Source organism: Bufo gargarizans, chromosome 4 (genome assembly GCF_014858855.1).
Source record: "Bufo gargarizans isolate SCDJY-AF-19 chromosome 4, ASM1485885v1, whole genome shotgun sequence".
Lineage (NCBI taxonomy): Eukaryota > Metazoa > Chordata > Amphibia > Anura > Bufonidae > Bufo > Bufo gargarizans.
This window is the reverse complement of record NC_058083.1, coordinates 302746304-303021230: the sequence shown is the minus strand read 5'-3', so window position 1 is coordinate 303021230 and position 274927 is coordinate 302746304. Positions and strand designations below refer to the sequence as shown.

The following is a 274927-nucleotide window of genomic DNA, read 5'->3' as shown; positions in this document are numbered from 1 at the left end:
TAAAGTAGTAGTAGTGTAAGGGCCGCTTCACACGAGCGGATGCCGTGCGTGGCATCCGCTCCGTGAAAGAGTGCCAAGACCCGCTGCAGACTGCAGAGGCACGGAGCGGTAACATGACTGTTAATGCTCCGTGCCTCTCTGTGATCTCTTTACTACGAAATCACAGTTGTCACTGTGATTTCGTAGTAAAGAGATCACAGAGAGGCACGGAGCATTAACAGTCATGTTACCGCTCCGTGCCTCTGCAGTCTGCAGCGGGTCTTGGCACTCTTTCACGGAGCGGATGCCACGCACGGCATCCGCTCGTGTGAAGCGGCCCTAAATAAAATAGAAAACCAGTAATTCTTCTTTCCTAGCCCCGTTCCCCTGATGATCACATCCTGCTCTCCCCAGCAGGCTAAATCCTGTCACTTCATCATGCCTGCTGAGTAGGAGAGCGCTGTAGGCTGGGGACAAGCTGAGGATTGAGCCTTGACCCATGCTCCCTTCTACTCACTTGTGCATGTTGAGAAGAACACAAGCCTGGAATAAGGCCCGGGCTCTAATGGATGTCTGTCATAATTACTGTGGTACACCAGTTTTGGTATCCTCCATGCTGCGGGAGGATGCCCTTCATTTATGACTTAAAAAATGGAACTTCAGGCAACCATATTGGAGTCACACATTTATTTCCTACGTTGTCTGTATAGACCAGCAGCTTGGCTGACAAATGACAGCAGCCCATACATGTATTTGAAAATTACATACACACGACTAAGCAGATTTTTATCAGTAACACATTTAAATCAAAAGGTGTAGCCCATGCATACAGTAATATACTGCATGCGGTAATATTATGTTTGATTGAGTTTACATATATTTTGTGATAAATGACATAGCTAGAAAGGTCAACTATTAGGGTGTACTCGCATGCTGGGAATATTTGTTGCAGAAATTTCTGTGACTGAAAATCAGTTCCTTTCACCTGAGTGGATCTTGCTAAAATCCATGTGCTCCCTGCTCCAGTCAAATGAATGGAACTGATTTTCAGTTGCAGAACTTTCTGCCTAAAATATCTGCAGCATGTGAAGACACCCTTAGGAATAACATAAACCAGCTTAAACAAATATACTGTATGTAAAAATTAAACAATATTATCATTTGCTAAGCATCTGTGATTTATGAGATTTTTCTTCGTTTCCATGTGCCTTTTTAATATGAACAAATAAAAGTCATGAGAAACGAGAACTAAACATTTGAATAATTTACAGTAATGGTGGGGAAGGAAGTGCAGTATTACATGATCACAGATATCACCGTATCAGTTAGCTAATGCAGAGGTAGCACATTATAATTAAATATGTGGAAATGTTATATTCAAATTATTGCTACATATATTTGGTGATAAATGACATAGCTAGGAAGTTCCACTGTCAGGGATAATAGTCACAAGCTTAGGCCAAGTGCACACAGCTGTTGCCCAGCCGTGGTCTGTATTGCAGCCCACAAACAGCAGCTTTGCAACATGCGGGCATCGGCTGTGTGCTCACAGCATCACGGATGCAATGAGGGTCCGCAATCTAGAAGGTGCGGTGTGGAGTGAAGGCATGGAAGCACTACAGAGTGCTTCCGTGGGGTTTCTCTCTGTTCTATTTTTTCGAGGTGTGGCCTGATTACGGACCTATTTAAGTTGAATTGGTCTTGATCCGTTGCAGCAGCAATTTGTGGTCCCCAATGCATGGAAGGGCCGGCCAATGGCCGTGTGCAAGAGGCCTTAAACAAATGTATGTAATAAAGTTCAACTATATTATCTTTTAGAAAGCATCTGTGATTTATGACATTTTTCTTCCTTTCCATGTCCCTTTTTCAATAATCAGAGCCACAAGATGCAGAAGAACAAATCATTCATGAGAATTGAGAACTAACCATGTAAATAATTTACAGTAATAACGGGGAAGTAAGTACAGTATTACAAGATTCCAGACATTTAGTGTTAGCTAGGTAATGCAGACATCTTTAGAAATTCGGTTTGTGTACATACAGAGTATTGCATCAAATTTTCAGTATATTGATTTCATTCACATTGAAAATGTTACAGTCACAAGCCTTATTGCACTTGGGCATAATTTGTTTCAGGGTGTTACAATTTGTTCTTTTCATATGATGAAGAGAGTAGTGGGTTTTTGAAAGGTATAATCAGTAATAAAACAACACTTTACAACTGTTCAGGATGGATGACGCAATGACGTAGGGAGGAGCTGCGTCGCGCTACCCCCTTTCCTCCTACCTCGCTATGGTGAACTTCGCTGTCCGCATGTAACGGATCGCTCTGGATATTGGCAGTACCGCCGTGCTGCCTGCATTAGCGGAGGTTCTCTCCCTCTGAGTCTGCGCTCCCTGAACTTAGGAGGCCTCTGGCTCTTTCTGTCTCTCTCCGTCTCCTCCACCCCAATCCCGACAGAATCGGAAGGTTTTGTGCCTGTCTCTTTTGTCTCTATCTCCTTCCACCTGCTTCAATGCTTCCTCCTGGCTTCTGCCTCCGTGAATAAGTCACCTCCTCCCTCCATGAATATGCCACCTCTTCTATGAGTTTTGAATGTGCCTCCCAGACCCCTCTGCCGTTTATCAGGTATATATATATATATATATATATATATATATATACAGTACAGACCAAAAGTTTGGACACACCTTCTCATTCTAAGAGTTTTCTTTATTTTCATGACTATGAAAATTGTAGATTCACACTGAAGGCATCAAAACTATGAATTAACACATGTGGAATTATATAAATAACAAAAAAGTGTGAAACAACTGAAAATATGTCATATTCTAGGTTCTTCAAAGTAGCCACCTTTTGCTTTGATTACTGCTTTGCACACTCTTGGCATTCTCTTGATGAGCTTCAAGAGGTAGTCACCTGAAATGGTTTTCACTTCACAGGTGTGCCCTGTCAGGTTTAATAAGTGGGATTTCTTGCCTTATAAATAGGGTTGGGACCATCAGTTGCATTGAGGAGAAGTCAGGTGGATACACAGCTGATAGTCCTACTGAATAGACTGTTAGAATTTGTATTATGGCAAGAAAAAAGCAGCTAAGTAAAGAAAAATGAGTGGCCATCATTACTTTAAGAAATGAAGGTCAGTCAGTCCGAAAAATTGGGAAAACATTGAAAGTGTCCCCAAGTGCAGTCATAAAAACCATCAAGCGCTACAAAGAAACTGGCTCACATGCGGACCGCCCCAGGAAAGGAAGACCAAGAGTCACCTCTGCTGCGGAGGATAAGTTCATCTGAGTTACCAGCCTCAGAAATCACAGGTTAACAGCAGCTCAGATTAGAGACCAGGTCAATGCCACACAGAGTTCTAGCAGCAGACACATCTCTAGAACAACTGTTAAGAGGAGACTGTGTGAATCAGGCCTTCATGGTAGAATATCTGCTAGGAAACCACTGCTAAGGTCAGGCAACAAGCAGAAGAGACTTTTTTGGGCTAAAGAACACAAGGAATGGACATTAGACCAGTGGAAATCTGTGCTTTGGTCTGATGAGTCCAAATTTGAGATCTTTGGTTCCAACCACCGTGTCTTTGTGCGACGCAGAAAAGGAGAAAAGGGGGGGGGAAATAAAGAGAAAAAAGGGGGGAAGAGGAAGAAAATAAAATAAAGAAGGGGGAGAAAGGGAGAAAAAAATGAAAAAAATAAAAGAGAGGAAGAAGAAAGGGGGAAGGAGATGGCCCTAATCAAAATAGGCATTCAGCGGAACTTTCATCTAAAAAAATGTGGCAGAAAATACTAGAATCGGCAAAAAAAGACCATTTTTTTAAGTCCCCAAATGTTATTACAAGAGCAGGACAAAAGGGATGGCTGATTTGAATGGGAAAAAAAATGTCGGTTCAAAGTAATGGAGGAGGATCTTCAGAATGAAAAGGTGAGGAGGGAAGAGTTAAGCGATTCATCTATTGTGGAGCCTGCCCCATTAAAAGAAATCCTAGCTGAGGCAAAAAAAAATTGAGATTTAATACAGAATATCTCAACGCAGCTCGGAGTAATTCAGACAGATGTGGTCCTGATAAGGGACAATGTTACAAAGATTTGGGACAGAGTTACAACTATAGAAAAAACAATGGGGGTTCTGGAGAATGAAGCTAAAATATCTAAATCTGAAATTTCCACATTGAGAATGGAGGTTAACAATCTTAAAAAGAAGGTGGTGGATCTGGAGGACAGGTCTAGGAGTTGTAGTTTGAGAATTTTTGGGTCTACCTGAAGTCTCTGAAGAAAAAAATCTTGCTGAAATTATACAGACCTTAATTCAGGAAAAGTTTGGGATGCACCATTTTTCGCGTCTGTTTATGGTGGAAAGGGCACACCGGGTGCGAGGGGGTAAATCTATTTTTTGGGAGGCAGTCACGGATACTCTTGGCGAAGATGCTGACGTCACGACATAGAGATATGGTTTTTAGAAGGGCAAGAGAGTGTCCTCCTATAGTATATAATGGAAGTAAACTGCTTTTCTTTCCGGACTTCTCTAAAGAGATCCAGGAAAAGAGACAAAGTTTTATGGCGGCTAAAAAACGTCTAAAGGAAAAGGACATTAGCTGGATAGACAAATTAATATTTAAACTGCAAATAATATTCAATGGTGAAACTAATTTGTGTTATACCTCGGACTCTGCTATAGACTGGCTGGATCAGAATAATATTTAAGCACTTTTTTCATGATCAACTTTTTTTTGTCCTTTTTCTGCTTTAGATGGTGATGGGAGAGCGGAAAGGGTGGTCTTAAGTGAAAGATCTGTGCAGTGATGTGGCAGATCAGAAAGTGTGTGTGTGGGGGGGGGTGCTGTGGGATGGGTTGCAATGTGTCTCCTAAGATGGTGGGGTTGGGGGCAGGGATTTTGAATATATCTATATTATGGGAATCTGTTGGCTGGTTTGATGGCAGTTAGAATTTTCACTTGGAATGTACGAGGTCTTGGGGATAAGATTAAAAGACATGCGGTTTTTGACCAGGCCCAGAGACATGCTACTGAGGAGTCGGTTTTGCGGATCGGTAGGGGATGGGCTGCATAGACTTATCATTCTACCTTTACTAGCTACTCCAGAGGTGTTACAGTCCTGATTCATAGGGGGTTGATTCTGTCTGTGAGGCATCCTCTACCGATAAGCAAGGGGTATTTGTTTTTCTCTATGGGAAACTTTCTGGAAGATTGTGTATTTTGGCTTTTGTTTATATTCTACCCCCCTTCTCTTTATATGTACTTAATTGCTTATTAACCTTTGTGGATCAGTGGCCTGAATGCCCCTTGCCAGTTATTGGAGACTTTAACCGTGTCATGAATCCAGAAATAGATAGGATCTTTTTGGGTGGTCCCCCATGACATGTTTTTGTCTGGAAGCAGGTTATGTGGATGTATGGGGATGGGTTGAAAAGGGGAAAAGTAAATCTGGAAATTCCATGTCTAGGATAGACTTGGCCTTGATAAATAAAAACCATCTCAGATTTACTAAAATTGATGAATAATGAGGCCAGGTCGTTATCGGACCATGTACCCCTATCTCTTGAATTAATCGTGGGGGGCAATGATTGCAAAGTAAGACCTCTATTTAGATTGAAACCCCCATTGGATTTCTATAATGGATAATGACACAGCTAGAGTTCAACTAGTAAGGAACGCATTTAAGGCCTTTTTGAGTGGAATCTTTGTTAGTAATATTTCAAATCTAAAAAAGAGATACGGTAAGAAGCAGCATTAGTTGCTATGAATGAGTTTTCTAGGAATAAAACTGGAAAAAGGGAAAACATGCAGAATGCAAGCCAGGCGTATGCTGACTTTCTCTTGGAAAAGGCACAGAAGAGACTCTTTTTTTTTAAAGGACCAAAATATTTTTCTGAAGCAGGGAGACCAGGGAAACTTTTAGCGAGGGTGATCTCTAATTAAGAACAAAAAAAAGAGATAGTCAGTATTCGGTTATCGAAAGGTATAATTATTGAAGAACAAGAGTGTATAAAGGGAACCTTTTTGAAGCATTTTTCTGAATTATATAATTGAGATAAGGTTGTATCAGACGAAGAGATGAATTCATATTTGGACTCTATTTCTCTTCCAGTTCTTACCGATACTCAGAGGGAGTTTCTGGACTTAGGGCTCTTTCACACTTGCGTTCTTTTCTTCCGGCATAGAGTTCCGTCGTCGGGGCTCTATGCCGGAAGAATCCTGATCAGTTTTATCCTAATGCATTCTGAATGGAGAGAAATCCGTTCAGGATGCATCAGGATGTCTTCAGTTCAGGACCGGAACGTTTTTTGGCCGGAGAAAATACCGCAGCATGCTGCGCTTTTTGCTCCGGCCAAAAATCCTGAACACTTGCCGCAAGGCCGGATCCGGAATTAATGCCCATTGAAAGGCATTAATCCGGATCCAGCCTTAAGCTAAACGTCGTTTCGGCGCATTGCCGGATCCGACGTTTAACTTTTTCTGAATGGTTACCATGGCTGCCGGGACGCTAAAGTCCTGGCAGCCATGGTAAAGTGTAGTGGGGAGCAGTATACTTTCCATCCGTGCGGCTCCCGGGGCGCTCCAGAGTGACGTCAGGGCGCCCCACGCTCATGGATGACGTGATGCTCTGACGTCATTCTGGAGCGCCCCGGGAGCCGCATGGACTGTAAGTATTCTGCTCCCCCGCTCCCCACTACTACTACGGCAACCAGGACTTTAATAGCGTCCTGGCTGCCATAGTAACACTGAACGCATTTTGAAGACGGATCCCTCTTCAAAAGCTTTCAGTTCACTTGCGTTTTTCCGGATCCGGCGTGTAATTCCGGCAAATGGAGTACACACCGGATCCGGACAACGCAAGTGTGAAAGATCCCTTAGATCTCTCTTTAGAGGAGCTAGAAGTTGCACTAATAGCATGTTCTGGAAATTCTTCCACTGGGTCAGATGGACTCTCATATGAATTATATCGTAAAGATGGGGAGATTACCCTCCCTAGTTTATTGAGGGTGTTTATAGAATCAATTGAGGAGGGTACCCTTCCAGAATCAATGACAGAGGCTGTAATAACATTAATATTGAAAAAAAGAAAGGACCCCCTAGTTATGGGTTCATATAGGCCTATTTCTTTATTAAATACGGATATGAAGCTTCTCTCAAGAATTCTGGCTACAAGGTTATTACATCAATTATACACCGTGATCAAAATGGGCTCATTCCTAATAAGTGTACTCATTATAATTTGCATTGTTTGTTTGTTAATATGCAGTCCTCCGGGGGGGGGGGGGGAAGGGTCTCTCGTTCCATTCTGTTTTTAGACACCTCTAAGGCGTTTGACAGTGTGGACTAGGGACTCTGGGATTGAGGGGTTTGGGATATTAGGAGCATGTGTTGTTTTTTTATAAATCTTACTAAAACCTCACTTCCTGAACTTATTCAAATAGTTAACACCTTAGGTGCAGTCTCGGACTTTGACATTAATTGGTCAATGACAACACTTATGCCTGTGGATAGACCTAAATAGCCTATTGAGGGGCCCTTGAGTTTGGGAATGATTATATTCCGTAAAGTTGAAGATTTTTTATATCTAAATCTGATTCCAGGATAAGTAAGTTGAAGTCAAAAGTGATGGTATGGCTTTGACTTCCTTTATCTAGAACTGACAGTATGTGCTTGGTAAAGATAGTGATATTGCCCCAACTCCTCTATATTCTTAGGAATTCGCCAGTTTGGATTGAGGATACATTTTTTTAAAATTAATTTAGAGAATTATTCATAATCTGCTGTGGGGAAGAAAGCGGGTGAGGCTCAAATTGGAATACCTTTCTAAGCCGATGGAACATGAAGGGTTGAACCTTCCCTATTTCATAGTTTCACAGCTATGGCTTTAAATTATAACCACTGAGAAGAAAGTCCATTATGTAGGATTTTGTTGAGTCGATTTACATATGATAATATGTTTACATTATTAGAGTCTGGGTCACTATCCAGAGTCCAAAAGGATTATAGGTTATCTAGGAAGTTATTTATTAAGACGTGGAGCACTATTAGAGGTGGCTTGGGAATAAAGGGATCTCTCCTTTGTACGACCCTTTGGCATAATTACTATTTACAGAAGTTGGATGATCTAGCTGAAGATAAATACTGGCAAAAAAAACAACAATATTCTGTATGTTGCACAAGTGGTGAGCAATGGAGATATACTTCCTTTTCTGGAGTTGACACAAAGAAAGCATATAATAAATGTGTCTTGGTTTAGATATTTACAGTTACGTTCAGCACTTTGTGGTGAAAAGGATAATTTTTGTTTCAGATAGATACTTCTACACCTTTGAATTATTTGATGGGAAATTTGGCGCAGAAGTTTAAAATCTCTCAACTTTATAAATTGCTTCTTGAAGCACTATTTAATGGTATACGTTCCCACGGACAAAATGCTTGGGGATCTGTTTTAAGGATTCTACCAGATGATTGGGGGAAAATAATGACTAACTTAAAGGGAGTCTTTTACCTAAAATCACCATTATAGAACACTAACATCAGGATCTCCATTACATTCCCCATATTAGAATGCTACCTTCCATATTGCTGTCCATCGCCGATTTTCTCAGAAAAAAAACTTTTATGCAATATGTTAATTAGCTTCTGAAGGTGCCCAGGTGTGGTGTTCATGCGGCCGTGGCCCAGACCCCTCAGGGCTTTTCATACGAAACCACTTCCCTTTCACCACTTGGCCTGCCCTAGGTTCTTCTGATTACGTCCTCCTCTTAGTAAGAAATCCAGTGCCAGCGGCGTTCAACAGATTCACCGCGCCTGCGCACTTCATTCCCCATTATGGGCAAAGGCACAAGAGCATTTAATGCCTATGTGCCGGCCTGTACATCCCAATTTAGCCAGCCTTGTGCCTCTGCCCATAATGGGGAATGAAGTGCGCAGGTGCGGCAAATCTGTTAAACGGCGCTGGATTTCCCACTAAGAGGAGGACGTAATCAGAAGAACCTAGGGCAGACTAGAGGGGTGAAAGGGGAGGGGTTTCTTATGAAAAGCGCCGAGGGGCCTGGGCAGCGGCCGCATGAACACTGCGTCCCTGGGCACCTTCAGAAGCTAATTAACATATTGAATAAAAGTGTTTTTCTGAGAAAATTGGCGATGGACAGCAATATGGAAGGTAGCATTCTAATATGCGGAATGTAATGGAGATCCTGATGTTAGTGTTCAATAATGGGGATTTTAGGTGAAACACTGCCTTCAAGATTAGTGTCACGTAATTTTAATCATGTTTTGGTTTAATTTATTGTCATACATAGAGTATATGTTACACCAGTTTGGCTTAATAAATGTGTATTGAGAAGTACGTCTAATTGTCCAGGGTGCTGATTATTTACACTTATTTTGGTTTTGTACACAACTTACAGAATATTGGGAGGCAATAGCTAAACTTATCACCCAGAAACTGAGAATAGTGATTCCATACATGGTGGAATGTTGGATCCTGGAGGAGTTTTCCAAAGTCAATTGTGATAAGTATAAAAAAAAAATTATCCTGATTAAAATACTATTCCTGGTGAGACTTAATTACACGAGGATGGTTTTCACGAAATACTCCTAGTGTGTAGAGTACAGACCAAAAGTTTGGACGCATCTTCTCATTCAAAGAGTTTTCTTTATTTTCATGACTATGAAAATTGTAGATTCACACTAAAGGCATCAAAACTATGAATTAACACATGTGGAATTATATACATAACAAAAAACTGTGAAACTGAAAATATGTCATATTCTAGGTTCTTCAAAGTAGCCACCTTTTGCTTTTATTACTGCTTTGCACACTCTTGGCATTCTCTTGGTGGTCACCTGAAATGGTTTTCACTTCACAGGTGTGCCCTGTCAGGTTTAATAAGTGGGATTTCTTGCCTTATAAATGGGGTTGGGACCATCAGTTGCGTTGTGGAGAAGTCAGGTGGATACACAGCTGATAGTCCTACTGAATAGACTGTTAGAATTTGTATTATGGCAAGAAAAAAGCAGCTAAGTAAAGAAAAACGAGTGGCCATCATTACTTTAATAAATGAAGGTCAGTCAGTCCGAAAAATTGGGAAAACTTTGAAAGTGTCCCCAAGTGCAGTCACAAAAACCATCAAGCACTACAAAGAAACTGGCTCACATGCGGACCGCCCCAGGAAAGGAAGACCAAGAGTCACCTCTGCTGCGGAGGATAAGTTCATCCGAGTCGCCAGCCTCAGAAATCACAGGTTAACAGCAGCTCAGATTAGAGACCAGGTCAATGCCACACAGAGTTCTAGCAGCAGACACATCTCTAGAACAACTGTTAAGAGGAGACTATGTGAATCAGGCCTTCATGGTAGAATATCTGCTTGGAAACCACTGCTAAGGACAGGAAACAAGCAGAAGAGACTTGTTTGGTCTAAAGAACACAAGGAATGGACATTAGACCAGTGGAAATCTGTGCTTTGGTCTGATGAGTCCAAATTTGGTTCCAACCACCGTGTCTTTGTGCAATGCAGAAAAGGTGAACGGGTGGACTCTACATGCCTGGTTCCCACCGAGAAGCATGGAGGAGGAGGTGTGATGGTGTGGGGGTGCTTTGCTGGTGACACTGTTGGGGATTTATTCAAAATTGAAGGTATACTGAACCAGCATGGCTACCACAGCATCTTGCAGAGGCATGCTATTCCATCCGGTTTGCGTTTAGTTGGACCATCATTTATTTTTCAACAGGACAATGACCCCAAACACACCTCCAGACTGTGTAAGGGCTATTTGACCATAAAGGAGAGTGATGGGGTGCTGCGCCAGATGACCTGGCCTCCACAGTCACCGGACCTGAACCCAATCGAGATGGTTTGGGGTGAGCTGGACTGCAGAAGGAAGGCAAAAGGGCCAACAAGTGCTAAGCATCTCTGGGAACTCCTTCAAGACTGTTAGAAGACCATTTCAGGTGACTACCTCTTGAAGCTCATCAAGATAATGCCAAGAGTGTGCAAAGCAGTAATCAAAGCAAAAGGTGGCTACTTTGAAGAACCTAGAATATGACATATGGTCAGGGCTAGGAAAACGTCGGCGTACGCAGAGAAACCTGCCCTGAACATAGTGGCTGAATTGTGTCGGGAGCTACGGGCACGGGTACACCAAGAAAAAGGGGGCATACCTAATGGAAGCTGAAAAAAGGGGCGGGAGGGAGGGGCGTGAGACTCGGGCACCTGGCTGAGCGATAGCTGGGGGAATAAGTAGCCAGACGCCCCTCCCATAATTGCAGGCTGATAACAGCCTTAACTATTTATGGTCAGGGCTAGGAAAATGTCGGCGTACGCAGAGAAACCTGCTCTGAACATAGTGGCTGAATTGTGGCGGGAGCCACGGGGGTGGGTACACCAAGAAAAAGGGGGCAAAAAACAATAGTTAGGTACAACTCTTTATTATAAGAATTAGAAAGCCAGGGAACGAAAGGCACAAGATATCTCTACTTGAGGATTGGGTATATATCTGGTAAAACAGGAGGACCGCCACCGCCCCATGGACCGAATGACATGGGCTGGCACCTGATGCCGTGAGGCAGCGGAGGCCGCCCCTATGCGGAATGAATGCCCCGAAATTACTTTGGGGTCATAAACTAGACCCTGGGCAAGGGCACGGATGTAGGATATGAACTGAGAGGCGTTGAGAGGCTTGCCTGCGTGCGGCAGGCGCGGGCTGTCTGGCAGTGAATCTTGGATATGTGTTAGCAATTGATGCAGCACTTGAACCGAACACCAATTGTTCGAGGTCGGGTAGAATTTGACCTCCGCGGGGGGACCCGTCTGATTGGTTTTGGTGGAAGGTAGCAGGAGAGTGTAATGGCCCAGGCCCCATGACAAATGTTGCTTCAAAGGATGGCTTTGACAATTTGGGCCGGCCAGAACCTCCCCGGGCCTATGGAACCCATAAAAGGAAAGATACATGGCGGCTTTCAGAATCAGGCTAGTGGAGGGCCCAAAAGGATTACCATCCAATGACGAGGAGAGATCTCTAAACAACTTGCTAGACACTGGTTGCCTGTGGCTCACGGACCCCTTACCCTCCTTTTGAATACCCCGAAGGGTGGCTTTAATAGCCTGAATGGAATAAAAGGACCTGCGATGAGTAGTGGCCAGCATAGCGTGATGTTGTAGTCTGACTAAATAAAGTCTGATGGTACTATACGACAGAGATAGATGTGAGTGACAATAGGCCAAGAAGGCCATGATGTAGGAGGTTTTGGAGCGTTGACCCCTCGGATGACTATCCGTAACAAAATTCACAGAAGTGTTAGACCAATGGTGACCCCAAACCTGGGCTGCCGCCACGACGGGATACAGTTCCAGAAGGGGGGAGGATTTGAGAGCTGCTGAGTCTGAGGCTAATTCTGGCGGCCATCCGGCAGTCCACCAAAGTCTGACTATCCGTAACAAAAGTCACATAAGTGTTAGACCAATGGTGACCCCAAACCTGGGCTGCCGCCACGATGGGATACAGTTCCAGAAGGGGGGAGGATTTGAGAGCTGCTGAGTCTGAGGCTAATTCTGGCGGCCATCCGGCAGCCAGCCAATGATACCTGAAAATGTCCGCGAACCCGAAGGAACCAGCGGCGTCGGAAAAAACCATGGGTGAAGAAGAATCCCACTGCGGAATGAACAAAGAAATGCCATTCCAGTCAGAGAGAAAACTGTTCCACATGACAAGGTCTGCAATGGCCTGGCTGTCCAGATGGACGACGGAATCCTGCTCTGGGGCAGAGGGCAGGAGACATAACAACCTGGAAAGGTAGGCCCTACCTTGAGGCATAATTCTAGTGGCGAAGTTAAGCATCCCCAGCAAGGATTGCAGCTCCACCTTGGTCAGAGAGTGAGACTGAACCGCCTGGGAAATAGCTGAGCGGATCCTCAGCAACTTCTAGCTGGGGAGGCTAGCCTCCATTTTGACGGTATCTAATATGATGCCCAGGAAGGTGACCTTGGTGGCCGGACCCTCAGTCTTGGCCGTAGCCACAGGGACCTGAAGACGGGAAAAAATGTCCAGGAGTGTATGGGGAATGGAAGGTACCTGACTGGGCCTTTCAATGAGAAGAAAGTCGTCCAAGTAGTGGACGACCAGGGATAACCCGCCGTGATGCATGAGAATCCAATGCAGGGCTTTGGCAAGTTGTTCAAAAAGCCAAGGGCTGCTCTTAGACCCAAAAGTGAGCCGGTTGGCAAAGTAGAATTTATCTGCCCACTTGATGCCATAGTACTTCCAAAGCTGCAGATGGATTGGAAGCAACTTAAAGGCATCGGCGATATCTACCTTGGCCAGCCAAGCCCCGACACCTGCTTGTATAATATACTGAATGGCCTCATCAACTGAAGAATATTGCATAGAATATTCCTCAGAGGGGATGAGCGAGTTGAGGCTGGGGATGGAGGACATATGAGGCGCGGAGAGGTCATAGATGAGTCGCTTTTTATTGGAAGATTGTTTTCTAACAAGGCCAATAGGATTGATACGCCATGACTGGAATGGAATCTCTAGAAAGGGACCAATGACTAACCCCTTGTCGACTTCCGCTTGAATGAGGGTGGTCACTGCCTCAGGGTCACTGGAAGCGGATAGCAGATTGGGGCCCAGCCAGCAGCCCTGGGGGAGCGTGACAAGACCAGTGTGGAACCCCTCTTTGCACCCATCCAACAAGAAGGCGACGAAGGGACGGTCGGGGTGGCCCCACAGAAGTGCAGCCAGTAACTCCAAATTGAGGTCGGCTAGTCAGAAGTCCCTGGACGGGGGTGGGCCCGAAAACAAAGAGAGCAAATGTGAAGTGCTCGGCACGCATTGAAGGCACAGCCCTTGGCATTTAAATTATTACACACCTGGCTACTACCGAGGTACACAATTGGCCTGCCTCCATGAAGACCTGGAGGACCCGGAAGGACCTGGCGTGGGCGCTGACTGCGGATCTTGCACCGGATTAGGGCACCATTCAGTGGAATGGAAAATGGACTGGCAGATGGCACACAGAGTAGCCTTCAGACCCGCAAAGTGTCAGCAGAACAACTCCATGTCCAAGTCTGCCCAGTTTGATACGAACTGAAATTGGTTCAGGGCAGCGGCGGCTTTGGCAGAAAACGAACAATGGTAGTCGTAAAATCCGGTACAAATAGGTGTCCAACTCTTCCCTGCGATTAGGCTGAGCGGAGCACACCACGTCCCTGTAGAGGCTGAAGGCCAGAACGAACTCTGAAACAGACAACTTCCTATTTAGCCGAGCATCCTTGGCCTTCAAAACCACAGAAACCTCTCCGCAGTTAATGACTCGGTTCTCGGAAATATCCTGGGAGGCAATAAGAATAGACGCCAAATTAACGTCCTTGCCTGCCAGGATATCCTTCTTGATATGCTCCGGAACAAAATGGGAAGGAGCAATTTGAGGGGAGGCAGAAGGCCTACCTGCAACGTCCTGAGGAATAGCAGGAATGACTGCCGAACCTGGATATTGCGGCAAGGCAGCTGGCCTGGTTTCCAAGACCGCTACCCTAGACTGAATGTCCGTGACCAAGCTAGCGAGTCAGACGATGGAAGACTGGATCTGAGCTAGCGCCAGCTGGATGGAGTCGATATTGGACTGTTCAGCTGTCGGACCCGGAGTGGTCATTATGAGACGATATAACTCGGCCTTGCGGGCAGACGCGGGATGCCGAATCCCCCTGCGATTGAGCTCGGCAATCAACTTTGGCACTGTCCAATTTCTTAAGGATGAGCTGCTGTTGAGCCCCGAGATGGAAGTTCCTGGCAGGGAGATGTTATCATCCATATCGGACATGTGAGACATGTTTGACCTGAGAAAAAAAGGTGAATTATGGCTACCTATAATAACGGAAAAAGAGGCACAGACGAATGCGGAGAGAGCGGCCGGGGGAAGGTGAGAGACTGAAGGCGTGTGAAAGTGACCAACGGATGAACCTACCTGACGGGATAGGAACGGATTTGGAAGCACGGCTCCAAAACCTCAATCATTTATGTTGGAACTAATGAGAAAGAACGGACCTGAGTATCGGAACTGACGGTTGACCCCGCCCCAGTAACCATCTCTAAACCGACTTACCTGGGAGCGCCTCGGAATTCCTAGACGAAACGAAGGAGAAGAAGAAAAAATAACTACTGCCCAATCTAAAGAAAGGAACAAAACGACATCAGAACAGATGTAATAACCCAGGATAAACAAAGACAGACACCCTGGGCGATCCAGGAACACTGACAACCTGGGCGATCCAGGAAACATTGACAACCTGGGCGATCCAGTAACATTGACAACCTGGGCGATCCAGGAACATTGACAACCTGGGCGATCCAGGAACATTGACAACCTGGGCGATCCAGGAAACATTGACAACCTGGGCGATCCAGGAACATTGACAACCTGGGCGATCCAGGAACATTGACAACCTGGGCGATCCAGGAACATTGACAACCTGGGCGATCCAGGAACATTGACAACCTGGGCGATCCAGGAACACTGACAACCTGATCGATTCAGGAACATTGACAACCTGGGCGATCCAGGAACACTGAGAACCTGGGCGATCCAGGAGGCACGAGACCCCGGGTGATCCAGAGGACCTTGAAAATGCGAGAAGACCCGGTGACGGAAGCAGAGTGAGACAGAACACAGAAACCGCTGGTTAAGCAGTAAAGTGAAATCACCAACTACACATGAACCGCAAATTCTGGTATTATTAAGCAATGGCTAACAGTTGATGAGCATACGGAAAAAGTCCCTTATACTAAGAGATGCCCTTTTCGTCCCAATTCATGCGTGCGGATCATGCTGGGGGAGAGCGGCCTCTAACTTGAACCACCAGGGGGCTAGAGACCAGGTGTGAGGCACAGCTAGAGCGGAGCCAGCTGTGCCCCGATTACCTGGAAGACTGGCGAGCGGCAGTCCGGACGTCGGCGGCGCGTGTGTATATAATTCCACATGTGTTAATTCATAGTTTTAATGCCTTCAGTGTGAATCTACAATTTTCATAGTCATGAAAATAAAGAAAACTCTTTGAATGAGAAGGTGTGTCCAAACTTTTGGTCTGTACTGTATATATGGTTAAATCTTGTAAATAAGATGAAATATGAAAAAAATCATATATAAACAAAGAAATGTTGAGGAGAAATGGAATAAGATATGGGGAATTTGGAATTCTTAAGTCTTCCTGCTTTGACCCCACTGTCATCCATTTCTGTCGTAGTGATGGAGGGGATAGGAGGCGCATCACAAGTAAAGAGGAGGGTGGGGGGGAGAGTTTTGGGGTAGGGTTAATGTGGTAAAAATGAGAAACTTAATAATGTTCAAGATCAAGTTGTATGGAAAATAATTTTGTATTCCTTTCTGTCAATAAATAGATAAAAAAATAAAATAAAAAAAGAGCCACAAAATGCAGAAGAACAAATCAGTCATGAGAATTGAGAACTAAACATGTAAATATTTTACAGTAATGACGGGGAAGTACGGTAAGTACAGTATTACAAGATTCCAGACATTTAGTGTTAGCTAGTTAATGCAGAGATCTTTAGTAATTCGGTTTGTGTACATACAGAGTATTGCATCAAATTTTCTGTATATTTATTCCATTCACATTGAAAATGTTACAGTCACAAGCCTTATTGCACTTGGGTGTGATTTGTTTCTGGGTGTTACTATTTGCTATTTTCATACGATGAAGAGAGTAGTGGGTTCTTGAAAGGTATAATCAGTAATAAAACAACACTTTAGTTGTTCACATTAGTTCAAAATAATTTATTTTCCCAGTGATTTCTTCTGATCCACCTGGTGCCAGTGATTCATCCATTCTTCAGCCGTCACCCGAAGAGATACTGCTTTGGTTTCTTGTTTATATGCCTACAATAGTGTTGTGTCTACAGTGGTGGAATTTGCCACCATGCAAACCAAGCTTGGGGCCCCATACCAAGCTTGGGGCCCCACAAGTGGCTTCCTGAAAAAAATATATATACTATTTGTGCACCTGGTTCAGCTGCATCAGGGCTTAGGAGGAAGGGGCCCTTCCCAGCTGTAGAGCAGTATCAGAAGTGCCTAAGCCACACCACAAAGCAGAGAGTGAGGCTTAGTAGACCAATGTGTGCAGAGCTTAGAAGAATGATGGGATATATTTAGCGGTGGAGCTTAGTTTTTTTATCTGGCACAGTTTAGCTGTGCGACAGGGACCCCAGGCATAACTTTGCTTGGGGCCCAAAAAATGACAACTCCACCCGTTTATCACAGCACAAAAAAATCAAGTGAGCCTCTCTCCTAAGGGGACAGGAAAGGAGGTCCATACCTTAGTTGAACATACTATACTAATTCATTGGAGCATCACACTTCTTTTTTGTTCCCACAGACCTGTTGTTAGGCTCTGCTCCTAGTTTGCTCAAATTATTCACTATGAAACATTAGGTAGGTGTGGACTGAGGGTAGCTGGACAAACGTGTTTTGCAGAGCTTTAATTATCCAGGGTATATGTATGAATATGAACTTTTATTCTGTCAGGTTCTGCTTCTGCAAGTGCCCTGTAGGTAGTCATTCACTCTGAAGAGTTCCTTGGTCTCTGTATTGAGCTGCTTCATAGTCCCTCAGCTCTGTGCTGAGTGACAGGTGTAGTGGTAGCATTTTACTATGAATCACCAGCTTCAGGGATTTTGCAGAAGCAGAACCTGGCAGAATAAAAATTCATAATTAAATACTCCTCATTAGAGATGAATGAACCAGTCGAGATTCGTTTTGGGTCCGGGTCGACAAATTCTTTAAAAAGTTTGGTCTGGACCCAAATTGAATCTGGCCGAAATGAAGTTGCTTCAACTGCCCTGAAAGTTGGTAAATAACCCACCCTAGCCATCTTGCCATTTTTAGGAAAATGGAATAGCGAATATTAATTGTGAATATCGGCAATTCGAGAATTCGCGAATATTTAGAATATAGTGATATATATTTGTAATTTTGAATATTCTAGATTTCTTTTTCATCTGTAACCACCTGCTTCTTGCTTGTGGGCCAATGAGAAGGCTGCAACGTCTTTGTCTGAGCTTAGCAACATCCCTAGCAACCAATAGAAAAGTTGCCTACCCCTTACTATATAAGAACCTCCCCAGCAGCCCTTGTATGCAGTATTTTGCAGATCTGAGAGAGACAGCAGTGTCATTGCTGTGCTCTGTGCCTTCCTGAGTCATTACATTAGATAATTAGATAGCTTATATATAATACAGATAGTCAGTGTAGGTTAGATAGTGATATAGTGTAGCTGTCCATACATACATACATACATACGTAGTGCTGTGATGTCGCAAGTTCACAAAATACTGAGTGCACCAATCGCTAATAAGTAGTCAGACCTGTTAAAATGTGAAGTTGTACGTATTGCGCCAAAATATTTGCATCACTAGTGCTGATTTCGCAATCGCGAATATATTGGAGCACTCTATCTGCATATAAAGCTATTGTAATGTTCTGCCGTGCCAAATATTTTCTCCAGTCTCAGGAAACTTGTAGCAGCTTGAAAAATGTAGCTATAGTGACCCACACCTGTATTTTGCACGCATTACATGAATATTACATTGCCGATTTTTCTAGATCAAGAAAATAATCTTGAATTTGCGAATATATGACGAATATTCTACCAAATATTTGCGAAATATTGCAAATTTGAATATTTCCCCTGCCGCTCATCACTAGTACTGACATACAAAGCTATGGGTAAACGCACCTTTGACGGTGTTATTATACAGCCTGTTTAAAAACACACCGTGCAGGCACATGTCTCATGCTTTTTCTTATTCCAAAGCTTCCAAAAATTGTCCCTGATCGGGGAAGATGATGTTTAAACGCACAAAGTGTCATGAGCAGCAGCCTACAGAAAGTGATGGTAAAATGGCATAAGTGGCATTATGCAGACCGCAGCAGTCGTACAGAACGTGATGGTAATTAGGCAGACAGACAGCAACAGTGGCAAGATGGGGCATCGGCAGCAAGGAGAGGTCTATTGATTGCATTCAGCCTGCCTGGAAAGTGAGCACACGGAAACTGACTTTCAGGCATTAGTGGCATGATGTGGGCCCCAGAATTGCCTTGACTATGAGAAAATGTGGATATTGAGTCAGTAATCACATACATTTGTGCTGCGCCTTAAAGAAATTTAACAACCCCCTATCCCCAAAATGTATTTATTAATTTATTTTTTGATCTGTAGGCAATGTGGAAACTAAATACATGTAAACTGACAATTGAGAGGCATTGGTATCACGATGTAGGCCGCATCAACAGCCATACAGAACGTAATAATTAGAGATGAGCGAATCGAAGTGGAATTCGATCCGAATTTCCACAAAAATTTGATTTGCTCCGAATTTCCTCGCGCTTCGTGGTAATGAATCGCATTTTTCCTAAAATGGCTGCTGCACGTGTTAGCACATGGAGAAGGAACTCTGGGAACGAGGAATCACCCACAATGCCATGCATGCAGCCAATCAGCAGCCAGCTCTGTGATGTCACAGCCCTATAAATAGCCTCAGCCATCTTGGATTCAGCCATTTTCCTGTGTACTAAGTGCAGGGAGAGACGTCAGCAGGGGCTAGGGACAATGTTAGAAAATACTTTAAAACTTTTATTGTGCTGAAAATAGGTTCAGGGAAAGGATAGGGAGGAATCATTCCACAGTATTGAAGCAGAACAGGGTTCAGTAGGGGAGGTTACAGCCTGGCTAATAGGAACAATCCTATTACACCTTGCTGCACTGACTGCGGATCAAAGTTGCCATTATACAGCTCTGTAATTCCAGCAAACTGTTCTTGTTATTGGGGTGCAACTGCTGTTTGATACAGCCAGGGTTTATTACAAGAAAATATTTATACGTCTTATTTTTCCTTGTGCGGTGCAGTTATATGTTCTAAAGCATTTTTTGGCTTGTATTAGTGTGTAAAAAAAGGGGCTTATTAGCCGTTGTGTGGTGAAGTAAGAAAATTACAGCCCTTTTTGGCATGTATTAGTGGCCAAAAAATATATATTATTTGCCATTCAGCGGTGCAGTTATATGTTCTAAAGCCTTCTTTGGCGTGTATTAAAGGGGTTATTAGCCGGTGTGGGTGTGTTTTAATTACCTTTTTTTTTTTTTTTTTTTTACTCTCTTTATTAAGGAAATCATATAATACAATACACATATACGTTATAAATCCAACAAACTTGAAACGCAGGATGAAAATAAAACAATTTGTCCTGCTGTCCTGTTGGTTTTTACAAAGTCGCTAAAACAATGAATACTATTTTTTCACTTTGGCAATTGAAGCTGGACTTTTTCAAGTTTGTTGCATTTGTGATTGCCAGCACTTTCGAGGGGCTGCGTCCGTGCTCATTGCAAAGGAACAAAGGTGAGAGCTGTTTATAAATCTGTTTTTACATATACGTTATATTGTCAATATAATATTATAAAGAATGCCTTATAGAGTAACACGTCATTTACATACAATTTTACCTTTTATTTCAGAATATTCCCCTCCCTCCCTTTCCCCTACCCTACCCTACCGTAACCCAACTTTCCCTTAACCCTGTACTCCAAACTGCCAGACCAGAGCTGACTCCATCTAAGAATGTTATGTTAACTAAGGAATGTTCAGATTTCCAATTTTCCCTCTCAATTTGGTTTGTACAAAGGGGGAGATAAATTCCCGTGTCTCTGTCACTGATAGAACAGCCTCAATTAATTTCCTCCATTTTTTTAATGAATTTGTGTGTTGTCTTGTCTTTATTTTTTTCTACTTCTAGTCTTTCCATATATAACACCTGTTTTATAAATCCCGCAACTTCTTCCCAGGTTGGGACTGATGGCAGCAGTCAATGCCTCAATATGCATTTTTTGACTGCCATAAGTACCACATGCACACCTCCTTTTGCCACTGTCGCTCCGGTGGTGTCATCTTGGTTTCTTGGAATATATAGAAATAAACATTGTTGTTGAACGAGGAGAACTCTTATATCCCATATTTTTTGTATATTATGTATCATTTGTTTCCAATAGTGATTTCAGATTCGGACAGTCCCATAATCCATGCCAAAGACCTGCCTTTGGAAGAGTGCATTTAGGACATTGCCTTAGATAATGAGCAGGCGCGTCTTTATAGGAAAGATCAAATGCGTATTTGGCCTTGTGCATAAGTCTCAACTGTGTTTCTCGCCATTGTTCACGGCTGACTGCCCGTCTTATATGTTCCAGGCCTTCCCTCATCATACAGGCCAGATCGTCATCTTTTAGTTCTTTTTCCCATTTTACAAACGCTCCTTTGACTAAACCTATGGAGGATATATTTTGGATCCTGTGGTACAAGTCAGATAAGGATGACATCAACTTGTCTTTACTCACTAAGGCTTCGAACCAAGTAAGCCTGTCTGTATTCTCCAGGGATGCTGACTGTTTCATACAATATGATTTAATCTGATGAAAAGGTAGGTAGTGTGAAGTCATCAATTGATATTTATTTCTAAAATCCTCCCAACTCAACAATTTTTGGCCTGGGGTGTCTAACAAATTTTGTAGTCTATAGATCCCTTTCCTCTTCCATTCATTGTACATTTTATTTTGTTGCCCCTGGGGATACGCGGGTAAAGAACATAGTGGCATTTTTGGCAATAAATATATTGGGAGTCTATATATTTTTCTTATTGCCTTCTAGGCCATACTCATATCTCTAAGAAGCATAGATCTTTTAATTTGGGGAGGTATATCTTTCAGTCTAGTATGTAACAGAGCCGTTAGTTCCCAGGGCTGTGTTAATTCTTGTTCTACCCGACCCGCCGAAAAATACGAAGTGCCCCACACCCGTGTTTTTGATATGTCTTAATAAGGCTGCTAAATTATAAAGTTGTATGTTTGGCAGCTGTAACCCTCCTTCCCACTTTAGCATACATAGCTTTTTTATAGGCTATGCAGGGTCTCTTTTTTTTCCAAAGGAATTAGACAAATGCTTTTTGTAAACGCATAATATCTGTTTGTTTCAGTAGCAGGGGGATTGTTTGCAGGGGATATAATAATCTAGAAAAGCTTACCATTTTGAAAAGATGGGCCCTCCCGCATAGAGATAGAGGTAATTCTTTCCATTTGTCGAGTTCGTATTCGATTTTGCGTATCAATGGGGGATAATTTAAGGCATAAAGCGAGGATGGGGTTCTACCTATCTTTATCCCCAGTATATCATATGGTCCTTTCGTACCTCTATCTCTAACCGTGGAGTGTTATTTTCACTATGAGATCGCAGAAAAAGCAACTGACTTTTTGTCACATTCACTTTGTATCCCGTAACTTTCTTATAATACTTAAAGGTGTCTAGTATTGGTTTCATATGTAATTCCGGGGTCTTAACGTACATCAAAAAGTCATCCACTAAACATGTCAGTTTTAACTGTCTTACCTACTGTTATCCTCTCATATAGGTCCGATTGTATAAATAGTTGTGCAAGTGGTTCCAGTGCCATATCGAAAAGTAAAGGAGACAACGGGCACCCTTGCCTAGTACCCTTTTTTAGTATGATGATACTTGATAAATGCCCTAGCATATATACTCTGGATTGCGGAGTCTCATAGAGCACCTTTAAATAAGAACAATAAGGTCCTTTCAGTCCTACTGTATCCAACACCTCACCAAGCCACTCCCAGTTGACATTGTCAAATGCCTTTCGGCATCAATTGCTAGGAGTGCTGGATTGGCCATCTTATCCATCCCATGTTGGCCATCTTGAGCCAATAACACCTTCCTAATGTTGGCAACTGCTGATCTCCATTTTATGAAACCTACCTGGTGAGTTCCTACCAAATCTGGTGGGAAATTGGTCAATCTATTTGCCAATATTTTAGACATCAGTTTTATGTCTTGATTAATGAGTGAAATGGGCCAAAAAGACTCGGGACATGTTAAATCTTTACATTGTTTTGGCAGAACCTGGATGTAAGCCATGTTACCTGATGGTGGTTGCCTTCCCACTTGCAAAATAGAATTGTAAAGCGAAGTGAGCGGAGATGCCAATTCCTCTCCTAATGTATTATAGAATTCCGCCGGATACCCTATCAGGACCCAGGGCTTTCCCATTTTGTAGAGTTTTTATCGTAGATTTTAAATCTTCCACAGAGATGTCAGCATTAAGGACATTTAGTGAATCCTGCGACAGCTGTGGGAGTTTGACCCTTGCTCGTTCTCTTGCTCGGGTTCTATCAAACGAATTCTGTGTGTATAAAGCCGCAAAGTATTTACCTAGTATATCTATTACCTTTTTCAGGTGGGTTTGTATTGTTCCTGAATCATCTTTCAACAGGTAGATTTGTAATTGCCTAGTGTAAGGACATGTTAAGTGTGCCAGCATCTTGCCCGCTTTATTCCCATATTTAAATAATTCTGCCTGCTTGTGGTTTGCCGTCCACTTAACTTTGCCCTTTTGATAATAATCGAAGGTATGTTTAGTGGTTACGCATTTTACTTTAAATGACTCCAATGGATCATTTATGTAATTGGTATAGGCTTCTCGCGTACCGATTTTACTGCCTTATCGCATTTCTCAGACTAATTCAGGATTTTGCATATGCTCTGCATTATCCTGAGAATATTCCCACCACCATCCCCTAAGTTTATCTGAGAAATCCTCATCCAGCAAAAGGTGAGTTGGTAATCTCCAAATTAAATATGCACCTCTTGGAATAGTATCAGCGATATCTACCCATACTGGGGCATGGTCAGAAATGACTAAATCTGCAGCGGCCGATCTCTGGGTTTTCAAGATTAAATCAGAGGACAAACGCAAATAATCTAATCTCGACCAGGATTGCTGCGCATATGAGTAGAGTGTGTATTCCCTCTTTATTGGATGATGTTGTCTCTATACATCTATCAGATTAGTGGCAGACAAAAAAGGGGATAATGTGTGATTGCCTTGTGGGTTATGCTGGGGTTTTGTTCCCTGATGGAGTCTATCTTCTAAAGTGTTTTGCACTCTATTAAAGTCTCCCGCCACAACCATTGAGGATGTTCCATCTTGTATTATTGAAGATTCCAGTTTTTTTAAAGAACCTTCTCTGGGACGTGTTGGGTGAGTATACATTATATATACATATATATATATAAAAATTAAATCTACTGGTGAATCTAGTTCTACCCTCAGCAACCTTCCCTCTTCATCCGGTGTCACTGACTTTAAAGTGTATTTCAAGCTCTTATGCAAGAGAATGATCACTCCTGCCTTTCTCCCTTTGAAGGAGATCCCAATACTCGTCCCACCTATAATTTCTGGAGTCTCCAGAAGTCGCCCTCTTCTAAATGTGTTTCCTGTAACAGGGCCACATCTGCTTTTAATTTACTAAGGTTTCTTAATGCATTAAACTCTTGTGTTGTGAACGCACGCCTTTTACATTCCAGGTGACAACCTTCATGTTATGCCCAGAAAATTAGAAGCTATAAGCAGCACATCCCCACAAGTAGATTTCCTACCCCGCGTTAGCAGCCCATCTAAGGCCCTATCAATTTGGAGCATTAACTTAACCCCCAAACCCCCCCTTTCTCCCTCTCACCCTCCCTAACTTAACTTCCCCAGTGATCCGAACCAACAATAATATATACACTGTTGACTTCTCTTTTTTCGTACATTCCTGATTGCAGTTGTCGTCCCCTGCCCACCCAGGATCTCTTCCTTTCATTACTAAACTTACTGAATCTGCCTCGGATCCCTTCAGCCCTACATGACAATATACGTGTCGCTCATCTATAAAAAATACTTTCCAGCTCTGTTTTTATCTTAGCTGCCCTGTTCGTCTCCCCTTAAGATTACATTTTCTTATAAACATTTTTATTTAAACAACCTTATAACATTTTCCGGGCAATTAAGTCACATGGTAATAACTATAACCCCCTCATCGCATACCCCTCCCCAGCACGCATGAATCAGCTGACAAACAGGTGGTAACTTGCTTGAGGCTTAGCAGACTTTTGCATAACTTTTCTCTAGTAACATCACTTTAGTCCTGCGAGATTGCTCAGAAGTCTGAGGAAGTAGATGATCTGTGCGGCCCGCGCCTCTCTGGCATTCTGTCATGTATCCCTCTACCCGCGAATCCTCCTCTTGTAGTATTGCTTCTATGATGTGGTGAGAGTTCCTTTTCCAGATCCAAGGCATCCATGGCTTCATTTGGGAAGAGATAGGTTTCGTGCAGCCATCCGATCAGAATACCCTCAGCATCGCAGGATATATTAAAACAAATTAGATTCTTTTTTGAACCAGGGCGGAACATACTTTTGAATAGGCTCTTCTTCTCTTTGCAACCTCGGCTGAATAGTCGCCAAAGATAGGTATTTTGTGGTCTTGTACTAATAGCGGTTGCGAGTTTCCCCTGTATTTAGTTAGTATTGCCTCTTTGGCTGCATAATTGAGGTACTTTACTATGGTGGGTCTTGGTCTGCTTTTGCTCAAGTCCGGATCCGATACTCTCGCTGGCCCGATCCTGTGCGTCCTTTCCACTGTAAAAATCCCTTGAAGCCCTAAAGCTTGCGGTAGATCCACAGCACAAATTTGTGACAACTGATTTGGGGGAATCAACTCCGGGAGATCCACTATTCTCAGGTTACTCCTTCTGGAGCGATTCTCCAAGTCCTCTACTTTGTCTTTGAGGGCTCTATTATTGCTAGGGGCTTCTCTAAAGCCTCATGCACACGTCCGTGGAACATGGACCGTGAGATACCGGCCTGGATTCCTGCTGAGTGCAGGAGCACACGGCGTCATTGGTTGCTATGACGCCGTGCGCCTGCTGCTGTACAGTAATACACTCTGCAGCGCTTCAGCAAATCCAGAGGGAAGTATCCCAACACTCCACTCAGATTGCAGGTTTGGAGCAAAGGGTTAACTTGGTGGAGGAAGAGCTGGAAAAGGCTCACACTCAGGTTAAGCCTCATGCATCTTGCCACGCAGCTGCCTGTCGTCTCTCTGTGAGAGCGAATGAGTCGCGTCGGAGGAGCCGTGTTTCTGCAGGTATATCTCCATATAGCACCCCGGCGACTTTAGGGGCGTAATCGAAGGGGTTATTCAGCCCCTGTGACCGGCTTGTAACAGATTTAAGGGCTGTGTGTCCCGGAGTGCTCTCTTCCTTCACCTCCTCATGTACACGACGAGAAAGGCTTCTGTCTAGAGCCGAAACGTTGCGCATGTCCCACTGGGGTAAATAAAGACTTTTTGTATTTTTTTACTTTCTGGAGTGCTGCCCATTTTTTCTATTACACACATATATATATATATATACAAATATATATTTCTAATAGCAGGAACAGCCACAGGTCTTGTCTCCTCTTTTCCTGTCTGTCAGCTGCCCTTGGATTGGTCCAAACTGATTTGCTCATTGTTACTCCTGATAACAAAAGCTCCACAAACCTTTTTGTTGTCACACTCTCTACAGCTTCTAGTGGTCCGAATTGTTGACAGACTTTCTTTAAAGGGAATTTCTTGCCAGTTTTATGGTGTCCTAACTAAGGGCAACATAAACTAGTGCTAGTTCCCCTTTGCAAAATTCTGGGTCACTTTCATTAATTGACTATTGGCCAATAATTGGCCATTTTGCTAAATTTTTGTATTGATCAGCTCCAGTGCATAGCGATGAGTCCTGATATTCATAATTTGCTTATTTTCTTAGCCTCTCTTGCTGCTAATTCAGTTGGAGAAAGCCAGAAGCTCATGAATATCAGGACTCATTGGCATACTCTGGAGCTAGAACCTAGCAGCATAAAACTGGTGACAGAAGACAGAGACAGGCACTGCAAGGAGAACAAATCACCTCACTGAGTATCCCTGGGAATTGCCACTACTTGCTGGAAGTTAGAAAAACCAGACCTACAGTGATCAGATGGCGCTTCCATCAATGAAAGGGTTGTCTAGGTGGCAGAAGTTTCTTCTACTTTCTAATTGACTGCTCTCTTGTGCTAATGTGCCCTTTCTTGGCAGTTTGGTCTTAAATACCACTGTTCTCTACCCTTTATGTGTAAAATAGAGTGCATACTCATGCAGTAGAAGAAACCAATAGAATTGTAAATGCGCATTCATTAATTTTCCCAAAGCAATGAAAAAAATATCTTCTCGTTATTAGAACTGTCAGTATGACATTTTCTACTGGGGTACACAGGTACATTAACAAGTCTAGATGGAAATAAATTGATATAAGCTAAAGCATGGTTCTGAGTTATAAAAGAACAAAACAAGAAACAGCCAATTTCTGGATTCATTACCATTTCTTCACTGCTGATCATCAACTAGGCAATGTCAAACTAGTACAGGTTACATCTGTTGCATGGCAACAAATTCATGCATGAAATCACTCCTCATTGCATCAGAGCCTGGGGACGCAAGAAAATATAGCTCCTTAGCAAGTGCCTGCTTGTTTATCATGCTAGAACTGCCTTACGTGGTTTAGTATTTCTTACATGGACAACAGCTTAGGCCAACTATGGTTTCTCCACCAGCATGACCTGTCCATTTCTTTAATATATTACCCTAGTATTGATAAATGCTCAAAAGATAGCTTTCATCTTGTCATACAGGGGGAGGTTTATCAAGACTAGTGGTTTCTGCACTGGTCTTCTTGATATCTCCTGCTGCCAGAGGATGGACTTACGGTAATTTATAATGTGTCATAAAGTAGGCCCATCCTCCAGCAGTCCGTATGCTGAAACAGAAATCTATAACAGCTCAAAGATGTCGGAGGTTTCTAGCTAGATTTGCTTCAGAAAACTGGCATAAATGATGATAAATTTGTCTAGGCTGTTGGCCACCTTGCCTTTCCTGCCCTTGCCATGCTCCTTTTCAGAAAAGTGCAGAGGGTGGTGTAAAAAGAGGCACTTGTAACTATTTTTGTAAAGTCACAAACTTTTTGAAGCCACTTTTCTGGTGCAAGGGAGATGATAAAGCTTCGCTTATATGTTTTCAGGAGCTAGCAGAATATGCCAATGTGTAATAATAATAATAATTAGCAAAAAGAGACGAGAAACAGATCTGATTTGTCATGAATTTCACAAAAAAATCATCCAAACGAGTCTGAAATTTTGGAAATTCGCTTCAGATGAATTACACAAAACAGTACCCGTCAATTTACTTTTAAAATTCAGTACACTAACAAAGAAAACGTGGCAGAGAAGATAAAGATGGAGGGCTTTCCCACAATGCTTTTCAGTCAGCCTAACGACCAATCAGGAGGGAGGATATTGGTTTGTTTATCAGGCTGTATGTTAGCTATGAAGCACAGATGCCACTGAAGTGACAGACAGGAATTAGACACACAAGCCGGCCATTTTGTAATGTCCTATTATTGTCCGCATTACAGACAAGGATATTACTGTTCTATTAGGGGCCAGCTGTTTCGTTCCACAAAATTGCGCACTGCGAAATAAACACAGTCGTGTGCATGAGGCCTATGGCTGTGTAAAAGAAGGCAGGTGATGTGCAGCTCTGTTACAGATATAATTGGAGCTGGATGGATGCTTAGAAAATGCTTAGAAAACAGCTATATCCATTCAATTAGTTAGTATGGTTATTTCCAAAATCCTCTGACTGTTAAGAGATGAAGGTTTCTACAAAATATAAGCATATAAGTGAGTGTAAAGGTTGTTCTGGTGTATATGTGTGTATTGTGAAGCAGATTGTCCACTAGATGGCGGTATTTCTTTATAGTTTTCACTCTATCCAACTTCCGTTGTGCAATATTTTGTAACTTCTGTCTCAATAACTTTGTGTACCTTTAAATATCAATGGCATGTCCCCAGGACACACTCTAAGGGCTCATGCACATGGTCGTAGTTTCGGTACGCAGCCAATCTGCTTTTTTTGTGGACCCATTCAAAGATGTGGACAGCACATCATATTCTATCTATATCCACACATAGGTTCCACAGCCCTGCAAAAAATAAATATATATAGAACAAGCCCTAATTCTGGGCGTTTGTGGACAAGAATTTCACAATTTGCGAACTACAAAACCCTTACGGCTGTGTGCATGAAGCCTAAATGTCAGATCGGTGGACGTGGCCACAGATAGCCTAAACGCTCCAAATGTTATGCAGTGGAATTGCATGCAGAAAACCTACGGCATTTGCAGTAGCAGCAAAGTGGATGAGGTTTTCACAAATCTTATCCACAGACATTGTGATTATTTTCTGCCAGAAAATACACACATAGCTTGACATGCACCATGTTAATTGTGATCAGGTTCGGACTGGCCCACAGAGAAACAAGTGAAGCCCCCAGTGGGCCCCTAGTCTGCTGCTGCTGTATGAGCAGTTAGTGTTTGCATGTAGCTGAACAGGTTCCCAAAATTAATGTTCTGGTGGGCCCCAGGCACCCCAGTCCAACACTTATTGTGATTGATCTCTGCAGTGGATTTCAACTTTTCCAATGCAGAGGGTTAAATCTGCAGCAAATACACAGCATTTCTGCACCTCAATCTGCAGTAAAATGTGTCAGATACACTGTAGACCAGGGATCAGCAACCTTTGGCATCCAGCTCCTGTGAAATTACAGCTCTCAGCATGCAAACTAGCTTGGCTGGTCCTTTAACTCCCACAGAAGTAAATTAAGTATTCTGGGAGCAGTGGCGTACTGCCAATATAGGCAGCTGCTATGGCGCCTGTGGCAGGGGGGGGCCCGGAGTACATAGAAGGCCCCGCCTCCTGCAGACTTATGATCGCTAGTACGCTACACTACTAGCTAATATCGGGCTACTAGTTACTATCATTGATGAGGATTACTTGTATTCCGTTTCGGGCCCTTCCCCTCTGCTCAGGGCCCACCTCCTCTATTGTTTGCTCAGCACGCTCCGATGTCCCTCCCTCCCTGCTGCTGCTGCTCTCTCTTCTGTCTGCTGGACTTTGCTGCACACCGGCCAATCAGCATTTAGCAGTGCAAAGCTCCTGATGCTGATTGGCCAGTGTATCACTCGCAGCAGGAGCAGCGCAGCAGGTTCAGCAGCTGTGCAGGCGGCTCGGCAGTTGTATACCGCAGTCACGTGCTGCCTGCTCAGTCAGGCACCCACTGGACCGGAGAACGGACTGAACACAGCCCAGGCCCCTAGCTTTACCGCCACTGGCCCAACAATACTGACTTTCCCCTGTTGTGTTCCACTGCCACCTGTCCACAGCCACTCAGAGCAGTGAACAGTAAGTGACTGTAAAAAAAGTTAATGGTGGGATTCTTGGTGGGAAGAAGACAGTGGGCAGCAGCAAGCAGAGTTCCTGAGGGGTGGGGGACACTGTTATGTATATGGCTCATAGAGGACTTCTAGGACAGTTTACTCCAGACCCTCCCCCCATGAACTCTGCTTGCTGTTGAATTGCTCATATAGAGGACAGTGTGCCCAGCAGCCTATGCGGCAACTTCAACTTCTTTAAGTCAGGGATGTCCAAACTTCGGCCCTCCAGTTGGTGCAAAACAAACTTGCAAAACACTTGAATGCCCTGTCTTGTAGTATGCTGGTTGGACATTCCTGCTTTAATTTGGTTTCGTTTTTACATTTTCATTTTTCTTACCTATCTTCCTTGAGCCATTGGGGTGTGGCAGGGGAGGAGCCAGGGCAGGTAGTGGGATGGACCAGCGGTGAGTAGTGGGCGGAGTTAGGGGGCCCAATTCAGATTCTTGCTATAGGGCCCAATGATTTCTATGTACGCCCCTGTCTGGGAGTTGTAGTTTCTGGAGTGCCAGAGGTTGCTGATTTCTGCTGTAGACTTTTCACTGCAGCCAATCCACAGAAGACCCGCTGCATGTGGCTTTACAATTGACCTAACTGTGGCTGGGCTGTAATTCCACATACATACACACATACAGATGAGGGTTGCTCTGTGTGGTGTTGACCTTCCGTGCCATCATGTTACTGGTTGCCTCTGAATGGTGCTGCTTACAATACTTATGTATTCTGTACTAGTAAGGGTAGAACAAAAAAGTACCCTTTATTTTGAGCATTTGTTATACTCATTTTGCATCCCTTTTAGACATTGCTGAGATCCATTATTTTAGACAGAAGAAAAATCCTTTGTGGAGGACTTTTTCTTCTGTATAAAATAACAAATCAGAAGATAGGAAAATGAAAACTGTGATGTGAATCTACCCCAAAGTGTTATTTTTTGTTGACTCAGATTACACTTTGATGACCCATCTGCAACACCCCAGACCAAGGATTATCTGTAATTGTTTTATAGTTCTGTATTGTTATGTATTTTACTGTATTGGGCGTGCATTCCAGCTACGGAAGGTATTCTTAGGTTGGTAGGAATAGACCTAAACACCCTATTCCCTCACCCCCCTACCTTGGGGGAGTGGGCTCTTCCTACGTCCTGCCAGGAGTGAGAGTTCCAGTTCAGTCAAAGAAGGGAGAGGAAGCACGTGTCACTGCTCCTACTCCTAGGAGCCAGATCAATTTCTCCTGTTAGACCATAGGAATTTAGAACACAGCTTTACAAAAGTATCAGTGTGTCAAGACAAAAGAGTGATCAGTGAAATTACAGCCATCGCTTAGGTCAGATTAAGATCAAGCCTGAGTCTCACAATGGCCACCTATATCCACAAGTGCCTTCTAGTGTCAATCAATTGCCACACAATCAGCTACCATCCCTCCTCATCTGGTGCTAAAATCTGCACTTTGTATTTAATACTGTTGGATGTGCCACAAGTTATATTCTGCACTAGTATACTTCTACTGGTATACTTCTACTTCTTGCCTTATTTTTCAATATAACCTTTCTACCTCACCGATCCCCAGGGAGCAACGGCTTGAGAGAGTACACAATGACATAACACCTCAACAGGGCCACTACCTCTCTTATCCTCTGCACCCAGGCTCGGACTGACCCACCGGGGAGCCAGGGAAATCCTTGGTGGGCCCCTGCTTAGTTGAAGTCCTGCCCCTCACAGACATCTCTCTCACCAAGAGCAGCTCCAGAGACTGGACTACACACTACTTTGTGGTTACAGGACCTGTGGTGATGTCACAGTCATGTGTGTGGGAGGAGTTAGGGGAAAACAGGCTGTGCTGGTGGAGAATGCAGAGATACTTTATTTATGGAAGGTGTGTATAAAGCAGGGCTATCTCAGTGTAACCACTCTATTGTACAGTTTTCTGTGTGTAATGTGCACACAGTAGTCCTATCTGTGTAATGAACATGTAGCAGAGCTTTGTGTGCAATGTGCATATAGTAAACTATCTGTGTAATGGGCATGTGGTAGAGCTGTGTATGTAATATGTACACTGCCTGTCCCCCAAAAAATTTGCCACCAAAAAAGGTCACACACTCTAATATTTCGTTGGACCGCCTTTAGCTTTGATTACGGCACGCATTCGCTGTGGCATTGTTTTGATAAGCTTCTGCAATGTCACAAGATTTATTTCCATCCAGTGTTGCATTAATTTTTCACCAAGATCTTGCATTGATGATGGTAGAGTCTGACTGCTGCGCAAAGCCTTCTCCAGCACATCCCAAAGATTCTCAATGGGGTTAAGGTCTGGACTCTGTGGTGGCCAATCCATGTGTGAAAATTATGTCTCATGCTCCCTGAACCACTCTTTCACAATTTGAGCCCGATGAATCCTGGCATTGTCATCTTGGAATATGCCCGTGCCATCAGGGACGAAAAAATCCATTCATGGAATAACCTGGTCATTCAGTATGTTCAGGTAGTCAGCTGACCTCATTCTTGGAGCACATACTGTTGCTGAACCTAGACCTGACCAACTGCAGCAACCCCAGATCATAGCACTGCCCCCACAGGATTGTACAGTAGGCACTAGGCATGATGGGTGCATCACTTCATCTGCCTCTCTTCTTACCCTGATGCGCCCATCACTCTGGAACAGGGTAAACCTGGACTCATCAGACCACATGACCTTATTCCATTGCTCCAGAGTCCAATCTTTATGCTCCTTAGCAAATTGAAGCTTTTTTTCTGGTTTGCCTCACTGATTAGTGCTTTTCTTACGGCTACACAGCTGTTTAGTCCCAATCCCTTGAGTTCCCATCACATTGTGTGTGTGGAAATGCTCTTACTTTCACTATTAAACATAGCCCTGAGTTCTACTGTTGTTTTTCTTCGATTTTATTTCAAAAAACATTTAAGTGATCGCCGATCAGGATCATTCAGGACTTTTTCCCCGCCACATTTCTTCCTCAAATACGATGGGTCCCCACTATCCTTCCAGTTTTGAATAATGCATTGGACAGTTCTTAACTGAATTTTAGTAGTTTCTGCAATTTCCTTAGACGTTTTCTCTGCTTGATGCATGCCAATGATTTGACCCTTCTCAAACAGACTAACATCTTTTCCACGACCACGAGATGTCTTTCGACATGGTTGTTTAAGAAATGAGAAGCAACTGATTGCACCAGTTGGGGTTAAATAACGTACTGCCAGCTGAAAGATAATCGCCCGTGCAGTTATTATCCAATAGGAGGCTCATAACTATTTGCTTAGTTAAATCCAGGTGGCGACTTTTTATTGGGGCAGGCAGTGTATATAGTATTGTCAGGTGGGCGCTGTGTATGGCAGCATCAAGTGGGCGCAGTGTATGGCAGCATCAGGTGGGAACAGTGTATAGCAGCGATAGCTGGGCCGCTGTGTATGTCGGCATCAGGTGGGTGCAGTGTATGGCAGTGTCAGGTGGGTATTGTGTATGGCAGCGTTAGATGGGCGCTGTGTATGGGTACGTCAGCTGGGTGCAGTGTATGGCAGCATCAGGTGTATGCTGTATATGGCAGCAGTGGTCTTATGTTTAGTGTATGATGTTGAAAAAATGTAAAATTGTCTACATTTAGGCCTCGTTCACACATCAGTGTTTAGTCAGTGATTTCCATCAGTGATTTGTGAGCCAAAACCAGGTACAACTCTAAACACAGAACAGGAGCAGATCTTTCCCTTCTACCTCATGTCTGTGTAGGATCCACTTCTGGTTTTGGCTCACAAATCACTGATGGAAATCACTGACCAAACACTGAAGTGTGAATGAGGCCTTATTTCTGCATGGGAGATGGAAATGCTTGGATACGAGCTGCAGTTTTAGTTTTTTTGAAACTGGAAGTAGGGTTTCTACCCCGTTCAATGTATAGAATAAACTCCAGTCACATCAATAGAATTTCTTGCTTGGTGATTTTTATTCAATATGCGGCTTAAGTGTGACGTTTCGGCCTTTCACTGCCTTTTTCAAACTAAAGTGCAAACAGAAAATTACATACAATTTTATCAAAGGTAAGTATATACATCAACATCATGGTCTTATATATCGTATTCCCATTAATTACACACATTAGTATGTCACAAAGACTGACATGTGTACCCGCAGAGTGGTCTGCGGAATTACTTGTATTTGGATAGTATACTTTCTTTTTCCTTTCTTCTCTATGCCTAGTGGCATTGATTTTTTTTTAAACAGTATGTTATACAGTACATGAGGTAATCCAAAAGTTCCATGAGGACAGAGGTCCAAGTCAAATCAGCGGGTCACTCGAGCTTTTGGATCCAGAGTCCAAGATTGCATATCCGGGGAGGATCTGTACATAACAGATTAAGTTAGGGCTAAGCTATCAGGAGCATGAGGATAGAACTCCAGTGGTCTAAGCAACAATATGAATGACATTAATGCATCCTGAGCTATGTATTAATTGGTAGGTGGAATATAACCATACCTGGTGCTGCTCTGTGGTGGAGAGGACAAGATGGCAGGAAAAGATGTGTGCAAACAGCACAGAGGGAAGATGAAATACCGCGCAGGTCCGGTCGGCGTCTTTTAAGATTGTGCGCCCTTGTGTATCTGGCCAGTGTGCATGCGCAACCCCTACCTGCTAGACAAGGCTCACAAAAATGCAAAAACGTCTTTTGGATAGAGGATACCCCCTAAAGACAGTACAAATTCTACACCAGCCAATTTCACAGAGACCAGTAAATATGAAACGAGTAGCGTTTGTTTACACTTTACACCCGGCAGCTAATAAAATACAGAACAGCATTAGATCTCATTGGTCGTTACTGCATAAGGCATACCCTCACGTAGAGGAATTTCAAAACCCGGTTCTATCTTGCACTCGTCGTATATGTACTTAAATGTTCGTGCGGGGTGGCATATGTAGGGGAAACCACGCAAAAAATCTGCGACCGTATTTGCCAGCATAAATCGACCATAAGACGGAAAAACCTACTACAACCAGTACCGGCGCACTTCCATGCAGCAGGCCACTCGATCTCACAACTCAGGTTTCAGTCCTGGAGCATATACCAATACCAAGGAGAGGGGGCAACCACGTAAAAATGTTGAGAATCAGGGAAGCATTTTGGATACACAGATTGGATAGCTTGGAACCAAAAGGCATGAATAGAGACTATGAGATCCAGAGTCTTACATAACACTTAGGATGTACTCTAGCCATAGTTGTCTGATATATGTCTTATAATCTACTTTGTCCCATATAATAATTACATTATATAATTTATTTCAGATCCCATAGAATATTGTGCTTGCCTGGTGCCATCATGGACTCTTATATCCTTTGAATTAATTGTAAGCCTCTTTCTTCTCCTTCTTTCATCATCTCTCATATTCACTTTTCACCTCCTGTGGATCGTTGCCCATCTTAATACTTTATTCATCCCCCTTTTTCCCCCCAGTATGCTCGCTTTCCTCCTATCACTAAACCAGACAGTGACATGCTCTATGTGACACACACATAGTGGGAACCCCGGCCATTCACACCATACACACACGAAGTCTGCAAGACTTTGATCGCAACTACTGACTTTCGCCTGGCAGATCTCAAACCGAAGCCTGGAACGCACATGTCACGCAGGGACTTTGCACATGTGCACTAGCCGGATACACAAGCGCGCACAATCTTAAAAGACGCCGACCGGACCAGCGCGGTATGGCGTCTTCCCTCTGTGCTGTTTGCACATATCTTTTCCTGCCATCCTTTCCTCTCCACCACAGAGCAGCACCAGGTATGGTTACATTCCACCTACCGATTAATACATAGCTCAGGATGCATTAAAGGGATTCTGTCACCAGGTTTCACCCCCTCCAGATAAAAATATGGTTATGTTCAGGGAGCTTTAACCAATTCCTAATGTGGTTTTATAAATGTAATCTGTAGGCTAATTTTGCTAAAAATACGCTATTACTAACCTGTCATTCATAAAAATAAGGTGCCCAAGGGGATGTAAATGGCTCCAAGCTGCCGCCCGCACCCGCTGCCGTTGGTGCCCAGCGCCACCTCATAATCTTCTGTGGCGCCTCCCGCTCTCCCTCCCTCCCCCCTCCTCCTGCTGTAAGATTGCTGTGACGCCTCCCCCCTCCTCCTGCTGTAAGATTGCTGTGACGACTCCCGCTCTCCCTCCCTCCCCCCACCTCCTGCTGTAAGATCGCAATGTTACAGCAGGAGGAGGGGGGAGGGAGGGAGAGCGGGAGGCCTCACAGCAATCTTACAGCAGGAGGAGGGGGGAGGTGTCACAGCAATCTTACAGCAGGAGGAGGGGGGAGGGAGGGAGAGCGGGAGGTGTCACAGAAGATTATGAGGCGGCGCTGGGCACGAACGGCAGCAGGTGCGGGCAGCAGCTTGGATCCATTTACATCCCCTTGGGCACCTTATTTTTATGAATGACAGGTTAGTAATAGCGTATTTTTAGCAAAATAAGCCTACAGATTACATTTATAAGACCACATTAGGAATGGTTAAAGCTCCCTGAACATAACCATATTTTTATCTGGAGGGGGTGAAACCTGGTGACAGAATCCCTTTAATGTCATTGGAATTGTTGCTTAGACCACTGGAGTTCTATCCTGATAGCTTAGCACTACCTTAATCTGTTATTGTCATGGAACCATGAACCAGACGTACAACAAGAGATAAGTGGAAAATAAGAAGGTTTTATTGAAGAGCAAGCCGTAAGCAAAGTCCGAACGGATGGCTAAACCGAAGCAGGGTCTTGCGGAGACAGAGGTCAGGAACCAGAAGGGTAGTCAGACGAAGCCAGGAACAGGAACCAACGGGGTAGTCAGACGAAGCCGGAATCAGGAACCAACGGGGTAGTCAGACGAAGCCGGAATCAGGAACCAACGGGGTAGTCAGACGAGGCCAGGATCAGGAACCAGAAGCAGCAGCAGTCTTGGAAGCATGTGAACACAGGAGGACCAAGCAAGGAACTGAAGCCACAGACCTCCTATATATATGAGCTGGGCATCCAGCTCCTCCCAGTGGGAAGGAGGAGCCGCAGGGTGGGAGGCTACAAGAAAACCCAGAAACCAAGATGGCCGCCAGCACATGTCAAACGAAGGGAACAGCAAGGAGGTAAGACCATGACAGTACCTCCCCCTCAAGGGCCCCTCCTCCGCGGAGTAAGGAACGGTTTCTGAGGGAAGCGTGCGTGGAAGGCTCGGAGCAAGACAGGAGCATGGACATCTGCGGAGGGAACCCAGGAACGCTCCTCTGGACCATAACCACGCCAATGGACCAAAAACTGCACCCGGCCGCGGACCAGGCGTGAGTCCAGGATATTGCTCACCTCATACTCCTCACGATTGCCCACTTGGACCGGACGAGGCCGAGGAATCGAGGAAGTGAAACGATTACACACCAGTGGCTTCAACAGGGAGACATGAAACACGTTGGAGATCCGCATGCCAGGAGGAAGCGCAAGGGCATAGGCTACCGGGTTTACCCTGCGAAGCACTCGGAAGGGACCAACAAAGCGAGGCGCCAGCTTGGGAGTGGGCACTCGAAGGTTGAGGTTGCGGGTGGACAACCATACGCGGTCTCCGACCTGGTAGGAAGGAGCGGGCGCTCGTCTGCGATCAGCCTGGAGTTTCTGGCGCTGCGCAGAGACCTCAAGGGACCTCTGGATCTGTACCCAAGAAGCACGTAGGACGGAAAGGTGATCCTCCACAGCCGGAATATCCTGGGGAGAGAATACCTCCGGTAACACGGCAGGTTGGAACCCATAATTGGCCATGAAGGGAGACGTCCCAGAGGAAGAGTTCACCGCCGTGTTCCTGGCAAACTCAGCCCAAGGCAGGAGGTCAACCCAATTGTCTTGGTGATCGGAGACATAGCAACGAAGGAATTGCTCCAAGGCCTGATTGGATCGTTCTGCGGCCCCATTGGACTGAGGGTGGTAGGCCGAGGAGAAAGAGAGATGAATCCCCAACTGGGAGCAAAAGGCGCGCCAGAACCTGGACACAAACTGACTCCCCCGATCCGACACAATCTCCTTGGGCAAACCGTGCAACCGGAAGACCTCCCTGGCAAAAATCGAGGCCAACTCTTGTGCAGAGGGTAACTTCTTGAGAGGAACACAGTGGCACATTTTGGAAAACCGATCCACAATCATGAGAATGACCGTATGGCCTCGGGATGCAGGGAGGTCCACAATGAAATCCATCCCCAGGTGTGACCATGGACGCTCCCCGGTGGCTATGGGTTGCAAAAGGCCCAACGGAAGGTGCCGAGGGGACTTACTCTGGGCACAAACGGAGCATGCCGCTACATATGCGGCGATGTCGGAACGTAGAGAAGGCCACCAGAACAGACGTGAAACCGCCCAGGACAGCTGATTCTTTCCAGGGTGCCCCGCGGCCTTGGAGTTATGGTAGGTTCGCAACAACCGAGTGCGCAACTCCTCAGGCACAAAACATCTGCCGTTGGGTCTCCCAGAGGGAGCACCAGATTGAGCCGCCAAAATCTGCTCACCCAGAGGAGAAGTCAGGCTGGTGCGAATAGCGGCCAGGATCTGATTCGGGGGTATGACCGTAGTCGGAATCGACTCCTCCCCGGACAGCTCGGAGTACTGCCGTGATAAGGCATCCGCTCTGATGTTCTTGGAGCCGGGTAGGTAGGAGACCACGTAATTAAAACGTGACAAGAACAGAGCCCATCTGGCCTGACGTGGTGTCAATCTCTTGGCCTCAGAGAGGTAGGTCAGATTTTTGTGGTCCGTCAGGATGAGAACCGGAACCACCGAGCCCTCGAGCAAGTGCCTCCATTCTTTAAGGGCCTGCACGATGGCCAATAACTCCCTGTCACCAATCTGATAGTTGCACTCCGCGGAAGACAGTTTCCGGGAGTAAAACCCACAAGGAAGCAGAGGACCCTCTGGTGTTCTACGCTGAGACAGGAGGGCACCTACTCCCGTCTCAGACGCGTCCACCTCGAGGACAAAAGGCAACCCAGGGTTGGGATGCGACAGAATCGGAGCCGACACAAAGGCGGACTTTAGAGCCTCAAAAGCTCGGATGGCCTCGAGCGGCCAGACCTGAGGATTACTGCCCTTCCTGGTCAGATCCGTGAGAGGCTTGGCTAGCATGGAAAAGTCCCTGATGAACTTCCGATAATAATTGGCGAAGCCCAAAAAGCGCTGCAGGGCACGAAGCCCACTGGGCTGGGGCCACTGTAAGACAGCCGAAACCTTCTCAGGATCCATGGAGAACCCCTCAGCGGAAATGATGTAACCTAAGAAGGTTACCTGGGATCGGTGAAATTCGCATTTCTCAAGCTTACCGAACAGCTTGTTCTCTCGTAAGCGTTGCAACACTCGTCTGACATCCAGAATGTGGGCCTCCATGGATGCAGAATATACCAAGATGTCATCCAAATAGACCACCACACACTGCTGCAACAGGTCACGGAAAACATCGTTGATGAATTCCTGGAAGACTGCGGGCGCATTGCACAACCCAAAGGGCATAACCAAGGATTCATAATGACCGGTCCTGGTGTTAAACGCGGTCTTCCACTCATCGCCCGCCTTGATCCTTACCAGGTTATATGCCGCCCTCAGGTCGAGTTTGGTAAAGACCGTGGCCCCTTTGAGGCGATCGAACAGCTCGGAAATCAAGGGTATCGGGTAAGCGTTCTTGATCGTGATGCGATTGAGACCCCTGTAATCGATGCAAGGCCTCAACTCGCCGCCCTTCTTTTTCACAAAGAAAAATCCAGCCCCTGCCGGGGACGAGGATTTGCGAATGTGTCCGCGTGAAAGCGCCTCCCTCACGTACTCCTCCATGGCCTCATTCTCCGCTACCGACAGTGGATAGACTTTGCCACGAGGAGGAACGGCACCGGATTGTAACTCTATGGCACAATCGTATGGGCGGTGCGGAGGTAGGGCAACCGCGCGCACCTTATCGAATACATCCCGGTACTCTTCGTATTCAGGAGGCAACAGAGAGTCCGAGGAAGTACACAGCAACTTGACAGGCCCATGGATGCAACTAGCCCCACACTGCGGTGACCACGAGAGGATCTCGACCGATCTCCAATCGAAAGTCGGATTATGCTTCTGGAGCCAGGGGTACCCCAAGACCACCGAGTAGTGTGGAGACGAAATAACCTGGAGACAGACCGACTCTCTGTGAACGGCACCAATGGCTATCCCCACTGGAAGGGTCTCATGAGTCACGTGTGGCGGCAGAAGGGGTCTGCCGTCTATCGCCTCAAGAGCCAGTGGGGAACCTCGAGGCTGCAGAGGAATGGAATTGGCGGCAACGAACACTCTATCAATGAACAAACCACCAGCACCAGAGTCCACCAACGCCTGGGTCGTCACCGAGCCCCCGACCCAGGAGAGGACAACCGTGATCAGTGGTTTGTCAACACGGGAAACCGGGGACGAGGAGACTCCACCCAAGATCTGCCCCCGACAGGACCTCAGGTGCGAGCGTTCTCCCGGACGGTTCGGACATGCCAACCGAAAATGCCCACCGAGACCACAGTACATGCATCGGCCCTCGCGTCTCCGGAGTACCCTCTCCCCCTCAGACAGGCGAGCAAACCCCCGCTGCATGGGTTCACCCCCAGACAAGTCATCCCCAGGAGGCGTGGGAGGCACGGGTGGGACAGCAAACGTAGGCGCCAATCTGTTAGGAGACCTCCGCAGGCTCTCCTTAAAGGAAGGTCTCTCCCTGAGTCTGGTGTCAATCAAAATCAGGAAAGAAATAAGAGACTCGAGCTCCACTGGTAGGTCCTTAGCTGCAACCTCATCCTTCAAGGCTTCCGAGAGACCATGAGAGAAAGCAGCGACCAGAGCCTCATTATTCCAGCCCACCTCTGCTGCCAGGGTACGAAACTCAATGGCGTATTCAGCTACGGATCGTGAACCCTGTCTGATGGACATAAGGAGCTTCGCAGCAGAGGCAGCACGAGCCGGCACATCGAATACCTTCCGAAGAGAAGCAACAAAACCGGAAAACTCGGCAACCACCGGATTGTTGTTCTCCCATAAAGGGCTGGCCCAGGCCAAGGCCTTGTCCGAGAGCAGCGAGATCAAGAAGCCCACCCTTGATCTCTCAGTAGGAAAGGCATGTGGCAGCAACTCGAAGTAAATGCCCACCTGGTTAAGGAAACCTCGGCACTGAGTTGGCTCTCCCCCAAAGCGCTGTGGAAGGGGGGCAGAACCGGTCATTCCCTGAAACACCACAGGCGCAGCAACAGGTGTCAGGGTAGACTCTGGCGCAACAACCGGAGCGGCAGTAGGAGCGGGCCCAGGAGCGACAACCGACCCATCGGCAACGGAAGCTAAATGAGCCGTGCGTTCAAGCAGGGTTTGCAACGCCACAGCGAACCGACCCAACAGGTGATCCTGCTGATCAAGTCTGGCAACCAGCGTAGGTAGCGAGGGTGGCCCTGTACCGTCAGAATTCATGGCTTGGTCCTAATGTCATGGAACCATGAACCAGACGTACAACAAGAGATAAGTGGAAAATAAGAAGGTTTTATTGAAGAGCAAGCCGTAAGCAAAGTCCGAACGGATGGCTAAACCGAAGCAGGGTCTTGCGGAGACAGAGGTCAGGAACCAGAAGGGTAGTCAGACGAAGCCAGGAACAGGAACCAACGGGGTAGTCAGACGAAGCCGGAATCAGGAACCAACGGGGTAGTCAGACGAAGCCGGAATCAGGAACCAACGGGGTAGTCAGACGAGGCCAGGATCAGGAACCAGAAGCAGCAGCAGTCTTGGAAGCATGTGAACACAGGAGGACCAAGCAAGGAACTGAAGCCACAGACCTCCTATATATATGAGCTGGGCATCCAGCTCCTCCCAGTGGGAAGGAGGAGCCGCAGGGTGGGAGGCTACAAGAAAACCCAGAAACCAAGATGGCCGCCAGCACATGTCAAACGAAGGGAACAGCAAGGAGGTAAGACCATGACAGTTATGTACAGATCCTCCCCGGTTATGCCATCTTGGACGTTGGATCCAAAAGCTCGAGTGACCCGCTGATTTGACTTGGACCTCTGTCCTCATGGAACTTTTGGATTATCTCATGTATAACATACTGTTTAAAAAAAAAACGATGTCACTACACTTAGAGAAGTAAGGAAAATAAAGTATACTATGCAAATACAAGTAATTCTGCAGACCACTCTGCGGGTACACATGTCAGTCTTTGCGACATACTAATCTGTGTAATTAATGGGAATACAATATATGAGACTGTAATGTTAATGTATATACTTACCTTTGATACTAAATGTATGTAATTTTCTGTTTGAGCTTTAGTTTGAGAAAGGCCGTGAATAAAAATCACCAAGCAAGAAATTCTATTGATGTGACTGGAGTTTATTCTATACAGGGTCTTATCTAAGGTCATGAATTAATTTAGGTGTCTGATCTAAAGTCTGAATTTATTTTCAGGCTTGTTAGTTGATTATTTTATAGGTCTACTCTAAGGTCTGATTGAATTTTGGGTTTTACTTTTATACTGTAAAGAAAAAAATAGGAGTTAGCACAGTTAGTGGAAACACAAAACCAAAAAGCAATATAGTGTGGACTCAGCATGCATGTGGAACCTGCATTCCCTGAATTTAACACAGGCCGGTATGGCACCAGCGGATGTAGTATTTAGTGTTAGGTTCCTGTCCTAAAGATATTGCCTTGTCGTTGGTGGACAGGCACAAATAATTTTGTACAAAATGCATTTGCCAAGAATCTCACACTTAGGCCTCTTTCACACGACCGTTTTTTCTTTCCGTTTACGGGCCGTTTTTTGCGTTCCATATACTGTCCTTATAAGGAACCATTTATTTCAATGGTTCCGCAAAAAAAATGGAATGTACTCCGTATGCATTCCTTTTCTATATTTCTGTTTTTCCATTCCGTTAAAGATAGAACATATGCTATTATTGCCTGCAAATCACGTTCCATGGCTCCATTCAAGTCAATGGGTCCGCCCAAAAAATGGAACACATATGGAAATGCATCCGTATGTCTTCCGTATCCATTCAGTTTTTGCGGAACCATCTATTGAAAATGTTATGCCCAGCCCAATTTTTTCTATGTAATTACTAAATATATGCCATATGGAAGAACGGAACGGAAAAACGGAAAGGAAATGGAAACACAATGGAAACAAAAAAACCGAACAACGGATCCGTGAAAAACGGACCGCAAAACACTGAAAAACCCATACGGTCATGTAAAAGAGGCCTATAGTGTAGCATTAGCATTTTACATTTCCTACAGACTGACCCGCCAGGACCGGATGGCATACACTCCCGTATCCTAAGGGAATTAAGTAATGTCATAGCCAGACCCTTATTTCTGATATTTGCAGACTCTATATTGACAGGAAATGTCCCACAAGATTGGCGCATGGCAAATGTGGTGCCAATATTCAAAAAGGGTCCAAAAACAGAGCCTGGTAACTATAGGCCGGTAAGTTTAACATCTGTTGTGGGTAAACTGTTTGACGGTTTTCTGAGAGATGCTATGTTAGAGCATCTTAACCGAAATAAGCAAATAACGCCATATCAGCATGGCTTCGTGAGGGATCGGTCATGTCAAACTAATTTAATCAGTTTCTATGAGGAGGTAAGTTCTAGACTTGACAGCGGCGAATCAATGGATGTGGTGTATCTGGACTTCTCCAAGGCATTTGACACTGTACCACATAAAAGGTTAGTATATAAAATGAGAATGCTCGGACTGGGAGAAAACGTCTGTAAGTGGGTAAGTAATTGGCTCAATGATAGAAAACAGAGGGTGGTTATAAATGGTACATACTCAGATTGGGTCACTGTCACTAGTGGGGTACCTCAGGGGTCAGTATTGGGCCCTATTCTCTTCAATATATTTATTAATAATCTTGTAGAAGGCTTGCATAGTAAAGTATCAATTTTCGCAGATGACACTAAACTGTGTAAAGTAATAACACTGAAGAGGACAGTATACTACTACAGAGCGATCTGGATAGATTGGAGGCTTGGACAGATAAGTGGCAGATGAGGTTTAACACTGACAAATGTAAAGTTATGCACATGGGAAGGAATAATGCAAGTCACCCGTACTTATTAAATGGTAAAACACTGAATAACACTGACATGGAAAAGGATCTAGGAATTTTAATAAACAGCAAACTAAGCTGCAAAAACCAGTGTCAGGCAGCTTCTGCCAAGGCCAATAAGATAATGGGTTGCATCAAAAGGGGCATAGATGCCCGTGATGAGAACATAGTCCTATCACTTTACAAATCATTAGTCAGACCACACATGGAGTACTGTGTACAGTTCTGGGCTCCTGTGAACAAAGCAGACATAACAGAGCTGGACAGGGTCCAGAGGAGGGCAACTAAAGTAATAACTGGAATGGGGCAACTACAGTACCCTGAAAGATTATCAATATTAGGGTTATTCACTTTAGAAAAAAGACGACTGAGGGGAGATCTAATTAATATGTATAAATATATCAGGGGTCAGTACAGAGATCTATCCCATCAGCTATTTATCCCCAGGACTGTGACTGTGACGAGGAGACATCCTCTGCGTCTGGAGGAAAGAAGGTTTGTACAGAAACATAGAAGAGGATTCTTTATGGTAAGAGCAGTGAGACTATGGAACTCTCTGCCTGAGGAGGTGGTGATGGTGAGTACAATAAAGGAATTTAAGAGGGGCCTGGATGTATTTCTGGAGTGTAATAATATTACAGGCTATAGTTACTAGAGAGGGGTCGTTGATCCAGGGAGTTATTCTGATTGCCTGAATTTTTTATTCCCCTAAAGTGAGGAAAATTGGCTTCTACCTCACAGTTTTTTTTTTTGCCTTCCTCTGGATTAACTTGCAGGATGACAGGCCAAACTAGATGGACAAATGTCTTTTTTTGGCCTTATGTACTATGTTACTATGTTTGTTACTATGTTACCATGTTACTGTATGGCACTATTGTATTTACTTTATTATTTGTGTTTGCAAAATGCTGTTGCATTGTGTTTTTGGCTTTTGTACTTTTACACTTTTTGCAGTGTACATTGACTGTTTACGCTGGAAAGCTCCTAATGCAGAAATCTAATGTATCTACCCAATGAGGGCTAATAGAGGGTACTTTTGGCCCTCAATGGGCTGATCAATAACATTATTTTTTTGCTTATGGAACAGTGCATCAGACTTTACAATTCCATACAGAGGCATCCATTTAAAAAACAGGGGTTTACTTCTTCACTTCTTTTTTTATTTTTACAAGGGATGCCTATGGGTGATTGATGAGCCTGGATGTGTGCAACTGCAAGTGCCTAAATGGCAGATAATAAAACTCGTTAATGGCTCTAATGTATCAAAGTATTGCATCTGAGAAAAGGTGTCCTTGCTGTCTATAGTGATCAGTGAGATTTATGATTTCATTCTATAAAAGGCACCAGAAAAAAGATATGTGAAATGTGAATGGTTCCTATAGGCAACAAAGGCTCATTGTCTAGAATAGAGGCAATGTTACAGCAGCAGCTTGTTTGTTCATGTTAATAGTTTATGTACAGAGCACCCTCAGTGTCCACACCCCATCCGCCCCCTGTGATATTTGAGCATATTACAATGGTAATGTAAGCTGCGTCTGGCGGTAAATGAGCTAGTGTTTCTTAAGCTCCTGACACACATTAATATCTTCTGCAGTTAGCTTGTCCTTGTGTACGCACCAAACCAAAGAAGATACAGCACCTTTGTCCCAAATAAAGGGAGAAGCACTTCTTTTTGCTTGGATCACATTTTAGCCATAAATATTAATTTCTGCACATTTTATACAAAAGTGCATGTTTTTATTCAAAATTGCATGAAGGTGCCCCTGAGTCTAAAGGGCTGGATGGCATTTTCACAATGTGTTGGTGTCTGCTTTAAGAAAAATGTGGGTTTGTAAGTATGATATGATTTATTTTATAACTCAGGTTTTAGGTATTTGTGAAAAATGTGAAAATTGCCTGGCAGGAAAGAAAGGGATTGTGCCGTGCTAGTATACTGATGATTAGTATTGACTAGAATTTCTTGGAAAATTCCATTTGCAGCAATTTCCTCGTGCTGATTTTCCCTGAATGGCGGTAAAAAATATATATCATACCTCATCCATTTGCTTGTAACGGCCTGGCTGCCGCCAACTTGATTGAAGATATGGCATGAAATCCTCTGCTCGGTGATGTATGACTTTTCCACTTCGGCTGATGTGATGACGTCAAAACGGGCAGTGCGAGATCTACCATCAAGGTGGCGACGTACATGATGAATTACTTTGTCACAAAGCTCATTTTTTTGTAATAAGCGAATGCAATGACGGAGCAGCGATAGTGCCGCTTTGTACTAATGTACACTGTAATAATACAGTGTAAAATAAACATAAAAAAATGTTTTTATCATTTTTACCATCTCCATTTGTTCGCAACGGGCCGACTGCCACCATCTTGCTTCAAGATCTTGCCCGGAATCTTGCGCAGCCCGAGATTCCATCATCACGCCGGCCGGCACGGTGACATCATATGTCACCAGACACAGGATTTCGGCTGAGATCTTCAATCAAGATGCTGGTGCCTGCCCCGTCACGAGCAAATGGAGGAGGTAAGTATGATTTTTTTGTTTTTTATACTATTTCAGGTTAAATCAATTCTCTACCATGAAGCACGAGGAAATTCGGCTTTGCGGCAAATCAAATTTATCCTAAAATTAGGATTGAATTCCACTTAGTTGGATTTGATTCGCTCATCTCTATTCATGAGCAAATGGATGAAGTATGATTTAATTAGTTTTGTTTTGTTTTTGTCAAATGCTGTGATCAGCTATGAATGAGGCATCTGACGGGGACAATGACAGGAAGCGGCGCAATCATTGCTCCCTGTAATTGTACCCACTACTTACAAAGAAATGCAAACAATTTTTTTTGCAAAGTTTGCTGAAGCAGCCAATTCAAATTTGTTAATACTTCGCTCATTCTATTGATGACCTATCTTCAGGACCCGGACAATGAGCTATTTAATGATCTAAGATCATAGCGTCATTGCAGTGTAATTACAAGTGAATGGGATGAGCAGTTGTATCTACAATGCACCACCATTATAATCTAGATGCCATGCAGTTAAATCGGTTGTGTAAAGTATTCTACATTTTTCAAACCAGCACCTGGATCTGAATACTTTTGTAACTGCATGTAATAAAAAAATTAGCATAACTACTGAGTTATATATTCAATTAAATGTATCTGTATAGCACCACCTGCTGTTTGCTTTTTTCTTATTTCTTTGACCTGCTCACTGAGATGGCCGCACATGCTCAGTTTCAGCCTTAAACTGCCTCCTGAGCTGTGATAGGGAGAGCAGAGACACACACCTTGACCTGCAGCAGAAAAGACCCTCCCCTTGAGCCGTCAACTTGATATAATTCCAGAAGAGCAATGAATGGGGAGAACTCTGGATCCATGTGAGGTACAGGGCTGGTTCTAGCTTTGTTTGAAAGAGGCTGTCAATTACTATATGATGTCTGATTTCAGTGTTGGACTGGGGTGCCTAGGGAGCACACCGTACGGATACATTCAAATATTACCTGCTCACACAGCAGCAAGATGCTATCAGATGATTGAATACGGGGGTCCCGACTTTGAGGAGGTAGGTCCTGGAGAAAAGGGGATACCGGCTAACTTTCCTCTGTACCTAGAAGTAATCTCATCTCTGATCGCATCTATAATAATAAACTGGGGAGCTTCTTTAATAATCTATGAAGATTTTTATATGAACATGGCTGGTTGAGGACCAGTACTGAATATTTGTATATAGTGCAGTAAGTCTACTGTGTTATATGCCACTTGTGCAGGGAATGGGAAACTAGGGGCCCATCTTGCTCAGGGGCCCACCGAGGGATTCATCTGTACCCCTGTGGGCCAGTCCGATCCGGTCTTATTTTCATTTTGAACATTAGCCATGGGATAACCCCTTTAAACAGTTCAGAGGACGTAGCCCTTGCACAAGCTCTGCAGGCTCTTCAAAGATTTTATTGGTGGAGCTTCCAGACCTCCGACACTCGGCAATCTGATATTGATAACCTAATTGACTTTGTTCTGAATTTCAGGAAAATTTATATTCCCCGCAAAGTCAAATTTTCTCACACTTCATGGTAACTAATCTATTTTTCCTGAAATGGCAGTAAAAAAATAAAAATAAACATGCTCACCTCATCTATTTTCTTGCGGAGAAGTCATCACACCCATTGATTGAAGAAACTGTGTGAGATTTTGCCGGGTGACAGCCTCTGCATAAGGTTTTTTTTAAACCTGATTAACCCCTGAAAGGCCTCAATGGCCTTTAATGTCAAATGGCACGATCAGCGATGAATGCCGTATCTGAGTGGGGGCGTTCTCTGTCATTGCGACTGGTACATACAATGGAATGCGATTCGTGACCAAGTAATTTGTAACAAATTGAATTTCTTTGTGAAATTTGACGAAGCAGCCAAATCTAATTTTTCAGAACTTCGCTCATCTCTAACTTTAACTATAATTATATTTCCTTTTAAAATGTATGCAGACGTTATCTAAGACATGTGAATTTTTCTAAACGATTAAAATATAATTACATATGTATAGAATATAACTGAAATCCATTGAGCTGCCTGGAAGTGGCATTTCAGCCCGTGGAGTAAATTGCTAATTCTTTCATGTTCAAATGAAAACAAATTGCCTTGTCACACTCGATCTGACAACAGGATCCCCAGCACCAGACTGCCAAGCTTCTCTCCAAATTAGAATACATCCTTATTTTTCCTGCTGTAAAGACAGAGGCAGAATACTGAGTGCAATATAGAGAAAGACAGGTGCGCCCCAAGACCTGGAAAGAGTGAAGACGTGATGCTCCTTGGCTTCCACTTATGTTTGGAATAAGATGTAGCAAATTTAGTGTGATGCACACAGACTTTATAGGACTGTTCTTTTTAAGTCTAAAGTGTAGTACTGTTTATACCATTCAGCGCTGCAAATAATTACAAGAAATAAATGTTCTAGTAAGCCATTTCAAAATCTGAAGATGACAAACCTGCTGTAGACATCTCAATTTATATACATGGGCATCTGATAAGGGTTTCCCACTAAGAACATATGGTATATCATCCATCTACAGGATAGGTGATAAAGGTTGTATCGCTGTGGGTCCCTATGAGGCCCTTTCACTCTACAATTTTTGTCTCAGTTAAACCCATCAGTCTTAACCCCCCCCCCCAAAAAAAAAAAAACTGATGAGTTTAAATAATACATAGACCTCTAAAGAAAGAATGACAAAAGTGCATCCATTTTGTCTATTTTGCATCTATTTTTACTGGATGGGTAAGCAGATGTCTCTGCTTTTCCATCCAGCCCAAAAAACGAATGCTTTTGCTTTCAGTTCCAATCTGGAAAAAAAAAAAAAACAAGAGGTCCCGCACCTAGGGTGCCATCCAGCAGGAGGGTGGTGCCAGAGAGGCTATTATTATTTTTTTACATTCCTACCCCCTCTAACCAGGTCACTGATGGGAGGGTCTTTGGATGGCACACAGGGCCAGCAATAGCCTGCTGTGTTCTGTGAAGCAAACGTCAACAGGTCAGAGGAGAAGGAGCAGGGAGCAGTGATGGCCAGTTCGCAGTGTTCCCCAACGAACACATGCAGGCTGCCATCTTAACTCACAAGTCCGGCGATGCACAGGTAAGCCCTTACCTGTGCCTGCGCCGCAAGCCGGTCTCAAACAAATGCGGTCACCGGGAGCAGGCCGTTCCGAGAACAGCCCGATGAAGGCCCCCGGCAGCTGTTCTCGGAACTGCCTGCTCCCGGTGATCGCATTTGTTTCAGACCGGCTCGCGGCGCAGGCACAGGTAATGGCTTACCTGTGCATTGCTGGACTTGTGAGTTAAGATGGTAGCCCGCATGTGTTCGTTGGCGAACACTGTGAACTGGCCATCCCTGGCAGGGAGAAGCATGATTCTCCTCTGCACTGCAACAGTAAGCAGAAACTGCTGCTCCAACAATCGGTGCAGTACTTTTTGTCTAATGAGTCAACAGCTAAGGAGCATGCTCTTGAAGGAAAGATCTTACAGAACATATTGAAGCTACTGAACAGGATTGCAGAATATTTGTCCAAGAAAGGTACAGCATCTACATTGAGGCTATAGATATCAATGCATGTGGTGGGGACAATAAGTTTCAGAGGTCCCATTCTATGAAAAGGACAAAAAGGATGTACTTTTCATAGACTGAGGATACTAGGGTATCTAAATGTATCTTGAGATAAAGACAGTGCGCCTCTTAGGCTGGGAGAGAATAGACTGTACTACCTGATTAAAAAAAGAGAGAGACCAGCCTTCTATCCAGTCTTTGATTGGACCTATCAATCAAAGTGCAGAGGGCACAGCAGTTAAAGAGAGAGCTGAGCCTTTAGGAGTAACAGCAACACCCTGTTGCTCCTAGAGGCTCATTTGCATATATTAAAACTTCCTTCTTCTCCAGAATGCAGGCACATATGAACATGGGCCCAACACAGATGTCAAACGCACATGCAACAGGTCAGCCAGTTTCAGAGGCACAAATCTGCTGACAGATGCCCTTTAAGCGCTCATGCATGTGATGGAGTCCAGAGGGATAGCTGATATCCTAGGGAGCGTTTGACCATCAGCTATCTAAATTGTATGGAAATCATGAACTCCAAATACCACCCCAAAGATCAGTTAAATTGATTACATACAATAGAATCAGTTTTTTCAATCAGTTAAAAAAACTATGAAGAAACATGACTGTCCTCCTACTGACACACCCGTTGTATAAAAATTCAACCAATCACAGGTCACTTGACTTGTTTTATTGTAAAGGCCTCATGCACACGACCGTTGTTGTAGTCCGCATCCGAGCCGCATTTTTTGCGGCTCGGGTGCGGACCCATTCACTTCAATGGGGCTGCAAAAGATGTGGACAGCACTTTGTGTGCTGTCCGCATCCGTTGCTCCATTCCGTGGCCCCACAAAAAAATATAGCATGTCCTATTCTTGTCCGTTTTGCAGACAAGAATAGGCATTTCTACAATGGGCCGCCCATTCTGTTCCACAAATTGCAGAAGGCACACTGGCGGCTTCCGTTTTTTGCAGATCCGCCGTTTACGGACTGCAAAAAATGGAATGTTCATGTGCATGAGGCCTTAAACTGATGGAATCTGATGCAAATGGATCCAGTTTCTCTATAAAAACTGATTGCATGTCTGAAACAGAAAACGTGTTGTGAAAGAGGCGCAGAGGTACAGTATTTGTCCGGCCAATTCTCTGCATATTTGCCGGCTTACGGCTAGATCTTAGTCGGTCCCCATTATAACTAATGAGGCCAGACAGCATTCATGTAGTTTCCGGCAATTACGGATCCAAAGAGATTCAGCAGGCTGTTCCCTACTGGAACAGCCTAATGGATCTCCTGAACGCTAGTGTGAAACTAGCCTAAGAACCACTACTCCCAAACCACTACCCCACAAATTAAAAAGCAGTGGTGTCAACTGAAACAAAACAAAACTGCAATAGCTGATTAATAGAGTGGGGTCAAGAAAAAAATCGGGCAATGAAAGACTGTATAAAAAAATCAGTACTTACAGCAAACCCATGCTGTTCCACAGCTACTGTTCTGGTACTCCTGGAAAAAGCAGGTAAGTCATTCTACTTTTATGATTTTATAAAATTAAAACAAGACAAAGCTGGGCTACAAAAACAAGAAGTAGCTTATCCTGCCACGCACAAATATGAATAAGCCACAAAAAGTCAATGCTGACTCTGTGTGTGACAAAATAAGTCTCAACAACCATGATCAAAATGAAACAAAAGTCCAGATAAGCACTGAATTAAGCCACTAAATTAAGCAAGAGTAAACACATAAAAATACATAAGCATAAATTAATTCATAATATGACATTGAAAGCGTAAAAAAGGATGTAAAACAAAGTCAGGGCGCATTCACATCGACGTTTAGCTTTCCGTTTTTTTGATCTGTCAGAAGAAGATAGAGAGAGGAAAAAAAAAAAACAGGATCCAGTAAAAAAACTAATCCTGTTGCATCCGTTTGAGCCATTTCTGTCTGAGATCCGTTTTTTAGATGGGAAAAAAAAAGTCCTGCATGCACTAAAAAATATGATCTCAGACAGAAATGGCTCAAACGGCAACTGATGCAACAGGATCCGTTTTTTTATTTCTTTTTCTGACGGATCAGAAGAACGGAAAGCTAAACGGTGATGTGAATGCACCCTCATATACCAAATAAACTCCCTCTAGGCAAAGGGAATGTGCACATATGTAACTTTATGTGTATCACTGCTTACAACCTGCTTCCTCAGGGTCTATGTTAAAACACAACAGCCTGGCTACTTTCACACTAGCATTTTTTGCGGATCCATCATGGATCTGCAAAAACGCTTCCGTTACCATAATACAACCGCCTGCATCCGTCATGAATGGATCGGGTTTTATTATGTCTTCTATAGCCATGACTAGAGATGAGCAAATTTCATATTTTGAAATTCGTTCACACTTCGTTTGGTGGTAAAAGGTGAATTGCGTTATGGATTCCGTCCTCTCCTGCATAAGGAAACAGGACAGATCCATTTTGCAGACCAAAGACTTCTATTATGATGGAATAAATAACGTAATGCCTCTAAAGGCATTCCGATATGCATTCCGTCATAGAATTGCGTTATGGTTCGTGGTAACGGAATCCATAACGCAATTCACCTTTTACCACCAAACAAAGTATGATAGAATTTCATAAGCGGAAATTCGCTCATTTCTAGCCATGACGGGTCCGTCATGAACACCATGGAAAGTCAATAGGGGACGGATCAGTTTTCTATTGTTTTAGAGAAAACGTATCCGTCACCATTGACTTACATTGTGTGTCAGGACAGATCTGTTTTGTTCCGCACTGTTTTGTTCCGCTGCTTGCAGCGTTATTCTATCCGCGATGGGAGCGCAACCAAATGGAACAGAACGCATTTTGGTGCGTTTCGTTTTAGTTTTGTCCCCATTGACAATGAATGGGGACAAAACTGAAGCGTTTTCTTCCGCTCTTGAGATCCTATGACGGATCTCAATAGCGGAATTGAAAACGCTAATGTGAAAGTAGCCTAACCCATAGATACCGCCATAACAATATTCTACATCCAATCATTTTAAGTATATACTTACAGGGAGTAAAATATTGTTGACCTGTTTTCAGAATAGTTCATCAATATCAAATTGATGGGGGTCGAACTCCCGGCACTGCCGCTTTCAGCTTTGTGAAGAGGCCGTGGTGCTCTGTTGAGGGCTGAGGACTCTTCCTAAGACAGTTTTGTCACATTCATTGGCCACATTGTCCATATGCAGCTAAGTCCCATTCAAGTGAATAGGCCTCTGCTGCAATACCAAGTATGTCCACTATACAATGTATGGCACTGTGCTTGTGATTCTGAAGAAGGCCGCAGTGCAAGGACAGTTTCAAACTGTCCAATCCCCACTGATCTGTGGATAGGTCATCTGTACTCCTAAGTTACAATCCCTTTTATTAAAATCATTTATGTTTGTACATGGTTGAATGTGCAGCTTCTTCTTTTTATAGCCCTCTCTTTTTTTTGTTTCATGTGTAGCTTTTTGGGCTATTAGTCTGCTACTCACCGTTCACTCTATGTACCCATCCTGCCCTTCTCTTTTTGGCACTATTTCCACTATTGTCCTGTTTTCTCGATCCAGTATAACCCCATTCATCTTTAATTTATAGGTACCACATGCAAGAAAATATTTTTTATAGTAAAATCGAAAAACAATTTATTAATTCTTCTGTTGTGGAATGGAATAACCATTACAAATGCAAATTGTGCCTTTAAAGTGAAGCTCTATCTTGAAAAAACTTGAAAGATCAAGGTTCTTGCAGGAATTCTGGTGAGAACACAATCATTTACGTCTAATCTCTTCCCATTTGGCATAGGAGGTTTAGCCAAGGGGGTGGGGCTAAGTTCTCTTTATCTCCTATTGCTCACTAAACAATGAAGGGTGAATGCCTGATTTCTTGGGAACTGTATAGAATTATTCTTTATATAATCTTCAGTTCTAATTTCAGGATGAGGAGGAGGACCTGCCTGTCATGTCCTCACAGAATTCCAAAAGGCTTCAGGGTAACAGGAACATCACCACACCAATTGACCCTGAGCCTTGGGGACTTCCGACCTGACAATTCACTGCCATTGGTAACCAAAAATAGTGGCGCCAATAATGGCTGAAAGGGAGGGGTTACAAGAAAAAGACTGTCAAATTCACATATGATACAACTGGCAAGGTAGGCAGCCAATTTGAGTTCAGTTACGGACTACATATGGAGATTAAGGGAGCAATTTCTGATATATTTTTTTAAATATTTTGTCATGTTGGCAATAATTCATTGTAGTAGAAGGCAATTTAACACATTACAAAACAAAATGTTGCTTTTCACATGACTGCCAACCATTATTAACATTCAAGTGATGTAAACTGTACTAAAAAGAAAACCGAGACTGTGAGAGCTGGGCATTAGTGAAACAACAATGAATAGTTCAGTTATGGTCGAGTATTCGGCCCCACAGGGAAGGATCAGCCCCCAAAAGGATCTAAGACCAACATTGAGCGTTAGTGAAAATTATCAGAAAGGGATCAGTTTAAGTTGAAATACAAGAAATGTGATATAGTTGTCTTTGAAAACTACTTAGAGATTAGCTCAAGAGACTTTAACACTAATGCCACAGCTTGGACAAGGACATAACTCTTCAAATACTGCTAAGCACCTCACTCTTCTGGGAGTAATGTACAGAAGGTTGCTAGGAAGCTTCAGCTACTTTATTTCAAACACAGAAAGGACAGACATGAAAATGGAACAAATGTCACTTGTGTTACTTGCAAGACCATTTTTCTACTCAATATGTGTTACAAATATCAATCTTTTATAAATAGTTTCTGGGGAAACCACAAGGGGATGCCGATATTAACCCAGAAGTGCATGCTTCCAGGTTTTTGACACTTTTGACACTTGATCACGGCATCTAAAGGCTGTAATGACCGCGATCGGCATTATTGCCGGTCGCGGTCATTTGCCACAGGCCTCTGCTGTTTGAAACAAAAATTGCCTCTGAAAGTGTACATAGCCTTAAACAATCTAATACATATAAACATGGTAAACTAAGGAGGAAATTATATTGTTGTGCTAGTTGTCAGCATATGTTTAGCATAGTACAATATGAAAGCCTGAAAAGGGAAGATGATAACTCCTTGAATTATTAATGCCATTCACTGCACAACAACCTGTGAAATCTATCTATCTAGTATTTCTATTGAGGGTGGCTTGCTGCAGACACATGCCTAAGTCCTTCACGTGCACCTATAGCATAGCGGACCGCTCATCAAGTGGAATATCCAGGCTGACAAGTAAATAACCCACAACCACGTGAATCAAGCCAAGCCAAGTGAGCGGCCGCAACACAGAAAAGTTTGGACTACATATTGAAATGAACCTGGGAGACATGGAGTGTGACATAGCCTGGTGCCTCTACATATGAAGGATTTCCTTTTGGGTGGTAATGTAGTATCATTTTTAATAGGATCCATTAACAAAAATTACATGAAATACATCGAAGTGATTTAATCAGTGATTTACAGGGACATTTATTGATACAATTGACATATGAATCATGATTCTATAATGTATTTTTTTTTTATCTACAGTTGAAACCAGAAGTTTCCATACACTATATAAAAATACACATATGTATGTTTTTCTGAATATCTGACATGAAATCAAAATAAACCTTTCCTGTTTCTGGTTAATTAGGATTACCATAATTATTATTATTTGCCAAATGCCAGAATAATGAGAGAGAGAACGATTTAAGGCATTTTTATTACTTTCTGCAAAGTCAAAAGTTTACATACATTTCATTAATATTTGGTACCATTGCCCTTAAACTGCATGACTTGGGTCAAACATTTTGGATATCCTTCCAAAAGCTTTTCACAATAGTTGCTCGGAATTTTGGCCCATTCCTCCTGACAAAACTGGTGTAACTGAGCCATATTTTGTTGGTCGCCTTGCTTGCACCTGCCTTTTCAGCATAAATTTTCAATAGGATTGAGATCAGGGCTTTGTGATGGCCACTCCAAAACATTGACTTCTTTGTAATCCTTAAGCCACTTTGTAACCAGTTTGGCAGTATGCTTCGAATCATTGTCCATTTGGAAGACCTATTTACGCCCAAGCTTTAACTTCCTGGCTGATGTCTTGAGATGTTGCTTCAGTATTTCCACATAATCTTCTTTCCTCATGATTAGAGATGAGCGAATCAAAGTTGACAAAGTTGTATTCAATCCAAATTTCAGGAAAATTCAATTTGCACCAAATCCGAAAATGGCTGCTGCACGTGTTAAGACATGGATCAAGGAACTCTTGGAATGAGGGATCACCCACAATGCCATGCATGCAGCCAATCAGCAGACAGCCAGCCCTGTGATGTCACAGCCCTATAAATAGCCCCAGCCAGATTCAGCTATTTTCCAGTGTACTTAGTGCAGCGAGAGACGTCAGCAGGCGCTAGGGACAGTGTTATTTTGCTGTATAGGAGTTCAGGGAAAGAATAGGGAGGAATCATTCCACAGTATTGAAGCAGAACAGGGTTCAGTAGGGGAGTTTACACACTGGGTAATTGGAACAATCCTATTACACCTTGCTGCACTGACTGCGGATCCAAATTGCCATTATACAGCTCTGTAAGTCCAGCAAACCGTTCTTGTTATTGGGGTGCAAGTGCTGTTTGATACAGCCATTAGCAGCGTTTATTACAAGGAAATAGTTCTACGTCTTACTTTCACATTAGCGTTTTTTGCGCATCTGTCATGGATCTGCAAAAAGGCTTCCATTACAACAATACAACCGCATGCATCCGTCATGGATGGATCCGGTTGTATTATGTCTTCTATAGCCATGATGGATCCGTCTTAAACACCATTGTAAGTCAATGGCTGTATCAGTTTTCTATTGTGTCAGTGAAAATGGATCAGTCCCCATTGATTTACATTGTGTGTCAGGACGGATCCGTTTTGCTCCGCACCACATCGCGGACAGAAAAACTCTGCTTGCAGCGATGGGGATGCTATAGTCAAGCCGTCAGATATAACCGAATCTGCTCCAGCCCATTAGACAGGGATGAACATTTACAATATCTGAAAAGGACATTTTTACACCAGGGCTACCATCCTGCTTCAATTGAAGATCAGATCACAAGAGCCACCAAGATCCCCAGAAGTCAACTTCTCCAATACAATGAAAAGAAACAGAACCAGCGCATACCTCTGGTTGTGACCTACAACCCACAACTAGAGGTACTGAGGAAAACTGCCAAAAAATTACATCATGTCCTACGTAAGGATGAACGACTAAAAACAATCTTCCCAGACCCCCCCTTACTAGCTTACCGACAACCTCCAAATCTGAGGAACATTTTGATCAGATCAAGTTCAAGGCCAGGTACCACAGAAAAAGGAACCCATCCCTGTAATATAAGCAGATGCAAAACCTGTTCCCATATAATGACAACAGATAAGATCCGGATCCCCAACACACAGCAGGAATATAGGATCCCTGGGACATTCACATGTTCTACATCTAATGTTGTTTATCTGATTCTCTGCACTAAATGTCCTGTTAGAGGCCTCTACGTTGGAGAAACAGGACAGAGACTCAATGCAAGGATGAGGTCCCACCGCCACACAATTAAAGAGAAGAAGCTACACTTTCCTGTGGCTAAGCATTTCTGTAGCCCGGGACACAATGTAGAACATATGAAAGTTCTCATATTAAAAGGTAACTTCAAATCCCAAAAAGGTCGAAGAATTTGGGAATACAAATTTATAACACTGCTTGACACTTTGAATACTGGACTGAATTTGTCCCCGGGATTTATGACACACTACAAGATCTAAAGAGTCTTCTGAAGACATAGTCGGGGCACCAGGTCTCTGAGATAGCATCAATTTAGAGACCATAAAACTTTCCCACCCCTTATCTGTAAGATAATTAAGGACTCATTCTCAAGATCTTTAATATGTTGTTCTGTTTTTTTTTTGTTTTTTTTTCCATATGTCCATTCATTCCCCCCATGCCTCTGTTCTTATTGTATATATATTGCTGTTTCTTCATATATTCTTGCAGTACGCCTGGTGATGTCTCGAAAGCTCGCTATGTAACATCATTACTTCTATTTTTGTTAGCCATTAAAAGGTATCAAACCTGCAATACTCTTATTTTGTTTCTCTTAATGAGAGCACTAAACCATTTTCCTATTGGCTAACACGGTACCAGACTTTTTCCTTTTTCTTTCAACCAAATGGAACGGAATGCATTTTGCTGATTTCTGTTTCGTTCAGTTCAGTTTTGTCCCCATTGACAATGAATGGGGACAAAACTGAAGCGTTTTCTTCCGCTATTGACGGATCTCAATAGCCGAATTGAAAACGCTAATGTAAAAGTAGCCTAATTTGCCCTTGTCCGGTGCAGTTATTTGTTCTAATGAATTTTTTTGCATTTTTTAGTGGGAAAAAAAAGGGCTTATTAGCAATTATGTGGTGAAGTGAGAAAATTACAGCCCTTTTTGGCGTCTATTAGTGGCAAAAAATATATATTATTTGCCGTTCAGCTGTGCAGTTATATGTTCTAAAGCCCTTTTTGGCATGTATTAGTGGCATAAAAATCTATATTATTTGTAGAGATGGACAATTGCGGCGAATCGCATAAAAAACCTGCTATTTCCTGGCTGCAGAGAGCCTTTATAGTGATGTAGAACACTGTGCTTTGCAGTAACACGCATAGGGAGTCTGCTGTGGTAGTGAAATAATAATGTAAGTATGATATGCACATGACAGGCGTCACTATTAGAATCACTGCACACTTCACTTATTTGGGCAGTCACGGGGCCAAAACTGACCAAATAACTCAAGTATGAACTCAGCCTTACAGGTCGATGTTAGCACCAAGAAGTGCACTCTTTTTACACCGTCGTCAGCTGATTCCCCATAGATGTCTACAGAGCCTGTTCTATTAAACGCTTATACAAGTAGAGCCCCCCGACAGAGTGGAGAGGGTGGCAGCAGTAAATTTGTGTTGACGTCACTGATTATTTTGCCCTTCCTCTGATCCGTCAGAACAATAACCCCCAAAAAACGGATCCTGTTTGTTGAGCATCCGCCTTCACTCGGTCAGCATTTGGTCAGTAATCCATCAGTATTGATAATGCAATAAAAAAACAGGAGTGGATCCAAAATAGTGTTGATCACGAATATTGGAATCGCGAATATAGGCACTTCGAGAATTTGCAAATATTTGGAATATAGTGATATATAATCGTAATTTTGAATATTCTAGAATTTTTTTCATCAGTAAGCTCCCTTATTGCTTGTGGGCCAATGAGAAGGCTGCAATGTCTTTGTCTAAGCTTAGCAACATCCCTAGCAACCAATAAGAGAGTTGCCTACCCCTTACTATATAAGAACCTCCCCAGCAGCCATTTTCTACAGTTTTTTTTTAAGTTCTGAGAGAGACAGCAGTGTCATTGCTGTGCTCTGTGCTTTCCACACTACAGTAGATAGATAGTTAGATAGTTTATGTTTTATGCTGATATATGTAAATACAGTATGCAAAATTGGTAAGGGTGCTCTGTAATGTGTGACTCACCCCGTCACAAAATTTGTAATAGATAAAGATAAAGAAGCAAAACAAGCACTCACCATCTGGGACTAATAGTTATGTAAGGGACAACTATTTTATAAATTGATAATTGATAATTGATAAAATATCTATAATCAATGATTGAATAAAATTTTCACAATAATAAATAATTGATAAATAACAATCAGTTAATTGCAGTTTTAAAGTAAAAAATACACAAAACATAAATAAAAAAAATTAAAAAAAAAAATAACAAAAAAATAAATAAATAAAAAATATTTAAATATAGAACGACCAATAATTGCAATTTGAGGTAAAAAGTAGTGTAAAAAATGGAATGTCTTTTAATTACGTTGATAATTGTGCAAATGTGCAATCAACATGTGCAAAAAGTGGTAGTGCAAAAAATATTAGTGCAAAAAATATTGTTAGGATTCCAGTACAGATTGTGCAACTCTGTATAGTCACTGAAGGTTGGTATGAATATTTAAAAACGTATCCACCTAATTGGAGTATACACTTATAGGATAAAATGGTAGCAATATTCCGGATGATAAGTATTGAGTGTCTGTACTTGCAGGAGACTTTGTAAAGATCACACTTGAGGGGTATAATACTGGTCCCACCCATTACACAGCCACTCACCCGTTCTAGTGTGTCTGCGTCGGGTCTGTGTTTCTCTGTATCAAGGTTTTGTGTAGCTGACCTCGCTACACTGTCGGCGTCTCACGTGACTTTGGATCGCTCACGTGATCACCCGGTGTGTCACGTGTTGCTCTTGATTCTTGCGATTATATTGTGTATATTTGTGGGATTCTGATTATTTGCAATGAAGTATTTCGGTTGTCTCCCACTGGAGTCCCCGACTTTGAAGTTACATGAAGATGAGCTCACTTTAATCGTAGAATATCGATTTTGGTTGCAACACAGTGCTGGTTCAAAATGTATGCGAGTTCCAGAGTCTTCGATATTTGTAGATGAATAAATACGCTGGGCTTATAATAATCCAAAAGAGGGTCCCATCCAATACCGCTAGACGCGTTTCGAGGTGTACTACCTCTTCCTCAGTGGCGACGCAGACACACTAGAACGGGTGGGACTCCCCTGATTCCAGCCTTAATCAAGCAAGTCTCCTGTGAGTAGAGACATTTATTATTCTTATTTTTATTAATATACCCTCCAAGTGTGATATTCGTAGAAGTCTGCTGGGAACAGAGATGGTATAAACTTGTTTATCCTCCAAGTGTGATTTCCATAACAATTTGCTGGGAGCAGAGATTGTCTCAATCATTTGACTTTTCAAGTGTTAATTCCACAAATAAAGACGATCGATACTCACTATCTGCATCAATATTATACCCCTCAAGTGTGATCTTCACAAAATCTCCTGCAAGTACAGACACTTCTAGCAGCTTGGAAAATGTAGCAAAAGTGACCCACACCTGTATTTCGAGCGCATTATGCGAATATTACATTGGCAATTTTTCACGATCAAGAAAATAATTTCGAATTTGCGAATTCGCAAATATATGCCGAATATTTGCCCAAATATTTGCGAAATATCGCGAATTAAAATATACCCCCTGTCGTTCATCACTAACCAAAACAGAGATAACACGTGAATGGAATAGTTGCAAGTCTTTTCATGTGTTTTGTACCCACTCCTACTTTTGGCAACCAAATCACAAGCCAATTCTGATGGGACCATACAGGCCTTACAGCTGCAACACAGACAGGATCTGTTGTGTGTCTCATTTTTCCTTCCTTCTGACAGATCAGAAGTAGGGTCAAATAAATTATGTCAGGTCAATAGGCAAAATAGTGGCTCAGTTATGAAGTGGGGAGGGTGGTAACAGCATGAGAAGTCCACAGAGTGGCCCTATGACATAATTGTAAGGTGGAAGTAGCATGAAGAGACCAAAGAGAGGCCCAATGTCAGAGTCTAATGCTGGCGGCAGCATCAGGAGGAGGCCACAGAGTGGCATAATGACAGTGTGGCGATGGCAGCAGCATCAGGAGGCCAAAGAGCGGCACAATTACAGAGTGTGGAGGTGGCGGCAGCAGTAGGAGGCCACACAGTGGCAAGGTGAAATAGTGTCTATGTGGCAGCAGCATGAGGAGACCACAGAGTGGCAGTGACATAGCGTGAAGGTGGCAGCCGCATCAGAAGACCACACAATGGCAAAGTGACATAGTGTCTTGGTGGCAGCAGCATGAGGAGACCACAGAGTTGCAATGTGACATAGTGTGGAGGTGGCAGCAGCATCAGGAGGCCACAGAGTGGCACAATGACAGTGTGGAGGAGGCGGCATCAGGAGGAGGCCACAGAGTGGCACAATGACAATGTAGAATTGGTGGCAGCATCAAGATGTCACAGAGCGGCACAATGACATAGTGTGGAGGTGTCAGCAGCTTCAAAACACCACAGAGTGGCAATGTGACATAGTGTGGAGGTGGCAGCAGCATCAGGAGGCCACAGAGTGGTACAATGACAGTGTGGAGGTGGTGGCAGGAGCAGCATCAGGAGGAGGCCACAGATCGGCACAATGACAGTGTGAAAGTGGTGGCAGCATCAGGAGGCCACAGAGCGGCACAATGACATAGTGTGGAGGAGGCCGCAGCATCAAAACACCACAGAGTGGCAAGATGACATAGTGTGGAGGTGGCAGCAGCATGAGGAAACCACAGAGTGGCAAGGTGACATAGTATGGAGGTGTCAGCAGCATAAGGAGACCACAGAGTGACCCAGTGACAGAGTGGGGAGGTGGGTGGCAATACCAGTACTAACTGAAGATGGTGGGTGAAAGAAGGAGCACTTGGCATCAGACTGATGGCAGCAACAGAATAGTAGCTGAGGCAGGTAGCCATAAGAAACCAGTCTCTTTTGTCAAAGTGTTGGTGTTGCACGATGGATGATCTAGTCTGATGCATCAGGCATTGGTGGGTGCAAATCCTGGCTGATCCATGCCTGATTCATCTTGATAAAGGTCAGTCTCTCCTCATTTTGGGTGGACAGGCGAGTTCTTCTTGGGGTAACTATGGCCTCCGCCGCACTAAACACCTGCTCTGATACCACACTACTAGCCGGCAAGGACAACTTTTCCAGGGCAAACTCTGCCAGTTGCGGCCACAAATCCAGTTTGGCTGCCCAGTAGTCCAGCGGATTTTCAATGTTGGCTGTTAGAGTGCACTCCAAGTATGCCACCACCTGGGGGGCGTGGCCAACTGCCGACATGAGAGCACGCGTTTGAGAGCAGCTCCGCTTACCCTCTACAATCCTGAGCCATCCTGACAAACTGCCGACTCCAGGCATAGAATGGACGGTGTGTAGATGCAGGAGGAGACCCCGCACACCGATTATGGGGCCCAACAAAGCACAGACAGCCGCTGAGAGGCTGAAAGAGTTTGCAAGATCTGAGGCCCAAAATGGCACAGCGACCGCAACTCCAACGCACGCGGCAGTCACCCGCGGGCAGGCAGCCCAGCAGGCAGAGGCTGAAGACCACGCCGAGCCAGAGTTTACTCTTAAAGCTGCATACGATCAGCTGCTGGGGTCGATATCATCATGCCAGTCCTCGCTCACCGGGAAGTTGGAGGAGGTGAGAGTGGATGTCAGCTTGCTCCGCCATGACATGCAGCAATTGCGGGATCGGGTCAAGACCACTGAGGACCGGGTGTCCGCCCTGGAAGATCAGACCAGACCGCTGGAAGGGCGAGTGCATGACTTGGAGCGGTCAGTGGGTCAATGGCAACAGAAATGCGATGATCTGGAAAATAGATTGCGTTGCAATAATGTGAGAATCCTGGGCCTACCTGAGAAAGCTGAGGGCAGAGATCCGGCGTTCTTGAAGATCTGGTTTAAGGCGCAGTTCCCTGAGGCGCCCTTCACTCCCGCGTATGCGGTGGAGAGAGCCCATCGTGTTCCAGCCAGACACCCCCCACCCGGGGCTCCCCCAAGACCACTCCTAGCGAGCCTTTTGAATTGGAGGGATTGCGACCTTATTCTTAGCCAAGCTAGGAGCAAGCAGGATATCAGGAATGATAATGCAAGGGTCTCCCTTTTCCCGGATTTCTCGGCTGATCTCCAGAAGAGGAGGGCCACATTTGTGGCGGTTAAACGCCGTCTATAGGAGCTGAATCTACAGTACTCTATGGCCTATCCAGCTCGCTTCAGAGTAATAGACGGCGACAAAACCGTTTTCTTTAGCGACCCCAGGGAGGCTGAGGACTGGGCCTCGAGGCAGTCTGCGCGTCCTCCACAGCGTTGATTTACTCACCGTCTCTGCACAGTAAGTATTACTTATTCTCTCATGTCTGTTACGGATGGGACTTGTCCTGGGACTCCCTGACTTAATTTCATGAGATAGTGTGTCCCGGTCACATTTTAAGATGGCCTCTTCAGTTTAATGGCCCCCAGGGAGAGCACACTTATTCCTCAGGGACATCTCCGAGTAAATTTGTGGACGTTATATTAACTTGTCCCACCATCTTGTGTTAAGGCTGGCAGTTTTTATGCTTCGGCGGTAATGAGGGAAGGAGCGCTACCTGTGTGGTAACAACATCTACATACACCATGCAGGTCCCTGAGTTAAGGACCACTAAGGCCTCTTTCACACTTGCGTTGTCCGGATCCGGCGTGTACTCCACTTGCCGGAATTACACGCCGGATACGGAAAAACGCAAGTGTACTGAAAGCATTTGAAGACGGATCCGTCTTCAAAATGCTTTCAGTGTTACTATGGCACCCAGGACGCTATTAAAGTCCTGGTTGCCATAGTAGTAGTGGGGAGCGGGGGAGCAGCATACTTACCATCCGTGCGGCTCCCGGGGCGCTCCAGAATGACGTCAGAGCGCCCCATGCGCATGGATGACGTGTCCATGCGATCACGTGATCCATGCGCTTGGGGCGCCCTGACGTCACTCTGGAGCGCCCCGGGAGCCACACGGATGGTAAGTATGCTGCTCCCCGCTCCCCACTGCACTTTACCATGGCTGCCGGGACTTTAGCGTCCCGGCAGCCATGGTAACCATTGAGAAAAAGCTAAACGTCGCATCCGGCAATGCGCCGAAACGACGTTTAGCTTAACCCCTTAAGGACCAGGCTCATTTTCACCTTAAGGACCAGGCCATTTTTTGCAAATCTGACCAGTGTCACTTTAAGTGCTCATAACTTTAAAACGCTTCGACTTACCCAGGCCGTTCTGAGATTGTTTTTTCGTCACATATTGTACTTCATGACACTGCTAAAATTGGGTCAAAAAAGTTAATTTTTTTGCATAAAAAAATACATTTTTTACCAAAAATTTTGAAAAATTAGCAAATTTCAAAGTTTCAGTTTCTCTACTTCTGTAATACATAGTAATACCCCCAAAAATTGTGATGACTTTACATTCCCCATATGTCTACTTCATGTTTGAATTGTTTTGGGAATGATATTTTATTTTTTGGGGATGTTACAATGCTTAGAAGTTTAGAAGCAAAATTTGAAATTTTTGAGAAATCTTCAAAATCCCACTTTTTATGGACCAGTTCAGGTTTGCAGTCATATTGTGAGGCTTAGATAATAGAAACCTCCCAAAAATGACCCCATTCTAGAAACTACACCCCTCAAGGTATTCAAAACTGTTTTTTCAAACTTTATTAACCCTTTAGGTCTTCCACAAGAGTTGATGGCAGATGGAGAAACAATTTTGAAATTTCTATTTTTTGGAAAATTTTCCAATATAATCAATTTTTTCCAGGAGTAAAACAAGGGTTAACTGCCAAACAACACTCAAAATGGGTTGCCCTGATTCTGTAGTTTGCAGAAACACCCCATATGTGGTCGTAAACTACTGTTTGGCCGAACGGTAGCACATAGAAGGAGGGGAACACCATATGGGTTTTGGAAGGCAGATTTTGCAGGACTGGTTTTGTTTATACCATGTCCCATTTGAAGCCCCCTGTTGCACCCCTAGAATAGAAATTTCAAAAAAGTGACTCCATCTAAGAAAGTACACCCCTCAAGGTATTCAAAACTGGGTTTACAAACTTTGTTAACCCTTTAGGTGTTCCACAAGAGTTAATGGCAGATGGAGAAACAATTTTGAAATTTCTATTTTTTGGAAAATTTTCCAATATAATCAATTTTTTCCAGGAGTAAAACAAGGGTTAACTGCCAAACAACACTCAAAATGGGTTGCCCTGATTCTGTAGTTTGCAGAAACACCCCATATGTGGTCGTAAACTACTGTTTGGCCGAACGGTAGCACATAGAAGGAGGGGAACACCATATGGGTTTTGGAAGGCAGATTTTGCAGGACTGGTTTTGTTTATACCATGTCCCATTTGAAGCCCCCTGTTGCACCCCTAGAATAGAAATTTCAAAAAAGTGACTCCATCTAAGAAAGTACACCCCTCAAGGTATTCAAAACTGGGTTTACAAACTTTGTTAACCCTTTAGGTGTTCCACAAGAGTTAATGGCAGATGGAGAAACAATTTTGAAATTTCTATTTTTTGGAAAATTTTCCAATATAATCAATTTTTTCCAGGAGTAAAACAAGGGTTAACTGCCAAACAACACTCAAAATGGGTTGCCCTGAATCTGTAGTTTGCAGAAACACCCCATATGTGGTTGTAAACTACTGTTTGGCCGAACGGTAGCACATAGAAGGAGGGGAACACCATATGGGTTTTGGAAGGCAGATTTTGCAGGACTGGTTTTGTTTATACCATGTCCCATTTGAAGCCCCCTGTTGCACCCCTAGAATAGAAATTTCAAAAAAGTGACTCCATCTAAGAAAGTACACCCCTCAAGGTATTCAAAACTGGGTTTACAAACTTTGTTAACCCTTTAGGTGTTCCACAAGAGTTAATGGCAGATGGAGAAACAATTTTGAAATTTCTATTTTTTGGAAAATTTTCCAATATAATCAATTTTTTCCAGGAGTAAAACAAGGGTTAACTGCCAAACAACACTCAAAATGGGTTGCCCTGATTCTGTAGTTTGCAAAAACACCCCATATGTGGTCGTAAACTACTGTTTGGCCGAACGGTAGCACATAGAAGGAGGGGAACACCATATGGGTTTTGGAAGGCAGATTTTGCAGGACTGGTTTTGTTTATACCATGTCCCATTTGAAGCCCCCTGTTGCACCCCTAGAATAGAAATTTCAAAAAAGTGACTCCATCTAAGAAAGTACACCCCTCAAGGTATTCAAAACTGGGTTTACAAACTTTGTTAACCCTTTAGGTGTTCCACAAGAGTTAATGGCAGATGGAGAAACAATTTAGAAATTTCTATTTTTTGGAAAATTTTCCAATATAATAAATTTTTTCCAGGAGTAAAACAAGGGTTAACTGCCAAACAACACTCAAAATGGGTTGCCCTGATTCTGTAGTTTGCAAAAACACCCCATATGTGGTCGTAAACTACTGTTTGGCTAAACGGCAGGACATAGAAGAAGGGGAACGCCATACGGTTTTTGGAAGGCAGATTTTGCTGGACTGGTTTATTTACACCATGTACCCTTTCAAGCCCCCTGATGCACCCCTAGAGTAGAAACTCCATAAAAGTGACCCCATCTAGGAAACTACGGGATAAGGTGGTTGTTGTTTTGGGACAATTTTTGGGGTAAATTAGATTTTTGGTTGCTCTATATTACTCTTTTTTGAGGCAATGTAACAAAAAAATGTAATACTAAAATTGTTTCTACATTCGCTATTTAGTTTTGTGGAACACCTAAAGGGTTAACATAGTTTGTAAAGTAATTTTTGAATACCTTGAGGGGTGTAGTTTCTTAGATGGGGTCACTTTTTTGGAGTTTCTAGTCTAGGCTACATCAGGGGGGGCTTCTAATGGGACATGGTGTAAAAAAAAAAAACTGTCCATCAAAATCTGCCTTCCAGAAACCGTATGGAGTTCCCTTCGTTCTATGCCCTGCCGTGCGGCTATATAGCCATTTACGACCACATATGGGGTGTTTCTGCAAACTACAGAATTGGGGCAATAAATGTTTAGTTTTGTTTGGCTGTTAACCCTTGCTTTATTACCGGCAAAATGGATTTAAATTTAAATTTTGCCCAAAAATAGGTGTTTTGGCACCGTTTTTATTTTATATTTTTAACACCGTTCATCCGAGGCGTTTGGTAAAAAGTTATTTTTATAGCGACGACTTTTACGCACGCGACGATGCCCAATATGTATGGCTCTCAGACTTTGGAGACACTAAGCAGGCATCCTAAAACTGCGGCCCTCCAGATGTTGTAAAACTACAATTCCCACCATGCCCTGATGATGGCTGTAGGTTGTCTGGGCATGCTGGGAGTTATAGTTTTACAACATCTGGAGGGCCGCAGTTTGAGGATGCCTGCACTAAAACTAATATTTTTTGGGGAAAGAAAAATTGTTTTCGTGTCTCCAAAGTCTGAGAGCCATAGTGTTTTATGTTCTCTAGTGAACTGTTGGGGATTATAAAAATTTAGTACTCCATGGAAGTGTGATACTCCCTGAAGCAATCGATAATGCAGAGGCCCGGATGATCGGGGCACGTGTCACATTGAGTTGTGGTGTCCTTCCGTATCCCCCTCTTGTGACACACTCTGCACTTTTTTTGGGTTCGTCCCTTCTTTCCAGTATGGGGGACCACACCTGGAAAGTGTTGGCCAGGGACGATCCGGGCGCCTCCAGTTCCCGAGGTACTCCGGCCTGCTCTTTCCCGGTCCGAAAAGATCAGGTCTTTGAGGACTGCCTCATAGAATTGGAGGAATGTCCCTGTGCTGCCAGCGCTTCGGGATAGTACAAAAGAGTTGTACATGGCAACCTGCACCATGTAGACCGCAACTTTTTTGTACCATGCCCGGGTTTTGCGCATGGCGTTATATGGCGTGAGGACTTGATCAGAGAGATCAACTCCTCCCATATACCGATTGTAGTCGACGATACAATCGGGCTTGAGGACCGTTGCCGCGGTACCTCGCACAGGGACTGGGGTGGTGCTGTTACCGTGGATTGTGGACAGCATAAGGACATCCCTCTTGTCCTTATACCTGACCAGCAACAGGTTTCCACTGGTAAGTGCACGGGTCTCACCCCTGGGGATAGGTACCTGGAGGGGGTAGGCAGGGAGGCCGCGTTGATTTTTCCGCACGGTCCCACAAGCGAACGTGGATCTGGCGGCAAGGGACCTGAACAAGGGAATGCTGGTATAAAAGTTGTCCACGTACAAGTGGTAACCCTTATCCAGCAGTGGGTACATAAGGTCCCACACGAGTTTCCCGGTAACACCCAGAGTGGGGGGACATTCTGGTGGTTGAATCCGGGAATCTCGCCCCTCGTACACACGAAATTTGTAAGTGTACCCTGAGGTACTCTCACAAATTTTGTATAGCTTCACGCCATACCTCGCCCGCTTTGTGGGAATGTATTGGCGGAAACTGAGTCTCCCCTTGAACGCAACGAGAGACTCATCAACCGCGACCTCCCTTCCAGGTACGTAGGCCTGCTGAAATGTGGCCCCAAAGTGATCGATGACCGGCCGTATCTTGTACAGCCGGTCATAGGCAGGATCACCTCGGGGGGGACATGCTGCATTATCGGAATAATGCAGACATTTCCGGATGGCCTCAAACCGGTGACGTGTCATGACCATACTGTACAGTGGGGTCTGGTATAGGACGTCCCCACTCCAGTATTGCCTGACACTGGGTTTTTGGACTAGACCCATATGCAGCACGAGGCCCCAAAATGTCCTCATCTCGGCTGCACTGACCGGCGTCCAGCCACCGGGTCTAGCCAAAACTGAGCCTGGGTTTTGAGCGACGAACTGTTGGGCGTACAGATTCGTCTGCTCCACCATCAAATTCACCAGTGGGTTACTGAAAAAAAAAACTAAAAAAGTCTATTTCAGTAAACCCCACTGTGGGAATCTGGATTCCAGGATTGCCAGCGAAATCCGGAATCTCAGGCTCAAAGTCCACTGGGGGACACCAGCTAAGTTCATCGGCAGGGGGCTCCGGTGAACTTATTTGGTGGGCCGGGAAACCAGTACGAACCCCAGGGCGGCTCGTACTAGGGTGGGCCACAGGATCCCTAGCATGTGTGGCCCCTGGCTCCGCCTGGCGGCGTCTCCGCTGCCTTGGTGGCTCATCGTCATCCGATGATGATGAGGAGGATGCGGATGACAAAAGGAACGTGGGGTCATCCTCATCCTCACTGGGGCTCTCAGAGTCGGAGGCAATCTGGGCATATGCCTCCTCGGCTGAGAACACCCGGCGGGCCATGGGTGTGTGTGTGTGCGTGTGTATGTGCGTGCGTGTAAACCTTTATTCTATGTGCGTGTGTGTGGGGGCACGGGTGTTCACGTACTAAAAAGTCCAGGCAAAAAAAATGTGTTAGGAAAAAAAAAAAAAAAAAAAGTTCAAACTTGCTGATCTGCGGTTCAACGCTGATCAGCGGTCGGTGGGGTGGTGGGGCGGGCGATGCGCTAACAGTGGACGGACGCTAAAAAGTGCCGGCCAGTCAGCGCACGCAGAAAAAAAAAAATGTGGTGGTGGGGGAAGGGTCTGGTGGTGGGGGGAGGGGGTTGGTGGGTGGGGGGGGGGCTGGTGGTGGGGGGGGGGCTGGTGGTGGGGGGGATGCGGGGGGGGCAAGTGGCGTGGGGTCTGGGGTCTGAAAGTTGTAAAAAAAAAAAGTTTGGAATAAATGTGTTTTTTTTTTTTTTTTTTTTTCTAACTTTTCCCTTCTTTCCCTGCCTAACGGTGCCTCTCCCTCACTGACCCTAACCTACCTGGGTGGCGATGGGTGCAGGAGGGTGATGGATGCCGATTTAGGGGGACACAGGAGCTGGTGCTGGACGATGCTGCACGGTCAGGGTGCTGGACAGGAAGAGGAGGGGAGAGAGGAGCGCAGGAAGTTTGAATCTCGCGCCTCTCTCCCCTGCACCAATCAGCACCCTGGACAGCGGCGTTCAGCACCAGGGCCAGCTCCGCCTCTGCAAATCCTCGGACTGCGATTGGTGGTGTAAAATTACGCCACCGATCGCAGTCTTTTTCCGGTTCATCGGGTCACAGGACACCCGAATGGACCGGAAACGCAGAAAACCGCAGGTCTGAATTGACCTGCGGTTTTCTGCGATCGCCGATACGGGGGGGTCCAATGACCCCCCCCTGCGTTGTTACGGGATGCCGGCTGAATGATTTCAGCCGGCGTCCCGTTCCGATTAACCCCTGCGGCGCCGGAATGCAGATTTTAAGTCAGGACGTACCGGTACGTCCTCGGTCCTTAAGGACTCGGGAAATAGGGCGTACCGGTACGTCCTCGGTCCTTAAGGGGTTAAGGCCGGATCCGGATCAATGCCTTTCAATGGGCATTCATTCCGGATCCGGCCTTGCGGCAAGTGTTCCGGATTTTTGGCCGGAGCAAAAAGCGACGACGGAACTCTATGCCGGAAGACTATAACGCAGATGTGAAAGAGCCCTGAGTTAGTCGGTTCTGTACCTGACGTACTCAGGTCACTTATGTTATTGTTATATGTTGTGTTTCTGTATGCTCAAGTTTACAAATTTCAAGTATGGCTGAATGCCTCCGTGATGCTAGCAGGGGAACAACTGTCTCAGATGGTTCTGGTATATGCACTGTTGGCACAAGTTTTACGTGAAGGGATATATGTCTTTGATTCAATTCTAGTGTCACCATGGCCCCCTTGAGAGTGAAGTCATGGAACGTGAGAGGTTTGGGCGACCCTAAAAAGAGGATTGCAGTGTTTTCCCAGATTAGATCCTTTAACCCACATATACTGGGCCTTCAGGAAACCCATCTCACCCCGGAAACGGGAAACAGGCTTAAAAAACCATGGGCCCAGCATTTATTTAGTGCTTACGGTAGCTCTCACTCCAGAGGAGTTGCCCTGCTGTTTCATAGATCCCTCAGGTGCGAGGTTCATCATTCAGTGGTGGACCCAGGGGGACAGTACATTTTCATATTTGCTCATATTGATTGTGTTCCATATGTGATTGTTAATTTGTATAACTCGCCTCCTGCATCTCTCTCCCTGCTGCAAGCAGTGGTGGGCTTCATGGCCAACTATCCTGCTGCCCGCTTCTTGTGTATGGGGGATTTCAATCAAGTGGTGAGGGAGGATCTGGACAGATTTAGCTGTAGGGCCGACAGAGTTGGGCTAGGTGGGGAAAACACGATCCTTGCAAGGATCTCCCAAGAAATGGGATGGATAGATATGTGGAGAGCCAGGAACCTACATGCAAGGGAATATTTCTGTTTCACTCCCTCCAGAGGAGCTCTGTCTAGGATAGACTATTTATTCGGAAACTCCATAGTGTATACTGATCTGGTGGACATTCGCCATGGACCACAGGGGCCCTCTGATCATGCCCCGGTGATGGCGGAGCTGGCGATCTCTGACACTGTCTGCACGGGCGGCAAGATGCGCATACACCCTTTCTGGCTCACCCTGTTCGGTTTAAATTACAGAATCCCAGATCAGCTGAGCATGTTTTTTGAGGTCCAGGATGATTCTACTGATCCCTTACTGTTGTGGGAGACACTGAAGGCGTACCTCAGGGGGTGTCTTAAGTCCTCCATATTGTATGTAAAGAGTGTTGCGCAGCGCAGGGAGGATGACTTACATGCCAGATGCAGGGAGGCTGAGAGGGAGTTTACTGAGTCCCCCACTGAGGAGCGCAGGGTGGAGTGGTTGTCTATGGGAAGGCAGTACATGCTGCATTTGGAAGAAAAGAGTAAGAGGAAACATTTTTTTCCTTAAGCAACAGGCGTTCGAAACGGGCAATCAGACAGAAAAGTTGCTTGTGCATATAGCTCGCACCAACACTATGGCTCCACCAGTACTTCGCTTACAGGAGACTGATGGACGCATTGTGGAGACGGTGCAGGATATATTTAAATGCTTTCACATCTTTTATGCGGATCTAAACAGGTCGGCGGCTAGTTACTCAGGGCAGGAGCTTGAATCGTACCTCAGTGAAGTTTCCCACCCTAGGCTGAATGACTTGGACAGGGGTATTATGGAGGAGGCTATTACTTTGGAGGAGGTGGAGAGAGCCATTAAGGATTTACCGTCAGGGAAAGCTCCTGGTTCGGATGGCATCCCGGTGGAGGTGTACTCCAAGTATAGGGAGAGTCTGGGCCCGCAGCTGTTAAAGTTATATGAAGCGGTGCACTCCTGTGGATCATTGCCGGACTGGATGTACGATGCCTCCATTGTTGTGATTTTGAAACCCGGCAAGGATCCGTTGGACTGTGGATCTTATCGTCCAATTTCCCTTTTGAATTTGGACTATAAAATCCTGACTAGGATTCTTGCCAACAGATTGAACAAGGTGATCACGTCTGTGATCCACTCTGACCAGTCAGGTTTTATGCCTGGGAGATTCACCTCAGACAACAAGTGATTGCACAGGTGGGAGTTGCTGAGAAAGCAAGATGGGCATTAGCCTCCCTAGACACGGCTAAAGCTTTCAACTCTCTAGAATGGGCCCTTCTTAACAGCTGTACTGAGGAGCTTTGGCTTTGGTCCCAATTTTATTAGATGGATTGGCATTCTTTATCGTAATCCCTCTGCATGTATTCAGTTAAATGGTTCATACTCTGACAGACTTTCCCTGCTTAGGGGTACTAGGCAGGGTTTCCCGCTTTCGCCTCTGTTGTTCACAATAGCGATAGAACACTTGGCTATTAGACTTAGGCAGGATCCAATCTATACTGGGGTGTCTGTAGGAGGCAGGGAGGATAGGATAGGATTGTACGCAGATGACTTGATCCTGTTTGTGTCTGATCCGGAGGTGTCTCTACCGAGAGCGATTGCAGTCATAGAGTCCTTTGGGCAATACTCTGGGTTACACATAAATTGGGGTATCAGCCCACAGCAGGGCATTGTGGGAGTTGTAGTTTTACAACAGCTGGAGGGCTGCAGTTTGAGGATGCCTGCCCTATGGGAACACGATTGGCGGGAGTGTCACCACAACCTGCCTGTAGTTGATAGATTCAAGTATCTAGGGGTAACCATCACCAAGGTACCACCGCTCTCTTATGCTTTGAATATTGAACCCCTGGAATCTACAAACCGGATTCCCAAAAAGTTGGGACACTATACAAATCGTGAATAAAAACTGAATGCAATGATGTGGAGGTGCCAACTTCTAATATTTTATTCAGAATAGAACATAAATCACGGAACAAAAGTTTAAACTGAGAAAATGTACCATTTTAAGGGAAAAATATGTTGAATCAGAATTTCATGGTGTCAACAAATCCCCAAAAAGTTGGGACAAAGCCATTTTCACCACTGTGTGGCATCTCACCTTCTTCTTACAACACTCAACAGACGTCTGGGGACCGAGGAGACCAGTTTCTCAAGTTTAGAAATAGGAATTCTCTCCCATTCTTGTCTAATACAGGCCTCTAACTGTTCAATCGTCTTGGGCCTTCTTTGTTGCACCTTCCTCTTTATGATGCGCCAAATGTTCTCTATAGGTGAAAGATCTGGACTGCAGACTGGCCATTTCAGTAACCAGATCCTTCTCCTACGCAGCCATGATGTTGTGAATGATGCAGAATGTGGTCTGACATTATCTTGTTGAAAAATGCAGGGTCTTCCCTGAAAGAGATGATGTCTGGATGGGAGCATATGTTGTTCTAGAACCTGAATATATTTTTCTGCATTGATGGTGCCTTTCCAGACATGCAAGCTGCCCATGCCACACGCACTCATGCAACCCCATACCATCAGAGATGCAGGCTTCTGAACTGAGCGTTGATAACAACTTGGGTTGTCCTTGTCCTCTTTGGTCCGGATGACATGGCGTCCCAGACTTCCAAAAAAGAACTTTGAATCGTGAATCGTCTGACCACAGAACAGTCTTCCATTTTGCCACACTCCATTTTAAATGATCCCTGGCCCAGTGAAAATGCCTGAGCTTGTAGATCTTGCTTAGAAATGGCTTCTTCTTTGCACTGTAGAGTTTCAGCTGCCAACGGCGGATGGCACGGTGGATTGTGTTCACTGACAATGGTTTCTGGAAGAATTCCTGAGCCCATTCTGTGATTTCCTTTACAGTAGCATTCCTGTTTGTGGTGCAATGTCGTTTAAGGGCCCGGAGATCACGGGCATCCAGTATGGTTTTTACGGCCTTGACCCTTACGCACAGAGATTGTTCCAGATTCTCTGAATCTTCGGATGATGTTATGCACAGTTGATGATGATAGATGCAAAGTCTTTGCACTTTTTCTCTGGATAACACCTTTCTGATATTGCTCCACTATCTTTCTGCGCAACATTGTGGGAATTGGTGATCCTCTACCCATCTTGGCTTCTGAGAGACCCTGCCACTCTGAGAAGCTCTTTTTATACCCAATCATGTTGCCAATTGACCTAATTAGTGTTAATTGGTCTTCCAGCTCTTCGTTATGCTCAAATTTACTTTTTCCAGCCTCTTGTTGCTACTTGTCCCAACTTTTTGGGGATTTGTTGACACCGTGAAAATTTGACTCAACGTATTTTTCCTTTAAAATGATACATTTACTCGGATTAAACGTTTGATCTGTCATCTACGTTCTATTACAAATAAAATATTGACATTTGCCATCTCCACATCATTGCATTCAGTTTTTATTCACAATTTGTTTAGTGTCCCAACTTTTTGGGAATCCGGTTTGTATGTTCCAAGATAAAGTAAGAACATGGGAGTCCCTCCCATTGTCAGTTATGGAAGATTGAATCTGGTGAAGATGGTGCTGCTGCCCAAGGGTCTGTACCTGTTGTCCCACGCTTGTACCCCTATCCCCCGAGGCTTCTTCAAGCAAATTCAAACTCTAATTACAGCCTTTGTCTGGGGAAAATCCAGAAGAAAGCTTTCGCTCTCGGTTCTTCAGATATCAAAGCTGCAAGGGGGCACTGCCCTTCCTGATTTTTTTCCTATACTTTATAGCAAGCCAGTTGAGATTTTTGAGGTACTGGGTCACTGAGGCTCCACGACCTAACGCAGAATCCTATTTGCATGACTATCTGCAGGTATCTACGTTGTGGCCTGTCCTAGAAGGTTCCTGTCACTTACAAAAGGGCACATTTCCAATTCATAAGCTAGCCCATCAGATATGGCAGGTGTCCAAACTGAATGCTTACAAGGATCTACCCAGTGAAGTCCCCATATGGGACAACTGTATGTTCCCTCACCTGTCGTGGTTAGAGTGGAGGAGGTACGAGGTTCTGGTGTTGGGGGATCTATATGAGGGGGGGCAGCTGATCTCATTCTATCAGATTCAGGGAAGATTCCTGGTGCCGCATACCCTCTTCTACAGGTAACTTCAGTTGCAAAATGCGCTGCAGGCCCAATTTCAGGGTGGGATTAGGTGCATATCTAAGTACCCTATCATTGGGGTTTTGAAATCCCAGGGCCCTAGAGGGATAGTGTCAGCCCTATACACACATTTGCTTGACTGTCGTATGCTGGTGACCCCGTTGGCTGTCGAGGATAGGTGGAAGTTGCTCATACCCTCTTTATCTTCTGACGAGTGGGAGGAGGCATTAATAGCCCCAACTAGAGTGTCCCCCTCTATTAACAACAAGATGATTCAGCTCTTTATTCTACACTGCAGCTATCTCACTCACACTAGACTTCAAAAGATGGGTAGAATAGATCACTCCATGTGTCATAGGTGCGGTGCAGAGGGTGCTAATTTCTGGCATATGATTTGGGATTGCCCAATCATTCACCAGTACTGGGTAATGGTACTGGAGGTTCTCACTGAGCCACTGTCATGTAAATCTCACATATGCGATTCCAGCTGCATGCCACTCTTGTGTTATATAAGTGCTATACCTGCTTTTCCATTTGTCATGTGTATGCCATACTTGTCTTATTCTCTTTTAATAAAACGAATTAAAAAAGTATGCCACCACCTTCAGGTTCTGCTCCAGATCTAGATGCTGCTGCTGGTGAGTAGTTTCTTCAGTAGGTGGCTGAAGAAAGCTGCTCATGAGCGACTGAAGACTCAGGCTGCGTCTGATGGAGCTGGTACTGCTCCTGCCACCCCACCCCTCCCTAGCATCCATGGCAGTGGAACGTGAGTGCAGAGGGCCCCCCCCCCGGTCAGGCCTGCAAGAGGATGGACGATGGTGCAGATAGGCAGCGGCCAACTGACTGCATAGAATGTCCCTATAGTAGTTTAGTTTGTCCTCCATCTCAGCGGGTGTAAAAAAGGCCCCCATTTTGGACCGGTAGCGAGGTTCCAACAAGGTGGAGAGCCAGAAGTCATCCCTCTGCCAAATTGTGACAATTTGTCTGTCACTACGCAAGCAAAAGAGCATGCATCGGGCCATTTGTGCAAGTGACTCGGAGGGACTCCCTGCCTCCATCTCCACTGCATACTGCCACAGTGTGTCTGGGTCCTCTGCCTGATCTTCCTCATCGCCCTGTAGCTCCTCTGGCTGCTCCTCCTCTCCTGTCACCTGTATAGAAAAAACACACATTTTGCTACACATTGCTTGTGCTCCAATGTCCTCCTCCTCTTCCTCCAGTTCAGCCCCCACAGGGCTCATGTGGCCGTGAGATCTAGGGGCCACGTCTCCAGTTCCCTGACCGGCCAGATTTCCCAGCATCTGTTCCAGTACATGAAGCAGTGGAATGACATTGTTCATCCCATAGTCCTGGCGAGGGACAAATAACATGGCCTCCTCAAAGGGCCTGAGCAAATGGCAGGTGTCACGCATGAGCTGCCACTGGCTGACAACGAAGTTATACAGTGGAGTACTCCTGTCTGCTGGGATCATCAGAGAAATCATTTATGGCCTTTCTCTGTTCGTACAGTCGGTCCAACATATGGAGGGTGGAATTCCAACAGGTGGAAATGTTGCATATCAGCCTATGTTGGGGGATGCTATTCTGCGGCAAGGAGGGTGTGCTTTGCGGTGTATGAATGGCTGAAGTACATGCAAAGTTTCCTGGCCATTTTTAGGATGTCTTGCAGATAGGTGGAAGAATTCAGGAACCGCTTGACAACCAGATTGAACACATGTGCTATGCAGGGCGCATGGCTCAGCCCCCCTTGATGCAGTGCCGACACCATGTTCTTCCCATTGTCAGTGACCATTGTTTCCGATTTTGAGTTGTGGTATAAAAAGCCAGGAATAAATTTCTTGATGAAGGACATGGAGCAGTTCCTCCCCTGTGTGACTCCGTTAAACCTGTCCAAAATACAAAGGAAAATGTCATTAGTTATCTTATGGTAAATCCTCTGCGCTGCAAGCCGCAAAATAGTGACGTGGGTTTTTGTTACTTAACCAAAGTTCAATTTAAAAAAAGAGACTGCGCTGCCAAAAGAATATAATTTTTATTTATTTTTTTCTCCTTCCTCTTTTCTTCTGCAAACTTCTCTCCTCGGATTTAAAGGGAAAGACTGGGTTTTCACCAGGTTCACAAGATGTAAAAAAATCCTCCTCAGATCTACAAGTGCCTGCAGGGTGCAAATAGAAACTCCATATGGTGAAGTACTGCCACTGTGTTTTAAAACCACAAGGAAGAGATATACTCACAAGATTCCATTCACAGTGTGCGTATTTATCACCACTTGTGTCCCCACATCTCCATAGGCTTCAGCAAACACCTTCTTTGGTATTCCTTGATCTTCTCATGGATCCCTGTTTCCTCATAAACGAGAGAAACACGGAGGATAGTGAAGCACTTTAGGTGTGCGATTATAAAAATTAATTTATTATACTCACAAAGCTAAAAACATAACAAGCATTCAGATCAGCCTACACAGATGCCTGACCCGGGTTTCGCTACAACGCTTCTTCAGGAGCTCTGATTGCAAAGCCGAAAACTGCTGTTCTTTATCAGCAAACTTGCCCCACCCCCATACAAAACTTCACTCCCCATTTAAAACTAATAAAATATGAGCATGTTATATATAAAACCTACTAAAACCATAATTTCCTAAATCAGTCCTGCGCATAAGTCTATAGTGCCTTTTATTTTCTTCTATTCATTCAATTCACAAGGTTATAAAATCATATCCCAAAAAAAACTGTACTGGCATCTCAATCTCTGTTCAGACCTGAGGTAAACATCGTCATTTCTCATCCTAGACTATACAAGAATTAACATCACATTCTACATTCAGGCCTCTTGGTTGGATAGTATTTAGACAGTACATCCAATTTACTTCTCTTTTGTTGATTTTAGTTATATAATCTCCACCTCAAGCCTACTTATCTACCAATTCAATTCCTATGAATTTTAACCCTTTGGGTTCTTTTTGGTGACATAGTTTGTAGTGCAATGAAACACTATGTGTTACTAGACCTTTTTTAATATTATAGATATGTTCCTGCACACGGGTCTTCAGACTGTGGGTGGTCCTTCCTATATATTGGAGGCCACAAGGGCACTCCAGCATATAGATCACCCCCACACTATTACATGTAAGTTGCCCCTTTATTTTTACGGTTTCTTTTTTACCTTTAATTTGTATAATCTCCAGCATTCTTTGCCGGTCTTTTTGGTTGCGGTTCCTGCAAGGTGCGCAAAAACCGCACCATGTGAATTTGCCATTTTTTTGCAATTTTTTTTGTTGTTTTTTGTTGCAAAGTTCCCACTATGCACAAGGCTGTTAGACAAATTTGGTGCCTTTTTAAAAACAATGGAAGGTTTATTTGGTATTTCTTTTCCTATAACAGGATCATGTTTGAGGATTTTCCAATTTTTCTGGATCATATTTTTTATTATGCCCAATTTTGTATTATATTGTGTAAAAAAGGTATATCTAAAATCTTTCTTTGGTTCATTTTTTTCTTTTTTCTTCTTATCCTTATTGCCTATCTCCATTTTGCACTCTTCCAAAAACCTACCATCATAACCTTTTTCTAAAAACCTCTCCTTAATGACTTCACTCTGTTCCCTATATTTGTCCAGATCTATACAGTTTTTATATATTCGCTGGAACTGACTTTTAGGGACGTTTTTTAACCATACTTCATGGTGGCAACTATCCAACCCTATATACGTGTTGACATCGGTGGGTTTAAAAAAAGCTTTTAGTTTTCATCTGACCAGCTTCTACATAAATGGAGAGATCTAGAAAATTCACCGAGGTGGCATTCACACAACTCGTGAATTTTAAATTGTAATTGTTCTTGTTGATATCTTTGAGGAAATCTTCCAAACACTCTTTACTGCCCTCCCATATGAGCAGGCAGTCATCGATGTAACGACGCCATACAGTCAGGGTTCCTCTTTCAGTTTTTTTCTCCAAGATGGGATTAATTGTCTCTCTTTCCCACATAGTCCATAGTCATGAACAGATTTGCGAGGCTGGGGGCGTATTTCGCCCCCATTGCCACGCGAGACTGCTGTAAATAGAAACTATCTTTGTAAAGGAAATAGTTATGGGATAGGCAGAAAGCAACACAGTTCAAAATGAACTGTATTTGATATTCTGTTAACTCTGAATCCCCATTAAGGGCTTCTTCCACCCCTCTCATGCCTAAATCATTTGGAATGCAGGTATACAAAGAGGCAACATCCACAGTCGCCAGCCATGTTTGTTGGTTAAGACATCCCATGTTCTTTATTAATTCCACCACACTTGTTGAATCCTTAAGATAGGAGGGGGCTACTTTAACATGTTTTTGAAGAAAAAATTCAATATACTTGGAAATTCTATTCGTTAAGGAGTTAATTCCTGACACAATGGGTCTCCCTGGGGGGTTGGTTAGGCTCTTGTGAATTTTTGGCAGGAAGTACATAACTGGAGTTACAGGGTTTTTAATTGATAAATATTCATATTCATTTTTGTTAAGAACACTTCTTTCCATTCCTCCCTTCAGTATAATTTCCAGATCCTTCTTAAATTCATTCATTGGATTCTTTTTTAAGATCTTATAGGTGTTTCCATCTGACAATAATCTCTCCATTTCCTCCATGTACTGTTCTGCATTCATAATAACAACCCCTCCCCCCTTGTCTGCAGGTTTGATGACTATAGATCTGAGGAGGATCTTTCGTTCCCTGGCTTTGTAATTCTTATAATAAAGAGTTGTACCTAACTATCCCTATGGGTTGCAGGCACAGCTTTTAGTTCGGATTTAGAGAGGTAGGGCCCCCACAATGGGAGATCATACACAGCTCAATATACAGCTTGTGTTTAGATACTGAACAGTTGACGATAGGTAAGGGGGATTGGCCTGAGAAGATATCAGGCACCCATAGAGTTCAAAATGTTTTTGATAAAGGGATACACAGGACATAATAAAGTCCCAGCGATTTTAAAGTGAAATAAATAAAAGTATATGTTTTATAAAATAAAGATTAAAAGACAGTCAGAGAGGTGTAGCAAACCATGCTTTGGTCCAAGAGACCTCTGAACTTTACACAATTAATATAAATAGCATGGTCACCTCCTGTAGGACTTAGGCTACTTTCACACTAGCATTCGGGTGTCCGCTTGTGAGCTCCGTTTGAAGGGGCTCACAAGCGGCCCCGAACGCATCCGTCCAGCCCTAATGCATTCTGAGTGGACGAGGATCCGCTCAGAATGCATCAGTCTGGCAGCGTTCAGCCTCCGCTCCGCTCAGTAGGCGGACACCTGAACGCTGCTTGCAGCGTTCGGGTGTCCGCCTGGCCGTGTGGAGGCAAGCGGATCCGTCCAGACTTACAATGTAAGTCAATGGGGACAGATCCGTTTGAAGATGACACAATATGGCTCAATCTTCAAACGGATCCGTCCCCCATTGACTTTCAATGTAAAGTCTGGACGGATCCGTTCAGGCCTCTTTCACACTTAGAATTTTTTTTACAATATAATGCAGACGGATCCGTTCTGAACGGAGCCACCGTCTGCATTATATGAGCGGATCCGTCTCAGACGGATCCGCTCTGAACGCAAGTGTGAAAGTAGCCTTACAAGTTTGTCGGTTGTAATTTTAGCACTTCACCACACAACGGCTAATATATGCCTTTTTTTCCCACTCATACAAGCCCAAAAAATATTTAATATAACATATAACTGCACCGCACAAGGGCAAATAAGACCTAGAAATATTTCCTTGTAATAAATTCTGTTAATGGCTGTATCAAACAGCACTTGCACCCCAATAACAAGAACTGTTTGCTGAAATTACAGAGCTGTGTAATGGTAATTTGGATCCCCAGTCAGTGCAGCAAGGTGTAATAGGATTGTTCCTATTACCCAGGCTGTAATCTCCCCTACTGAACCCTGTTCAACATAAATGCTGTGGAATGATTCCTTCCTATCCTTTCCCTACACCTTGAATAATCTTTCCCTGCACTTGTAAATCGTTATTTTAGCACAATGAAGTATTTCCTATCACTGTCCCTAGCACTTGCTGATGTCTCTCCCTGCACTAAGTACACTGGAAAATGGCAGAATCCAAGATGGCTGAGGACTATGACATCACAAAGCTGGCTGGCTGCTCATTGGTTGAATGCATGGCATTATGGATGATCCCGCCTTCCCAGAGTTCCTTGCTCCATGCCCTCACACGTGCAGAAGCCATTTTAGGAAAAAAATGCTATTTATGGTCAGGGCTAGGAAAACGTCAGCGTACGCAGAGAAACCTGCCCTGAACATAGTGGCTGAATTGTGTCGGGAGCCACGGGCGCGGGTACACCAAGGAAAAAGGGGACATACCTGATGGAAGCTAAAAAAAGGGGCGGGAGGGAGGGGCGTGAGGCTCGGGTGCCTGGCTGAGCAATAGCTGGGGGAATAAGTAGCCAGACGCCCCTCCCATAATTGCAGGCTGATAACAGCCTTAACTATTTATGGTCAGGGATAGGAAAACGTCGGCGTACGCAGAGAAACCTGCCCTGAACATAGTGACTGAATTTTGCCGGGAGCCACGGGCGCGGGTACACCAAGGAAAAAGGGGGCAAAAAACAATAGTTAGGTACAACTCTTTATTATAAGAATTACAAAGCCAGGGAATGAAAGGCACAAGATATCTCTACTTGAGGATTGGGTATATATCTGGTAAAACAGGAGGACCGCCACTCCCCATGGACCGAATTACATGGGCTGGCACCTGATGCCGTGAGGCAGCGGAGGCCGCCCCTATGCGGAACAAATGCCCCGAAATTACTTTGGGGTCATAACCTAGACCCTGGGCAAGGGCACGGATGTAGGCGTTGAGAGGCTTGCCTGCGAGCGGCAGGAGCGGGCTGTCTGGCAGTGAATCTTGGATATGTGTCAGCAATTGATGCAGCACTTGAACCGGACACCAATTGTTCGAGGTCGGGTAGAATTTGACCTCCATTAGGGGACCCGTCTGATTGGTTTTGGTGGAAGGTAGCAGGAGAGTGTAATGGCCCAGGCCCCATGACAAATGTTGCTTCAAAGGGTGGCTTTGACAATTTTGGCCGGCCAGAACCTCCCCGGGCCTAAGGAACCCATAAAAGGTAAGATACATGGCCGCTTTCAGAATCAGGCTAGTGGAGGGCCCAAAAGGATTACCATCCAATGACGAGGAGAGATCTCTAAACAACTTGCTAGACACTGGTTGCCTGTGGCTCACGGACCCCTTACCCTCCTTTTGAATACCCCGAAGGGTGGCTTTAATAGCCTGAATGGAAAAAAAGGACCTGCGATGAGGAGTGGCCAGCATAGCGTGATGTTGTAGTCCGGCTAAATAAAGTCTGATGGTACTATACGACAGAGATAGATGTGAGTGACAATAGGCCAAGAAGGCCATGATGTAGGAGGTTTCGGAGTGTTGACCCCTCAGATGACTCTTGGAAAATTTATCAAAAGCTCTTACGCCGGCCTCGCCGTATAATTCCTCGCCGTATTGCGTGACAATGATTTTGTAACCAGACCCTTGGCCTCGTCTGTGAGCGAATCTAAACCAGAATGAGAGTGCTGAATTGAGGCACGGGCGTGCCTGACTGATCCGCGTTGGGCATTTCCTGAAAAAAAAATGGAAAATTAAAACGGGAAAGAGCGTCCGTGGCCCTATTCTGTTTGCCTGAAATGTGGACACAACGCATATGGAAATTGTGGTAGAGGGATAACCAAACTAGCTTGCGTAACAAGGCCATGATCCTGGAGGACTGGGTCCTGCCTTTGTTGACAATGTCCACCAAGGTCTGACTATCTGTAACAAAAGTCACAGAAGTGTTAGACCAATGGTGACCCCAAACCTGGGCTGCTGCCACGACGGGATGCAGTTCCAGAAGGGGGGAGGATTTGAGAGCTGCTGAGTCTGAGGCTAATTCTGGTGGCCATCCGGCAGCCAGCCAATGAGACCTGAAAATGGCCGCGAACCCGAAGGAACCGGCGGCGTCGGAAAAAACCATGGGTGAAGAAGAATCCCACTGCGGAATGAACAAAGAAATGCCATTCCAGTCAGAGAGAAAACTGTTCCACATGACAAGGTCTGCAATGGCCTGGCTGTCCAGATGGACGACGGAATCCTGCTCTGGGGCAGAGGGCAGGAGACATAACAACCTGGAAAGGAAGGCCCTACCTTGAGGCATAATTCTAGTGGCGAAGTTAAGCATCCCCAGCAAGGATTGCAGCTCCACCTTGGTCAGAGAGTGAGACTGAACCGCCTGGGAAATAGCTGAGCGGATCCTCAGCAACTTCTCGCTGGGGAGGCTAGCCTCCATTTTGACGGTATCTAATATGATGCCCAGGAAGGTGACCTTGGTGGCCGGACCCTCAGTCTTGACCGTAGCCACAGGGACCTGAAGACGGGAAAAAATGTTCAGGAGTGTGTGGGGAATGGAAGGTACCTGACTGGGCCTTTCAATGAGAAGAAAGTCGTCCAAGTAGTGGAGGACCATGGATAACCCGCCGTGATGGATGAGAATCCAATGCAGGGCTTTGGCAAGTTGTTTAAGGGCTGCTTTTAGACCCAAAAGTGAGCCGGTTGGCAAAGTAGAATTTATCTGCCCACTTGATGCCATAGTACTTGGCGGATGCGGATGGATTGGAAGCAACTTGAAGGCATCGGCGATATCTACCTTGGCCAGCCAAGCCCCGAGACCTGCTTGTAGAATATACTGAATGGCCTCATCAACTGAAGAATATTGCATAGAATATTCCTCAGAGGGGATGAGCGAGTTGAGGCTGGGGATGGAGGACATATGAGGCACAGAGAGGTCATAGATGAGTCGCTTTTTATTGGAAGATTGTTTTGGAACAAGGCCAATAGGATTGATACGCCATGACTGGAATGGAATCTCTAGAAAGGGACCAATGACGAACCCCTTGTCGACTTCCGCTTGAATGAGGGTGGTCACCGCCTCAGGGTCACTGGAAGCGGATAGCAGATTGGGGCCCAGCCAGCAGCCCTGGGGGAGCGTGACAAGACCAGTGTGGAACCCCTCTCTGCACCCATCCAACAAGAAGGCGACGAAGGGATGGTCAGGGTGGCCCCGCAGAAGTGCAGCCAGTAACTCCAAATTGAGGTCGGCTAGTCAGGAGTCCCTGGCTGTCTTCCTGGGACAGGAAGGACGGGGGTGGACCCGAAAACAAAGAGAGCAAATGTGAAGTGCTCGGCACGCATTGAAGGCACAGCCCTTGGCATTGAAATTACTACACACCTGGCTACTACCGAGGTACACAATTGGCCTGCCCAGCTTATCTAGAGAAGATGAAGACCTAGAGGACCCGGAAGGACCTGGCGTGGGCGCTGACTGCGGATCTTGCACCGTATTAGGGCACCATTCAGTGGAATGGAAAATGGACTGGCAGATGGCACACAGAGGAGCCTTCAGACCCGCAAAGTGTCGGCAGAACAACTCCATGTCCAAGTCTGCCCAGTTTGATACGAACTGAAATTGGTTCAGGGCAGCGGCGGCTTTGGCAGAAAACGAACGATGGTAGTCGTAAAATGCCGAGCTGCCATACTTGTGCCCCAAATCCGTAATCCGGTACAAATAGGTGTCAAACTCTTCCCTGCGATTAGGCTGAGCGGAGCACACCACGTCCCTGTAGAGGCTGAAGGCCAGAACGAACTCGGAAACAGACAACTTCCTATTTAGCCGAGCATCCTTGGCCTTCAAAGCCACAGAAATCTCTCCGCAGTTAATGACTCGGTTCTCGGAAATATCCTGGGAGGCAATAAGAATGGACGCCAAATTTACGTCCTTGCCTGCCAGGATATCCTTCTTGATATGCTCTGGAACAAAATGGGAAGGAGCAATGTCCTGAGGAATGGCAGGAATGACTGCCGAACCTGGATATTGCGGCGAGGCAGCTGGCCTGGTTTCCAAGACCGCTACCCTAGACTGAATGTCCGTGACCGAGCTAGCGAGTCCGACGATGGAAGACTGGATCTGAGCTAGCGCCAGCTGGATGGAGTCGATATTGGACTGCTCAGCTGTCGGACCCGGAGTGGTCATTAGGAGACGATATAACTCGGCCTTGCGGGCAGACGCGGGATGCCAAATCCCCCTGCGATTGAGCTCGGCAATCAACTTTGGCACTGTCCAATTTCTTAAGGATGAGCTGCTGTTGAGCCCCGAGATGGAAGTTCCTGGCAGGGAGATGTTATCATCCATATCGGACATGTGAGACATGTTTGACCTGAGAAAGAAAGGTGAATTATGGCTACCTATAAAAACGGAAAAAGAGGCACAGACGAATGCGGAGAGAGCGGCCGGGGGAAGGTGAGAGACTGAAGGCGTGTGAAAGTGACCAACGGATGAACCTACCTGACGGGATAGGAACGGATTTGGAAGCAGGGCTCCAAAACCTCAATAGTTTATGTTGGAACTAATGAGAAAGAACGGACCTGAGTATCGGAACTGACGGTTGACCCCGCCTCAGTAACCACCTCTAAACCGACTTACCTGGGAGCGCCTCGGAATTCCTAGACGAAACGAAGGAGAAGAAGAAAAAATAACTACTGCCCAATCTAAAGAATGGAACAAAACAACATCAGAACAGATGTAATAACCCAGGATAAACAAAGACAGACAACCTGGGCGATCCAGGAACATTGACAACCTGGGCGATCCAGGAACATTGACAACCTGGGCGATCCAGGAACATTGACAACCTGGGCGATCCAGGAACATTGATAACCTGGGCGATCCAGGAACATTGATAACCTGGGCGATCCAGGAACATTGACACCTCTGGGCGATCCAGGAACATTGATAACCTGGGCGATCCAGGAACATTGATAACCTGGGCGATCCAGGAACATTGACACCTCTGGGTGATCCAGGAACACTGACAACCTGGGCGATCCAGGAACACTGACAACCTGGGCGATCCAGGAACACTGACAACCTGGGCGATCCAGGAACATTGACAACCTGGGCGATCCAGGAACACTGACAACCTGGGCGATCCAGGAACACTGACAACCTGGGCGATCCAGGAACATTGACAACCTGGGCGATCCAGGAACACTGACAACCTGGGCGATCCAGGAACATTGACACCCTGGGTGATCCAGGAACACTGACAACCTGGGCGATCCAGGAACACTGACAACCTGGGCTATCCAGGAGGCACAAGACCCCGGGTGGTCCAGAGGACCTTAAAAATACACAGAAACCGCTGGTTAAGCAGTAAAGTGAAATCACCAACTACACATGAACCGCAAATTCTGGTATTATGATGCAATGGCAAAGGAATAGGCCGGCTAACAGTTGATGAGCATACGGAAAAAGTCCCTTATACTAAGAGATGCCCTTTTCGTCCCATCCCCCCCCCCCCTTCCTTTTTTTTTTTTGACCTGTGTATTATCGCACTGTGTTAAAAATGAGCACAAGCGTTAAGGACGGGTGCTGTGGCCCATAGATAATCTGGTGAGAACCCGCAGAGGAAACCCTGGCAGATAACTTAAATCAACTCGCAGAGCCCCAAAGCAAGCTAGCAAAGGGCACAAAAGAAACTGCGCCCCCCTGAAAATAGGAGCACTACCTGCATCACAGAACCAGAATTTGCCAATACCCCCTGTGCTACAAAACCTTGAGTGAAAACTAAGATACAGGTGAGTTTTTAAATGGCACAAATGAATGAATTTGTGCCGGCATGTGACCGACAGAACAGTTAACCAGGATGCCGCTTCCCAATTCATGCGTGCGGATCATGCTGGGGGAGAGTGGCCTCTAACTTGAACCACCAGGGGGCTAGAGACCAGGCATGAGGCACAGCTAGAGCGGAGCCAGCTGCGCCCCGATTACCTGGGAGACTGGCGAGCGGCAGTCCAGACGTCGGCGGCGCGTGTGCACGGGATACCGGAAGCAAGGACTCGGGTCGGAGAGGAAGGAGCGCGATACCGCAGGTAGGCGTGAGGCTCGGGCGCCTGGTTGAGCGATAGGTGGGGGAATAAGTAGCCAGACGCCCCTCCCATAATTGCAGGCTGATAACAGCCTTAACTATTTGTTACCACAAAGCATGAGAAATTCGGATTCAGTGCGAATTAAATTTTTCCTGAAATTCGTATCGAATTCCACTTTGTCATCTTCAATTCGCTCATCTCTAATCCTGATCTATTAAATCTATCATAGTTGGGGCACACAGATACTATATTTGGTGTAGGCTGCGATATTGATTACTAATCATAAAACATTAAATGGGATGTGGCATTATTGGGAGTTGTGATACTTCAAAAGTTCACCTGTAGATAGAGAGGGGCGATGAGTCACACCACATACTGTGCATCCAGTCACTCAGAATAGCCGCAAGATCACGAGAATTCAGCGAGATCACGCCCAAAGTTCTGATCATGTGATCAGGTCATATAAACTGGGGAGGGGGTCGATCCTATACCAAGGCCCGGTATCCGCCAAAAACAGGAGGCAGGTCCTTGTACCACCATCATCTGTGTGTCAATCCCACCATCTTAGTATAGGGCAAATTGCCCACATCCAGCAAAGTGGCTCTAGACATGATCATGATCTACCAAATCTATCATAGTTGGGGCACACAAATAGTATATTTGGTGTAGGCTTGCAATATTGGTTACTAATCATAAAACATTAAATGGAATGTGGCATTATTGGTAGTTGTGATACTTCAAAAGTTCTTCCATGATTGTTATTATTACATATCAGAGGGACACATTAATAAAAAAATTAAAAAATCCTTTTTGGGGGGCTTCAGTATATAGTGTTTTCAATTATTATGAATTTAAACCTCTCATGATACAATAGTGAATAAACAACACACAAAAGTGATAAATATCACAAAATATCCCAAATATCATAAATTCACAAGTGATTACATATGATGTAACTTCATTATATGTTTTCTAAATGACATGATTCAATAAGAAAATCAATAAAAAAAATGACAAAAACCCTACTAAAATAAAATAGCATAGTGCATAGTGAATAGTGATAGTGCTCGTGCAGTGCTCAGTGATCATGCAAGTGACAAGTGAATGAAAAATCATATACATTATAATCTTACAAATAAATGTTAAGAAATACCATATCATAACCCAAAATACTGATACCCCTAATGCCATGAATTTAAAAAAATGTCCCCCATTCTTCTTCCATCCAATAGTTGGTTCCAAGCCCTATCCATTCAATATCACAATACCACCTATAAAATCCCCCTCCCAGAGGGATAAAAAAAAGAGTAAAAAATATTTATTGTCCCCTTCCCAGATAGTTGATGCATAGCCATGTCCATTTTCTTTTTTATGTAGCCTTTATTTCCTTCTCTTAACTACACAAATCATTTCTCTGTCCGTTCTTTCTCGTGGTGACGACCCAGGTCAGAGGGGTAAGCGCAGAGAGCTGTAGGAAAGGGACAAAACAGTTGCCTTTATTAAGTCCCCTCAATGAGACAATGTTCAGAAGGGAAATCCATCTTCTCTCCTTCTTCCCCAAGGGGCATGAAAAAGCAAGGGGAAACATACGTTCCCTTGGAGATATCATGGACTTCCGGTCATGTGACAGATCTTGGTCATCCCAGGTTGATGCAGTGTTTGCAGGGGGTGCTGTGATTGGTGACAACCCGATTCAGAGGAGCAGCAGGGAGCTGAGGTCTAGACATTTGCTTTACAAAAGAATAAGAATGTGGTGAAACAGAGCCACTTTTGAGAATAACATACTGAGGAGCAAGAAATCTGAGAGATCGTTTCAGGCATCGACCATGCGAGTATCTCTCCGAGAGGAGGCAATGGGAATGAAAAGAACATTGGGGCAGAAGGAGAAAAGATGGATTTCCCTTCTGAATATTGTCTCATTGTGGGGACTGATTGAAGGCAACTGTTTTGCCCATTTCCTACAGTTCTCTGCGTTTGCCCTCAGACCTGGGTCGTCACCATGAGAAAGAACAGATTGAAAATTGATTTGTGCAGTTACGAGAAGGAAATAAAGCCACAGAAAAAATAAAATGGACATGGATGTGCATCAACTATCAGGGAAGGGGACAATAAATATTTTTTACTCTTTTTTTATCCCTCTGGGAGGAGGATTATATAGGTGGTATTGTGATATTGAATGAATAGTTCTTGAAACCAACTATTGGATGGAAGAAGAATGGAGGACTTTTTTTGACTTTATGGAATTAGGGGTATCAGTATTTTGGGTTATGATATGGTAGTTCTTCACATTTATTTGTCAGATTATAACGTATATGATTTTTGATTCACTTGTCATTTGCATGATCACTGAGCACTGGACGAGCACTCTCACTATTCACTCTTTTCCACTATGCTATTTTATTTTAGTAGGGTTTTTGTCGTTTTTCTATTGGTTTTCTTATTGAATCATGTCGTTTAGAAAACATATAATTAAGTTACATCATATATAATCACTTGTGAATTGATGATATTTGGGATATGTGACAGTTAGCAACAGCCCCCCCTTATGTTTTCCCCATTATATTTATTTGCCCCATCTCAGGAGGGCGCTCTTTGGCCCAGTTGTACTTCCCCCTTTGTTTTCCATCCTGGGAAAAGCACTCTCTCAGGTGCTACCTACGAGGAGATATCCTCCTGAGAGAGAGGCAAGTACCCAGAGACGTTTTGCCGCAGTTTCATGGAGCCCTGGGCGGGCTACAAGTTTCCACCTGGTCTGCCGGAGGAGAGGGCCAGCCAATCAGCAGGAGAGCTACGGTTGTTTACTTTTGAACGGTCTAATCCCCGAGACGCTGCTCTCCAGGACTAAGCTGATTGGCCGACCACGCACAGCTCGAGTTCAAGTGCCATATTCGAAATCCAGCGGACTAAGGCTACTTTCACACTAGCGTTCGATCGGATCCGTTCTGAACGGATCCGATCATAATAATGCAGACGGAGGCTCCGTTCAGAACGGATCCGTCTGCATTATTTTAGCATATAACAGCTAAGTGTGAAAATAGCCTCGTACGGATCCGTCCAGACTTTCAATGTAAAGTCAATGGGGGACGGATCCGCCTGAAGATTGAGCCAAATTGTGGCATCTTCAAACGGATCCGTCCCCATTGACTTACATTGTAAGTCTGGACGGATCCGCACGCCTCCGCACGGCCAGGCGGACACCCGAACGCTGCAAGCAGCGTTCAGCTGTCCGCCTGTCCGTGCGGAGGCGAGCGGAGCGGAGGCTGAACGCCGCCAGACTGATGCAGTCTGAGCGGATCCGCTCCATTCAGACTGCATCAGGGCTGGACGGCTGCGTTCGGGTCCGCTCGTGAGCCCCTTCAAACGGAGCTCACGAGCGGACCGACGAACGCTAGTGTGAAAGTAGCCTAACATGATTAAGCCTATGGAACTGCTCCTTGGATGGAGACAATCCATGCACCGGTGTATTTCGCACGATGATTGCACCGGCCCCGCTCAATGATTGCACAGCTCCGATCCGAGCGCTATTTTTCCCAAGTGTTACCCATCCCCAGAGCCATCTGGGGATATATATTGTGTCAAATGATAATGTGTGTAACCATGTAAAAAGTGTCATGTTTGTAAAGGCACCCTGTAGTATGGGAGAGAAGGTGAGTCAGATTAATCTTATCCTTATCTCCCAGACATAGCTGCGCCAAGGCTGTGTCCTATTGTTCTGTCCCTAGACCCCCTGTTGGGTCCAGGTGTATATAAGGCCTGGTGCAGGCACTGTTAATAAAATCCATCTGATTCATTCTTAACTAAGTTTTGGCTAGTTATTGGGTGAGCTATCCTATGCTGGAGGGTTTCAAGGCGCAGGAAGGAGCTGTACAAAGGGTACTCAGCCGGAGTACCAGCGGCTTCATAACAGGATATTTTGTGATTATTTTTTTTTTTTTTACGGGAAATGACATAGGTGGCTCCCAAAAGATAATAAGACGATGTACAAGAGGCATTATTGTGGAAAAAAAAAAACATTTTATCAGCTTTTATTTACATTTGAGCAAAAAATACAAGATGTTCCGCACTGTGGTGGCAATGTCTCAAGGCACACTGCTGGGTTCCACTTCTCCAGATAAAGCACACAAAAGCTTGCTTGGCCTTTGCAAAAGCTCATCTGGACAAAGAATAAGACTTCTGGTCTTCTGTGTTATGGTCAGATGAAACAAAAATTGAATTGTTTGGTCACAATGATGTTTCCTTCATTTGGCGTAAAAAAGGAGAAGCCTTCAACCCAAAGAACACCATCTCAACTGTCAAACATGGTGGTGGGAACCTAATGCTTTGGGGGGGGGGGGGGTTTCAGCCAATGGACCACAGAACCTAATCACAGTAAACAGCACCATGAAAAAAGAGCAATACATGAGGATTCTCAACGACAACATCAGGCAGTCTTCAGAAAAACTTAGCCTTGGCCACCAGTGGACATTTCAGCATGACAATGACCCAAAACACACAGCAAATATGGTGACGAAATGGTTAGCAGACAACAACATTAACGTTTTGGAGTGGCCCAGCCAGAGTCCAGACTTAAATCCAATTGAGAATCTGTGGAGGGAGCTAAAGATCAGGGTGATGGCAAGAAGACCCTCCAACCTGATAGATTTGGAGCTCATTGCTAAAGATGAATGGGCAAAAATACCTGTGGAGACATGCAAAAAACTGGTCTGCAATTATAGGAAGCGTTTGATTGCTGTAATAGCCAATAAAGGCTTTTCTATTGATTATTGAGAAGTGTATGAATACTTTTGGACTGGACACTTTTTGCTCAAATGTAAATAAAAGCTGAGAAATGTTTTTTCCACAATAATGCCTCTTGTACATCGTCTTATTATCTTTTGGGAGACACCTATGTCATTTCCCGTCAAAAAATTACTTGCTGGTTGAATAAAAGTAACTTTAAGTTAAAATTTGCCAGGGTTATGAATAATTATGGGCAGCACTGTATGTGTTTTTTTTATATAGTGTATGTAAACTTCTGGTTTCAACTGTACGTATTTACAATCATTGGGATTAATTGAGATAGGAGAATATATTACAATCACCACATTCAGATTTTTTATCCAGTATTACTATTTGTGATTTTCATTTGTGTTTTTTATTTAGATATTTTTAAAATATTAAAATGATATAATGTACAATTAATGCAATGCAGATTATTTTTTCATGCTATACTAGATGGTAGAGTGCCTGCCATTGTGGCAGGCACAGCACTATGGAATGCCTTTTGCGCTGTGAAATTAGAAGAATTTTGCTATCTCTGACCTTTAGTCCAACCAGACTGTCAATTACTCTGTAATTCCTATAGCACTGTTCTATGGAAACAGTAGGTTTAAAGAGCACACCAAATGCTTGAAAATAACTTTTTTATTAACTTCAACTTTTCTTCATATAACACTGCCGCCTCCGCAGCAGATAGTCCATGTACATAACACGTGTTGAATAGATATCACAAAATAGAGGTATGATTAAGATGGTGGTTCAACTGTTCAATCTTGTCAATCAACATAAAATGGTGGATATATTTCTCTCTTCAGTATCTGTATGTCACTTTAAGTTATTTAAGCACTTTATGATCTCTCTGAGAGGTATATCTGAGGTCTAACTTATAGTTCTGCGTGCAGTATGCAGTAGGCAGTGACTATTTGCAGATTAGTTGAGTATGATCTGGTATGGTTGTATGCAATTTGGATTGCTATATGAAATCTGAATGCTTGCAATTTGTAGCTTGCAATTTGTATTTGCAATTGCATGGTTGCAATTGTATTTGCAATTGGTTTTCCAACTGGTGGAGCTGTAAGTAAACACATATATATCTAGTTCAGTATACAGTTCTAAACACAACACTAATAATAGGAACATTATATAACTGTTTTAAATACCTATTTTGGCCTCTTGTTCCCATAAAACTGGACTCACATTGGAGTGAATGTCTCTTCAGCTCCTGTCTCTGGTGAATAATGAGTCTAGCAGCTCCTGCTAGGGGAATTCCCAGACAGGCTGTGTGTGAGGCTGGCTGTGATTGGTGAAAACTCATGCTGTATGAGAAGCTGGCTGTGACTGGTCTAGACTTCTGCCCAGCAACAACAGATGAACACCATACTTTCTGTTGTTTCTGCTGTGTCACTGAGCTTACCTTTCATTACCAAATTAATCTTAAAGGCATATTATCTTTTTCTGCTTCTGTGAACACAAAATATATAACCATTATATGACATTCAAAACATGATGTCACAGTAAATAACTGCTTTTGTCTTTAACACATAAACATAGGAACTGTATTAAGTTTTTTTAGCAGGTCTAGCTGTATACACATATAAGCTATACTAGCAACCTAGGACAGGTCCTAGCTGGCCAGCTACAGCCATTAAAGCGATTTCCAATACTTTAAATATTAATTGGCATTGGGTGCACTAAGGACAGAGCACCTTATTCCAGAAGTCTAGAAAGTTGAGCCACTGTACTATTATTATGACACAACATGCTCTTGGAAATACCCACAATTTTACAGGCTAGTTTTGAAAATAAAATTAGGCATGATATTTGTGACCCTAGAAATAATGTCCTTGTACCTCGGCAGTGAATAATCCCAAGACAGACTATTCCTGAAGGTGCCATACACATTAGTGTATTGTCAACCGGATCCATGGAGAATGAGAGGTTTGGCCAACAATCTAATGTGTGAGGAGATCTTGACTCTCCCCGACAGATAATGTTATTGGAGAGAAGGATCAGGCAAAGTAAATAGCCCTGATACTTTTGATTTCCTAAAAGATAAGCTGCCGCCTCTCCCCTTTGAATACACATACTGTATACATTTGGCCGAGTTGGATGGGGGAGCAAGGAGGAAAATGATCATTTGGCCCAAAGTGTTTGAATCCACAGATAGAAATAAATAAGCGGCACTCACCATTCGATGCAAATATTTATTTTATGCTGGGTACAGAGAGGGGAAGAAATAACAGTGCAATCACAAGAACATGGTGACGGCCGTTTTGCGTATCACCGCTTCATCTGGCCATACTGAAAAACCCCTTTTCTGTATGGCCTTTATGCGCCACACATGCTAACTTAGGCGTGTAATGCTGGCGTGGGCTGTTGCACATCATTGCGGGTGCAGGCCACGTCAGCAATTGGGGGGTGTGTCAATGTTTCGAGTGAGGTATCAGTGAAACAATATAAGCAATAAAAAACATACATATAATATTGAATCATCACAGAAAGACATTCATATCAAGTTTTTCATTCAGTTCCGGAGGACCGGTGGCATTTGAGCGCAAAATCCATCTGCCTTCTTATCTTAATAATTCCCGTCCTCTATCGCCACCTCTCAGTGGATTCTGAACAACCTCTAAGCCTGAAAATCTGAGGACTGAACTATCCCCATTATGTACGGACTGTATATGTTCTATGAGGCGCGGGACACCCTTGCCAGTGGTGATTGAGTGTATGTGTTCACGGATACATTCAAAAAGGCAGCGGACCGTCTTGCCAATGTAGATTCTACCACATTTACACAGGATTAGGTAAACTAGATATTTACTCCTGCATGTAATTAGTGTGTTCACTTTATGGTTAATACCTCCGAAAGATATGTATGACCACTGTGGATTGAACCTGCAAAAAGAGCAGCTGCTGCACCTTTTATTGCCTTTGGGTGAACAACCATCTAGCTAAGTATAATTTTTTATTTCTTTGAAATGTCTGCGTACCAATTTGTTACGCAAGGTATGGCACCTCCTAAATGCAATCAGGGGGCGGACGTCTTTCATATCTTTCAGATTGGTATCACTTGCTACAATATTCCAGTTATCTCTGATGACATTTTTAATGATATCGGCCATTGGACTATACCTAAATGAAAATACGAAGGGACGGGGTGTCCCACTGGTTGTTGTTTTTTGTGGGGGCTCAGGGCAAGGGTGGGTTTTTTGGCCTACAGCAGTCGCTTTTTCCATGGCTGTGTTAAGTAGTTTAAGGGGATAACCCCTTAGTCTTAAGCATGTTTTCAGATCCATGGCTTGCTTGTTATAACTATCCTCTGATTTATTTATACGTGCCAATTACCTGAATTGGCCATAGGGTACTGCACTTTCACAGCTGTCGGATGATAACTAGAATAATGTAAAAGAGAATTGGTTGCCGTGGGTTTTCTGAAACCCTCGGTCACCAATTCTCCATTGCTCACTGAGATGAGCATGTCAAGAAACTCCAGTTTATCCCCTCCGAATTTATAAGTAAAGCGCACGTTCATATCATTCTCCCTATTCAAATGGTTCACAAATTGCTTAAAGGGAACCTGTCACCAGTTTTATGGTGTCCTAACTAAGGGCAACATAAATAAGTGACTGATTCGCTTAGCAAAATGCTGGGTCACTTTCTTTAATTGACCCAGTCAATCTGCCAAGATCTTGTATTGAAAAGCTCCAGCTGATAATGATGAGTCATGAATATTCATGAGCTCCTGACTCTCCCCGTCCACCTGCTGCTGAGTGACAGTTTATTTCCATATGAATCAGCAGCAGGTGGGCAGGGGAGTGGCTACAGCTCTGAATTAAATATACGCTGGACTCGATGACATCATGCCGGACTCGAATCAGCTCATTAGCATGCGGCAGCTTTGTGTGTATATTATGAGGTAACCATCTGTCACACCAGTAAGTGAATACATCTAAGGCACTTTTTAGTAGTTAATGATTGTATATAATTAGTTAGATTATAATCAAATATCCACATGACAGGTTCCCTTTAAACATGTGTTCAGTGCCCCGCCATACGATGAACACATCGTCTATGAAACGCAGGTATGTCTGTATATATTTAATGTAAGGGTTGGACAAAGAATACACATATCTATCCTCGAACCGTGCCAGGTACAGGTTGGCAAATGTACATGCGACCGGGGTACCCATCGCTGCACCAACATTCTGTCTAAACCACGCATTCCCGAACATAAAGGTATTATTTTTCAAAATTAATTCCAGACCGTTTTTTATGAAACTCTTAAAGACCTCACTTTTGTCTGTATTTTCTAGAATTTCTATCACTGCTAGAATACCTCTATCCTGGGGGATGCGCGTATAAAGACCCTCCATAGCCAGGGACACCAAATGAAACGCCTCCCGCCACTGGAAAGAGTCCAGTGCCCGGAGGAGGTCATATGTGTCCCTAAGATGTCCCTAAGATAAAAACCATTTTTACTAACGGTCTCAATAGCCAGTCTATTTATCTGGACAATGGTTCGGTCACTGACCCCACTCCAGAGACGATTGGTCTCCCGGGGGGGGGGGGGTCAGTGACTTGTGGACCTTCGGGAGAAAATAACATGTCGGTCTTGTCGGATACATGGTAAACAGTTTTTCAGCTTTATTTTTAAATAGCATGTTCGCATTAACATACGTATGCAGAAAGCTCCTTAACAGCTTTTGTATTTTTTAAGTTGGATCACTCAGTAGTTTTTCATAAGTCAGAGTGTCATTGAGCTGTCTGTGGGCCTCTGCCACATAGTATTCTTTACTGAGTAGTACTATGTTTCCCCCCTTGTCTGTCGGCTTAACAACATCTTCTTGTAACTGTAACCATTTAAGTGCTTGCTCCTCTCCTCAAGAGATATTATGGTTTGCTTGGGGGTAAATCAAAGATTTAACTCCTTCAAGCACCTTTTGTTGAAAGACATCGATGCTATTGCCGGCGGGCAAGGGGGGACAAAAAGTGGAGGGGAGTCCACCGGTAAATTTTGGAACATCTCCCAACTCCGGAGGGGTATCAAAACTTGCTTCAGCCAACCATTCTAGACAGGAAATCTCTGTCTGGGTAAAGTTGGCATGTGTGCTGAAGCCTAAAGGGCCAATTGCTGCGGGTCGCAGGGTTGAGGAATCATAGATTTTTCTAAGGTTCAATTTCCTAGTAGCTTTAAAAAGATCAATTTCAAAATCTATCGGATTGAAGCCCTCCACTAGGCTGTAGTTAAGGCCTTGGTTAAGAACCCTCACACAGTCAGGTGGTAGCTCCACACCCGATAGATTTAGCATTATATTTTCCGTTTACTCTAAAGTGGTCTCCTCGACTATCGTCGCCAGGAGACTTGTTTGCTTTTGTATCCCTGTTTCCTTGACCTGCTCCCTTTTAGCAGTGAGGTCTTTAAGAGTTTCATCAAAAACGGTCTGGAATTAATTTTGAAACATAATGCCTTTATGTTCGGGAATACGTGGTTTAAACAGAATGTTGGTACCGTGATAGGTACCCCGGACCCGGTCGCATGTACATTTGCCAACCTGTACCTGGCACGGTTCGAGGATGGATATGTGTATTCTTTGTCCAACCCTTACATGAAATATATAAAGACATACCTGTGTTTCATAGACGATGTGTTCATCGTATGGGAGGGCACTGAACACACATTTAAGCAATTTGTGAACCATTTGAATAGGGACAATGATATGAACATGTGTTTTACTTAAAACTTTGGAGGGGATAAACTGGAGTTTCTGGACGTGCTCATCTCCGTGAGCAATGGAGAATTGGTGACCGAGGGTTTCAGAAAACCCACAGCAACCAATTCTCTTTTACATTATCCTAGTTATCATCCGACAGCTGTGAAAGTGCTGTACCCTATGGCCAATTCAGGCGATTGGCACGTATAAATAAATCAGAGGATAGGTATAATAAACAAGCCATGGATCTGAAAACACGTTTAAGACTAAGGGGTTATCCCCTTAAACTACTTAACACAGCCATGAAAAAAGCGACTGCTGTAGGCCGAAAAACCCACCCTTGCCCTGAGCCCCCACAAAAAATAACCAGCGGGACACCCCGCCCCTTTGTATTTTCATTTAGGTATAGTCCAATGGTCGATATAATAAAAAATGTCATCAGAGATAACTGGAATATTGTAGCAAGTGATACCAATCTGAAAGATATGAAAGACGTCCGCCCCCTGATTGCATTTAGGAGCTGCCATACCTTGCGTGACAAATTGGTCCGCAGCCATTTCAAAGAAACAAAAAATTATACTTAGCTAGATGGTTGGTCACCCAAAGGCAATAAAAGGTGCAGCAGTTGCTCTTTTTGCAGGTTCAATCCACAGTGGTCATACATATCTTTCGGAGGTATTAACCATAGAGTTAACACACTAATTACATGCAGGAGTAAATATGTAGTTTACCTAATCCTGTGTAAATGTGGTAGATTCTACATTGGCAAGACGGTCCGCTGCCTTTTTGAATGTATCCGTGAACACATACACTCAATCACCACTGGCAAGGGTGTCCCGCGCCTCATAGAACATATACAGTCCGTACATAATGGGGATAGTTCAGTCCTCAGATTTTCAGGCTTAGAGGTTGTTCAGAATCCACTGAGAGGTGGCGATAGAGGACGGGAATTATTAAGAAAAGAAGGCAGATGGATTTTGCGCTCAAATGCCACCGGTCCTCCGGAACTGAATGAAAAACTTGATATGAGTGTCTTTCTGTGATGATTCAAAATTATATCTATGTTTTTTTTTTGCTTTTATTGTTTCACTGATACCTCACTCGAAACATTGACACACCCCCCAGTTGCTGACGTGGCCTGCACTCGCAATGATATGCGACAGCCCACGCCAGCATTACGCGCCTAAGTTAGCGCGTGTGGCGCATAAAGGATGATGCAATTTGCGTCAAGGGGTTTTCAGTATGGCCAGATGAAGCGGTGATACGCGAAACGGCTGTTTACGTTCTTGTGATTGCACTGTTTGTTCTTCCCCTCTCTGCACCCAGCATAAAATAAATATTCCCATCCAATGGTGAGTGCCGCTTATTTATTTCTATCTGTGGAATCATATTTGCATCTTACAAGCTGTGCACCACCAGATTGGGAGAATACCGTGACCCCTGTTGTCTCCATGTGACCGGTGGTGAAGTGATAGTTTGCCGTAATGCCACCAAATCCTGGACTCTATATTATCATTTGTATACCACAGTGTTTGAATGTTTATAGGCTGCCTAATAGTAATGGAAAAGTGAGACTTTGCTAGAAATTACCACATTGTCCATTCTCTCCAGTCATATTCAAAAAAAGAATCTGAGATGCTAAGATCTGTACACAATAGTCTGAAAAGTTAATTGCTTTGACATCAGCCCCTTTTACATGAGCCAACAGCAAGCAATTATCAGGAGGGAATCATTTGCTCATGATGATTTTTTTTATCGCATGTACAGTACATGCAGAAACCATATCTTCGGTATGGGAAAGAGCGATTATTACTGTGCTTACTCATCCCCATATATATTCATTTTTTTCTAGGCAGCAAATCTGTGTTTACAAAGGCCAATCTGCTGCTCAGAAATTATGATTTGGGGTGCCACAACAACTATGCTTTCGCCCTATAAACAAATGTTTGGTCATTCTTTAAATGATCAAGGGAAGCTTTACAAAGGGAAATTATTGAGAATAAGCATTCATATAAATTTTCATTCTCGATAATCAGTCAACGTAAAATGGCCTTTAGTCGTTGTGAAATGGTGCTTATCAATTAGAAGAATAGATACTTAGTAGTTCTAAGTCAGGGGTCAGCGACCTTCGGCACTGCAGCCAGGGACGGATTGGTCTAGACCTTACAGGGAAATTTCCTGGTGGGCCGATGCTCAGGGGGCCACCTAAGTCCTCCTCACAGCCGGCCAGAAGAAGTTTTTGGGGATGTATTTTGTTCTGCTGGCAGTATTTCGTGATGGCCTGTGGTATTTGGCTCTGTTGGGGTGGTATAATGTGCCACAATATGGTATTACTGGCCCTGCCTTCCATCAATTTGGACCTGACTACAAAACTGAGCCACTTTTAGTATTTTTTCCAGGTCCACTTTAAGTTCCCAATACATCCCTGTCTCCAGCTGTTGTGAAACTTCAATTCCCAGCATTCACCTTTGCTGTTCTCGAAACCCTCATAGAATAAAAAGGAGCATGGAATGTGTAGTGTAACAACAGCTGAAGTGCTGGAGGATGCTGATGCCTGTTATAAGTACATTGTAGAATTCTTAGATGTTTCTGAACTATTATTTTATGGAGATTGCAAGTGCTTACCAAAACAAATATGTTAGGGTATATTCACATGGAGAATTTTGAGACTATCAAAATCGGCCATGTACTCTGAGGCAGAAACTGACGCAAACAGTGCTCACGTTTAATGCCTCAGACCCACTTGTAGCTTAGCTGCACTGAATAGAACGGAGATGTTCCGAGGCTTCATGCAGTGTCCTTTCTTGGTGCAAACTGCACTGCTGCTTCCCATTGAAAATCATAGGAGAAGGAAACTATGTAGCCGCTCGCACAATTGTGGAACAAAGTTTCCTCCAAGATTCCAGCAGCATAAACGACCATGTGAACGGGGCCTTAGGGGGGGCCAACAGGTCTTACATTTTCAGGGTTCACTGAAGTTTTCCATCAAACTTGTGTAGAGGCAATGAAACTCCACAACTTTGGCAACCAAAGATGCTACACAGCCTGACTATAACACACACTAAGGGATGCCATTAGAGATGAGCTAAGTTTTTAAAAATTCGATTCAGCCAATTCACCGAAGTTCACTAAGAAATTTGATACATTCCAAAGCTATTTTAAATCGCTATAAATTCACGTTGTCAGCCAGGCACTTAAAAATGGCCAGCCACAGGAACGTGCAGCAGACTCCACAGCCGCCAGGTGTCTGATGTTTTAATGCCAGTTGTAGACTTTTATCCCTTTAGATGCAGTGGTCATCCAGGCGTGCGCTGGCTCGACCCAGTGGGGATTGGGGAAGCCACGGCATGTATGCAGCAGCCCCTGTTCTCCTGTGTGATGGTACCAGAGATGGTACACAGCATTTGGGCTGGAAAATCTTCCTCAAAGCAAGAAAATTGAGGGATCCACAACAGGGATAGCCATAATCTCATGTGGATCCCTCCAGAAGGTCCAGGATCCCTCCCTACTATGATACCTAATGGTATTTCACTTTTAACCAGATGCCAAACATGGTGGATGGATCGAATATGGCCACTGGATTATTGCAGGAACACTGTCCCTAGCGCTTGAACGTTTGCGACGTCTCTCCCTAAGCCCATCTCACAGGACAATGAGGGAGACCTCTCTAGATGAGGCTTTTATAGGGCTATGATATCACAGGGGATGGCTATCTGCGGATTGGCTGGCTGCACGGCATTATGGGTTATCATGTTTTTCTGGGCTTCTGACTTTCATTTTGTAACACGCGCGGCCCCCATATTAGGAAAACCTGATTTGTTACCATGAAGCAGGACAAAATTCGGCTTTGTTACGAATCATATTTTTCCTAAACTTCTGACCAAATTCCATTTTGAATGCTTCGCTTCGCTCAACACTAAATGCCATCACTGCAAAATATGAAATTACAAATTACAGGGTTACACACATGGGGACAAACAAATGAAAAGATTTGATAAGTTCTGTTCTAAATATTATCATAGAGAAACCAAGTGGATTATGCCTCAAAATAACTAAATAAAATCTCCCTCTTTGTGAATACACTATTATTTACTCATTTTACAAGGAGCGGCATATTCTTATCACCTGTCGGTTCTGTCTTTAGAATCACATAGAAGAAACATTATGCTTTACGCTGGGTTCAGACCTGAGCGTTCTGAAACGAGCGCTCTGTATGCGCGATTGTACGGGCGTTTACAATCGCGCATACAGAGACAGGCGTGCACACATTGTCGCGCGTTCCCGAATATCTATGTGCGGGAACGCGCGACAAACGTCCCAAAAAAAGCTCAAGCACTTGTTTGAGCGTCGGGCGTTTTACAGCGCGATCGTACGCGCTGTAAAACGCCCAGGTGAGAACCATTCCCATAGGGAATCATTGGTTCTTGCCTGTTGAGCGTTTTACAGCGCGTAGGAACACGCTGTAAAACGCTCAGGTCTGAACCCAGCCTTAAGGTTATTCGTGGCAACAGAAGCCTGGCCTGATGGTACATCTGTTCTATACATGTCCTGGAATTACAATTCAGTCATTACATAATACAGTGCCATGTTCCACTTATCTTTCTCTAGGCATATTGTATTTAGAATTATTAGCAGATGTACCGCCACTGCACAGAATGTTACTCCCAGCTGGGTTAAGAATGCCTCATGTAAATGTGCTCAGTCTTGCTTAGAAATCAGTGTTTTATTTATAGCCGTGATCTTGTTAGGCAGATAAACAGTTTAATAAGAAATATCTTGCGTAATTATTCATCCCCGAGGAACGTGCTTGAACATCACAAGGTATACATGACAGCCGCAATGACAATATTCTTTTTATTTTTATATCAAACAAGTGAAACCACGTACATTGCTACATTAATTAACAAAGTGACACACAGAGATATAGCTTAGTCGCTGGCTAGTGTTCCACCAATTTTTCATGTGGCATGTGTTACACAGGCTCAGTTTTCAGGTTACGAGATTGTCACATATAAAACTAATGACATTAAGGCACTGAGAACACGGTTGCCTTTATGTATTTCTCCCATTCAGCGACAGAGCATAATTCTGGAGCAGTATTTTAAGATGACCTATTTTCTGTGGTAATTTACCTTGAAACAAAATCTATGAGACATGGTGACATTACTCCTGAAACGGCTTCCTAAGTATACTGAACACCAAATCCTTACTGTTCTGTACTTACATTGAAGAATACAAACAACAAAACAATAATTTACAATACCTGATACTACTCCAGTGGCTATCGTGTTGAAGGCTGTCGACAGATTTCAAACAAAAGGTTTTGTAAAATGCAGCCCTAGAAACATTCTTTGTCAACCTGTTCCATACCCATCTAGAGTAGAAAATATATTTCTATTCAATAGAGCTAAATACTAAGAGATACGTTATTCCCATACAAAGTGTTGCATAGTCCACTCATCACCCAACTTGGGCTCATTGTCCATCAGAGAAGGTCAAGTGTGTTTGTCCCCAGGTGACTTTTAGGTATCAGATTTTTCTTCTGGAGTTTCGGCAGGAGTTTCTCCTGAAGTTGTCCCTCCTCCTTCTGCTCCTTCATCTAAAATAAAAAAAATATTGATATGCATCAAGTTCTCTTAATGACAAGATACTCTACCTGCAGAGTCTGCCATTCTGTCCACTCTCTACAGTATTGCTGCTATGTGATTCACTCCCTCCTCCTGCAGACTCTGCCAGGTGTTCTTTACTTCCTGTAGAAAGAAGGTATTGAATCCAGCGTGCAATAAAATCTTCATAATTTATATCCACATATCAAAATTCAGGTACAAACACACTACTGATAGTACTCCAGAGCCGACATGTTTCAACCGCATTGTGAGGTCTTATTCATGGCATGAATTAGGATACAACACATGACACCACAGGTGCAGAATGCAAACATGATTCAGAACACACAAGTGCAGCATGATTAGCAATCAGAACATATATAATCAAATAATCAAATGTATGCTAATTTATGAGACTTAGTAATACCCTGCTTGGGATACTATATGAAGAGAAGTCTTTACCCAGATCAACTGTCAAGAAGATCATCAGTGGAAATGCATATTAAGAATATGAATGACAGGCTTTGATTGACACAAGGGGCCATCTATGCAAAAACCACCAGATAAACCTGATAACTTAGACAATCAAAGATCTATGCATTTTGGATCCATACCAGACCTTTACCCAGGCTTACAGGGAAGCCACCTGCTGGAGCAAAGCTAATTCTGCAAGCTATATCTCAACAAGGAGAGTAATTACATTAGAATATATACAGTGGTGCTTGAAAGTTTATGAACCTTAAAGAATTTTCTAGATTTCTGCATAAAGTATACCTAAAACTACATCAGATTTGCACAAGTCCTAAAGGAAGATAAAGATAACCAAATAAAAAAAATGAGTCACAAATATTAGACTTTGTCATTTATTTATTGAGGAAACTGATTTAATATCACGTGTCTATAAGTGGCAAAAGTATGTTAAACCTTGCTTTCTGCATTTGGTGTGACCCCCTTGTGCAGCAATAGCTGAAACTAAACATTTCCAGTAATTGTTGATTAGTCTGCACATCAACTTGGAGGAATTTTAGCCTACTCCTCTGAACAAAACAGCTTCAACTCTGTTAGGTTGGTGGGTTTCCTCCCATGCTCGCTTTAGGTCCATCTATAACATTTGTATTGGATTAAGATCAGGAATTTGACTTGGTCATTCTAAAACTTTAACATTATTCCGCCTTAACTATTCTTTGGTATAACAACTTGTGTGCTTGTGGTCATTGTCTTGCCGCATGACCCATTTTCTCATGAGATTCAGATCACAGATAGATGAACTGACATTTGTCATGTCATGTGTACACCTTTTCCACATCTTGTGGGCCTCTCAAAAAGAGGACTATATGAGTGGAGAGAGGGGTAGAGCAGAGAGAGCTGACAGCAGCCAGTAGCAGTGCATTGTTGGATTTATGTCAGAAGCAGCACAGTCAGCTATGTTCAGGAGTTGCACAGATTGTACATGAAAATGGTAGCAATTGTTATGATGAAGGCTACTTGTTGCTTTATTTTGCATTTAGGAATTACATGATCATTAAAAAGACATTAAGTGCAAAGTTGTCCATTGCCTTTGAGGGAGAAGGGCCTGAACTGGAATGTGAAACTGAACATACATACTGTTTTTAAAGGGATTATCTCATTAACGATAACTCTTATTAGAATGCAGTTACCTTCCACCACCTACAGCAAGCTGAAGCCCTGTCGAACCAACCATTCCCAGTGCAGCCCCTGCATAGCTACATGTACTATTACATGATTGTCATTTAAATTAACTGCTCTGTGGCTCCTAGAAGAGGGCACAAAGTGTGGGATCCCTACTATGATGTTCATATGCCCTGAACATATGGAAATCTCAGGCGGGAAGAGAGCACAAGCAAATGTGTAGGACTTTAAAATAAAAGATGCGCTCCAAAAGATAAGGGCCTACTCACCAGATGTGGTTGTGCTAAGTACACAACAGCTCAGCTGGCATAGAATATGAAGCTGGATCCCAACTTCTGTGCGGTGATGATATCCACCAGAGTTTGTCAATGGATATATCTGGATGCGATGGAGAAACAAGAAGGCTCTACGCAGCGCTGCTAGGATGAAGTTTTGAATTGAATGGTTTGAAGATTACCTTATTAAAGGGGTTATCCCACTTTGCATTTTCATACTTACCTGCTGCCAGCGCGCCGTTCACTTCCTGGATTCTGGCTGGGGGCGGGCTTCATCTTGATTGAAGTCTTCTCCCGGCCGGGCCGCGTGCTGGACTGAACACGCACTCAGCCGCGCATGCGCCATGGTGACTTATTCCTGGCCAGTATAGTACAGAGCCGGCGTGCACGTTCGCAGCTCTGTAGCATTCTGGCAAGGAAGAAGTCACCATCATGCATGTGCGGCGGCGTGCACGTTCAGGAGAGCGAGCGGCCCAGCTGGGAGAGAAGAAGGAGTCTTCTGCGCAAGTGCGGCCACCAGGATTCCGGAGAAGAGTGGTGGCCGTAACCAGGGAAGACCGAATGACAACAATGAGGTAAGTGGGGATGAATTTTCTCCTAAACGGTGGGAATGGGTTAATCAAATATATTTACAAAAATTATCACTGTCAAATCATTAACAGATTTAACAGTGATCATTATGATGCAAGAACAATGTGTTTCGGGGTTGTACTAACCCCTTCATCAGGTAAGTAAAACCAGGTTATGAACAGGTTAGTACAACCCCAAAACGCTTTGCTCTTGCATCTTCAAACCATCTGAAGAATCTTCATGCTTACAGTGCTGCATAGAGCCTTCTTTTTTCTCCCTCGCATCGAGGTACATCCAATAATAGGACACATAGACAGAGGTTGTCTTCATGAGACAACCCCTTGAACTTAATATACAGTAGTTTTAAGTATATTGAATTACTTTCTATTATTTTAATTACAGTACCTTGAGATACACAGAGCTCCGCTAGTTTCTGTGGCAGATCCGACGTCTCAGCTCCTGCTGGAGAACCCAAAATGTCTGGTAAGGCATTGCGGCGACCTGATCTTCCTGATGCTGCAAAATCTGTGACCACAGGCTCCACATCAGTCATTTCTGACCTCTTTCTTCATAGCAACATCTGAAAATTAACACATACAAAGGTAAAATTCCCATTACCAAGAGGTAAAGTATTATAATGTGTATAATAATTTAAATAGACAAATTCAGTAAACCCACTTAAAGGGATGTCCCATTACAAACACGTATTCCCTTTCCACACATACTGTCATTGCAAAAGTATGCAAAATTGATGACTAAGTGTGAAAATTATGAACTGATGAGTCTAAGTATGAGATGTCTTGATGAAAGAGCTGAACACATGTAATACATAAAGTTTATTAAAGGATACTGGAGAAGTTCTTCATGCATTTTATTCTGATGGAGGACAGTTACTCATATGAAGGTGTTAGTGCTGGTTAATATACAACATTTATTCCAGAGATGAGCAATTCAATTCTACCGATTCAGAATTCATCACTCATTTCTTTTGATTCATTTCAGGTGGATCAGAGGGAGAGAACCCCACACATAATACTTCTTTGAGTGAGACATACAAGCCAGTTCTCCTTCCAAAGGGGCAACAGTACTGAGTGTCTCAAGATAAAATTGCCCTGGTTAGCTAAGTGGCCCTGGGGTGATCTTTCTCATCAGGGAGACCATGAGGAGTATTGCAGTCCAGCCAACACTGCTCTGAGTTTCTGGGAAACATATATGCAAATTAGCATATCTTACTTCTGCTGGCATAGATATGCTTAGTGTTCTTTTCTTTTTGCAGCGAAAGCTAATTTATTCTCACTCTTTCTCTTTGGATTTATATTTTCCACTGGTTTTTGAAAGATAAGTCCTAGGAGACCTTAGAGTGCAATACGGTATACCAATTTTCAGGGCAATTGGAGCATATCTGATATGGGCAGAATTGAAAAATTTTATAAAATGAATTTCAAGAAATTAACTCATCTCCAATTTACACAACTGCTAATGTACTACAAAGGTTACCAATATACACTGCCAGTCCCAAAAGAAAGTAGCCACCTGGATTTAACTAAGCAAATAGTTATGAGCCTCCTATTGGATAATCACTGCATGGGCGATTATCTTTCAGCTGGCAACAAGTTATTTAACCCCAACTGGTGCAATGAGTTGCTTCTCATTTCTTAAACAACTATGTCGAAAGAAACATCTCGTGGTCGTGGATAAGATGTTAGTCTGTTTGAGAAGGTCCAATCATTGGCATGCATCAAGCAGAGAAAACATCTAAGGAGATTGCAGAAACTACTAAAATTGGGTTAAGAACTGTCCAACACATTATTAAAAACTGGAAGAATAGTGGGGACCCATCATATTCGAGGAAGAAATGTGGCAGAAAAAAAATCCTGAATGATCGTGATCGGCAATCACTTAAACATTTGGTGAAATCAAAGAAAAACAACAGTAGAACTCAGGGCTATGTTTAATAGTGAAAGTAAGAGCATTTCTACATGCACAATGTGAAGGGAACTCAAAGGATTGGGACTGAACAGCTGTGTAGCCGTAAATAAACCACTAATTAGTGAGGCAAACCAGAAAAAAAAGCTTCAATTTGCTAGGGAGCATAAAGATTGGACTCTGGAGCAATGGAAGAAGGTCATGTGGTCTGATGAGTCCAGATTTACCCTGTTCCAGAGTGATTGGTGCATCAGGGTAAGAAGAGGCAGATGAAGTGATGCACCCATCATGCCTAGTGCCTACTGTACAAGCCTGTGGGGGCAGTGCTATGATCTGGGGTTGCTGCAGTTGGTCAGGTCTAGCTTCAGCAACAGTATGTGCTCCAAATATGAGGTCAGCTGACTACCTGAACATACTGAATGACCAAGTTATTCCATCAATGGATTTTTTCTTCCCTGATGGCACAGGCATATTCCAAGATGACAATGCCAGGTTTCATCGGGCTCAAATTGTGAAAGAGTGGTTCAGGGAGCATGAGGCATCATTTTCACACAAGGATTGGCCACCACAGAGTCCAGACCTTAACCCCATTGAGAATCTTTGGGATGTGCTGGAGAAGGTTTTGCACAGCAGTCAGACTTTACCATCATCAATGCAAGATCTTGGTGAAATATTAATGCAACACTGGATGGAAATAAATATTGTGAAATTGCAGAAGCTTATCAAAACAATGCCACAGCGAATGCGTGCCGTAATCAAAGCTAAAGGCGGTCCAACAAAATATTTTTGGGACAGGCAGTGTATTTTACAATGTTATGTCATCTTTTGCATTTATTATCTGTTTTGGTGTAAAATTCATCATGCAGTACGACAGTGCTATGGTGCATGGTTTTTAGCTATGCAAAAATATTTGGGGGTTTTCTTTCAAACACTGACGGACAGTTTCCAAATATATATGCTTTAGAGCTCTTGTGGGAGGAGCTTCACTTTAACATTTGGTAAGAAAACCCTTCAAAATAATCGCAACTCTGGGAAGAGAAACAGAAGTAAAAAATTTACATTTCTTCAGAATATCTTAAAATATAATCAGCTAGAACAGCAAGCATCTGCAAAGCCATAATTGTTGTATATTATTATTTTTTTCAATGTAAAGTTTTATGTATAGAACAGTCATATGAAATAAAATTAATAGGCATAATACTGTGAATGTATTGAATGTAATTTCTGGTTAAAAAAAAAACCTTTTACAAGCTTACAAGTGGTAAGAGACACAATTACTGTAATTCACATAAGTGTTGGGTTAAATCCGTGGAAACTTTGTATTTAGGCAAAATAGATTTTGTGTAGGTGTTTCAGTAAAAGCACATTCTGCATATTCCAATTTGGGACTGAATTCTAGTGCATTTTCATTAGTAAATCTGCCCCAATATCTACTGCTATAGATGTGTAGAATACCCAGACAAAGTCTCTTTACCCCAAGCTTTCTCCTATTTACAGGGCCTTCTCAAAAAATTAGCATATTGTGATAAAGTTCATTATTTTCTGTAATGTACTGATAAACATTAGACTTTCATATATTTTAGATTCATTACACACAACTGAAGTAGTTCAAGCCTTTAATTGTTTTAATATTGATGATTTTGGCATAAAGCTCATGAAAACCCCAAAAATTAGCATATCATGAAAAGGTTCTCTAAACGAGCTATTAACCTAATCATCTGAATCAACTAATTAACTCTAAACACCTGCAAAAGATTCCTGAGGCTTATAAAAACTCCCAGTCTGGTTCATTACTCAAAACCGCAATCATGGGTAAGACTGCCGACCTGACTGCTGTCCAGAAGGCCATCATTGACACCCTCAAGCAAGAGGGTAAGACACAGAAAGAAATTTCGGAACGAATAGGCTGTTCCCAGAGTGCTGTATCAAGGCACCTCAGTGGGAAGTCTGTGGGAAGGAAAAAGTGTGGCAGAAAACGCTGCACAACGAGAAGAGGTGACCGGACCCTGAGGAAGATTGTGGAGAAGGACCGATTCCAGACCTTGGGGGACCTGCGGAAGCAGTGGACTGAGTCTGGAGTAGAAACATCCAGAGCCACCGTGTACAGGCGTGTGCAGGAAATGGGCTACAGGTGCCGCATTCCCCAGGTCAAGCCACTTTTGAACCAGAAACAGCGGCAGAAGCGCCTGACCTGGGCTACAGAGAAGCAGCACTGGACTGTTGCTCAGTGGTCCAAAGTACTTTTTTCGGATAAAAGCAAATTTTGCATGTCATTCGGAAATCAAGGTGCCAGAGTCTGGAGGAAGACTGGGGAGAGGGAAATGCCAAAATGCCTGAAGTCCAGTGTCAAGTACCCACAGTCAGTGATGGTCTGGGGTGCCATGTCAGCTGCTGGTGTTGGTCCACTGTGTTTTATCAAGGGCAGGGTCAATGCAGCTAGCTATCAGGAGATTTTGGAGCACTTCATGCTTCCATCTGCTGAAAAGCTTTATGGAGATGAAGATTTCATTTTTCAGCACGACCTGGCACCTGCTCACAGTGCCAAAACCACTGGTAAATGGTTTACTGACCATGGTATTACTGGGCTCAATTGGCCTGCCAACTCTCCTGACCTGAACCCCATAGAGAATCTGTGGGATATTGGGAAGAGAAAGTTGAGAGACGCAAGACCCAACACTCTGGATGAGCTTAAGGCCGCTATCGAAGCATCCTGGGCCTCCATAACACCTCAGCAGTGCCACAGGCTGATTGCCTCCATGCCACGCTGCATTGAAGCAGTCATTTCTGCAAAAGGATTCCCGACCAAGTATTGAGTGCATAACTGAACATAATTATTTGAAGGTTGACTTTTTTTGTATTTAAAACACTTTTCTTTTATTGGTCGGATAAAATATGCTAATTTTTTGAATTAGGAATTTGGGGATTTCATGAGCTGTATGCCAAAATCATCAATATTAAAACAATAAAAGGCTTGAACTACTTCAGTTGCGTGTAATGAATCTAAAATATATGAAAGTCTAATGTTTATCTGTACATTACAGAAAATTATGAACTTTATCACAATATGCTAATTTTTTTAGAAGGACCTGTATTTCTGTCCCTTGAATAGTCCATTTGTAAAATACTGGTATATAGCGTGTCTTGAATTTCTGGCCTATAGTAAGGTCAGACATTCTTGCATTTGTTCAGACTCCAGACAACACATCTTCCTCCTGCCCATCATGTAGGGATGTGCGGTGTTTATTGCTATTCATTGACTCAAAATCTAAAATGCACTATTTTGGAGCTTCACACTAGTCCAGTTATAGTTTATCTCTGTTTTGGCTTATATGCTACTTTTGTACTGTCTGATACCTTACTCTTTTTTGAACCTGGTTTGTCTGACAGCCCTTTACATTCTTGTTCCACCTGATCTCCAATACCAACCATTCTATATTGCTCCAGCAATCCCAAGTTCATCGACCTTTCCTGATTGTACATTTTTGCTTTGACATTTTTTCCTTTCCCCTAGCAACCTTATCTTCAAACTATTCACTTGTAATCTGTTTCCATCCACACAATCCCCAATATCACTGCTAAATTCTATCCCATCACACCAGTAATATAGTGAACCAGGTCAAGCCACTTTTGAACCAGAAACAGTGGCAGAAGCGCCTGACCTGGGCTACAGAGAAGCAGCACTGGACTGTTGCTCCGTGGTCCAAAGTACTTTTTTCGGATAAAAGCAAATTTTGCATGTCATTCGGAAATCAAGGTGCCAGAGTCTGGAGGAAGACTGGGGAGAGGGAAATGCCAAAATGCCTGAAGTCCAGTGTCAAGTACCCACAGTCAGTGATGGTCTGGGGTGCCATGTCAGCTGCTGGTGTTGGTCCACTGTGTTTTATCAAATATAGTGAACCATTTTGTGCCCCCACCGTATAATGTTTCAGCATGTGCCCCCACAGTATAATACCCCTTATGTGCATCCACACAGTATGATGCTCCTTACATGCCCCTTGTAAAGTATGAGGTCCCCTCATGATGTGTTCCTCACACAGTATATTACCCCCTAAATGTGCTCCTCATACAGTAATAATGCCCCCTAACTGTGTGCTACATACAGTATAATACCCCTATACGTTACCCTCACACAGTGTATTGTCCCCTCCTGTGGCCCTCATACAGTATAATGCCCTCTACATGTTCCCTTCATACAGATTAATGCCCCTTCTTGTGCCCTTTCTCCTACAAACTCAGGGCATACTAACCTAGCCCATGTTCCCATCCTGCAGAGTTGCACCAGTCTAGGTGCAGCAGGCATGATGACATTACTTCATCATGCCTGCTAGCACTACACCATCAGTTGCAGGGAGCTGATGGTTCCATACTTCACCATTATATTCAACTATATCCACGTTTTGAGGACATGGATGCAGGTGAAGTAGGTGCAGTTGCTGGGGGGACCCAGTTGTCAGGGTCAGCAGGGTGCACCCCAAGCTCTAGGGCCCCACAAAATTGCATGATTTGTGCAGAGGTCAAAACTGCCGCTGGTTACATGTTATACAAGGAATCAAACAATGGACTAGCTTACTGTACCAAAAATAATGGGATAATCGAGGACATTAACTCAAAATGTAGTCATGGGAAAGCTGGGTCATGTAAGTGAGTTTTGTCATTCTGATTGGTTGTTTATCTGGGTAATGCAGAAACCAGAACATCATCAGTAGTATTGAGCGAAGTTCTTGAAAATTCAATTTGGCTGCTTCGCCGACTTTTACAAAAAAAATAGCTTTGTGATGAATTATTTTGTCACAAAGCGCATTTCTTTCTAAGTAATGCTTTCTCAGTCATGCAGGCACATATGAACATAGTACCAACACATAAACACATATGCCTTCAGCTGCCAAGTGCACATGCAACAGGTACAAAACTGCTGACAGATGCCCTTTAAGTGACATACATCATACCAGGATGATGTAATACAACACGTTTAAATCTTGTCCACATAGTTTCTGTATATAGTACACAAGGTAGAATGTGAATCTAGAAAAAAATCTATGCATTGAAACTTTTATGAGTTTTGCGTATTACAGATGATTGATTCTTTTCATTCACTTTTTGCTGTCTTAGTCACGTCTAACCTTTGGAGAAAATGAATCAAGGTTCTCAGTTCATAATCTTTGACAAGACAATTATGTGTGTGTGTGCTGCACTGGCATATGCTGTATAGAAAGACTCAGTAAAAGAGAAGGTGAATGTAACGGAAGGTACTGGAGGCAACTGTCCGACTCCATCTCATCAGTCACTAAAATGATTCATGTCAGAAAAAAAATGCTCTTAACCTTAAAATCTGTTGGTCTTTTCAGTATTTTCACTACTCGGAATTACATCACACATCTCCAAGAAAATTACATGTCTCATAGAAAATCATGGCCTTGCTTTCTCGATTAATGAACTTCTGGAAATGTAAGCTAACCCCAGGATATCTACTGCCTATTTCACTTTGCGTGGATGCTGTGCCTGCCACATACTTGTCTGCTTGCCTGTCCGTAGTAAATGCAGTAAATAGGTCTATATATATAAAAGGGTTGATTTGAGATTAGGAGAAGCTTACTCCATACACAACATACCACTGGAATACACTGCCGCTCTTTATCTCCAGCCCAGAATGTTCTCATTCTGTAAATAACTTGTTCCATGGATATTCTACAGGCTGTAAAGTAACAATTAAAATATATTTCTATATCTCAATTAGCCATGTCTTAAGTTTGGCTTTGTTTTTTGATATTATTTCAGCCTACAAAACCCGCAATAACCATGTATGCCTCATTTTGAGAGGATTTTAAAGAACATCTATCCTTATACTGGAGTTATTCTGCCACAGATGTACAGTGTTGCCCATAATTATTCATACCCCTGGCAAATTTTTACTTAAAGTTACTTTTATTCAACCAGCAAGTAATTTTTTAACGGGAAATGACATAAGTGTCTTCCAAAAGATAATAAGACGATGTACAAGAGGTATTATTGTGGAATAAAAAAACATTTCTCAGCTTTTATTTACATTTGAGCAAAAAGTGTCCAGTCCAAAATTATTTATACCCTTCTTAATAATCAATAGAAAAGCCTTTATTGGCTATTACAGCAATCAAACGCTTCCTATAATTGCAGACCAGCTTTTTGCATGTCTCCACAGGTATTTTTGCCCATTCATCTTTAGCAATGAGCTCCAAATCTATCAGGTTGGAGGGTCTTCTTGCCATCTCCCTGATCTTTAGCTCCCTCCACAGATTCTCAATTGGATTCAAGTCTGGACTCTGGCTGGGCCACTCCAAAACGTTAATGTGGTCTGCTAACCATTTCTTCACCACTTCTGCTGTGTGTTTTTGGTCATTGTCATGCTGAAATGTCCACTGGTGCCCAAGCCCAAGTTTCTCTGCAGACTGCCTGATGTTGTCGTTGAGAATCCTCATGTATTGCTCTTTTTTCATGGTGCCGTTTATCGTGATTAGGTTCCCTGGTCCATTGGCTGAAACACCGCCCCAAAGCATTAGGTTCCCACCAGTGGGAATGGTGTCAGTGGGGATGGTGTTCTTTGGGTTGAAGGCTTCTCCTTGATGGTGTTCTTTGGGTTGAAGGCTTCTCCTTTTTTACGCCAAATAAAGGAAACATCATTGTGACCAAACAATTAAAAAAAAAAATCATCTGACCATAACACAAAAGCCAGAAATCTTCTTCTTTGTCCAGATGAGATTTTGCAAAGGCCAAGTGAGCTTTTGTGTGCCTTATTACTTGCTGGTTGAATAAAAGTAGCTTTAAGTCAAAATTTGCCAGGGGTATGAATAATTATGGGCAGCACAGTACATGAGAGAAGTCTCTGATGAATATGAGTGGCAATCTCTTGTATAAGCAATAGAAGAGAGTGAACCTGCTATAATCATTCCCTAGTGACACCAGTTGCATGTAGAATTCCAGTGAGAGAAATGCACTGGATTTGCCTTTAGGTAATTTATTGAATGTACCTAAAGACATGATGATAGAGGTCAAAGTAAAACTTTCTCTCCAGCTCAGTGAAGCATGTCTCAAAAACAGTAAAAGACTGAAGGGCACAGGGTATGAGCTCACAGGAGAGGAGGAGTTACAGGATTAATAACATGGAAATTACAGCATAGGTAACTCAAGTAAACCAAACATAACAAAGGTCACTAGATGGCAGCAAAGTATACTAAGTATAGTGCATAGCAGACACAACAATTAATATGAATTCTGTTTGGGAAGCTATAGCTGGGGCTACACAGGAGTCATTCCTAGCACATTCTCTGTCTCAGGTAATCAATTCATACAGTTCTTGGTTCCTCAATGAAGAAATAAATAAATATTGGTCTGCTAATATGACAAATCCCATCCAGGTCAATTGTAGGAAATGCACAATTCTTTTGAAATATTAAATTAAATGCAAGCTGTCTTTTTAAAATAACCAAGTTTGGTAGATGAATGTAGCCACCAATGTGATAATAAAATGACTAACAATATTAAAGACATGGCATAAACTGGGGGTAGCAGTTCATACAAGCCAAAAAAGTCTAGAGCAGTGGTTTACAACCTTTTTAAACCAGGGTCCAGGGGCTTTGCTATAGGGACTGCAGAGGTAGTACTCACTACAGGGCCCAGGAGTCTAAGCGGGCCCAAAGACCCTTGTGCTACATAAGACACCAGTATTATAGAAAGTGCATGCTGGTGAAGTTACACCTCTGGCTGGAAGGAAGGGGTTAGGTCAAAAATTTGGCATGGAGGGGTGCCATTTCAATTTTTTCCTCAGGCAGCATGAATACCTTGTGCTTCCCTGCCCCTGCCCACAAAGCCCTGAGGGAAGTGGGGCCCAAGCTGAACTCTTGCACCAGGGCCCATGACGCTTTAGCTAGGCCCCTGCCAGAGTCCATGGAGTTAGTTGTGTTGTTGTATGGGGACAAACAATCTCTACTGTAATTGCACATGTTCATACAAATTTCTAGGTTGTTGTCAGAATATCACTGATTATACAGGAAGATTTGCTGCTGGAAAATGATTTTCTGTGCCGCATAAAACATATCACTCAATTAATGGGTGTTTGCTCTTTTTAGGGTAATTGATGGCATGTTTACAAAGGACTGTAATTGGGAGCGAGCAATGAACCCTCATTGCTGATTATTGCACCAATCCTAGACCCAAGTAAAAGACCCATGTAAAAAAAAAAAAAAAATATCCAGGCACCAGAGCTAAGTATCAGATACTGATAAATATTCTCATAATGTTTTTATTTTCTGGTTGTAGATTATTTTATTCTATTTTCGATACATAATTATGGGTTGCCATCTAGTCTGCGCTGTTAATAGCATGTAGAGATATCTTTTACAGCAGCCACGTGGGCCATAGACATCGTGGTCTGGAGGGAACCTCATTGCCATCTATGCGAGAGTTTTCTAGGCATGCTCTGTTACCTGTGCACCTGTGCAGTAGTCATTGTACAGGAAGATACAGTTGTTCACGTGTGATATAACCCACTGGGAATGGTGTGATTCTTTATGTATAAAAAAATCTAAAATTTACTAAAAACTGGGAAAAAATTCAAATTTCAATTTCTCTGCTTTTAAGGCAGATAGTGATACCTCCTAAAATAGTTATTACGGTACTTTACATTTACCATATGTCTACTTTATGGTGGCATTATTTTGTAAATGCCATTTTTTGGGGATGTTAGAAGGCTTAGAATTTTAGAAACAATTTTTATGACAATTTCCAAAACCCACTTTTTAAGGAACAGTTCAGTTATGAAGTCACTTTGTGGGCCTTACATAATAGAAACCACCCATAAATAACCCCATTTTAGAAACTACACCCCTCAAGTTATTCAAAACTGATTTTACAAACCGTGTTAATCCTTTAGGTGTTCCACAAGAATTAAAGGAAAATGGTAATGAAATGTCAAAATTTTACTTTTTGGGCAGATTTTTCATTATATTCAATTTTTCCTATAACACAGCAAGGGTTAACAAAACTCAATATCTATTACCCTGATTCTGCAGTTTACACTTTTAATTTACACAATAAAAGCATTTTTGAAAGGAAAAACATGTTTTTGTGTCTCAATTTTCTGAAAACCATATTTTTTATTTTATTTGTCAGGTTATTGTCTTATGTAGGGGCTATTTTTTTGCAAGTTGAGGTGATTAATCCACCAACATCGCTGGGGCAGGGGTCTGTCTGTCAGTGACTGCCGGGCCTCTGCATTGATAGCGCACGCATAGCTCCAGTGCCCGCCCAATCATTTTGTCATTGCAAACAATATTACAATATAAACAATATATTTTCATCAATATTAGATGATGTGGAAAAGTAGATAGGAGAAGAAGGGCTCCCACTTGTAGGGCAGGAGAGCACTGGGGTTGGAGAAGTGGGTATGCCAGAGTTGAATGATATTCAGTGTTTACTGTCAAATAATCTGCAGGAGATTGCAGGCCAGAACAGCAATAATTTGGCCAGTGCTTTTCCTATAATGTGCAAGCACGGCCACCACTGCTGGGTTACAGAGGTGGTCGTAACCCCTGGATACAAACAGCGTATAGTGTAATGGGAAAATGAAACAAGGCAGCAAAGGAAGCAATATGGACAATCACTATACATTAGTAAGTGCTTTGTATTAACTTTCTCTATATGATAAATGCTATTTGTTGAAGTGAGACACCTCCTTTAATAAACTTTATTGTTTCAAGGCTTCAAGTGTTACAAGGTCAGAATTTCAACCAATATATTATGTTAATGAATCGAGGCGCATTTTTAAAAATAAGATACATTTATTTCATTAATCTTAGCTGGAAGTATTTTATGTTTGCTGAATACAGCTTTCTACTTCTCCACAAACATGATTACAATGTTCCTTCTGATTAAAAAGTTATGAAAAGCTGAGAAATTAAACTACTGAATTGGCCTAACAGCATTTTATATGCAATAATCAAATGCAGATCATTGCTACATGGAAAAGAAGGTCATTGGACATTTAAAAACTACTGAACACTTTAAAGTACAATTGGGGAGCACTTGTTACCAGTCTACAGTGATCCGATATCTGCTTTGAATTTTAATCAAGTATGAATCGCTCTAGTTAAGTTTAAGAAATGTTTACTGGGACTCGAGTTTAAAACACTTACAACTGTGTGTTAACCCTCTAAAATTTTCACATCAGGAACTGCAATAATACTGTATAGGGCTATGTAGAGCTATGTAGAGATGAAGGCTATGTACACAATTGCAACTATTTTGTTACAACTGACAATCATCTAAAATAAAAACGGAAACAAATGTTGCCAATATTATTGATGTAAAAGCTTCCTATTATTATCCTACTATAGCATCCTACTATATCCTACTATTATCCTACTATAGCATCCTACTACATCCTACTAGCACCCTAGTATATTCTACTACAACCTATTAGTATCCTACTATACCCTACTACATCCTACTATATCCTACAAGCATCCTACTATATTCTAGTACATCCTACTAGTATCCTACTATATTCTACTACTTCCTACTCGCATCCTACTATAACATCCTACTATATTGTACTATATCCTACTAGTGTCGCAATCAGTGTGGGGGAAAAGCTCCACACTAAATACAGGAGGGAAGGGGACACAGTAACTGGGCCTGGAAACTAGGGAAGGAACAGGTCACCTCCTAAACAACTCTAATCCGGGCCCTAACTACCTATCAATCTGAATAGACCTTGAAAGTAGGAATATTCATATGCTGTATACCTAGGTCCTTATATCCCTATAAGGCCCTGGAATGAGGTTAGGACCAGAGACAACCCATTCCTCCCCAGATAGACGAATGGAAGTCTCTGTCTCAGGCCCAGATACAAACAACAGGGAATATAACAAACACAAAACAATAAGAAAAGACAAGACTTATCTGAAAGTAGAAAACTGGCAACTCCAAAAGCACCACAGAGTACAACTGACCAGCTAGTTATAAGGCAGAAAGAAAATCTATAAATCGCACCTCCAAAAATGAGAAACGGCTACTTATGGGAAAAGTAAATTACTAACAAGCAACACCTAAAGCAAGGGCTGTGGCATTCACCAAAACACAGACACAATAGGATCCACAGTGAACTTGTCAATTTAACCCACAAGTTGCCAGTCTCTCTAATCTCCTGGTACCTGACACGGGAACGTCCGCGACAACTAGCATCCAACTATAGCATTCCATGTAAAATATAAGAAAAAAAACTGGATCACACATCCTCAATACTATGCATTTATCTAATAACTGCTTTTCAGCATAATTAACATCGCTTCTCAGCACAATTGAATGTATACCTACCCCTATGCTGCATGCTGTACATGAGGAATTAGTATATAATTTAATCAAAAAGCATAGGCCCACTCACCGCTACAAGGTTGCGTCTTTGAATGGGACCCTATTCTAATTTGGCGCAGCGCGGCACGGCAACCACCAATGTCGCAGCACCGCACCAGCAGGCAGCCGGACCCAGCAGGGAAACAGCGCCCTTGCTGTCTGGCAAAGCCACCCAGCTATAGCATTTCACTATAATCTACTACAACCTATTAGCATCCTACTATATCCTACTAAATTCTACTACTTTCTACTAGCACCCTACAATTATCCTACTATAGCATCCTACTATATAGTACTACTTCCTACTAGTACCCTACAATTATCCTACTATAGCATCCTACTATATAGTACTACTTCCTACTAGCATCCTACTATTATCCAACTATAGCATCTTACTATATTCTACTACATCCTACTAGTCTCCTTCTATAGCATCCCACTATATTCTACTACAACTTACTAATATCCTACTGTATTATCCTACTACATCATACTATATCCTACTATAGCATCCTACTACGACCTACTAGCATCATAATATTTCCTACTATAACATCCTACTATATCCTACTAGTATCCTACTATATTCTACTACAACCTATTAATATCCTATTTTATCCTACTACATCCTACTAGCATCCTACTATATTCTACTACAACCTATTAGTATCCTACTTTTTTCTACTACATCCCACTATAGCCTACTACTTCCTACTAGCATCATACTATATTCTACTACATCCTACTAGCATCCAACTTGTGTTTGGACCCTGCCTGCTGCCACTTGACTGTGCCTACTTCTGTTTGTATACTGACTGCCGCCAGATTTTTTCATGGGCCAATGTAAAGAAGCACTTTCACAAAAATTACTATTTTCTTACTTGTTAGAAAGGAACATGGTATGTCTGCATTTGTGAGTTATCCTCTCCCTTCTGACCCTCTGCTGTGTCATGTGACTGACACTGACATGTAATGTGTGGACAGGAAGCCAGTTTCTCTATGCATTCCTATGGGAGCCTCAATAGCAGTCTCATAGGAATGAATTGAGAAGTAAATGACTTCCTGTTCCATGTCAGTTTGAAATCAGAGTTCTGGTCACATAACAGAGATAAGGAACAGAAGGGAGGTTATAAATCACCAATACTATCACCGGTAAGAAGATTCCCTTCACTACAATTTGCATCATGTACCTTTCTAACAGGCTACAGAATAAAGATTTTTGTTGACGTGCTTCTTTAAGCACACAATCATCCCCTGACATCTATGGAACGGTTGGAACCAAAAACAATATGTTTGAAAGGTCACATGCTTTGGACTGTTGTCAGCTCTCCGCTGTATTGGTGTGGTATGACACCCTTTTTTAAAAATGAGCAGGGCAAGTTCGTTTTACAGGTCCAATTCTATTGGCAGCCATTAAACCCCACCAGCAAAACGTTATCAACCCCTTTAAGAATATGTGCATGTCATTTTTAGTTGTTTTTCTTTTTTGTGAATAAACTTTTGTATCTCATTATGCTCTTTATTTTGCATGAAACTACTTTCACCAAATAACATCAAAAGTACTGTATCATTCCTCTATACTTTCATTTGAAGGCAATCCTATAATTATTTAAATCAGTAGGATATATTGTTCCTAGGACTTACAATTATTTGCGGATTTCATCAACATTGTAATCTGAATTGAAATTTAATTTCCTGCTATTTTAACATTTTACTATCAAATTATTAGTTAGTGTGCATGACAATTAAAAAGGCTTAATGTGGTTTGAAGGGAGGTGTTTTGCTCCTTTCTTTCTTCTGGAAAGGATGGGCAGATGAGGAACATTTCATCTAAGTTACATCTTTCATTATACAATATTGATGATCTATCCTCAGTATAGGTGGGGGTCCAACTCCCGGCATCCATACTGATCAGCTGTTTGAAGAGGCTGTGGTGGTCTGTTCCTAGGCCAGTAACATCATGTTCAAGGCATATTTGCATCTCATTTCTATTCCAGTGAATGGGCCTGGGCTGCAATACCAAGCACAGCCACTATACAATGTACAGCACTGTGATATCCTGTGAGGAGGCCCCAGCCTCTTCAAACAGTGCCAGTAGTTGGTCCTCCACCAATCTGGTATTGATAACTTATCCTGAGGATAGTTCATTAAAATTGTACTTCTGGAAAACCATTTTAAGTAGTACATCATAATTAAAATGTATTTGTGACCACTTACAGCTAAGTATAGTCTGCCTGCAGGAAATAATGAAACCATCACATAACAATGTCAGATAGTGGGCCAAATTTGCAAACTCAATTGAGTGCTATAGTCCACATTTATTGTTTTAGACACTTTTTGTTCCTCGCTTGACGGGGGGTGTGGTGTAGCAGGAATGAGGTGTAGCTTAAAATACAAAACCATCCACTACATTTTACCAAAATGTTGGTGCGAATTAAGATAGCCAATAGTCGATTTAAAGTTAAACAAAAGGATGCACCAAATTTATCATACAGCATGGGGCACTGTGATAAAGACTATCTAGTTTGAGTTTACATTGTTTAAATTTTAGGAGAGCAGAAAATGGACACTTAAATTTTAGTAGAGCAGTAGGCACTAGAAGACTTGCCCTGTCATTCCAGGAAAAGTGAAAGAGACTGAAGCTGAAGGGGGTGTAAAGGTAAGACCACGCGGTCAGGTTAATGCATGCAGTTTTGGAAGCCAAAACCAGGAGTGAATAAAGAGGAAAAGTTGTATCTGTTCTGTATACTTTCTCTCCTTCTATGATCCACTCCTGATATTAGCTTCCAAAACCGCATGCAGAAACCTGAACGTGTGGCCTAAACTGGTGTTCCAAGGGCTCTGGCCAGCCCCTCGGTGTTCCAGTTAGGTCATTTGCATATGAATAAAAATGCACGGAGAGTCATAATAAGGGCATTGTTTTTATTAGCATGATTAGCCCTACCAGGCTGTGTGCTTGATTATGTTGTTTAAGGCATTCACAATAATGGGGATAAACCATTCTGCAAAAGCACCTGTGTCTAAGTACTTTTCTAATAATTAAAAAGGTAATATAGCCATATACCAAAAATGTATCTGTATCATCTTCTGTTTGTTCTTTTTCTTATTTCTCTGTCCACCTTGCTGAGATAGACGCACATGCTCAGTTCTATCCTTTAACTGCCTCCAGCCATATCTACTGTTAGAAACTGCTACAGTTGCAAGGAAAAAGCTTCAGCAGAAGGGACATGCCCCTGAGAAAAGAAACGTCCCCTGAGGAGAAAGGACATGCCAGCTTGAAATAAATCTAGCAGAGCAATTGGAGCAATGAATTGTGAGATCTCTGGATCCATGTGACGTACAGGGCTGGTTCTAGCTTTATTAGAAAGATATTGTCATGCAGTATATGATGACTTATTGTAATTTTTAAAATATTAATAATGGATAATCCCTTTTAATATAAATAAAATGCATTGCCATGATAATGGTTCACTTTTTGATACGGCAGTTTTGAAACTAGAAACTGCCCTGTAATTGAGTATTCTTATAAAGCCAAATAACGCAAAAAGGGCGGCACTATGCACTAGAGTTATAAATATCTGTACAAGAACTGATCTTATTAACATTTACGGGAGGCCAGACATGATACACTAGGCTAAATATAAAATCTAATTAACTTTCCGTTGAGAGAGCAGCAGAAAGTAAACTCTCTGTATTCAAACCTCCTGATACCATTTTGTTGGAGCATTTAATAATATAAGTGGATGCCGTCATTACATTTTCTTACACTCAGAACAAAGACACATGTACCATTTTAGCTCCGATTCGTCAACAATTGCTGGACACTAAGTAATCCATTGAGATTTGTGACTGCCAACAGTTGACATAGCAGCTAAATAAGGTGGAAATGACAGCTGCATCCTTCTTCTATGAGGGAAAGAAACTATGGGAGTCATTTACTATCAGATAAAACTGCTGTATATATAGTTATGTGCAATCTGTGACTTTCCCCGCTCACGCCAGTTTTAGCCGTAGAAAATGTTCTAAATCTATGCTAGCAAGAGAGCTGGCGTAGAGTTAGACTGGCTGTGGATCCACCGAAGTTATGTAGAGGCCGGCGCCAGTGCAGGGGTTATTAAGTCCAGCGCCTGGTATTCATAAATGACCCCTATGATTTAGAACTAAATGAGGTATGTATTACGCTTCTCTATAACAGCTATATTGCATAAAGATGTTATGACCCTTAGGAGGAAGAAATATTCCTATTGCATAAAGCAGGGGTGGAAAATCTCCAGCCCGCATGCCGTATGCGGCCAGTGGGATCATTTCATGTGGCCCCCGAAAGCGGAAGGAGTCATCAGCATGCGGGAGCCGCAGGAAGATGAAAACAGCACTGCAGTGGCTGTCCTCACCTTCCCTGGTCTTCTTCTGGCCTCACGCTGTATCCTGACACGTACAGCATCAGGATGTAGTGCATGTAGACGTGCACTATGACTTGACGCTGTGCGCTGTCAGGTTACGGTAAAGCACGGCAGGAAGAAGACCAGGGAGGACAAGTGAATCTGCAGTGCCGTCCGGAGCTGGAGAGGTAAGTTTATTTTTTTAAATTATTTTAAATGTGAGATCTCAGGCTAATGGAGGGTGGGGAGGGTCTGATAGGGGTCTGAACTGAGGCTAGGGTGGTCTGATGGGAGCTGATGGGTCTGATCTGAGGCTCGGGGTCTGTTCTGAGGCTGGGGTCTGTTCTGAAGCTGGAGGGCCTATTGAGGGTCTAGTCTGAGGCTGGGGGGTCTGATAAGGATGATCTGAGACTGGGGTCTGATCTGAGGCTGGAAGGGTCTGATATGAGACTGGGGGCCTATTGGGGGTCTGATCTGAAGCTGGGGGGTCGAATTGTTTGAGTAGATTATGTTTATTTATTTTTTACTTGGGCTTGAGAGAGCATATTTATAGAAACTAGGCAGAGAGGTGAAAGGCAACAGATCCCCAGTATAATACTCATACAGTGAAGAAAATGCAGATGTAGTAGAGTTAACACACATGCTTTATGAGATGTGGTATCTAAACTAAATGCATTAAGCAATCACCTTCAATTGCTTTTCAATGGCTTTTGTTCAGTTAAGAAATTTGAGTTAAGAGTTTGTGTGTTAACCCTGCTACATCTGTAAGTATTTGACATACTGGCAGTTTTGCAAGTTTTCTACCAAGAATGGAGAGGTCTGTAATTTTTATCATAGGTGCACTTCAATTGCGAGAGACAGAATAAAATAAAAAAATTCAGAAAAATCACATTGTATAATTTTTAAATAATTAATTTGCATTGTATTGCATGAAATACAGGGAGTGCAGAATTATTAGGCAAATTAGTATTTTGACCACATCATCCTCTTTATGCATGTTGTCTTACTCCAAGCTCGAAAGCCTACTACCAATTAAGCATATTAGGTGATGTGCATCTCTGTAATGAGAAGGGGTGTGGTCTAATGACATCAACACCCTATATCAGGTGTGCATAATTATTAGGCAACTTCCTTTCCTTTGGCAAAATGGGTCAAAAGAAGGACTTGACAGGCTCAGAAAAGTCAAAAATAGTGAGGTATCTTGCAGAGGGATGCAGCACTCTTAAAATTGCAAAGCTTCTGAAGCGTGATCATCGAACAATCAAGCGTTTCATTCAAAATAGTCAACAGGGTCGCAAGAAGCGTGTGGAAAAACCAAGGCGCAAAATAACTGCCCATGAACTGAGAAAAGTCAAGCGTGCAGCTGCCAAGATGCCACTTGCCACCAGTTTGGCCATATTTCAGAGCTGCAACATCACTGGAGTGCCCAAAAGCACAAGGTGTGCAATACTCAGAGACATGGCCAAGGTAAGAAAGGCTGAAAGACGACCACCACTGAACAAGACACACAAGCTGAAACGTCAAGACTGGGCCAAGAAATATCTCAAGACTGATTTTTCTAAGGTTTTATGGACTGATGAAATGAGAGTGAGTCTTGATGGGCCAGATGGATGGGCCCGTGGCTGGATTGGTAAAGGGCAGAGAGCTCCAGTCCGACTCAGACGCCAGCAAGGTGGAGGTGGAGTACTGGTTTGGGCTGGTATCATCAAAGATGAGCTTGTGGGGCCTTCTCGGGTTGAGGATGGAGTCAAGCTCAACTCCCAGTCCTACTGCCAGTTTCTGGAAGACACCTTCTTCAAGCAGTGGTACAGGAAGAAGTCTGCATCCTTCAAGAAAAACATGATTTTCATGCAGGACAATGCTCCATCACACGCGTCCAAGTACTCCACAGTGTGGCTGGCAAGAAAGGGTATAAAAGAAGAAAATCTAATGACATGGCCTCCTTGTTCACCTGATCTGAACCCCATTGAGAACCTGTGGTCCATCATCAAATGTGAGATTTACAAGGAGGGAAAACAGTACACCTCTCTGAACAGTGTCTGGGAGGCTGTGGTTGCTGCTGCACGCAATGTTGATGGTGAACAGATCAAAACACTGACAGAATCCATGGATGGCAGGCTTTTGAGTGTCCTTGCAAAGAAAGGTGGCTATATTGGTCACTGATTTGTTTTTGTTTTGTTTTTGAATGTCAGAAATGTATATTTGTGAATGTTGATATGTTATATTGGTTTCACTGGTAAAAGTAAATAATTGAAATGGGTATATATTTGTTTTTTGTTAAGTTGCCTAATAATTATGCACAGTAATAGTCACCTGCACACACAGATATCCCCCTAAAATAGCTAAAACTAAAAACAAACTAAAAACTACTTCCAAAAATATTCAGCTTTGATATTAATGAGTTTTTTGGGTTCATTGAGAACATGGTTGTTGTTCAATAATAAAATTAATCCTCAAAAATACAACTTGCCTAATAATTCTGCACTCCCTGTAGGTATTTGATACAATAGAAAAACTGAATTTAATATTTGATACAGAAACCTTTTTTTGCAATTACATAGGTCAGATGTTTTCACTGTCCTGCTGTCTGTATTGCAGTTGTGTTTGTTGTGGGTTCAGCTCTCTGTTTGGTGTTTGGGTTTTGATTTTGTACCATGTTGTTGTACTTGAGATGAGCGATGTTTATCAAAATTCGATTCATCGGCTTTGACGAAGTTTGACAAGAAATTTGATTTGTTACAAATTAATTTGTCATGAATTGCTATGTTAAAACCTCATTCAGCCTATCAATCAATGGGACCGTTTTTAACGGCCACTTAGACAGAAGTTAACCAGTCTAATGGCCTTTAAAAACGGTAAAACACTAGTGCAATATGACCTTTTGGGTTTGAAAAAAAATTACTCACCTCATCCACTTGCTCGCACAAAGGCAGTCCACTCCTCTATGATTCAAAAAGACACGTAGAAGGACCTATGCTGAGCGTGATAATGTCATAGTCAAAACGCGATTACTCTGGGAAGCGCAGGTCCATTGGCAGGTCTTTTTCAATCAAGAGAGGATCGGACAGCCTCTGCACGAGCAAGTGGATGAGGTGAGAATTTTTCTTTTTCTTTTTCAGTTATTTCTAAAACAACTCCAGCAGCTTTGTTTAGAATTTTTCCTAAAATTCAGACCGAATTCCACTTCGGATGCAGCACTAGTACTTAGCAGTTCAGAATCAGTTTCTGCTAGGTTTTATTCCACTTACCTACATTCATTGCTCCCCACCTGTATGCCAGTGATGTCGCAAGGGGCAGCACTGGGAGCTTGAGTAGAGGTAGGCTTGGGATTTTCCATGGAGGTGGCCCTAAAATGTTCTTCAGTAAATTGTAAAAAGTATAAATCTGAAGGGTTTGGCCCTTTACAGCGTGATGAGGGGATAGTTTCAGAAAGTAATGTGGAGAAAGCAAAGCTATTAAATATTTTTTTCTCCACTGTATTCACTGAGGAAAATAATCTGTCAGATGAAATGCAGAATGTAAAAGAAAATTCCTCATTAAAAGTGGAGCTGCGTATTAAAAAGATTAAAATAGACAAATCCTAAAAGGATTAAGTAATATTATAGCCAGACCCTTATTTCTAATGTCTAAGGACTTTATACTGATGGAGTGTTCCACGGGATTGATGCTTAGCAAATGTGGTGGGAATATTCAAAAAGGGGTCAAAAACTGAGTCTGTAAACTATAGGCTGGTAAGTTTAACATCTGTCGTGGGTGAACTGTGTGAAGTTTTCTAAGAAATGCCATCATTGAAAATAAGCAAATAATGCCATACCAGCATGGCATCATGAGGGATTGGTCATGTCAAACTAACTTAATCAGTTTCTATGAGAAGGTGCAGTGGCCAGGTTGGGGTGGCCCCAATGCTACGCTGGTTCCCCCGGACACAGTTTAGGTCTCACCACGTGTTGATGATCCCCGGAAGGGATGATAAGGCGTGGTGCAACCCAATGGGAAATAAGTCCAGAGAGTCAGGGTCTGCAGTAAACCGGGGTGCTTCTTTACTGGTGGAATTCAGGTACAAAATGATACAGGCGAGGGATTGGGCTAGCTTCTGCAGTCTCCTCCCTGGCAGAAGAAAGGTTGGATGCTGAGGAAAGGCCTGAGCTAGCTGTCCCTCTCTCTCTCAGAAGGATGACATCCTGGTCAAGGGCCCACGGTCTGTAGCTCAGAAGTCTGGGTGGCTCCTTGGTCACAGGGCTAGTGACTCATGGTCTGTGGCTCAGCGTCCCCATCTCAGCATCTTCTTCTGGTCACTCATGAAGGCTAGCATGAGTCTCCCCAACAAGAACTGGTCCCTAACTGCAGCACACTAGGGGCTCTGACTGCTCTCCTTATATACAGTTTTTGCTAGGCAAGAACCTTCTAGTGGGAGGGGTGGAGTGGAGAAACTCAGCACAAACAGATACATTGTTTCAACTCCTGTCTGGTATAGACTTACATTAGAGCTTCAATGATACTCAATGGCAATGACAGAGCAGTTTTTCCAGACAAAAACAAGTTTCCAGACATAACAACATAGCTAAAACTAGACATTTAACCCATAGGATACCGGCGCCGTACATGTATGGCGCACAAATGCGGGACGCAAATACCAGCGCCATACATGTACATCGGGCGGGTGCAGGAGCTGAGCCCACCCGATCAGCGGCAGGGGTCTGGCAGTCACCATCAGCCCTTGTCCTACCACCCCATCTACCTGTACCCCTGCAAAACTTGCTAGTTTTTATTTTGTCTTGTTGACAGGATTATGTTTGTTTATATTAAGATTATGTGGTTATTGTCTTATATGACTTGTTTTTGCACTTTATTTCTATCTTTATATGGAACTAAAGAGGTTGTATATTTGTTTACAGCTATAGTTAGGCTACTTTCACACCTGCGTTCAGGTGTCCGCTCGTGCGGAGGCGAGCGTATCCGTTCCGACTTATAATGGAAGTCAATGGGGACGGATCCGCTTGAAGAAGACACCTTATGGCTCAATCTTCAAGCGGATCCGTCCCCCTCTGACTTTCAATGTAAAGTCTGAACGGATCCGCTCAGGCTACTTTCACACTTAGAAAATTTTCTAAGTTATAATGCAGATGGATCCTTTCTGAACGGATGCAAACGTCTACATTATAGGAGCGGATCCGTCTGATGAAACATTGTGGCCTCAGTAGAAGCCCCTATAGTGTTCCTCTCCCCCCTTTTCCCATATAAAATGCCCCATCTTTGTGACCTCAGTAGATGCCCCCATAGTGCCCCCAATAATGTGCCAGTAATAAGTGCCCCCATAGATGCCCCCATAATGCCACCCAATAATGTGTCAGTAAAAAGTGCCACCAATAATGTGCTAGTAAGAAGTGCCCCCATAGATGCCCCAATAATGTGCCAGTAACAAGTGCCCCCATAGATGCCCCAATCATGCGCCAGTAACAAGTATCCCCTTAGATGCCCCCCAATCATGTGCCAGTAACAAGTGCCCCCATAGATACCCCCAAACATGTGCCAATAAAAAGTGCCCCTATAGATGTCCGTCAATCATGTGCCAGTAACAAGTGCCACCATGGATGCCCAACAATCATGTGCCAGTAACAAGTCCCCCCATAGATGCTTCTCAATCATGTGCTAGTAACAAGTGCCCCCATATTCTCCCCCCAATCATGTGCCAGTAACAGCTGCCCCCATAGATACACCCCAATCATGTGCCAGTAACAGGTGCCCCCATAGATGCCCCCCAATCATGTGCCAGTAACAAGTGCCACTATAGATGCCCCCGAATAATGTGCCAGTAACAAGTGCCCCCATGGATGCCCCCCAATCATGTGCCAGTTACAAGTGCCCCCATAGATGCCCCCCAATCATGTGCCAGTAACAAGTTGCCCCATAGATGTCCGCCAATCATGTGCCAGTAACAAATGCCCCCCAATCATGTGCCAGTAACAAGTGCCCCCATAGATGCCCCCAATCATGTGTCAGTAACAGGTGCCCACATAGATGCCCCCCAATCATGTGCTAGTAGTAGTACCAAATAAAAAAAATATTATACTTACCGCCGTCAGGCTGGCAGTGATGCGATTCGGGTCTCTTCCGGCATGTGTCCCGCGCTGTACGGCTCAGGTGGCGCGATGACATCATCGTGCCACCTACAGCGGCCTCTGATAGGCTGCAGGCACTAGGCCTGCAGCCTATCAGAGGAACAGGGAAGGAAGACGCCTCTCCCTCCCCTTCCCCTCCGCAACACCCCCCCTTCCCCTCTATGGAGATGAGCGCTTCCACAATAGAAGCGCTCATCTCCCTGTGCCCTGCCGCCGCCCCCCACGTCACCAGTGGCCAGCGGGGCTTAAGAGGCAGCTGTCTTGGGCCCCACTGGTTCAACTGGGTCCTGGGCAGCTTCCACTTTTTCCTTGCATTAAAGATGGCCCTGCTTGTGAACAAGGCAGACATAGCAGAGCTGGAGAGGGTTTAAAAGAGGGCAACTAAATAATAGAATGGGGAAACTACAGTACCCATAAAGATTATCAAAATTAGGGTTATTCACTTGAGAAAAAAGACGACTGAGGGGAGATCTAATAACTATGTATAAATATATCAGGGGTCAGTACAGAGATCTATCCCATCATCTATTTATCCCCAGGACTGTGACTGTGATGAGGGGACATCCTCTGCGTCTGGAGGAAAGAAGGTTTGTACACAAACATAGAAGAGGATTCTTTACGGTAAGAGCAGTGAGAATATGGAACTCTCTGCTTGAGGAGGTGGTGATGGTGAGTACAATAAAGGAATTCAAGAGGGGCCTGGATGTATTTCTGGAGCGTAATAATATTACAGGCTATAGCTACTAGAGAGGGGTCGTTGATCCAGGGAGTTAGGCCTCTTTCACACTACAGTATGTTGAATTCAGTGTTTTGCGTTCCGTTTTTCACGGATCCGTTGTTCCGTTTTTTGCTTCCGTTGTGGTTCCGTTTCCGTTCCGTTGTTCCGTTCCGTTTTTCCGTATGGCAAATACAGTATACAGTAATTTCATATAAAAAATTGGGCTGGGCATAACATTTTCAATAGATGGTTCCGCAAAAAACGGAACGGAAACGGAAGACATACGGATGCATTTCCGTATGTGTTCCGTTTTTTTTTCGGACCCATTGACTTGAATGGAGCCACGGACTGTGATTTGCGGCCAAATATAGGACATGTTCTATCTTTTCAACGGAACGGAAAAACGGAAATACGGAAACGGAATGCATACGGAACACATTCCGTTTTTTTGCGGAACCATTGAAATGAATGGTTCCGTATACGGACCGTATACGGAACGCAAAAAACGGACCGTATACGGAACGCAAAAAACTGTAGTGTGAAAGAGGCCTTATTGTGATTGCCTGATTGGAGTCGGGAAGGAATTTTTTATTCCCCTAAAGTGGGGGAAATTGGCTTCTACCTCACAGGGTTTTTGTTTTCCTTCCTCTGGATGAACTTGCAGGCAAACAGGCCAAACTGGATGGACAAATTAATTTTTTTAACCTTACAAACTATGTCATTTACAAGAGGTTGGCTTGGGCTCCAACAACCGTTAGTTAAGCCCCGCCGGTCACTTGGCGGGATAATATATAAAACAAATTTCATTTTCTGCTGATCGGAAACAGTAATATTCTTAACAAAGGTATAGTTGTGATAAACTAGTATTCATTGCTATTTGTTACATTCACTGGAAAGAGATGACTAATCCCCTATAAGTACACTATATGCCATAGCACTGTTATTTTGAGCACTGTATGGCATTATTTTGTATACCTTTATGTTTGAAAATAATTCTACCTTTAAGTTCATTACAGTTCACTGGTTGTTTTCATTCTTTATTATAATGTAGGTGCTTTTTTCTCCAAAACCTTGATTTGGTGAGTGATAAATGTCATGAGTCTCCTTGGGGTCGTTACAGCATTGCATATCTCTTTTCCCTGGTCCATTCAATATATGAATAAAAACACTAAGCGAGGGAAATTACATATTTTCTGGTTAGTCATTTCCGAACATCTAAAATGTGCGACTAAACAGGAAACATGATGTGTTTATAGTCTGAACTGTATGCCTATTTTTCCCACACATCTAGGGTTACTGTCAAACAATGACCTGACAGGACATAATATGCAAACAATGCCTGCCATTGTTCATTGGTTTTTCAGAGCATGAAACATTAGGCCAAAGAAAAATGAAGTATACATTTGTTATGACATGCATACTGGAAACTGGACGGATCCGTTATGCAGGCCATTGACTATTATGACAGAATGAATAATGGAATGCCTCTAAAGTCATTCTTTTATGCATTCCGTCATGGAATTGCGTTATGGTCCTTGGTAATGGAATCCATAACGCAATTCAGCATATACCCCAACCCGAACACGAACTCGAATTTCAAAGTATGAAGTTCCCTCATCCCTACTTGCATTGTATTCCATGTGGTATTACAGTTTTCTACTGCATTGCACAAATATACTGTCTGATTAACTGAAAGTAGATATACAGGGTCATTTATCAAACTGGTGTAAAGTAGAACTGGCTTAGTTGCCCATAGCAACCAATCAAATTCCACCTTTCATTTTTGACAGCTCCTTTGGAAAATGAAAGGTGGAATCTGATTGGTTTCTATGGGCAAGTAAGCCAGTTCTACTTTACACCAGTTTGATAAATGACCGTCCCAAAGTGTATATGCATTTGTGTGTCTGAGGTAAGAAAATTAAACTTGGAAGCCTCATTGGAGACAATGGGTGTGCTACTGAACATATTGATTTTATAGGAATACATGAATATACAGTACAGACCAAAATTTTGGACACACCTTCTCATTCAAAGAGTTTTCTTTTTTTTCATGACTATGAAAATTGTAGATTCACACTGAAGGCATCAAAACTATGAATTAACACATGTGGAATTATATACATAACAAAAAAGTTTGAAACAACTGAAAATATGTCATATTCTAGGTTCTTCAAAGTAGCCACCTTTTGCTTTGATTACTGCTTTGCACACTCTTGGCATTTTCATGATGAGCTTCAAGAGGTAATCACCTGAAATGGTCTTCCAAAAGTCTTGAAGGAGTTCCCAGAGATGCTTAGCACTTGTTGGCCCTTTTGCCTTCACTCTGCGGTCCAGCTCACCCCAAACCATCTCGATTGGGTTCAGGTCCGATGACTGTGGAGGCCAGGTCATCTGGCGCAGCACCCCATCACTCTCCTTCATGGTCAAATAGCCCTTACACAGCTTGGAGGTGTGTTTGGGGTCATTGTCCTGTTGAAAAATAAATGATGGTCCAACTAAACGCAAACCGGATGGAATAGCATGCCGCTGCAAGATGCTGTGGCAGCCATGTTGGTTCAGTATGCCTTCAATTTTGAATAAATCCCCAACAGTGTCACCAGCAAAGCACCCCCACACCATCACACCTCCTCCTCCATGCTTCACGTGGGAACCAGGCATGTAGAGTCCATCCGTTCACCTTTTCTGCGTCGCACAAAGACACGGTGGTTGGAACCAAAGATCTCAAATTTGGACTCATCAGACCAAAGCACAGATTTCCACTGGTCTAATGTCCATTCCTTGTGTTCCTTAGCCCAAACAAGTCTCTTCTGCTTGTTGCCTGTCCTTAGCAGTGGTTTCCTAGCAGATATTCTACCACGAAGGCCTGATTCACACAGTCTCCTCTTAACAGTTGTTCTAGAGATGTGCCTGCTGCTAGAACTCTGTGTGGCATTGACCTGGTCTCTAATCTGAGATGCTGTTAACCTGCGATTTCTGAGGCTGGTGACTCGGATGAACTTTTCCTCCGCAGCAGAGGTGACTCTTGGTCTTCCTTTCCTGGGGCGGTCCGCATGTGAGCCAGTTTCTTTGTAGCGCTTGATGGTTTTTGTGACTGCACTTGGGGACACTTTCAATGTTTTCCCAATTTTTCGGACTGACTGACCATTTCTTAAAGTGATGATGGCCACTCGTTTTTCTTCACTTAGAATTTGTATTATGGCAAGAAAAAAGCAGCTAACAGTCTATTCAGTAGGACTATCAGCTGTGTATCCACCTGACATCTATAAGGCAAGAAATCCCACTTATTAAACCTGACAGGGCACACCTGTGAAGTGAAAACCATTTCAGGTGACTACCTCTTGAAGCCCATCAAGAGAATGCTAAGAGTGTGCAAAGCAGTAATCAAAGCAAAAGGTGGCTACTTTGAAGAACCTAGAATATGACATATTTTCGGTTGTTTCACACTTTTTTGTTATGTCTATAATTCCATATGTGTTAATTCATAGTTTTGATGCCTTCAGTGTGAATCTACAATTTTCATAGTCATGAAAATAAAGAAAACTTTTTGAATGAGAAGGTGTGTCCAAACATTTGGTCTGTACTGTATACAGTGGATATATGGTATTAAAAGTCATTACTGGTGTAACAATAGCTAAGCACCAAGGGCAATGCAATAATACATTCACATAAAATACCTTTTTAAATGAAGAAAAGGTAATGGGCACCGTGCTATTGTGTGGGGTTTCTATTGTGTTGATAAGGCCTCATGCACACAACCGTTGTTCTGGTTCGCATCCGAGCCACAGTTTTTGCGGCTCGGGTGCGGACCAGAACAACGGTTGTGTGCCTGCTATCTCCTTATTTTAAACTCTCTATCTTTGACTGGGTGAGTCAAACCAGCAGTTCAGCACCTCAGCCATTCTATTGAGCAATTGAGCCGCCTTATCTCACTCTTTTCAGGTGCGGACCCATTCACTTCAATGGGCCCGTATCACTTTAAAGGGTCTGCATCCATTGCTCCGTTACGTAGCCCCGCAAACAAAATATAACATGTCCTATTCTTGTCCGTTTTGCGGACAACAATAGGCATTTCTACAATGGCCCCCCTGTTCCGTTCCGCAAATTTGCATACCGCAAAAAATTGAACAATCGTGTGCATGAGGCCTAATACTACTACTTTCACTGCCTCAGGGAGTTTGTAAAATGATGGCATGGCATTGCTATGGTGTGCCAGTGGCTTCCCAAATGCAAAACATGCATTTGTTGTCTTTAAATCTGGTGGATTTATAACCTTCAACGCCTTCATAAAGTCAGCTCCATTTTTAGCCTCAGCCACATAATCATATTAACCACCTAAAGCTCCTATGTGTGGAAACTAATCTGGGCCTCCGATAACAAACTCCACGTAATCGGCATATTTTACTTAACCCCTTAATGACCCGGCCATTTTGCACATTCATGACCAGACAGATTTTAGCAAATTTGGCATGTATCACTTTATGTGGTAATAACTCTAGAATGCTTTTACTTATCCAAGCCATTCTGAGATTGTTTCCTCGTGACATATTCTACTTCATGTTAGTGGTAAATTTGAGTCAATATGTTTCACCTTTATTTATTCAAAAAATCAAAAATTTACAGAAAATTTTGAAAAATGTATAATTTTCAAAATTTGAATTTATCTGCTTTTAAGGCAGATAGTGATACCTCACAAAATAGTTATTACTTTGCATTCCCCATATGTCTACTTTATGTTGAAATACTTTTGAAAATGACATTTTATTTTTTTAGGACATTAGAAGGCTTAGAATTTGAGAAGCAATTCTTACATTTTTTAAGAAAATTTCTAAAACCCACTTTTTTAAGGACCAGTTCAGTTATGAAGTCACTTTGTGGGCCTTACATAGTAGAAACCACCCCAAAATGGCCAATTTTAGAAATTATGCCCCTCAAGTTATTCAAAACTGATATTACAAACGTTGTTAACCCTTTAGGTGCTCCACGAGAATTAAAGGAAAATGGAGATAAAATTTCAAAATTTTACATTTTTTTGCAGATTTTCAATTTTTAACAATTTGTTCCTGTAACACAGCAAGGGTTAACAGCAAAACTAAACTCAGTATCTATTACTCTGATTCTGCAGTTTACAGTAACACCTTATATGTGGTTGCCGACTGCTATATGGGCGCACAACAGAGATTAGAACAGATGGAGCACAATATGGCTTTTGGAGGGCAGATTTCACTGGAATAATTTTCAGGCGCTGTGTCACATTTGAAGGTACCCTGAGGTATCCCAGAGTGGAAACCCAAAAAAACTGACCCTAATCCATTTTGGAAACTACACCCCCCCAAAGAATTTTTTAAGGGGTATAATGAGCACTTTAGCCCAATATGCTTTTCATAGAATTTAGAAAACCCTTGGCTGTAAAAAAAGGAAAATTACATATTTTACTGAAAAATGTCACTTTAGGCCCAAGTTTTCATTGTCACAAGGGGTAACAGGAGAAAGTCACCACTAAATTTGTTACCCATTTTCTCCAGAACACGGCAACACCCCATATGTGGTTGTTGACTGCTGCATGGACGCACGGCAGAGCTTAGAACAGATCGAGCACGATATGGCTTTTGGAGGGCAGATTTCACTGTAATCATTTTCAGGCGCTGTGTCGCATTTGAAGTTACCCTGAGGTACCCCAAAATGTATAGGTGTAGCCAGATCCGCTCTCATAGAGCTTATACATTTTTAGCCCAAATCGTGCCCTCCTTGGCAAATATTGGCAAAATTGAGGCCTGCCTTAAAAAAGGACAAGTGACTCGTCCACGGCAATATTTTTTTCTGGGGTTTAAGCCTCTTAAAACTTTTAATTTAAATAATTTGGAAGGGGCCTATTTTTAGTAAGCCTGTCATGGCTGGGGTCATCACATGAGGGGCACTGTGTGTTGTCAGCAAAATGAAGAAATCGCAGGATTGTCTCAAATCGCTGTCTTGTCATTACTTCCCTGTACATGGGGATATCGTACAACACATCAGATGACCAATAAGATCTCATAGTGTTTTTTTTCATGAGACCCATATTTAGAAGGAGGTCCCAAAATTTTAAAATGTCCGCCTCAACAACAGGGCACCATACGTCATTTTTGGCATAATATGAGGTGGGGTAACTAGCGATGAATTGAGCCTCGTCTGCGACATCACTGGTCACTAGTGTTAGCGGACAATGATGATATTTGAAACTGTTCTGTCTCGCTTGCACTTTCTGTATCAGAACAGATAAATGTGTATGCCTTCTCTGCCACATATATACGCTCAGCCATTTTATGTGATGCAAACTACAACTTTTTTTTATACATATTTAAAAAAAATTATTTTTCAAACCGCTAACCATAACACTAGTCCAAACAATTCATATATATATATATATATATATATATATATATATATATATATAATTTATGTATATATATATATATATTTTTTTTTTTTTCAAACCTCTTACCCTAACACTACTCTGAACTATTTCTATCTAACTGCCAGTACTCAGGCTAACTAACTACAGCTAATTACCAGTAATTTTATATATATTATTTTTGTCTATTTTTTTTTTCTGTTTTTTCAAATGCCTAAACTATTTCTAGCTAACTGCCAGTACTCTGTCGAACTAACTAAAACTATCTAATTACCAATAATTTATATATATATATATATTTTTTTTTTTTAATTACATATTTTTTTTATTTATTATTATTATTATATAATGTATTCTTTTCTTTTTTTTTTACAGCGATCAGGAAACAGGGACCGCTGTGATTGGTCCCCTGACAGGTGCCCTGACAGCTCTGCTGTCCATGACACCCGTTAAGATGCCGGTGTCACCGCAAGTATACTTACGATGACATTTCATGACATACTGTGCGCGTCATGATCCGGTAACTAACACTACATCATGACGTACATAGTACGTCATTTGTCACTGAGGGGTTAAGGAAATAAGTTACTAGTGAGAATTTAATGTGAACTGTAAATATAATGTCTGCTGTATCAATATTATTTTGAACTGAAAATACAAATAATTTTTCTATTAGTGTACTGAGTACAGCTATAGACATATACATTTGAAAATAGACCACTACTTTACAGAGGTTTTCTGAGATTACTATGGTTTTTACGGCTATGGTCATATAGTTGCATACCTCATGCATGTCTTTCACATTCCTTTTTTTTTTCAGTTTAGATTCTCCTGACCTGTTTTCCCATAGAAAGAAATCACCCTGCTTTGTTTCCATCCTCTGTATAGCACAATTTTTTTTAATATCAAACCGAACCCATGATGCACCTCTCCTTTCTCTCCCACAGCTCTAGCACATCCCTAACAACACTTAACTAGTTTATAGCTCTTCCCACAAGCTAGTTATATAGACACTTTGATAACAATGCCCAGCTAGTGTATAGCTCCTCCCATCTGGCTAGTTATATAGACACTCCCCTACCACTGCTCATAACAATCCCCAGCTAGTGTATAGCTCCTCCCATCTGGCTAGTTATATAGACACTCCCCTATCACTGTCGATAACAATGCCCAGCTAGTGTATAGCTCCTCCCATCTGGCTAGTTATATAGACACTCCCCTATCACTGTCGATAACAATGCCCAGCTAGTGTATAGCTCCTCCCATCTGGCTAGTTATATAGACACTCCCCTACCACTGCTCATAACAATGCCCAGCTAGTGTATAGCTCCTCCCATCTGGCTAGTTACATAGACACTCTTCTATCCCTGACCATGCTGCTACTGTGACATGTCCCTGGATATAACATCACAGGAAATAAGAAAGTGTTGACTGGACATGGTCACATGACACAACCAAGAATGGCAGATAGGAGCAAAATACATAAAGGATGACAGTGTTAACCAGAAAACTCCCTTAAGTTCACGATTGGATTAAAATCCGATGTGTATTTAATTGGTGTATTTAATTGACAGAAATTCAAGGGTGCACTCTTGGATTTCTACTGCAGATTTACTGTGGGTGTGCTGAAGGTGTTCAGCAGAACCACCCCAAATTTACTAAAGGATTAGCCCCATTGTCATTCAAAGGGGCTAATCCTCAGTGTTTCATGCCACTTATTTCCATTGTAGACTGTTTTTGGAGCTGCACAGTCAGAAATATGGTCGGAAATTTCCAGATTTAATTGCGGAATTCATTCTGAAATTCGAGTGAGAACATTCCCTAAATGTAGGAATCAATGGCTGTTCTAAATCTGAAATTCTGTCCTGTTCTCAGAGCCCAATGGTGATTCATGTTCTGTACAGAGGGCCCTCAAGTATTACTCTAAGGCTGAGTTCACACGAGCGTGACAGATTTGGTCCGGATGCGTTCAGGGTGCGTTCAGTTAAACTCGCACCATTTTGCAAGCAAGTTCAGTCAGTTTTGGCTGCAATTGCGTTTAGTTGTTCAGTTTTATCCGCGCGGATGCAATGCGTTTTGATGCTTTTTTCACGCGCGTGATAAAAAACTGAAGGTTTACAAACAACATCTCCTAGCAACCATCAGTGAAAAACGCATTGCATCCGCACTTGCTTGCAGATGCAATGCGTTATTAACGCAGCCCCATTCACTTCTATGGGGCCAGGGCTGCGTGAAAAACGCAGAATATAGAACATGCTGCGATTTTAAAGCATTGCAGAAGTGATGCATGAAAAAAAATGCTCATGTGCACAGCCCCATTGAAATGAATGGGTCAGGATTCAGTGCAGGTGCAATGCGTTCACCTACTGCATTGCACCCGCGCGGAAATCTCGCCCGTGTGAACTCAGCCTAAAATGCTACAATGAAGAAATTGGATCTATGGCACAGGCACCCATTTTCAAATCAGTCTTTTTTCTGTACAAGAACATTTAAGGCTGCGTTCACACGGGCGAGATTTCCGCGCGGGTGCAATACAGTAGGTGAACGCATTGCACCTGCACTGAATCCTGACCCATTCATTTCAATGGGGCTGTGCACATGAGCGTTTTTTTTCATGCATCAGTTCTGCAATGCTTTAAAATCGCAGCATGTTCTATATTCTGCGTTTTTCACGCAGCCCTGGCTCCATAGAAGTGAATGGGGCTGCGTTAATAACGCATTGCATCTGCAAGCAAGTGCGGATGCAATGCGTTTTTCACTGATGGTTGCTAGGAGATGTTGTTTGTAAACCTTCAGTTTTTTATCACGCGCGTGAAAAACGCATCAAAACGCATTGCACCCGCGCGGAAAAAACTGAGCAACTAAACGCAATTGCAGCCAAAACTGACTGAACTTGCTTGCAAAATGGTGCGAGTTTAACTGAACGCACCCTGAACGCATCCGGACCAAATCTGTCACGCTCGTGTGAACTCAGCCTAACAAATACCCACTAAATCTGTATTACGAAAATCCGTGTATGATTTTGTGCTTGTCATGGTAGAATAGAAAGGGATCTTGTAACTCACAACTAATTAGAATGACTTATTTTCCAGATCAACTATCTGTATACTGTAGACAATTAGTTGGATGCAGCAGTCATGTGGGGTAGTCAGGTACATCATTCCTGCAATTTTGGAAACAAAGACCACCAGAAGCACTGGAGTGGTGGTGCTAGAATGACAGGGGACTAAGCAGGTGAGAATTTCATTTGTATTTTTTTTGCTTATTTTATAATATTCCCTGCCTTTTGCTAAAAATTTTAGGGTCTCAAAAAACCCTTATTACCAGCAAGACAACCCATCATTAGGTACAGGGGTGGACATAGACACTAATGATCCCCAGTTCAGTATATGGGCCCCTTAGGTGTGTGAGGGGCTCATCATAGTGTTCCTTATACCTACTAGGACTCACACACAAATTTTCATCCAAGGGGACATTGGTGCTCTTTTATTATTTTGATACAGCACACTCAGGAAAAAATCCAGGAACATGGGATGAATCCACTGCACAGTTTATCCCTACCAATGTCGGCTTGGTGCCAAGACACAGAGCAAGAAGAAGGACTTCCCCAAACATGCCTACCATATACAAGGTGGGAGAGCAGTACATATGACGTATGGGGTAGAGTTATTTGCCTGTTGTGACTAGAAGCAAAAGGTAGGAAGATACTAGTGTTGAGTGAATTGAAGTGGACGAAGTGGAATTCGATCTGATTTTCAGGAAACTTTTGATTCTTCACAAATCCAAATTTCCTGGCGATTCATGGTAACAAATCTGATTTATTCTAGAATGGCTGCTGCACATGTTACAAAGGGAAAGTAAGAAGCCTGGGAATGAGGGATCACCCATAATGCTGTGCATCCAGCCAATCAGCAGATGGCCAGCCCCTGTGATGTCACAGCCCTATAAAAGCCTTATCCTGTCTCCATCATTTTCCAGTAAACTGAGCGTAGGAACAGACGTGACAAGTGCTAAGGAAAGTGATTACAAAAGAGTTTATTTGAAAAATATTAGTATTCAACAGTTCACAGGTGTAGGGAGATAATAGGGAGACTCTATCCACACTATAGGGAGAGTGCAGGGGCCCATGGACAGAGTAAGACTTGGCTAATAGAGAAGCCATTGTATTACACCTTGCTTCAGTAATTGGGGTCAAAAAGCGTTCTAATACTACTGATTTTAGATTGTTCACATTATTTTATACATAAGTAATTCCATTAATCCTTGATTCTGTAATTGGGGTGAAATTGCGGCAAGATACTACAGATTTTGGGGTGTTCCCGTTCTTTTATACTTAAGTAATCCTTGATTAATGCTTGATTCTGGTCTGAAATTGTGGTCTGATACCACTGATTTTGGGGTGTTCATGTTCTTTTATACATATGTATATCCATTAATCCTTGATTCTGTAATTGGGGTGAAACTGCGGTCTGATACTACTGATTTTGGGGTGAACAGGTTCTGTAGCAATCTATGTGGAATCAGCTGATGGTGTAAAAGGAGAGCGCTCTTTCACTCTATAGTACAATCTTGGGCCACTGCACGGTTATGTCCTTTATACCTGATGCTAACATTGACCTGAGTTCACACTTTAGTTATTTGGTCAGTTTTGGACCAGTAACTTACCAAATAAGTGAAGTGTGAACTGAATCTAAGAGTGACGCCTGTCAACAGTCTGTCATACTGAAGCACAGTAACTGTTTCACTACCACAGGGGACTAGCTAAGCATGTTTCTGCAATGCACAGTAAATGTACACCGATACACACTCCTTGCAGCCGGGAAATAGCAGATTTTTTATGCACTTCGGCACTAATTAATTCGGATATAAGCAATATTTTTTTTTTGAGAATTCGGCGAAGCGTCCAAATCGATTTTTTGAAAACATCTCTAGAAGATACTATAGGATCACTATAGGATACTAAAAATATAGATTTTCAAATGCTTTGTATCCATAGTCAATGTAAACAGGTGTGCACAATAAAGCACATAGCCATGCTGTCTCAATATACAAACATTATATATTAAAGATTAAAGATATATTAAAACTGCGGTAATGGAAAACGGACTTACTTGGCAATAGCAACCAATCTAATTCTACCCGTTATTTCCCAGAGCTCCTTTGGAAAATGATGGATGTAATCTAATTGGTTGCTATGGCCAAGTTCGTCAGTTTTCCTTTACACCAGTTTTAATAAATCTCCCCTACTGACTGTAAACATAGCCCTGACATAGGATGCCACCTTTGCTACAAATCAGTACACGAAATTTCTGATCTGCACAATCTGCCCTATCAAATGCATTATTATTGTGTAGTGGAAGAGTATAGGAGTAACAGTGCATACAGCTGATAGACCACATAAACTCACAAAGCGGGGTCATTGAATGCCGAAGCTTGCTGTCTAACAGTGTCAAATGGGTGTGATAACTAGGGGATATGCTTATAATGCTTTGGAGATTTGATTGGAATATATTTAAAGTTAAAAGCACTTCCAATTGCACTCTCAATAAACATATCACAGAGTCTTGCCCTATAGACACATATATTTAAACCATGTGGCCTATTTCCCTTAAGCATACAGAATAACCTGCCATTTGTGTATTCTTGAGAGACAGCACTAAATCTGACCATTATCTAGCGTATCTGGCATATTTTAGAAGGTTCCGCCTTTGCATCTCTAATTCTCAGTTGTCCATGAGCTGGTGGGTGGAGACTAGTTGCTCATCATGTCTCCCTATAGCTTACACATAGAGACAGCCCATTCTACTGCTGTCGCTCCGAATCAGCCACAAGCACCATATAGACAGACTACTAGCCACAAGGGCTTATTACCAAACTTGTCCCAGATAATGTATTGGTACTGAAATAAAATATAACTTTTAATAGTGTCTTAAAATCACTGTGAGCAAACAAACATGTTTAAAATAGGCTGTTCTCTGCCTATAATGTCTTATTATTGTATTGGACCTTGTCTGTAATGGAGATGTGCACTCTCTCCACTAAGCAGCACTGTGCTACCAGCCCTATATACTTGTGGTCAGTTAACTCACTGACTCACTATGAGGTCTGGACTTGTTAACTCTTGCTAACTGACATTCTGGCAGAAAAGACCAAGACAGGTGAACAGAACTTAAAAACTAGAACTGCCTCCACTGGGGCAAGTTTGGTAATAAGCCCCTGTGGCTAGTAGTGTGTCTTTGGTAATATACATTCACTCACATAGGGTCAGTGTAACTTTATAAAAATACTTTATGAAAGCACCATATAGAACATTATACAGAAGTACTGAGCAGTAGAGATATGAATAAAGCACTTGTGGTGTGATATAACATTTTATTTATTAGTTACTGAATCTACTGATTCATATCTGTACTGTTTGGTATGTCTGTACCTTTCCCTCCTTAAACTTTTATGGGGTGATATATTAGTTTTAATAAGACTGAATTATCACAGAATTCAGAAGAGAATGTTATGTTAGCTAAGAAAAGAAGGGAAAATACCTGATAAGAACATGTCTAGTGAAACCACATTGACCATTTGAAACTTGATTTACAGTTTCTACACTAACAATGCACGCGGACACCACATCTACAGAATATGATCACAATACAGACCAATGATATTTTGTATAGATACAGAATACAGCACAATCCAATAAAAATGTGACCCTGATCATTCATTCAGTTATAAAAATGCTTGTTTCTATAATGTTTTTCGTATGATATATTATATGTATATTATACTTTCAAACAAGATGAAGATCCTGCAAAAAATCTTATGGTCCCTTTACACGGGCCAACAATCGGGGCAATTATTGAGAAGGAGTAGGTGAAAAGTTGCTGATTCCAATTCTGTAATTCTTCGTATCTTTGTATTTGCCTTCACATGAAGTAAGCCTGCAAAGGGTCTGTGTGTTGCATGCTAATTCATATACAGGACTCCTTGGCTCCAATAAATAGTACAGCAGAACCCATTGCTCATTAGCATACATCAAATGGACCATTTTGGGCTTACTGCAGGCAATGTAAGTGAGTACAAAAGTAAAAGTTACAGATCCTAATCTTCTTGCCTATCCAGCCTTTTACGGCATTTTGGGATGAAGGGGGTTCTCTGGTGACAAATTCTATTTAAGCTAATGTATCCACTTGGTAACCTGTAGAAATGTATTTCTTAATTAAATTAAAAATACTGTATCCAAAGTTACATTCAGTGACATACTGCTCTGGAAAAACCTAAAAGTGGCACCATGTTATAGGTAGGTCCAAATTTACAGAAGGTGGGGCAGCACAAGTAGATGGGACCAACACAAGTAGGTGGGGTCAGTAATACTATAGTGCAGCACAAAAAACCTTCCTAGCAGAACTAAATAACAGTTTAGTACAATATACTGCCCTAGAAGCTGTCCCTCTGTGGTGGTCATCAATAGGTGCCACGTTCTGTCCAGTTGTCTTAAATTAAGATATGTAGCAGTCGGGTTCCGAGATGAGATGCAGACCACAGCACTGAGCCAGCCCTATCTTCAGTATGTTGCCTGGACTTGCACCACTAGTGACCCCTATAGTGCTACAGTAGTATGTTCCCTATGTGACAAGGGTAAGAAGAAAATGTTTAAACACCTGTGTGCTGTTCCAAGTCACTGTCTCATTATAGGCCTTTTCCATTCTGTGGCCTAAGATGTCTGTGACCTGACACCATATCTACACTGCCTCATATAATGGCCTGTGGCTTATGAGGATGAACAGCAGGGCAAGGAACCATGGGCTCTCATGTCTCCTGCGGTATTCAACTGTATCACCAACCTGAAGACACCCATAGAAAGAATTCAGGAGGGCATATGTGGCCACGGCTAGTTACATAAGTACCCAGTGCTCCCATTGTTAACTACCACTGAGAGCATCAGATCATTATGTACCCAACCTGCAGCAGTAAGGGGGGCTCAGGCGGCTCCCTTGGCATCGCCCATTGGGAAATTTCCTTGTGGGGTCTATGGACAGTCTGTCTCTGGTTACATTGTCTAACCTGACATCTCCATAAGGGTGGTTTCACACAGGGTTTTTTTTTTTTTTTTTTTTTTTTTTTTGGGGGGGGGGGGGACACCCCATTGTAGTGTTTTGAGCAAAACTGAGAAGTCAATCTAGCGGGAATGGGGAGTAAATAACCTTCCTTTATATTTGCCATTCATTTTTGATCCACTCCAGGCTTAGGCTCAAAGAACTGCCACAAAAACTGTATGTGTGGTTCCAGCCTAAATGTCACCCTAATGGTTTAATGCTACATGCTGTAGTTATTGCACTGTAAACACACCAATGTCATTACTTGCCAATCTTTAACAATGGGAATTTAATGCAGCAAATACATTTTTATAACCTGCTCCTATTTAGCAGCTTACACATACAAAAGAGAATGTCATGCCCAAGACATTCGAGATACAAGTGTTCTGTATCTCACTCTTTTAATGCATCCATTTTTTCAAATGCTGTGAGTCTTCAGATACACTGGTGATGACTCAGTCCAGCACAATAGAAAGAAACACATGGCGTAGGTGACATCAAGTTCTACAACTTCCATCATGTCATAAAAGCAGAAGGTAGTAGATGATGGGCATGGCTTTCAACTCCTGTAGCTCTTTGTCTTTTTGATCATATGTGAAGCAATAGCTTTACAAGGGCACAATAGTCTACTATAAACTGGGTGTATAGGACAGTTTATTTTGAATAAACCTTTGAAATGCAATCTATATGCCTACTGAACTAGCCTATAGCAAGTATTAATTCTGCATTATACTACCTTGACCTTTACTCTGTAAAAATACAATTGTTTTAAAAGCCATTCTATAAATCTAACCCATTATGCTGAATAAAATGGGCGCATCCTATACTCATCAAATAATAAAGGACAAAATCTATTCTAAAAAAATTATAATAATTTCAAATTACATTCAGTTATAAAATTTCAATCTTATAATGACCTTTCCACTTTATCTTGACACCACATTTAAAAGGGTTTCATGGATAGGTCATCAGTATCTGATCTGTGGGGGTCCGACAATCAGGACCCCCACCAATCAGCTGTTTGAGAAGGCACAGGCGCTCCTGCGAGAGCCGCAGACTTCTCCCTGCTCACCAAGCACAGTGCCATACATTGTATAGCGGCTATGCTTGGAATCGCAGGTCAGCCCTATTCACTTCAATGGGGCTGAGCTGCACCTAGACCATATGACATCACATGGCATAGAGAAAACTAAGCGATGTCCGTAGTGCTACTGCGAGCGCCACTGCCTTTTTAAACAGCTGATCGGCAGGAGTCCTGGGTGTCATACCCCAACTGATCAGACAATCGTAACTTATCCAGGGTTAAAGTCTCAGAGAACCCCTTTAACTGACAATCTTGGTGCATAAGCAGTTAGAATGACAATTGTTAAAACGTTTTATTCATACATTTCCTATAATAGGCCACAGTGAACAGCCCATCTGCACAATACATTGAGGTCTTATTGTGGAGGCTCTGCTCTCTACCTGTACTACATGTACTGTACTGCTCTCTACCTGTACTACATGTACTGTACTGCTCTCTACCTGTACTACATGTACTGTACTGCTCTCTACCTGTACTACATGTTCAATACTAATATCTACAGTACCTGTACTATATGCACTTTACTGCTAAGTATCTACTCAGACTACATTTTTCTCAAGAATCAGAGAAGCTCTGTGGTGGAAGTGAAACATTATTTCCGGGATATATGGAAGAGTAATTTTTATTATTATCTGGATGCTGCCTCTGCACCTTTACATTGTTGTACTTTATGTACGATATTGCTATCTACCTGTACTATATGTACTGTACACATATTACATATACTGTACTGCTGTCTAACTGTACTGCATGTACTGTACTGCTATCTATCTGAACTGAAGCACTATCTAACTGTACTACATGTACTGTACTGCCATCTACCAGAACTACATGTACTGTATTACTATCTACCTATACACCATGTACTGCCACCTACCTTTACTACATATACTGTACTGCTGACTACCCATACTAATGTTTTCCAAAGCTACAGGTCCTTCTAAAAAAATTAGCATATTGTGATAAAGTTCATAATTTTCTGTAATGTACTGATAAACATTAGACTTTCATATATTTTAGATTCATTACACACAAATGAAGTAGTTCAAGCCTTTTATTGTTTTAATATTGATGATTTTGGCATACAGCTCATGAAAACCCAAATTTCCCATCTCAAAAAATTTGCATATTTCATCCGACCAATAAAAGAAAAGTGTTTTTAATACAAAAAAAGTCAACCTTCAAATAATTATGTTCAGTTATGCACTCAATACTTGGTCGGGAATCCTTTTGCAGAAATGACTGCTTCAATGCGGCGTGGCATGGAGGCAATCAGCCTGTGGCACTGCTGAGGTGTTATGGAGGCCCAGGATGCTTCGATAGCGGCCTTAAGCTCATCCAGAGTGTTGGGTCTTGCGTCTCTCAACTTTCTCTTCCCAATATCCCACAGATTCTCTATGGGGTTCAGGTCAGGAGAGTTGGCAGGCCAATTGAGCACAGTAATACCATGGTCAGTAAACCATTTACCAGTGGTTTTGGCACTGTGAGCAGGTGCCAGGTCGTGCTGAAAAATGAAATCTTCATCTCCATAAAGCTTTTCAGCAGATGGAAGCATGAAGTGCTCCAAAATCTCCTGATAGCTAGCTGCATTCACCCTGCCTTTGATAAAACACAGTGGACCAACACCAGCAGCTGACATGGCACCCCAGACCATCACTGACTGTGGGGACTTGACACTGGACTTCAGGCATTTTGGCATTTCCCTCTCCCCAGTCTTCCTCCAGACTCTGGCACCTTGATTTCCGAATGACATGCAACAGTCCAGTGCTGCTTCTCTGTAGCCCAGGTCAGGCGCTTCTGCCGCTGTTTCTGGTTCAAAAGTGGCTTGACCTGGGGAATGCGGCACCTGTAGCCCATTTCCTGCACACGCCTGTACACGGTGGCTCTGGATGTTTCTACTCCAGACTCGGTCCACTGCTTCCCCAGGTCCCCCAAGGTCTGGAATCGGTCCTTCTCCACCATCTTCCTCAGGGTCCGGTCACCTCTTCTCGTTGTGCAGCGTTTTCTGCCACACTTTTTCCTTCCCACAGACTTCCCACTGAGGTGCCTTGATACAGCACTCTGGGAACAGCCTATTCGTTCAGAAATTTATTTCTGTGTCTTACCCTCTTGCTTGAGGGTGTCAATGATGGCCTTCTGGACAGCAGTCAGGTCGGCAGTCTTACCCATGATTGCGGTTTTGAGTAATGAACCAGACTGGGAGTTTTTAAAAGCCTCAGGAATCTTTTGCAGGTGTTTAGAGTAAATTAGTTGATTCAGATGATTAGGTTAATAGCTCGTTTAGAGAACCTTTTCATGATATGCTAATTTTTTGAGATAGGAATTTTGGGTTTTCATGAGCTGTATGCCAAAATCATCAATATTAAAACAATAAAAGGCTTGAACTACTTCAGTTGTGTGTAATGAATCTAAAATATATGAAAGTCTAATGTTTATCAGTACATTACAGAAAATAATGAACTTTATCACAATATGCTAATTTTTTTAGAAGGACCTGTATATACCTGTTCTGTACGTCTCCTTTCCTCTGTAACTTGCACTGTATTGTTCTCAACCTGTCCTGTTTTATACCATCAGCTAACATTGTAGTGTTGACTTCATCTCCATCTCACTTTCTTCATTCATGTCTGCAGTATGTGTGTCCTCCTCTTCTGAGACACCAGCTCCTTTAGGCCACCACCTGGTGAGTCTAGATGTGAGTATTGTTGCTGTCACTAACTTCTACATAATATAATTAGTAGTTACTAAAACATGTAGTTGGTGCCCTTTTATTGTTCCCTGCCCTTATTAACCCCACAGTCAGACATCTGAAGACTTTCCATGACATCACCTAATTATGGCTCCCCATACAGTACTCTATGGACCGGATGTGTTACCCTTTTATCACCAGAGACATTTGTGATCCTTTAATGCCCTGGTCTCCCAGTCTAATTCACCCTCCCTCTATTCTTCATGCCACTATTCACCACTTTAAAACACCCCCACATTTTACCATACCTCAGAAGCCTGCCACCAATGACATTTACAGTCTAATAACATTCTGCAAGGTTCCCGGAAAGGGGGCAGTTGGCAAGACACTATGATGAGAAGCAGTCCTATGTAAGGAATAACAGGAAGGGGGGGCAGTCCTACATAAGTCTGTACCTCTGCAGTGGTAAACATGCAGCGTTACCAGAATGATCAACATTTGACATTTTCAGCCTATTTTACTAATGAACAACATGAGAAACAACACAACTATTTTTGTTACACGAAGTAGAGCGTTCTCGGAAGTGCATTGATCACTTTGCAGCATCTTATGTTATCATCCAGTGGAGTGTATTAATACATGTTTTGTCCAAAAAGGAAAATTCAGCATGACGACAAGAACACTTAAAGAGCATTTCCACTTAAAAAATAATTAAACATCTAGAAAGACAAATCTCTGAAAGTCCTGTTCTGAGGAATCTTACTCTAATAGAGGCTGTCTAAATCAGGGACATGCAATCTTCCACCTGGGGGCCACATGTGGCATACAATAGCATTCTGTGTGGCGCCCAACCATCTGGTCACCTCCATGCTTGTCTGTGTTTGGTAGCTGCTCACATATATTTTCCATGTCAGAGAGAAGAGTAAAAGCATCGTAGCAGAGACAGGTAAGTACTAATAGTACCCTGTGTAGCCATCTTTGGGACCTGTATATATTGGCAGAATCGCGACCTCCTGGCACTCCAGAAAATAGTAGAAGAGGTGGATAGGTTCCCATTTATGAGTGCAGGTAACTTAGCTGTAGGTTTTAAGAGTAGTGAACACTTAACCATTCCAGCATCTCATGCTCCATCAGGCATGGTTTCATCCTTTCTGAGGAGCAAATGACTGAAAAGGGAACCCCATTCTTACAATAGGTAGGAGTCCTGGCCCTCGGATCAATAAAGGTTGTGCATTCCTAGCCTAAAGGATTGTCATCCTGCTGGAAACGTGCCTAAAAATACTATAAATCTATCTTGTAAGAACATGTTCAGATGTGGCTTGAAAAATGTGCACTTATTTTTGGACATGCTATAAATGTTAAAATCCACCCATACCCTATATGTTGTGGGTTTGGAACAGATTTTCATTTTTAAAATGTAAAGATTAAAATCTTGTTTAAGATAAATGTGTTGCATGCAAATCCGAACATTGGATTCAATGCTACGTTGCTATTGCAGGAAAAATAACTAAAAAAAGCTAATGCTTGTTGTAATATAAATGTGTCAGAACACACAGTGCTTCATAGTTAGCTCTGCACTGTAGACTGGTCAGAGTGCCCATGAGGATCCCTGTTCAGCATGGAAAGTTCCTACAGTGGACACATAAATATCAGAACAAGGTGTTGACTTGGCTTCCAAGTTCCCGAGATCTTATTCAGATCAAGCATCTGTGGGATTATATGGAAAAACAAGTACAATCCGATTATACCAAAACTTAGATCTACTGCCAACATCTTGGTTCCAGATACCACAGACAGGGCTGCCATCAAGAATTCCAGGGCCCGATACAGGAAACATCCCCTCATCCTGGGCCTTCTCACATTCATAGTCATAAATTTTTTTGGGGTCAGCCAATGTGCCATACACATAAGTAAGATTTTTATTCATACTGTTTACTGATCACCATAAACAATGTATTCTATATATTGAACGCATTATTATGATTACAGTGATACCAAATACTGTTTTGTGATATTTAATAGTAATAAACATATGTATTGCCATGTTTTTAACTCTTTTTTTGAATATTAATTTTGTTGAAAAATTTAACTTTTAATTTCCAACTTTTTTTATTAGTCTCTGCTGGGAACGGAACCCCATATTTTCTGTGTCGCAAGCAGCAGACTTAACACTACACTATAGACCTACTCTGTTATAAGAACAGAATGTTATGTGCTTAAAAACTTGCAAAAATATTATACATTTTCTTCACAGGCATAATAGTTTCTGGCAATACTATTAGCAGCTTTTTAGACACAGAGAATCTTTTCATTATAACAGTTTTGTTCTATAGTGTATTGCTAAATTTGCTGCCTACCTTGCAGAAAGTCTGGGTTCAATTCCCAATAAGGACTTGTAGTAAAGTTTATAGCAGAAAAATTTATCTCTTACTTTACAGCTTTCCTTTTATGTAAAAAAAAAACTGTAAAGTAAAAGTTACATTTTTCTGCAAAGTTGATGTTACTATAAGGACAATGGAGCAAAAATAATTACAATAGATGCATTTTGTAGCATAGTTACTATTAAAAATCATAATGCAATATTTGGTATCCTTGTAATCATAGTAACTAGAGATGAGCGAATTATTCAATAATTAGATTTGGCTACTTTGCCGAATTTTACCCAAAATTTGCTTTGTGACAAATTACTTTGTCTCGAAGTGTATTTCTTTGTAAGTAGTGAGTGCAATGACCCGTCATTATACCCGTCAGATGCCGCTTTCATACATGATCGCGGCATCTGATATAAATAACAGAGTGTAAAAAAAAAATCATACTTGATCCATTAGCTCGCAACGGGCCAGCTGCCTTCATCTTGCTTGAAGATGTGGTGCGAAATCTTGTGCGGCCCCTGATAACGTCATACGTCACTGAGCACGGTATTTCATGTGTGATCTTCAAGCAAGATGGCAGTGAAAAGCAAAATTCGGCTTTGCGGCAAATCGAATTTATCCTAAAATTCGGATTGAAGTCACTTTTATGGTGATTGGTAAACATTGTAAATAAAAATGGTGCACTTTCTTTCCTTCATTCCAATAATACAATTTCTACTTTTTATTTAATATTATGCTAGTGAAGAAAATAGTAATACTAATTAGTAGCTTTTATGTAGTAGTTCTATGTGGTAGTAGTGGCAAATCTGCTGCCTGCAATACAGAAGGTCTCGGTTTCCCAACAAAAACTGTAAAGTATTTTTTTAAATTAATGTTTGTGTGAGAGAACCCTTCCCAAACCTATATGAAGTGAAAGGCCACACAGCCTTATTAGTATTCACTGTATTGAAGTGAAAACATAATTTGGCCCTGGGCCACTCGGGGCCTGTGACTGCAGTGCAGCCAATACTGCCTTGATGGCAGCCCTGACCACAGGACACCTTCAGAGGTCTGGTAAGTCTATGCTTCAATTATCAGAGCTGTTTTGGCAGTATGATGGGAGCCTGCACAATCTACTGAATTCGTTAAAGGAATCAGACCACATATTTTAATTCTAAAAAGTATTTCCAACTAAAAACATGAGTCCTACAAAGGCCTATTGATTACTGCAAGGTAAATAAACATACTAAACTATCAGTATGGGGAAATGGAATACAGGCAGAGATGTAACTTGAATCTCTTGAGCCCCAGTGTAAAATTTGTAAGAGGGCTCCCTCATCCCTACCAACCAGGTTCATGTATAATACTGATGACTTCAAGTGGAGTAGAAGGTCTTTTGGGTCCCCTCAGGCACTAGGAACTGGGCGAAACTGCTACCTCTGCACCCCGCAAATATCAAATGTTCTACATATCCTTTAAAGGGAACCTGTCATGTGGATATTTGATTATAATCTAACTAATTATATACAATCATTAACTACTAAAAAGTACCTTAGATGTATTCACTTACTGGTGTGACAGATGGTTACCTCATAATATACACACAAAGATGCCGCATGCCGCATGCTAATGAGCTGATTGGAGTCCAGCGTGATGTCATTGAGTCCAACGTATATTTAATTCAGAGCTATAGCCACTTCCCTGCCCACCTGCTGCTGATTCATATGGAAACAAACTGTCATTCAGCAGCCGGTGGGCGGGGAGAGTCAGGAGCTAATGAATATTCATGACTCATCATTATCAGCTGGAGCTTTTCAATACAAGATGTTGGCAGATTGACTGGGTCAATTGAAGAAAGTGACCCAGCATTTTGCTAAGATAATCAGTCACTTATTTATGTTGCCCTTAGTTAGGACACCATAAAACTGGTGACAGGTTCCCTTTAAAGGTGTTGTCCAGGATTTTTTTTTACTGATGGCCATCAATATCTGATTGGTGGGATCTGGAACAATACACCACAACCGATCAGCTGTTTTGGGGTAGATTACGTGACTGAATTAGAAAACTCAATCCATTGTGTAGTAGACAGAGCTGATAACTGCTAATGCTGGTGCTAATTCCATTCACTTTAGAAGGAGCAGTGCTGCACTAACCAACAATGTTCACTACACAGTGGACGACGCTGTGTTGTTTCGGCACCGGAGCTACTGCAGAAGAGCTGATAAACGGGGGGGGGGGGGGGGGGGAGGGGGGTACAGAATGTCAAATCCCTGATGTTCATATGTTAATGGCCTATCCTGATAATATGATGTCAATATTAAAACCCTGAACAACCCCTTTAAGCTATTATATGTGTGTAGCTGTCACTATTATGTGCCATATGGAGGACCTTCTACTACAAAAGAGATAATATAGCAAAATTGTCTACATGTAGTCAAATATATAAAAAAATGTATAAGATAAACAATTATTTGTTACAGGATATCCTAATAATAGATTATTTTACAGTCTTAAAACGCTGTATTCATTTTACATTGGATACGCTACTGTACAAGGCAAGGCAAGGAAGGTAAGGTCAGTGTTTTACTTTCCATTCATAATAGAGAAGTCAACCTTCTCCTTGAATGGAATTACTGAGAGAGGAAATATTAGAGCATTCTGATGAAGCATGACAATTAGGCAGAGGGAGGGATCTGTTACACCACCATTGTTTTCTATGGCCATCTAACTGAAGTGACAGATTAGAGCTATTGTTCTTTAAGCTACTTGAAGTCCAGACCAGCTGTATTTCTATGAGGAAGCTCTATGTGATCTCTTTCAGAGTCTATTCATTAGCTATAAATAATACCGCGCACAAGCCCAAATGTCTGTGAATTAAAAGTGCTGACAACAGGCTTATTACAATTGATTTAATCACAATGATGAGATGGTGTGGGTAATTTGTAGAGACTTACATCAAATATCAGTACCCATAATTTAGCATTTGAAGTGAGCAGAGAAGTATTTTATGATCCTATTCACATTTCCACGTGCATCATATTTGACCTTTTCATTTTAATTTTATTAAACATATTTGAGTGGAGAGCAAAAATGCTAAAATGTGATGTGAACACTACAGCCCCTTAGCTTGCCAATGCTTCAGCTGCCTGTGACATTATTCACACTGTGACCATCAGTCTACAGACAAAACACCCCCAGGATCTCTTTTTGATCTCTGGAGACTTTAATCACATGTCCCTGTCTTCCACTTTTTCCACCTTCACCCAGTATGTTAACTGCCACACCAGAGATAATAGAACGCTGGACCTACTGTATGCTAATACAAACCGGATTCCCAAAAAGTTGGGACACTAAACAAATTGTGAATAAAAACTGAATGCAATGATGTGGAGATGGCAAATGTCAATATTTTATTTGCAATAGAACGTAGATGACAGATCAAACGTTTAATCCGAGCAAATGTATCATTTTAAAGGAAAAATACGTTGATTCAAATTTTCACGGTGTCAAGAAATCCCAAAAAAGTTGGGACAAGTAGCAATAAGAGGCTGGAAAAAGTAAATTTGAGCATAACGAAGAGCTGGAAGACCAATTAACACTAATTAGGTCAATTGGCAACATGATTGGGTATAAAAAGAGCTTCTCAGAGTGGCAGTGTCTCTCAGAAGCCAAGATGGGTAGAGGATCACCAATTCCCACAATGTTGCGCAGAAAGATAGTGGAGCAATATCAGAAAGGTGTTACCCAGCGAAAAATTGCAAAGACTTTGCATCTATCATCATTAACTGTGCATAACATCATCCGAAGATTCAGAGAATCTGGAACAATCTCTGTGCGTAAGGGTCAAGGCCGTAAAACCATACTGGATGCCCGTGATCTCCGTGCCGTTAAATGACACTGCACCACAAACAGGAATGCTACTGTAAAGGAAATCACAGAATAGGCTCAGGAATACCTCTAGAAACCATTGTCAGTGAACACAATCCACCGTGTCATCTGCCGTTGCCAGCTGAAACTCTACAGTGCAAAGAAGAAGCCATTTCTAAGCAAGATCCACAAGCTCAGGCGTTTTCACTGGGCCAGGGATAATTTAAAATGGAGTGTGGCAAAATGGAAGACTGTTCTGTGGTCAGACGAGTCACGATTCAAAGTTCTTTTTGGAAATCTGGGACACCATGTCATCCGGACCAAAGAGGACAACCCAAGTTTTTATCAACGCTCAGTTCAGAAGCCTGCATCTCTGATGGTATGGGGTTGCATGAGTGCGTGTGGCATGGGCAGCTTGCATGTCTGGAAAGGCACCATCAATGCAGAAAAATATATTCAGGTTCTAGAACAACATATGCTCCCATCCAGATGTCATCTCTTTCAGGGAAGACCCTGCATTTTTCAACAAGATAATGCCAGACCACATTCTGCATCAATCACAACATCATGGCTGCGTAGGAGAAGGAACTGGGTACTGAAATGGCCAGTCTGCAGTCCAGATCTTTCACCTATAGAGAACATTTGGCGCATCATAAAGAGGAAGGTGCAACAAAGAAGGCCCAAGACGATTGAACAGTTAGAGGCCTGTATTAGACAAGAATGGGAGAGCATTCCTATTTCTAAACTTGAGAAACTGGTCTCCTCGGTCCCCAGACGTCTGTTGAGTGTTGTAAGAAGAAGGGGAGATGCCACACAGTGGTGAAAATGGCCTTGTCCCAACTTTTTGGGGATTTTTTGACACCATGAAATTCTGATTCAACATATTTTTCCCTTAAAATGGTACATTTTCTCAGTTTAAACTTTTGTTCCGTGATTTATGTTCTATTCTGAATAAAATATTAGAAGTTGGCACCTCCTAATCATTGCATTCAGTTTTTATTCACGATTTGTATAGTGTCCCAACTTTTTTGGAATCCGTACTAAACAGGCATACAGCTCCTCACATCTCCCTCCCCTGGGGGGCTCAGACTACAATCTGGTTTATCTTCAGCCTGTGTACAGACCCCTTATATGCAGAGAACCAGCTGTGAGGCGCACAGTGAAAGGATAGTCTGAGTAGACTGAAGACGCTCTGAGGGACTGTTTCCGCTGCACTTTTTCAGCTCTGTGCTCCTCAAGGGGAGGACATTGACAACATTATTGACTGCATCACAGACTACATCAACTTCTGCGTGGAGAGCACCATGCCAGTCATGAAGGTACAGTGTTTTTCTAATAATAATCCTTGGATTAACCCAGAAATAAAGGCTCTCCTCAAGAAAAGAAAAAGAGCCTTTAATTCTGGAAACAAGGAGGAGTTTAAAACTGTGCAGAAGGAGCTGAGAAGAAAGATCACAGAGGGGGAAACCATCTACAGGAAGAAGATGGAGGACCAGCTGCAGCAGAATAACACACGCAGGTCACTTGGGGTGGGTTAATGAGTTGAACAAGTTCTTCAATAGGTTTGACCAGATACCCACCCCTCCCCTGACTCAATCCCCCATGCTGCTACAAACACCCCCCCCCTCTTCTTCCCCCACCACTATCATCACTGCCTGTTCACCTTTTAGCAACCTACCACCACTCTACACTAGAGGACTCCAAAGTTCACCCCCATACCCACATGCCCACCTTGTCCTTCACCACACTCCAGGTGAGGAAGGAACTACAGACAATCAAGGTCCGTAAAGCTGCAGGACCAGATGGCAGGAGTGGACAGCAACATGTCACATTGGATACTTGACTACCTCACAGAACGCCCACAGTTTGTTAAATCTCAGGGTTGTGTCTCTGACAAGCTGATCTGCAGTACGGGGGCCCCACAGGGAACTGTGCTGGCACCGTTCCTCTTCACCCTCTACACTGCAGACTTCTCCATCAACTCCCCAGGCTGCCACCTACAAAAGTTCTCTGATGACTCTGCCATAGTCGGCCTTATCACAGGTGAGGACGACTCAGGGTACAGACAGGGGACACAGGATTTTGTGGACTAGTGTCAGCAGAACCAGCTCCAGATCAACGCGGGCAAAACCAAGGAGCTGGTGATGGATTTCCACAGACAAAGGCCCCCTGCTTTGTTTCCAGTGAACATACAGGGAATGGACATTGAGGTGGTGAACTCTTATAAGTACCTGGGTGTTCACCTGAACAGCAAACTGGACTGGAGCCATAACACTGATGCTCTATTCAAAAAGGGTCAGAACAGACTATATCTGTTGAGGAGACTGAGTTCCTTTGGAGTGCAGGGGATGCTCCTAAAGACCTTCTTTGACTCAGTGGTGGCATCAACCATATTCTATGGTGTGGTTTGTTGGGGGAGCAGTTTATCTGTAGCTGAGAGAGAGATTAGATAAGCTCATTAAGAAGGCCAGCTCTGTCCTAGGTTGTCCCCTTGATCCAGTGCAGGAGGTGGGTGACAGAAGAACTGTAGCAAAATTAACATCACTGTTAGACAATGTCTCTCAACCCCATGCACAAAGCTGTTGTGGAGCTGGAGAGTTCCTTCAGTGACAGACTGCTGCATCCTAGGTGCATGAAGGAACGTTATTGGAGGTCCTTCCTCCCAGCAGCAGTTAGGATTTATAACCACCACTGTTCCCAGAAACACAGTAGTGAATTATTTAAGTAAAGTCTGTTATGTTTTTCTTGTATTTTACTCTTTAATTTCTAATTACTCTTATTTTTGCTCCTGTTGTGAATGCGATTGCTGCTATGGAAAAATTTTCCCACTGAGGGACAATAAAGGGATTTCCTTCTTCTTCTTCTTCTTCTTCTTGTCCTATATTCCAGTAGGACACAGATTTTCCAGTATTGCAGTACATTGCCTGACATGATGACTGCAATTCAAATCAGAAAAGGTTCTGTGCAGACTTTGAGCTAAACAGAAATGCAGGTAGGTTTCAGCTCTGAAACCTGAAGAATTGTTAATTCAGCACTGGTCTGTATTATAAACTGTAACTCAGGACCAGTACTAGGTAAATAATATGATGTATTCATAAAGTCTTGAATCTTCTTCCTTCTGCCATTTTAACAGACACCTTATACATCACCTTTACCATTGACTTCACTGTGTTCTGCATAATTCTGGACTGACATGGTCTGTTCTTATCGTGTACCCGAACTAGCTTAATACTTACAATCACCTCTCCAAACTTCCATCACATAAATTGGTTAGAAAATTGTATCCACAGAATTAACAAATGAGCTTCACTTGGTTACTGTGATCCTTTCCAGATTTCTTAAAAATATTGCCGGGGATGGATTTGGGACGGTGTATAAATTGCTATTGCTTTGTATGATTTGATATAATTTTGAGAATCTTATAGTTATCTTGTTCAAATATAATATACCTCTAAGGCTCTGTTTACAACAGAAAACAGGACATAGTGTTGCTGTCACAAACCAGTGGATGTGGACCCAATGTGCCATGTGCCCAACCTCCTCAAACGGCGTTGTCTAAGTGAACCCATTGTCCTTCATAGTACCCCTTGGTAGACTTTCCTGAGGAGAACACCAGGTCACTACCTCTTGAAGTGGGTTGGCACACAAAGCAGCTGGCCCGGGCAGACCAGGGGGTACCGGTGCAAAGTACCAGAAGTACGGACGTAGTGAACGGGCTGTCGTAACCGGGAGCGACAGTGCAGTACCAAAGGATGAGGCAGAGGCAAAGTAGTACAAGAAATGGGCCAGGGCAGGTGGCACAGATACAGGTCAGGCAATCTGGGTCAGCAACAGGACATCTGAGACAGAGCAGGTAAGTATCAGACAGGTAGCGGAATCCAGAAGCACAAGCACGTACGAAAGGGAGACACCAGCAGTTGACCACCTACCTACCTGCAACGCAATGCGACTGGATGCGGACAATGATGGAGGCGGCCAGGGATCACAGTGCTTGCCCAAACATGGAGCCCGGGACCGCACAGATGAGTAGGGGAACATCAGCGGTTAGAAACAGTTGTTACAGTTGTGTCCGATTAAAGGACCCCAGGATTGAGCGATTAAAGGACCCCAGTGAATAGGTGCTGTTTTTTCCTCCGTCAAATATGATTATATCTGCCATTCAGTCTCCAATGCAGATGTAAGCATGGCCTAAATTAAGCAAACCTGTAAGTACAGTTCATTAATCCTATTAATCTAATAGTCCAATAATCTTGCTAATCTAGCATGAGATAAAAATAGACACAGTGCTGGATAAGCAGGAACTTGGCTCAGTAATGCCTGAATCCAGAGCTCAGTTTTGAAATCTTTATAGCGAAGATCCTGGTGCACATTAAACGCTACTACAAACAGATGCCAGGTCTGACGGTGCTTCAACTGGACAATGTTTACATATCAAACTGGTGTCACCACCACATGTTAAACAGGCTCCAATTCAGAGTGTCATAAAGGAGGCAGGGTGACACATCGTAGAAGTACTATGCAACTGTCTATACATTTCTCCGTATATCTAAACATTGTATAGTTTCCAACAATCCAGCACTTTGGTGGTATGGAAAATGCCAGAATTTTACTGTACTGGCATGGGTATAATCCAGACATGATATATGATGGGTAGATGCCATGTCTTATTAGGGTCTCCAGAGGAAGTTGTTCTAGGGGCCCACTCAAGTCATAACCTACACATATAGGCTATAAGGACTAACATTTTATTTCAGAAAAAATACTTCAGCAGTGAATTACGTTTTAATTTGATGTGCAAGTGGGTGTACAAATGGCATCCATTTTGTAAGTGCCGGGGCTGAGATAATGCCAGGATGATTCATTAATTCTGACAATTTCCAAAACAGTAGGGTAGAGCAACACTGGTAGAGTGTTGCATGTGGGTTTTGTATTAGCACTGTATAACACCATATTATAATGTACATTTTGTGAGATGAACCTCTTTTTAAAGGGTGGTGAGAGCTTCATGTTAAACACCACTTTGTCCCCAAGTCCACTCTGATTTATTACAAGAATGGCTACTAACTTTTCTGCCAGGGAAAGAAATTTTAGCAGCATCTATAGTATGTAGACCCAAAAAACATCATTTTAAAAGTTAAAGGGGTTGTCCGGCCATATATATTGATTACCTATTGTTAAGGTAGGTCATTAATATCAGTTCGTAAAGGGGGTCCGCTTCATCGTCTTTAAACTATGCATCGTCTTCCGTGGAGCCATGGCGTAGTGTAATTATAAGTACTTGCGCCATTCAAGTGAATGGAGCGACTACTCATCACTAGATTGCACTTCCTAGACGAAGTACAGTGTAATAGACAGGAAGCAGACCTCGCATGGCGTTTCGCCTCCTCTTCAAACAGCTGATCGGCTGTGGTGTTGGGTATTGGACCCCCACCGATCAGATATTGATGACCTATGCCGATGATAGGTCATTAATATAAAACGCCTCTTGCCTAAAAATATTGAAGTAAAAGTCATAGAGGGAGATTTATCAACACTGGTGATAACATAATAAATTAGCCGCTTCTCTGGCACTTCGTGCACCAGAAAGTCAAAAGTAGACTTGGACTATAACTTAACCACTGCCCCTCCCACTAAGCCCCTCTTTCTAACCACTTAAGAAAAGTGTTGAGAGGGGGGGGTGGCCAACTGCCAGCATGAATAGACGTGTCTGAGAACTGCTCCGGCTCCCGACTTACATCCTTCACCATCCTGGCACATATCCTCTAGCCATCATAGCTTGGTCAGTGTATAAGAGAAGGAGGAAGCCACGGAGATAAGCCATGAGTCCTATCAAGGCCCAAGCAGCAGAGTACAGGCTTAAAAAATATGCTACACAAGAGATCCAACATGGTGCCGCTTCCTCTGCGACGCTACGAGCCTCTGTTACACGTGGGCAAGCAATACAGCAGTCTACAACATAAACTACCTGAGTTTACCTTGAACACAGCTTATGATCAGCTAATGGCCGCCATCACATCCTGCCAGACCTCACTTACAGGCAAGATCGAGGAGGTGAGAGTGGATTTGGGACTACTACGCCATGACGTGCAACAACTAAGAGATAGGGTCCGCCATACTGAAGACCGTATATCGGCCTTAGAGGATCTTAACCATCCCCTTACAGCAAGGATGCAGGACATAGAGAGCTCAGTGGAACTGTGGAGACAAAAGTGTGATGACCTAGAAAATCGGGCTCGGAGGAATAATGTCAGAATCCTGGGCATGTCGGAAAGAGCTGAAGGCCCAGATCCAGAAGCAGACTTTTCTATGGCCTATGCTGTGGAGAGAACTTACTGAGTCCCTGCCCGACCACCACTACCGGGAGCTCCTCCAAGACCACTCTTGGCCCACTTACTGAAAGGACCGAGACCTTATCCTCAGCCAAGCAAGGAATAAACAGGATATATCATTTGAAAAAGTGACCATATCGCTCTTTCCTGATTTCTCTGCGGAACTTCAGAAGAAGTGCGCCACCTTTGTATCTGTAAAGAGACGTTTAAGGGAACTTAACTTAAAATATTCCATGGCGTACCCTGCTTGCTTGCACGTGGTGAATGGCGGGAAAACGTTCTTCTTCATGGACCCCCGGGAAGTGGAGGACTGGGTGACCAGATGCCCAGGACACTCCACACCCACTTGAATAGTATTGTGGTTCTGTGAGTTCTTTCTCCTTGTCCTCCTACAGGAGAATATCTTTATTGGACAGAGATGATATTTTTCACAGTCTACACACCTTGGACTATCGGTATCGTAATTGCTTACAACTGTATGCAATTGTTACAATCCTAGTTGTATTGAGAAGCTATCGGGTACCCCCTGACTAACCAAAGGTAGCTTAATAATGTCCACCCCACTGGTTATTCTTTATAACTCTATGACTAAGTTAAGGGAAACCGGTCAGATACCTGCATAGATATTCCACCACATTACACTATGCAGGTCCTCGACCTTGTAGCCACAAAGATGGTTTCTAGATCTTTTATACAGTTTTGGTTGCGCTTTTTGTTTTATGTTATTTCTCTTTGTTAAGGTATGGCACAGAGGCATTAGACACAGAATATATTGGGTACCTCAATTAAGGGAATGGAATGTAATGTTGAGTCGACCATGCTTTTCAGATACTGGATATCCTGCAGTTTATATAATGACACATCCATGGCCACCTTAAATGTGATGTCCTGGAATGTGAGGGGATTGGGAGGCCCCAGAAAAAGGATAGCTTTTCTCTCATATCCATAAATATAATCCCCATATTTAACAACAGACATGGCAGGGAAGCTTAGGAAACCATGGGTACAATGGTCAGTTCATGCATATGGAAATTCATACTCCAAAGGGGTATCCTTGTTGCTACACCATACTGTTCGCTGGGAAACACAGAAGACAATAGTGGACCCTGATGGGAAACATATTTTTGCCTTTGTATACATTAACTGCATCCCATACATAGTGTTAAATATACATAACCCCCCACCCGTCAATGTCTCTAATCCTACTAGAAGCAGCAGAATTTGCAGCGCAATACCCTGATGCTAGAATGATATGCGTGGGAAATTTCAACATGGTAATGGACAGCCATATAGACAGATTTAATGCTGAGGCAGATGGGACTAGCCAGCAGTCTTCTCGCACCACGTTGTCCAGACTAGATATTGAGATGGGTTGGGTAGATTTATGGAGGGAACTTTTGTTTTACCCCGTCACGGGAAGCATTGTCGAGGATAGATTATATATTCGGCACTACCTCCACATATATCTAGACCTTGTGGATGTTCAATATGGTCCACAGGGGGTGTCGGGTCATGCACCTGTAGTGGCGAGGTTGATACTGCCTGAAACCACGAGAGCTGCGATTAAACTTTGCATCCACCCCTTCTGGATGACCCTCATGACAACTAACGATCGTATACAAGACCAACTTAATATGTTCCTAGAGGTACATGATAATTCAACGGATGACCTGTTGCTATGGGAGACATTGAAAACTAACATATGCGGCTGCTTTAAATCCTCCATATTCTATAATAAAAAAGATACGCAATGTAAGGAGGGGTAACTGAGTCGCCAATGTAAAGAGGCAGAGAGCCGATACACTTCTAACCTCACTGAGGACAACAGAAGGGAGTGGATGCAGAGGGGGAGGCAATACATGATGCAGCTTAGAGAGAGAAGTGATCGTAAGCTGTTTTTTCCTTAAACAACAAACATTTGAACTGGGTAACCAGGCAGGTAAAATACTGGCCCATGTGCTACACAGCAACACAGCAGCCCCATCAGTGTTGCGCATACACGCTACATCGGGTACCTTGGTGGAGGAGGCCGAGGGAATAGTGACTAGATTCCAAGAATTTTACCAATACCTGTATAGATCTATGGTGCAATACACCAGCCCTGAATTGGATAACTATCTTCAGGAAGTTACTTACCCACAACTGAGTAACCAGGATAGAGAGCTCCTAGATGGAGAGATAACACAAGAGGAAGTTTGGTTTGCTATAAAAGGATTAACCATGGCAAAGTCACCTGGTCCAGGTTGCGTCCCGCTAGAGGTGTACTCCAAGTATATTTACGTTCTGGGACCACAACTACACAAAATGCATCTGGCAGCACAGCAACAAGGGTGGCTCCCAGAATAGTTGTATGATGCTTCGATAGTGGTGCTGTTAAAGCCTGACATAAACCCACTGGAATGTGGCTCTTACAGGCCTTTTTCCGTGTTGAATATAGATGAAAAAATTCTCACTAAGATATTAACTAATAGATTGAATAAAGTAATCACTGCTATTGTACATGGGGATCAATACTGCTTCATTCCAGGACAATCAACATCCAGCAATATTAGAAGGGCACAGGTCATTGCTCAGGTGGGAGTGGGAGGACATGGGCCTTGGCCTCCTTAGAAAACGGCCAAAGCATTCAACTCAGTGGAATGACCATACCTACTAGAGGTACTGAAACACTTTGGGTTTGGTCTGGTATTGATCACATTGATCTCTATAATATACAAGCCAACATACTCGTCAATGGTACAATGGTACACACCCCGCATCGTTCAATATAAGTAGAGGCACTCGGCAAGGATGCCCCCTCTCACCACTCCTGTTTGCAGTAGCTATAGAACACCTTGCTCTCAGAATCCGACAGGATACTATGTTTAGGGGGATAACTATGGGAGAGCGAGAGGATAGCATAGGTTTATATGCTGACGACTTGATACCGTTCATGGATGATGTAGAGTCTTCCTTACTAGTGTTAAGCGAGCATGCTCGGCTAAACACCAATTCGGCTCGAGCATCGAGAGTCTCCTCCCCGCACATTCGTTGACTGCTACGCAGCCAATAAACGTGCAGGTAAGTACTGCCACTCACTTTAATGCCGTAGCCATGTTGGTTACTGGCATTACAGAGATTGGCTGGCTGGAACGTTTCATCGGGTGCTATAAAGCACCCGATGACACGTGGTTCGGCTCAGTCTTAGTCAGGGAGAGCTGTGCTGTAGAAAGACAGATAGTGTAGGGACAGGAATTTTATTTTTTTGTTAGGCAGGGTTGGTGTTAGAGACCCAAAAGTCCTTTAAAGGACTATTGTTGTGTCTGGCAGCAATATATATTTTTAGCGCAACCTGCACCAAATTGCGTGCAATTGTTAGAGACCCAAAAGTCCTTTTAAGGACTATTGTTGTATCTGGCAGCAATATACAGACGTGGACAAAATTGTTGGTACCCTTTGGTCAATGAAAGAAAAAGTCACAATGGTCACAGAAATAACTTTAATCTGACAAAAGTAATAATAAATTAAAATTCTATAAATGTTAACCAATGAAAGTCAGACATTGTTTTTCAACCATGCTTCAACAGAATTATGTAAAAAAATAAACTCATGAAACAGGCATGGACAAAAATGATGGTACCCCTAGAAAACACAGAACATAATGTGACCAAAGGGACATGTTAATTCAAGGTGTGTCCACTAATTAGCATCACAGGTGTCTACAACCTTGTAATCAGCCATTGGGCCTATATATGGCTCCAGGTAATCACTGTGTTGTTTGGTGATATGGTGTGTACCACACTCGACATGGACCAGAGGAAGCAAAGGAAAGAGCTGTCTCAAGAGATCAGAAAGAAAATTATAGACAAGCATGTTAAAGGTAAAGGCTATAAGACCATCTCCAAGCAACTAGATGTTCCTGTGAGTACAGTTGCACATATTATTCATAAGTTTAAGATCCATGGGACTGTAGCCAACCTCCCTGGACGTGGCCGCAGGAGGAAAATTGATGACAAATCTAAGAGACGGATAATCCGAATGGTAACAAAAGAGCCTAGAAAGACTTCTAAAGAGATTCAAGGTGAACTTCATGCTCAAGGAACATCAGTGTCAGATCGCACCATCCGTCGTTGTTTGAGCCAAAGTGGACTACATGGGAGACGACCAAGGAGGACACCATTGTTGAAAACGAATCATAAAAAAGCAAGACTGGAATATGCCAAACTACATGTTGACAAGCCACAAAGCTTCTGGGAGAATGTCCTGTGGACAGATGAGACAAAAATCGAAGTTTTTGCCAAGGCACATCAGCTGTATGTTCACAGACGAAAAAATGAAGCATATCAAGAAAAGAACACTGTCCCTACTGTGAAACATGGAGGAGGCTCTGTTATGTTCTGGGGCTGCTTTGCTGCGTCTGGCACAGGGTGTCTTGAATCTGTGCAGGGTACAATGAAATCTCAAGACTATCAAGGAATTCTAGAGAGAAATGTACTAGCCAGTGTCAGAAAGCTTGGTCTCAGTCGCAGGTCATGGGTCTTGCAACAGGACAATGACCCAAAACACACCGCTAAAAACACCCAAGAATGGCTAAGAGGAAAAAATTGGACTATTCTAAAGTGGCCTTCTATGAGCCCTGACCTCAATCCTATTGAGCATCTTTGGAAGGAGCTGAAACATGCAGTCTGGAAAAGGCACCCTTCAAACCGGACACAACTGGAGCAGTTTGCTCATGAGGAGTGGGCCAAAATACCTGCTGAGAGGTGCAGATGTCTCATTGACAGTTACAGGAAGCGTTTGATTGCAGTGATTGCCTCAAAAGGTTGCGCAACAAAATATTAAGTTAGGGGTACCATCATTTTTGTCCATGCCTGTTTCATGAGTTTATTTTTTTACATAATTCTGTTGAAGCATGGTTGAAAAACAATGTCTGACTTTCATTGGTTAACATTTATAGAATTTTAATTTATTATTACTTTTGTCAGATTAAAGTTATTTCTGTGACCATTGTGACTTTTTCTTTCATTGACCAAAGGGTACCAACAATTTTGTCCACGTCTGTATATTATTAGCACAACCTGCGATAAATAGCTTGGAATTGTTTGGACATTATCTGCGCTACATCTCCTGTGTAACGTGTGCACAGCCTAAAAATATCTGTGAAATCCAGTGTACTTTTTCCGTAGACGGTGTCCGCTGCGGACAGTTACAGTACCTCAGTTACATCTCCTGTATAATTTTTTCGCAGCCTAACAATATGTGACATCCAGTGTAGTTTTTCCGTAGACGGTGTCCGCTGCGGACTGGTACATTACCTGAGCTACATCTCCTGTATAATGTTTGCGCATCCTAAAAAGATCTGTGACATCCAGTGTACTTTTTCCGTAGACGCTGTGGACAGCGACATTATCTGTGCTACATCTCCTGTTTAACTGTGGGCGCATTCTAAAAATATCTGTGACATCCAGTGTACTTTTTCCGTAGTCTGCACCGGCATCCTCCACTGTGCGCATTTTTTGCTGGGGATTGCCGTTGTCTGCGGACCTCATGCGGAGGAATTCCTCCCCCGGTTATAGACACGCTACAGTGTCTGGGTTTGGACCATTTTCACCTGTTTAGGCCACTCTTTTCAGTGAGTTTTTATCCTTAAGTGACATTACCTGCGCTACATCTCCTGTATAATGTTTGCGCATACTAAAAATATTTGTGACATCCAGTGTACTTTTTCCATAGACGTGTCCATTGCGGACAGTGACATTAGCTGAGCTACTTCTCCTGTATAACGTTTGCGCAACCTAAAAATATCTGTGACATCCAATGTACTTTTTCCGTAGATGGTGTCTGCTACGGACAGTTACATTACCTGCGCTACATTTCTTTTATAACGTTTGCGCATCCTAAAAAGATCTGTGACATCCAGTGTACTTTTTCCATAGACGCTGAGGACAGTGACATTATCTGCGCTACATCTCCTGTATAACGTTTGCGCATCTCAAAAATATCTGTGACATCCAGTGTACCTTTTCCGTAGACGCTGCAGACAGCGACATTATCTGCGCTACATCTCCTGTTAAACCTGTGTGCATACTAAAAAAATCTGTGACATCCAGTGTACTTTTTCCGTAGACGCTGCTGACAGCAAAATTATCTGCGCTACATCTCCTGTTTAATGTGTGGACATACTAAAAATATCTGTGACATCCAGTGTACTTTTTCCGTAGACGCTGCAGACAGCGACATTATCTGCGCTACATGTCCTGTTTAACGTGTGCGCATACTAAAAATATCTGTGACATTCTGTGTACTTTTTCCGTACACGCTGCAGACATTGACTGCAATTTTTTTTAGCCACTGTTGACAGCAGCGTCATTACCTATGGTACCTCTCCTGTATAATGTTTCTGCATCCCAAATATCTGTGACATTGACTGTAATTTTTTATTAGCCGCTGTTGACAGCAGTGCCATTTCCTGTGGTACCTCTCCTGTATAACGTTTCCGCATTCCAAATATCACTGACAGACCGTAATTTTTTTCTTAGCCGCTGTAGACAGCAGCGCCATTGGATGATGATGATGAGACACAGTTGCCAATATGTCAACGGCAATTAGTGTTTCAAGAGGTTGATGATGAGGATGAGACACAGTTGTCAATAAGTCAAGTTATTGTTAGGTCAACAAGTCAGAACGATGACCAGAGTGAGGAAGTGGAAGAGGAGATTGTAGATGATGAAATCACTGTCCCAACCTGGGAAGGTGGCAAGCCAAGCGAGGACAGCAGTACAGAGGGGGAGGGACCCGTAGCACCGCAACAGGCTGGAAGAGGCAGTGGGGTGGAAAAAGGGAGAAGGCGGGCCACACCTAACAGGCTCGCAATTGTTCCCTGGAGCCCCTCTTGCGGAAATCTCCCTTTCCAAGGGGTAGGTGTTCCACAGTCTGGCGCTTTTTTGATGAAAGTGCAGATGATAAAAGAATTGTCATTTGCAACCTGTGCCGTACCAAAATGAGCAGGGGCGTGAACACTAGCAACCTCACCACCACCAGCATGATCTGCCACATGGCATCTAATAGGTGGGCTGAACACCTGGGTCACACCACTGCCTCCTCTTCTCCTGTGTTATGTGCTGGCCAATCCCCTGTCCAAGACACAGGCCTTGATGCCTCCTGCCCTGCACCTGGACTTTTGCAAGCACCATCAGCTAGCACATACACTTCTGTGTCTCAGCGCAGTGTACAGATGTCCATATCCCAGGCATTTGAACGAAAGCGCAATGAGGTTTTACACAACTTTGAGGAATCAACACAGATGGTGAGCGGCGATGCCGCTATTATCAGTGTAACCATCCCACTTCTGTGTCTACTGAAACTTGCTGCTCACAATGAAGGTGCAGGCTTTGCATGTGGAAGAGGTGGAAATGGAGGAAGATAGTACACAGGGTGATAGTCAGGCCACCCTAATTTCATCTTCTCAGCGCGAATTGGAGAAGGAGTAGGAGACGGTTGCCTCCGCTACAGAGGGTAGTACCCATAGCAGGTTTATTCCATCTGTTAAGTGTGGATGGGCAGAAGAGGAGGAAGATGATGAGGAGATTGAGAGTCATCCTCCTGATGAGCACACATGGCTGACTTTATGTTATGCTGCCTTTCCCGTGACCCTAGCGTACGCATTTTGGCCAACACCGATCACTGGTTGCTCACACTTCTTGACCCCCGCTACAAAGAGAACTTCTCATCTCTCATTCCTGTGGTGGAGAGGACTAGCAAAATGGTGCAATACCAAAAGGTCCTTGTGGAAACATTGTGTCACGGAAGGTGTACAGGAAACAAGACAATGCAAAATGAATATATGACTCACTGGATCCAAAACTAAGGAACAAAAAGGGAGACCCCTGCATCAGACCTGGCTCTCTCCCTTACTGCTCAGCCTATGCGATAATCCCAATGGTGGATGATCGCATATCCTCGTACCTCGACTATATAACACCTGAACACCCTACAATAGTGAAGGGACACGACCACCAGCTCCCTACATTAGACATGGAGGGAGTCAGGGTCACCTGGGATCCAGCAAACAGAAAATCACAAATGAATGTACAGCACTTAACTTGTAGAAGACTGGGAAATAGGATCAGCATGCACACACACTCCAGGAAGCTGTATAAACTGCACACTAATGCATTATGGGGAGGAATTTAAAGGGATGCAATCAGTCCAACTACATGACAGCTGAGAGAGGCTAACGAGATGAACTGAAAACCAAAACAAAGAAAACTCAAGGAGGAGGTTCTGAAAGGCTTCTGTCAGAGCTTCTCAGCTGTCTGGTTGTGACACATTGCTCCAAAAATTTCCAGCTGACAACGCTGGCAGCAGAATACATAGTTCCTTGGCCAACTGAGGAGGGGAGATGAGGGGAACATACAGCAGTTCCAACAAAGGCAAAGGGCAACACTCTCCAAGGCCTGGGACAGTTTCATGACACCCCGCCAGCACCCTGATGCGCGGCCTACTGTCACAAGGAGGGAAAAGTTTTGGAAGATGGTAAAGGAGTACGTAGCACACCATGTCTGAGTCCCCAATGATCCCTCTGTGCCTTACAACTACTGGCTGTCCAAGCTGGACACGTGGTACAAACTGGCGCTCTACGCCTTGGAGGTGCTGGCCTGCCCTCCCACCAGTGTTTTGTCAGAGCGTGTATTTAGTGCTGCTGGGGGCAAAATGATAAGCGACAGGCATATAATAAGCGCATATGCCTGTCACCTGAAAATGCTGATCGGTTGACGCTTATCAAAATGAACAAGGCCTGGATTGCCCGTGACTTCTCTACTCCACCATAGGAAAGCGGCTGAACATAAAAACACTTTAAATGTGGCTTTTATAGTGTATTGAATACACTGTATTCCTATGCACCCCTTCCACCACAAGAAAGGGTATATGGTCCAATCTTCCTTTTCTCGTCCACATCCTCAGGCACTTGCCCCTAATGTTTTAGAGAGTCAGCTCAGCAGCAGCAGACCCTCACCCCTAATGTTTTAGATGGTCAGCTCAGCAGCAGACCCTCACCCATAATGTTTTAGATGGTCAGCTCAATGCAGGCCCTCGCCCATAATGTTTTAGATGGTCAGCTTGGCAGAAGGCCCTCGCCCATAATGTTTTAGATGGTCAGCTCAGCAGCAGGCCCTAGCCCATAATGTTTTAGATGGTCAGATCAGCAGCAGGCACTCGCTCCTAATGTTTTAGAGAGTCAGCTCAGCAGCAGACTCTCACCCCTTGATTTCAAGCCTGACTCGAAAATAGCATGGCCGGAGGATAAAATAATGTTTTTTCCTGCTTTTACCGTATCTGACTGCAGGAAGAAAATCATCATTAGAAACACACTGCCGGCTACTTGAAGGTACTGCTGGCGGTTTGGGGTGGTTTTTGCCACTGACAGTTTCCCTTCAAAGAGAACCTGTCACCTGGATTTTGGGAATAGAGCTGAGGACATAGGCTGCTGGATCGCCGCTAGCACATCTGCAATATCCAGTCCCCATAGCTCTCTGTGCTTTTATTGTGTCAAAAAAACGATTTGATAGATATGCAAATGAACCTTAGATGAGTCCTGTCCCTGAGATGAGTCCACCGTGAAGGAGCCCAGCACCACCCCGCATCCTCAGAATCTCCTCCTTGCTCCCCGACGTCACAAAGCTAGAGCACCGTAATCCCGCGATGCCCTGAGGCTGATGCCAGCACAGGGAAGGAAGACTATGCCGACACTGCACATGTGCTAGCTCGCACATCGCTAGCGGCACTCTAGCTGGACTTATCTCAGGGACAGGACTCATCTAAGGTTTATTTGCATATCTATCAAATCATTTTTTTTACACAATAAAAGCACAGAGGGCTATGGGGACTGGATATTGTGGATGTGCTAGCGGCAATCTAGCAGCCCCTCAGCTCTATTCCCCAAATCCAGGTGATAGGTTCCCTTTAAGTGCCTAGGTACTGTTATCACCAAAGACCCAATTATGTCCTTTACTAAAAACATTGCTCTTATTGAATCCTCGTTGACAAGTTCAGGTCCTGAAAAACCCTTCCTTATATATAATGGGTAGACTAATCCTTATTAAAATGATCTTGTTGCCTAACGGTCTCTACTTATTGGAACACGCATGTTTGCCTATACCGCACAGTTTCTTTGACCGCTTACACTCCTTAATGAATGCCTTTGTATGGGGGACAGCCAGGCGTAAACTTGCTTTACATACCCTGCAAAGACCCAAACAGCAGGGAGGGGCAGCTTTGCCTGATTTTTATTTATGCTTCCTGGCTGGTCAGGTGAGATACCTCGAACCTTGGGTATCATCAACTGCGTTACCAAATGCAGAATACTATTTTAAACATTATTTACAACTATCTACATTGTGGCCAATACTGGAGAATATTTACTTATTCCCAAGACATGCCCTCCCCATGCATAGGCTAGCACATCAGGTGTGGAGTGCAGGCAAAACTCCAGCAATACAAAGATTTTGCAGATGTCATACCAGTATGGGATAACCCAATGTTTCCTCACTTGCAGAATTATGAAGGGGTGAAAATATGGATAGAATATGGAATACTTACCGTGAAAGATTTATATGACAATGGGGTCTTAGGAAAATTTTTGAATCTTGCGCACTCACTTTTTTAGATATCTAGAAGTGTGCCACGCTCTCCATGCACAGTTTCAGGATAGTAGACGAGCCATATGGACGTACCCACTGATAGGGATACTTAATATACAAGGACCCAGGGGAATTATATCAGCTCTACAGGTGAAATTCGAAAAATTAGAATATCGTGCAAAATTTATATTTATATAAATATATTCTATTTATTTCAGTAATGCAAATTAAAAGGAATTGCATTGATGCAGCTTAAAATTTGAATTTTGTGAAAAGGTCCAATATTCTAGGCTCAAAGTGTCACACTCTAGTCAGCTAATTAATCCATACCCCCTGAGCAAAGGGTACCTCAAAATTGAGACTTTGGGGTTTTATAAGCTCTAAGCCATAATCATCCAAATTATACCAAATAAAGGCTTGAAATATCTCGCTTTGCATGTATCTCATATGTTAGTTTCACCTTTTAAGTTGCAGTAGGCCGAATACACACTGCCATGGAACACGGACGTGGACGGTCCGTGGTATCCCGACCTAGCATCCTGCTGACAGCAGGAGCGCACGGCGTCATTGGTTGCTATGATGCCGTGCGCTTCATGCTGCCGCTGCACTACAGTAATACACTCGTATGATCTATATGAGTGTATTACTGTTCCACGGCCGTGTGCATTCGGCCTTACTGAAATAATTGAACTTTGCACGATATTCAAATTTTTCGCGTTTCACCTGTATATACCCACCTTCTGAGCAACTGAATGGCTTTACACCCTTTGACGGTTGAAATTAAATGGAGGGAATTCATCCCTCATTTATCTGCAGAAGACTGGCAGAAGGCATTTGAGTCTCCCTTAAAGGTTTTGCCCTCTAATAATAATAGGCTTATACAACTATTCATTCTACATAGATGTTACGTGACCCCTACCAGACTGTATACGATGGGTAGAGTGCCACATACTAGGTGTCATAGATGTGCACAGACAAACAACGATTTCTGGCATGATGTGGGATTGTAGCTATATTAAATCTTTCTGGCAGGAAGTTGTTAATACTTTATCCACTATGATCTCCAGCCCGATCCCTTTCTATCCCAAGATGTACCTGCTAGGGATACTGGAGGAAAAGGTATGGCCCCACCATATTAGGATATTCTTGATGGAAACCCTGTTCCTTGCGAGGAAAGCAATAGCACTTAGATGGACAGCAGATCGACCGCCCACTATATGACAATGGAAATCCCTGGTGAACCAAATTATTCCTTTTGAAAATGTAGTATTTAAAAATAAGAAAGGCCCACAAAAATTCTGGAAGGTGAGGGGAGCGTGGTGTTCATCATCTCTGATACTGCCCAACTCCAGACACTTAAATTAAGAAATGCCGACACTATAATGCTGTAAAACACTCCCCAAAGGAATCTTTGTTACACAAGATTTTGACTTTATTGAATGGAATACATGGAAGTGTATAAGTGTATAAGCAATATAAAGCTAGTATCACTTCTTGTACATGATATGTATCTATCAATCATTCCTATTGTATGTACTAATACCATACCTTCTTGTTTATACTTCAATAAAATGAGTTTTAAAAAAAAAAGTGTTGAGAAGCTGAAAAAGTTTGGAGCAAATATGCCATCATTTAAAGGCTTTCATAAATTTTTCCCATAGATTTTAAGTTTAAAAAAAGTTCCAATGACAGAGTTAAATGTGAATTTAAAGGCTATTTATCTTATTATTTTTATATAAATTAAATTTTCTAAGATGTAATATAAAATATTATATAAAACAAAGATCATACTTACTATGTAGTGGTTGCTAAGGATTAACAGCGTAGCAAATGCTGAGCCTGAATCATATTCAAAGATGTTGGTAAGATATAATTGCTTAGCAACATCATAAGCTATACCATTAGCGATATCTATTAACCTTTTTATTTCCCTAATTATGCAAATATTGCTTGCCATCAGTCTAGTTAATGTGTCTGCAAGTCTGCCTATATTCTATTTGGTCCACTCAGAAGAAAAAGTTATAACACATCAGGTGCTTAGATGTGACATAATGCTCTAACAAGCAAGTAAAGATGGTACACCACATGGGTTTTGCTCAATTGAAGCTCCTGTGTAAAATTGGTTGAACCCTGTAGAATTAGGCAAACAAATACAATTTTGAAATGTATGTTTTAATATGTTCTATGTATTCCATTATCTAAATGCCAGCCTAATTGTAATCAATGATGTGTTACTATTAAAGGGGTTTTCAGGGATCCTGATATTGATGACCTATCCTCAGGATAGGTTATTATAATTCAATCAGGGAGGGTCTGACATCCGGCACCCCATCCAATCAGCTGTTTTCCTCCAGCCTCTGGTGCTGAAACTAGCGCTTGAATTGAACAGGAAGCACCACTCCATGCCAGGTTATAGCTCCACTTCACTTCAATTGGAGAAGACCTGCAGTAATGCAGTACAGCCACTAGATTTTAAATTCAGCAGTGCTTCCTGTTTGATTCAAGAGCTAGATCTGGTACCTCAGAGAACAGTTGGTAGATGGGAATGCAGGATGTACTTTCATAGATGTCAATATCCTGAGGATAAGTCATCAATATCAGGAGCCAGGAAAACCTCTTTAAGCACACACCTTACAATGTGTGAGAATGTTCTATTTGTTCTTCAACTTTTTATCAAGAGTTAATATCAAATTTGAATGGTTATGGAAAGAACTGTTAATCAGTTCTCTGGTGTTCACAGATTTGTTAGCTTATTTTTATAATTTTGTGTCAGGTAGTTACTGTAGTATGCAAGTGAGAAAGTAGCATGTGTCTAGGTCAGTGACCCGATAAGAGGATGGAGACAGACAAGCAGAAAAGCCACAAACTGAGCGATATTGAAAGGAGCAAAAGGGCAGTGTAATGGCATTGGTTTTCTGGCAAATGGGTTTTATATGCATTTTTTATATGTATACTGCAAAAAGATTAAAATGTAATTTATGGTGTATTTATGTTTTTTGTGTGTGTAAAAGTGCAGCATGGAGTTGGCAGGCTGTAACAATCCGCCACTAGTGTGGGCTGTTTTCTCTCCCCATAGGTAAGAGGAGTTAGGATAGTGTGATAGAGATCAAAACAATCTAGACAGTAAAGTGATAGGAACAGACATATAACTGAACGCAGCTCTGGATTAAACCAGTCAGAGACAAGCAAAATGTAGAGAAAAACTGAGAAAAAGTTCAAATTATATATCTGAGGTGCTTTCCAATGTTGAGGAGAGTGGCAAGCAGAAGCTCTGAGGAGATAAGTTGTCTGAAAGGACTTTATAACCTTCATAGCCAAGTTAACTGGAAGAGAAAGCCTTACTGTGCCTAGACATAAATGAGAAAGCAGCGTGGACACCTATAAGAAAAATACCACATCCCACTGAAGAAATTGTGAAAATCATATCTGTAAGTATGGCAACCTGTACAAAAGGTGCAGAACCTTGGGGTCTGCCCTGTGGTTGCCTCATGATTTCTGGATGCTTATGATAAAGTGAGCTAGAGAAGTGCAGTGTGAGAAAATCTTCTCCCAAGAGACAACCATGTATGTTAACTCTGTAGCTGTGTACCCTGTAAGATCTGTAAAAATTATATTTTGTGTAAGAATGCAAGTCTATCCATCTTGAGAGCTGTGATTAATGTACTTCAATAAAGAACTGTTCTACTGTAAACTGCCACATCATCTCCTCCCTGACTTGTACATCACAATTCCTCACTATCAAAGGGTATCCCAAACTATCATCAGGCAGGAGAACCCTAAGACCAAGGTACTCCTAAAGGAAATAAAGATGTGCCCTTCCCATGACTACACTGACCAGGGGAGCATCAGAGTGAGTACTAGTGTTGAGCGCAAATATTCGAAAAGCAAATTTTTATCATAAATATTGGCACTTCGAGAATTCAGGAGTATTTAGAACATAGTGCTATATATTCGTCTAGCTTCTGGGCCAATGAGAAGGCTTTGTCACAGCTTAGCAACATCCCTAGCAACCAATAGAAAAGTTGCCTGCCACACGCCGGTATTTTGGGCACATTACGCGAATAATACATTGTCGATTTTCGCAATCAAGAATTTAATCTCAAATTTACAAATATATGACGAATACTCTACAAAATATTTGCAAAATATGGCGAATTCGAATATTGCCCCTGCCGCTCATCACTAGTGAGTACTAACTACAATCATTATATTTGCTTTTATCACCCTTATCGTATATCAGGCTTCTGCCACAGAAAGGATAACCTCTATGTATCTTGTATGAAACAAAGGTCACGCATCCAATTATTGCAATAATTAAAATGTCCACTTTTGGACCTAATCATCTAAAAAATGTTTGTTTTGTGTCTTCGTTAGGACATATCATGAATACCAATAGAAAAAGAAAAGAGCACTTCATAGGAAGAATGATAGTGTACTATTAAATGCCAGACCTTTCTGTGTTGTGATGTAAGGTGCAACACTTTGCAGAGAGTTTGTCTTTTGTCCTGGGTTTCTATAGCTTTGGATTGATTCACATGAATGTCAAAGAACACAAAAGGTGGGTACAAAACAAGGATCATTCATACCTCTGTCATTGAGGACTGTCCAACCACCGAGACATGCTTCAGATTTCTTTTATTTCTGAGTGTTCAAATACAGAGATTTATCAAAACTAGTGTAAAGGATAACTGGCTTGCTTGTCTACAGCAACTAATCCTATTCCTCCTTCCATTTTCCAAAGGAGCTCTGAAAAATTCAAGGTGGAATCTGATTGGTTGCTATGATCAACTAAGCCAGGTTTTTTTAACACTGCTTTTGATAACCCTCCCCCAATGTATTACCAAATTGAAATGATTTCTTCATGCACACAGCTGTATGTATTTTGTGGTCTGCATCCAGCACTTTTCACTGGACCCATTATCAAATTGCCTATTCTTGCCCACAAAATGGACAAGAATAGGACATGTTCAAGCTTCTTTGCGGGACGGTCATACAATACCGTGTGTAGTCCACGTATTTTGCGGCCCCATAGAAATGAATGTATAAATATAATAAATGTGTAGCACATGTCACAGTCCTCTGTGAGTCCAGTAAATTTTTGTTCCGCACACATGCAAAGAAATGTAGTGTATTATTTTGTATCAATTCTATAATGTTTAAAGTACAGTAAATCATTCTGTTTGATAGTCAGCCAGTAAATTGTGGAAACTCACCCAGCTACTGTAAAAAAGGACTGTTGATATAGTGGTTACATTTACTGCTGTTTCAGTAAAATCAAACATTAGAGATGCTATAGGCAGACTTGCAGACACTATGTGTCTGCAAATGTAATGTGAGGTAAAATGGCACCATGTGACTACATTATATATGACATTTCATTAAACTGGTTTTTCAGAATTTAAAAATGTATTAATATATTTGGCGACATACAGTACAGCCTGTCCACTGCTACTGGTCTTGTGCTTTCCCAGCGATCATATCCATAGTGAAGAAATATTTGGTAAAAGCGGTGGCTAGTTGTTGGCTGCAGCAATGGACTATAGGGCATAGTTATTAAGACTTGCACCTCATGTGCCAGTCTTAACCACCTCCCGACCGCTGTACGCACCGATGCGTCCGGGAGGTGGTTGTTTAGTTCCTCCTGGACGCATCGGCGCGTCCTCTCGCGAGACGCGAGATTACGTCACAGCCGGCCCGCGCATGCGCATCGCGGGCCGGCATTTCGCAGAAGACTATTTCGTCAGCAGCCTGCCGGCCACGATCATTGGCTGGCAGGCTGCTGATTTTTAAAAAAACCAATCAGCAGCCATATAACCCCACATATTAGTAAATATGATGGGGTTATATGGCTGCTGTGCTCCTCTGCTCCTTCTTTTGGTCGGTTGGTTCCAGCAGAGGAGCAGAGGAGCACATCTACTGTGAGTACCCACCACACCACATTTAGCCCCCAGATCACCCCAATTAACCCTTTGATCACCCCTTTTATCCCCCCTGTCAATCACTAGTGAAAGGAAAAAAGTGATCAGTGCAAACTGTCACTTTTTTTTTTCACTGTTATTGACCGTTAGGTTTTAGGTATAGTTTAGGTCCCTTGGTTAGGTAGTTAGCGATCAGTTAGCGCCCAGCCCACCGCACCGCAGTCCGTTATTCGCTGATTAGCGTATCGCTAATCAGCATTTGTACTTTTATAGTATCTGAAAGTGATCAAAACTGATCACGGTCAGATCTATAATAGTACTAGTGTCACTTTAGTTCGCCCTCCACCCAAAACGCAGTGTTTGCCCGATCAGGCCTGATCGGTCGCCCACACGTGCGTTTGCCCACGCCCGCCCCACCGCAGTGACAAAAAAATTATTTTTTTTTGATCACTGCACATTCACTTTACACGCACTGCGGCGATAAAAAAATCAGTTTTGATATTTTTTATCAACCGCAGCGGCATCCGGTACTTCGCTAGCCTCCCATTTGTAAGACAGGCTTGCTTTTTTTTTCTTGGGTAGTCTCAGGGAATACCCCGAAATTTAGTTGCCCACATGTCTAACAGGGGGTATTCTTCTGAAGAGGCCTACAGGCTTCTGACCCAGTCGGATGAGGAGTGGGAACCCTCATCTGATGAATCCAGCGGGTCAGAATACGAACCTGTAGAAAGCAGTGGCTCTCTGACCCAAAGTTCGGACGAGGAGGCTGAGGTCCCTGATAGCACCAGGCGTACCCGGCCCCGTGTCGCTAGACCGCAGGTTGCGCAGGATCCGCTTCAAGAGCAGCAGAGTGGGGCTGGTGCTGTCGGATTACGTGGTGAGGCATACACCAGCAGCCCAGCCCTTCCTGGACCTAGTACCAGCACTGCCGTACAACCTGGTGAAGTAGCGAGCACCAGAAGGGCAGTTGAAGCTGGTACGGTGGCACGTGCAGTAGTGACCCCGTCGCAGCCACCGCAAAGACGTGCCCGTAGAGCCCCTAGAATCCCAGAGGTGCTGGCAAACCCTGATTGGCAGTCCCCAACTTCAGCCGCACCCGTAGTTTTCCCTTTCACCGCCCAGTCTGGAGTTCGGGTTGAGACAGCTCAGATCGATTCGGCCCTGGGATTTTTTGAGCTGTTCTTGACTGCGGAGCTTTTAGACTTAGTCGTGGCAGAGACAAACAGGTATGCCACACAATTTATCACCGCTAACCCGGAAAGCTTTTATGCCCAGCCTTTCCGGTGGAAACCAGTCCAAGTTTCCGAATTTAAAACTTTTCTGGGCCTCCTCCTCAACATGGGCCTGACAAAAAAGCATGAATTGAGGTCATATTGGTCCACGAACCCGATTCATCACATGCCCATGTTCTCTGCTGCTATGTCCAGGACACGATTTGAGGTCATCCTGCGTTTCCTGCACTTTAGCGACAACACCGCCTCCCGTCCCAGGGGCCACCCTGCTTTTGACCGGCTCCACAAAATTCGGCCCCTCATAGACCATTTCAACCAGAAATTTGCAGATATTTATACCCCAGAGCAAAACATCTGCATAGACGAGTCCCTAATACATTTTACCGGGCGCCTTGGCTTCAAACAATACATCCCAAGCAAGCGCGCCCGGTATGGGGTCAAATTGTATAAGCTCTGTGAAAGGGCCACAGGCTATACCCACAAATTTCGGGTCTATGAGGGAAAAGATCAGACCCTGGAGCCGGTCGGTTGCCCTGACTACCTGGGGAGCAGTGGGAAGACAGTTTGGGACTTGGTGTCACCCTTATTCGGCAAGGGGTACCATCTTTATGTGGACAATTTCTACACAAGTGTGGCCCTCTTTAGGCATTTGTTTTTAGAACGGATTGGCGCCTGTGGTACCGCGCAAACTAGTCGCGTGGGCTTCCCCCAACGGCTCGTTACCACCCGTCTTGCAAGGGGGCAGAGGGCCGCACTGTGTAACGAAGAACTGCTCGCGGTGAAATGGAGAGACAAGCGTGACGTTTACATGCTCTCCTCCATTCACGCAGACACGACAATACAAATTGAGCGAGCAACCCGTGTCATTGAAAAGCCCCTCTCAGTCCACGACTATAACCTCCACATGGGAGGGGTCGACTTCAATGACCAGATGTTGGCTCCGTATTTAGTTTCCCGACGCACCAGACGCTGGTATAAGAAGGTGTCTGTATATTTAATTCAATTGGCTCTGTACAATAGTTTTGTTCTCTACAGTAAGGCTGGGAGAACTGGATCCTTCCTCAAATTTCAGGAAGAGATCATCGCGAACCTCCTGTATCCAGGAGGTTCCGTGGCCCCATCCACCAGTGTAGTTAGCCGTCTACACGAGCGACACTTCCCCAGTGTCGTTGCTGGTACCTCAAACCGACCGCCACCCCGAAAAAAATGACGTGTCTGTAGCAGGAGTGGAATAAGGCGTGACACCCGCTATTTCTGTCCTGACTGTCCCGACCACCCTGCCCTATGCTTAGGGGAGTGTTTCCGAAAGTACCACACACAGGTACACCTAGCATAGGGATCACATCTCACCAGGATAGGCACACAGGGCTATTAGGGCCCATTCACTCACAGCTGCTGCAAACGTCTCCTTTCACATGGGACAAAGTGCATAACGCACTTCGCCACATCTTTGGGCGATTTGCGCTTTGCACATTGACCCATGGGGAAGGAGAGGTTTGTTCTATAAAGGTAAAAAAACCAAAAAAAAAACCAAAAAAAAAAAAACTGGTAAGCAACAGGTTAATGTTTAGTTCCAAAAGTTAAAGTTACATGTTCTGTTCCAAAGTTAATAAAATTATTGCGTTGTGGCCTGGTTTTTTCTTTTTTTTTTTTTTTTTTTTTTTTTGTCTTTTTACCTTCCAGGTGGACCAACCGATCGACCAGCTGCAGCACCGATGTGCATTCTGACAGAAGCATTGCGCTGCTGTCAGATTACACGCAAGTCGGTGTATGCGGCGCTGCAAGACGGGATTTTCTCCTCTGCAGTGACAGATACGTTTGCCGAGGCATACGAGCTGAGGAGGAGGCGGCGTTCCTATGCTTTGGCAAGCACTTTGTATATATATATATATATATATATATAAAAAAAAAAATCCCGGCAATGATTTATTCATCCACATCGATTGATGCGAATGGAGAAATCTGGTTTGCCAGGGCATACGAGCTAAGTGGGTATGGATGTAGGGCGGAGCTCCTATGTCCTGGCAGACGCCTTTCCCCTCCATTTTTTTTTTTGGGCAGAGATTTTTTCATCCACATTGATCGATGCGAATGAAGAAATCTGTGCCGTTCATTTTTTTCTTTCAGCCCAGAGGCTGAACGGAAAAAAAAATCTCATTACCTGTATGCTCAATATAAGGAGAATAGCAGAAACTCCTAATGCTGGCCATACATGTAATGATTGCGGAGACCCTCAAATGCCAGGGCAGTACAAACACCCCACAACTGACCCCATTTTGGAAAGAAGACACCCCAAGGTATTTGCTGAGGGGCATATTGAGTCCATGAAAGATTGAAATTTTTGTCCTAAGTTAGCGGAAAGTGAGACTTTGTGAATGTGAGAATGTGAGAAAAAACAAAAAAAAATCAATTTCCGCTAACTTATGCGAAAAAAAAAAAAATTCTATGAACTTGCCAGGCCCCTCATTGGATACCTTGGGGTGTCTTCTTTCCAAAGTGGGGTCACATGTGGGGTATTTATACTGCCCTGGCTTTTTAGGGGCCCTAAAGCGTGAGAAGAAGTCTGGGATCCAAATGTCTAAAAATGCCCTCCTAAAAGGAATTTGGGCCCCTTTGCGCATCTAAGCTGCAAAAAAGTGTGACACATCTGGTATCGCCGTACTCAGAAGAAGTTGGGGAATGTGTTTTGGGGTGTCATTTTACATATACCCATGCTGGGTGAGAAAAATATCTTGGTCAAATGCCAACTTTGTATAAAAAAATGGGGAAAGTTGTCTTTTGCCAAGATATTTCTCTCACCCAGCATGGGTATATGTAAAATGACACCCCAAAACACATTCCCCAACTTCTCCTGAGTACGGCGATACCAGATGTGTGACACTTTTTTGATGCCAAGGTGGGCAAAGGGGCGCATATTCCAAAGTGCACCTTTCGTATTTCACCGGTCATTTTTTACAGATTTTGATTGCAAAGTACTTCTCACACATATGGGCCCCTAAATTGCCAGGGCAGTATAACTACCCCACAAGTGACCCCATTTTGGAAAGAAGACACCCCAAGGTATTCCGTGAGGGGCATGGCGAGTTCCTAGAATTTTTTATTTTTTGTCGCAAGTTAGTGGAATATGAGACTTTGTAAGGAAAAAAGAGAAAAAAAAAATCATCATTTTCCGCTAACTTGTGACAAAAAATAAAAAATTCTAGGAACTCGCCATGCCCCTCACGGAATACCTTAGGGTGTCTTCTTTCCAAAATGGGGTCACTTGTGGCGTAGTTATACTGCCCTGGCAATTTAGGGGCCCAAATGTGTGAGAAGTACCTTGCAATCAAAATGTGTAAAAAATGCCCTGCAAAATCCGAAAGGTGCACTTTGGAATATGTGCCCCTTTGCCCACCTTGGCAGCAAAAAAGTGTGACACATCTGGTATCGCCGTACTCAGGAGAAGTTGGGGAATGTGTTTTGGGGTGTCATTTTACATATACCCATGCTGGGTGAGAAAAATATCTTGGTCAAATGCCAACTTTGTATAAAAAAATGGGAAAAGTTGTCTTTTGCCAAGATATTTCTCTCACCCAGCATGGGTATATGTAAAATGACACCCCAAAACACATTCCCCAACTTCTCCTGAGTACGGCGATACCACATGTGTGACACTTTTTTGCTGCCAAGGTGGGCAAAGGGGCGCATATTCCAAAGTGCACCTTTCGGATTTCACCGGTCATTTCTTACACATTTTGATTGCAAAGTTCTTCTCACACATTTGGGCCCCTAAATTGCCAGGGCAGTATAACTACCCCACAAGTGACCCCATTTTGGAAAGAAGACACCCCAAGGTATTCTGTGAGGGGCATGGTGAGTTCCTAGAATTTTTTATTTTTTGTCGCAAGTTAGTGGAATATGAGACTTTGTAAGAAAAAAATAAATAAATAAATCATCATCATTTTCCGCTAACTTGTGACAAAAAATAAAAAGTTCTATGAACTCACTATGCCCATCAGCGAATACCTTAGGGTGTCTACTTTCCGAAATGGGGTCATTTGTGGGGTAGTTATACTGTTTGGGCATTGTAGAACCTCAGGAAACATGACAGGTGCTCAGAAAATCAGAGCCGTTTCAAAAAGCGGAAATTCACATTTTTGTACCATAGTTTGTAAATGCTATAACTTTTACCCAAAGCATTTTTTTTTTGCCCAAACATTTTTTTTTTATCAAAGACATGTAGAACTATAAATTTAGCGAAAAATTTATATATGGATGTCGTTTTTTTTGCAAAATTCCACAGCTGAAAGTGAAAAATGTCATTTTTTTGCAAAAAATCGTTACATTTTGATTAATAACAAAAAAAGTAAAAATGTCAGCAGCAATAAAATACCACCAAATGAAAGCTCCATTAGTGAGAAGAAAAGGAGGTAAAATTCATTTGGGTGGTAAGTTGCATGACCGAGCGATAAACGGTGAAAGGAGTGTAGTGCCGAAGTGTAAAAAGTGGCCTGGTCATGAAGGGGGTTTCACCTAGCGGGGCTGAAGTGGTTAATAAGATGTCTCTTCAAGTAAGATGTCTGAAAATGTATTAAGAGGTGCATACCTCTTTATAAATTTGTTTTATCTTGTGCTGTCCATGCACCGAAACTAAACTCAATGCCAGCTATGGTCTGATTTCACTTATAATTTACTCTCCTTTTCTGGGTGTAAATTTTTAGGGTAAATGCGCAGGGATGAAGAGGTACTCCGATACAACCTGTATATCACATAATGGAGGGCCTCATTCACATTGTAGTACAATAGTTCAGGTAGTGGAACTTCTACACTCATAAAGCCTATGCACTAAGTGAAAGGGCTACCAAAAATGACAAGGAAACGGCACTCCAAAACACCCTTTGTTACACATAAAGAAGGGCATCATACACACCCTTAAAAAATGATGATTGATGGCCTGCTGGTGACCCTCAAATACATTTGGATCAAGGGCCTGCTGATCTGACCATCTAAAACCTTAGGGGCGAGGGCCTGCTGTCGCATTGATGACTCTAACTAATCTCTGGGCGATTGCATGTCTCCATGACAGCGACAATCCATTTGGATGTCTGCCCTATCAACTTTTGATGTTCCTTTCTACCTACCATGGTGATCACGGGTAACGGGGAATCAGGGTTCGATTCCGGAGAGGGAGCCTGGGAAATGGCTACGGCAACCACATCCAAGCAAAGCAGTATGCGCGCAAATTACCTATTAGGTATAATTAGGTAAGGGCCTGCAGGTGAGCTAACCCTGTAAAATATTTTAGGTGCAGGCCTGCAGGTGAGCTGACCCTCTAAAATATTTTAGGTGCGGGCCTGCAGGAGAGCTGACCCTGTAAAAGATTTTAGGTGCGGGACTGCTGGTGAGATGACCCTTTAAAAGATTTTAGGTGCGGGCCTGCAAGTGAACTGACCCTGTAAAAGATTGTAGGTGAAGGCCTGCTGGTGAGCTGACCTTCTAAAAGTTTGTAGATGAGGGCCTGCAGGTGAGCTGACCCTCTAACAGATTATATGCGAGGGCCTGCTGGTGAGCTGACGCTGTTAAACATTATATGCGAGGGCCTGCTGGTCAGCTGACCCTGCGAGGGCCTGCTGGTCAGCTGACCCTGCGAGGGCCTGCTGGTCAGCTGACCCTGTAACGGCCGGGCCTGCTGGTGAGCTTATCCGGTAAAAGATTGTAGGTGAGGGCCTGCTGGTCAGCTGACCCTCTAAAAGGTTGTAGGTAAGGGCCTGCAGGTGAGCTGACCCTGTAAAAAATTATATACGAGGGCTTTCAGACATCCATGCCCACTCCTCACTTGTGAATAGCGGAAGCTGACCGGAAAGGAGATGACCATGTTGCAGCAGGTATTCCACAACTGCCCTCTGCCGCTCACAAAGCCTGGCCAATATGTGAAACGTAGAGTTCCAGCACGTGCTCACGTCGCACAACAGCCGGTGAGCTGGCAATTTCAAGCGCTGCTGCAGCGTTGACAGACCGGCTGAAGCTGTCGATGACTTTCGGAAATGTGCACACACGTGGCACACCTTCACCAGTAGCTCAGGCAAATTGGGATAGGTTTTGAGAAACCATTGAACCACTAAGTTTAATGTGGGCTAGGAGTGGTATGTGTGTGAGCTTCCCGAGCTCCAAAGCCGCCACCAAGTTATGGCCATTATCAGACACAGCCATGCCTAGTTCTAGGTTGAGTGGCGAGAGCCACACAACAGTCTGGTCTCTTATCGCCTGCCATAGCTCTGCGGCAGTGTGCTGTTTGTCCCCTAAGCATATCAGCTACAACATGGCCTGTTGCCACTTCCCCACTGCAGTGCTATACTGCTTCCAGCTACCGACTGATGACTGACTGGTGCTGCACGCGGATAATTCGGAGGTGAAAGTGGAGGAGGAGGCGAAGGAGGAGAAGTGGGGGTTAAAGCCACTAACGTAGGTGCTGGTGGAATGCCTGATAGAATTAGGGCCCGCAATCCTTGGTGTCTGTAGCACCTGTGCCATCCCAGGGTACGATCTCGCTCCCGGCCTCCACAACATTCACCCAGTGTGCCATCAGGGAAATGTAGCGTCCCTGGCCGAATGCACTTGTCTATGTGTCCGTGTTAAGTAGACCCAGTAACTGCGTTGGTCAGGGCACGTGTGATGTTACGGGACACATGTTGCTATAAGGCGGGCACGGCACACCTTGAAAAATAGTGGCGGCTGGGGACTGCGTAACATTGGATGGCCACCGACATCAGGCTGCGGAAGACCTCAGTATCCACAAGCCTAAATGGCAACATTTCCAGGAACAGCATTTTTGAAAGCTGCACATTTAGTGCTATGGCCTGTGGGTGGGTGGGTGGCTGGGTATTTGTGCTTGTGTTCAAATGCCTGGGGTAAGGACATTTGGACACTGCGCTGGGACACGGAAGTGGATATGGTCGCTGATAGTGCTTGCTAAGGTCCAGGTGCAGGGCGGGAGGTATACGGTCCTGCACCTTCGACAGGGGATTGGCCAGCACATTTTGGTACGGCACAGGTTTCAAATGACAATTCTTGTGTCGTCCGCACTTTCCTCAAAAAAGCGTCATACTGCGGAACACCTACCCCTTGACAAGGGAGATTTCCACAAGGGGGTGCTCTGTGGAACAGTTGCAGGCCTGTTTGGTGTGGCCCGCCTTCTCCCTTTTGCGAACCCACTGCCTCTCCCAGCCTGTTGCAGTGCAGCAGATCCCTCCCCCTCTGTACTGCTGGCCTCGCTCGGCTTTCCACCTTCCCAGGTTGGGTCAGTGACTTCATTGTCCACCACCTCATCCTCCACTTCCACACTGTGCTCATCCTTCTGACTTGTTGACCTAATCACTACCTCAGTGATTGACAACTCTGTCTCATCCTCTTCATCAACCTCTTGAGACAGTAATTGCCATTGAGTTATTGGCAACTGTGTCTCATCATCATCATCCACCTCATTAAACAGTAATTGCCGTTCCTCACCGTCATCTTCTTGTGATTGTGGATGCTCAAGAGTTTGGGAATCAGGACACAAGATCTGTCCATCTTCAAGCGTGCTTGGCGAGAAGGCAAAATCAAGGAATGGCGCTGAAAAGAGCTCCTCGGAATATCCGAGTGTGGGATCACTTGTTTCTCCAGACTCTCCATGGTAGGAGGAAGGAGGATCAGGGTGAGGATTGGGTTTAGCAGACTCTTGGCTACTGAGACTGGACTTGGTGGAAGACAGGGTGGTGCTTAACCGACTGGAAGCATTATCTGCTGCAATCCAACTGACCACCTGCTCGCACTGGTCTGACTTCAAGACTGGTGTCCTGCGCCGCCATGCAAACTGGGACATGAGACTAGGTATTGTGGATAATTGTTTTTCTTGTGCTCTGGCAGCAGGCACAGTTTCACCGCACCCAGGGCCACGGCCTCTGTGTGCACCATCAGCATCACGGCCACTGCCCTGTCCCTTACTGCTCGCCTTCTTCATATTAAATGTTATATATGATTAAAAGTCTGTCAAACGTACAGTAGCATAGGATTTGGAAGTGTATGAGCAAACAAATTTAAAAAGGTATTTGGGATGTTGAAACGTCACACAGGAGATATCCCGCAGATAATGTCAATGCTGTCACCAACGGCTAATGAAAAATTACAGGGAATGCCACAGATATTTGGGATGAGGAAACGTTATACAGGAGAGGTACCACCGTTAATGTCACTGTCTGCAGCATCTACACAAAAAGTACACTGTATGTCAGATATTTTTTGGATGCGCACATTTTACACAGGAGATGTAGCGCAGATAATGTCGCTCTCCGCAGCGTCTACAGAAAAAGTACACTGGATGTCACAGATATTTTTAGGATGCGCAAACGTTATACAGGAGATGTAGCGCAGCTAATGTCACTGTCCACAGCGGACACCGCCTACGGAAAAAGTACACTGGATGCCACAGATATTTTTGGGATGCGCACACTTTACACTGGAGATGTGGCACAGCTAATGCCCCTGTCCGCAGCGGATTTCGTCTACGGAAAAAGTACACTGGATGTCAGATATTTTTGGGATGCGCACACGTTACACTGGAGATGTGCGCAGCTAATGTCACTGTATGCAGCGGATACCATCTAAGGAAAAGGGACACTGGATGTCACAGATATTTTTGGATGCGCACACTTTACACTGGAGATGTGCACAACTAATGTCACTGTATGCAGCGGATACCATCTAAGGAAAAAGTACACTGGATGTCACAGATATTTTGGGAATGTGCACACTTTACACAGGAGATGTGGCTGTCGCTGTCTGCAGCGGCCTAACCTTTGTACGCTATTTAGCACAGGATTCACTAAAAATAGATATTGCTGCCACCCACAATAGTCCTTAGAAGGACTTTTGGGTCTGTAAAGTTCTAGCAATTTAGCGCAGGTTGCGCAAAAAATATAGATTGCTGCTGAAACACACACAATAGTCCTTAAATGGACTTTTGGGTCTCTGAAAAGTTATGGTGGCAAAAATATTATTAAATCACTCCCTATACTGTCTGTCCCTTCCTCGGCACAGCTCTCCCTGACTAAGAATGAGCCGGACATGTGTTATCGGGCACTATATTGCACCTGATGACTCGTTCCGGCCAGCCAATCACTGTAATGCCAGCAGCCAACATGGCTACTGCATTACAGTGAGGGCAGTACTTACCTGCATGTTTATTGGCTGTGTAGCAGCCAAGAAAAGTGCGGGGCGGATACTCGAACATTGTGCTCGAGCACATGCAGTATTCGGCCAAATACCGCCATGTGCCGAGCATCGAGATGCTCGAGCCAAACTAGTGTTCGTCAGAGCATGCTCAATCATCACTAATATTAACATATATTTTTTCATTTTTTGATGATTTTTAGATAACAGATTCCCTTTAAAAGATATTTATTTTGTGTGAAATACTGCTTATGCTACAATTTGCAAGTTTATTGCCAGAAAACTGGCATACAACTTTAATAAATGTGCCACTGAATTTTAAATCCCAGAAGACAAAGGATATGTTCACACATTGCGGAAATCTGCAGCATATTTCAGTACCTGCAAAGGTTCACACATAGTGGAAAACATCTGCAGTGTGCGCTGCATATCTTAAACCCGCAGCATGTTGCAATGATAGGGTGAAATCCACAGCAAATTCACAGCAAAATCCACAAAATACATGATTTGGATTTTTTAACAGATTTTGACAAAACCCCATGTGACCTTGACCTGAGTTGGAACGTCACAATCTATGCCTTCTAATTAAAATGTGTGTGTGGTCATTGGGTCAGTTATGTCATTTGTATAAGATATTTAAGTCATAACAACTGTGGAACCTTTAAGTGGTTGTCCAGTATTGGCTAATAGCAGTAAGGCCTCTTTCATATGTCAGTGAATCATGGACATGTTCTGCATATACAACACATGGATTCATTGACTTTGATGTGTTTTTTCATACAGTAGGTCAGTGGAAAAACAATGGAGACATGATTTGATGCAGAACAAAAATACCTATTTAAGTCTGTGAAAACCAGTGACACAAGACAGATGGCATCCATGTTCTGTCCGTGGTTTTCACTGACCGTTGGTAGGAGATGCTAGGCAATTCTTTTTTCAGCATAGCAGTGTACATGGCATTTGGATGATACACGAAGGATAAAAAAAGACATACAGACCAAACAACGACCCTTCACGGCCATCTTCACGGATGAAACACTGACCGTCTTGTAGCCTAACTGTGGTAAAATAAAACAATAAAAAAGTAACCAATACTCACCCGCTAATGCTCCCCACCTCAGCCTCACCACTTGGTGACTGGTTCCTGCCAGTCACAGTTTATTGCAGGGTCTACATGCCATACATCCAATTGCCCGCTGCAGCCATGCACTGGCCCCAGAGGTGTCATGCTGTGCATTCAACCCTCCCCGGTGAGGCCAGTGATTGACCGCTATGTTCTTGTGGATGGACGGCCCATCATCACTGCAGTAAAGTAAATGACTAGCGGGCACCACTGAAGCAATGGCACTAGAGTGGCAGGGGTTTAACAGATAAATATTGGTTATTTTATTTCTATTTTACTGAATACCCCTTTAACATTTCTGCCCGCTCTACACCCCTTAGCACTCTCTGGTCAATGCTGCTGTTACATAGCTGTAGGCCATTAGCGATTTTTCTACAGACGCTGCACAAAGATGCTGTTATCATCTATGTTATACCTACAGTAAATGGTCCATAAAAAGATAAAGTACATTCAACGCAACAATGCGTTCTCTCTTAGAAATGGTCTAGTGACAACCACACAATCATTTTCATGTCATATGTTGAACTAATCATTACTTTATCACATTTCTGTTACATTTTTAGCATTTTACTTTTTGTTCTAAAAAGAAAAAGGCAATGGCAATGAACTGTTGATAAAATACTTGTCTTCACAGAAGAGCACACATTACAAGCTTAGACATTGAGCGGTGCACGGCTTCAATGTGGTCCCAGAAGATAACATAACAGCGGTTTCCACCTGAGGTTAATTACCTCAGGAGTTACATGCAGGCCTCAACTTGCTTTTCTACCTTATCTGTCGGTGCACAGTACTGAGCTCTAAATCCTGGATAACAATTACTTTGGGATTTCTGAGCAAACAGTGTAGTTTCTTATTGGAATGTCTATGTCTCGCCACTGCTTTCTAAATAGTTTTCATTAATCGCTTTATGACTTAAGCATGCTAAAGTTATCTCTGGATTTTGTTTGGGTATGTTATGGGTAGATATGACCTCAGATTTAAAAAAAATCTTTTGTGGAGTTTTTTTTTATAGGGTATGCAATGTATATGGCCATTCAGCAGTCTACAGTCGAAAAGTGCCCATGCACTTTGACTAAACTTCTTCTGCCGACAGCCACTTCTTCCACCTTCCCAGTATTACATGAATGCTCGGTTCTGCCAATTGTGTATTCAATAAATGGGCAAATCAATTGTTAAATTCAGGGATTCAAACAATTTTTCCAAAAAAGTTCAGATTCGAAAGAAGTAAAATTTTTGGTGATTGATTTTGAGAGAAGGTTGAGAGAAGAAAGAGATCAGAGAAGGAGGCCAATTATGGGGGCAATCATGAGTATGATTTGTAATGATAGTTGCCCAGATTTTGTAGACTGTGTGTGTGTGTGGGGGGGGGGGGGGTTAAGTCATTTGCAAACAAAAGGCAAGACGTTATTGCTTTCCAGGTAATGTAGAGCAGTGTTTCCCAACCAGTGTTCCTCCAGCTGTTGCAAAACTACAACTCCCAGCATGCCCGCACAGCCAAAGGCTGTCCAGGCATGCTGGGAGTTGTAGTTTTGCAACAGCTGGAGGCACACTGGTTGGGAAACACTGATGTAGAGAAGCTAATGGAGTTAATGCATGTCACAGATGGATATTCTCCAGCCCACTGAGTGTTGGTTCACATTAGAATTATTCCATTCAACTTTCCACTTGAAACTAGCCATATGACTAAGAGGAAGATAAAAGGGGAGGCTCGCTAATGCTCTTTAAAAATATCATACTGTAAACCGCACCTAGTAGGAAGCTGTCTTACATTTAGAAGCGGCGGTGGATCTGCTGAAGTTATGTAGAGACTTGCTCGGCTTTGTCAGGCGGACAGCAAAACGCTACAGGCAGCGTTTTGGTGTCCGGCTCTAGGGTGGAATGGTGACTGAACGGAGGCAAACTGATGCATTCTCAGTGGATCCTTTTCCATTCAGAATGGATTAGGGCAAAACTGAATGGATCTCACAAACGGAAAGCCAAAACGCTAGTGTGAAAGTAGCCTTATCTGTAGGTCCTTTTTTGTCATCTTTTTTGTAACCTTTTAGCACTGTACCTTCTTGTATATAAAATCTTAAATTTAATAAGTTGCTCTTTGCTGTTCTAAATGTACCTGTATCCTCGAAGTAACTTTTTGCTGTGTTGCCATTAAAGGCCAGTGTTCTAGAGGTTTGCCATATGCTAGAATGCAGAGTGTTGTGCGTCTGTAACGGGGCATTCTATCACCTGTACTGATAGATGGTGGCAGGGCTGTGTGTGGATGTGTTTGAGGGTCATTTTACTCTTTGGTAATTTATTGTGTTAAGCAAGTGTGACTCTTTGGGTGGAAGCAAAGTTCCCTCTTGTGAATTCCAGAGTGCCCCTCATGGCCTATTGGGTGTGCCCGATCTTGACAATCACCATAATCAGTTTTGAGAAATTCAAACTATATGAATATACACTCTGTGTTCCATGGAATGGCTAAAATTGGAGTAAAGTCAGGAATCCACATGCCTGGCTCGGGCGCAACACAGCATGCAAAAGATAAGAAGTGGGTTCGGTCTTGTAAAACTGCAATTTATTTCTTCCATTATAAAAAGAGAACAGAAATTAAAACTGGATAAAAAGGGTCCTGAAATAACCTACACATTTCGCACAATCAGCGCTTAATCATAGCATATAGTTCAAGGGACCAAATCATATTTAAAGGTATATGGGAGCAATCAGGACAAGCCAGAAAAGACACATCATGGAAAGAAAGAATATATTACAAAGAGGATCACAAAGGATACAAATATTAACACACATGAAGTAGGATAGCAATAAAAATACATTACTTTTTTTCTCCCATAGATGCTCTTGTATGGAGAGTATGTATCCAAAAAGCTTCTCTTGTGAGAAGCAACCACTGCCAGTGCCAATCACTCCCTCTCATCTGTTTTTTTAACTTATTTTATGCCGAAACCATGAAACTATCTAATACGCCTCCCTGTTGTTCCAAAAAAATGCTTTGAAACTGTTGCCATTTATTTGATTTTTATTCACATAAAGAATTTCTTCGGTAATATGAGTTTTCACTAGTGATGAGCGGCATAGGCAATATTCGAATTCACAATATTTTGCGAATTTTTGGCCGAATATTTGCCATAAATTTACAAATTCGAGAATTTGTGATCTCCAGTCTTGATTGCGAATAAATCGGCAATGTAATATATTCGCAATAAATTAGCGATTAGAATATTTAACACTATTCGCGAATACGAATGTATAGCACTATATTCTAAATATTCACGAATTCTCAAAGTGGCGATATTCGCAATAAAAATTTGCTATTCGAATATTCACGCTCAACACTAGTTTTCACCTTCCTAGTAGTGTAAGCATGTAAAAAGAACACATGTGGAATCACAGCGGAATCCTAGTTAATAGAAGATGTAATTGTATATGTTTTATGTGAGTCCATTGGGGCAAAATCAGATCTTTTTTAGCATATTTACAGACATTGTAGCGACTACCACTTAAAGGGAAAAAATCCTGTATGTGATAACCATGCTTTCCTAACTGATGGTAGTCTGAAAATACTAGGCAATAGACAACATTCCAAAATTTTACTCTTCCTAGCCACACATTTACATCCTATCTCTAAGACATGTCACAATATAAGGGCGCATTCACACAAAAGTGTGATGGTTATGCCCATGCTGTGGACCGCAACTTGGGTCGTGTGCATCCTGCATTGCTGTTTAGACCCACTGACTTGAATGGGTCCGCATTCCACAAGATGCAGCCAAAGATAGGTCATGCTCGTCCGTGTGCTTCTAGGTCTGTCCTACGTGCTGCAAAAGATAGGACATGTCCTATCTTTGGCTGTATCTTGCGAATCGCTGACCCATTGAAGTCAATGTGTCTGCACCATGGCCGGTGCCCAAGTATTGTGGATCCGTGGTTTGAGGTTTGCAAAAGTGGCACGGCCGTCACACGCTCATGTAAATGTGTCCTAACACTGGAAGATATTTGAAAAATATTTGTCCAATCTGATTATACTGATTACTATAAGCTTTGGAGAACACAGGTTTATTGTTGGAACCACCAGCATATTTCAAAGAGGATTCAAAAATGAGATCCTGTTTTGATTTATTCATTGCAATCTATGACATGCTATCCAGCATCCATTTTTACTAGTTTCTCCTATGTAATCTAATTGATCTTTCTTCCATTTTTTTTGTACACAGACTTGACCTACACTGTATTCATTGCATTACCTTTACAGCATATACACCTCATCTCACGACAGCTGTTGCTAGGAAACACTGATTGTACTCGTGGAAGTGTCCAAAAGATACTTGAAATGATTTTTCAAACCCCATCACTGATCATTCATCATTAGTTTGGAAAATAGTGAGGAACTGAATACAATCTTATATAACTTAGGTTGAGTTTAGTCTTTGCATGAGGCTTCTGCCATTGGTATACTCCCAACATATACTTCTGATGGAAATCTCTGACATATGTCACTGTATAGCTGTCTTTTGCCATGATACCCCTGCAATGAATAGAGTAGGGTTAAGAAAAGGTTGACATACACCTCCCTGATATATACCAAAAGGACCGTTGTTGCATACATTAAGTCAACAGAGCCTTCATACACATAAATAACAATATTCCAGAGAATATGCAATAAATGTCTTATTTATGAGTTCCATCTTTGCAATCTTTATCTATATCTCCAAAAAGATGCTCCTTTGACTCCTGTCCCTCCCGGGTGAGACAGCCACAATCTTCAGAATTCAGACAAGGAATGAATGAAGAGGTGACCAAACATGTGCGTGACTCTCTATTCACTTCTATGGTAGTTACCTCTTCAATCCCTGTCTAAATACACTGGCTGGTAGATATCCCATAAATGTCAATGATAGGAATAACCCTTGAAAGGTCTTGCCTAGGATTTTTATATTGATGGCCTATCCTCAGGATAGGCCATCAAGTTCCCATGGGTAGGGTTTCAACATATGCTGGAACTACAAAGCTCCATCTGTTGTGTAATGGGTGGAACTGGTTACTTCAGCATCCATCCCACTGAAGTGTATGGAACCAAAGCTGCAGTAAATAGCACCACCCACCACAATATAGATGAAGGTGTGTAGTTCCGGAGCCTACTTCACCAAAACTTCTTAGATATAGATGTTGTACCCCTGCTGATCAGATATTGATGGCCTATCCTGGGGCTAGGCTATCAATATAAAAATCCAGGACAAGCCCTTTGAGGGTCTAGTTATAGACTGTATATTTATTATGTTATTCACACAAAGAAGACATGACATAGTCATATTATACATAAATGTACTTAGTGGGAAATAATATCTCATATCTGTGCACATGCAGCTTATCAGTGTTTTGCAGGTTTATCAGAGCTTTTTATGTAATGGTTTTGTTTTGTGTCAAGAAGCTTTGTTATCTTTCGGTAGAGTAATAGATTGGATTAGGAGACCAGCCCACAAACACTGGATATTGTTGGACGGATGTTTAGCCAAAAACCCACTGAGAGTCCTTGTTTTCTCCAATCCCTCAGACATTCCCCAGATTCCTAAAGATAATACCTTGTTATTTTGAAAAAATCCAGACATTAGGGAACTCTGTTCTAAGTTTCCCTCACCCTTACTCTCAGTGGTGGACTGCCTACTCTTATCTGGCAGTGGGTACTCATCATTACCACCTCAGATTCGGAATTCCACGGCTCAAGTGGAGGAGCTATTGGATTAAGATGGAATCGTTTTCAAAAGTTTCAACTAACGAACCTTAATCCCTTACAATATGAAAACATTTAATACTCTATCAGAAAGGCCCTAATACCCAGTCAGCAGGCTACCTCGCTTACTTGGTTTGAGAGGTTTTTATCTCAGTCTCAAAACCCGACTAAATTAATGTTTGTCATAAGTCGAAATTTACTTAATATGGAATCTTCAACTTCTCTCTATTTTATCAGAGAATGGGAGAGAGTCTTGGATGAGAGATTCTCAGAGACCTGCACAATATTTTACCTGCACCCAAACTTACTTCCAGATGCATCACCATACAAGAAAATGCTTACAAAGTTCTCACTAGATGGTACTTGACACCTTCCAGATTAAAAAAAGATGTACGTTTCCTTTTCTGAGATGTGCTGGAGATGCCGCATAGATATAGGCACAATTTTACATATATGGTGGTCTTGTCCCTTTCTCACTGATTTCTGGAAAGCAGTCTTTGAAAAGATTGCTATCATTTTTAAATTATGTAAAACCCAAGAGGGGCTTCCAAACTCAAAGAAGGCCTTAGTGAAAACCCTGTTAGCTGCAGCAAGACTATGTCCCCTCTATCCCACTCTAGTATGACAAGATCGAAGCTCTCTCCAGATTGGAAGAACTCTCACATTGGGAACAAAGAACTCACCATAAGTATACCATTATTTGGGCGCCCTGGGTAGAATGGAAAGCTAACAAATAGATTTATCAGTTTCCTGACAACTTCTATCTTACCTTCCATTCAAATTTCTAGATGGGATTCCGATCCCTCGTTGATACACTAATTGACTCCTACCCCATCTATACCACTGGTACTTAACACAGCAGATACTAGTTTGGCTACCAAGTAGTTCCCTTTTTTAGCCAGAGACCTTGTTATCTTACTAATAGACCCCCCTTTCCCTCCTTTCATCCCCCTCCCTTTTTTTCCCCCTTTTCTTTTCTTTTTTTGTAATTATTGAGTTCCTTTTATATGCACATTCATCAACAAAGAGGTGATACAATAATAAGCACAGTGTATGGCATGCAAGTACTATTATTCTCTCTATATTTTTATTCTCTTGTTCAGTTGTGATTTCAGACGGCACTTCTTGTATCAGACCTACTTGTATACGTTACATGCTCTGTTTTACTATCACCTGTAACAAGATACCCACTGGTGCTAAGTTTGTGTCTTTTTATGCTGTTTATACTTGAAAATCAATGAAAAGATTTTAAAAAGAAAAGAAAGAACTTTGTTATCTTTCAACCGTTAATCCCAGATATTTAAAGCTAGACTCACTAGTGAGATCACTGTAATCTCTGAAGTACTCAAAGGTATCCTAAAAGGACAAATAAAAAGTGAAACACTATAATTTTTTAATCAATTTTTTTATGTAAAGATCTCTTATTCCAGCTTTGCAATAGGACCTTCATTGTGGAAAAATGTTTGTTCTGGTCAGGTGATTGACACACAGGTGCAATGAGTGGCACTTCAGCATGTACCAGAAATGCCGCTAAAAGGGCATTTTATGTAAAAAGGGGAAAGTTCAGTGCTTTTGAAATCAGCATTTTGATATTTTGCTGCAGGACAATGGTTTTAATCTGGAGCAGAATCGGCAAGAATTGGGTTTCATTGCTGATTTTGACTTCCTAATTGAACCTAATAAGAAAAATCTGCATAAAATCTTTGAGAAATCTATGTTAGAAATTGACATACAGCAGATTGAAAAATTTCCTCTGCATATGGATGATACCAGGTGCAAATCCACACAGAATGTCCACAACATTTTCAGTATGTGTATATGTAAAATAATGGCTGATCTACACGGGCCGATTTTCAGGCCGATTATCGGGAACCAACGTTTGTACAATTAGTGTAAAAGTGTCGCAGAGCAAAACTTTCATCCATCATGTGAAATGATCTTTGGAGCTGACACCTCAATCATTGTTTCAAGCCAGCTAATTGTGCTGTGTAAACAGTGACCTACTGCCCAGAAACAATGCAGCTGTATGAGGATAAGCGATAGCAGTAGTCATCGCTTGTCCCCATACAGTGGAGGTGATCACAGCATGTAAATACAGCGCTTCACCTCCACTAATGAGCAGTTAGCTAACGGGAAGGGATACTTCCCTCCCTTCCCTGACTGTGCTCGTCAACACAGTCAGTGTCGGACTGGGGTCCCTTCGGCCCATCAATAATGTCTAAAAGGTTTCAAATCATAGAAACAGAGCCTAGTGGCTAGTGACTATCTCTAAAGACAGATCCAAATAGTTTTTTTCTGCTGGACCTTTGTGGTCCAGTATAGTGTGATAACCTGAGGATTCTCTCGTACTCTGATGGGCCAGGGTACTGGGTACCTTTATAGTACTGCTTTTAAAGCTGTGTCTTCTAACAGCCATGTGCCTGTGTGCCTATTACCTGATCATGGTCAGATTTTTATCATCTAAAAATAAAGAATAGGGCACATATCGAATGTATGTTACTAAATGACAGTAAGTAGAAATATTTAAAATTATACGTTTCATCACACACAAAAAAAAACTTTTGTTACAAATGTAGTAAAGCCAAAGGACAATTAAAAAGCTCTTTAAAGGGTAACTGTCATGTTTTCATAAAAAAAAAAAAATTTGCATATATTACTGCTGCAGCAGCATTATGCATAACACAATCTTTTTCTTCACATACCACTGTTTTTCTTGAGTTTTTCCCCTAGTTACGGCTGTTTAAACATTTACAATATGAGGACCTTCTCAAGATGGCTCCTCTGCCAGTTCTCTGAGGCCAAAACTGCCTTCCCTCAATTCACATACACACTTTCTGTAGCCAGCAGCTCCGTGCCAGCCAGAGACACGCCTCCTCATTATGAAGCCTAATGCAGGCATGCAGCATAAACCACTGCCCCTCTGTCTTCTGTTTACACTAAAAGGAAGACAGACAAGCCCTAGCAATGGTCTTTTATAGGAGCAGTAGAAAGAGACAGAGGACATTAAAGAGGACCTTTCACTAGAATAAAAAATGTAAACTAAGCATACAGACATGGAGAGCGGCGCCCAGGGATCTCCCTGCACTTACTATTATCCCTGGGCACCGCTCCGTTCTCCCGGTATAGGCTCCGGTATCTTCATATGTTTGGCTCAACTGCGTGGAGCCTGCCGGCGTCTCCTTCTCCCAGGCTGAGCTGAGCTGAGCGCTGCGATTGGCCAGCGCTACAGCCTGGGAGAAGGAGACGCCGGCAGGCTCCACCCAGTTGAGCCAAACATATGAAGATACCGGAGCCTATACCGGGAGAACGGAGCGGTGCCCAGGGATAATAGTAAGTGCAGGGAGATCCCTGGGCGCCGCTCTCCATGTCAGCATACTTAGTTTACATTTTTTATTCTAGTGAAAGGTCCTCTTTAATAAAAGTTGTTATTATAAGTTATTTACAGATCTTTTGACAATCATTGACAGACTATACAGGTATACATGCCTCACTCTAATAAACTAGCAAAAAAAAATCATAATTAGAGCCACCCTTTAAATACTAAATCACAAGACAAATTTTAAACGCTACAATCCTTTGTAAAGCAAGATGCCTGATAGCAGATTATTATGCTGATTTAGGTAATTTTCTGATACATGGGTCAACTTGCCTCTCAGCCATAAATAGAAAGTTACTCAAGTAATAGGATATGTGCACAATAACACAGATAGGACATTCCTAAGGACATAAGCTTAAAGCATAGGTTTGCTTTGGAACATCAATTCATTCTGTATATGTGTGTGTATGTATATATAATATATATATATATATACAGTATATGTATATATATTGTAAGGGATCGCCTCTTATTTGGGGGTCATTCTCACAGATACGACTTTAGGACACCAGGTTTCAGGTCCAAACCGTGCATTTATTGTGCACACTCCAACCAATACCGGTTATCATGAAGACGCAGCTTCACCTAACACATGTGACATCCACATAAAATAATAAACACTTGCCCGGCTAGGCTCTAACTAACACAGAGTTTCCTGATTCACCTAAGTCCTTGTTCACACCCTGTGAACACAAGCAGCTTTCTCAGCCAATGTCCCACAGCCTCCTGGTTGTACAGAGCACAGTACCCACTGCCTCCAGTCCAGTGTCTCAGCACACAAGGGGAATAGTGGTCTGTCAGCCCTCCTGGCTTGGACCACACAGAGCCTCCAGGCCTCTGTCCACAGGCAACACACTCCCCCCCTGCTGACACCCTGGGAGGTGCTTTGTGCCAGCCTGATTACTTCCAGCTGGTCTCACCTGTGGTGGAATAGGGGTGTGGACCGAACTATCCACCCCTTCCTTGCCTCTAACCTGTGTGAGACCTGTCACTGTCTCACAATATATATATATATATATATATATATATACACACACTCACCTAAAGAATTATTAGGAACACCATACTAAGACGATACCTTTTGCCTTCAGAACTGCTCAGGTAGCCCGTGGCATTTAAACGATGGCCAATTGGCACTAAGGGGCCTAAAGTGTGCCCAGAAAACATCCCCCACACCATTACACCACCACCACCAGCCTGCACAGTGGTAACAAGGCATGATGGATACATGTTCTCATTCTGTTTACGCCAAATTCGGACTCTACCATTTGAATGTCTCAACAGAAATCGAGACTCATCAGACCAGGCAACATTTTTCCAGTCTTCAACAGTCCAATTTTGGTGAGCTCATGCAAATTGTAGCCTCTTTTTCCTATTTGTAGTGGAGATGAGTGGTACTCGGTGGGGTCTTCTGCTGTTGTAGCCCATCCGCCTCAAGGTTGTGCGTGTTGTGGCTTCACAAATGCTTTGCTGCATACCTCGGTTGTAACGAGTGGTTATTTCAGTCAACGTTGCTCTTCTATCAGCTTGAATCAGTCGGCCCATTCTCCTCTGACCTCTAGCATTAACAAGGCATTTTCACCCACAGGACTGCCGCATACTGGATGTTTTTCCCTTTTCACACCATTCTTTGTAAACCCTAGAAATGGTTGTGTGTGAAAATCCCAGTAACTGAACAGATTGTGAAATACTCAGACCGGCCCGTCTGGCACTAACAACCATGCCACGCTCAAAATTGCTTAAATCACCTTTCTTTGCCAGTCTGACATTCAGTTTGGAGTTCAGGAGATTGTCTTGACCAGGACCACAACCCTACATGCATTGAAGCAACTGCCATGTGATTGGTTGACTAGATAATCGCATTAATGAGAAATAGAACAGGTGTTCCTAATAATTCTTTAGGTGAGTGTATATATATATATATATATATACAAAGGAAAAATGGTGGCACTGGTACGCAGTCTAATGGAAATAGGGTGCACGTCTCCAGGGGATTAGGCTTCTTACCCCAATTTTGTAGTCCAGAAAAATGGGCGGCACTCCAAGAAAAAGTACATGTGAACTTTATTCACCCAGGTGGTGCAACGTTTCGGTTCTGCACTAGAACCTTTTTCAAGCAGAATTACAACTCAAATCACAGCATTTTATACAGGTGAAACAATTAGCTAGCTGAACATGTGATCACACTCCACCCTGTGGGTGTGTTACAAATCTTGATCATCCAATAAAAAAAGGGAGATATATACAACAAAAATAAACACAATACAGATGCAGTAAAGCATATATGTGACAGAATATATGAGTGACATATACATGTTTACACATAGTGTATAAATGACCACAGAATGTATCGATCATTTATAAAATCGATCTGTCCGATCGGTGCACTGTGATGTGATATATTTTATAAAAAAGAGAGAGTAGCAAAGAGGGGGGAGGGCGATCAAAAAAACACATACCAGAGGGACAAAAGGAGCCTGTCATGCCGTTGTTTAGTGTTGTTTGTTGTTCACTACGCACCACTCTGAGATGTGCCGGCCGGAGACCTCTGATGTCATCAAGTCGGGCCGCAGCGTCATCTTCCCGAGTCTCACCCCATGCGCATGCTCAGTGGATAGAGACTGCTCCCAGCGCCATCTTGCTTAATGGAAAACAGATCGCTACGCCAATTCACTAAGTGTAATGCATCCAAGCCACTTGTTCAAGGGTAACAGCACATCAGAAAGAGAGGGACAATCTAGAAACCAGAATGTCACCCCTCATACCCACATGAAGCCATGCTGCGGCCACGGAATCCGCGGCCCCTGCAAAGGCGACCCTATGGTTACTGAGTGCCCTCATACCCGGGAGGGATCTCCTCTTCTGGGCATAAGGATGTCACAAAGTGTGGACAGTAGCTGGGTGTCTTGTCGCTCAAGTTTCACATGGTGCTTATCAAAAGTAGGCATACGGCACTTCAAAAATTGTAATACAGGTATCAGAAAAACAGTAAAATCAATCATGTGGGGCAAAAACGTCCCACATAACCCTCTGGTATATGGTATGTCACGATCAGCCCAACCGCCTCCGCCAATCTTCCAGTAGTGAAATGTGAATGATCTGTGTAGAAAAAAGAAAAATAAGTTAATAGGGCAAGAAAAATATTGGTTGAGTTAATTAACTCTCTTAGTGTACACATGACGGGCCTAATTGCACCCAACCTGACACAAGGGGCAAACCACCCTACATCACATCCCCAAAGTTATAATCTACATTTAAGCCTTGAGGCTTCAAACTGCCTAACCTGTGAATCCAGCTAAGCTCTCTATGTCTCAATACCTTAGATCTATCCCCACCTCGCCTAGGTTGGGGAATCTGATCCACTATCCAACATCTCAGGTCGCCTTCCCTGTGCTTGGCTTCCATGAAATGTTTGGATACCGGTAAGTCCATCCTCTTTTTTCTAATACTCAAACGATGGTTGTTGAGGCGAGTCTTAAGCTCTGTGGTCGTCTCCCCTACATACAGTAAATTGCATGGACAAGATAGTACATAGATAACGTAGCTGGAATCACAGGTTAGGTGAAATAAAATTTTGAAAGATTCACCGGTCCCAGGGTGTACAAAATTCTTCCCCTTACGAATGTACTTACAGTTGACGCAGTTGAGGCAGGGATAACATCCCAAACCCAACTGTGCCAACGTGGTCTGTTTCAAGGATCCTTTTGAACCAATATCCGCCTTTACCAACTGATCCTTCAAATTCCTGGACCTACGGTAGGAGAGAAGAGGAGGACGCTGAAATTCAGAGATCTCACTAAAACATGTGCCTAATAGGCCCCAATGTTTTTTCAGGATCTTGTTAACGGAAGGACTATGTTCACCATACACCGAGATGAAAGGAATCCTGGCCATCTTACGGATAGCCTTCCGTGGTGTTAATAGGTCAGCCCTGTCCAAATTCTGTACTTTACTGATATGTTCATTTAGCAGCCGTTTGGGATAACCCCTATCCTGAAATTTCAGGGACATCGAGTTCAGGGTCTCCTCTAATTTGGTCTCATTAGACACTATACGCTTGGCTCTGAGAAACTGGGAGAAAGGCAATGACTGTACCATTTTCCTCGGATGGGAACTGTTAAAACAAAGCAGCGTATTCACATCAGTAGGTTTCGTGTACAATTCGGTATATAACACTCCCTCATTAAGCACCACTTTGGTGTCTAAAAACTGGATCTCAGTCATGGAGTGAATAAGTGTAAATTGCAAATCCGGATCGTGGCTATTGAGGAAGCCATGAAAGTCGACCAATTCAGTCTCTGAACCCGTCCATATGAGGAAGATGTCGTCGATGTATCTCCACCACCTCAGCACATGTCTGAAGTGGTGGGACAAATAGACGACATCCTCCTCATAGCACCTCATAAAAATATTTGCGTAGGTGGGGGCCACGTGAGACCCCATTGCCACACCCCGCTGTTGCAAATAGAATGTGTCTCTGAACAAAAAATAGTTATATTGCAATACAATCTTGAGCAAATCCACAATGAACTCACAGGCCTGTGGAGTATATGTGGATGTCTTCAACATTTTTTCAACTGCCTGGATGCCCCTTTCGTGCACTATCGAAGTATATAGTGACGTGACGTCAAACGATGCTAGTAATACTGAGGGTATCTGTGTCAAATCAATATCCTGAATCCTAATGAGAAAATCTGATGTGTCTTGTATGTAGGAAGACCCACCAGTTGAGAAATCTCGTAGAACTTTATCTAAAAAAATGGCGATGCCACTGAAAATAGAATCACTCCCCGAGACAATCGGTCGTCCCGGGGGATCGATGAGGGTCTTGTGTATCTTGGGCAGCACATAGATCACCGGGGTGACCGGATGTGCTACCTCAAGATATTCGCAAAGACCCCCATCGATAATGCCTGCAGACATAGCTTCCCTCAGGCATCTGGCTATTCTGTCAGTAATCATAAATTTGGGATCTGAATCAAGAACTCTGTAAACATGTGAATCTCCCAACTGTCGCATGATCTCACCCACATATTTCTCAGTGTCCATCAGTACGATCGCACCCCCCTTGTCGGCGGGCTTCAAGGTAAGGGTGGGATCAGTTCTGAGAGACTTTAGGGCCTCAGCCTCAGCAGTGGTCAGATTGGGATGTCTGAAGTCCACGTCGCCTTGTAAAGAGGACCTGAGTTCAGAGATACCCCGTCTGACCGCAGTAATATAGGCATCCACTGCCGGTTCATTGATGACTGGTACAAAACTGCTCTTATGGAATAGGTTGAGAGACCCCATGGTGAACTCACTCAACCTGGGCCTAACAACCCCATCCTTTTTATGCGACCATACTGCTAATTTAATGCGACGAAAAAAAGAAAATAGATTACATTCCAAATCAAACCAATTGGTGCGCGAACTAGGACAAAATGAAAACCCCTTTGAGAGAACACTCACTTGAATGGGGGTTAATTCTTTAGAAGATAAATTGACTACAGTCATTTCTTCTTTCCTGTGTTCGTCTTGGATGTCATGGGTCGAACCTTGTTGTTCCGTAGTTTGCCTGCACCTCCGGTGTCCACGTCCACCCCTCCTGATGCGTCGCCGTGTTCCTCCGGCACTCGCTGAGTCATGTCTAAAAAAGACTGTTTGTCATTTGAAGGCGCCTGGGTCGTTTTTCTCCATCTCCTTACATCACGCTGCTGTGTGCTGTATTGCCTCTCAGATTGCCAATTGTACACATTGCCTTTCTTATAATCCTCTGTATCCCTGCACCACTTGGTTCTCTTGCTCTCCTCAGATTCCAGCTGAAATTTCTTCATTAAACTAGATGTATCTTCCATATATTTACTAAAATCTTCAGGTGATAGTAGAGACTGTAAAGTTGCTTCCACATCTCCTACTTCAGAGTGTAGAATTGAAAGTTCATGTTGTAAGTATTCAATGTTAAGTAAAATGAAGTCCAGAGAGTACCGGTTGGATAAGGCTTCAAATTTCTTACAAAACTGGGGATTATTGTAGAAGAGATTGGGTCGGATGCTGGATCGCATCCCTCTGGGAATCTTCTGTGTTTTATGATATTCCCCCAGTGTCGTCATGTGCAGACGGAGGGATACCATACGCTTGGAAGTTGCCTCAAACTTACGCTTTAATTCTTTGGTTGAAGGGGTGTTGAGAAAGGTGGCATCTCCGCCAATGTCACGCAGGATGCGTTCAGCATCTTCAGTCGTGTATACACAACCACCGGGTGATGCAGGTTCAAAAACAGACATGATGTAAAAAAATCGGATGTATGGATGGTGCCGTGCTCTGCCAATAGGCCACAATATTCAAAGGAAAAATGGCGGCACTGGTACGCAGTCTAATGGAAATAGGGTGCACGTCTCCAGGGGATTAGGCTTCTTACCCCAATTTTGTAGTCCAGAAAAATGGGCGGCACTCCAAGAAAAAGTACATGTGAACTTTATTCACCCAGGTGGTGCAACGTTTCGGTTCTGCACTAGAACCTTTTTCAAGCAGAATTACAACTCAAATCACAGCATTTTATACAGGTGAAACAATTAGCTAGCTGAACATGTGAACACACTCCACCCTGTGGGTGTGTTACAAATCTTGATCATCCAATAAAAAAAAGGGTGATATATACAACAAAAATAAACACAATACAGATGCAGTAAAGCATATATGTGACAGAATATATGAGTGACATATACATGTTTACACATAGTGTATAAATGACCACAGAATGTATCGATCATTTATAAAATCGATCTGTCCGATCGGTGCACTGTGATGTGATATATTTTATAAAAAAGAGAGAGTAGCAAAGAGGGGGGAGGGCGATCAAAAAAACACATACCTGTCACTGTCTCACAATATATATATATATATATATATATATACACACACTCACCTAAAGAATTATTAGGAACACCATACTAAGACGATACCTTTTGCCTTCAGAACTGCTCAGGTAGCCCGTGGCATTTAAACGATGGCCAATTGGCACTAAGGGGCCTAAAGTGTGCCCAGAAAACATCCCCCACACCATTACACCACCACCAGCAGCCTGCACAGTGGTAACAAGGCATGATGGATACATGTTCTCATTCTGTTTACGCCAAATTCGGACTCTACCATTTGAATGTCTCAACAGAAATCGAGACTCATCAGACCAGGCAACATTTTTCCAGTCTTCAACAGTCCAATTTTGGTGAGCTCATGCAAATTGTAGCCTCTTTTTCCTATTTGTAGTGGAGATGAGTGGTACTCGGTGGGGTCTTCTGCTGTTGTAGCCCATCCGCCTCAAGGTTGTGCGTGTTGTGGCTTCACAAATGCTTTGCTGCATACCTCGGTTGTAACGAGTGGTTATTTCAGTCAACGTTGCTCTTCTATCAGCTTGAATCAGTCGGCCCATTCTCCTCTGACCTCTAGCATTAACAAGGCATTTTCACCCACAGGACTGCCGCATACTGGATGTTTTTCCCTTTTCACACCATTCTTTGTAAACCCTAGAAATGGTTGTGTGTGAAAATCCCAGTAACTGAACAGATTGTGAAATACTCAGACCGGCCCGTCTGGCACTAACAACCATGCCACGCTCAAAATTGCTTAAATCACCTTTCTTTGCCAGTCTGACATTCAGTTTGGAGTTCAGGAGATTGTCTTGACCAGGACCACAACCCTACATGCATTGAAGCAACTGCCATGTGATTGGTTGACTAGATAATCGCATTAATGAGAAATAGAACAGGTGTTCCTAATAATTCTTTAGGTGAGTGTATATATATATATATATATATATATATATTCTGCATAAAAGGTAAGGACATGTGCAAATTCAGCATGTAATTGGATAGAGCTACCAGGGTACATATTGTATGAATAGAGATGCAACGTTGTAGCTGCCAATGTGTGATAAAGAATCATTGCTGCTAATAGGCTGCTACAAGCCCCATAGGAAGGAACGAGACTGTAAGCTATAATGCAATTATATTAGTCTAGACAGGACAGTTTTTAACACAAAACTATGATAATGTGCTAGAGAAAACCCCTTTGAAAATCAAATGATCACCCCAAGTCCTACTACTGACACCCTGGCAAGCTTTTCTACTGCAGGGAAACAAGGGAACAGTAGTATTGTTATAAATCAGGTAAACCCAAGCCACTCTGCCTTAGGGTATGGCCACAAGGTGTGGCCTGCTGCGGTGAAGAACCACACAGCCAATTAGCTGGCAGCTGCTTTTCATTTAATAATGATGACGGCACTGTATAGTCGGTCCTCATTGTTAATGGCTGTGCGGCACCTTTAAACAGGGGCTGTTGCTGGTATGGGGTTTGGCTGGTTAGGTGGGGGATAATATCACGCAATCTCTTGCCAGTTATTTGACAGTAAGCCCTAATTATCAGCTCTGGCATGCCCACTTCTCCAACCCCAGCGCTCTCCTGCCATTTGCTTTTCCTCCTTTTCCACGTCATCTAATATAGATGAAAATATGTCATCAGGAATATCCAGCATCTCTTCTCTCTGCATCTTGCTGACTTTTCCAGCAAAAGATGAGGATAGTCATCACTAAGACCTGGCCCCCCTGAGGGGTGCAGATTGGATGGTATTGGTTGGCACGCTGGCAGTGGAATAATAAAGGCTTCCATTTTATTGGTATTGGATTATATTTATGGCTGATGTAGGAATAAGTAAATGTAGGAATAAATAAATAAAACTGATGCAGAATAAGTTTAGTTTCGCTGCACTCTCCCTTCTCCAATATTCTTCTATTAATCATTTTCAGCAACACTATCCCTAGTGCATGAGCGCTTGCCATGTTTCTCCCTATGCTCAGCTCACAGGTCAATGGTGGAGACCACGTGGGATGAGAGTTTTATAGGGCTGTGACATCACAGGGGATGGCTATCTGCACATTGGCTGGCTGCACAACATTATGGGTAATCTTGCATTCCTGAGCTTGTTTCCTATACATTTAGTTTCACTTTGTAACACGTGCAGCCACCATTTTAGGAAAACCTAATTCGTTATCAAGAAGCGCAATAAACTTTGGATTAGTTTAGAATCAAAGTTTTCCTAAACTTCAGGCCGAATTCTGTTTAAAATGCTTCGCTTTGCTGAATACCAGCAGCCATATGAATGAATAGCAATCCTTGGAATACAAGAACCTCAAAGCCACTTGTACTATAAGAGAAATCGTCTGTGATGTCTATGGACTGGGTTTATCTTCATGACACAACCTCTTTAAGGAAATAGTAGAGTCTGGAAATGTTTTTGAACTGATGGAGGCCAGAAGTAAGCTTTAATTTGCAATTGGTAGATTTTGTTAGAGGGGGTGAATGGGGTAGTGGAAATATTATGAACTTAGGCCCTGATTTCTCCAGACTAGCATGTGCTACGGCGGTCATAAATTAAATAAATACAACCTTTTAGTGTAAATTATGGTTAATGTTCTGCCCCACCCCGTTCCTAACCTCACCACGCCCTCTTTTCAAAAACCCAAAACTGTGAGTTGTAACTTAATTTAGTCACAATTGCATTTAAAAAGTTGCAAAAGTGCGTTTTTTTTGACAAAACCAAGGCATAGGGGGAATGAAAAATCTTCCTCGATATTTTGTCCACTTTGAGTTTTAGGAAGTGGAAATAGAAGGAGAAGATAAATAGATATTCTAGATAACAAAGAGAGAGATCACAACAGGGGCAGAGAGGTATCAGAAGGTACCATACTACAAGCATTACTATGCGTGATTTTTATAGTAGGTATAATATATGTAACTTAGTGCTTTAGAATGTGATCTTATACTCCTTTAATGAATGACTTCAAATAGAAATGACAAGAAAAAAATGTATGTCAAAAGTCTAATTATAAATCAAGGAAACACAATCCTTCTGGTAACATTAAAACAATACTATTTGCGCCTTCAGCATTATTTTATGTATGTTCAATCATAGCAATATAATTACAATGTCTTTTTAACAAAAGTGTATGATTAATGAATTTTTACATCATGATTATCTATAAATACACACTAATTTTAATTTGACAAATTAAATAACCTACAATGAATTATTTCTGAAATTATAGTTCACTTTACTTTGGTGGCTAGACAGTTTCATACATAAAAGGCATGCATCCTCATATTAAAACTCAAAATTGATTCCCTATTGTAGTGCTGGGTTTTACCACCCAAAAGAAAACAGTCTGGTGTTGGTTTCCCATAGCATGCCATTTTCTTGACCATATTCTTTCAAAAGCAGTCAGCCAAATGATAGTGTCACAGCAGGAGCAGTGTACTCTGAACTACTAGTTTCCACTGTCCCTACCTAATTGCACGATCTGCCCTAGACGGTGGCCCACAACTGGTCGGAAGTCCTTTCCTGAATAAGTGCAGGGGTCTATACGGGAGGGAACACCAGGAAGACAAGCTGGGTCAAAACCAGGAAAGACAAAACTAAAAACATATCAGGAAACGTGGCAAAATCAATACCAGGTGAACAAACTAGAAATAGATCCAATACAATACCAAGCCAGGGTCCAAACCAGGAAGAAAGGTCAAGGTCCAAATCAGAGGTCGAGAATCCAGTGTGTAATAAAGCATAATAAGGCTAGTGAGGTAATCCCCGAAGATAACGCCAATCACAGGCAACCTGTGGCCAGTAGGCTGCTTGTTTAAATAAGCAGCACTTCTTGGTCATGTAAACCATCCAGATTCACATGAATGATGACATCAGTGCACCACTGATTGGCTGGCAGTTCTTGAATCAGAAGTCCTGACAATTGAATGCTGGTGGCACTGCCTGCTGAGCAGCACGCCGTTAGTTTGGTTCACAACTTCCTCACAACTCCCTTATAAACAAACACATTCGGCTCAGTAGAACAAGTATGTGTATATAACAGAAAGAGCAGAGAAAGCCACTGCCAGACATCTCTGGCAGTGGCTTATCTCCTGGGACAACAAAAGGATGGGGATAAAATAATTATTTTGCCCAATCCTTCATCATCTGTCAGGGTAGAGCCAGGAAGTCCCCATACCCATTAAAATGTTCTCCAAACTTTCTCGGCGGGTTCAGCCAACAAAATACTAGTGTGTATTGGGGCCTTTAGGCCAGTATGTCACCCCCTTGTATGCTAACAGTACAACTTCTCTGGAGAGGGGACTCCTCAACAGATTCAAAGAGGACAGATAACAAAGAGGACTGGCTCCATATAAGTGCATGCCTGGTCTGCCTCCATTGAATGTGTGTCCTTAGGGCTAGAAGATGAAAACCAGTCTGCGGTGAGATATCTACTGTCCTCTACAAAGCTTCAGAAAAGTAAAGTTGTGAGCTTGATAGACAATCACAACTAATGCTGTATTTTTACAGAGATGTTGATTGTGTCCTTATATAAAAACATCTTGAATGGAAATAATCCATGTGCTGACATATAATGCGGACACAATGGCTATAAATACAGATAAAACTATTCTGACTGAAGAAAGGAGACATCATATTTTTGGTCGTAGAGAAAAATAGGACCTTTTTTCCTGCGCTGATGCAGATGACGTGGGACCAAATTGGTATTGGTAAAAGAAAAACAATTCTTTATTCCAGGTCTACGCGTTTCAGGGGCGAACAGCCCACTTCCTCAGGATAATAAAACATATACAATCTACATAGTGGTGTGTGTTTCATTTATACACTTTGTTTGGGTGTGCTTTTCTCAGGCGACAGGGGGAGGGAACGGGGAGGAGAGAGAGGGGAGGATGTTTGTGGGCGGGATCACGCCTGAGTGACAGCGCTGCTACATTGCAGGGAGAGAAGGTTGCGGGCGGGATACCGGCTGAATGACAACTTGCTGGGTGGCAAGAAGAGATGGTTGTGGGTGGAGTCTTGCCAGAATTTCAGCGCTACCTGTATGTCAAAAGGGAAGGGGTCACGGGCGGAGTCACGTCCAAGTGACAGCTAGAGCGATGTCGGAGCTTTACCTTTCTTCTATGTGCAAACATGTTAGTAGAGCACAGGACCTTTATGTAACAGTGACCATAGAAGTAAAGGTTAGAGGGTATTATCAGTCCACAGTTGCTTACCTCTTCCTCTGTATATATAGCGGGGCATGGAGCAAGTTTTAAGTAGTGGGAGCGCTCATTGTTACAGACGCAGTCACGGTTCACAAATAATAACAGAAGTGTGGTTACTACTGGCAACTAGATAACCTTCTAGTGATGCCAGGCAAAGTCGGTGGAAAATACTTCTCCTAGTAAGTTCGTATAGGAGAGTGCTACCGGGCTTCTTACACTCACAAGGGTCTCTTTATATTGGTGCAGGGATGAAAAGATTCCACTGTATACTTTCTGTATTAGTATTAGTGTAGTAAGAAGGCGTAAGGGGGCGTATGCCATCCTTCTGCTGTGTTGATATGTTCTCCTTAAGTCAAACAACAGTGTACAGTAAAGCTTCTGAGAACCATTTTAGTTTTTATGTTGTTCAGGAGAAGTGTTTGTTTTTGTTATTTTTATCTATATGCCTATTTTAGGACGTAACTAGCACTTATGTGATTAAAAAGTAAAAAATATTCGCTTTACTGTTATAATCCTACCGTGGGGATATAAAGTTTATGTGCTAGGTACTGTTGGCTGTGTTGAATGGTGAGAATAAGTAATTGTGGATTGCTCACCACCTTTCTCAGTGTGGTAAAGGTGCTCTAGTCTAAGACTGATCACCCAATCAGTCAGAATAAAGTGAAAAATTGTAAGTAAACGACTGGCACTCACTATATGGGTCACAACTACAGGATTTATTGACATAAAAATAATAAAATGTAAAAACATCACAATTTACACCAAAATTGTTGCATAAAATATTCCCCTAAAACATATATAAAAAAGAATGAGCCATCCACTGGTGTATAAACCCTATAAATATAAGTGAGCTCCTGTATATGATAGGGACTTTCCTTTGAACTGAATAGAGTCCCAATATTCCGCTTAGATAGTTTTGCAGATTTTTAGCAGTGTCCCTTTAAATCAAGGTGTTATGCAGTGTCCCTTTAAATCAAGGTGTTACGCATCCGGATAGTAATTTCTATCGATGTGTTGAATGGTGTTCGGTCTATTTACGTCTGTGTTTCTGGCAGAAGATAGAATATGTGTAGGTCTAGGGATCATAGTGGTATGGTCCATAAAAAAGTTATCTTGAGTGGCTGTGTAAAAACTGACGGGGAGGAATAAACCAGGATAAAATTTAGAGGTTAAAATAACAAAGTTAAAAATTGAGTACATATTAATATATATATATATATATATATATATATATATATATATATATATATCCCTGCGTTTTATATACAGTATATGGATGGACTTGGAACAAGGATTAGGATGATCCTAAAATAATCAGTGGTTGGTCTATACAACACTATTAATCCATTCGAATTATATCTAGACATGCAGAAATTTAGAAAGAACCTTACTATTAAAAGGCATTTCGAATATGAAAATACCAAAAGCACCTACAAAAATGAAACTAACAATAGCAATCCAGATAAAACAGCCACATATAAACATCAGGAGGTCCATCATAAATCCATGTTTTTCCCTTCCAAAGCCAGGTACACCTCATACCAACATTCTTTGACCTTGTTTCTGCAGACCTAAAAAAATATTACCTCTAAAGCAAAACCAACAACCCCTCACTATAAAGTAAACCTAACACACCAGGAAAAAAATGCCTTGAAAAAGCTCAAAAATAATAAAGACGTGATAATATGCCCAGCAGACGGAGGAGGGATAGTGGTACAAAATTTTAAAGACTATGAAAGAGAGACTATAAATATTCTCAACGACACAGCCTACTACCGTAAGGTCTCCGAAAACCGGTTTCCAGATATGAATAAAAGACTAACCAACCTCATAAAAAATGCACATGAAAAGCAATACATAAACAAAAAAGAAAAAACTTCTTCTTACCAAAATCCCCCTGCAATCCCTATTTCTATCACCTCACAAAAATACATAAAAACACTGTGAACCCACCAGGGAGGCCCATAGTGTCAAACACAAAATCCGCAACAAGTAACCTGTCACATTACTGAGATATGTTTTTACAACCGTATTTCCATAATTTACCGAGTTACCTCCATGACTCCAGTCAACTGATCCGCGAGCTTAGTGACATCACATGAAAAGAAACATATGCTCTACTTACCATGGATGTAACAGACCTATACGCTAACATACAACATGATCTAGGGATACAATGTGTAAAGACCACCTTATTGAACGACACTACACTAAAACTACCGCAAGTCATTTTGGAAAATACGTTTTTTATTTACAATAGCACTATATATCATCAGTGCCATGGGTACGAAAGTAGCAGTGGCTTTTGCCAACCTATTCAAGGAGCAATTTGAAAGTACATACATCACTAATACACTTCCCCCAAAAAAACTGATCATCTACTATAGAAGATACATAGACAACATCTTTATTATTTGGGACGGGGACGAGAGATCAGCACTAGAATTCTGCAAGGAATTAAATAATACAGATTGGAGAATCTCTCTCACCCCAAACTATAATAAAACTAGTACAGATTTTCTGGACATCTCAATTACTAGTAAGAATAATCTCCTCACCACAAAAACATACTTCAAACCGGTTGATACCAACAGTTACATACATTATACAAGTTTCCATCACAAAAAGTGGCTACAGAATATCCCCTACAGCCAGTACAAGTGGGCCAGACGTAACTGTACACACAATGAGGACTTTAGACAACAGACCAAGGTCATACAGAAAAGGTTTGTAGATAAGGGATATCCCAAGAAACTCATAGAGAATATATGATACATATACTCAAGAGTATATATAAAGAGGAGCATCTTGAGCACACAAAAAGACTGCTTGGAGAGTGCAGAGAAAAACAGAAAGGCACTTAAACCTCATTACTCAATACAATACATCCAACAAAGCCATTCAAGCAATATTAGCCAAACACTGACACATCCTAAACCAAGACCCTTATTTAGAAAAATATTTACCACCAAAATCTGTAATCATCTACAGAAGGGCCCCAACAATTAGAAGCACCCTGGCCCCCAGTAGACCCAAACAACATGCCAGGGCCCAGAAGAACAATACACAAAAAACTATTTTTTGTGTAATTTTATTACACATAACCATACATACTTCAGTTCTAACAAAAATGGAACCACCTTTGAGATAAAACATCACATGACATGCTAAAGCAACTAAGTGATATATCTGATTAAGTGCGAGTGCGGCCTCCAATATGTGGGCCGTACGACGCAGCCGCTGCACTGCCGTGTTTACCAACACAGATACAATATTCAAAGGCAATATCTCAAACACAGTATCTCCAGACATTGCACTTCTACACCCGAGAAAGACAAGCATTTGTTAAAAATCACTCTCATTGACTTTATACCAGAAAATCCATACAACAGATTCAGTCGTTTACAGAAAAGAGAGGTCTACTGGATCTATCAACTAGACACCCTCGCTCCTTATGGACTGAATGAGATCAGTGAAACTATACTCTAATAGGTCCCACCAGTGCTGCCTTTCCCATACCGAAAACCCCCTCCACTGAATTTAAATGACAATTACCTATACCTGATAATTATTCATGTAGTATATATGTATATGTACACAATATGACACACCATACCAATCTAGGGTGCCCCACAGGTAAAATCCTCCCCCAAGAAACCTCTGTTATACCAACCACTGATTATTTTAAGACCATCCTAATCCTTGTTCCAAGTCTAGAATAAACATGTATCCATATATATAAAATGCAGGGATATACATAGAAACATAGAATGTGTCGGCAGATAAGAACCTTTTGGCCCATCTAGTCTGCCCTATATATGTATATATATACTGTATATATATATATATACTTATATGAATATGTACTCAATTTTTAACTTTAATTGTTATTTTAACCTAAAAATTTTATCCTGGTTTAATCCTCCCCCGGCTGTTTTTACACAGCCACTCAAGATGACTTTTACGGACCATACCTACACATATTCTATTTTCTGCCAGAAACACAGACGAAAATAGACCGAACACCATTCAACACAGCCAACAGTACCTAGCACATATACTTTATATCCATACGGTAGGATTATAACAGTAAGGCCTAGTTCACACAATCGATTTTTTTGCGAGTGTACAGGCCGTTTTTTTGGGTATACGGCCCCGACATCGCTCCGGCTGTCACTTGGACATGACTCCGCCCACTGTCAAACTCCTCATGCAATCCAATAGTATAGGCACTCGGGCATGATTCCGCCCGTGACCGCTCCCCTTTTGCCATACAGGTAGCGCTAAAATTCCGGCAAGACTCCACCCACAACTATCTCTTCTTGCCACCCAGCAAGTTGTCATTCAGCCGGTATCCCACCCGCAACCTTCTCTCCCTGCAATGTAGCAGCGCTGTCACTCGGGCGTGATCCCGCCCACAAACATCCTCCCCTCTCTCCCCTCCCCGTTCCCTCCCCCTGTCACCCGAGAATAGTGTGCCCAAACAAAGTGTATAAATAAAACACACACCACTATGTGCATTGTATATGTTTTATTGTCCTGAGGAAGGGGGCTGTTCGTCCCTGAAAGGCGTAGACCTGGAATAAAGAATTGTTTTCCTTTTACCGATACCAACCGTGACCCGTGTCTTCTGCATCAGCGCTGGAAAAAAGGTCCTGTTTTTCTTCTTCTCTACGACTGTTCTCATCCCAGAAATCGCTATAAGGGCAAAGACCTTGGCAGCAGTGCAGACACTCCGTACGCTGGACGGGAAAGGCGAGACAAAGGTGTTGTGACTCATCACAACATCAAATGGTAAGCGCAATTTATTATCTATTGCAATTTTGTGGCAAACGGCAACACACACGAGGCGCTGCCTCCTGTCTTTTTTTCTTCTCTTACAGACACATTATTTTTAGCATAGTGTGACTCAAAGTAATCCAGACAAACTCCCACAATCAGACAAGACTTTGAAAATCGTAGTCACTTGCTTTTATCTTCAAATAGAATTTGCCGGTAAAAAAATTTACCTGCGACTAAGAGCCTTCTAAAAGCACATTATAAAAGCACTGAACTGACAAACAATATTCACCCAACCGCTACCCTGTACTTAAACCACAAAGATAAAATAAAAGCGTAACCTCACACAAGAAATGAGATCATGTATTATTCCTTCAGTCTATGCCAGTAAGTGTGCTGCCACACTTTCAGGTTTGTTTTATGTAGTTTTAAAGCCTAAACGGATTTAAAAAAAAGTTGTATCTGTCATTTATATTCTCCTTTTATGATCCACACCTCATTTTGGCTTCAAAAACTGCATCAAAAAGTCTGAACGTGTGGCAGGACCTTCAGGTTAGTCATAACACTTAAGGATGCTTATTCCCATAACTTCTGTTGTTGATCATACAGTAAATAAATAGCACAGGTTGAACATCTCAAAGGCAAGCCCAGATGTTCGCTTTCTAGTAAAACCACCATGACACATGGGTATGTTAGTGCACAATTAGTGTTCTGTAGATTATAATGTATATTTATTATTGGACCATGCTGCTATATTGATGAGGGATACCCAAAGTTATGTGATTTTGAATCTTACATTATCAAAAAGACCTAAGACGCCAACAATCTTCTTTTCCATTGAAAAGAATAGAAAAAGAGGTCTTTAATTGAGAGCTCCCGAATATAGGGTTGCAAAAACATTTGTCTGGTCTGATGTGATTCCGCTGTCCTCCCCTATACCAGGCTTGGGCAATCTGCGACACTCCAAGTGTTGTGAAACTATAACTCCCAGCATGCATACTTGCACTTCTCTTCTCAAAACTCTCATAGAAATAAATGGAGCCTGCTGGGAATTTGAGTTTCGCAACAGCTGGAGTGCCATAGGTTGCCCACTCCTGACCTATACCAACAATGAAATTAAATACTAATTTTGTATCAAAAATGAAAACTGATAGCTGAGACACAAAAAATATATAAGGTACCAGATGTGCCGCAAGTAATACTGTATATAAGCATTCCAACAAGGAAACAGAAGAATGTATTTTATTTCGGACCACATCGGTTACGCCATCACTCTTTAATTGAAAGCGGATCTCTCATAAGAAAATTGAACTGCTTGATCAATATCTGCTAAGCCTGTATACAGCCAACTTATATGAGACGCAGAGCACTTCTATCTGACGGTATATACAGCAGCTGTCAATCATTGGACAGAAAAAAGCAGAAGGCAGTAAGCAAGCACTCTTCTTATGAAAACAACAAGTTCATAATAACGATTCCACAACATACTGTCTATCAGTTATTCATTTTGAGAAGTAAAGGATACTGGCGAGAAATTGCACTGCATTTCTGCAATATGAAATCTCCATATATATATAGTGTATACCAAATAGACCACTGAGCTGCTATGAGGCCCTTGAAGGGGGCCTAGCCAGGAATGGTCATTGAGAACCTGTGCAACTCTCCTCTGTAGAGGAACGGCATTGTTAGCAAACAATTGGGTGGGATATTGACCTAGGGATCATAAAAGGGGAAACAAAAACCTGACCCTCCTCTGCTGGGAAAGAAAAAACATTGTGTTTGCTTTGGCTCTCCTCCCTTCTATGTATGTCACCGACTCCCAGTCAATATCAACAACTGTGGGAAACATCGTTTTCACTTTCTTTTGACCCTGTCAAAATCTGCCGTGTACACCGCAGTGGTTTCAGACATGGTTGTTCAATTTTGAAGCTACAGAGCTAAACCACGAGTGGACAACTGCCACAGTCTGTCCGCACAGCACGCCAAGAAGGGACATGCTCTTATTGGAGCCGCATGAACTGCAGTGCTGCCATCTATTGAAAATAATAAGTGGCAGACACAAGGGGATATTTGGGTCCATGACATTTTAAGAAAATATGCTGTTTTTGGCTCATTTTATGCCATTTTTGTGCCATAGATGTCCAATGGGGTATTTTGGCCCTGCTTGAAAAATCGGTCGGTCATTTTGTGTTGCATCTTTTATGGTATTTTTACATTAGGCACCTTTTATAGAGGTCTACAGAGAAAGGGACATTAGAGGGGGTACAAAGTTTCCCATTTAAAAACAAATTGCATGAACTAAACACAGAGGGTTCACAGATCCAATAATAATGGTACTGGTGCTATTGTCTAGTACTCTTACAACTGGTATTTAAAAAAATGCCTTGGCATCAATGATATTATACATGACATAATACATGGCATTATTATACCTGGTTCCAGTGATAACTTGTTATCATTATAAAAAGCATCAAACGGGGCATGTCATTGCAGATAATGAGTAAAGGCCATTCCTACACAGTCAGAAAGCTAAGCAACAAATATTGGAACACACTCGAGAAGATTAAAACCACTGTGTAAAAATATAGCCATTGTCCACACAATGAAAACAGCCACATGGACATCAAAATGGCTGCCTCCACTGTGCCCAGGTATAGACACATATATATGAACAAAATGTCATAAAAAACTATTGAAACTGTTTTTAGCAAATAACTCAGTGACATAACCACTGTCAAAAATTTTAACTTTCTAATTTTTTTTTAACAATTAATGATAGTTATCAAGATATTAACTCTTACCTCACCTATGATGAAAATATATGTCATGGCTGGATGTTAGTTCCCACATCATGACGTACATGTTTTCATGTTGATCTCATAGATCCTGTGAACGCAGCGACAAGGTCAGCGGGGGCTCTATTACACTATGTCCCTGGCAGTTTAATCCTTTATCTGCCAATGTTAATTGCAGCATCTAAATTGTTCGACAGAGGGAGGAGACAATAGCGGGATGCATGTAAACCTGCCTATTACTGCTTGCTAGAGGCAGGGTCTAGTAGGCTGCCTATACTAATAACAGCAATAATACACTGCAATAAAGTATCCGAATGTATTATACAAGTGATCAAACCAAACAGTCTCCTAGTAGAACTAAAAAAAATATATATAAAAATAAACATTCTATTGAAATGTTTAAAAATGTTGAATAAAAAGAAAAATAAATAACATTTTCTTTGGTAAAAAATGATTTATGTCAAATAATAAAAATATAAAAAATACACATAATGGGTATCGCCACATTCCCAAGCTATAAAATTATCACGCTAATTAACCAACATGGTGAGCGCTAAAAAAAAATACAGAACAATGCCAGAACGGCAATTTTTTTTTATCAGTTTGCCACACAAACAATGGAATGAAAAGAGATCTAACAGTCATGTATGCAAAATGACACCAACGAAAATGAACTCATCACGCAAAAAATATGTCCCCCACACAGCTTAATTCATGGAGAAATGAAAAGTTATGTCTTTTAGAATATGAAGAGACAAAAGTAGTTAAATATAAATAATTATTTTAATGTGGTATCACTATAATCATACTGACCCACAGAAATTTAGCATCACAATTGTACCGCATGGAAAATGCTCTAAAAACGAAACCCAAAAAACAAAACCCAAATATTAGCAGAGTTGCTGTTTTTCCTGCACTCCTTTAAATAAAACAATAGGGGTACTTTCACACTAGCGGCACGGACCTCCGGCAGGTGAACAGCCTGTCGGATCCGTCCTACTACTAGTGAATGCGTGCCCCCGGACTACCTCTCCGGCCCCATTGACTATAATGGGGGCGGGGCGGAGTTCCGGCGGCAGCAAGGCAGTGCATGCCGAGAGGCCGCCGGAATAAAAGTACGACATGCCGTACTTTTATTTCGGCAGCCTCTCAGCATGTGCTGCCGTGCTGCTGCCGGAACTCTTAAAGGCTTCTGTTTTGACTTCCATCTTATGGATTCCGTTACTTTCCGTTATAACCATGTTATAACGTAAAGCCATAACGGAATGCATAACGCTGATGTGAACCCACCCTAAGAGGTCATAAACACTTATTTAACCCACATTCTTTTCAGTAAGATAAGAGCTGAGCTATAATAAGTGTTTATAATGTCAGAGAACAGAGATAAGGAGCCGTTAGATTAGCTGGCTGAGGAAGCAGAGTGCAAATTTTGATCCCTTTATTAGAGCATCTCAGCCCTGTACAGAAAAAAATAAAAATCACAAAAAAAATTCCCCCAAAGGTGTACATAGCCATTAATGCAGTTATTCTCCATTGTATATACATTATCATTAGTGATGAGCGAAGCGAGCTTTGGATCCCAGATCCAAAGTTGCTTTGCTCAAAACATCCGGTTCAATACATGGAGATCTGTCTCCGTATAGCATTAAAATGTATGGCCTCCGACAAGACGAAGTCAGTTATTCCCGAAGTCTTCCGAGACTTCAGTGAATAACTTTGGTATTTGATTTTTAAACTGAAAAACCATTTTAAAACTTGGATCAGAACTCAGCTTCGGTTCTGAGGTATCAGTTTAAAAATCTAATACCGAAATTACTCACCAAAGTTTTGCGAAACTTTGGGAATAACTGACTTTGCCTCGTCGGACAGATCTCGGTACAGCCTTAAACCGAAGTGTTTTTTTTTTTTTGTAAATTCTTTATTTTGAGAGAATTTTCATAATAAAAGTAACAGTGATACATAAAGTAACAATGATACATATACTTTTGTTAAACCGAAGTTTTGAGCGAAGCGACTTCGGATCTAGGGTCTGAAGCTTGCTTCGCTCATCCCTAATTAGATAGATTAAGTATAATTTTCACCATACAACTGGTAGATAATTTGTGTAATGCATTATAAAATACACACAGGAAAATAATGTACGGTAATTAGCTTTACCAATAGTTCTATAATAAGCGGCAATTAGAACAGTACATTAATTGAATGTGTATATGGATACGTAACACTGCTCAAACAGTAAACAATTATGATTACATTCATACTTGTTTGATGTTTTATTCAAACTACATGGTCTATAGATCCTGTACATTACATTTCTGTACAAAAAAAACTAGGGAAAATCAATTTCTTATTAGGTTGCCAAAGGCACTCTTGCCTATGAGCAATAAAAGGTATTATTCCAAAAGTGTGATTTGAAATAACAGAAGGGGGTCCCAGGTCCCAAATGGGTTTCCAAGGCAACAATAAGCATGGGTCATTAATTTTAATTACTATAGACCTTGGAGTTTGTAAATTACTTTATTTACCCTTGTGCCCTGTATCTCTCCATCTGAACTGTCCATTAAACAAGATTATATCCACTGCTCTCCTCCTCTTTCATCCCCTTTGGAGAGTCTCGGAGGGTGCCACAGCTTTAATGATTTGCATTGGCGGTCAGTAGGTTCTACTTGTTTAGTGAACAGGGACTAGAGTACAGATTAAGAGAGCCCATGTTATTTTGGGATTTCCTGCAACTTGTGAGTCACATCTCCATTCAGTTCAATGGCTGCAGTGCTACACACTGATCATTGGTTTCATGTTGCCTCACATTAGCCCCAGTCTAATGGGTATCTCTCTCTCTCTAACAAAGTGACTGTTGGAGTTGTCCCCACTGTGTAACATGTCCATTAGGGTTCTATCTAGATATGGTAAGCAATACTATGACAACATATGAGCGCACTGGGTTGTTTTAGCATATACAGATTATTTCACTCTACTGTCAAGAAGACTGGCCTCACTTGTAAATTCCATTTCTACTAACATTCACATAATAAAGTTTCGGGATGTTGAACATTACCAAACTGTATGTTTCCACTATGGATCCTTTTCATTGTAGTTTCTCTATACAAACTATAAATTAAAGATTTTACATACATGGCACAGGTGTCATCTGGACACTGTTAACAAAAGAAACTGTCAAACATTTCCAGAGAAGGGATATTTTTGTAGACAGCCAGCTCCCTAATAAATCACACTGTCTAAGAAGCAAATACTGTAGGTGATAGTTTACTGGTATGAAGCAGTGTGGAGACGGACTCTCATTCAAGAAGAATATAAAAGTATACATTTCTTTCACTGCTGAGTATTTGGGGCTTGGCCTCATCCTCCATGGCCTCCTGGTCATACTGCTGGTACAGTCAGCTCCTTCTGAGATTGTACTTCTGTCTGTGTCACCTGGATTTGATGAGCAGGCTGTGGGTGCTTAGTCTATACTGGCCCAGGATCTTTCAGTCTCTGGCATTGCATAGTTTTTCCAGATATGGGTCCAGTTTGTACTCCCTGTGTAGACTCTATATTCCTATTGTGCCCTTTGTATTGTCTTCTAGATTCTACCTTTTATCAGGATGTGTTGGTTGGTGTTTTGGCCAGGCTGGGTTTGGCAGGATTGTTTTGGGGTGCTTGATTTGTCTGGAGGCCTCTTGGTGTTGTGAGGCTTTGTGATGTTAAGTGCTTTGATGGATTCTATGTAGGTGGGCCAAGAATGATATCGCCCTCTTCTGGACTGTAAGATGCAGAGGGAATCTACGACAGGAGTTATATGTGGCACAACGGTGGACTTGGAGAAGGTGTTTGCAGAATTCCAGATAGAATATTTATTTTAGGCCAGAATCTGACCTTTACCAGTTTGGGTATGTGTGTGTGCTAGTGGCGTACCGTCAATGGAGGCAGACCACTTGACTGCTACAGGGCCCAGCACTGAACTTCTTCTCTTTCTGATGTGAAAAGCCACCAATAGGGATAGCTGAATGCAAAAAGATTGGTGCATCTTCCATTTCAGTCCTATGCACGGAACTCCCCTTTGTGGTGTCTAAATGCAGCCAGCTTCGTAATAGATGGGAAGCAGGAGATTTACAAATGAACTTATGCCACTTGTCTACATTAAGAAATATGACAGTCATATAGGAGGTTTGGGCAATTTAAGCTCAGTGGTGGTTTTAGATGGTAAAAATGCCTTCTGCTGGCATGGAAGGTTTTGTATACCTTGTTTTTGAGCATCTCTATGGCTATTTTTATAACTTCCTGATTACCCAATTTCGTGTTTTGAAGGTGTACCTGCTGGTTTCTGTAAGTGGTCAATTGTTTAGCAGAAAGGAAGGATGCCTGGCTGATTTCAGTTTTCTCTTGATGACTTCCTGATGAAGCTGGTGTGAGTGAAAAGCATGTCAAGGTATCTGCTGGTCCCTCTGTACACATATCCCCCGATCATGTCTTTAGGTGTGTTTTGATCGTAGGATGTGCTGCTATTATTGAACACAGTTTATTTTAGAGCCTGGTCAGTTACTTTTGGAGGGAGCTTATGGGTCATCCTCTTCAGGCATTAGGGGCTCTTGAATATTTTTTTACTTTTCCTAACCCATCAGTGGTTATAAGACATGTGTTACATCTTATTTCAGGATATGTGACCTGAGTGCCTGATTCTTGGTATTGCATAGATGGCCACCTTAACCATTTTCTGTTGTTTTTTTTGCCTCAATTATGTTTTCTCTAATCATGCATGTCTGATCTCATTGTTAATAAATTTCATATTTTAGTATATACTGTTTCTGGGTTTGTGTTCCCTTTGAAATATTTTTGTAGGTGTTACTGTTGCTGAGAAACTGAAACTGCTATTGTCGACCTCAAATAAGTATGATAATAGGACTACTACTTTATAATTTGTGGAATAGCCATATGGATCTGCAGAAAATATGGTTATGGAAATGAGCCCTAAATTTACCTTATGTACTCCATACATGTGGGAAAAAAATTAAATAACAAATTGTGATTATGACTGGCTTTATACCATGTACAGTACCTTTTGTTGGTGTCTCCCAATATATAGCATTTCCAGACAGTATATAAATTACCACACATATAATTAGGCACCATACAGTAATTAATTCTAAGACTAAAGTGGAGACTCCAATGAGAGCCTCCTTTGCAGATTAAATTAAAAAATCAGGGCCAAATAGCATAGCATCCTAGAGTCCTTTTAGTCCCTTTAGTTCCTAAAACACAAAAATGGAGAAAAATCACAGATATTGAACATAAGCCTAAGCATGATACAGTTTGGTGACTAGAGAGAGAGAGTGCCTAGTACACAAGTGTATGTTTCTCAACAATATATATATGCGTTGTCTAAGTGGTACTCTTTTTCATTATGGAGAGCCCATGGTACACCGAGTATGTGTGCGCAGTATTATAGACCAGGCGATGCTTGCCTCAAAAAAAAGGAAAGAGGGGATATCCTATCTAATGCCAGAAGAATTAAGATATGTAATTTGCGATATTCTCTTCCTAGAAACCAAGAAGCTGAGCCAACCTAGAAGCAGACAGACTACACAGTAACAAAACGTGTGACAGAGAGTGGTCAGAAGACAAGCGATGTCAGGAACACTAGGAACAAATAGCATTACAGGAATCAGCTAAGACAAAGACTATCACTTCCAATGGTGTATGGTCAGGCTAGAAACACTAGTACACAGTAATAGAGCAGATAAGCTAATCAGCCCACTTCTAATCTCACCCAGCAAATACCTGCTGTGGGGAGAAATGAAACAGAACATTGAATCCTGTTACTAAGGATGCAGTCGCGTCACCAGCGGGTCGAGGCCCAGCAGCACATTTCTCCTAGCATGGCCATGCCAAAGATCTCGCTGCTGGAACCCAGAAAGGTAAGTTTACTATACTTATGTATCAAAGATAGCAAAATAGCTAATCCAGCCTCACATCTGCAAGTAGTTCTTTAAGGACAAAAGCCCTTTTTCTATTATGGAGACCAGTTTATACACATGACAACTATTGTAGGCTAGGATTTCTGGGTAATATATAAACAAATGATCTTGTCTAACAGGTAATTTTAATATCTTTCCCAGCAACCAACAGAGACATTGCCTGTCTTACAATACTGTGCACATGTACTCGGCATACCAAGCTACAATACTGCACACACATACTCAGCTACTTGGCATAGTAGGGGCATCGCCTGGCCTACAATACTGCACATGTGTATTCCGCGTACCATGGGCTCTCCATAATGAGAAAGACTACACCTTAGACAACGCATATATATTGTTGAGAAACACACATTTGTGTACTAGGTGCTCTCTCTTTCTCTCTCAAAATTTTTTGGGGTTTGTCTGAATTTTGGACCGAATCCCAAACCAGTAGATAAAATCAGTACATAAAATAATTGCATGATAAGGCTAAACAAAAGTGAAAATAATTCTGCTATATAATTAATAAGATTGTTGGTGGTTGCTAGGCTGAAGTGCCAGGCCATTTGTAGCTCCCTCTTAGCTAATGCACCTTCCGAGACTGCACACCTTTAAGGCTGACCTGAAAGATTATTACAGTATACAAAGTAAATGGCTAAGATCCCCAAGCTGAAGGAGAGGGATCAAGAATAGAATACTCATTTCTAAGTATATTTGCAGTTCACTATAGTATGCCACTTTTAAATGAGCCATTTAGCCATTGAGCCTATTTGGCTGATCAATTTCTTGCTAATAGCTTCCAGCACTGGAATTGTAGCATTTCTCCCATTGACTTCAATGGAAGAATTGCTGAAATAGCAAGCTCCCTCCAATACAAAGTAAAAGGAGCTACTCTTAATCAGCTGATCTGTGGTGGTGCTGGACTTTTGCCAAATCAAATAATGTTGGCCTATCACTTAATAAAAGCCGGACAACTCCTTTAACTCACAAAAGTGTTCTATAGTATGGTTGACAAGAATAGACCAAGCCTTACTAGAAAACAGAAGTGAAAACAAGACTCTAAAACAAAAGTGGCAAGGAAAACAACAAAACATATTAGCAACATGGTAAATATTTGCACTACAGCATTTAACTTGGTTACCATTTTGCAGCACATCTACAACAGTCATTTTCTTTTTACCACCAACTACAGTATGTGTCTTTTTGAGATATATCATGGGTCAAAATAATTAAAGTCGTTTTCCAGGGGAATATTTTTTTAGTAAATTAGGGCTGGAGTGAGTTAAAATAACAAGCTATCATTTCTTATCTTACCGATCTCCCACCAGTGCTGTTCAGCTGGTGCTCCAGTGTCCACTCCACTCCCCTTTCTGGTCCTAGGTTTGGCTTGGACTACCTGTCCAGATAGTCACTGGCTGAGGTGGACCACCACTGTGGCCAGTGCTCAGCTAATCAGGCAGTCCAAGCCATATCTGACAGGTCACACCTGAGACCTGGAAGGGAAGCGGAGCAGGACCAATTCAGCAGCAGGGGATCAGGGAGGTGAGTACTGATGGTTTGTTAATTTAACCCACTCTTCTTAAATTAAAATTCCACTGGAATACCCATTTACAGCAGATTTCCTTGGTTAATTCAGATATTACGTCAAATCTGAACTACTCGTTCAAAGCAATATGGCCACATTTTAAATTTATGATGATATTTATAGTTATTATAGTCTCCAAAAGCAACACATTTTATACCGTGAGCAAACCAATTAAAAAATGTCAATTTTAAAGAGCAGTAAAAGGTTACAGGACTTGATTATGCCAAACCTAAAAAGCATCAAGTGTTTGAAATCTATCACATCACTGTTTCCGCAATCTCCATAAATATATAGCTCTGGAATAAGACCTAGCGAATTTGAAAGAGCAATGATTGATGTGAATTTTCTATGAAAGGATGATGTTAAAAAATGAATGTAAAACATGAAGTGTTCCTTTCTGTTAGTAGGAAACTCATACTCTAAGAAAATTGACAAAGATAATTGTAACTCAGCTATTCAGCATACAAGACTGAAGGGAACAATTGTAAACAATATTCAGATGAGAAATATGAGTAAAAGTGGCCATACACAGTCACCTAGTTCTCCCAGGTCCTCCATACCATACACACACATATTCAGGTGTCTGAGCGTGCATGTGTTACCAATGGGAAGAGAGCGCAAAGCCGCTGCCAGGCATTACCAATCCTAATTTATTAGCCTGAGTGGAAAGCCAAGGAGTAGCTTCTACTCTGGCAGGATCAATACTGGACTGTGTTGTGGTCCAATATAAGAGAATAGACACACTATAATACTACATTTCCCCTGCAGTTCCTACTATCTGCAGACTCCTCCAGTACTAGTAGCTAATTACCAAACTAGTGCTAATTGATTTGAGAAAGAATTGTCTATCTAGAACATGCACTTTAATGATGACCTGTATAAATATGGCTAAGACTCGTGATAGATAATGATTTATTCTATGGTTTTGACCAGTGATGAGCGGCAGGGGCAATATTCAAATTTACGATATTTGGGCGAATATTCGTCATCTCCAGTGATTATTTCCTTGATTGCAAAAATCGGCAATCGGAAAATTCACGATAAAAAATTTGCGATACTAAAAATCAACATAACTCCTAAAGTTAACGATATTGCAGCCTTCTCGTTAGCCCACAAGCAAGAATCAATGAGAAATCATGGGCACTGATGAAAAAAAATCTAGAATATTCGAAAATATGAAGATATAGCACTATATTCTAAATATTAGCGAATTCTCGAAGTGCCAATATTCGCGATAAAAATTCGTGATTATAATATTCACTATCAACAGTAGTTTTGACAATGCTAAACTGCTGCTAGCACTAGATGGAGCAGTATGAACATACCTTTTGCTTAGCTTTTATCATCAGGAGTAGTGAGAATATGGATTTTTACTCTGCAAGATTTTGCTCCTTAAAGGGGTTGTGCGCTATAATGATATTGATGACCTATCTTCAGGATAAGTCATCAATATCAGATCGACGTGGGTCCGACTTCCAGCACCTTCGCCGATCAGCTGTTTGAAATGGGTTGCCGCGTCCTCTTCATTGTTTGCCTGTACGCTGACTAGCTTGTAGCGACAGTGCAGTGTAATTGACAGTGCAGCTCCAGAGCACTGCTGCTATAATATAGATGGTGTTTGAGTAAATATTGAAGAAAGCACAGTGCTCTTATGAGTGCCGCACCCCCAAACAGCTGATTGGCAGCAGTGCCAGGAGCCAGACCGCTGCCATTTCTAACTTTTGAACTAGACCACCCTGACTGTAAGGAAGTCTAGTTTTTCTAGATTTAGTTGTATTTGCTTTTGTAGCTGCTGCTTGGCATTGAGAACTATTTCACAGCTGTATTATGCTGTTGCATAGCTATAATTCTGCAATTACCAAAACACTATCTCTAGCCTGTAAATCAAGTCCCACTTCCGTAGGTAACCTGTCCTCTGATCCAATTATTTTTTCCTGCCTTATGGCTCATTCACACGTCAGTGTTCAGTCAGTGATTGCCATCATTGATTTTGAGCCAAAACCAGGTGCAGCTCTTAACACAGAACAGGTGCAGATCTTTCCCTTATACATCATGTCTGTGAAGGCTCCGATCCTGGTTTTGGCTCAAAATCGCTGATGGAAATCACTGACCAAAACACTGATATGTGAATGAGGCTTTAGTATTACTACTATACTGTATATTCCATTGAAGTAACCCAGGGAAGAAAATGACAGTTTCTTCTCTATCTAAAAAGTTCTCAATTACATTATTTAATTTATTTAATGCGTCAGCCCTGGATAAACAAGTACACAAGAGCTTCTTTGGCTATTGTTATTTTTTAGGCCATCCAACAGTGTCATTTCATACTAACATATTAGAGATCTGTTCCCCGGTTGACACTTATAACAGTCTACAGATGATTTTATAAATTACTGTGACGGTCATCAACCCCTGTGAAGGGAATATGTTGTTACATCATCAAATATGCCAATATTTCAATGCAAATCCTGCTCCCTAAGTCACCTCTGATCTTCATTTAATTGATTTCAACACTGTACCATGACTGCAAAAAAGGCAATTCTGCATGGCACACATTCACAGCAATAAACCTCTGAACTCGGAGCTTGTTGATTAGCGGATTTGGCACAGATCCCATAGGAATAGAGAGATTTAGATAAAGAATTGTGCTTTCAGAGCAACAGATTGAACCAGTTCTAAAACATGAGAAATGTTAAGTATCTGTATCATATATTTGGCTATTTTAATTAATATCTAGTCAACGATTGAAAGATTGGACCTTTGTAATTCTATACCATCATATACAATAAGTGGTGACCAGCAATGCCTAATAGAATGTAATTATTAGGATCGCTCCTTGTAACTCAAAGACCATTTGACAGTAAGAAACAGTGATGTTAGAGGAATCCAGATCCAAAATGGTTTTTCCTGGGCCTCATTCAGACAACCATGATGTAGGCACATTGTATTATGGCCTGGACTGTCTCTAGCTTTAAGTGAACAGAAACTAGGGTTCAATGCTGGTCTAAGTTGAATTTGGAGTGGTGGGGATCCAGATTTGGCAGCCGTAATACCGACTCTAAATTGTGAATAAGAGGCATAGACAAAGAAATCAAAGATTGCCAGAAAAAAAGTCATAAATGGGCCAACTGAGCAATCTGCCAATTGCAATATGCCTTTATAAAAAATTATGTTGTCCATTATGTTTTTAGGGCCAAAATTCTGTGCTGAATAAATTTATAATACACAGTGCCACTGGAAATAGTCGTCTAGCAGAGTGGTATGAAATCGGTCATAGAAAATTTTGTCTGAATATGGGGGGGTGGCCTTTGGTGAAGTTTTACTGCATCTGTATAGGTCATTTTCTGAATTGATAAAGGATCAGTCATTGTTAAAGGGGTTGTCAGGGAATATATCATTTCTAACAGTTGCCGGCAGCCTGCCTCCCTTACTGAAGGATGATATTTACCTGCTCCCCGCTGCTCTGGTCCTCCACGTTCGCTCACACTTTTCCAACTCTTGAGCATGGTCACTTGATCCTCTTCAGGTTGTTGTTCATCGGCTGATCAGCTGCTCATCTATATGCGCCAATTATTCGTAACGAGTGTTCCTATGACTGTTTGTTCCCACTGTGCGGTATAATAGGACCTTTACACATGTAATTACAGATGACCGAAGTTATGAAAAATGTGCTGAATTTCACAAAGAAATTCGATTCGGGGCGAATTTCTTTGCCACAAAGTGCATTCCTTTTTATGTAGCAGATGCAATGATGGGGAACAGCAATTGCGCCGCCCCTGTCATTGAACCCCTCAGATGCCGCGTTCATCGCTAATAACAGCATCTGAGATAAACATTAAGGTCTTTCAGGGGTTAATCTAGTTACAAAAATACATACTCACCTTATCCATCTGATTGTGGGGAGGCCTTTACAGCCATCTTGATTGAAGCACTGCATAAAATCTCGTACAGTGATATGATAATGTCATCATGCTGGCCGGGCACGGTGACATTTCTACAGCCTCTAGAGCAAGGGTTGTCTGGTGAGAGACATTGGTGCAAGGCATCAAAGGAAAAGGTAAAGCACATAGTCAGTAACAGGTCAAGGTCAGAAAAGACAGAGTTTGTGTGAATCCGTGAAACAGGTCAGAGGTCAGGGCTGGCAGCAGTGGCATACAACGGCAAACAGGTAAGGTCAGTACACAGGAATACAACAGAAAAAAACACCTTAGTTAGGAGTTAGCATGCTAGGATCCTTAATTGCACAGGCAAGAAGTTAGAAAGCCGTTGTAACAGCGGCCGATTTCCCTCTGCTTACTGCCGCAGTCCCAGGTTCTGTGTTTGGTGGTGAATCCACTCCATGGTTTCCTTCCAGCCTTGGGCACAGCATGCTTTCAGTACTTCCTTAAAGGCCATCGTGTGTCACTTCCTGTGATTTATGGGTTTAGCACATGTGACTATGCTGACCATTCCTGCACCTATATAAGTGGTCCAGCTCCCTTCCCAGGTGCCAGAGCGTCAAGGTCCTTGTGTCCTGCAAAGGTTGCTGTTATCTCTGTTTGTGTTTTTGTTTACCTGACCCATGCTTGTCTTTCTGGATTCCGCTACCTGTTAGATCCCTACCTGCTTGCCTCGACTCTCCTGTTGCCCATCTGGATAGCCTGCCCTGACCTATTTGTTTGACTTCGCCTCTGCCTCATCCTTCGGTCCTGCACTATTGCTCCTGGTTACGACTTGGCCTGCTGACTACGTCTGTACCTCGTGTGCCAATCCTTCTCAAGAGGTAGCGACCTGGTGTTCCCCTTGGGAAAGTCTATCCCCACCATCAGGGGTATTACGAAGAACGAGGGGTTCACTTAGACAATGTCCTTAGAGGAGGTTGGTCACATGGCACAGCACTGCATATATAGCAAGAGCTTAGCAGAACACAGAGAAAAGAGAGGAGGGGAGTGGTAGTTCAGTGAATAATGTTCCTAACAGAAATAGCGGGGAGCGATAGACCCAGGCCACCAATGTAACAGGCAGTCTCCTTGTTCTTTGTTTACAAAGCTATTGATTTGCTGCAGCAGTCACAACCTGGCCATTTGTAAACCAAGACCGGGGGGATTGTCAGTGCTAGATCAATATTTTATTTTATTAGCTTTTTTTTTCTATAGCCTAGATACCCTCTTTCTAAAGTGCATATAATATAAATGAATACACTAGGAATATTAATATATCTAGGAGTAATATAAGTGATGACAGATCTGTACAGTGCTGCAAAAAATGTTGGAGCTATATAAGCAAGGGAAAACAAACAGTTGCAACGTAAGCCCAGCTGGAAAAGTGCATCATTTTAAGATTACATCTTGTTTGTATGTAGCTGAGGCTGAGCAGAGAACATAGTGCATCTGCCTCCATTGTTCTAAATACGCCAGCATTGTACATGGACATCAAGGAGCACTTATGGAACAAGATTCCGGGGAACTAATGCAACAGCAGCAAATCAGCCAGAGGGAAAGTTTTATTAGTTCTTACTTATGTCTCCTTCTTCGTGTACCTCTCTAGCATGGTAACAGGAGCAGAAGGCACATGCTCTGACGAGACCTTCACTTGCATTATGAATCACACAGTCAAAAGGACGTCAAGAACATTTCTTACCAAAAAGCAATAGTACTATACAGTGCAGAACCATAGATTAATCACACAGAAAACCATGTATTTTTCCAGACAAGGGCTTCTTCTTTGAAGATAGCCAAGACGGGTCCTTCTTGAACACCATTGAAAGTCAATGGAGGACGGATCCATTTTCTATTGTGCCAGATTGTGTCATAGAAAACGGATCCGTCCTGACAAACAATATAAGTCAATGGGGACAGTTTCGTCAGACGGACACCACAACTCTGCAAGCAGCATTTTGGTGTCCGCCTCCAGAGCGGAATGGAGATGGAACGGTGGCAAACTGACGCATTCTGAGCGGATCCTTTTCCATTCAGAATGCATTAGGGCAAAACTGATCTGTTTTGGACGCTTGTAAGAGCCCTGAACGGATCTCACAAACGGAAAGCCAAAACACCAGTGTGAAAGTAGCCTAAGGCTTCTTTCATAGAATGTCCTCTGCCAGAATGCTGTGCCAGAAATGTGATACATAAAAAAAAAAAAATCATTAATCTGATATTTTTTTCTTGGAATCACTAATAATCCACCAGTTGATAGTGGTAGTTGTCAAGACGTCTTTACATCTTCAAATCCCCACTCTGCCACTGAGATCAGTGAAGATTTTACAGCATAAACCCCTATATGTGCGATCTGGCTTCTCTCCCAAATCATTGTTACCCAATGAAAAATCCACTTTATTAATTGTGATTGGTGGCAATACCATGTTTCTGTAATTAGGCAAACTGCACATCTTAGAACTTCAACTATTTGATGAATGGATTGCTTTACCCCATGTGCCCGTTTGAATTTGGTGAAATTGCGCTATTTGTAATTTGTGTATTTTTTATCAAGTCCAATTGGGAAATATAGAATTGCTTACATATAACTAACTTTTGTTTTGAGTTTTATAGGTTAAATTACAGTATTTTCCTACTACAGTACCATGGGCAAGACCTCCCCCGCTTTAGTCAGAGGAGTCGCTAACAAAGTTTACCCACAGCAACCAATCAGATTGATCCTTTCATTTTCCAAAGGAGCTCTGAAAAATGAAAGGTGGAATCTGTAGACTCTGCGCCTGCCATTCATAGTATTATTGCATAACATTTTGTAAACGATGAACAATATGTGAATTTCAAATCAAAGGACATTTTAGTTTGTAAAATATTTTATTGTAAATAACATATAAAATGTCATTATCTTAAAGGGAACCTGTCCCCGAGATTGTGTGTATAGAGCTGAGGACATGGGTTGCTAGGTGGCCGCTAGCACATCCGCAATACCCAGTCCCCATAGCTCTGTGTGCTTTTATTATGTAAAAAAAAAGATTTGATACATATGCAAATTAACCTGAGATGAGTCCTGTATGTGAGAGGAGTCAGGGACAGGACTCATCTCAGGGTAATTTGCATATGTATCAAATAGTTTTTTTTACACAATAAAAGCACACAGAGCTATGGGGACTGGGTATTGCGGATGTGCTAGCGGCCATCTAGCAACCCATGTCCTCAGCTCTATACCCAAAATCCTGGTGACAGGTTCCCTTTAAAGACCGGAATTACATCATATTGTGCTCACGCACAAGGCGACATATAATATGACATCTACATAGACACATTTCAGTGAATTTATAAAGCAATAAATATTAACATGTCACAGAAAATGATTTCCTATCAAACTGCAGAGTAGTGCTTTCCCACTTATGCCACAATATTGCCTGATAGGTATGAAACCACCGAGTTGCCGATCTCCACATGCCAACCGCCTACAACAACACCTTTTAGCAGTAGCCAGACTCTTCATAGCCTCAAATTGGAAGTCGAGAACTATGCCTAATGTTCCTCAATGGATGGCTCGCTGCGATCAGGTCTACCGGTTGGAACAAATAGCGCACTGGGAGATTAACAATACCCCTATGTTTGATAGGGTCTGGGGGCCTGGAAGAAACGATGGGACTTTACTTAAAAGAGAATAGCCGTGTAGTCTGTATGTAACTGTCATTTACTATATGATATACCCAGATTGCCACATTTGAATGAAGCCTTAGAGGTATAACATAGAAGATGTACAATGAGAACACGGTACCGTGAAAGGGGGTGTGACTGTTTGGGGAGCTTCGAGGAGGGAGGCATATATTTTGGAGATTTTTTTACTTGGTTCACTCTTCCCCATGGTCATTTGTTCGAATTGAGTGGGGGTGCTCCGACTCTGTATCAGTCTCCCAGCAGTGGCCTTTAAAATGTGGGTAAACTGAAAGTGGGTTAGATTCCCTATTTGGGGATGCTTGAGAGCTACATCATCTCCCTCCTGAGGATTACAAAATATATCAAGCATCGGGTTAGAATTCGCTTTAGGCCGTTCGCCTAACGTGGATCTAAACTTGGGAGTGGAGTCCCACAAAACATCTCTGACCTGTAAAAGTGGTGAGGTTTGTCCTGATGTCAGTTTCTCCAAAACTCCCGCGAACCATACCTTGAGAGTAAATCAAAGGACATTTTAAGCCTTACATAATTTTTACCAGGAATGTCTCCAAAAAGGCATAGGAATATCACTGGACAGTTCGTCAAACCATGGGATAGCTGGAAGCATGTGGTCAGAAACTCGTAAGTTGAATGTTTTTAGACCATTTGTAATGCCATATATTTGTTTTAAATGAATTAATAATAAAGGTTGGAAACTAAGTTTTTTATCAAGTCTGTGTGACTGTCGTCATCAAGAGTATGATAAGTATAATATGTTCTCAATTTCTCTTCACAACATTGATACAGATGGAAATGAATGGGAAGTTATTATGCATTACCATAGTAATTAACAACTAGAGGACAACTTAGAAGAGAAAAAGTTAATTGGAGAATATATTATTAAAGGGTTTCTGTCACGAGAAATACCTAAATCAAACTGGCTGACATTAGCGATGTGCTAATGTCAGCTGAACCTGATTTGCCTAGTCCAAGTTTTATCCATGCCCCTGTTACACTTTAACATGCACTCAGGGCCAGCAGGAGGATGCGAACGCTGCCTGGCCCTGTCAATCAAGACTTGTAAGGAAATGGCAGAGGTGGGAGAACAGAGCCTCTAGTAGGAGCAGGAACAATGCCTCCACCCTGCTCCTAGAGGCTAATTTGCATATTATAAAAGTTACATTTATGGAGTAACAGGGGCATGGATAAAACTAGGAATAGGCAAATCAGGTTCAGCTGACATTAGCACATCGCTAATGTCAGCCAGTTTGATTTAGGTATTTCTCGTGACAGAAACCCTTTAAATGTACAATAAAGCAGGGTTCTCCAACTCCAGTACTCAGGGCCCACTTGCCAGTCAGGATTTAGGCGTATCCCACAGAATGAATACCCTTTGGTAAATCCTGATGGATGGACACTAATTATATCAGCTGCCCAATACTAAGGAAATCCTGAAAACATGACTGGTAGGTGGGTCCCGAGGACTGGAGTTGAGGAACACTGCAATAAAGGGTTTGTCAAGAAAAGACTATTATAACAAGTCGAAAACAAGACATACAAGTCACATCTGTGGGGCTCCAGTAGGTGGGCCATCTACCAATCCACAGTGTCATGTTCCTGACCCTAACTGGCCATAGACATGCAGTGAGTTGTAGTATCACATGTGGATTTCAGTAAATAGGGCTGGGATAGGCTTATTCCTGGAGATATGATTGCTATGTTTAAAGAAAATGGATACCATAATGTATACCGATGAATATCATCTCTGTAAATGAAGTATTTTATATATGACTAAACTGCCTAATAACATGTATTAAATCCACTTACATTGGAAGTGTTACTAGCTTTAAGCATGGTATCCACAGGAGCATGGTATCCACAGGAATTGCATATACTGTATTTCTTCCTCTATAATATACTAAAGTGACATATTCTTAAATATTTCTTAAAAAAAACAACAGATCTACTGTGTAATAGGTACTTCATCCCACTAAAAGTATGAATAGACAGCAAATGATGGTAGCTCTAGGGATTGATTCTTAGAAAGAGAATAACAGATGGCAAAAGAAATGTTCTAGAATACAGAATTATTCATATAAAGCACAGCACAAAATAACATTTGCTGTAGCTATAGCATATCATTTTTCATTTTAATATCTATATGTAATAATATCCTATTATTTAAAGGTTAATCTTAGTTACACTGTACATCATTTACTTTTTAAAGTGAATTTTCAAAACTAATTATGGTACATCAATTTGACATTCCTATAAATTGTGGATTAAATTAAAAGGCTGCTGAATGCCTGGTAGAAACTTAACCCCCTTCTTAACCAGGCGATTTTCCATTTTTCATTATTTTTTTTTTTAATCTCAGCCTTCCCAAACCCATAACTTTTTATTTTTACAATCACATGGCCGTATGAGGGCTTGTTTTTTAGGATACAAGTTGTACTTTCTAATGGACCCATTTCTGGTTGCATACAATGTAGTGGGAAGCAGGAAAAAAAATTCCGCTGCAGTTTTATGGGTTTTGTTTTTACAGTGTTTTCTAAACAGTAAAACTGACCTGTTATTCTCTGGGCAGTACGATTACAATGATACCGTGAATTTTTCGCCCCATAAGACACACTTTCCCCCCCCAAAGTGCATCTTATGGGGGCGAATACTAATAAGCGCTTCCACTATGGAAGTGGTCATTAGTACCAGTGGACTGGGAAGCTGTGAATGCAGTGCTCCCCAGGCTCTGTACTCACCAGGTCCAGGTCCTCTGCGGTTGGCTGTGCAGTGGCTGTGACCTCACACTGTGCGCGTCAGATTACAGCACAGGCGATGGCAAGAAGAAGAGGAGAGAGCGCTAGAGGTGAGGAACGGCGGTGTCCGGAGCAGGAGAGGTAAGCAGATTTTTTTTATTTGCTCTGAGGCTGGGGGCTGATATATGGCATGAGGGCTGCTCTGAGGCTGGGGGCTAGTATATGGCATGGGGGCTGATATATGGCATGGGTGGCTGATATGAGTCATGGGAGACTGATCTGAGGCATGAAGGGCTGATCTGAGGCATGGGAGGCTGATCTGAGGGGTCTTATTAACAGTGGGGGTCTGATCTGAGGTCTGATTGAGGGTCTTATTAACATTTGGGGCCTGATTGGGGCTGTGAGCTGAGGTTTGATTAACATTGGGGGTCTGATTGCTGGTCTGATTTGAGGTCTAATTAAAAATATTTATTATTGTCCTCCTCTAAAACCTAGGTGCATCTTATGGGCCAGTGCATTTCTTTTCTTTGCATCTTTATCTTCTGACCCTCATAATCTGTTTATTTTTTGTATACTGAGCTATGTTAGGACTCATTTAGATATGTACTTTTCATGTATACCTATTTTGGAGTGCCTATGACTTTTTGCTCACTTTTTATTAATTTTTTTGTGGGAGGTTAAGCGACAAAAAAACTGCATATATATGCGTTAGGTGGTCGGGAACAGGTTAAAGCTGGTTTCAGACAAGAATGTGTGTATGGCACAGTAGACCCACATTCGAGCTGGAAGTCAAAACATCATAAATCACTGATCTATGGTTTGGGATGTGTGCCACATAGACCATGTTTTATGAACATGTACATACCTGTCTGAAACCAGCCTAAGCCTTCTTCCTTGGCCCAAGCAATAAGATACAAGGCTTGTGCAGTAAACTGAAATTATTATAAACCATCCTGAATGTACTGATGTTACAGCTTTAGACGTTCTGAAAACATTTTTACATTAATGTCTGACCAGCATTTTGGTGTGAGCATCACAAGATGTTTTTATTTTTATTTTATAGTTATTTCTTTCCATAACGCAGGAACGGATATATGCTCTGAGACTGCCACCATTCTACTATACACCACAACATAGGCTGAGTGCACATACATTATGTGACCACCCACTCTATGTTTACTTCTCCTTGAGCACAGTGACACAAGGCAGAGTCTGGACAGGCTAAGTATTAGGGATAATATAGCCTATTAATTGGGCTTGTCAGGTTCACTGTCCTTTGTCACCTGACTCACATTGCAAAGATTTTCATAACCAAAGACAAAAAGAGAAGGGTGACCCTGGTGTTCCTGAATTTGAGTATTTGTGCTTGTTTTTTAAATTACAATTTAATTTAACAATAATTTATATTCCTTCACATATAAAGTCATATATACACTCTTAAAGAGGACATATAACAGTTGTCCTCCAGCCTCTGTTGGTGCTGGAGCTATGCTCCTGTCTTGGGTGTTTAATCTGCCCAGTCCTTGAGGGCCACCTAGTGAGACATCGAGGTCATCCGATGTCATATTTATGTATTTTCTTCTTCCTTCTCTTCTATATATTTGGTGAGGGTTTATGTATAGGGTGTGTTCTTATGTCTAGTGTTGTGTTTAATGTCTGGTCTGTTTGGTGTGTTGTCCATGGTTGCTAGACATTCCCCTGTCTGTCTGTGCTTCGGCGAGAGGGCCCCTGGGTTCCCCAGAGGGGGAACCACAAGTCAGTGAGCAGCTCTGCTTGGGGCCACCATGCATTCGGTCTGCATGGGGATCCAGGTAGTCTTGGTGCTGGTGTTCCACCCTGTTGCTGCGGTAAGAACTTGTTGTTCCAGTGTGTTGTTGTATCACTGGGTTCTTACCTGCCGAACCAGTTGCTGCTCACTGTCTTCTCTTACTTTTGCTGCTTGGTCTGTGAGACTCCTGTTCATCCGCATTCTGGAGGAACATGTCGTCTCTAGCTCCTAACCTTTATTCAGGGATCTTCAGAGCGACCCAGGGTCCGAGATTCCTGTGTATGAGTCCACCTACCATCTGGGTCTGCTCATACGGTTAGTAGTGGGGGTCAGGATTAGAGATGCTTAGGAGATGACCTGCTCCCTTTTCCTGGTGTCTAGGCCTAGCTGCTTCACCATTTACCCACGCTATACGTTTTTCCCCACTCCCCACCGTGACAAGAGGAGTATGAGGCAGTTATTTACCGTGTGAAGCAACTTTTCCTTCTGTGTGATTAGGACAGGTTTTGTGTGTACTAATATGACAACTGCCATTTTATTTCTACTAATGTTTGCTCCCAAGACAAAATGAGCCATTATAACTAATGAAAGGTATTTAGGAATATATTTATAATAAAGTAATATTTAAGTATTTTCAGTAATTTTATTTTCTGAATTCCTGGAGAACCCCTTTAAATGCACACAGAGATAAAAAGTAGGAGCACAGTGTATGCGCAAAGTGCGTTCTCCTACATGTAGGTGCCCAATGGCATAGAGACAGGTATCAAATAGTAGGTTCCTGCCTGACTGAGATCACCTTGCCATAGTAGATGGGCATAGATGTGTTCTGATCAAAATACAGTATATTGGCTAAGAATCTCAGATTTTATCATATCAGGATGAGGTTTTAGTCTATATAAAATCTTTGAATCTATTATTATGTGAGTGCTATTATTTTCAGTGATTCCTCATCTTTAAATGTGGCCATGTTCGGATTTGTCATAACATATAGGATGTTGTTATCCTTCTCAGTGATTTATTGCCTCTATTATATACTTGAGGGTGTAGCTTCCTCAGAGTCGGAATGTACTCCTACTATCCCACCTAAGGAGTGGCTGTCTGCAGTGCACTTTTATTATCCAACCTTTTCCACAGGTGACTTTGATTAGGTGGTACATATATGGTAGCCATGCTTGCTCTTCCTCTTGTTGGATGCTTGAATGCACACAGAGGGAACTAAGTAGCACCACACTATATGATCTCCTGAATGTAGATCCTCATAATCCATAAAGACAGGTGTCAAATAGAATAGGTTCTTGCCTGACTGAGATTACCTTGCCGTGGTAGGTGGGCATAGATGTGTTTTGATCAAACTATATTGATAAGAATCTCAAATGTAATAATTTCAGAATGAGGTTTTAAAATAAAACGACCCAACTTTACCACTAACATGAAGAAGGATGTGTCATGAAAAGAATGGCTTGGATAAGTAAAAACATTCTAATGTTATCACATAAAGGGCACATATCAGATTTATAAAATTAGGCTGTATCAGACTTGCTATGTTTGGAAAGGGTTAAAGACATACTAAAATTTTAAAAAAGGAGAGTAGTTGTTTAGTGAGGTGTAAGGGTACTTTCACACTAGCGTTTTTCTTAACCAGCACTGAGTTCCGTCATAGGGGCTCAATACCGGAAAAGAACTGATCAGTTTTTTCCCCATGCATTCTGAATAGAGAGAAATCCGTTCAGGATGCATCAGGATGTCTTCAGTTCAGTCACTGAACGGCGTTTTAGATGGAGGAAATACCGCAGCATGCTGCAATATTATCTCCATCCAAAATTCTGGATCAGTTGCTAGAATGCCGGATCCGGCATTAATTTACATTAATTTAAATATTAAAACATTAAAATATTAGTGACAGATCCAGCATTAAAAATACTGCAAGTATCCGTATGTGTTTCTGTGGGACCGCGCAATTTCTTGATATTTAGCAAAGTAACCTCATAAAGCAGAACCTTCCAATTGTATATATACAGGCAAAACACCGGATTAGATAGATATCCTCATCCACCTCCAACTCCTGTGGGTCATCAAAAACCGCACCAATAGTGAAGCACTGCAGATAATATTGGCTCACACTCTGTGCTGATATACTCACAAGGGCAGGTGGAATACAGGCACATCAAACAAATATAGTCTTCTATTTCTCTTACTTTCTCTTCCCACACACTTCATGCGGGGCCCTGATGAAGCTTGGAGCGAAACCCGGGTCAGGCAGAAGAACTAGGCTGTGATTTGCTGTATTTTGCACATTTTACTACTTATGCATGAAGTGTGTGGGAAGAGAAAATAAGAGAAATAGAAGAGTGTGAGCCAATATTATCTGCAGTGCTTCACCATTGGTGCGGTTTTTGATGTCCCACAGGAGTTGGAGGTGGATGAGGATATCTATCTAATCCGGTGTTTTGCCTGTATATACAATTGGAAGGTTCTGCTTTATGAGGTTACTTTGCTAAATATCAAGAATCCGCACGGTCCCACAGAAACGCATATGTAACATATCTTATAGCTTGCATCTGAAATGATAACCATATTATCTACATGTATAATAAGCGTACAAACCATCAAGGGGATGATAGTTATAACAGTGGAATGATATAGAATGACCAACTGAAGAAACATATGTGAATGTATGATAATAGTACAATAGCATACAGTATAAATTACTGCTACATGTCCACCGACTGTTAAAAGAACTTAAAGAGTTAGGCCTCATGCACACGTTGCCCGGCCATGTCCTTATTGCGGTCCGCAAACAGCGGGTCCCGCAATATGCGGGCACTGGCTGTCTGCTCCCCGCATCACGGATGCAGACCCATTTACTTGAATGGGTCTGCAATCCAGAGCTGCGGTGCAGAACGGAGGCAAGGAACCCAACAGAAGCACTACCAAGTGCTTCCGTAGTGTTTCTGTCTGTGCCTCCGCACCGCAAACAAATAAAACATGTTCTATTTTTTTGCGGTGTGGACGGATCACGAACCCATTCAAGTTTAATGGGTCTTGATCCGTTCCGGCCACCACACGGACGTTGCCCGTGCATTGAGGATCGCAAATTGCGGTCCCCAATGCACAAACGGCCACATAACGGCCGTGTGCATGAGGCCATATATATAGAAGACTACAAAATCATTGCCTATGGATCATTCAGAATATTTTGTGATGCATAATCTGGTTTTATGTCTTATATCAGATATGTTATGCCTGAGTGTATATGACACAGTAAATGTGTAGCTATATTTCATATTTCCTTCTTATGCTTCATTGTCACAGCATGTCTCTAATGACTTATTATAAGACTTCATGACAACATGCAAAGCCTCGGGGACCAACACATCATAGAGCTTTAGAGAAGGTGAAACATGTACCCAACATTAGTGAGTAGTATGTGTTCAATAACCGAAACGGTGAAAATTGATAGATTTAATGGAAAACAGAACATCCCTTGTTAGTTGTATGGAAAGTGATAAATGTCCCATCTGTAAATCATATTAGCATTAAACATACTGAATCTGAGTATGCTATGAACTGCATATGAACTCTGAATGTGATAGGGCTGTGATGGCTAAACTCCAGCTGTGCTAAAACTACAACTCCCAAGATGTACACTTGCTTAGCTGTTCTCAGAATTCCATAAAAATGAATGAAAAATGCTGGGAGTTGTAGTTTCCCCCAAGCTAGAGTGCCGGAGGTTAGCCATCACTGTGATAGGGGATTGCTTTACATATGAAGAATAGGGAATATGTTTGCTTTTGTGGGCACTGGGTAGCCCTATATTAATATTATTATTATTATTATTATTATATTTTTTTTTATGATATAAAGCCTGTTATATTTTACTACAGAGTACACATGCCTATATCATAAAGTGTTTTATACACTAACAGAGCTATTATTTCCACTTACTGTCTAGACACTACATCAAATTACAGTGCCAAAATGCTGGACTTCATTACACTGCACAGTGCTAGACTGCATCACAGGCAAATTAATATGCTGTACAAACATTAATAGTAGTGCTGCACAATGCATGTATCGCCATAGATTACTATAATACCAATATATAGTAACTAAGTACCACAATAACATAATAAACACCACCATGCAATTTCATACTGTGTCTCTATAATATTAATAAACTATATAATACTGCCATTCAGTTAACACTAAAAGTCTGCTGTATTGGGTGCTAACTATAATATTTAGTGTGGTTTAAAGATTATTATTCATGACAGTGTAGCGGTATGTAGGCTTAATATCCATAGTGGTTTAGGACATTTCACGGGTTAATATCCCTAGTGGTCAAGGATGTTTCAGAAGTAAATATAGTTGGTGGTCCACGGTAGTGATGAGCGGCAGGGGCAACATTCGAATTTGTGATATTTCGCGAATATATGGGTGAATATTCGCCATCTATTCGAAAATTTGCGAATTTGTGATCTCCAGGCATTATTCTCTTGATTACGAAATTTGCATAAAATTCACATAAACTGTTATTAAAAAAAAAATGGAATATTCGCAATTACGAATATATTTTTCGATATTCTAAATATTCGCGATTAAAATTCGCAATTCGAATATTCGTGATCAACACTAGTCCATGGTAGTGATTCTTAAACTGGGGTGAGCATGGTGAGGTATCCCCAACTTTTTGGTGAGGCACAGCTGCGGAGACACTTTTGACAAAAGTATTTTTATCCTGCACAGAGTTTTCAAATTTTCATAGAAATGAAGGTTGTTTTTAAACATTTTTGTGTGGACAATTGATTTGTGATAAAGCATAGGCATCACTATGTTCTGCAGGTGGGGGCGACTACAGTAAGTTGGTGTATGGTGGTGTACTCTTCTCTGTAGGCATCGTCACTGCCCTGAGGCTTCTCTGTGCAAGAAGATAGAAAGGACTGTGCAACAGTGATTTTGTAGCTACACAGTCTTTTCAGGTTGAGTGCCACGGAAGGCACTGCCACACCCACAATACATTGAATAGCACTTAAACAAAATAAAAACGGGCGTTAAAGGGTTTGTCCAAGATTTTAACCATTAATAGCCTATCCTTAGGATAAGTCATCAATATCAGATCAGCCGGGGTCCAACTACCAAAACCTCTGCCAATCAACTGTTTGAAGAGACAGTGGCACTCTGGTACGCCCTGAGGCCTTTTCCCAGGTCAATGACATCAATGTACATCAGACACATGATCTAGGACTGGGAAGGCTAACCTCTGGCACTCCAGATGTGGTAAAACTATGACTCCCAAGATGTACACTTGCCTGGCTGTTCTCAGAACGCCATAGAAATGAAAGGAGCGTGCTGGACTGCCGGAAGTTAGCCATCACTGGTCTAGGTGCTGCTCAGTCCCATTCAAGTGAATATGGCTAAGTTGCCGTACCAAGCATAGCTGCTCTCCAATGGATGGCGCTGTACTTAGTAAGCTGCGAGGAGGCCTCCTCAAACAGTTGATTGACGGGGGTGCCAGGTGTCGGACCCCCACCGATTAGGTATTGATTACCTATCTTGAGGATAGGCCATCAAAATCTTTGAAAATCCCATTTAATATTCCTTTTTATTTTAGTGTATATTCAGCGCATAGAGGCGGTCTGGGAGTGCCTTCCTTAGTACTCAACCCGATCAGACTGTGCGGCCACAAAATCACTGTTGCACAGTCCTATCTCCTTGCACTCAGAAGCCTCTACAAGTAAACTAAGTAGAGCAGGCATAAACTGTTGCAGCAGTTAAAAATTAAAATTGCCTCAGTCGTTCCTCTAAAATCTTAGCTTACCATCGTTACTACTTGAAAGGTTTCACTAAAATAACGTATTCCTTATTGCATCGTAGCCTTCACTTTTGGTAGACAAGCGGTTAATAAGGTTTTGTCACTGAAACGGTATTATGTAAGTTGGTTGTGAGCTTCTTATGTACGGCGGTTTAATAAGGATTAACATCTAGCAGAAACTGTATTTTTAGATCTTATTTACTATAAATTCTTATGGTGAAAGGAAACTGTACATTTATATTTAGACAACGTGTTCCCAAGACCAATGAGCTAAAAAATATATTGCGCGCTTTTTGTAATATATCTTATAACAGGAAAGTCCTGCAGCCTGTAGTTCCCCTATGCCTGCCTGTAGGCTCTCTGTTCAGAAACCTCAATAGGCTCCTCAGCCCAATGTAAGGCTCGCCCAGCACACCTCTGTTCTGTCAGTATTACTTTTGCCTTTTGACTGCCAAAATAGTGCAGTTTTATAAAAAAAAAGCACAAGAATAGGAAAAAGTATCTGACAGATCCATTGCTAGTCAATGGGATCTGCACTATATCTAATACACTATCTACACCTGTCTAAGGAGGGATTTGGACTTTTTTAAATAAAATATTTTAACAAAAGTGTATTAATCAGCATATAGGGCAATCTGCAGAATATTCATTTTCAACATGCATTAAACATTTATTAGAGATGTTAATCGCATGTATTAATTGTGTGTATAATTGTGAGTTACAATTTAAATAAAATAAAAAACACAAAAACAGAATATTACTCAGCAAATACAAAAAGCCGGCTCCCATTCTGGTGCATATCACCACCCTCTTTGCTTCCCAGAACAGGAAGAACTAGACTTGTCATGGCCTTTTATGTAGGACAGAAGACCAGCGTGGCCCTGGGGCCAGTTGCCATTTTTCTATACATGAACAAAGTCCTCTTCTAGTGCTATGTTGTGATGGCCAGCTCCATCACATTATGAATGAGGAGGAAACTGTGAAATGTTGACCGCTTGGCCCTTGAGTAAATATTCTGATAACCAGAGACACATTTACATGGGGTGCTTCTAAATAAATGCTTTCTGTTACTACGCCGTTTAAAGGCCAAGGGCATGATTGTATTGGACTAATACTTGAGCTGTCAAATTGATTTATAGAAATCTTTTTAATGTAGTGGCTTTTACAGAGCATGTAGCGCTGTAGGCAGTCGGCAGTGGTACTCTCAAAGCACCATTATTACAAGTGACAGGTCTCCAGACAGGAAAAATTATATTTCTTATGTCAATTGTACATCGTTTTAAACAAAAATGCCCTTTAAGCAAAGTTATTATATATTTCGAGAGCCACTGGTAAAACTGAATGTCTCTTTTAGGCTTATTTCGCACAAGTGATACGGAATGAGTCAGGATCTGTTCCGGAAAAAACTGATGGTTTTGCATAGAAGTTTTGTCTGAGATTGTGTTCAGGGTTTCTGGTTTTTTTTCCACATTTTATGCAATCAGTTTTTTATGTGGTTTTCACACATTTAAAAACAAAACCTGAAGAATAATACTCAACATCTCCTATCAGTGAAAAACGCATTGCAACTGAGTGTCTTTGATTTTTAACAGAAGCCCCAATCACTTCTATGGAGCCAGAGCTGAGTGAAAAACACATAATATAAAATATGTTGTGATTTGTCCTGAACGTAGAGATGATCAGTGATATACGACGCTCACGTACACATACTCATTGAAATGAATGGGGCAGGATTCAGTCTGGATGCTGTCCGTTCACAACACACATTGCCTCCGGATGGAAAATTCTGTAGAGTGAGATGAGGGCGGCAGTAAACCTGGAATCACCAGTCAGCTGATATCCGGTCTACCAGCAGAATAATAAGTAAAATAGAGTTTACCCTCCTTTTTGATGAATAGCCATTATAAGCACTGTCCCAATAGGTTAGGGCAACTGCATAACAGAGACACATTAAGTGGCATATGCTTCTGTGGATCTCTAGAGGTGCCAGTGACTACAGAAGTATGGGTTCCACAAATGCCAGCTGCACATCATCATTCAAGGCAACAAAGCCACCTGGAAGAGCTGATACTCAGGTACTGTATTTTTCGTCCCATAAGACGCACCAAAGTGGGGGGAAAACATCACTGCGTCTTATGGGATGAACACTAATGAGCATTTTCATTATGGAAGCACTCATTAGTACCGGAGGACCTTGAAGCGGTGAAGGCTGCGTACTCACCGCTTCCTGGTCCTTTGCTGTAGGCTTTGCTGTGACTGCACATAGCGTAAGTGCACTCCATGACCTCACGCTGTGCGTTTTGGGTCACAGCACAGCCGACAGCAGGAAAAAGAAGACAGAGCACTGGAGGTGAGGAGCGGCAAGGAGAGGTAAGTGGATTTCTAATTTTGTGATCTGAGGCTAGTAGCTGCTGAAATATGGCTGACGGTGATGAAATATGGCTGGAGGCTGCTGAAATCTGGCTGGGGGATGCTGAAATCTGGCTGGAGGCTGATGAAATATAACTGGGGGCTGGTATGAGGTATGGTGGCTGATCTGAGGTCTGAATGGTTGGTCCTATTTATATTTGGGCTCTTATCTGAGGTCTGATTGAGGGTCTTATTAACATTGAGGTCTGATTGGGGCTATGAAGTTTACAGAGTTTTAGGACTCAGACCTGATGTACGCCAGCACGAGAAGGAGATAAAGCCACGATATACTGAAAGGATTCCCAGCTAGCGCTAGTAGTCTTCAATTCTACTATTTGTCCCATCCAGCCTTTGTCAGCTCACTTTAGTGTATAATTCACAGACTTAAATCACAGTCTTTACACCACATGTGGTAACGTCAGACGCCCAAAAGAAAGGTGCGGTACCAACTAATTAAAAACGTTAGCATAATCTATCCACGCTACATACAAACACAAATACATAGACATACATAGACTGATACCCCTCATACTGAGGCGAGTCATCTTTGATTTGCTGTCTGGAAAAGAAAAGTAGTTATCGTAAGTCTCTCAACTGTACAACGATCCGATTCATTAAAAATGCATAATTTTATACACCCTATTAATTCCCCTTGGTTGTAATGTGCCTAGGGTGTGAATCCAATACGCTTCTTTGCGTAATAAAAGATTTGTAATATTGCCACCTCTTCTTGGTCTCTTCACTTGTTCTAATACCTGAAACCTCAACTGAGAAATGGAGTGCTGGAATTTATCAAAATGGAATGGTAAGGGGAGTAGTAAATTACCTGTGCGGATGTTGGATTTATGCTTGAATATGCAATCTTTTACAGGTTGCATTGTCTCCCCAATAACATGGGAACACTGTACACAGTGCAAACAGGGGTAGGTGCCATTTTTTGGGATACCTATTCTTTGTCTGGGAATTGTTTTCATGGAACCAATATCCGCAAGGACCAGCTGATCGCGATAGCCAGGGCCGTCTTTAATATTGATTGGACCCTGGGCAAAGATTTACTTGGGCCCCCTGGATCCCGCCTTTCCACACCTTAGCAGGCAATCACGCCCTCCACCACAACACACACACAAGAAATCCACACATCTGGTAGAGTACAGTGAATAACTGTAAATACTTCCAGTTCTGAAGACTCCAGCGGCTCAGGATCAGTGCTCTGGGCTGGAAGTGGGCACCGCTCTGCAGGAAGGAGACCAGGGCTCGGCTCACCCTAGTGTTACCCCACAGTATTCAGTATATCACCTTATAGTATACAGCAACCCACAGTATGCAGTATAGCACCCCACACTATACAGTACCCCACAGTATATAGTAGAGCAGTATAGCAGCCCACAGTATACAGCACCCCACAGTATATAGTAGAGCAGTATAGCAGCCCACAGTATACAGCACCCCACAGTATACAACACCTCACAGTATACAACACCTCACTGTATACAGCACCCCAGACTATACACGATACAGCCCCCCACACTATACAGTACAGCAGTATAGCACTCCACACTATACCGCACCCACAGTATACAGTATACAGACCCCCACAGTATACAGTACAGCAGTATAGCCCCCCCCCACTATACAGGCCCCCCCACACTATACAGGCCCCCCACACTATACAGGCCCCCCCACACTATACAGGCCCCCCCACACTATACAGGCCCTCCCACACTATACAGGCCCTCCCACAGTATACAGGCCCCCACACAGTATACAGGCCCCCCACAGTATACAGCCCACCACACAGTATACAGCCCACCACACAGTATACAGACCCCCACAGTATACAGGCCCCCACACAGTATACAGCCCACCACACAGTATACAGCCCCCACACAGTATACAGCCCCCCACAGTATACAGACCCCCACACAGTATACAGCACCCCACTATACAGTAGTTTACAGTATATTAACATAACAGCCCCTGTCACCTTTTTCTGATGTAATCTTCACACAAAAAAGCTCCACAGTTAACTTCTGCAACACTCCTGGAAGGACCTGTGATGACCTCATAGCCATGTGACCAGTAATTGCTAGGTTACTGGTCACATGGTGATGATGTCATTAAGGTCCTAGATCACAACTTTAACACAGTACGATCATGATGCCTGGACTCAGTGCCGGCAGGCATGGCATGGCAGCACCCCCTGTGTAGCTGACAGCTTGACACCCGGGGCAGTAGCTAGCAGGGCTCAAGAGGCAGCTGCCTTGGGCCCCCCAGGAGCAACTGGGCCCGGGGAAGCTGCCCCTTTTGCCCCTTGGTAAAGACGGCCCTGGCGATAGCTGTTACCACGCTTGTTGTAGATCAAAGGGGTACTTTGAAACTCTGATACCTGCGGGTATGCTTTACTCAACAGTGGCCAATGTTTACGAACAATATGATCAAATTTTCTATTAAAAGGATGGAATTTATGCGTGAAAGCTATGCGGGGGTCCTTATTGTTCCTGTTCATGTGTATGGGAGTAGTAGTAGCTTCTTGTAAAACTTGTGGTGGATAACCCCTCATTTCAAATCTTTGTAACATCTCGTTTATCCTTTGTTCCTGTAGCTGTGAATCAGAAACAATTCTTTTAACCCTTTGTATCTCTGACTTGGGGATTGCTCTTTTTAATGATAAAGGGTGTGCACTTGTATAATGCAATATACTATTCCTGTCTCTTTTCTATGCAGATCTGTATGTAAATGACCCTCCTCATACTTGATCACTACAGTGTCAAGGAAACTCACTTTGGTTTGGTCGTACGTCATGGTAAATTTCAGTTCAAGCAGATAAAGAAGGATGAGAGGGACTCGAGTGGCTCCGCCCACATGCAAGACACGTCATCAATGTACCTTTTCCATAACAAAACATGTTTTAGATGATATGGGTCATTGTATACATGGTTTTCTTCTTTTCTTCAAATGATGACATGAAAGCATTTGCGTAGGTCTGGGCCCATTGCAGTCCCACGCCGCTGGAGGTAAAAGACATCCCCAAACATAAAATAATTTTCAAACAGAACAAGGTGAAGCAATTCCAACAAAAAATATCTTTGTATGTCCATATATACACTTGACTGCAACAAACGCGAGACAGCCTCCACTCCTTCACCATGATTAATGGAGGTGTAGAGGCTGACGACATCAATCGTGACAAGCCAGCTCTCTTTTGGAATATTTTTTGTTTCTTTGATTACATGTAAAAACTGGGACATATCCAGAAGAAAAGATGTATTTTTCACTAACAGCGTCAACACTTTTTCCAGGACTATAGCTAATGGCGACAAGACTGAGAGTCTACTGACACCACTATTGGTCGTCCTGGGGGTCTACAAGAGTCTTATGCACCTTAAAGAGTGTATAGAATACCGGAGTAACCAGTGATTGATTTATCAAAAATTCACTCATATTTTTATCGATCACCCCCAGAGATACATAGTGACAAACAACGGTAAGTATCTTATTTTTGATCTTAAACAATGGATCATTATCCAAAACCCTGTAGGTGTCAGTTTCTGTTAATTGGCGCATTATCTCATTCACATATTTATTTCTGTCATTATGACTAGTGATCCCCCTTATCAGCCGGTTTCACAATTAAACATTTGTCCTCAATAAGGGACTGAATCGCTTGTTTCTCCTGCAAAGTTACATTATGTGTCATATGCAATTCACCTCTTTTTTTATTAAGTCCATCAAAGCTTGTGTCTCTCTGGTAACTAAGTGCACATATGTCTCAACTGGATGCAAATTCTTTGGTGGCATGTATTTACTTTTAAGTCTCAACACCAAATCTGATAAGGTAACTTTATTCTCCTCTATGTCTTGGTTATCACTTATCCTTTTACCCCGACCAGAAAACTGCTCGGAACCGCAGAAATGCTCTTTTAGTCTTATTCTTCTAAAAAAAACTGTTGGAGATCAACATCCATGTGTAAACTGTCAAAATATGAAATTGGACTAAACGATAATCCTCTCTCCAATGCTCTCAACTGAATCGGGCTTATGATTTTAGATGATACGTTTATTACTAACGAGGAGGCCATACCTGTGAGCGGGTCTGTACTGGCTGTGATGATCCGATTGCAGTTTGGCCGCCGGTGTTTGCTACCCACCCTGCGCTTCCTCTTGGTGGCCGCTGACCATTTCCCCTCCAGAAAAAAAGGATGTGACTCCTGTGATCCCGCTGATTCACTGCCGGAGCTTGTTGAATAATAGTTTCTACAGGAATGTCTTCTTACTCCTGATCCCGAACGAGTGTTAAACTCCTGCCACTTGTAACCCTTGTTCAACAGGTAATCCTCGTTATCACGTAGAAACTTTGATCTTTTTTTATCTTCCACCTCTTTCTTATAATTTGAAATATAGGCATCAACTGTGTCTTTTTGTTTGGTGAATTCCTCAGAGCTCAGGGAATCCTGTAGCTGCCGTTCTGTGGTATCGAGCTGCTCTTTAATTTCTGTAATTGCTTTCTGCAAGCGTTCCACAGTAATATCAAGTCCAGCAAATATTTATTAATAATTATTTCGAAATCAGTGCAATACGCTGTATCCTCAGGGAAGAAGGTAGGGCGCAAGTGAACCCGCAAACCTCTAGCGATTCTGTTCAACTTGTAGTATTTGGGCAATGTTGTTACATCTAGCTCATAGGAGGTTAGTCTCCTCAACTCCTGTTCCCAGTGCCTCTTCTTATATTCACTGGTAGATATTGTCAGAAATTCGCTATTTTGTAGTCTTTGTATCTATGTATTTGTTTTTGTTTGTTTTGAAACATGTAGCGTGGATAGATTATGCTAACGTTTTAAATTAGTTGGTACCACCCCTTTCTTTTGGGCATCTGACGTTACCACACGTGGTGTGAAAACTGTGATTTAAGTCTGTGAATTATACTTATACACTAAAGTGAGCTGACGAAGGCTGGATGGTCCGAAACGCATCCATTATTATATTTTCTGATGTATTGCTGAAATAAAGAACATGAATTGAAGACTACTAGCACTCGCTGGGAATCCTTTCAGTATATAGTGATTAGGGCTATGAGCTGAGGTTTGATTAACATTGGGGTCTGAGCGCTGGTCTAATGAAAAATATTTTTTTATTATTGTCCTCCTCTAAAGCTTAGGTGCATCTTATGGGCTGATGCATCCTATAGGGTAAGTTTTTTTCTTACAGTGATTTTAAAGAGCTGGAAGGTGAAGACCAGAAGTTTCACCCAAATGCCCCACAAACATTGTAAAATAAATTTTGGCATCTATAGTATACTCCTGGTATGCCTTCCTGTAGGCTGCTTAAAGGGGTTTTCAGGGAATTAATAAAAAAATAAAATTACTGAAAATACTTAAATATTACTTTAACATATATATATATATATATATATATATATATATATATATTTATTTATATACCCACCCAAATACCTTTTATTAGTTATAATGGCTCATTTTGTCTAGGGAGCAATCATTAGAAGAAATAAAATGTCTGCCGTCCTATTAGTATACACAAAACCTGTAATCACACAGGAGGACAAGATAAAGAGCTGCCTTATCCTCCTCTCTGCTCTGCTTGCAAGGGATTATGATCATGAATACAGCTGATAGGACCTTCAGTTAAATCTCTGTAGGAATGGAGTTCATGAGGAATGAGGAGACATGAAGTACAGAGAGGAAGGACAGACTGTGGTAATGTGGGGCTGTGGCAATGTATCATGACCGGCGTGCCTATCACATACGTGACACAAAGGGAGGGAAAAGGGAAGGCTCTGTCCAAGGGAGAGGGAAAGGTGGTGACCCCTGACTCACCTTGAGGCTGGCACCTGACTGCCCTGACGTCCCTAGACGGGTTCCTCACCCGTACGCCGATCGCGTGCCTAAAACCCTGGCTTTCCCTAAGATGAGCCCTAGATAGTGAATAGGGCGGTGGGAACACTAGTCCACACCACTAACTCTAAAGGAAAACACCAAGGGGAGGACAGACAATACAGACAACATATAATCCCAGGTGGGCGACAACAGAAGACAACAAAAAGCCCAACAGGGATCCGGAGGGTAACACTCTGGAACAACAACCAGGATTCACAGCTCCAGTGGGTCAGTATAGAAGTCCAGGCAGGAAGCTCTATATCTGGCAACCAGAGAAGTGAGAGAGGAGAATATAAGGAGATTGGGAGTGACAGACAAGAAACAGCTGAGGAGGAGAAGCTACGGATCCCTGAGTGAGACAAAAAGGATAGTAAGGCAAACACAGAAAACTATCATTAAGAAACAGTGTGATCTTTAGACATAGAGCGCACAGCCACCCGCTGCGACTTCCTGACACCGGGTATAACGGAGTCAGACGTGGCTCTTGACACCCTCGTGACACAATGTAGCTGACTGCATACAAGTACTGCTGCTCATTAGCCACACTCCCACCCATCTGTCCTCTGTACTTCATGTCTCCTCATGAACTCCATTACTACATGGATTCAGTTGAAGATCTAGTCAGCTGTATTCAGGATCATAATCTCTGACAAGCAGTGCAGAGAGGAGGATGAGGCAGCTCTTTAACTCAGTGTTGTGAAGTAACTTGTCCTCCTGTGTGATCAGGACGGGTTTTGTGTGTACTAATAGGATGACGGCCATTTCTTTTCCCCTGATTATTGCACCTTAGACAAAATGAGCCATTATAACTAATAAAATGTATTTAGGAATATACTGTATAATAAGGAAATATTTAAGAATTTTCAGTACCATAATTGTATTTTGTTAATTTCTGGAGAACCACTTTAACAAACTTTAGGCATGCAAAATGTTGCAGGCATTTTATACTTTACAGCAACCTTATTACATTTAATAAATTCATATTTTAGTAGCAACTTTAGTAAAATTGCTGGAACTATTAACCATGCAGATCTCATTATTACATAAATGTCACTAGGATTTATTTGACTTTCAATGATAGAATTGATATGACTTAATATATAATCTGTCAGTCATAAGGAAACATAACAAATATGTTGACTGGATACTTAAAAAATACATATACACAAATAATGTGCTGGTACAATTTTCTGCACCAAAAAAGTCTATCCCCAAAAGATATTCAAGTGAAAAGATAATAAACGCTGATGTTTGAGAGCTGGGGTGTGCCCCAGTTCTTACAATGAATGTATTAGTTATGAACTCTGCACTATTGATTACACATTTTCACAGTTCTGAATGACCGGCACAGTGTTTCTTTAGATGAGCCATTTACAGACACCTCTCTGTCGATCCCATGGGGTGAGCTCTCTAAACATCATACATTCTACATAGCACATTTTAAATATCTGAATATCAGATTGTGAAAAGAATTGCGGAAAGTTCCTTAAAGGGAATCTGTCACCTGGTTTGAGCATATTAAAGTATTACTACTGCCATGTACAATAAAATACCTTATTTCCAGCTGTAGTCTTCGTTTGAAGGTTTCATGGTTTCATTAGCGATAAAATCAACTTTATATGTTATGCAAATGAGTGTCCAAGGTTCCCAGAGAGGCGTTATTATCCTTCTCTGTAGATCCCAGTAACTCCCCCGTACAGTGCCCAGCCCGCCTTCCTTTAGAGCCCAAGCACGGCACTGTACGGGGGAGTTACTGTGCTCCAGAGAAGGATGATAATGCCCTTCTGGGCACCTTGGACACCTTGGATTGTATCGCTAATGAACCCATAAAACTTAAAACGAAGACTACAGCTGAAAATAAGGCATTTTATCGTACATGGCAGTAGTAACACCTTAATATGCTCAAACCAGGTGACAGATTCCCTGTAAAGGGGTTATCTAACCACTATAATGAGACTCTCAATGCCCGGGCACCTCATATAGGTTATACTTACCCAGCTCCTGCTCCCTGCACATCCGCCGATGCATCTCCGTCAAACCATCCGGTGACGGGGGAGCAGCCAATAGCAGGCCGCGACAGGGACGAGCCTCTCTAGCATTGCAGATGATGCTAGAGAGGCTCGTTCCCGTCGCCGCCTGCTATTGGCTGATCTCCCCCCCTCCCATCACCAGATGTTTTCATCCACGCAACAGGGAGATGCAGAGGCGGGAGCAGGAGACGCAGGTGCTGGGGAGCGGGATAAGTATAATCTATATGAGGTGCCCAGACATTGGGGGGCTCATTATAAGCAGGCATGGGATTCAGCCAGTTCCCTCAGGTTCTCCAGATAAATTACAGCTGCAGCTGGTGATGAGCGCTCCCATTCCATAGTTTAACTCCTTAGGCTTTTAAAAAGATGTATGTTATGTGTGTATAGTGTATATATGCTGTATTTATGTGTATGTGTGTGTAGTGTATGTATATGTATACATGTGTCATGATGCCACATGTCTGCCATTGAGTAGGGAACCTGTTGATAAAAATTTGAATCTCACCCCTAATTATAGGGGTTGGATAACCCCTTTAATAGTAACGTGCAAACTGCAGGCTTTGACTCTTTTGTGCATTTTTACATTGATGAACCATTCTCCTCTAAATGCTGTCATTCTTTATACGTTTATTTGTATGTGAATGTCTGGCCACCATGTTATAGTTTATACGTACAATTAATCGAAATATGAAAGAGATGTAAACATATTACTTTCTGTATCTTGAGTTACAGTCTGTTTTATAGTTTTGAGCTACCTTCACTTCCCTTGGTGAATGACATTCTGAGATGTAAGACGTCTTTACACCGCGCACTGCACAGTAATTTAAAGTCTCACTGAGCTTTTAAAGAACTTTTGATATGTCATAGCGACATCTGTGGGGGTCTGAGCACTGAAACCCCTACAAATAGTAGGGAGAGAAAAGCACTCACATAGCACGCTCTACCTCCTTGCTGCAGAGGAAGGGTTAAATAGAAAGTTTATGGAGCTGTCTCAATACTGCAACAAGGAAAAAAAAACACACAATGAGAGCACTTCTCTCACCTCCTTCTAGAGATCAGTAAGGGTCTCAGACTCAGACCCCCACCAACCAAAAACTATGATATGTCAAAATGTTTTTGACAGCCCAGTGACACTTTAGGCCTTGTTGACACTTCAGTGGTTCACTGACATTTGCTGTCGGAGTACCCATTGATTCACACATCAGTGGTTCTCCACTGACTGTGGGTCAGTGGAAAAATCACAAGAACATGCACTACTTTGGTCCATGATGTGGACCAAACATGCCCATTGAGGTCTATGGGTCTGTGAAAAACCACCTACACAACACTGATGGCATCTGTGGTTTTTCACAGACCATTGGTAGGAGATGCTCTGGAAATTAATTTTCAGCTGAACAGTGTCCATGGAATACGAAGGACACACAGGGGGCAAACCTGGATTCTTCACAGACACATCTTCATGGATGAATCATGGACACGTTTTCCACGAATTTCAGACGTGAAAATGTGAACGAGACCTTAAGGTAAGAACATACATTTTTCTACTGCATTTTAGGAGCTTACATCAAGCTTTTGGAAATTCTGCTCTAAGGACTATAATACATATAAATAATAGTATCTATTAAGGGTACTTTCACACTAGCGTTTTTCTTTTCCGGCGCTGAGTTCTGTCCTAGGGGCTCAATATCGCAAAATAACTGATCAGTTTTATCCTAATGCATTCTGAAGGGAGAGCAATCTGTTCAGGATGCATTGGGATGTCTTCAGTTGAGTCTTTTTGACTCTTCAGGACAGAGATAAAACAGCAGCATGCTACGGTTTTATCTCCGGCCCAAAAAACTGAAGACTTGCCTGAATGCCGGATCCTGCATTTTTTTTCATAGGAACGTATTAGTGCCGGATCCGGCATTCAAAATACCGCAATACCAGATCCGTCCTTACAGATGACACCGGAAAGACGGATACAGCATTCCTGATCTGTCTTACAAATGCCATTAGTTGCCATACGTTTTGACGGATCCGGCAGGCAGTTCCGGAGACGAAACTGCTTGCCGGATCACTCTGCCGCAAGTGTGAAAGTACCCTTACTAAGTTACCCATTTTTTCCCTATACCCTCCACAATTACTTTAAAAAGTACAATTCATTAGCTCATACTGTATATATCTGCTGGAAATTCATGTTACCCTCCTTAATTTCAATATGGATGTGTCCCTGGGTCAAACAGTTTAAACACTAGCATTGAATTTCAATAGGTCTTGGTAAAGATCCTGTAACTATACACCAATTTTATTATATTACACATACTAAGCAGTATACAGTCATGTTTTGTCAGTTACGTTAAATAATATGACAGTAAAATTGCAACTCCTTTTTGTACAAGGTTAAAGATAACATCTAATTGGCACTTATACATCAATGTAATAGGCTTCTCAGGTATGATCTGTCATATTTGGTAATATCGTTATAAAACCTGCATGGTTTCCCATTCTGTCTGGAAGGACCAGACCCACTTTACTTGCCACATGAGGAAACAGGAAATGTAAGCCACAATGGGGAATTGCAGGTTGGTGATACCAGTTAGAACCTGTGCAACATATGGATGGTGGCAACTCCTAAACATGATCTCTATACCCAAAGCCAGAGCTGTACGACTGAGAGACTCAAATAAATCTTCTAAGTTTTGTCAGTTGGTATTCCCATTGAGACCTCATGTGGATTCAGAATAACAAACACATTATCATTACCATGTATTCCCACATGGTTGCCATCATTTGTGCTGACTAGGGAGTTCTGTAGATATTATTGAATTTAGTGATTTTGATCCACATGGCAACACTGAAAATAACAAAGGGTCATGTCATCAGAATCTCTCAATGGTCAGGCTTTTATATTTGTACACGAAAAGGGGTTATCTCACTAAGACAACCCCTTTTTAAATGAAGCTGACTGCTAGTGTTCAGTAAAGCGAAGCATTTAAAGCGGAATTCGGTCTGAAGTTTAGTAAAACTTTGATTCGCAACGAAGCCAAATCTCCTTGCACTTTTTGGTAACGGATCACGTAAAATTCCTAAAATGGCAGCTGCACGTGTTAAAAAGTGAAGCCCGGGACCGACAGATCACCCATAATGCCGTGCAGCCAGCCAATCAGCAGGTAGTCATCCCCTGTGATGTCACAGTCCTGTAAAAGCCTCATTCCGTGCAGTCTCCGCCATTGTCCTGTGAGCTGAGCACAGGAAGAGATGTGACAAGGGCTTATGCTCTAGAGACAGTGTTGCTGCAATAATCCAGTGGCCATGTTTGATCCATCCACCATGTTCTGTCATCTTGTTTTAACCCTAATAATTTTTCAAGCAAAATACCACTAGGTTCACAGTAGGGAGGGATTGCGGACCTTATGGAGGGATTGACGTGGGATTGTGGCCATCCCTGTTGTGGATCCCTCAATTTTATTGCTTTGAGGAATGTTTTCCCACCTAAAAGCTGTGTACCATCTCTGGTACCATCACACAGGACGACAGGGGCTGCTGCATAAATGCTTCAGCTCCCCCAATCCCCGCTAGGGGGAGATGAAGCACACCCAGATGAACACGGCATCTGAAGGGTTAAACGTCCTCAATCGGCATTACCGCCAGTTGCAGACATTAGCAGTGGGTGTCTGCTCTTAAAAACAGCAGACACCAGGCGGCCATGACGCACACTTTGTGATAACTGCCTGGCTGTCAACAAAAATTTTATGTCGACGATTGGAAAAGGGTTAACTTTCAAGCCTTTAATAATGGGAAGAATATGATTAGGCACAGTGGTCTGGGTATACCTGGTTTATAGCGATTTGTGACAAATTAATTTGTAACTAATCAAATTTCTTGGAGAACTTCGGCGAAGCTGCCGTATAGAATTTTTCTAAACTTTACTCATCTCTACTGACAGCTATAGATCCATCTTCTCTAGTGGTGATCAATTGCAGTGGTCGCTGCAGGGGAAATCCTCCCAGTACGTATATAAGCTCGGCCCACCAGAGTTCTGGCTCAAAAAGGGGCTTCCCAACAGTGAATCATCATCTATAAAGTCAATTTAACCTAATAGTGCATATGGACAGGTGTTCTTTTTTTAAAGGGGTATCCCACTAAAGATTTGTTCTAGGTCTTGCTACTGGCACCCCCAGCAAAAAGCTGATTTTAGTGGTCAGACAGACACTTCTCCTGCAGTACTATTACTTGGGGACAATTCCAATGAATGGCTGACTATGTAATCCAAGGTCATCCCAAGTCTGCTAGAACACTAGATGCTTCTACAGAACAGTTTTCCATTTTGACTCCTAAATGGGGCTACTTGAGCATATTGGAAAATTAAGGCATGCTTTGAAATGCAAAACCACCAATTCTAACATATTGCAGCCTAACCATCCTATGCACCATCATGGAGACATCTGACTATGAGGAGGACAGTGCACATGAACCTACAGGAGGAATATCATGCATGCTCTATGCATTAGAGACCTGTTTATACAGACACAGCAGCTTAGTGGGTACGCTTCACCAATGCGGTATCCAGGTAATACCTTCAGGTAATTATATTTAATTGGACCCCAGACAACTATTATTTCATTCCTTCCATTTTATATCTATATATTCTCCATTCTAATGGAATTCTAGAGTTTACAGAAGGACAATATATTTGGTAACAAATTACGCCGTTCTTCACATGACATCAAGTCTGGCGCTGGTGAATTTCTTTTACTATGCTATAGTGAAGACATGAGTTCCTTCTAAAGGAGAACATTCAGAGGAACTGCTCACTCTCAGAGCATGCAGTTTGTAAAGCCTCATATATCATCAGCAGTTACTAGGAGTATCACAGGAATACATCACGATGATCAAAGCTACTCTAAATACTAACCAAGGATACAACACATCTTGTATGAACGTAACCTGTGGACTACAAAACCAAAGCATATGGTTTAGCAATTCTAGCAGCCAAGGCATGCTTTAACACCGGTATGAATGGAATAAAATCTCCCCACCGCCCCTTCTCTCTCATATCCCATCTGTTGACTAGTTCCAGTTTATTAGACACAGAAGTCAGGAATGTATGGCCTTTTTCTATCAAATGAAGATGATATAGAAAATAGCTTTTAAGAGACTAGCAGAGGTAATCATGTTGGATCAATGTGATGTACCGGTTGCACTGTATATATATTGGCCCTCACCCCCTGTCACCTATTGTATCATTTACAGCCCCATAATCACTCACCAATGAGATGATCAGTGTGAGCACTCGGGGGCTGTCAGTGCCCTTCTTGACAAAGACTCAGGATCTGCTGCTCAGCCTTTATAATCCAGACCTCTGCAGACGACGGTGGAGGTCATGTTAGCAGAAGAAGCAGCACTGATGCAGATGGGATGCAGCAACCACATACAGCACTCAGACACAGGTCTTCTTCCCAGTAATCCAACACACACCTTTACTTCCAGTCAACTGTCTTCATTATGTGACTTGAAGCGACAGATTCCCCTCCCCTGGCTGGATCTTAGCACTGAGCAGTCCTAGGAAGATAATCGCACTGCCATCAAGTGGACACTGAAATAACACTGTTGAATACATGTCTGCAGCAAACAGGATGAAGTCAAGTAAACCCGAGAAAAACAGATGCTATAATCCTCCAATTACTAAGGGCTCAAGCACACCGTTGCCGTTTTTGGGGATCCGCAAAACACTGATACCTTACGTGTGTGTTCCGCGTTTTGCAGTAAGGAGTGTCCTGCCCTCTATAGAACTGTCCTATCTTTGTCAGTAAAACAAACAAGAATAGGACATGTATTATTTTTTGTGGGGCCACAGAACGGACATATGCAGATCGGATGCGGACTAAAAAATACGGACTAAAATACGTTTGTGTGCATGAGCCCTAAATATGAGCAGATCATTTAATTAGCTTTAAAAAATGACAGAACTCATTATACTACCATAGTCGAGCTTGAATGTAATGAAAACCGTAACGTAATTCTGCTCATATTACGTAATTCTCCATTTTGTTAATAAAGTGTCATTGAAAGAAAGCTGAGAAATACAATATGATCATTTTTTTGTTTTTTTTCTGTGGCGTTCATTACCATGAGAACAAACTATTTCCTTTTCTTCCCATTGATTTGCTTCGAGTGCATCTAGTCTTGATCCCGAACCTATAGCAACTCATTTGAGCTGCAATACCAGAGACAGCCAATGGACAAGAGTGGCGCTATTTCTAATCCTTGACAATGACTTTAAGGGTACCCGCACACGGTATGCAGAAAATCTGTATGAAATCCACACCAAAACTGCAGAAAAAACACACAAAAATCTGCATTATTTATCACGCTTTTCATGTATCTTTCTGTAGGTTTTATGTTGTTTGTTTATGTTAACAACTCATTGAAGTCTATGGGGAAAACCACTCTACAGAAGCTGTGGGAGCGCACAGACAATTGAAATGCTGCTGATTTTAACATCCACACAACAGGTAATTTTCCATATGGAAGAAAAAGGCAAAGAGTACATGAGATTGACTCAAATCTTATTCACTTTGTTCATACTGCATTACACTGCATTTTTTGCATGAAAATCTTCATGGAAAGACTTTGCTTAATCCGCACTGTGTGCATATACCCTAAATGTTTACTGAAGGGACAAGTATGTTGCAAGACATGGTCACAACAGGAACAGTGGGTAGTTTTAGGGCACTATGGGGACCTTAGCTCAACTGGGGGCACTAAGAGGAGGTATTTTTTTATACTGCCCTTCTAAAAAGTAAATAACATTAATGCTTATGAAAATGTATAGAAGTCTGGGTTTCACTCCCTTTTCTAAAATTCAGGTCCCCACCTACCCCTTAATTGAACCTGATGGACTTGTGTCTTTTTTGAACCATATTAACTATGTACCTATGAGACATCATTTGAAAATGTAGAATAAAAATAAATGGAATGATCTCCATATTGTCAAAGCTTCAGGAATTCCTCCAGCTATTATAGACAGCAGGGTTTTGTCTACGTATCTGGACTATGGTATTGCAGGTAACTGCTGAATGTTTTTAGTATTTTTGACTTGTTTTTAGTAAAGAATACTCAATTATGTAAGAATAAATAGTAAAAAACACAAATGGTGCAATGTAGAGGTTGGAGCGGATCCTAAAGTAGTAGGTATAGTTTACTTAGTTTTATTTGCTGCTGGTTTCCTGATGACTTTATCCATTCTTTGTTTAGGCAAAGAATTTGTCCATATGTCTTCCATAAGCAAACTAGTGGGTTCTGTCCAGACAGTGTGCGCGGCTGTGATTTACAAGAACACATATTAGTCATGTTATTTAAATATCATTTGCCATAACCAAGAGACATTTTGTAAGTCAAATGCACAGGTGTCCTCTTCTCCTGGATGTTACTGATGAAAGAAATTCTTTAATTAGTTCTTTAGGCAAATTTCTTATTTTCAAATGTATATGTAAAATGTTAGTCTAAGGATGAAACTTGGCTTTTTCACCCAAGGAGAAGATTTTGTTTTTGCTCCTTCCTGAGAATACGATGCATGGACATCTCTGTATGTGGATTTGTAGATCAGTGGCCCAATCATTAGTTAGCCTCTATGTTCTGTCATAACGGTTTCATCTGACTTGACATACATGGGGAAATTCTCACTTAGAAATCCAATAGAGCCTGCCATAAATACAAAGGCATACAAAGGTAGAGGCCTAAAGAACCCCTAAGACAGTACTTTTATTGCTCTGTACAAATCATCTATGCATCTCTTGCTGCCTCTCACAAATGGACCATTCAACATAAGAATCATTAAAACGCTCCCCTTCCCTAGTAAAGCCGCTGTGGGGTATTCCTAGGTTATCACCCATATTATGTTTAACATGTTGACATTTCCCTTTATTTTTCATGATACACTGATGGGTACACCATATACCTCGTACCTCACATATCAGTACTCTACTGTATATACTAAATACCTGTGTCCACTGCATCTATTATGCTGTATAATAGATGCAGTTTATGTATATATGTGTATATATATATATATATATATATATATATATATAGTTTATAGAGCAGAGTACTGATGTGAGGCGTATAAGGTATAGAGCACTGTGTACAGATATATGTGATCAGTTATATATTATGGCTATTGTGTGGGGTATATCAGGTAATAGTGGTTGTAACTGTCTGCAGTTCTATACACTTGCAAGAAAAAGTATGTGAACCCTTTGGAATGATATGGATTTCTGCAAAAATTGGTCATAAAATGTGATCTGATCTTCATCTAAGTCACAACAATAGACAATCACAGTCTGCTTAAACTAATAAGACACAAAGAATTACATGTTACCATGTTTTTATTGAACACACCATGTGAACATTCACAGTGCAGCTGGAAAAAGTATGTGAACCCTTGGATTTAATAACTGGTTGAACCTCCTTTGGTTGCAATAACTTCTACCAAACATTTCCTGTAGTTGCAGATCAGACGTGCACAACGGTCAGGAGTAATTCTTGACCATTCCTCTTTACAGAACTGTTTCAGTTCAGCAATATTCTTGGGATGTCTGGTGTGAATCGCTTTCTTGAGGTCATGCCACAGCATCTCAATCGGGTTGAAGTCAGGACTCTGACTGGGCCACTCCAGAAGGCGTATTTTCTTCTGTTTAAGCCATTCTGTTGTTGATTTACTTCTATGATTGGGGTCGTTGTCCCGTTGCAACACCCATCTTCTGTTGAGCTTCAGCTGGTGGACAGATGGCCTTAAGTTCTCCTGCAAAATGTCTTGATAAACTTGGGAATTCATTTTTCCTTCGATGATAGCAATCCATCCAGGCCCTGACGCAGCAAAGCAGCCCCAAACCATGATGCCCCCACCACCATACTTCACAGTTGGGATGAGGTTTTGATGTTGGTGTGCTGTGCCTCTTTTTCTCCACACATAGTGTTGTGTGTTTCTTCCAAACAACTCAACTTTGGTTTCATCTGTCCACAGAATATTTTGCCAGTACTGCTGTGGAACATTCAGGTGCTCTTGTGCAACCCTTTCCAGCTTTATGCAAGTCAACAATTCTTAATCATAGGTGTTCTGAGAGCTCTTTTGTGCGAGGCATCATTCACATCAGGCAATGCTTCTTGTGAAAAGCAAACCCAGAACTGTTGTGTGTTTTTTATAGGGCAGGGCAGCTGTAACCAACACCTCCAATCTCATCTCATTGATTGGACTCCAGTTGGCTGACACCTCACTCCAATTAGCTCTTGGAGATGTCATTAGTCTAGGGGTTCACATACTTTTTCCACCTGCACTGTGAATGCTTACATGGTGTGTTAAATAAAAACATGGCAACATTTAATTATTTGTGTATTATTAGTTTAAGCAGACTGTGATTGTCTATTGTTGTGACTTTTGTGTTTGTGCAGAAATCCATATCATTCAAAAGGGTTCACATACTTTTTCTTGCAACTGTATATATATGAGTGTGATATGATGAGTGTGCATGATTTTATGAAGAGAAAGGAGCAGGGCCTCCCCTTACCACTGCATTCTAGTCTCAGTGAAGAGCTCATTGTGCAGTTCTTTTACTAGATGTACAGAACCTGTGATGCTGAAGATGTTGATGTCATCATGGGTTCTGGCAGATTCTCCTATCTAACATGGGAACTACATCATGTCCTGTGCAGTTCCTTTACTAAATGTACAGGTGCTTTACCTTTCGCCACTGATGATAAGGATACTATACTGGAGCTGGACAGTAATGAGTGTAATTTGGGGGGCGGTGCCTTTGGTTCACTGTAGGCCCCTTTTCTCCATGGGCACTGTAGCAGCTGTGTGGTCTGGAGGTACGCCACTGGCTGTGCCCCACTCTATTTATATGTAATTTAATGTGTATTGTAGATGTGTTTTGTGGTGTCTCATTGTTTCATATTATATAACGGCTTGCAGCAGAGAACAGGCATAAGTGCGTAGCTGAAGCTACATGGTGTGAGAGTGGAGGTTGCTGTAACAAGCTGTGGGCCCTTGATAAGGAGCCAGGTTGGAGTGATAAGTAAACTAGCTGGACAGAGTGTAGGCTGGCAAACAGAGGCAAAAGGATTGTTTGATAACACAGGGGAATTGCAAGAAGGCCAGTAGAGATTTTGGACAAGCTTGGTTAATGTAAGATTGACTACTTCACTATAAACTGAGACCTTAATGCTGCACTACATATTATGCTTACAGCAATATAAGCCTGACCACTATTAGGAGGCATTAGTATACAGTTTGATCAAAGAGCATAGGCCCACTTACCACGACAAGGTTGCCTCTTCAAGTGGGGACCTACTCTAACTTTGGCGCGGCACTGTGCGGCAACTATCGTGCCCCCACACCACTCCAGCAGGCAATGGGACCCAGCAGCCACACAGGCTCTGTGTGGCTGCTGGGTCCCATTGCCTGCTGGAGCTGTGTATGGGCACGATAGTTGCCGCACAGTGCCGCGCTAAAGTTAGAGTAGGTCCCCACTTGAAGAGGCAACCTTGTCGTGGTAAGTGGGCCTATGCTCTTTGATCAAACTGTATACTAATGCCTCCTAATAGTGCATAGCAATAGATTGATAATAGTGCTATATAGTCATGTTTTATCATGCTGTCATTTAAAACAGTTGTTATATCAAAAGCATAGTAATGAGGATGTGCGATTTAGATTCTCTCTCACATATTGAATATATTCAAATAAAAGAAGATATTTATTTTTACAGCCGTGACCCACGTAGGCAGCCAGTAGATTTATCTGTAATAAGTCTTAAAGGAAATGTGTCATCAAAAGTGTTATCTGCCAGTTAAAACCACATAGTAACATATCTCCTGTTTTTCTAATCTGTTTTTATTTTCTGATTGTAGATTTTTATTTAATTCTATTTCCTGAACATGATTATTGAGGCGGCCATCTCGCCTGAGCTGTTCTTTACAGAATTTAGAAAGCATTAAGAAAACTGCTTTACGGCAGCCACATGGGCTGGAAAGAATAGATGAGCTCTGACAATCACCTATTGTGAATGGTGGTTCCTGTCTTATCTATACACAAAGGTGATATCATTACAGGCAAAATTATAATGACAGGTAAGGCAGTAACTTCAGTAAAGTGATCTGTACAGACCAAGAAGTGGCACCTATTATTAAGCCTAGTGGTCAGTGCTAAAACTGCATGATTTTATGTTTTTTGTATAACTATAGATATTGACATGGACAATTAAAAATTACATAATTAAAAATTATAAAAAAATATGCTAAACATAAAGACGAGATTTAAGCAATAAGGCATTTTCTGATGACTCATTCCCTTTAAGTAGATCACCAGTGCCTTATTTTAACAATGGAATTACTCCACCCTTGAACACAAGCGTCATCGCAACACAGAAATCCCCAAAGTCAAGTACTTGTCCAGGAATTTAATATTGATGAGCTACCTATAAGATAGGCCATCACTATTACAGAGGTGCTGTCTGACGATCAGATGTTTAAAGAGGCCTTGTATCCTCTTCATTTCTTACCAGACATAATGCCATACATTTTGTAATGGCTGTGTGGTATGCAACTTACTACACCTCCATCCTATTCAAGTGAATGTTCCATGCACAGCCACTCCATGACGTATGGCACTGTGTTAGGTAAAGAAATGCCCAGAATCCAGAGGTAAGAGATTCAAATCCCATGGCACTTCTACCAGTAAGATATTCCAAATCCTTTATTTGTGGATGCATAGCAGTGCAAGACAGGTACGAGACAAACTGTGCAGCACACAGCCAACCATCATTTTGATTTCCATCATAAACCAAGAGATAAACCAAAGTCTCTTGGTTCAAAGATTCTGTCCCTTTCAGTTTCTAACAAGTGGTGATAACTGGCACACCAATGAACAAGAGGCACCATACAATCATCCCACACAACTTGATCCAATTTTTGCTTTCAATCTGGCTTTTATGTCCCTCCCACGTGCCACAAATTGGAGCTAGGTGCTTGAAATGTCTTAGCAACACCTGCTACTTCCTCGATTTGCATAACCGTACAGCTTGTCCCCTTTTGATTAAAAAATTTCAGTGTTGAGGAATTTAATTAGAGATGAGTGAATCTCCTGAAATTTGTTTTGGGTCCAACTCTATTGGTTTGGCCATCAGATTTGTTTCTGTCTGAATAAATTCGACCTGAATCAAAAGTTCCCTAATTGTCATGAAAAGTCAAGTATGACACCCTGGGGTCTCCTAGGATTGTATCCAGCCCCCTTCAAGCTCTTTAATCCTAAGACAGCATTAGCAATGTCAAAATGACAAAAACATATATGCTATGGGTGAACGGATGGAGGCGGACAGCCTATTTAATTACACACTGCACTGATTTGTTATGCTTTTTAAAATAAAAAAATGGTCCTGAAATTATCCCTTTTTGTAGGCAGATGCCTGTCGGTATTTATACACACATAATGGTCTCAAAAGATGCAATGCTTATTGTTAAAAAAAAATAAAAAATTATCCCTTTTTGGGGAGTAGCAACAGGTTTACTGTAATGTTATTTTAAATAATCAGTGATCATTCTGGAAAGTGAAGCTTTTACAAAAGCCATTAAATGTTTCCCTTTTTTTGGTAGCAGTTTCAGTTCTGTTATACTGTGCAAGGTAGGGTTACCAGCAGCAGTTCAGTATGGAGACAGTGGTAGTGACATCACTGGGCCAGCAATAAATAGCCAGACCCCAGCTCAGTATTGCCAGATATCTTCATTGGCATAAGCCAGAGGTGTGTGAAAATCCTCACAGGTTCATGCCTGATCACAAATGTGATGCTTTTCATATTTTTTTTTAATTCTTTTTATTGAGCATACAAAATACACTAGGTATATAAAGTACACACAACGGTATGTACCGTACGAAAACTCAAATACAATATGTACCATGTCATGTCGATCATTCATATTACCAAATACACATTTCCAAATATATTATGTTTGCCCTCATTACATTCAGTGCAATACACAATTCAACAATTCACAATTGTCTAGATACAGCAGCCAAAGAATTAGAAAGATCCTGCCTAGTATACATTGACTGCGGTGAAGAACACCACCTTTCCCACACTTTAGCAGACTTGGAGGCACACCCTCTGTTCTTATACACAATATTTTCATATGGGATGATGGTATTTATTCGATTTTTCCACTGATTCAATGTGGGTCCTTTCTCCCCCATCAACCTAATTGCTATTGCCTTCCGTACCATAAACATGGTCTCCCTCAAAAATATCCTCTCATAATGATCCCATAACTCATCATCTAAGATGCCAAAGATGCATAATTTGGGATCCATGGATACTGGGCGACTCACAAGAATGGTTAAAAAATCTGTAATTTTTGTCCAGAACCTTTGACTGTGTGGGCACATCCAAATCAGATGCCAGAAGTCAGCCCCTTCCATGGAGCACCTATGGCAACAAGAATGAGTTAGTGCACCAATTTTAAACAAACGTAAATGAGATAAGTACCCCTGTTGTAATATACATAACTGTATAAACTTATTATTTATTGCTGGGGATACCAACACTTGAGACTCTAATAAATCCTCAATATCTTCATCAGCAAGATCTGGTATCAATGCTTGCCATTTTGATATCACCTTTAATGGAGCCAGTTTACATTTAGTATTCAATAGATGGGTGTATAACCCTGAAATAAATCCCTTGGGACCCTGGGATCGAATCACCCCAATCATAGGTAATTTGAATCTGCGTCGTCCCAAAATGTGTCTGCAGAACGTGACGTATCTGTAGGAACTTGTGAAATGAATTCCTAGGCAGGTCATATCTACTACACAGTGTATCATATGCACAGAAACTACTACCATCGTATACGTCTCCCAGCAGATGTACATTATGCCTCTTCCAGAATTGAATTCCAGGCAGTGATAGTAAAGATGAGAACATAGGGTTATCCCAGAGAGGGACATCTGGAATATGATCCGAGTACTCATGTAAAGTTTTACATGCTTTCCATACTTGAATATCCAACCTATGTATTGGTAGTAATCGTCTAGGGAATAGGCTTGGTCGTTCTAAAACAGACCATAGCGATTTCACATTCAGAAACTCAGCTAGAAGGTATTCAGACCTGGGCGTTTGAACATCAGTACTTAACCATGCTTTCAAGTAGCGCAATTGTCCTGCCAAGTAGTAAGTATATAGGTCTGGTAAAGACATGCCTCCACATCCCCTCTGACGGCACATGGTATCTACCGATAGCTTATGTCTGTTAGGTCCCCACAGAAAAGGCGCTAGCATGGACTTGTACTGTTGGAAGATTTTCTTTGGGATAATGAAGGGTGCATGCTCCATAATATATAGAAATTTGGGTAGGACGACCAATTTGATCAAATTGATGATTAGTGTTACAGCTCTAGGGAGCTGAAGCTCTCTTCACAAAACATATGGAGGATTTAAGGCAACCCCTCAAATAAGCCTTCAGCGTGTCCCATTTCAACAAGGGATCCACGTTGTCATCGTGAACCTCCACAAATACTGCCAATTGATCCGGTATACCGTCATTGGATGAAAAAAGGGATAGCCAGAAGGGATGTAACTTCGTTGAATGACTTGCCTGTCTAAGCCTTGGTAAAAAGGTTAGAAGTACCGGAGAATGGTCGGAGAACCCTCTCACCCCATACTCAATCCTATAATTAGCGGAGCACACATCAGAGTTCCCCATAACATAATCTAATCTGGACAAACTATTGTGACTAGTAGAATGACAAGAGTAGGTCCTATCGCTAGGATGTTTAAGCCGCCACATATCCGCCCAACCGACCTCTGTCATCAATTTAGCGAGAGAGGAACCATACTCGTCAGCATTCTCCAATGTCCCCCTCGGATGAAACCTATCTAAGGTGGTAGCCATAGTCATGTTATAATCGCCCATGCACAGCACCCTAGCTGATGGGTAGGAAACTGCAAAGCTAATAGCCCGATGGAGTATTTGCAAAGAGGACGGGGGAGGTATATATACCCCTATCAAGACATACAAGGTGCCTTGAATGTACGCCGCTACAAAAATGTACCGACCTGCAGGATCAATCTGTATCTGCTCAAGTTCCCACCGCAACGATTTATGCATCATTAAGGATACCCCTCGGGACATATTTGTATAGCAGGAATGCTGTGCCCATTGTTGCCACGGCTTCCTCAGCCGTCTAACCGTTTCTGTGGTTTAATGTGTCTCCTGCAAACACAATATGTGTGGATTAAATTTCTTTATCTCAGAGAATACCATGGCCCTTTTCTTAACGCTCCCTAGACCCCGGATATTCCACGACATTACTCTCATGTCCGCCATTTTGTTGTATCAGACTCAATCATTCGGATCCGTCTCCCACACCAGTATCTCCCATCTTTCACATCTGCCATCCTAGCAATCCCTTGATTTGGCAAGCTTAATATTGCAATACTGACATAGTACACATCATTGAGCAAATAGACATAAAACAGAGAACAAAATATAGAAGCAGGACTTGGAATATGACTCATTCCATGTAAACACTTTTCAGTCCTGCAATAACCAAACAATGTCAAGGCCCCCGTGGCTACACTTAAACGGGGAGTACTAATGGTATAGTTTTACCAATCGCACTGATGATATTAGCTATAACATGAGGGATAAACACATACCCTAACTTTCAAATTAAGCATGTATATACGCGCAACTTGGAATATTTCTTTATACGATAGTGTCATCAATAAAAGTGTCGTGATCCCGGTGAGGCATCTCCCCTCCATTGCATTCACATCGATGTCTGGCTACATATCCCATTATAAATCATAGGGCAGTAAAGCAATGCATATTCGTATCTAGAGGAGAGATGCCTCCCCACCCGTCTCTCACATCCTAACATGATCGAGAGCTGAAGACTTCACTACAGCACATCAAGGAATGGCATAAAATATAACAGTAACTTTTAAGAACAGATTTCCCCCTGATAGGTTAATACTTGCGAAATCAAGGCATAGATGAAGACAACTTGCATTCCCAGTATTAAGACCATACGCCATATCGCATCCCCTTCTTGGCACAAAAATCTACCGCACATGTCCCAAGAATAAAGTTATCTTTGATCTCTAGCGGGACGGGGTCTGCTCTCCAACCAGGCGACAGCTTCCGCCGGCGAGTTGAAAAATCTGCTCCTCTCTCCATCAGTAATCCTCAAACGGGCTGGATATGCCATAGAGTAAGGTATGTCCAGTTCTCAAAGCCGTTTTTTCACCGCCACGAACGTAGCTCTGCGTTTTTGTAGCTCCGCAGAGAAATCCGGGAAGAGCATGACTGTGGCGTTTTCAAAACAGATATTCTGCTTACGCCTCGCCAATTGAAGGATGCGATCCCTATCGTTTGAATTCAGCAGTCGCGCTAGCAACGAGCGCGGAGGGGCTCCTGGTGGTGGTCCTTTGGCGGGAACTCTATGAGTTTTCTCCACGATGAATTCATTAGAGAAGGTAGCATCAGGGAAGGTAGATTTCAGCCATGTGGTAACAAAAGTCCCAGGATCAGTACCTTCCGCTCTTTCTGGAAGTCCCACAATGCGCAAATTATTGTGCCGCGTGCGATTCTCGTAATCATCGCATTTCTGCTGCCAATATTCAACTATATTTTCCAATTCGGATATTGGGGGTGCAGGTATCGGGTGCACTCTATCCTCCACATCATAGATCCTCCGCTCCGGTTCTTTTATGCGCTCACGCATGTTCTGCATGTCAGCCCGTAGAAGGCCTATATCCACCTTCACTTCTTCCATCTTTCCGGATAAGGAAGACCGGCAGGTAGTGATAGCTAGTAGTAATTGCTCCGTCACCTGTTTGAGTGAAGGATCACTCTGGGTCGCTTCCTCCGCTTCCATTAGCGATTCCCCAGAGGCCGACAATGCGCGTGACTGCTCTCCTGCTCCGCCGCCATCTTGGTGATCTAGGCGGGCGAACTCTTTAAGTTTTTCTGCGGCGGTAAGAGCTCTGTTTCGTGACATTTTTGGCACACGGGATCTACCCGATCTTTTGCCCCTCGGTGTGGAAATGTTGGCGTTTGTTAGGTTCAGGATTAACGAAAAGTTAGAGTATGAGGTCCAGAGCTCCTGCTAACCGCGTCCTCTCATATCAGCTTCCGGCCACGCCCCACATGCTTTTCATATTTGATATAAGGACGCCACCTGCTGCGCAAAATGCCCCTAACTGAATTTTTATATAAACTTTAAAATATATTTTTTTTGTCTACTACAATATATAGTCAGTAACTGTGACACACATCCATATGCCAGGTCATTTACACTAATCTGAATTGTTTTAATAAAGCTTGAAATATAAAAAGAAAGGCAATTGGATAATATAATCTACAGCTGGTAGCTGTGACGCACACCAATATCTCAGGCGTCACACTATCAGCACCAGGATTAATATTATGAAAGATTTGTTGTGCGCTATTTAAAGTAAAGTGTGCTTATTCATATTAAAGGGGTTGTCTCATCTCGCCCACTACCGGCCAGGAAACAGCAGAGTGCTCTGTCGCTCTGCTGTTTTAGTAGGTCTCATTGCCATGCATGAGAGCTAGTGTTGAGTGAATCAATACGAATTTCAGGATAAATTTGATTTGCCCAAAGCCAAATTTCCTTGTGCTGCGTGGTAGCGAATCGATTTAGCCTGAAATAGTGTAAAAAAACAAACAAACAAAAAAATCATACTTAGCTGATCCGTTTGCTCACGATGGGCTGGCCGCCAACATCTTGCTTGAAGATCTCGCATAAAATCCCAAACCACACAAAATTTTGCGCCAGATCTTCAAGCAAGATGGCAGCGGCGGCCAGACCATCGTGAGCAAATGGATCAGGTAAGTATGAGTTTCTTGTTTTTTATTTTTATTTATTTATTTGATACTCTGTTATTTATATCAGATGGCCTGATCATGTATGAACACGGCATCTGAATGGTACAATGACGGAGAGTGGGCGCAATCGCCGCTCTTTTCCATTGCACCCACTACTTACAAAGGAATTCGCTTTGTGATTAAAGTAATTCTTTCCAAAGCCGAATCAAACTTTTTTATTTTTTGCTCATCACTAATGAGAGCTACGGGAACAGCGTAACACAACAAGCTATGTCGTTTCTGAGTTAGGGAGATAGCATAGCTTGTCATGCTATGTTATGCTATGCTATTTCAGTAGCACTCATGCACGCTCTGGTGCTCTGCTGTTTCCTATCCAGGGGGTGGTCAGGACTGTGTCTCGTCTCGCCTTAGTAACAGCGAGATGAGACAACTCTTTTAATAATGAATTAAGTTTTCGAGCTTAAAATGCTGCCTGCAACTTTGAATAGGATCATGGAGGCAAGATTCCCTGAGTCAGCCTGTGTGCAATTGTGAATTATGTTATGAAGATTGGCTGATTGACATTAATAATAACTGAGTAGTATAGCTTTAAATACTGCACAAGCAGTCTGACTTATAACTGGCTAACAAAACCAGCCTCCCTGAGACCGCCTGCATAAGTTTCACAATGACACACTGACTCCTGTCTCTAAAACCTCTCTGTAACTTCAATATAAATCTAACTAATTTGTGGATTCCGTCCCTACCGTTCAGCCTCACTAAGGCCGACAAGGCAGTAGAACTGCACAGGAATCGAGATGACATCATCACAATCTAAAGCACCAGGTCTCAGGAGATGCAATGATGTGGTCACAAACACCTGTATTCTAGGGCAGGCATTCTTGATCATGTCACCCGCTGTCGCATCATCATCGTTATACTCAAAAGGCCCAGTCACCAGGGGCCATATAGTTATACAGTGGGGCCATAATATATAATAATTATAAAGGGGGGGCCATAATATATAATAATTGTACAGGGGGGCCATTATGTATTAAAATTATACAGAGGGCCCATTATTAATAGCCTCTCTGTATAATTATTATATATAATGGCTCCTCTGTATAACTATAATATATAATGGTCTTCTGTATAATATATAATGTCCCCTTTGTATAATTATTATTTATTATGGCCCCTCTGTATAACTATAATATATAATGGCCCCCTTGTATAATAATTATATATTATGGCCCCTCTGTATAACTATAATATATAATGGCCCCTCTGTATAACTATAATATATAATGTCCCCTTTGTATAATTATTATTTATTATGGTCCCTCTGTATAACTATAATATATAATGGCCCCCTTGTATAATGATTATATATTATGGCCCCTCTGTATAACTATAATATATAATGGCCCCCTTGTATAATAATTATATATTATGGCCCCTCTGTATAACTATAATATATAATGGCCCCTCTGTATAACTATAATATATAATGGCCCCCTTGTATAATGATTATATATTATGGCCCCTCTGTATAACTATAATATATAATGGCCCCTCTATATAATATGTAATGGCCCCCTTGTATAATTATTATATATTATGGCCCCTCTGTATAACTATAATATATAATGCCCCCCTGTATATAATGGCTCCCTCTGTATAATTATTATATATAATGACCCCTCTGTAATATTAGGATATATAATGGACCCTTTGTATAATTACTATATATAATGACCCCCCTGTATTATTATAATATATAATGGCCCCCTTTGTATTATTAGGATATATAATGGCCCATTATATATCCTAATATTACAGAGGGGCCATTATATACTATACAGAGGGGGGCATTATATATAATAATAACTAATAATAATAAAACTCTGCATAGATGAGACACGGCTGAAAGAAGGTGTCATGGCGGTCTTATCTCCGAATGAAGACGCTGAGGAAAGTCTACATCACAGGAGATGTCACTGGATGGATGAGGTATGTGGTGCTGTATTCTCCTGTATATTTTGTAGTGATGTATGTAATGTCCAAACACATATTTGTTATACGGTAGGGTTGGGGGTAGGGTTGAGAATTTGGCCCACCCTGCCGCATCCTGGCCCCAGACTTCAGGTCACACTGCGTGTTGTGAATTCTGGGGCCTTATACCCATCTACTACATTATCTGTACTTAGAGAGTTATCACTATGTTATCTGTGGTGTTATATAGGACTGCTACATTATCTATAAAAGGGGTGTGTCCACAGGTTGGGAGGGGGGCGTGCAATACATGGCTCGCCCCGGGTGCTGGCAACCCACGCTACACC

General features: G+C 42.4%; 1 protein-coding gene across 1 annotated transcript; it reads right to left on the bottom strand.

The window, feature by feature from the left end:
* Positions 1-103483: 103483 nt before the first annotated feature.
* On the bottom strand, positions 103484-260185 carry PKIB (cAMP-dependent protein kinase inhibitor beta). The gene is made up of 3 exons (XM_044292006.1): positions 259972-260185; positions 107225-107399; positions 103484-104317 (listed from the first exon to the last, which is right to left on the bottom strand). Exons 2-3 carry the CDS (start codon positions 107370-107372, stop codon positions 104241-104243), a joined length of 225 nt encoding a protein of 74 aa, XP_044147941.1. The 5' UTR covers positions 107373-107399; positions 259972-260185; the 3' UTR covers positions 103484-104240.
* Between the last annotated feature and the right edge of the window lie 14742 nt (positions 260186-274927).

Coding starts and splice junctions, on each gene's coding strand:
- PKIB (XM_044292006.1), bottom strand. CDS start 107,372: ATGACTGATGTGGAGCCTGTGGTCACAGATTTTGCAGCATCAGGAAGA. Junction 104,318..107,224: donor GGAGCTCTGTGTATCTCAAG/GTACTGTAATTA, acceptor TTTTTATTTTAG/ATGAAGGAGCAGAAGGAGGA.